Genomic DNA, 285,716 nt, shown 5'->3' with positions numbered 1-285,716 from the left:
TCACTGCCCTCAGGAGCACAATCTGCCTGCAAGAAATACCACGGCACGACCTTCCAGTCAAAACACGTCTTCGATTCTTTGAAAAGGAGCTACAGAGATCAGACAAGCAGAAAATTATGTTGTGAATGTAGCAGGTTTTATTCTGTCTATGTGGCTGACCCTAGAAAAACGTTGCTGCACATGCTGTTTAAAGACTTTCAAATATGAAAACTCAGTTAAACACTCATGTCTCAAGAGCAGAGAGCTAGTGTTCAGAAGCAGGATGAGGTCCTTCCCCCAGCGTAACAGTTCTCCCTTCATTCAGTTCAGCGCCATCAGTACCTAAACTGGACTGCCGGCTCCCTGTCAGTTCTCAGTGGGGACTGGGCTTCTGTCTGTATCGTGAGTTTTCTCTCGTGTCACTCATCTTTGGTTTGACCGCCCCCCTACCCCGCGAGCCGGATTCCTGTCTTCCTCTTCTGATCAAATGCCCGACTCTGAGAAAGTCCTCTTCCTCCCCGACTTGTCCCGCTCGGCCGGCCAGCACACCGCCTCGTGCGTCTAGGCTCCCTGAGCTCGGGAGAAACGCCTGCTCGCGTTTGCCACCGCTGCAGTTTGGGTTTCACGTAAACCTCTGGGGCGGTTCAGCACCCCACCCCCCCCCCGCAGCAGGAGGCGTCCCCGGGTTCGTGGCACAGCTCTGAGAGGCGCGGCCCAGCCTGCCCAGCCTGCCCTTTGCGCAGGGCGAATTGGCACGGCGTTCCCACAAAACCCCCTCGCACCCGGGCAGCAGGCAGGGTCCGAGACACGCCCCTGCCCCCGCACCTCTGAGCCAGCAGCTCACTGTGACTTCCTCCTCTGCACGCCGCAGCCGGACACAGCGAGCTTCCTGCTGTGAGACAGCCGAGTGGATTGAGCACACCGCGAGGACGAGCGAGAGCAGCGTCTCACAGGCAGCAGGCGACACGGCACTGAGAAAGGCCACCGGCAACAGGGATATCCCTCAGAATTTCTTACCTGACATTTGAATTTCTTAACTGACATTTGCAAAACCTATAAATACTCCTCACACACACTGAACATTTGCCCTAGATCAATGACTGATCAATTCAGTGCGGTTGCTTTGAGCTCCTGGGAGAAGCCTGTGAGTCACCTCACGCAGGTCTCTGGGACTATTCTGTAGAGAAATTTTATCACATGCTTTTTCATGCTAAAACAAACAGTGTTTCCCTTGAGATAAGCCCTGCACGAGCCTCTTGTACCAAGCTTTCTCTCTTCCTTCTAAAGACCACACCAGAAGAGAAATGCAAAGTTTCTCAGACAAAGTCTTTCAGAACTCACAAAAAAACACACTGCTTAATAAACTCGACTCCCCTGTCCAGTTACTACAGACGCCAATAAAATATGCAAAAGACTGCTGCTGCTGCTGCAAATTCTTTGTTGGGGATCCGTCAAGAAAGCTAAAAACCCGTGGCAGCACTTTGGAGGAATGAGATCCAGAGCAAAGCGCCACAGCACCTGATCTTCAGCTGCCCTGCTGTGGTCACCCTGCGCTTCAGGGAGAAAAAGAGAGAAACCGGGCTTTTCACAGAGCAGCTCCTACGCTGGGAGCTGTTGGGAGACGTGTCCCTCATACACAGCAGTTCACAGTGGCTCTTCACATTCCTGACAAACCTCATAGCTGCTGCAGGACAGGACGGCTGTTCTCCGACCGGCTCAGGTTAGGAAGAACAGGAAAACTGAAAGACTACGGATCTGAGCCGAGATGTCCTTGTGATTTCGTGCTGTTTTTTCTGTGTTATAAGGCCGCAGTACATATAACCCAACACCACCCGTCACTAGACTAATCACTGCTTCTCCGGCTCTTTCTGGAGGATCTCTCTTCCTCAGGAGTCCCAAGAGTACAAACATCTCATGAACGTCTCCTGAAACATCATGAGATCTTTCATGAGATCACAAAACTTCTCCATGAATATAAGCAGGAACTTGAACATAAGACTGTACTTGATTGAGTGTTACTATTTGATAAAGCTGTATTATTTTGCACTGTTTGCTCTGTTGTGTACTTTTGCACAGTTTTTCACAGATATGGGTACTGTCGCACTGGTACCATACTCGATGTTTACACTGTTATTGTTATTGTATTACTGTCTATTGTCTTGTTTGCTGTTCTGTATATATTCTGCACCTGACAGACTAATGAGAAACACTTTTCATTACACTATGCACCTGTGTAAGTATGACAAACCAGGTTTAATTGAACTGAACGAGCTTCTGGGGCGTTGATGACACCGAACACGGTTCTGACAGTTTTCGTCTGGCTTATTGTCTAATTGCCCTCTAGAAACATTACAAACTGAAATCCCTTTAATTGATCGATCTCATTCATTTTATTAATTAATAAAACACATTCAGTTAAACATGAACCGGGGGGACGCAAGTGGAAACTTTGTGTGAATCGTGTGTTTGAAACCAAAAAAAAGGAGGCACTTGGGTGAGTAGTGAGTAGGGAAGGAGCTGCCCATTCAGGTCGCAGAAGCTGACACCCTGGTTTCTTTCAAGACACAGCAGGATGAGATGAATTAGCTACTAACTACCAAACAGCCCGGACTGGCCTCCAGCCACTGTAGCCATTTTGACAGTTTCAAACACAACAGGAGACGATGAAAATAAGGACTTAAAACAAACAGAACAAGATAACACAATGTCTGTATGTATCAGAGTTTGCAAGAATTCACAGAGAGCTCAGAAATCAGTCCCACTCTCTCTGGCCGGCAGCAGCAAGGCTCTGTCTGACTGCTGTGGCCATAAACTCCATCTCCTGGACTACAGTCCTACTCCAGGGACCTGTAATTCATGTTTCAGTGCCTCAAAGACTTGTTATTCATTATCTTTATTGGCTAATTCTAGGTTTTTTTTTCATTGTCTGAAACCACACAAATGCTGTTTTCTCTGCTCTCTTTGACAGAAGCGACGCTTTGATCCTGTCTGCCAAAATGAAAATCAGATAGTGTTAAAATGATCATCCACAGCACAGTGCTTATTTTAATGCTTTTGAAGATCTTTTTATACATTACGATTAAAGATCTCGGAGCTACACTAAACAGAGCTTCACTACAGTTCATTATTGCAGATTTTCGGAGGGTTCTGTGTCTAACTAGAGATTAGAGATAGACGTCAGTAAACGAAATACTGGGTGTTCTAGTCCACAGCCTCCTGGAAACTAGAACATACAGTTGTTGAATTACGTGAATTAACTGACTATCCAAAAATGTCAGGCACATTCTTTTCTGTTGTGTGGTTTGGACCTGCTGGTTTCCTGTGAGTTTGACACAACAGAATGAACAGACCAAGTTTTATTTTACAAAAGACTGAGTTATAATAAGTCATAGGCAAGAGTCATACCTAATTCAAATATAATGGTGAGAAACAAAGCTATTGATAGAACTATTAGAGGGGGGCTGGGGTTGTTTTCAGAGAATATACTGATACTCCAGGAGCTGGTGCAGTTAAACTAGAAGATATAATATTGACACGTTAACATTAGCAAAGTCGAGGAGAGATGGAAAAAAAACACAGCTCGGAAGAAACACAATATTGTAAATGTGATCGCTGTCAATGCTGCAAACCCAGACTTCTGTAACACAGCTGACACTGTCTGTAAAGCCTTCAGGTCCAATACAGAGTATTTCAAATACGCACAGTTTGTGGCTTTTTAACAGGCCTGCACAATAAAGAGGTTTTTCCATTGTGGCCAAGCAAAGAGTGTTGCTGGTATTAAACTCTATCTCCTACTTCCCTCCGAACCTGACGGCAGCAGTTCTGGGGGACCAGGGTGTTCTATAATTAGCAAGGGAGCACACATGTGGGCTGCAGAGCTCAAGCTCGATGAGAGAGAGCTGGGCGGATAAACGGCACTGTAAACTTTCACTGAGGGGCGGTTTTGCGACAACCACTAATTCTGCAGCGTACCACACCCTGCAGGAGCAGGGCAGGCACAGGCTCGGAAGCTGGGGAGGAACTCCCTCTCGGGCCAGGCTGGACGGTCTCGTGACGCTCCTGTCTCCCGCTGGCTTCCTTATAATATCTCTCCACAGCGGGCACAGTCGTCTCGGGACTCGCCGTGTAGGCCGAACATCATGGCACCTGCCTGTCATCCCTCTCAGGGTTGTTCAGAAACTGACAAATGTGTTCAAGGGGTACCGGGCGAGACGGGACGGGACGCGAGCGCAAGAACAGGACGGTGACAAACGAGAGGCCGATTCCTCCCGCCTAGTTCATTCGGCCGCTCGTTCCTTGCGTGAAGACGTGCCTACGGTTCTCGGTTAAAAACGTCACTTTCTCAGAATTGCCACTCGTGACCTCTGGTTCACGTTTCGCTGTTCATTCTCAAGAGGTCCTCTGGGTTGATTCTGACGCTGCCCTCGAGAGTTTGAATTACCTTCTCTGTTCAAGAGCAGAAAGGTTCAGTGTCGAACTTTCCCTTAGAATGTATCCGGTTGCTCTTCTCTAGTCTGATTCCAAAGCTGCAGTATATATTTTGTTAAGTGGTGCCTTATATATACATACAATATTCAAAATGTGACCTTGCTTGTAGAGTTTTAATGTAACATGCCTTTATTTAACTTCACACTTTTATTAAGTTCCTGACATGGCTTGGCTTTCTTATTGCTTCCTCGCACTGCAGAATTTTGCGTTTTTTTTTTTCTGCTTGCAGCAGAAGATTGGCTGGTGTTTATCTTCTTGTGAGCTAGGAGCAAGAGAGCCTGCGGGAACGACCTGTAGGGCACCCAGACAGGCTGACTGTGAAAGGTGCTACTTTCACGGACCCCCACCTCAAAATGTCACAGGAACACACGACACCGCCGGGGACACACTGAAGTTGAGCTCGTTGACAAGCTCCGCAGGCTGTCTTCCACGGAGCCATGTTAACAGTGGCTCAGATTCTGACTCGTGATTAAAATCACCAGCCACCTGTTTGACAGAAAAGCTGACTGCCAAAAATAATCAAAAAAAGGAAGCAAAATCTGAAGCAGCTGACAAGAAAAGCGGTTTATACACAAAGCTGTTTAAACACAAAGGAAAATCACTTTTTATCAGATGAGCTGTGTGTGCAATAACGTCTTATAATAAGCGTACTGTGTGCAAACATTAAAAACGAAGACAGATCAATTGTAATAAAATCCAGATTTCCTTCTTGGTTCAAGAAGAAAACACCCATGTTCAAAACAGAAGAATGACCCTCAGATCAGCTGGTCCCCACGAGGTGAATGAGATGAATGGCCTCCTCTCCTCTTCCTCTCGTACAGAGAGGCTGACACGGGGAGGCGTCCTAATGATTCCCTTGCGCTTTAACCATTGCAGGTGGGAAATTCATCACACACAGCATTCACACCCAGAAGAAGGAGGCAGGCTTCCAGCTGAAATCTGGGTTTACATCATCCTGCATATTTTCCACTAGTTTTCTTTACTGCATAACTGACTGAGTCCTGTTAAGTTCTGTAAAGAGGATGTTTCTCAGAAACAATATTCCTCTTTTCAGTGGTTTTACCACTAGATGCTTCTTTTCATTCTGGCTGCACAGAGGAACTTGGCTACCAGGGGCCAGGTTTAACCTTGCTAGTTTGTGCTGGGAAGATGATATTTCCTTTGCACCAATAATTTTCACATTCGAACTGGCTGTTTTAGGAAAAAGATCAAGGTTCAAGATCTCCATGTTGAATATGTGGCTCAAAACCAGCCGAGAGGGCCAGCAGAGTAATGTGGAGCAGGATCCTAGGAGAGCAATACTTGCAGTTGCTAAGAAGGGCTCAATTCAGCCAGTCAAATCATTGTGACATATTATGTTATATTATCTTTCCGCTGGTTTCAAGTCACAGGATAGATACATTCTGGTGACCCAGAAGTCAGCTCACTGCATCCCAGAAGCAGTTAGTGAAATCTTGTGTTCAAGTCGCAGGAGCACAATTTATAAAATAAACTCTCAGATCTTGCAGTTATAAAGCCAATTAAGGCAGGATCCTGAGGGAAAAATAAATGCAGCTCTGTATTACATTTGCTATCCGCATCTCTATCTCCAATCTCATTACGAAATTGGGGGAAAAGCACTATCCTCCTTCTGTATGAGGCGTTTTGGATGTTTTAGGGCACAATACTCAGCTGTCCTAGTTGTGTTATTGCATGAGTGATGGTGTTGATAACCTGAGGAATGGTGTGGTATGTATTCACATGAACACAGATTTGCACCAATAGCAAAGGTATTGAGGGGCTGCTGATAATAATATGTAAAACTTCCAGGCGGTGGCTCATGCACTTTCCAGACGGCATGTTCAGTAGATCTGCTTGTGTTTACTGTCTTGGTATCTGATCCAGTGGGCCAGTGTCCCAGGCTGATCCAGGGAATTAGTGTCCAGGGCTGATCCAGTGAGCCAGTGTCCCAGGCTGATCCAGTGAATTCGTGTCCAGGGCTGATCCAGTGAGCCACTGTCCCAGGCTGATCCAGTGAATTCGTGTCCAGGGCTGATCCGTGAGCCGGTGTCCCAGGCTGATCCAGTGAATTAGTGTCCCAGGCTGATCCAGTGGCCCTTTGTCCCGGGCTGATCCAGTGAGCCAGTGTCCCAGGCTGATCCAGTGAGCCAGTGTCCCAGGCTGACCCAGTGAATTCGTGTTCAGGGCTGATCCAGTGAATTAGTGTCCCAGGCTGATCCAGTGAGCCAGTGTCCCAGGCTGATCCAGTGAATTAGTGTCCAGGGCTGATCCAGTGAGCCAGTGTCCCAGGCTGATCCAGTGAGCCAGTGTCCCAGGCTGATCCAGTGAATTAGTGTCCAGAGCTGATCCAGTGAGCCAGTTTCCCAGGCTGATCCAGTGAGCCAGTGTCCCAGGCTGATCCAGTGAATTAGTGTCCAGGGCTGATCCAGTGAGCCAGTGTCCCAGGCTGATCCAGTGAATTCGTGTCCAGGGCTGATCCAGTGAACCAGTGTCTCAGGCTGATCCAGTGAATTCGTGTCCAGGGCTGATCCAGTGAGCCAGTGTTCCAGGCTGATCCAGTGAGCCAGTGTCCCAGGCTGATCCAGTGAATTCGTGTCCAGGGCTGATCCAGTGAGCCAGTGTCCTGGGCTGATCCAGTGATCCAGTGATGTGCAGATAAGAAATAACATTTGTGTGCTTTCATTTATAAAGCACTTTTCATTTTAAAGAATCACAAAGCAGCCTTTCTGCACCAGAAGCTTCACTGCACAGGAGATCAGTGGGAGAGAGAAACTGCTTCCCTGATTGAATTAACGGGGAGTTTAAGGGAGGCAAGACTGTGGAATTTAGCCTTGACACCCATTAATAACCTTGTTTTTTCCAATAATGCCACGGGATCTATTGACCCAGTAGTCAGGACTGGCCTGGAGGAAAGAGTAATCTACCGATCTACCATTATCTGTCTGTACTCACACTGACTGCTTACTATTGAAATAATGGGCTGAAATACCCCAATAATCAATTTAATTTAATTGTTATTAATTAATTATTATTAAATCAAAGTGCTACATCCAGTTCTCAGTCCAAAATGTATTTTCACTATATATTGGAACTAGGAGGTACTGAGTTTTTTCTGTTAATGTTCGCAGTTAGAAAACTGTAGAACCGGGTTATGATTAACAACTTTCCAAGCCTTTCATATGTACTGTGTGCTTCAATAAAAGGATGACTACTCATCCTGTCTATAAATATTTTTTCCACACTCTACACTAGACTCATGACCCTCTTTTCTCCTGCCTGCGCGGTGGCCCGGTGGGAGAGGCTCTCTGTGGGGCTCGCAGGCCCACTCTGCCACTGCAGCTGAAGGACAGGCACTGGAAACACTCGGCAGCATAAAACCGATCTGGAGTGTTGTCTCTGGGAAGGGCTAACTCTGTGGGGCTTTAGGGAAAGACATCTGTTAAAAAAACCTGCATGGGGAGCGTCAAACTTGTCATTTTTATTTCCGATTTCATAGACCTGTGATTTTCACCAATAGGAGGGTGATACATAAAACCGGGCGACTTACATCAATCTTGAACTCTGAATCCTCCCTCTGGAACTAAGAAATCATGAATCTATTAACGCCTCTGGGCAGTGTGTCAACTGCCGATGGGATACCAGTAAGTGTGTGGATATAAGCAGCAGTAATAATCCCGATGTCGAAGCCGGGGGACTGTAGTTCAGTACCCATAGTCCTCCCTGCACACCTTCTGCTGCGCCGAGAGCTCGAAAGAGAGAGGCTGCAGAGGAGCCAGTAGAAGAACTTGGCAGCAGGAACATGTCTTAAACCCAGCAGTTGAGTTTGCAATGAAAGCCCTCCACTGAGGCTGCCAGCTGCCGGCTCTCACGGAGAATAACATCTCAGCCTGACAGACGCTGAGCGCTTGGAGTCATATTTTTAGATCAGAAAAAGAAGGCTTTTCATACTCTCATGCCTTTGCTTTCTAAATAACGTTTATAAAGGGCAGGAGAATGGGAAGAATTTTACCAAACAGAGAACATGATGCAATCCTATCAGGGTGAATGGCGTTCATCAGGGGTCTGTACTTGGGCCAATACTGTTCAGCCCCTATTTCAATTAGCTCCTGTTACAGAGTCACCTGCATCTGCCAACCCAGTCACAGGTTTCCCCTAGTGCAGACTGATGTGTGCTAAACCAGTAAGTTGGGCTGAATGGTCTTCTCTTATCATTGACCTTTCCTGTGTTTAACCACTCCTCCCTGGCATCACAAGTGAAGAAAACAATGGGAATCACTTATTTGTTATTAAACACATTGCAAATAATGATGTGCAACACACTGATATTTCAATTACAGAGAATCAGCCTGGAAGACAAAGAATTCAAATCCATACTGTAGGTATTACAATGGATTCCAAGGAGAAGAAACAGGTTAACCTGGAATGCGGGAAGTGTTTCTGCGGCATTTCCTTTCCACCACTTAAGGCATTAAACAAGCCCCTCTCCTTTTCTCATAAACGTTTAAAGCAAATCTCATCCATATTATTTAATCATTTGAATTGCTTTCATTTGTATCTGCACAACAGATCAGGTTTCACTGCCTCATCCATCGAAGTGAAAAGGACCCAGATTGGCAGGCTTCACACCCGGTCTGGATCTTTAATGACCAGGTAGTCGGGGTCTCAGCTTAACGTCTCATCTGAAGGACAGCGCAGCCTGCCTGCAACCAACAGACCAAACAGGCGATCGTGTCCTCTGCTGCGGTTCTGCGAAGCTGGCAGGACAGTCCCAGGGCTCGAGACGTTGAAATCATTTCGAAATAGTGGGACTCGGCCAGGACGACGGCCTACTGTGACATCGGGGCTCTTCCACCGGGACTTCGCACCCTTGGGTCAGATTCCAAACTCTGCTGGATGAGGACACTGTCACTCGGGTACAGGACCATCATCAGGGCCTTTTCCCTGCGCTGCCCCCTGGCACAGGAGGAGCACCGACCCCAGGAGTGGGGGCCAGGGAAAAGGACAGCACCTCTGATCGATCCCACACAGGACTCAACATCCTGGCTGCTCTCCAATGTGCCTTGAAAAGCCTGATCTAGTCTTCACCCTGTACTGTAAAATAACGCTTCGCCAGCGACACAGACGACTCCTGCCACGATGGTCCTGTTCCCAGCCCCTGAGCGGCGCCCCTGGGGACACCATGGGAGACCATGATGAGGCCCCGCAGGCACCCAGGGAACACCAGCTCTGATACAGGGCAGAAGGGAGCTCTCTCAGACTTTGAGTAACCCCGTGAGGGCACTGAGGGAACTGGGAGTGCCAAACCAAGCACAACGCTGGGTCTACAGAAACCTTCATGGGGTAAAGGGGCGTTAGGGCCACACATGAGCACACAGAACTAACACAGGACACCTGTAACAGGGAGCGTATTGACAAAGCACCAGGCTCCACCCTTCAGCAGAAGGAAACCCAGGTATGGGCATCAGGTCAGTGTAAGAGGCAAAACAGACCAGGGTGCCAAGCCGTACAGAGATGGCGGTACCAACAGGTCAATCAATAATGCAGCAGAGACCTTCGCATCTGTCACCTATTAAGAGCTACAAGAGATGCAAGTGCTTTTGCACCTGAAAAAGAACCTTTTCGATCACAAGAACTTGATTCTAATTGCACCTCTGCGGTGTCCTATTCCAGGCTATCTCCACCTGAGAGTCAGTGTCTCACTGAGAGACCTCCTGCTTTTTCAGCCTGGACATTTGTATTTCTACTACCTGCACGGTGTTTTATATGAGGAATCCACCACAGGAGTAAATGTTTAAAACTATACTGTCGGACGTGCCACATTATCAGTAAGCCAGATCACTGGGTAGGGCGACAGCACGCCCGTGCCCCCGCTGAAAGCACAGAGCTCTTGCTGGGGTCGAGTGCACATCATTCTCTTCCGCTCGGCTGGCCTTTCCTAGCCCATTGCAGGGCCTTGAAGAAACAGGGCAGGGAGGTAGAAAGAATCAGGTAGAGCTGGCAAACTCCACACAGACAGACATGAGGCCTGTGGGGGATTGATTCCCAGCCTCCTGCAGGGCATCTGCAGGCCTGTGGTGCTAATTGGCCAATCAGGGCTGACCCTCCAGGACGGGGCGGATCTGTCTTTGACATGTTGAAAGATGATTGGATCAGAGGTGGGCAGGTGGGAGGGGTCTGCCTGTTCTTCCTCACACCCCCTGTGAGTGGTCATGGGAATTGTAGTTGTGAACAACGCACAATCGGCTCTTCCAAATGCGGTTCTAATGTAACACGATAATTGGAAAACAACTACTGAAAAAATAAATTTGCCAAATTTGTCGTCCAGCAGCTCAACAAGAACTAGAACATGATACATTGACTTATAAAACTGAAAATAAACTGTGCAGGTCAATGTACAATATTTCCTTTCTACTAAACACTTTCTGTTTTTGGCCCACTTCAGCCATTTAAGTCTAAACCTGTACTCGTCTCTTCTAAACTCTCACATACGAAAACGTTTTAAAAACAGATGAAACGGCTCTTTATCCTTCAAAGTATTTCCCCAGATTATCATTTCAATGGGCCAGTGCCAGCCCCTCCCCAGACAGAGCCAGGTCTGCGAGGCAGCAGCTGTGCGGCTGGCTGGGACCCACGGGGAGTGGCAGAGCCTGGCACTAATGTCTTAGTAATTAGCCACAGCACTCAGAAAGCTGGCAGAGGCTGTCCTGAAGCAACAGAGCACAGACATTTCTAGCAAACCCTGAGGGGCGGACTGAAGCAGCACTGTGCAGGCTCCACACCGAGGAGACGAAACACCTAATAAGGACGTTGCTGTAAGACCACAAAGGACAAGCCGTCCTGCTCAATGTGCCCATCAGCATTCGGCCCGATCAAAACACGTGTCATCTTCAGCAGGAGAGGGGAAGAGCTGCACACAATCAATGCTATCATTTACCCAGATTTCTGCAGGGAAAGTCACTTGATCACCAGTTAGTTCACCTGAGAAGCCCTTAATGTTATGCGAAAGACATCCAGCTCCCCTCCCCTGGGCACAAAACAACTAAAACAGCAATAAAAAGCTTTCAGAGGCTGCCACTGATAATTTTCTCCTTTCATTTAGCTCTTGGAGATAATTCCCTAGTTAGCTGAAACAACAGCTGACTGCGAGAGCAGACCTGAGACACGTCAAGCCTGGCTGCTCAGCTCCTCAGACAGAAAGGATTTAGTCAAACCCGCAGATCAGAAGCATCAGCACACCAGTGATCAGGAAACCCCACCGCACAGCGCGCCTCTGAGCCTCTTGTTTCAAACTCTTCTGCAACCAGACGTGTGCAGCCGGCTGGCTCAAAACAGAACAAGCAAACTACCGCCCTCTCCAGAAACACAGGACTGCAATTATGGGACTTTCTTTCTGGAGAGGGTCTTGTGCAGGCTTTCGTTTGCAGCCTTTTCCTTGATGTTTCATGTGAACGAGATCTCATAGGAGTTCGCTCACCAGAGTGAGGAGAATTGCTACAGATTCTATCCCCTTCATTTTAAACCCTAAGACTCTGCAACCCATACTGTACCTCCACGTCTGAAAGGCAGTTCATCCAGCAGAATGAATTAAAAGTCACTTCAGCTTCTTCCTTCCTGTTTTACTTTGTGCTCCAGAAAAAAACATGCCTCCAAGCTGTAGTGCAACTCACTGAGATCCCCAGGCCTGCCAGTGAGCAAGCTTTCTGCCACTCTGGCTCAACGCTTGCAGTTGGATCGGAATAGTTACAACATGATGCTCTTTGGCAGCCTGGTATCTTCATATTCCTGGAATACCCCTCCTGGCTTTGACCCTTCCCATAGGAGAACTGGCAGGCTGCGTGCGGGGACGTGGAGTTCCCCTTGCAAACCGTGCGTTCTTCTGCAGAACGAACGAAAAAATGAATGAAACAGCTTCCAACTGTCCCACCTTCCTCAAACCTACCCCCCCGGCCGCAGACAGACAGACAGACAGACAGACCGGGGCCGGTCTCCTGCAGCTCCCGGCTCGGCTCTCTGACGTGCTGCAGAGGAAATGCCTCGTTTTACAGTTCCGTCAAACTGGCGCTCCGGGACGGTCACCAACCCCTCTATCGGTGAATCGAACACAAGAGAAACAGTGAGTCACAGCGCGCTCCGGGCCTGCCAGGTTTATAAATAGTTCCATCATAAATCGGTTTTCCACAGGGACATCGATGTAGAAGCGATTAGTTTTGTGTTCTGGTGGTGTGCTTGAGAGAAAGGGAAACTCGCAGAGAGGGCAGGGGGCAGAACTGGGCAGACACGCTCATGCCCTCTGACAACGCTGCCCTTTTCAGGTCCAGGAAATGATACATCCCCACTGGACGCCCAGCGCAGAGCTATGACATCAGTGGAATTCTATTCCAAGCGGCTGCAGCTCCGCAGGGTTTCTCCCAGGGGGATGGGTTCGGAGAGGCACACAACCTGCCCTGGAGCACAGCTGTTGCTGAAGGGTTTTGCTGAGAAATGAAAAGGCCCCTCAGCATCGTGGGCAGGCGGTGTTACATCTGACAGCTACCCATCAGCATTCCACACAAGCAGCACTTCAAAAGGGAAGCAGACAGCTTGCTCAAGAAGAGCTTTGGCAGTTCCAGCACCACCACGCGCCCGGCCTTGAAGCCGCTGTCTCCTGGCGATCTCGCTGTGACCCCCGCCTGCCCTTTCCTGCTGTGATCTCGCTCAGTGCCAGAGGAGTCGACACACCTCGCTGGGACCACTTACAACCACGAGAACACGAGTACGGCTGCAGAGGAGAGGAGGTCATCCAGCCCACATGGCGAGTTTGATTGCTATTTGCTAATTAATGTGAGGATCGATAATTAATCTTTCCCTTAAGCCCCGGAATATGAGTGCTGTCTCTTTTCCTGATGGGTTCTAGAGCAGCAATATTATTTTCGTCATGTGGTGGGGAAAATTGTACATAACATCCTAAATGAGGATGTGTATCATCAACAGCTCTGTTACCACTGCCTCATGTTCAAAGAACTGTAACAACAAGTGAGCCTACCTTTTCTGAATCCATGCTGACTGGACAGGAATAACGTTCCTGCACAGAGGATCCGCTAGTTCAGATCTAATCATTGTTTCCATAACATTACATGTAATAGACATTAGACTTATGGTTGTATAAAAATGTGGTTTTATGTTCTCACTCTTGCTGTGGGTGGGCACTACATTAGCACCTCTCCAGCCCCTGGGTACAATCCCCGTCTCGAGTGACTGCTGGATGACGTTTGTTAACTTCCTATGAACAGCACCTCTTTCCTTAAGCACAATCAGCAGTATTCCAGCGGACACCAGCATGTAACCAGTCTGCCTCTTCTATGATCATATTATTCAGCACCAGACTTTGTCTTTTCTCAGCCTGGGAAGGATAGCTGATTTTTTCCATGGTGAGCACTTCAGAGAAACCTACAGTAAATTCAACACATCAGCCATTTCCCTGTCTAAAGGTTTCCTATTATTACCTCTGAGACTCTTCACCCTTTGCTGTTCTTTTCTTGTTGCAGTAATGAGGAAAAATACTCCACTGTCTCCATTACAATATTCTCTCTCTTGGCCTTTCTGATATTTTCTCTGGCCTGCATTCGCAGCTCACTGTACTTTTCTTTAAATGGATTCTGTGCCTTTTCTTATTATTTCAACAAAGACTTTCTTTGCCCTTAGATTTTCCTTAATTCATTTATTAATCCACACGGTCCAGTCCTTTGTTGCCATTCGTGCTCTACACATTCCGAATCTACACATTCCATTATTAATCTCTTAACTGCTCTTTTCTTCACGGCTGCTTTCCAGAAATGGTAAACCCTTCTTCTGGACCTCTGGAGTTTCCAAACGCCCGGACGTCAGCCCTCAGAGCCCGTGCTCTGGTGCCGAGCCCAGCACCAAGGCAGCCTTTCACTCTGGCTCAGTGTGACTGGACCGAGCCTGGCTCAGGCAGCTGTGCTGAAGCGACCCTCAGAGGTTTACCCTCTCCTGTCCCACCGCCTCTGAGCAAGGTCACGTCACCCAGGCGCCTGGGGGAGTCGGAGTGGCTTGTGATGGATCTTTTTGAAACATTAGCTGCAACACAAGCTCTAGAGTGACATTGACTTAAACTGACGAGGAATTCCACAATGGGCAGAAGAACTGACAGGTCAAACTTTCATTACCCGACTCCAATTCCTCCTACATCTCGAAATAAAAGAAATAGATTTTAATGGTTAATGCTGACCACATTCAAACCTAAATATATGCGCCCGGTGTGACAGCGAGCCGTTGCCCACGCTTGACACCTGAGTTCTGATGGCCTCTCGCAGGCTTTCATCCGTATTATTTACATACCTGATTCATCTTTTCATTCTGGGAAGCCTTTGTACTCATGCTTTGTTATTGTAAATAAGCACTATGCCTATGCATGAGTTGAAATTTGTGTTATTTTCTTGCCCGTTGTGGACACACTGTTTTCTTGTCTATCTGTTCCACTCTGTTACGGATCAGATCAGGCTATAGATCCGGCCTCAGCTCCAGTTCAAATGGAGGCTCACCTGTCCATCAGGAGGGCTGGGGTGGAGCTGAGGGTATGTATCCTGACGCCTACAGTGGAGCACCCAGTCCTGTCTCAGTCTTTGTGGTGTGTCCTCATCTGTGTGCTGCTGTTACATAACCTGAGCGATTGTAGGCCTGACTATTGAAACTGCCAGCAGTAAATTCCCTGGAGAAACTGCACTTTACTGTTATTACTTGCTGGATGCTTGTTTTTCTCTTTTGTAAATATTTTTTTGCACAAGAGCGCTTCAAGTAAACAGACACTTTTTGCACTATTATTTGGTCTGGCTTACTGTTTTCTTTATGACCTGGACTTACTGCCAAGAAGTGGTCTAGTCACACCTAGAAATTCATGGAAGTCAACGCATTTCATCATCAGCTGTTAGGCAGAAAGAACGATTTCATCTTCTAGTCTAAGGAACCATCAGACTTCAGCGTGACCCTGTGCCTTTCAGTGAGGGGATGAATCTCAGCCCATCTATCTTGTTTGATTTTTAGTAGTTAATTGATCCCAGGGATCTTATCCAGCCGTTTCTTCTCAGAAGCCAAGGAATCGGCTTCGATAACATGGCTGCACAGCTTGTTCCACACTCCTACAACACTTTGTGCAAAGAACTGCCTCCTTATTGAATCGAAAGACTCACAGATATGTGCAGCTGTGAGATCTGTACTGGAGGAGAGTGGGGTCTCCCCGGCTGAGCCCAGCCCAGTATTGAAAACCTTCCAGGGCTGTGCTGCCAGCTCCCAGAAACGGATCACCTAGACTCGGGAAAACTCTTTCAAAACTACAGCAGAGAGCTTTCTGAGCCAACACGGGCAGCGTGGGGCTCCTGTTACAGCCAGAAAAACTACTCTGTGTTCTTAAAATTAAGCTACAAAAACTAATGTCTGAACATCACAACGCATGGAGTTATAAGACACAGGTAAACATGTTAGCACAGGCTGACAGCATGGCACCTGTGTCAATATATGATTTTACTCATTTGCCACCCCAGCTTGTATCACTGTATACCCTCACAGCACAGGGAAAGGCACTGCTCAGTGTAGACGCACTGAGACACCCACTTTCCTCGGATGAACAGAGCTTTCCAGAATAAACCCCTCACCCCCGGACTCTCAAGCAGTATACCAGTGTGCACTATCCATTCTCTGGGGGTACATAAAAGTCTGCAATGGAAACAGAGAGACGCCCCATGAACCATTAACCACAGTAAGTGAATTTTAACAGAACTACCTAAACAGGAGCATCAATTCAGTGTGGAGCAGTGATTAGGGCTTGTGACTAGAAGGTTGTGGGTTCAAATCTCAAGGTTAGGTTTTCCTGCTCCAATAAAATGCACTCATATATAAACATAAGTCACTTTGGAGTGACAGCCACATAAATTAGTGATAATCCAGCCTTTCCTGAGCTTGTAAACTGAAAACACACAGCCCTTTCTCATGGCAACAGCTTTCCTTAAACCACCACTGATTTTAAACAACCGTTTATTACAATAAACATACTTATCAGAATGTGTTTTTAAAAAGCCTCATAATAGAGACAAGTTCCAGAGAACCAGAGCCTTAAGGATGCAGTTAATTCAATTTGCAAACATGGCTCTGAACAACGATGTTCGGCAAAAAGCTGGGAATTTGAAGTTTCAGGACCCAGTACTTCTGGAGACTGGAAGCTGTGGGCAACAGTGCTGCACAAAAGCATTAACACAACTCAGCTTACAGCAAAGTACAATTAAACTTTTACAGAAACGTAGCAATTGTATTTAATTACATAGAGATAATTCATAATGACTTCCTGTAGGCTCCTCTCAGTTTTGTCTCATTTACTAGCTCGGCTCTAACAGGCGGTGCTGTGAGACGCACAGGAGATTTGGAGGATGGCGGAGCTGTGTGCAGAGCACAGAGTCTCAGGGCACGCGGACCCCAGGCGTGCACGACCCTCACCCCAGCCCAGTTCCCCCCCGAGCAGCAGATGAGCACCTTTCCATCGCATCAGCGTCAGACCACCGTCATCACACCTTCAGTGAGGCTTGACTCCTGTTTTCCACAAACGTCTGCTAATATTGTAACAAGGAAAGACGCAGTCTGGGCTGAAGTACATAAGATGTGCTGCCGGCAATAGCGACTTAAAACCCAAATGAGAAACTCCGGGGCTGACAAAGCCGAAGCCCTTAACCAGCAGGAAGGATTCTAGCGGTGCTGCCCTGGAGAATCCACAGCTCCAGAGAGAGTTCACGGCCCGTCACGGCGCTGTAGAGGTCCTGTTGCTGGAGAGCACACTTTATCGATGCGCAGGAGCCAAAACGTTTGTTTCACCAAAACAAATGTTGCCCTGGGTGAAGTATCTGAGAGAAAGTCCAACCCTGCCTGCGAAGTACACACTTCAGGCACTGTATCTGCCGAGTACAGTGGATATAAAAAGTCGACACACCCTTATTGAAATTGCAGGTTTTCGGGATGTAAAGCCAGAAATCAAGATAAATCATGTCAGACATTTCTTCATCTTTAAGGTGACCTTGCAACCAACACAATTCAAGGGAAAAACAAATAGATAATTATTAGGAAAAAGACCTTTTTTTTTATCTTGGTTTCTGGCTTTACATCACAAAAACCTGCAAATTCAATAAGGCTGTGTCGACTTTTTATATCCACTGTAAATGCATGCAGCCACCTCCAGTCGATCAGGCCATGCGTTTCCAGCTGTTTCAGAAACAGGAAACAAAACACCTTCCTTAATGACTCCGCTCACAGCTCGGGAACTGCTCTCCACTGTCCATTATTGATGTGATGTAATTGCGTCTCAAAACAAATACGAACTGCTACAGGTCATGAGTGGCCAAGCTGTGTAATAAATTCTGAGATCTCGGTGTGAAATGAAGTTGTAATTTCTAAACTGCTGAGCTGAGCACGCTACGATGCTGAAAGTGCAGGAAATGGCTAGTATTGCTCTGGAATATGCTAAAAGGATTCTGCTTACAGAGGCAGATCCTGCTCCCTGTTCTATCGCAGTCTTCAGGGGGGTTGTTACCTCAGGCAGGGGCAGATGCAGGCAGGCTGGACATACAGCACTGAAAACGGCTGCAGGTCCCACCTGTTCCCACGTCCTGTCCCGCTGCCCGCCGAGGGCAGCTCTGACATCACACCACAGGGACCGGCATTGGCGCTGCCCCCCTCTGGACACGCGACGCGCCCCACACGACGCCAGCTCACCGGGCTCGGACGGCGCAGGTGAGCCCCGGTCAGGTCACACGTCCTCAGAAGGACCTCTGCGATGGAACCTCTTCCCAGCAGCCGGATTGCCGTCGCTTCCTTGCCATCCTGCCTCCAGGGTATACAGCCCGTCGTGTTCTGACCTTCAGAGCACAACACCGACGTACGGTGCATCTTCGCGCTTTGATACAGAGAACACGCGTGAATAAGCTGCAGAATTCACTCGCGTCTGTGCAGCCGAGGACAAGCTAATGGCCGTTTTCGCATTCTTTTGCAGCAGATTTTTCTGGCTGATGGGAACCCCTTGCTCCACCCACCCTCGGCTCTGTCCGATTTACTCCAAACCAACGGACTAACGAGCCCGTCTCACCCAAACTGCTCCTGACTCTCAGGCACCAGAGCCCACAGCAGTAGTCATGTCTTGAAACCTATAAATGCTTCAACATAATGACAGCAGTCTGAACTCTTTCCTTACACAAAATCACTTTAACACCACTTTTCCATTGACAGAGACATGACCCACAAGCCCACACTTATTTGTCTGCCCCCTGTATATCACTGGAATGTCACAGCACACTGATTGTGAAGAGTGGTTTCCACTGAGCTCCTGCTAGCAAGGTCTGCGCCCTCTCTACTCTGGTAACCGCAGAGACGCCCCCTGACCTGGGCAGAGGAGGGGTCAGGACAGGGAGGCAGATAGGCCCCTGACTCACAGCTGCTCTCCAGTTCAGAAACCGAGTGCAGGGTCCAGATCCTCAGCTCTTTACATAATTGCCTGGTCATCCCGTGCCTCAACACCGCAGAAACACTTGGACGGATCGCTTAGCTCAAAGTGCTCACACCTTCATCAGACACAGCCAGGAGAACACAGGAGTCAGCTCCTTGATCTAATATTGATGCTGAATCCAAACCGTGCAGGAGCAAAAGGACCTCTTCGGGGAAAAACATGGGTCTACATTTTCAATCCTCACCCACTCCGGGGGTTCTGCCTCATGACCGCAGTGTGCCTCAAGCAAGCACAAGAAAACCCACTTCAAAGAGAACAGAAGACACACTAAGACAACATCACAGGAACCTGCAGCGGGACAGGAAATCCTTCGATCGAATCCGTCTGCACCTGCAGCGTGAGGGGGCTACAGCTGCTCAGGGTGCGGACCTGCAGCCCAGGCCTCACTGTCAGGGATTCAGACACCTGCAACAGCAACCAACAGGACAGCACTCGTGACCTAGGTGTCCGGCAGTTAAACCTGGATCCCCCGCAATGTTCAGAGAAGGGGCGCGAAAAAAGTGTGAAGGTTTAGAAAGGTTGCCGTGATGGTATTTGTAGCCCTTGCTCCTTGGGCAGGCTGCTCGGTATTTTGTAATGTAACTTCTCTGTGCAGAGGTACTTTGGCAGTGGGCTCACAGGACTGATGGGCACAGAGCAGTTCTTTATCTTTATCTTGATCGTGCCTCCCCTCTCCTCTCGTTGTCCGAGTCTCCCTCGAACTGGGAGGCTCGCACAGCCCTGAGAAATTCTGCCCCAGTCCTCTGTGTACACTCTGAGCCTCCCTGGCCTCAGAGCTGGGCCGCTCCACTCTGGTGTGAAGAAACAGCTTCGGTGATTGAGAGTCCAACGAGTGAAAGATGCCATTCGTCCTCTGTGCCTCCCTTTCATCCCTCAGTCTTTGTCTCTCTCTCTCTCTGTTCCTCAGTCTCGCTCTTGTTTCAGCCTTTCTCTTCTCTCACTCTCTTTTCCTCACCCTTCCCTGACTCCTCTCTCTGGTCATGACTCGGTCGCGCAGCTCCAGAGCTGGCGGGAGGCGACGCAGTCGGAGGAATGGGCAATCCTACAACACCAATCCAGTGTGACACCCTCCCTTTCTAAATGTTGCACTAATACCCAGCAGAGGAACTGTGCCTGTCGTCAAGCAGAGGGAGTAGCTCATCTTCCGTAGGATCTGGTGCAAGACCTGACAGCTCTGATAGGAGCCACTGCTGCTCTACTCTACTGCAGTTTACAATACTTACCGCAGTAAACTACTTTTATACAACTTCGCCTCGTCAAGATTTGACTAGGATTCACTGCGTTCAACAGCGGTTTACTCTTTAGCCATCCTGTTCCACTGTCACTGTCATCATGTCTACTTCCTGTCCAGGACCAGGAAGTAAAGGAGGGTGACGAAGAGTGACGGTTGATAGACCTCGGTCTGTCGCAGATCCAGAAGGGTGGCGAAGAGCAACAGGTCACACTCCTCGACCTCCAGAGAGCTAACGAGCTCCCTGACCTGCCCCTGAGACAGCTCGTACTCCTAATGCTCCAATGGACAGGCCTCACATCCAGAGGGGTAACAAAGAGCAGGCTGACCGGCCTGTGGCAGGAGACCAGGTCCGCAAGGAAACTAAAACACTAGACACTAGAATATAAGTAATAATTATTTTCTTCTCTTTTCAGCAGGGAATAAACCTTAACTTGTTCATTTGCAGCCTACGCCTGCCGAAGCGGCTCCCTACTTGAACTTCTTCAACTCCCAGTACAATAACGTTTCCATTGCATTGCTCTTGAAATGAACGTGCTTGGCTCATGCTCATTGTCCTGTATTTCAGACTTCATGTCCAAATGCGCTCTTGTATTCAACAGAAGATCCTGATGTGGATAGAGTGCAGCCCAACAGATTCATCCCTTTGGACACAGGGTCTTTTTTTCGACAACTCTTCCCGACTGAATGCCGGTTAATTCTGAAGGTTTTTCCATAAGACTCTCACAGAACTGCCAGCTTTCGTCACACATCTTTTAAGTAATCTCCGAGAGAGAGAGTCTCAAAATAATCTTTGCTCCCTTTTCAAACATTGACCAGAGTACGACTTTCATGAAGAATTTACAACTTTAATTCAGAAAGAAAGAAGCTTATCTTTTCTCACAGAGACCTGAATGACTGAAATCCGAACTACAGGATTTCCTCTCCACCTGCTGGAGTAACGTTCCTGAAAAACACCGCCCCCGGCAGAACCGCGGCCGGTAAATACTCGAGCGTTTGGGAAACAGGGGTTAGGATCCCCTGGTCTGTGTAACACCCAGCATTGGCTAACGGGGCAGCCTGCACATTTTTCCCTTAAATACTGGAGCACAAAGACAAAAACAGGAATTCAAATTCACACGTGATAGTAATGTAGTTCACATTAAATCGGACTGTCCTACACCTGGAACCCTGAGCCATAGAGTGTGGAAGCTGTTCCAGCTGCAACACTGGTCCTGACTGATTCCCCCCTCACCTGCCCAGTCTGCACAGAGCACAGGACTTAAAAAAAGAGAGGACTGACGTCTCCTCATCACTAACATCTTTTGCATCTTGAGAAGATGGTACAGAAATTAACCAAAAATACATGTCCCATAAACTAACCCATAAAACAACACTTTAGAGCATCCTGATCACATTGACTGTGTTAACAAGTGAGCTGTCCTCACTGCAGACCCCAAACTCGGGAGCCTTCTGTCCCTCCAGCAATGGCCTTACTGAAAGGACACAGGGACAAGGGGAGACAGAGACACAGCGTCCCTCCCTGCGAGTGAACTGCAACAGAATATTGAGGCCAGCACACACCTGTCAGTACTCAGCCCTCACTGTCGGTGAGCAGGCACGCTGTCGGTACACAGACACTCTGTCCTCACTCTCGGCATGCAGACATGCTGTCAATAGGCAGACATGCTGTCGGTAACCAGACACGCTGAAGTCCAAACAATTGTATATAGCGCCTTAACACCTAGTCAGAGCTCAGAGCCTGCAGTCTAGGCTCTTCCAGGCAGAAAGACGCTTCTCTGAAAAGAGCTAAAGACGTTTGCAAACCTGGGAAGATTTGTCTGTTCTGCAGTAAACTTGTAGGAGAGGACAGCTTTTCTCCACCCCACTGTACACACTCTGAGAAGCTATTTACTTCTCAGAGTGGGGCACTAAGCATCAAGGCCCTTATCTCTTTCATTCTCTCCCTGTCTCACTAATGTGTACTTGATTTAATCAGATACCCACTTAATTTTTGCCAAGATGACAGTTCTAATGCAAGTCTCAAACTGACAAGTGAAATCAAGTAGGAAACCCTCTAACAAATATTGGGAGGTGGAACTGAGTGGTTACCCGTTCGCAGATCTGCAGAGGACGTACCTGAACCACAGTTTGATGGCGTTATAACAGAACGATGCCACATCATGAAATGAGATTGTCCTACATATCCTCTCTGCTAGCTTTTGCAAGAAATCAATTACTGACACACTTTACAATCCTTTACAATCCCCATTACAGTGTCAACAACATCTCTAACACCTTACAGGCAAAGGGCAACTTACAGTTTTTGACTTCACATAAATTCACTGAGTTTCTGTAGTAACACCAGGTGTTGTGAATAACCCACAAATCCAATTAGCATTCACAGTAATTACTAGGGGCCAAGTACAACATTGCATGGACCAAATCAATAACTATTGATAGATACAATGCTATTACATCCTGCTCAAAGCCAGATCTTTCGCTCAATAAAGTCTTTGTTAATTGCATATAGGAAATTCGCCAACAAGGGTAAATGCAAATTGAAGTTGCTCCTGATTTGAAACAGATGTGCATTTATTTAATCTCAACAATCTGGAAAGACATGAGATGTTACAGATGTTACAGGCTCATACCAGTACCTGTGACTGAGCTGCCTGGATTATGACAGTGTTCCTTGGAAATCTGGCACAGCTTTGGATATTATTTTCCATCTACTAATTTAACTGAGATTTGAACTTTCTTTGTTTTCCATTCTAAAACAGGCAAGAAGAAATCTGGAAACTGTAGTACCCTTCCATTTTCTTTATGGCTGTTTATTTATGCCTTCAGACATGAAGAACGTTTATGCTATGGTGCTGCTAGGGAGAAGGCAGGCTTTTGTGCAACAACAGATTTTTTTGGTCTGTGCCCTCAACTGAACAGGCCAGGTCAGTACACAAGCCAGAACATAGGAGAATGGTTGAATTGAAGCAGAGATCCAAACCAGAGGAAAACTATGAGAAGGAAACTGAGCTATGGAACACAGAGACACTGACTGACTGAAGAAACTGACAGGCTGAAGAAACTGAACTTTTTTTACTCCTGGACAGAGAAAATTAAGAGGGGACCTGACATAAGTATTCAAAACCCTTTAAGGTACTTTTTTTTACCAAAAAAAGTTCTGAATGCACAGTGAACCAGAGAATGCAGCTGAATTGCAAACTTAGTGGAATTGTATTTAAAACCCAGAACAGGAGGTACGTCTTTACCCAAAGGGCGGTAGGAGTGTGGAACAAGCTGCTCAGGCGTAATTTTGAAGCCCGTACCCTGGCTACTTTCAAGAAAGGGCCACGTGTTATTGGTCTGCAACCAAAAAAACACTCAAGGGAAAGATGCAAGTAAAACTTTCAAGTTACACACGTTCCCATCAGTGTGTATAAGCCATGGAAGATATTAATAGAAGCTGCTGTGAACCACCTGGGAAGCCGCCGGCATTGTAACATTCCAGACCTTAGACGGCAGGGAGAAGGGACTCAATCTGCAGGGCGCCATGGCGACATCAGCTATTCAGCACAGGAGGTTCCACCAGCACTCAGCCCACCCAGCCCAGCGCTCCGGGCCGGCACTCCTGTATCCGGCACCCTTGCCCAGCTCCAGGGGGAGCTTGGTCTGGAGATTCACCGCGGAGAGCTTACCTCCTGGCTTCAACCCTTCATAGCAGCTCACCTCAATACGGCCTTTTGTAAAAGCAGCGTAGTGAAGGGCACTTGCAGCGCAAGTCAAAGCCCACGTCCCAGATTGCCAGGATATTCACCCTGCTCCTCGATTAAAGACCAGTTTCCTTCCGCCAAAGCAGCAGATGAAAGATTTTGCAGCCGGAGCCAATTAACGCCTCCACACACACACAGACGGGTGTTTGTCTCAGCCAGTCAATGGCGGTCGGCAGGCCTGGTGGCTTTGCTGACAAGTTAATGACTTGCAAGAGCACCCGGGGCTTTTGCCAGAGCTATTCTAGCTGAACCGCCTGAGAAAAACCCTCTTGTCGTGTTTGCAGCCTCCAGTCGGAGATTATCTGGGCTCGAAGTTTTGTTTGTTTTTCCATGGGGGAACTTGACCCTTCAGTCGGGATCCAGGTTTCTACGGTACCCTGCAGTCCACCAGCTCGGCAGAAGGGAGGACCTGGGGGAGGGGGTGTGACGCTGGGATAAAGCCACGTGTCAGAACGAAGGAGATCTCCGTTTCCAGGCTGACTGGACCGACAAGGCTGCGCCAAGCGGTTCGAGGATCATGGGAGACCACTGTCTCTGCTCAGCACCGACCCCGCCTGGCCCTGGCCCCTGGTGGACACAACCAACACGAACCAAAAAAACAACAACGAGCCGTTCCAAACCCCCGCCCGCAGCACTGATCAACAAAATAAATGTTCCCTTTTAATATTTTTGTTACTGCTGTTTATTTTTATAAATTCGAATGAGATAAAGGGGTTAATATTCAAAAAAACTATCTTTGATGTCCTCAGAAAATCTTATTGCCGAGGCGATATATCCACTTTACAGCTGCGACACTGATCTCTCTGACTTTATCTTCTCACAATCACTGATGTCATGGAGCGCACAATGCACAACTTGACAAAAAGAAACCAAGACAAATAATAGAGAGGCAGGACATCCTGGGTTAAATCCCGTGGTGAAGAACAGGCTTTGTGTTTGCTCAAGACACAGGTGAGTGGCTTGTATTTGTACAAATTCTCTTCTTTTGCCCTGAGCTCCTGCTTATGCTCTGGGTTATAAACCACACAGGCACACTCGCCCTACCACGGAGGCACAAGGAACTGCAGTAATTACAGCAATCAAGTCATCATCTCCAGTGTGTAGGCTACACCCCTCTCTTCTGGCTTCTGCAATCTGGAGTTCCACACACAACTCCACTCCCATCCAGCTCACTGTTTCCCCAGACTCTGCTTCCTTTCTCTTTGCTGCTGTGTTTCCAAGGGAACCCCTACTGCCGCACTCACACTTGAACGTAAAAATCCAGCTCGGTTCAAGCTTCGAATCTGTGAGTTTTACGAAAAACTGAGGGCATAGAGATGTTCCGGGGATAACTTAATTATTCATTCATAGTCATGTTTTATTGACCTCAAATTCCACAAACACGAGTCAAGGAGTCCAGACAAGGGAGCATCGATACCGAGGACTTCCCATCATTATGGAATAAAATTATATTATGTTTCAATACAATCCCACTTATCATTATGGGGAAGCAATTCCAATGTAATTACAGTTATACTAAACCAAAAAAACAGCAGAAATTAATGTCTGCACTTGATTGACTAAATAAGCAATAACAGCAGATGCAAGCACAGGAACACATGTATCCAGATGATCTGTGGCTTCCTGGTAATTCACCAGGTATTCTAATCCTGTCTGTAAAGAGGTTAAAGAGTCTTTTGCAGGATTCTAAGATCTCTTTCCTGGGGGAGTTTTGCTTTGTCTCAAGGCCTGGACTCACCCTCAGTGGCTGAAAACTGAGCGATGTGGTGAACAGTGAAAGGTCAGTGTAACAGCCCATGGATCTGCAGATGTTTAAGGGTTGTGCTTCTCTTGTGGTCACTAAGTGCCCCATACGCAGTGGATCAAATTCATAATTGTTGGGCTAGTTGCACCTGAACTAGAATTGATTATCTCTGCAAATTAAACCATACAGCATAATTACAATTGCAGCCAGAATCACAGACCTACCACCGAACGTACCAATACAGTACACAGCCATAACATCAATTTCCCTTCGGGATCAATAAAGTCTTATCTATCTAACAAAGACATAACCACCACAAGTGTAACTTGCCCTTATTGTACCTGGGATGCATTTCGTTACTGAAACAGAGCCCAGAGACACAACAGCAGAACCTCCAGCAGGAAGTGGCCTGCGCGGCTTGCAAACGCTCTGAGCGCAAAGCTAAACCGTATCCACCGCTATTACCCCTCTGTGCTCAAAACAACTGCGATCAGCTGAAGTCATAAAAAAAACACTTCTCAAAGACTCGGAGTCCCGTGCTAGATTTGGGGTGTGTTAAAAGACAGGCTTGAAGCACACCCTCCAAGGGAGAGCCTAGCTCTTGGCACTTGGGGCCCTGTGACACCCTGTGACGTTGGGATTAAGGGTGTTCTTGGACAAACAGTGTCTGCGGAGGCCTGACTTTGTAAACAGGAAGCTGCATCTCACTGAGCTACACGCCAGGCGGGACCATGTCACAGTCACAGTAAACACAGCGTTGCAGCTACACCGACCATATACTGCGCAGGCTGACGTGCATTCCCCCTGTCTGTCCGATCCCAGCGGATCTGGAGAAGGCCAGAGGCTACCTAGCACTTCAGACTGGCGCTTGGAATGTGGCTCTGGATTGCTTTATTGTAGTTTCTAAGGCACAAGGACGCCATAACGCCATGATGCTTTGAGATGAAGGCAGGTTTTCCTGCAGATCAGATACCTCACTTTTTTTCTTGAGGGAACTCCAATCCCTCTTCTGTGCTGTTTCCAGATTAGACCACTGCTTTCCCATCTTATTTCAACGATCTCAATTCTGGTACTGGTAGAAGCCTAGCCAGGCTCACAGACTACTCCAAAACAGAAGGGGTCCACAAATACTTGAGAAGATGCAACTGAGTTTCAAAAAGCTTTACCTAGAACTCACGACGGAGCAACTCCCGGCAGATGACATGCAGAGTAGTACTGAAAAAACATGAATTATACTGACAAAACCTAAAAATGCTGAGTTTGAAGAGGCTGCTTATGAGAATATTTATTTACATCTTCCTGACACTGTGGCATAACGAATGACACGCAAACAGTATGTTCGAATGAACAGTAAAAAGGGCAAAGAAATTAAATCAAGGGACGGTATGTTAAAATTGTAGCTGTCGTCTAACATCATTTAAACATCAAGCTCTAGTAAAATCGCTCTCGGAATACTGTGGTTAGTTTTGGTGGCCATGCCACTCTGGAATCAGACCAGAGAAGATGCTGGTTGATCAACCAGATACAGGAGGATCCTGGGCTGAAAGAAATCTCCTACACTGGCGAGTTGAACTGAACCATGTTAGTCTTGAACAGAAAAGGAACTGACTCATTCAGGATTCTTCAAAGCAATAACAAAGTGAAACAAACGCCTTTCTCCAGGATGAGCAGTGAATCACGGACCCCAGGGGGGCGAGGAGGGGGGGGGGGGAAATGTTTTTACACAAAAATGGTGGGAGCATGTAACAAGCCGGCCAGCCATGCTGTTGAAGGCGATACTCGAGCTTCTTTCAAGACACAGCTGGATGATGTCCTGGGATCGATTAACCACTAACGACCAAGCGAACTGGACGGGATGAATATAACCTTTATGTTCTTACGCGCGTTCAGCCGGAGTGCTGGAGCTCCAACACGGCGCTTGTGAATTCCCTTTGTGTGGACGTGTTGCTGCCTTGTTCCTCTTTCACTCGTCACAAGACAGCGGGAGGCACAAATCGACGGTTAGATCACATTCACATTATAATGAAGTACCCCGCTATTCCAGTCAGGAGCAGTAGTTAATTCGCTCCTTCGCGGTCGTTGTGCTTGGTGTGCGCACTATTAAAAGCCCCTCGTGCCCTTGACACAAATAAGACAACTGCTACAATAACGTTTTTATTTTTACACAGCTAGCACGCTCCTATATGCTATAAAAAAACGCCTGCCCGGGTCCTGGGGCTAGTTTAGCCCTCGAGTGCCAAAGGACAGTGCGAAAGGACAGTTTCGTCCAGGCACAAAAAAACCAGACTCGACGGCCCGCTATTTCCTCTGTTTTCAACAAGAACAACGTCACGGGGTCTTGCTTGAGACGCGTTTCGGCATCGCACCTCCGCCTCGACATGAACAAAGTTCAAGAAAGACTTCTGCACTTCTCCGAGTCAACAATCCGGATTAAGACCAATCTGGTCTCCCTTTAATTTCTGTTTTACCTGCCGGATTACGTAGCCGTCGAACACCTCCAGCATCTTCTGTATTTATTACTCACAGTCCGGTGCTCGACTGGCGTAAAACCGCCTCCTGCTTCAAATAATATTTGTTTTTTCGGCCAGTTCGCCATCCACACAGGTGCTGCTCTTTAACCCACCGCCGGCACTGATCGGGGAATTACAGCGAGCCCGGCGAGTAAGAAAGCTGTACGACCGTCCACTTGCAATAATGCCCACAGGGACAGGAGACGGACTGTATTCATTTTTAACCTCGGCAAATTTCATGACAAAGGGGGTTTCACCGTGTGAGATGTTAGACTGTACTGGGTGTACTAGCGATTTTACAGAACTAAAAAAAAAAATTAAATCAACTGGAAACTCGTGATCCTAGTTTACATCATTCTAACCCACAAGCAAGCAGTTTTCCGTGTAAGAGAACTATTATTATTATTATTATTATTATTATTATTATTATTATTATCATCACACGCTGATCTGTCTAAGCGCTCAGGTAGTGAATGCCACGCTACACAACTTCTAGCGCGGACCCGTAACGGCGCTCGGGTTCACCTGAACACAGTAAAAACCGGGGTGTCGCACCGCGACACAGGGGGACCCGACAGGGAGACGGTGGAGATACCCCTGGTGCACCGATCGCACACCCGCCTGCGTGACACCACAAAGTGACTCAGACTCACGGGGGGAGGGGGGGGGGGCTTTTGTTCTCCCGGGAGCCAGTGGGCACCCTGGAAAACGGGGGGTCCTGCCCGGATCCCCAGCACTTCTCCCGGGTACGACCGCGGCGCGGCGCGGCTGTGAGCGGCGGAGACACGGACGCCCTGCCCCCGGTGAGACGGCGCTGCTGGCCGGGGACCCACCCCGCTGACCCCGCTGACCAGCCGGGAGCCGTGAAGGGGTGTCCAGCGCCCGCTGAGGGGCTCCTATCTGCCTCCCACAGATGCCCCCGGCACCAGCACAACAAAAACGCCCTGCGAAACTACAGAAGCCCACCTCCCCGCACAAGCACAGGGCGTGCAGTACGCCGACACTCGCCTGGAAAGCGCGCATCTCTCTGCGGGAAGGCAAGACCCCGCTCGTCTGCGCCACGCTGCCCCCCACAATCCCGCATCCTTCGCCAGCCTGAGCTCCCGCAGCCCCCGCGCGAAGGCGAGACGGGTCGGCGATGGAAGCGGCGAGCCCCCCTTACCTGGGTGGAACATACTTTGGAAGTAGAAGATGACGAGGATGAGAGACCCCAGGCAAGTGGCGAGCACCATCCGGCAGATCCTGCTCATCCTCGTGAGCTCGAGCAGAGCCTGTCTCATGGCTGCGAGCGGCTGCGGGTGCTGATGGTGACACTGACAGGCGCACCGGCTCCGCCAGAGCCCAGCGCAGCGCGGACCGTACTACTGCTCTCCGCCAGCCCGGCGGCGGGGCGGCGCAGGCTCCGCCTCCCGGCCACCCTCCTCCCTCCCCCCGGCAGCCGCAGAATGGGCGGCTCCGGCCGGCGTGCCAGCCTCGGCGGCGGAGCCCACTCGGGGCAGGTCCACGCCGCTTCCCGGGGCCGTGGGGTTTCTTTTTCCCCTCCCCCCACTCCTGTCTAGTGAGAGAGGCCCGCTCCCCCGGGTTGTGTCAGTGCTGTACTGTGGCAGGGAACCGCGGCTGCTTCGCGGTCAGCTGTGGGCAATCCCGGTGCACGGTGTCTGTCCGCTGGCCTCGGCCCCTGGTTCCTACACGGGGTGACATGCACGCACCCCCACACCCCCACACCCCCGGGACCTCGGCTGGGAGTCGCTCGCGTCGTCCAGACTACTAGCGGTCTGTACAAGGAGCTGTGAAAACAGCGCAACCGCGCTCCGGCTTACGAAGGACAAAGAACAAAACGCTGAATGTCCACTGAGTGTCGACAGAAAACCGGCTCTGCAGAAACCTGTAGACAGCGAAACCGTGTCCGCACCCGGGACCCGACCGCGCCCCCCCCAGGCGAGCTCGGCCGCAGTGTCGGACACCCGCGCCGCCTGTGCGGTCAGGCTGCTCCGACGCCTGGACGGTGTGCGGGGTGAGCGCCTTCACAGCTGCAGCAGTGAGGATGCATCAGGAGTGGCGGGGGACACTGTGCATTGATTCAGAGGCCTCAAGGACAAGGACAAGTCACACCTGTCTCGCCTAGTGATCAGCAAATCGCTGATCCTACTTGCTGCCCAAACACGGAATGATCAGCGTTATCGATCCCCCCCCACCCCAGCGTCCCAGGAAACCCAGCACCTGGAGAAGATTTTCATTTAAAGCTGAACTCTCCATTTTCACTCCCTCCAGAGATCGTCCCCATATTTAGTGAAAAAAGCGAAAATATCACGGTCATTTTTAAAACAATCCACCTGCCAGGCGATTGCATTAAAGCCTAGTATTTTAATGGAACACAAACCTCTACACACCTCCGCAAGGACACAGTCATTGGCATAGAGGAGAAAATCACTCCTTGTGAAAATCACTCCTTGTGAGTTTCTGCATATATATCAATATTTTATGAGCAGCCCGTATGAAACTCATTTTTTTTTACATAATCAATAGTGTGTGCTGTATGGTGAAACGTGTGTACAGGTAACTAGTCTGATAAAAGACGTATTGTTGTGCTCTGTTCCTAAAATACAAACTACTGCCTCGCAGGAGAGACCACGAGCCTTGAAAACGGGGTCCTTGTTCACAGCCTGGGAGCTCTGGTGGACCGAGAGCTGAGAGTATTAACCACGCTCTGGAGGGCCGGTCCTCTGAGACTCAGGCCAGCTGGGTTTCCAGAACTGCAGCACTGCAGAACAAATATCCCACTCACCCCCGGAGAGAAATATTCAGGGAAATTCAAGGTAGGGAGCTCCATCTTTGGTCTTTAGTCTTGGTGGTTTTCTGTGGTTCTTTTTATTTAGCATCCTGACTTAAAATTCAAAGGAAAGTTCTTGTTCAGAGCCTAAGAGGCTGGTGTTTGGCCCTCAGGGGAAAGACCTGGAGACCCCAGCCTTGTCAGATACACAGGTTTGGGTGAAAGTCAGGACAGGGCCGATGGCTGGCAGATTAACGAGGATTAATGCAGACAAGTGCAGGGTTCCGCATGCGGGTAGCAAAAACATAAACTACAGTCAATACAGAATGGGAAACACTGAGCTTGAAGGGGCTACTTATGAAAAAGGTAGTTATGATGACTCATCATTTACATTTTCAACACAAAAAAAATGTTAGGATACATAGTTAAAGGTGTAGAATTTAAAGGGATGATACTTTAAAATTGTACAGCTTGCTAGCAAGACCTCATTTAGAGTTTTTTGTTAGTTTTGTCTCCACATTGTAAGAAAGATTTTGCTGTTTTGGAATCAGTCCTGAGAATTGTAACCAGATATAACCTAGCGTATAAGGGAATGTCCCACACTGAAAGACCGAAGGAACTGAGTCTCTTTAGTCTGAAGGCAGTGTCCCACACTGAAAGACCGAAGGAACTGAGTCTCTTTAGTCCGAAGGGAGTGTCCTAAACTGACAGGCTGAAGGACCTGAACTCTTTTGGTCTTGAGCAGAGAAGACTTTGAGCGAAAATGTTCTTCAGAATGAACAGTAAAACACAAACCAGAGGACACAAGGAAACTCAAGGAAATGCATTGAAAAGTGAGAACAGGAGGCAATTCTTTATGCAAAGAGGGGTGGGAGTGTGGGACAAGCCACCCAGCCACGGCGCTGAAGCCTGACTCCTTTCGAGAAACATTTGCATAAAATCCTTGGATTAATTAGCCACTAACTTCCAAATGAGCCAGATGGGCCAAATGGTTTCTTTTTGTTTGTAATTGTTCTTATTTTCCTGTTTTAGGCTGCTAATGGCCTTAAAGAGCACTGGGCAGAGAAATGTTGTGTTAAGTAATTTTGTTGTTTTCTTTTCAGTTCAACATCAGGCCTACTCTTCCTTTAAAAGAGCGCCATCTAATGGTCAGAAAAGCATAATTCTGCTGCAGGATTTCTAAAGATCCAATACAGAACTCTCACAGTAGAGTCTCTCATATAAGCATTAAACGGATACAGAAACACATCAGGACAATGCAAGTCAACACCAAAACTGGGATCTCCTTTTAACTTACTAATTAACAGTAAATATGGTAATTCAAATTTGGAAATTATAGTCAAAATGTGAGATGTTTGTCCATAAATTGCTATATACTCCTAAGTCACAGCAGACTCCTGTTAATTTAATTTTGAGTTTCAAACAGAAGGGAAGTAGATTCATTTTCCAGTCCTTTCTGAAAAATCACATAAACGCAGACTTCACAACCTTCCTGCCACTGTGAAATACCCATTCCTTCTGCGAATTCATCTTCACCTCAGCTTCATGTGAGCTCCAGGGAGAGATATACAAATTATAAAGCCAATTTAGTTTTGAAACGGCTATGTTATAAATAATCATACCCTAGTGGAATTCTGACTCCCAACAGTGTTTGTAATCATTCTCTTCAGATCTAGCGCAGAGTTGTCCGATATCAGAAATCTACTAACAATGTAAATATTGTTTTAATTATAATGATAAATAACATTTTTATGTAGCACTTTTATCCTCAAAGGATCCAAAAGTACTTTACACACGACCCCCTGCAGCCTCTCCTGGGCAGCACACAGGAGCCCCAGTGCACAGCAAGGCAGTGAAGAGAGACGCTGCGTCCCCAGGTGAGTAAAGGAGCAGATTAACGTTGTGCAAGGCCAGTGTGGGAATCAACCAGGACATTGGTGTTGACACCCCTGCTCTTGAGAACAGTCTCCCAGGATGTTTACAAACCAAGTAGCCAGTTTATGTGTCATCCAGTGGGCAGTACATCCTTCAGCACGGTGTCCCTGACCAGTATACTGCCGCACTGGACTGGAAATCTGGTTCAGAAGGAAGAGAACCCTCCACTGGTCCAACGACAGCAGCAGCCTGGTGCTTCTTAGAGGCCTCCCATCCAATACTGACGTGATCCAGCCTTCCCTAGCTTCTGAGATCTGTCTGTAATTGTACTAACATTGTGAAGAACCTTGTACTCAGTAACACTATGAACAGCTCTGAGCTGTGATCAACACTATGAACAGCCCTGAGCTGTGATCAACACTATGAAGAGCTCTGAGCTGTGATCAACACTATGATGAACCCTGAGCTGTGATCAACACTATGATGAGCCCTGAGCTGTGATCAACACTATGATGAGCTCTGAGCTGTGATCCAACACTATGATGAGCCCTGAGCTGTGATCAACACTATGAACAGCTCTGAGCTGTGATCAACACTATGAAGAGCCCTGAGCTGTGATCAACACTATGAACAGCCCTGAGCTGTGATCAACACTATGAACAGCTCTGAGCTGTGATCAACACTATGAAGAGCCCTGAGCTGTCAGTAACACTATGAACAGCCCTGAGCTGTGATCAACACTATGAAGAGCTCTGAGCTGTGATCAACACTATGATGAGCCCTTAGCTGTCAGTAACACTATGAACAGCCCTGAGCTGTGATCAACACTATGATGAGCTCTGAGCTGTGATCAACACTATGAAGAGCCCTGAGCTGTCAGTAACAATATGAACAGCCCTGAGCTGTGATCAACACTATGAAGAGCCCTGAGCTGTCAGTAACACTATGAACAGCCCTGAGCTGTGCTCAACACTATGAAGAGCCCTGAGCTGTGATCAACACTATGAAGAGCCCTGGAATTTGTCAAAGAATCTGAGGGAGACACTAATAGCAATAATATGCATATCTGTAACATGAGAGAAAAATCACAGAACTTTTAAATATAAAAAATAATTTTCTGTGGTGTGCGTCTTTATTTGTGTGTGCCCTGCGAAGGACTGGCGTCCTGCCCAGGGAGTACCCTGCTTTTCACCCAGTGTTTGGCAGGATAGGCTCTGGCTCAGCTGCGAGCTGAGCGGGAAGAAGCAGTTAGAAGTTGGATGGGTAGTTCACGGTGAGTGCTGGCTGAGGCAGAGATTCTGAGGCAACCGTCGTAAGAGTGGTGGACGTTATTGCTGGTGTGTTCAATGATTCCTACTCTGGGTTTGCACAATCTGCCCTACTTAGGCTGACAGATGTTTCAGTACAAGTCGCAGTCTCAACAAAGCAGATTCAGTCTGTTTCAGGCAGCTGTGCAGGACAAGCATAAGATAAGATGACTTTATTGGCCAGATACAATTTCTTGCATTAGGAATTTGTCTTTTCCACATACCCCAGCTTGCTCTCCATGAGACACACAGACAGGGAGAGAAGCTGGGGGTCAGAGTGCAGGGTCAGCCATTTATACAGCACCCCTGGAGCAGCTGGGGTTAAGGGCCTTGCTCAGGGGGCCCAATGGAGTAGGATTCCTCCACCAGCCATGGGATTTGAACCGGCAACCTTCCAGCCACAGGCGTAGATCCTGAGCCACAGAGCCACCACACCACCCTTCTGTAGGCAAGCGTCTACACCTGTTGTCTTTCTTGTCTTAATCCCTGCAAAACCATAGTTTGGTAGAAGAATTTATGGCTTTTTATTCCCAAATAGCTCTGAAACCATTGCACTTGAGAACACTAGACATGTCCTGAAATTGATTGTTATTGACAACAAGCTACCCAGCCATGTGGTTGAAGCCGATACCCTGGTTTCTTTCAAGAAACAGCTGGATGTGATCAATAAAGGAGGCTAGATGGACCAGATGGCTCCTCTTATTTGTAAGCTCTCTTGTGTTCATTTTTGAAATTACTTTTTTTTTCTTTTCGTCCCAGACAGCACAAGCAAGGAATACAAATGTTCCCCAGGGACCATTCTCCGATGTGTCCTACAGATTCCGCTTGCTTATTCACAGGAATAGCAAAGCTCATTTCCTTCCCTCTGGGTTTCCAGGAAAGGGTGGAAAGTCTTAGCATCACCAGGGCACTAAATACATGTTTCTTTTCAGAGCACACAGCGGTACATAGTCACTGGGGACCTAAGCCTGTGTTTCTGAGAGTTTAACTATATACGTTCATGAACTTTGAAAAAATGAAAAAAGATTTGCAAACAGCACTGATAGGTATGCACTGCAGGGGTTTCTCTGAGTGCTAATGAATACCGGGTTACACTGACAGTGTGAATTAAAGTGAACCCAGGGAGAAATAAAACATCAACCAGGCAATTAATGTGTCCCCAGACTGATAGATAAATACTAGGAGACTCAGAAACAAAACGCAAGAGACAGAAACCAACAGTGCTAACAGAGAGTCAGCACTAGTGGATACACAGCACTCTTAAGGCACAGGAAAGATAGAAGAAGCGCAGGAGTAGCACCATACAGCACAAAGAGTCCTAAACACAGCCGGACCAGAAGCTATCGCTTGGCTCAGGGTCTTTGCATCTGCTAGCTCAATAAATAAGCACAAAGATCATTCAGACACAGGAACTGAACCCAGAGGAGTCGAGGATCTCTGCATACATTTATATTTATAGGGATCAGACTTTGAAAAACATTCAAATGGCACTGTGTTAGGAGAATGCTACCCGCCGCCAAATTCAGACATCAGCTGGAGTGCAGTATGAATTCTGTAATGAATTAGAAACATGCGTACAGGAAAAAGTGCTTATAATGAGAGACTTGAATTTTCTACACATGGAAAAATGCAATAGGGATGTCAGTGACAATAACAAGAAGAGCACACATGGATAATGAGTCCTCATGGGTCTGACCCTTGGTGCGGCTCTCCCTCCGGGAGTCCAGACCGATCCCGACAGGTCCAACTCCCCGCGCGGCTCTCCCTCCGGGAGTCCAGACCGATCCCGACAGGTCTGACTCTCTGCGCCCCTCTCCCTCTGGGGGTCCAGACCGATCCCGACAGGTCTGACTCTCTGCGCCCCTCTCCCTCTGGGGGTCCAGACCGATCCTGACGGGTCCGACTCTCGGTGCGGCTCTCCCTCCGGGAGTCCAGACCGATCCCGACGGGTCCGACCCTCGGTGCGGCTCTCCCTCCGGGAGTCCAGACCGATCCCGACGGGTCTGACCCTCGGTGCGGCTCTCCCTCCGGGAGTCCAGACCGATCCCGACGGGTCCGACTCTCGGTGCGGCTCTCCCTCCGGGAGTCCAGACCGATCCCGACGGGTCTGACTCTCTGCTCCTCTCTCCCTCCGGGAGTCCAGACCGATCCCGACGGGTCCGACCCTCGGTGCGGCTCTCCCTCCGGGAGTCCAGACCGATCCCGACGGGTCCGACTCTCGGTGCGGCTCTCCCTCCGGGAGTCCAGACCGATCCCGACGGGTCTGACTCTCTGCTCCTCTCTCCCTCCGGGAGTCCAGACCGATCCCGACGGGTCCGACCCTCGGTGCGGCTCTCCCTCCGGGAGTCCAGACCGATCCCGACGGGTCCGACTCTCGGTGCGGCTCTCCCTCCGGGAGTCCAGACCGATCCCGACGGGTCTGACTCTCTGCTCCTCTCTCCCTCCGGGAGTCCAGACCGATCCCGACGGGTCCGACCCTCGGTGCGGCTCTCCCTCCGGGAGTCCAGACCGATCCCGACGGGTCCGACCCTCGGTGCGGCTCTCCCTCCGGGAGTCCAGACCGATCCCGACGGGTCTGACCCTCGGTGCGGCTCTCCCTCCGGGAGTCCAGACCGATCCCGACGGGTCCGACCCTCGGTGCGGCTCTCCCTCCGGGAGTCCAGACCGATCCCGATGGGTCTGACTCTCTGCGCCCCTCTCCCTCTGGGGGTCCAGACCGATCCCGACGGGTCCGACTCTCTGCTCCTCTCTCCCTCTGGGGGTCCAGACCGATCCTGACGGGTCCGACTCCCCGCGCGGCTCTCCCTCTGGGAGTCCAGAACCTTCCCGACGGGTCCGACTCTCGGTGCGGCTCTCCCTCCAAGAGTCCAGACTGATCCTGACGGGTCCGACTCCCCGCGCGGATCTCCCTCCAGGACCCTGGGTGCAAGAGTCCAGAAGGATCCTTGCGAGTCCGACTCCCTGCATGGGCCTCGCTCCGGACCCTGGCCGTGGACTGGTGCGGACAGTTTCGCTTCAGTGGGCATCGAGCCGAAACACTGAGTGGCGTCTCTGCCCAGGGTGTCCTCGAGTGTAGTGAAAAGATGTAATGTGCTGTATTTTCTGGTTCAGTGCTGGGTGTTGCAAGCTCTGTACTCTAAGTGCAGAGAAGGAAGCTGTTCGTGTCTCTGCAGGCGCTGCCTCGCTAATGTCAGGCAGAATAAATTAACAGCCAGATGATGATACTAATAAACTGGCGTAACACGCTGCTCTAATTGAAACAGTAATAGAAGGTACTGTGTGTCTTCATCTCTCGTCTCTCCACCATTAGCGTTGTGGAACTCAGATTTATTGCTTCATATTTCAATGACCATTTTTTTGTCACTCTGCCTTGCTGATGAATCTTAAAACCTTAAAAAGATCATCCAACTGATGAGGCCCTGTTAGTCTCGGAGAGAAGGATGTTGATCCCATGTGTCTCCTTCATTGCTAACTGGGATCCTTCAGGCTTCACCTAGCCTGAAAGGGCAAACAACCTGGTCTCAGCGTTCTGTAGGTTTTCAGGTTTTGTTTTCTCTGGGTACAAGAGGGAAAGAAGAGCAGACTGAGCCCATCAGGTGTGGAATCCATGTGACGAACAAGCGTGATGTTCTTGTAGAAGCACAGAGCTCTTGAAGGGATGTTATGTTACAACTGTGCAAAGCGTTAGGAAGAGTCATCAAGAATACTTCTTTATGACTGTGGTCATTGTGTTACAAACATTATACTGCTGCTTTGGAGAAGAGCAACCAGACACGTGAGAATTAGCTACATTGACAGGGTGAGGGCAATTAACCTGTTTAGTCCTGAACGACACAGATTACAAAGGGACTGATTCGTGAATTAAAAATCCTCAGAGGCTCTGATGAAGTTAACCCAGGTAGGTTCTCCAGGATCATCAGCTGAAACACTCACTAGAGGACACAATTTAGAAGTTTAAAACTGAGCACAGGACTCCTTTTCACACACAGGGCTGTGGGGGTCCGATACAAGCCCCCCAGCCCTGTTGTTGAAGCTGATTACCCCTTCTTTTGTTTTGTGATTCTCACCAGGCCTGTCATTCAACAAGTTAAACCTCTTTATCACCTTGGCCCAACAGATTCTCTCACTAATGAGGCAATGCAGTGAAGCCCGGCTTTTTACCTGCATCTCGAGGGTTGTCACTGTGTTGGACACAGTCCTTGTGACATCTAGTGGAAAAATTAAGGATTGCAAACTCAGAGTTGAAAAGTATTGTAATAATAATTGCTTACACGTATATAGCGCTTTTCTGGACAGTCCACTCAAAGCACTTTACAGGTAATGGGGATCCCCTCCACCACCACCAGTGTGCAGCCCCACCTGGATGATATGACGGCAGCCATAGTGCGCAAGAATGCTCACCACACACCAGCTCTCAGTGGGGAGGAGAGCAGAGTGATGAAGCCAGTTCAGAGATGGTGGTTATTAGGAGGCCATGATTGGTAAAGGCCAGGGAGAAATTTGGCCAGGACGCCAGGGTTACACCCCTACTCTTTTCAAGAGACGCCCTGGGATTTTTAATGACCACAGAGTCAGGACCTCAGTTTTACGTCTCATCCGAAAGACGGCGCCTATTTTACAGTATAGTGTCCCCGTCACTATACTGGGGCATTAGGACCCACACAGACAGCAGGGTGAGCGCCCCCTGCTGGCCCCACTAACACCTCTTCCAGCAGAAACCTTAGTTTTTCCCAGGAGGTCTCCCATCCAGGTTCTGGCCAGGCTCACACTGCTGATATGGCTGCTGGCCACAGTAATCTTGCATCTAGGTGGGGTGCACGCCCTGAGGGGGATTCTGAGTATCAGTCTGAAGTGGTAGATAGTGCTGCTTCTTCCCAGCTCTCAGGTTCTGCACAGCCACACTGTCTGTGTGAAGTCTGCACGTTCTCCTCGTATCTTGGTAGGTTTTCTCCAACTACCATGGTTTCCTCCCACAGTCCGGAGAACATGCTGTCTGAGCTAACTGATAACTTACAATTTATACTGAAATACCAGGAGTATGAGAAACGAGTTACATAAGATAAAAGCTCCCTCATCTGCATTCTTTAAACACACTGTTCCAGAGAGGCAAGGGAGAGAAGAAAGGGAGGGATGTAGCACTATGAGGCAAAAATCTTTCAGGCTCAAGGGCGAAAGCTACAGGATTCGAGAGTCCCTGACTCGACAAGTACGAGTCAGAATTGTTGTTAGAAGGCGTATATGGCTCGTATAGTGCTAGGAGTGTGCTACATACTGTACCACCACATGCAGGTGTTGATAAATCTATATACAGTACACTCGATAATTAAATTAAAGATTTATGTGCAGAAGAGGCTGGATTTATGGGAGACCTCAAGTTCCCACGCTTAGCCTGGGAAAGTCCTATAGGCATGTCAGCAGCAGAATTAAAGACATGGCTCATGACTGATTTCTTACCAGTTGTATAGGAGCACCTTCTAGAGAAAGTTTTTGGATTGATCTTTTTTCAAACTATCAAGACAGTGTGAAGCAGAGGAGAGAGATCCCTCAGGGACCTGTGATCACATGTGCTTTAATAGAGGCCCTGAACAGTACATTCAGTCAAACACTTGTAACTATTATTTCTTGCATATAGAGCTTCTCGTTCCATAGCATCCCTTAAAGTGCTCAACACACATGAAGTGACCACTTCACTCACCACTGAAGTGCTGAACCACATATATACAACAGTATCACGATCTTTTGTACATTGTGAGACACACTGAGGATCTACAAACACGCAGCACCGATGTAATACAATTACAGTCACATCTGTCTAAAGGTATTACATCACGATAGTACACATAGTACACAACCACATACAATGAATGTAAAAATAAAAGAAATCCTGTTTCTTTGTGATTTTTTTAGAGATTCCTATATATCCTTCAGATTCGCTGCGGAATGTAGCAGTTTCCCTGTAGTATCTTCCCTGTAAGATCCTTGGAGGAGTCCTGCAGGGTCTGTGTGCAGGAATCTGGGAGCATTTCAGTCCTGCAACCATGCAGCTGTTTGCTCATGAACCCTGGATCCCTAATTATGGATAACTAGAAGGATAGTAATGTAACAGTCTAGTCCATGCCCACATGCCCTCACAGCTGTGATGAGCAGCAGAAACACTGTCACAGAGACAGCAGCACAAGAGGGGTCTGTGCTGCTGTGCTGTAGAAGGCAGTCCTGGGCCTGCAGGACTGTCTCTTTGAATGCCAACGCCAGCTCAGGGGCTGCAGACACCATCGGACACACTCAGACTGACCACGCAGAACCACGGCCGGCCAGCCCTGCTCTGTCTGAGCTCTTCCCCGGGGGTGTCAGCCTGGGCTCCTGGAGCCACCTGGGGTCTTTCCGTTTCAGTTTCAAATCAGCCCTCGGTGACCTAGTTGAGTAGTTTTAAAAAAAAGCCTGTTTGGTTGTAATATTTGTGATAATAAGTCAGCGGCGTTCGATAGGTCAGTGTGCCTGAAATGAAATGAGTGTTTTGAGTAACTGCCTGTCTAAGAAAATAGTTCACCCGTACGCAACACACACACACACACGGCGTGTTCGAGCCCGCAAAGACACTGCACCTGCGTTTGCAATGAAGATGCAAGATAAAAACCAATCTCTTTTAATCGCTGTTCATCTAACTATCCGGCAGTTTTAAAAACAACCTCCACCATACTCCTCTCGTCGTGGTACACCGAGCAAAAAGAGCTACTGATGCCCGTCCTCCGAGAATTAGAGTCCGATACAATGACCTCCTCCTAGAATCGGCTGGGTGAGATCCATATGCCACTAAGTGCTAAACGGGCTAGAGGGCCTGAAAAACCTCCCCTCGCCTGCAACCATTTCGCATGGAGTCAAGATGGCCAAAATGCCCCCAGCCTGCCGCTTCCGCCCCAACTCCCCCGTAAAGCGGAAGGGAAGAGAGCCGCCGAGCTGCAGGACAGTTGCCACAGCAACGCCCAGCCAATGAGGCGAGCGCAGCCCGCCAATCCGGGCGGCGAGTGGGCGGGCCCTGGGCGCAGCACTTCCCGTGGCGCCGGCGCGGCCGAGCGCGGCGCTCCGCGCGGGGACTGGCTCTTCCGCAGCCATTTTCTGTCCAACCACACGGCCGTCTGGAGCGGAGAGCCAACCAGGCCGCATTGCAGGTTGGTGCCGGGCTGCGGCCAATGATCGCCAGCCGAGGTCTCCGCTGCCTCGAATGGAAATGTCCGCCCCGGACTCGTTTTTTATTTGTTGCCTCTCGGAGGGCGATGTTGGGAGCAGGAAGTGCGAGGCGAGGGGGGATCGTGCAGTTTGTTTGTGTGCGAGAGCCTAGCGCCCTGCGGGCCGGGCCGGGCCCGTCTCTCGCCCGACGAGTAGCGGACATGGCGGGGCTGTAGCACCCCAGACCCGCAGGCATGCCTCTCAGACGGAGAGCAGCCGGGAGTGGCGACGTGGGGGGGTTAGTTGGCGACTCTCGCCTCCCGAGCCCCGGGGTTGTGCTGTGCCTTTGTTTCTGGGGGTACCGCCGGCGGTCCCGGTTCGGAGGGCGGTCACCCCGCCGAGCGCAGGGCCGCCCGTTGTGTTGTGTTTTTGTTTTGTTTTGTTTTTTTTTACCGCGCGTCACTGACGGGCGGAGGGACGGTCCGAGACGGGTTTAGGCTGCCGGGGACGAGTCTCCCCGGGAACAAAGGAGCGCTCGGTTCGGTCCGGGCCGGCTGGGAGGAGGTGGGGGGGGACGGCCCCTCGGCCCCTCGGCCCCTCGGCCCGCAGGCTCCGGAAACAAAGGACGGGCGAGCTGGCGTCTTTCAGCAGAACCGAAATATTCGCAGCGGAGAGAGGAGGGACGTTGATCTGTTTCCGAGAAGGAATATTTGAATTGCAGTACAGCTGACCAGACCGCAGCGTCTGTCATGTTGCCTTCCTCCTCTGGAGTGACCGGCTGCAGGGGCATGTGTGTGCGGGTCATGGCCCTTTAAACAGCCCCGCTACCGAAAAGCCTGTCCCTCTGTTCTTCAGTAGCTCGTAGCGCTGCCGAGACAACCATACTATTGACCCGTTCACCATCTGCTGTTCGAGCCCGAATCCCCCTTCACTGACATCTGCCCTTTAACGTGTGTGACGTGTGGTTTTGCCCAGTTTCTAGAGTTAAGACCCGGTTTATCCCCAGAGTAAACTAGACTTGTATTTTAATCAACCAAACTCTTTGTTGCCAATGCTGAGAATGTCACTGGTGCAAAGAGAACATCACAGGCATGTATGAAGGAATCGGAGTAAAAACTCAAGTCAGTGTGTGAAGGGGGGTGTGTGTGTTGTACAGTGTGAGTACTGGTCCTGTGTGGCCACAGCTACAGTCGATGTGTGATGTGTGAAGGGGGGTGTGTGTGTTGTACAGTGAGAGTACTGGCCCTGTGTGGTCACAGCTACAGTCAGTGTGTGAAGGGGGGTGTGTGTGTGTTGTACAGTGAGAGTACTGGCCCTGTGTGGTCACAGCTACAGTCAGTGTGTGAAGGGGGGTGTGTGTGTTGTACGGTGTGAGAACTGGCCCTGTGTGGTCACAGCTACAGTCAGTGTGTGAAGGGGGGTGTGTGTGTTGTACGGTGTGAGTACTGGCCCTGTGTGGTCACAGCTACAGTCAGTGTGTGAAGGGGGTTTGTGTGTTGTACAGTGTGAGTACTGGCCCTGTGTGGTCACAGCTACAGTCAGTGTGTGAAGGGGTGTGTGTGTGTTGTACAGTGTGAGTACTGGCCCTGTGTGGTCACAGCTACAGTCAGTGTGTGAAGGGGTGTGTGTGTGTTGTACAGTGTGAGTACTGGGCAGTATGTACAGTGTATGTATAGCACACTCTTCTCCCTGTGTTTTAATCACACGGGAACATGCCCTGTGCAGTGTACACTATCCTTTTTCTCAGATTTTCAAAATTGGAGTGTACCTGGCAGATGTCGTACTAGAAAAAAAAAGGTTTAACCTTAATCATAGCCACATGTGTAAAGGGCTGTTAGAACATGAAGCTTTTAGAGCTGTAGGACTTCCAAGTTGAAAAACAACAAAAAAAACCACTAGGAATGTAAATGGTCAGAACATTAATAAGAATGATTTTGCATTTTTTTTTAAAAACATGGATGTGAGCATTTACTTATTGGGTCTATCTAGTCCTGTGTGTGTTTTTGTAATGATTTAAAATCGTGATTCTAATTTGTTTTGAATGTTTTTTTTTTAGATGGATGGGGATAGTTCAACAACTGATGCCTCCCAGTTAGGTATTACTGGAGAGTACATGGCTGGAGGTCACTACGTGCTGCAGTCTCAAGAGGGTAAGAACTCAGCTGATGCCTCAGCTTTACTCTGAAATAGTTCTGCTGTAGTATTGATTCTTAGCATAGGATCAGGAAAAGAAGGGGAACAGGAATCTCCAGTGGTTTTAAAATCTGTGGTTTTACAAATCGTCTGCTGTGCAAACAAATGTTCGGTCTAAGATAAGTGTTGCAAATCTACATGTGATAGCTGAAAGATGGATTTCTCTCACCCTGATTAGTGCTGGTCCTAGACCGTTTTACTTCAATGATGATGCAATTCAAGATAAGTGCTCACCAGGGGTGAGAAACCTGCCCTGAATGTTTAAACCCTTTGTTTACCAGCTCATCAGCCATTTACTCCTTAAACCAGAAAAACATTCTTTATGTCAGTGTGAAAAGTTTTGTAGTGGACGGCTTAAAAACAGTATTTTAATTTTAGTGCTTTTCACAACATAAAGTGAAGTAAAATAAATGCTTAAAACATTTAATAACAGGAAAAATCAAAGGTCACAGACCTTTCATGTTTCTTATTGAACTAAAAGTAATTAGGTATGGTGTAAAAAAAAAGGTGTTTGAAAAGGCCCAGTCTAGATATTGTGGGTTTGAGCCAGGATCATGTCACTAGCTGTGCAGAGTGCCTTCAGGCTAGGGGTGGAATTGCTTGCTCAGGGCTGTCTTGGCTCCTGTGACTTGCCAGGACCTTGAGTGTTGTCAGTGAGAGGTGGACTAGTTTGTACTAACACGGGGGCACTAAGCTTCAAGACTTCAGGGTGAGCGTGTCGGAGAGATCTGTCTGAATGCTCTATTCTCTCCTGCACTGGGAGCGATGATAAAACATTAAATCTGTTCATTGGTATGGAGCAATTTCTTTTAATTCTGCCTAGTTGTTTTATGCGACCATCTCAAGTGTATAACCTATTTTAATGTAAACAAAGGTATTACATAAGAATAAAATAAATTTACCATCAAGCAGAGGTGTCCTTTTCTTGTGTTTACTTAGAATCTGCAGTTTATCAGGGCAACTGCTTAGTACCTAAAGTCCTCCAGCCCTCCAGAGGCCTGGAAGGATCTTCCCCTAAATATTTTAGTAAGTATATGCAGTACAGGTCTGGTTGTGGGCTTGAATTCAGTGTGTCAGAATGGCAGTAACCTGGTTAAGTGGTTGGTTAGCCAGAAGGTGGTGAGAAATAGTATTGTGACTTGGGGGCATTGTGCTGTAGGAGTTTCTGGATACGTTTCTCTGGTGCAGTCTGGTCCACCTGTGGTGTGTGTTAATTCAGGTGTGGCGAACCGCCTGATCACCTGTAAACTTGTAAGTTTGTTTATGATGACTGCAGTGCAGTGGCTTCTGCACCTCACGATAATGCATAGGTATTGGCGCTTCAGGGCTGGGAAGTACTTAATTATTCATTACTCCTGTAGGATAGTCAGTCCCGTCTTTGTGTCTCAGCTCACGGGTTTGACCTCTGCACGTGCACAGGGAGATTGAGGAGGTACAGGTCAGTACTTCTCACCCGCCCTTCCAACGAGCCTTTGATCTTTTAACATTTTTTCACAACGGTGGTTCTCAAACTTTCTGGAGCCAGTAACACCTCTGATCCAACCAAGTACCACCTACAAGTCATCTTCTCATAGGAACCGCAGAAAATCTCAATGACCAACATGAGTGCGCGCGTGCGCGCATGCACACACTCATACACACGTCTAATAAAAATAGCACTGAGCACTTAGTTCATTTGGATCGTACCGCCTTGTAGCCGTTTTCCGACGCTTGCTAACACTAGCAGTGCTGTCTGTGTCAGGTTCAGCAGCAGAGCTGGTGTCGGTGGCCGATGTATAATCCTCCCCTTTTTAAACAGGTGTGGGTGTTCTATTGGAGCCGGCGTCAGTACTCTTGGTGTCTGTTCCTTTCAGCCATGACATAAGACTTGGTTTTTGCGAGGTATTCATTTTTGATCACTTGTTCTGTTGGCGAATGTGGCGCTGAGCTGTGTCTCTGAAAGCTCGAGAGGAGTATGAACACTCAAGTATTAGTGCACGCTGTATCAACGTAGCTAAGTACGTAGGCTGCGTATTTGACACATAAACTAATTTTATTAAAATAGAAAATATGAAAACCCGTCTCAAGCTTTCTGAAACCGATTAAGTAACTTACAGATGAAAAATTGACATTATTTTTAATGATTCAAGTTTTAATTCCCAATTTTTCAGTGTACACAACACATTTCCCGGGTCAGCTCGGAAATAAACTGGCCAGAATTTCATCATGCATTCCGCTCCTTTTAACAAGTCATGTTCCTTTTGTACAGTCTGCCCATAAATTGTTTCTTGGGTTCCTGGTGGATCTGCTGAGAGCTCTTTGCAGGGTACTCAACCTGCGGCGGGGAATTCTTGCAGGTTGTCTTCTGCTGGTTAAAGAAGAATCGCGTCAGGGAAGACAAGCTCAGCCTTAAAGGGAAAAGAAAGCTCCTGATACACTAGGTAGTGACATGCTTTCTAATCTATGGGAAAGATGCTGGAGGAGAAAGGCTAGTTGTGCTGTGTATGGTTTTCAGCCTGATTTACCATGTGAGTGTGACGGAAAACCTTTTGCTTTCCTGTGGAAGATGATGGAGACGAGGGGATGAACGACCACGAGGATGGCAACGGCAGCAAAGATGGTTTCAGAGAGCAGGACATCTACCTTCCGATTGCCAACGTCGCCCGGATCATGAAGAACGCCATCCCGCAGACCGGCAAGGTACCCCGCCGCCTTCCCCAGCGCCGCTGCGCTCGTTCGACTGCAGTGAGAGTTTGAAAAGCGTGGCTCTGGGCTGTCAACCCGAGCCTCCCTGCTTCTCGAAATGCCGTTAGAAGTAATCGAGGCTTTGAGAAGTTCATTTTTTATTTAGCTTTGCATATCCTCCAGTGTTCACTCAGAGCATTCCCTGACTCCAGGTTTGTGCAGTAGTAAGGGAGCTCATTTGCCCCAGTGTGTCTGTCGTCCTGGAGGGCACAGGAGGGCCGTGTGCCTTTCCGGCTGAGGCGGGGCTGTCGGTCCGCTGTCCCGCTGGGTCAGGGTATAGTGGTGTGAAGCTTGCCCGACGCTCCTTACCAAGCTCTGCGACGTCTCTCTTGGCTCAGATTGCGAAGGACGCCAAGGAGTGTGTGCAGGAGTGCGTCAGCGAGTTCATCAGCTTCATCACCTCGGAGGCCAGCGAGCGGTGCCACCAGGAGAAGCGCAAGACCATCAACGGGGAGGACATCCTGTTCGCCATGTCCACCCTGGGCTTCGACAACTACGTGGAGCCGCTCAAGCTGTACTTGCAGAAATTCAGAGAGGTGCTGTGTTGATCTTGAGCTGTGATTAAGACAGACAGATTTACTGTCTGAGGGGTTTAGTTCGTTATCTGCCAGTGGCAGTTACATTTTCCACCCGTCTTGCCAAGAGCAGATGATGGTTTGTGTTGCATCACTTATTATCATCAGAGGTTGTTCTTACATTTTCCGTCTGATCAGACTCTCCTTTCCCAGTCGAATATTTTTCCATTTGTTTTATAGCTCCAGTTCTTTCTTTCTCCTGTGCAATTCCATAGAACAGCATATATATCAATGCACCGATTTAGAAGCTAATGTTTGCAGTAACTGAGAAGTGGAAGAAGACTTACTTTCCCAGAGAGAAATCAGGTTTGGTAAAGGAGAATGAAAGGGCAGAACCTTGCTGGTGATGAGGGACAAGATTAATGCTGAACTGAAGAAGAGACAGGTCAGGGCAGCAAGGGGTGAGTGTTTTTGAGGGGGAACGCACATACCTTTATAAGCAGGACAACACAGAAAGTCCATCTCCCCTCCCTCTTCTATAGAGTCGCACACCCTGAACATCCTAGTAGATCTATCGCATCTTCACAGGTGATACATTCCAGCTGTGATCAGTGCAGCTTCCTGGCCTGGAGGCAGGTCAGGAGGCTGGGCGAGTCGCCAGTCAGGTTGGAGTGTCCTGTATGCAGAACATGTGGTTCTGTTCCTGACGGGCAACAAGCAGGCTGGAGTGAGCTGAGGAGAGCAGCATGCAGGCAGAGAAGCAGCATGCAGGCAGAGAAGCAGCATGCAGGCAGAGAAGCAGCAGCAGCAGTGTGGAAATAAAAGCTCCTCCATGTTCAGTAGAAGGGAGAAATTTGCTTAATGTGTAATTGCTTGTTGTACAGCCAGTTAAAGAGTCAAAAGTAAATATAACAGCATTACCACAGATAAGGTTTTCTAATTCTTCAAAATATAGAAGAAAATCAAAAGTACTAGTATGCAATTTTTAAATTTAACCTTTCGGAGGGGGGCACACAACATTACAATGTAATTACGTCCACCTGAGTGCAGACAGTGAAATGATTGATGTTTTGACAGGGAGAAGACAGAACGAGAAGGAGGGATCTTTTTTGGAAGGTCAGGCGCGTAGAATATTGAGAGCCGTGCTGGTTGAGCAGGAAAGCAGAGTGCAGGAGTTCAGAATGGTCACATCTGAAGCCCCGTTGAATCACTCCAGTATAGGAGGAGGGCTTCATGAGATGAAGGCTGCTTGATAAGTTCTGTTGTCAGCTCAAGTGGGGGGAAAATTAGTTTTGAAGTGTCTAGATTTTTAACATCCTGCCGTCCCGCCTTCTGTGTACAAGATCTTGACTTGGTGTAAAAATTATTGCTTATTGCAATCTGGGTACTCTCTGGAAGCAGACCTTCTGAACACCCGGTGTCTTCAGAAGGATTTGTGTGGCTGTTAGTGTTCCAGTTTCCACAGCTCTAACTGTCCAGCTGATCCCAGGAATATTCCTGTGCAGGTACTGGGTATCTTCTAGTTAAGATGGCATTTTTAATACAGGCTGGAGCTAGTAGGCACCTCTGTTAAATTCTAACAGTAAGTGATTTGTACAAGTTCATCTGAGCAACCCCTCCCTGAGTCAGCATGCTGAGCCCCAGGATTGCTGGGCAGCATGTATAAAGGGTTCTGCAGTATGTCTCTGAAGAGCTGGTAACCGTGTGTCTGAACTGTGACGCATGTTGGGTTATGTTCTGTAATACCGATGTTTTCCAGGCGATGAAGGGAGAGAAGGGGATGGTAACAACCGTGTCTGTGAACGACAGCCTGGGAGACGAGCTCAGCGAAGAGTCTTTCAGTGAGTGGCTGTCCGGCCTCTGCTGCGCTTCGGAATCCATTTATTATTTGTGGTGTTCGTTTCAGAAAGGTGACGGGTAGTACGGTGCTGTAACCAATTTGGTAACAACTGGTAACCCCTGGATTGGTGGTAGGATTGGAAATAAACTTTTTTTGACCTCGTCAAAGCCCATGCAGAGCACACATACAGGAGCCTTTGTAGCAGCAGCAGCAGCAGCTCTGCAGAAACCCCAGCCGGTAGAGCTCTGCTGCGATCACGTCTTGGGGAAGTGAAAACGCAGATCTCTTTCTCCAGAGCAGATCTAGACTGGGATGATAGTGGGACTGTAGATTTCTTTTACACAAGCTTCAAGAAACAACCTAGAATGAAGCCTAACGCCTAATCTTTACCTTCAGAAAATGGGCACAATGTCACCGTGTAGTCCAGTTGTGGTTAATTGAAAACCATCCACAAAATGTGCATTAAATACAGAAAATAGCCACTGACATATTAATTTAATATGCAGAAGAAACTATCAATGTAAATTCTGAGTGAAGGTTTAGTGGAGGAAGACCATTAGTAGTCTAATAAACCATACTTTGCAAATAAAAATTAAAAAAATACTGCACAGGTGAGTGCAGACAGGACCTGAGTAGATACCTTTTGCTCCAGCAAAACCATGAAGTGTGTTAAAAGCAGCCTGGGATGATCAGTCTCCCCCAGTGTGTTTCTGAGTAAACGGACGTAGCTGCTTTCAAAGCAGTCTCAGAAGTGATTGGTGCTGCTTAAATTATTTGAAGTGGACTGAAACCTGATGTAGCTGTGCTCCAAACTGAAGAAAAGACAGAGGACAAAGCAAGTGTTATTCCAGGGTAGAACTGTCCAAATTGTTACTCAGAGTGAGGTTAGAATACAGCTGTATATATTAACTTGAAATTGCAAAATATTTCAAGGCACTTCTTGTTAGACACATTTAAGGACATTTTCAACTCTAACCATACGGCAATATAATCAGAAATGGCAAGTTCAAATACCAGCAGATGAGAAATGCACAGTTGCACAGTGTCAGTTGAATTGACATTCAGTTAAACTTCCCTTTTTCAGCAAACCAGTTACCTGCAGGACTGATCACTGCAGATGGCCAGCAGCAGAATGTCATGGTGTACACCACCTCATATCAGCAGGTAAGGGTCTTACCTTTCTCCCTCCAGACATACACACACTGCATCTGGGCGTAAAACGCCAAGTTATCATTAGCATGCCGTGGCTTGGCTGAATTCAGACCTCAGTCCTCTTGGAAAATGGCAGGTTGAAACTACGGGACTTGATGTGTTTGTATATTGGCAGGAGCTTGCTTCTACCCAATAACTTCATATATTAGTTTTGTGTGTTTTAACTGGACAGAACAGGGTTGTCTTGAGCAACACAGCAACTAAACTTGTGGAGAGTTTGTTTGCTTTAAGCTTGCCATTTCTGCAAGGGGACCAATTGCAGTGAAATCCAGTTGTTTTCAACTAACCTTGTAGTTTGCAGTTATACTTCTCAATGAAACTTGTGGGTGCAATGGTACGATATCTGAAGGTGCAATTTCTTTTCCTCCCACAGATTTCTGGAGTGCAGCAGATCCAGTTTTCATGATCTGACACTTTGTGATTGGACCGTGAAGCTTCAGCCGGCTGATTTTGGGAGGGTCGCTTTTTAAAACAAGGAGATGTTACTGAGGGAAGGGCAGGTGGTGGGGCTCTGTAATATATATTTAAAACAAAAACAAATTACAAAGTAGGTGTAAATGTAAAATTGGGGTTAATCTGATCGTAGGCTTTTAGAAAACCCTGATAGATTAGATTGTGAAGTTTTTTTTTGTACATGAGCTCTTAAGAGCAGGAATACTGCAGAACTAAAAAAACAGAGCATGTGCAGAGGAGTTTTGTTGACTCCTTTATTTTTTGTGTAAAAATGAGGATTTATCCTTGCCTGAACAGCAGGGGAATCGGTTCTTAATTTCATATTGAATCGTGTTACTCTTTTTATAATTTGAGTAAAAAATACTATTATGTGATTTCATGTTAATTCTTTTAATAAAAACCGAGTCTTAAAGTCCTTGTAATAGAACTTTGTTTCATTTCAGTGTAATTCCTTCGCATCGGCTGGATGTGACGTTACTTTCCTCTAATGCGGAGAGGTGAAATTATGGAGTGCTAAATCTGCCTGTGGCAGAGGACCCCGCTGTCCAGCCTCTGGGCTCTTGCTGGCTGCAGTCTGGCTTCTGGTGGCATGAGCCTGGACTGGAAGACCGGCACTCTGTCACAATAAAAATCACTGGAAACTGCCAGAATGTAGAAAACTACATCAGAGCCTCATCAGTCTAGAGAGGAGTTACATGCATCTTGTGATATTTCACTTCATTCATCTTAAAAGTTCCATCTTCACCCCATTAACACAGCTGTGAATGCACAGCAGTGTGGAAGTAGTAAGAACAATAGGAAGGAGAGATTGGGCTCATTTCAGGTTTGCTAAAGAGTTTTCTTCATATATCCTGCTGCTGCTTTTAGCAATAGAGGGGAATAATAGTGCAGAATTCAGAATGACTATTTGAATTACTATAGAGTATGTGTTTGAAACAGTTTGCCTTTCCTGGTCCTGAGGCTCCAGTACAAAGCAGGTTTTGTACAACAGGTCTCTCCCACTCCTTAACAGCTCTTCACATGAGGGGATTGACTCAATTGATCCAAACTGGATCCCTAATCAGATCGATTTACTCATTTACCACAGCCTTTTGCAGCTGACATAGAAATAGGTTTTTAATGGAAGACTTCAACTTTCCCTAGAGAGATGGGGAAAATATATATATATACTGTATAGGAATGTCAGGAGAAACAAAGGATAGACGGCTGCTTTCCAGTTTTTCAGAGCACCTACACGAAGAAACACTAGCATAGATCTCGTCTTTTCAAATCACGAAAACAGGTTACAACCATTAGGTAACTGTACTCACAGTATGGTGTGCTCTGTAGTATATTGAGAAACTGCTCATTGAGTCCAGATCAATGCTACTGTTTCAGGAAAGCACAGGTTAACAGTGGCACGTTTCAACATGTTCTGCTTAAAGGACCGAACATGTTCATCCCAAGGGTTTGCAAATTCAAAAGCAAACGGTACAACAAACCAATCAAGAGGGAGGAAAAAAGTTCTTTCAGTACTACAACAGCAAAAGGGACCCAAGGCGCTGATGGTAAATTTCTGGATGATGAAAGGGAAAAGAAGTAGTAAATGAGTATCTCACTCGGGTGCTCATTTGGGGAGATGTAGACAGCAGAAGGGGATTCTTTAACAGTATTGGTGACTACAGGCTCACCTTTATGGAAATAATATAGTAGGAAATACCCTGGATTTAGAAAAGGTAGGGCTTACCAAGTTAAGAGTCCTTTAAACAAGCAACAACGTTTATGGACACCCAGAGCACTGGGTGATAATGGTGTACGTAGATTTTCAAGGGCTTTTGATACATTTCCTACTAAAAGATTAATTCCTAAATTACAGGTGGAAGGTTCTTGGAGAAATGTGGGCAGTTAGACTGAGAACTGGTTAATAGGAAAAACTATAGAGAAGTAAAATGTTCAAATTAGATTGACTTAATTAGATATCTGTACTAGGACAGCTGTTCTTCCTGAATTAGATCAATTATCTAGATTCAACACACGTTTGCAGATGATACCATATTAGCTCAATTAGCAAACACCACAGAAGCAGTGAGAAGCCAATGAAATTCAAAAACGTTTAGATAATTTTCAAGACAGGGCAAACGCATTTAATGTAGCCTAGTGCTGAGTATTGCATGCAGGTAATAAAACCAAACTATGAATACAAAATGGGAAACAGAAGAGACTACTTGTGATTTCTGTTGTCCCTGTAAAACAGTACTGTATTAAGCAATGGTACTGTACTTGAACTTCAGTTGAAATTGAAAAACTTTGGGGTGATATTTGATTCAGGCTTGACATTCGACCCACAAGTGCAACAGAGTCAAAACATCTTTCACCTCAAAAATATCGCTAGACTAAGCCCTATGTTATCGCTAACTGTGGCTGAAAAGCCGATCAACACATTTGTCTTCTCCTGAATTGACTACTGTAAAGCTCTACTCACTAGGATTTCTAAATTTACATTGGACAAACTCCAGTATGTTCAAAATCTGTCAGACAGAATCCAGGTCCTTGCACTGGCTTCCTGACAGGTTTTGTGTCAACTTCAAAATCCTCCTGCTCACCTGTAAGGCTCAGCATGGCTTGGCACCTCAGTACCTGTCTGAGCTATTATCGCCCTACTCCCCACCTCACAACCTTCGCTCTTCTATTTCTGGTCTCCTGTCTGTCCCCCAAGCCCGTCTTACACTCTACGGGTGACAGGGCCTTCTCCTGTTATGTCCCCAAGCTCTGGAACTCTCTCCCCAAGGATATCAAAGTCACCTTCTCTAAACTCCTTCAAATCCAGACTCAAAACCTTCTTCTATATAAGGGCCTTTACTGAACTGGTGCCGTTCTTTACCCCTCTGCTCCTACTGTATTCAGTACCTCCATCTACTGTCTCCTCTCACTGTGCATATCGTGTGTAGTTTTTTTATTGTTGTCATTCTGTAAAGCGCTTTGAGAAGCCACCTTTAAAAGCGCTATATAAAATAAAGTTTTTAATCATAAAAAACGTATTTTCTTGTTATTAATATTATTTTTATTATTAACAGGCAGTAGAGTCCATTTGGTCACTATGTTAAAAGAAAGACTGCTGCACTAGCATTAGTCCAATAGAGAGCAACCAGATGCAATCTGGGATTTAAAGGAATGTCCTACGCTGCCGGGTTTAAGGAAATGAACCTTTTAGTGCTGCACAGAGAAGCCAGAGGGAACCCGATTCACACATTCAAAGTCTTCAAAGGCACCAACACGGTCAATCCAGAGGAAGAGCGATCGTGAGGTAGCAGGCACAAGTGGAGACTAAAGGACAGTTAAATGGGAACATTTAAAACTGAGAACAGCACTCCCTTACCCAAACGATTATGGAAGTCTGAAATGAGTTAGCCAGCCCTTTGGCTTCCCGGGAGTAACAACTGGCAAGACCCCGGGTTCAATTAGCTACTAAGGATGCACAGGGCTGGACGGTTCGAATAACTCCTTTCGTTTTCCTAACCTCTGCGTTCTCCAAGAGTGAACAACGTGAACACGCGTTTAGAAACACAACATCTGCATATTTTATTGGGTTAATATTCTTTTTATTGAATTTAATGGTGTTACTGTACCTTATTCTGCCTTGATTTTAAAATTGAAAATAAGAACTTGCATCCCGAGCACCATTTTAGTTGTTAAGAACATAAGAGAACCTTAAAAGACACCACGTTCAATTGGCAAAAAATGTCACAGCATTCGGCTGCACAGAAACGTATACGGTAGTAATTCGGTCGTTTAAAAGCCATTCCCAGTTGCTAACAAAGCGATTCAGCAGCCTGGTCCTGGAGTTTAAGTGTCTGACTCATTTTGTTTCAACTGGGCCATAATCACTGGTAACAGTGACCGATTTGTTAGCTGGTATAGCTTTTTTTTTCTGCCCTCAAATCTTGATTTCAAGAATACCCTCAAGATTATCATCAATTGAACAAACGGGAGCCTGTTTCCTACTGGTCAAGTCTAATTGCTCATATTTCAGTTAGCACACCTGAGGGCAGACTTCAAACGCACTTAAAGGACAGGGTTCATACTAATTACAAATTTCATTCTCCTTTTTAAGAAAAATTGAAATCAGCTTGTAAATAAGTTCTGCTGGAGCAAAACCAAGAATACAGAGGTGACCCAGGACCAGCACTGAGAACCACTGTACTGCACTGCTTGAGAAACGAAGACCAGAGAGCAGAAAATCACTAGCCAAGCAGGAAGGTGAGGAACTGACAGTGTTACGTCTGGTTTAACCTCCAGAAACCCTGCAGACACAGGCAGCAAAAGGACCAAGAACCACTGTACTAACAGATATCAGTATAAATAAGCACAGTAAAGCTCTAGTACTCCAGGACAGATATCCACCAAGTTGTACAGCTACAATTTGGAAGGATTTATCAATAAAAACAAAAGGCATGCTATGAGGACTCCACACACTTGATTCAGTTAAGATCACAGCTGGAATTAGAAGCAGAGGACCCTACAGCCCTAGCCTGGTGTCATCACTGGCACGACCAGGACCATCGCCGGCCGGTCAGCCTGACCACACGGTCATCACCCGCACGACCAGGAGCACCGCCGGCCGGTCAGCCAGACCGCACGGTCATCACCCGCACGACCAGGAGCACCGCCGGCCGGTCAGCCTGACCGCACGGTCATCACCCGCACAACCAGGAGCACCGCCGGCCGGTCAGCCTGACCGCACGGTCATCACCCGCACGACCAGGAGCACCGCCGGCCGGTCAGCCTGACCACACGGTCATCACCCGCACAACCAGGAGCACCGCCGGCCGGTCAGCCTGACCGCATGGAAATGACTCTTTCATTCTTCCAATGGTATCTCCCTGCTGGAAACAGCAGCAGCCCAGTGTCTGAAGCTGAGGACCCTCTGAGTGTTGCTGTGCTCTAGAAAGCAGAGGCTGAAGTCTACATGGCAATATTATTCTACTCAGTACAAGCTGATCTTTAAAACAAATCTGCTCACAAATGCAGGATCATTCCTTACACAGCTCAGGTTTTCAGGGGCTGTGCAACGGAGCTGCTCAGGGAATAGAGGTATTTGACACCAGCAGTAGGTCAAGGGCTCAGTTTGCTTTCCGTGAGCCTCGGTAGGATCTAGGAGTCTCTCCAAGACGCTGCCCCACAGTTAAACAAGCTCTACCCACCCCTCATCAGACACAACAAACAGCCCTCACTGGTAGTTTCCAAGAGGGAAAGAAAATGGCATAAACTGGGTACTGAGCACCGTCTCTTGTAAACAGCAGATGGGCTGACGATGCAATTCAATCCGTGCTTGTCCATAGGTGCCAGGAATCTCAGAAACAACTAACCCTTGGTGCATCACTCACAAAATTAATTAACAGAGGTTGTGCACTAGCCTGCCCCTGTTATACATTGATTCTTTTACTCTGGAAATCAAGAGAAAGTTTTTCAGATGCTGAAGTATTCACTCCTGGTCCCCGACAGATCACACTGTTTCCAACTACATCAGGCTCTGCCAACAAAATGACCCATTTTTCACTGGAGCACGGGACTGCCTACATCAGGGCCGCTCACAAAATACTCCACGAAGTCAGATTTCTGCTCAACAGTTTAAATGGCAAGTGAATGTAAAACGCAAGAACAGGAGGCACGTCTTTACACAAAGGGCTGCAGGAGTGCGGAACAAACTGCCTGTCCATGTTGTTGAAGCTGATGCCCTGGCTTCTCACAGGAAACAGCTGCATGAGATCCTGGGATCAATTAATTACTATTAATAACACAGGCAAGAAGAGAGCACCTGACCCTTTCAGCTTGTGACCTTTGATAAGCTTGTGTGATCCGCTGAGAACTATATTAAATTTATCATTAGATCTGCTTTCAAGGAGCTCCAGAAATTGCCTTGCCTGCACGTGAAACCTTCTAAACTGATAATTAAAAGACAGAAACTGCCCTGAGTACCTAAAGTCATAAAACTGAAATGGGGAAAGCTCTGCACTGGATTGCTCACGCCTCCTGCCAGGGCTGCAGTGGGCTGAGGCTGACACAGATCGCTACACCAGCCTCAGCTCATCTCGGCACAGAAGACGCACACGATAAACATGAAGGACCTCACTGTACGACTTAGGATTTCATGACCCATGATTTTTAGCACTCATAAATTTAATATTAATAAACTAGTTGATAAAAACAACAATGGTGCGTTTTCTATAAAACATACTTGCATTTTGAAATCTTAAATATCACAATTTGTAATTACAAAATAAACTTCTGACGTAACACTTGAATTATAGACTTTGATCCGTCACTAATGACTTAATTTCATTATTGTTGACACGGTATGATTCTGATTTCTTAAGGCCAGTTCCGAAATCGCCAATAATCCCAGCAGAACAGGTCTTATTTCACATCCCCTCTGGGCTCTCCCGTCCCGGGTCCGCCACCAGAGCCCCAGGGTGCTCCTGAGCTGCTCTAGCACCCCGTTCCCCTGACAGCACAGCAGCCTGGCAGTCAGCACTACTGCGCCAGCACCCAGGGTTCAGCTCCATCTTGTGGTGCAGGTCTGGGTGGAGTTTGCATGTTCTCCATGGACCATCCAGTGTCCTCCCACCTTCCCAGTTTTAATCTGTCCCTCTCCAGTGTCTTCCTTCTGAGGTGGGGGCTGTATCCAGTACCACCAGTATGGACCGCACACGGCGGGTTCTGGAATGGAAGTGTTCTTCCACAGGGGGGCTGTGGGCTCCAGCCCCCTCTGCCGGCACTCTGCCATGTCCTGGAGACACATGCACCAGGGCTGCACCCAGGCCTAAGATGAACCAGCATCCTGACAGGCACGGGTACGAGCTCTCGCCGGTGTGGAAGGGTAGGTAAGGCATTGAACCCGTCTCGGTACAGCCCGGCTGGACTCTCACACGCTCGGGCCAGGAGAAAAAAAAAAGCGAACAAAGTGGTTTACATGATAAACTACCATCATGATCCCGAACTGGTAAAAAATATATTTATGTATACAGAATATGTACAAAAACCAAATATAAAAAAATAAGTAGGAAAACTATTAGATTTACAACGTGCGTTTTCTCCCATGCAGGCTCAGGTCTCCGTCTTGGTCTTCTCAGAACAAGCGCTACAAGAGAACAAGGATATCCGTTAGTGTCTGTTCTCCATTATTCCTCTCCCAAGGACAGAGTGGTAAACTCAGAACTAGTCCTGCACACATCTAGCTGCTTCATATTATATTTTCTTTTCACAAATACAGGGAATCACAAAATAGAAACCTTTACATTAATATATAGACTTAAAACCGTATATATGAACACATCTCATTAAGTTTAGACAAGGTAACGGTTACATAAATTGTTGCTATCTTGTGCAGGTGCACTTTTTCCCCCCAAAGTCATTTTCCATCATTCATATTATATACTGGATCTAGTGCATATGCACACCTAACAGCTCTCTATGTTAATAAAAGGGTCTGATGTAGTTCAGGTGGGGAGCTGCGTCAGCATGCGTAGGCTGCAAAGGAACAAGTGACAGGTTTATTCCATGCTGAAAAGAGAAGAGAGAAAACACAACTTCTTCACACCCGAAGAAGGCTTCGCAGCCGAAACGTTTTGTTTTCTTCCCTCTTTTCAGCAGGGAATAAACCTGTTACTTGTTCCTTTACAGCTGGATAATTAACAGCAGGTTTGGTCATCATGTCCAATCACTGCAAGTGTATCAGTAACTTCTGTGTTGAGATCAGAACTGCTGTCAAGAAGGCAGGAACTTGAAGACATCTCAGTGACATTCACCACACTCCCCGCAGTGCCCTGCAGCTGCAACATTTCTGACCAGACTTTGTTAAACAGTTCAGTTTGGCTGTCATATGCACAAGTGCAAAAAAATGCTTATTTGCATGTGTGCTCCAATAAAATGATGCAGTTTTGCGTGCAGATTTGATGCGATCAGTACTAGTGTAACAAAAATCACCCTCAAGTTCAACAGTTTTAAAGACTCATTTGTATAATGTAAAAAAGTGATTACCACTTTTTCACAAAATATCAATTAAAAAGATTCTAACACCTTGAGCCAACTGTACAGCTCTGAGCATAGGAGAAATGGAGAAACGCTTTTTAAACAAGATGGCAAAGTTTAGCACTTATAAAGAATACAGAACTGCACTTTCAGATAATCACCTTCACTGCATGTGGCTGTAGTATTGCTCCTCAATGAGCAGAGTGGTTTTAAGTGAGAACAAGTTAATCTGCTGTTTCAACACCTGCTCCAGTACAACAGAGCACGGCAGCATAGTTTAATACACCGGCTACAGCAGCTGTTCCCCCATGGTCCACCAGTTTATAGCTTGGGCCTGGTTTGCTCATCCAACGTTAACCTGCTGCAACACAAGAATCAGACTAACCTGTCTGGCATCATCAGTCCATGTTTCTCACAGGTCTCAGGTTGTGGCACTTTCTGTTTATATGTATCTGCAAATACAGAAACGTATTTTCTGACAGGCGGTCAAAGTGAGGAAGTGACCTGGTTCTCCACGTGTCTGGCAGTCCCAGTTCTGATCACAGGGGCCAAGGCGGCGCAGTGCAATTTGACCCGTGTGTGTAAAAAGGTGAAGCCGCGCCCGTCCCGACCCCCTGCGCTCCTGCGAGGGGGCGAGCCCGTGCCCAAGGAGCAGCAGCAGCAGCAGCAGCACCCCTTCGGGGGGTGACCACGGGTATCGGCTGAGCCCCGAGACCGACCCGCGCAGAGCGCGAGCCCTACCTTGCAGCCAGCGGATCTGCGTGGCCGGGCCGTAGCCCTGCTCGTTCTTGGCGGCGATGCGGAAGACCACGGCGGGCCGGGAGGTGCAGTCGATGTGCGCGTTGCTCAGGTGCGAGGAGGACACGGTGCAGAAGGTCTTGGTGCCGCGGTAGATCCTGATGAAGGCCAGCGGGCCGGGGCTGCTGGCGCGGGACTTCCGCACCGCCAGGTACATGGAGTACTCCAGGATCCGGCCGGACGGAGAGCTGGGCGGCTCCCAGGTGATGTGAACGGAATCCGCAGCCTGGGGGGGGCAGCGAGGCACGGAGCGTTGTGACACCCCCAGAGCACCTTCGGGTCTCAACCCCCGACCGACACTAAGACCACAGGCTGGGAAACGAATGCTCTAGGAACGTGCACGACCACACATTCTCAAAGCGCTGTATTATTATAACTAGGTACATCTGAAAACACTGAACTTCACCCTTAAAGTTAAAAAGAATCGATCCAGGAGATAACAGCAAAATCGACAATGATGCCAAGACCCAGAGCAAGGAGGTCCGGGAGCCTACAGGACGAAAACAGGAGGCGCTGCTGTGCGCAGCGAGTGGCGGGGGTGTGGGACAAGCGCCCCACTGCTGCTCGGAGACGCACCTTTGTGATCTTGACGGAGGAGGGGGCCCCAGGGAAGCCCGGCTGGCAGGTCTTGTATTCGCTGACAGGACTGTACTCCCCCTGGCCACAGCTGTTGATCCCTGCCACTCTGAACCTGTAGGTGGCGCCGGGGGTCAGCGGCTGCTGCTTCCGGTCCACATAGTCCTGCACATCAGCTGGTTTAACCTGGATCCATTACAGGCAGCTAATCAATATCCGGTATTGAGTAGAGATATCATACAGACATATCTAATCAGTACTTGCTCTTTGAATGCTTTAAAAAATACTTTTTCCAACAATACATCGATATACCATACATTTAATTCTATAGCTGAACAAAGTCTGAAGTTCCAAATCCAAAATATACTTTGCATTAGCAACAACTAAGCACACATACCTCTGTCCATTATGAACAACACAGACTGACTACTCCCTCCTTAGTCCTGCCAGGTCAGCCTCTGAATACCGAGTTCAGAGCTGGCAGGACGGACAGGACAGAGTAAAGACTTTAGCTGGTGGAGCAATGAACCGCACGTGCCTACAGATATTACCAGAGGATTAGGGATTTTCAAAGTGCAATCCCAATGGGTACAATTAAACAGTAAAACACATGCCCACTGGTCATCTAGGACAATTCCACTCTGAACCCGTCATCAGTGGTGGATGCAGTGCTGGATTATTGACAGCTTTCATTAAAACCATTGTCTTCCAGCACAAACCAATGTGGCTGTACTAAGGAAATGCCACTTACTGTCCCCTGGGCGCCCCCTGGAGGAGGCAGGTAGTAGTGCGTCACCTCTGAGAAGAGCGTTTTGAAAATTCCCACATCGTACCACCGGGTAGGGTCTGCCCTTTCATCTGCGGGCTCCTGCGGAGAGAGGGATCAGGACCGCTGTAAAAATCCAGCGGCTCAGAGAGGAAGAGCACAGAAAACAGCACCGCCGGCAGCAGGCAGGCAAACAGCAGCTCAGCTCACCGTGTCTGCGGCGCCGTTGGCAGTAGGCAAGGGGGACGCTGGGGCTGGGGAAGACTCTCGCTCTGGAAGAACTGCAAGAATGTTTGTCATTAACCAACAGCAACACAAGAAAGTCACCCATCATCCGCAGTCTCGCACGGTTATTACTAATTCATTTCGATGATGCTTTTATTCGTAGCGGTCCCTCTACCCGGGCAGAGTGACGATGCGCTCATAGCGGGACGGCGGCAGTGTCCCACCCAGGACCCGCGCTCTGCTCCCGGAAAACACCCCGGCACCCTGCGCTCGCAGGCGGTTGTCAGAGCGAGCTGCCTAACCGCGCGGCGCACACACACACCGCGCTTCTACCGCCCACCCCTCACCGGAGCGCAAACTCGGCACGCCGCCGCACGACACCAGCCCCTAACGAGCTCCGACTCCCGCTGAGGACGCCTCCCCCGGTCTGCGCCCCAAACCCGCGGCGTGGGGCAGCCAGCAGCTCGCCGGGCACGGCCGCGTGAACTCACAAGCACGGGCACGGCGCCCTGGAACGACGGAGCGACCGCTTACAGACGGCGGCGGGCGGCCGGGTGCCGGCGGGCCTGCTGTCGTCCGTCCGGTGCGCCAGGTGGGCTCCCTCCAGAGGGGCGGCGGCCTCCTGGAATTCACAGAGAGCGGCGTCACTCCGGCGGGGCTCTGCCACAGCTTGGCTACGCAGCAGAGGACGACGGAGACCCCCCGACGAGGGCTGGGCGGGCCTGGAATAAGCTACCCGGCCCTACAGACAGAGCCGATACCAGACAGAGCAACGCGCTACTCATCACCGAGGCTGAAAGCCCCCTTGTCGGTCACCTCTGTTAGGTTCTTAGGATTAAACACACCGAAGAAAGACTGAAAGGACAGCCCACCGCCCTCTGAGTAAGACTGAAGACTCCACAAACCCCCCAGCAGAGCAGGAAGCCGCGAGAGGCTCATGTCTTTGACCAGGCCTGCTGCGGGCTCTCCAGCACCTGAAGGAACCCTTTACTGGTTCCATGGCAGAGATTCCAGGAGCTGGCCTGCAGCCCCTCCTGGACCAGAGGCAGCTCCCGTCTCGAAAACCGCTGCCCCATGGGGGCATGAGACTCACCAGGCGCGCGCGAGGACCCGCGTCTCCCAGGGGCCTCTCGCCAGGGGCCCGGCCGCTGTCTGAGTCGGGGGCGGCCGGCAGTCCTGCACAACCCGAGCAGAAACCCCAGCGTCAGACCCGCAGCCAGTCACACACACCCCCGCCGCGCCGCGCCGCCGAGCACGAAAACCCCCTGAGCTCCCGCTGCTCGAGACGCAGCTGATCCTGGACGACACGCGGACACGTTTATTCCCCAGACCCACGGCAACCGTTGTCTGGCAGTCAATGATTTCAGACCACAGTCAAAGGCAGTTTGCGTTTCGTTTTACCTTACGTTTCAGATAAAGTGCGAGCACTCGAAAAGTTTCGAACCGCTCTGCTTCTCTAAAGAGGCGACTCCAGTGACTCCAGGGCGGTGCATTTAAAACTGAGGACGGGAAAGCCGGCCGCATGCAAAGCACTGTGGGAGCCTGGGACGAGACAGACGCCCAGCCGTGCTGTAGCACACGGACGTTCACGCACTCACCTGAAGGGGGCGCCTCGGCCGAAGGCTGCTGCTGCTGCTTTGGGCCGGGGGAGGGGGCCGGTCCCGCGCACAGAGGCTGCAGCTGTAGCAGGTAGGCCTCCGCCGCAGGGAGGGGCCGCCAGGCCACGTGCAGCGTGTTGATGGTGGCCTTCACCAGCAGCACCGCCGACGGAGTGGAGGGCTTCTCTGCAGGCAGACGAGACAGCGGGCCGTTTGCGCCAGAAATCACACGCGATGCATCACCCCCCTCCCTGCTCCCGCGCCGCTGAACGTCAACGTCAGCCGGTGACGACACCCCTGAACCAAAGCAAGAGGCAGGTGTTTCCCCCCCTCCTGCTCGCTGGGCTGACAGCAGCTGATGATCCAGGACTGTCTCGAGAGCTCGTGCACAAAGACGGACTCTCCATCTATCTTGAGTGAGAACTGTACACACGTTTGCACAGTGCAAAGCGATGCTCTGAGTGTTAACGTGTAACACACGTGTGCGTGTAACAAATCCTGCAGCCGTGCTGTTAAAGACGGCCCATCAGGAAAAGATTGAGTCGGCACTCCTCCTCGCAGACAATTTCTGAACTTTCCCTGATTAGACAGGCAGAAGAAACAACTACACGAGATCCTTTCCATCTTCTTCATTCTGCAACTTCTTCCCTCCCAGATTTAGATCACACAGACACACATATTTACTTGTTCCCAGCAATTAATACAATTCAACAGCAAGGGTAAACGCAACTGGATCAGTATTGACTGTGTTTGTAACTAACTACGTTGTGACTCTTGAGTTATGAATGTTATGAAGGTTTTGTGATGTATTCAATGTGTGACCGTGTAAGTTCTCCCATTGGGGACCCAGTTCAATCCTGAGGTCTACCCGCTACAAGCAACCACGAGGAGCGGATGGGCTGACCGGTCGCCTCTCTGCTGCGACATTATGCTGAACGGCTCCAGACCCTCGAGACCCCCCCCACAGCCGGCCGGCACGGCTCACCCGTCTCCAGGTACCACAGGTCCTTGCAGCACACCTGGGAGTTCCAGGCCTTCCGGTAGCCGTCGCGGCCGCTCCAGATGTAGAGGCGCGAGCCAATGGTGGCGGCGCAGTGCCCCGCCCTGGGCCTGGGGCCGCAGCCTGCTCCTTTCCCCTCCTCCTGGCCGTCTGCGTCGGACACCAGGCAGCTCCAGGTCATGGAGTCTGCGGGGAGAGTGCCGGCTCACATCAGAGGGGTCTGGGCTGGGTGCCGGGCATCGCTGGGAGAGCGCAGCCCTGTACCTGCCTGCGAGCGCCCTTCTGAGAGCAGAGCGCGCCTACACAGGTAACTCAGGAACACCCAGGGTTATCAGACCCAGGGTTCGAGACGCTATATTCTGCCCCAAGGCACTACTGCTTTAAAAATTCACAAGACAAAAAAGTTCATTGAAAACAGGGAGAGATACCTCTTCGTTTAAAGTCTAGCAAACGACCCCTTCCGCGATATACTGACCGAGGTTCAGGGCGGACATGGAGTTGGTGCACGTCCACTCGGCGCCCAGCGCGCTCGGCTTGTCCTCGCTCCTCAGAACCGGGATCCAGCCCCCGAACACAAACATTCTGCAAGCAAGGGAGTAAAGACGCGTCAGCTCTCGGGAGCAAGGCCTGGCTAGGATTGTCAAGGGCAAACGTGCCAACGGTGCATCAGGTCGAGCTGTATCACGCGTGCTTAAATGTCGCCTTAAAAGCTGCTTGAAGAAACAGCTCAGTAAGAGCTACACCAGCACAACCATTTACAAAGATGGGTTCACTGCTGAAGCTCTCGGCCAAAATGAAACCTGAGCTGCTATTAATTAGGTAACACAATTTGTAGCTTTGACCAATGTGCATAGTGCTGGCTTCCCTGAAGACTCAGAGCAGCTTTTTACATCACTTGGCACTCTCAGCGGAGGATGCAACGACAGCTCCACACCTCTGGGTAATTACGGACGAGAGAGACACACACAGCTGCCCCCTGTCGGCTCGCTGACACTTTCTCACGACCTTCCCCGGCCGAGAGAGGGCTTGGGGCTCCGGCCACACGAGCGTCTCAGCCCGTCGCCGATTCGGAGAGCGGGAGACGGGTCCTCTGCGCGCGAGGCTCACCTGTTTCCTATGACGTTGGCGGAGTGGAGGCTCCTGGGTGCCGGAGCAGGCCCGCGGGTGTCCGGCTGAGACCAGGTCATGGTATCTGGGGGAACGCAAGACCACAGCAGCCAGAGAACATGAGCGCTCTTCCGCAGACAGTCACCAGCTCCCGATAAGCGCACACGCACAGGCACACCCAGCCAAACTGCATGCGAAAAGTGAAAAGAAGCCGACAGTCTCTGCGCGGTAGACACTTAAACAGGATTTCTTTCCGCAAATTTTAATGCACGACTAAAGATTCATTCTTTAAGATTATTCTTTCAGATTATTCGAAGAGAAATATCTCTGGTGACAGAAATGGCTGTTCGAAAGCTGTTGTGGATAAGAGCTGAGTGTCTGGCCAGGTTCAGTCATGAAGACTGACTCTCCTCCTCCAATGACATGACATCCCTCCAGGTCTGAGTTTTCGACAGGCCAGGCATGACTGCTTTCGGCCTGGGAGCTAATTAAGATCTGAAGACTCGAAATGGAAATTTGGAAAATGTCCCTTATTCTTCTTTATACAGATGTTGCACTCCAGGGCCTGTTTAGCATACAGAGACTCAGTTGGCTGGGTCTTGGTTCTGATAGGCTGGCAACAGGAATTCTCACTTTCGTGGAGATATTTGTGAAAAATGAGATGTCTGCATTGTCTCCTTCATGAGTTTCTATAACAGACGTTTGTGTCTTTAAAGCTGCAGCCTGATCTTTAACTCTGAAGCCACACTGCACCAGGGACTGTCCAAGGGCCCTGGACATCCCCAGTGAACACGTGCACACACGTGTATAAAGTAGCAGTATCTGTGGAGAGCGCACACACACGTGTATACAGTAGCAGTAACTGTGGAAAGCACACAGACACAGACACAGACACAGACACAGACACAGACACAGACACAGACACAGACACAGACACAGACACAGACACAGACACAGACACAGACACAGACACGTGTATACAGTAGCAGTATCCGTGGAAAGCGCACACACACACATGAGCGAATGCGTCCATTCGGACAGCTCACCCAAGTCCAGCTGCCAGAGGTCTCCCAGCCGGCAGCCCCTCATGCCCCCGAAGATGTAGAGTCTGGGGGGGCCGCTGCTCTTAGTGTTGTACACCACCGCGGTGTGGGACTCCCGCGCCGACGGTGCCGCGCCCCGAGTCTCCGGGACACTCCAGCCCTTGACCCCAGACACGACCTGCAGCTCCAGCTCGAAGAAGTCATTCAGGTACCTGACGAACACGAGCGTCACGACTCACTCCAGCCTCTGCGAGCACCCCCCCCCCCCCCCCCGCAAGAGTCCTCATTCACAGACGCACAATCACTCAGAGCAGCTGCACGTCGCAGCCCGCCAACACAAGCGCACGACGCCCCCCTGCGCCCGCGCTGCAGAGCGGAAGGTAGCCCAGCCCCCATGCGCGGGCCCCACCTGGGGACGTTGCTGTTGGGGTCCTCGCTGTCGTTGGCCAAGCCCCCGAACAGGTAGCACTTGTTTCCGAAGAGGGTGAAGCTGTGGCCGAGCCGGGGGCACGGGGGCGCCGCGTTCCTGGGAGGCCGGGGCTTCAGCTTCTTCCAGAGCCACCTGCTCGCCTGAGAGGACAGAGGGAGCACTCACTGAGCGTGCATGCCAGACACCCCCAGACTGGACACCCCCACACTAGACACCCCCAGAGACCCCACACACATGCCAGACACCCCTGGAGCAAATACACGCCAGATGCCCCCACGCCAGGCACCCCCAGAGCCCACACACGCACACACCAGTGCCCCATGTGATCCTGGCCTGCACAGATCAGGAACACGCTTCCAACACAGGGAGCCACCAGCTTGTGAACCGGGAGCCTTTCCGATGATCTCCAGTCTGAACCTTTCACCTCACTGCTCCACTTCCAGACGCGGCTGCACGCGTGAAGACAGCGCGTGTTCACTGCACGCCGACAAGGGCGAGGACGTCGGAGTCGACCCACGAACGAGGTCGCCGTTCTCCGCGCAGCTGTGCGACCACGTGACGGCGGCACCCTTTCAGACGGAGGAAATCCGCCTCCGAAATCAAGGATGGTGTTGAGAAGGGTGAGAACGTCACAGGGAGGCCCGGAGAGGCGCCGGGACGGGGGACTCACCTGCAGCTCGTAGAGGCTGTTGCTGTACTTGCCGAACTCCACCATCCCCCCGAACACCAGGATGCGGGTGCCCTCGCAGACAAAGCCGTGGGCGGCGCAGCCGGGGGGGATGTCTCCGCGCACCGCCGGCAGGAACCACTGCTTGGACACTGAGAGCAGGACAGAGACCACAGGGGCTCAGGGACACCCCTCAGCTACAGGGGACCCCTCCTCTCCTGCCCTGCAGGGACACCCCTCAGCAACAGGGGACCCCTCCTCTCCTGCCCTGCAGGGACACCCCTCAGCTACAGGGGACCCCTCCTCTCCTGCAGAGACCCCCCTCAGCTACAGAGACACCCCTCCTATCCTGCTAGGGACCCCTCAGCTACAGAGACACCCCTCCTCTCCTGCAGGGGACCCCTACTATTTAATTCAGTTGCCTAATGGAACTTCAAATTTTATACTCTGCTATATCTTTCTGCTTAAAGGGCTGTAAGGCACAATATAACCAGTGCGTTTTAATTAATGAAGATAGTTACGATACATCAGAACATGAAATAATGTCTTCTAAATTGCATCTGAGCTGCAACATTTTAAAAAGACTTAAAACTTCTGATCTCAGAACAGGACCTGACGATTGTCAGCGGTTTCTGCCAAGTGGCTTACAGCAGAATGCTCCGAGATGGGAACTCTTAAAACGCGCTCCCTCACTGCATGAAAACAACCATAAAAGACCTCAAGCCTTCGCTGTGCTCAACATCTAGTGCACAGACAGCAAACTGGGTCATCAGAAGGACAGGAAATAACCCTGTTGTGCTCAAGGAAGACGTTCCAGGATTCGGGAATTGCACTATTCTACCAAACAGTTTAGTAATCTAGTATTTATTTTCAAAAACGATTTAAACTTCCGGAGAAGTGTCTTTTTATCGACATTATCGTCGGCTATATCCACCGTAATCCTGGTACAAACCCTTAACAAAAAAAGTGACTATTCATCCCGCTGCGAGTTGAGATTCACAGCGTGGGGGCGTTTCTATACGTGCAGAGCAGTGAACAGTGAGGAGTTTCCATTCAGTCACGAAATGCTCAACAAAGGCGTTTAAATTCATACTAGATTCTCCACAGAAACGGACATCTTGCACGCACACGGATTACATTAACGTGCAGAATGAGCCGGGCAACGAAGAGGCCCAGGAGTCTCCGCTCTCGCTACATTGTTTGCACCACTGCTGAATGAAACGCCGCCATCGAGGTTAAGAGTTTTTGTCCCGAAAGTCACATAATGCAGTAAAACAAGCAAATGAAACGCTGTGCTGAGACTGCGAGAGCGAATGTGGAACTCAATTTAAAGACGGGTTTTCTTCTGGGAATTAAAAAAAAAAGTCTTGTCTACAGACAGTCGAGCGGCGGCGGCGACGTGCTGTTAAAAGTCTTATTTATTAAAAACAAACAACTATCGCACGCCAACCTTAAGGCAGGACCAGCTTAAAACCCCAGAGCGCCCCTGGACCACAGTGGGACGCAGGCGAGCCCGTGTAAACAAAGACACATGTTGCCAGCGCCCCGCGCACACAATGGGTGGTGCACGCGCGCACACGCGCCGGGTCCGCCGTGCACGACCCGCTCTGCCCCGCGAGCCCCTCCAGCCCCGCGCGGCGGCGGCGGCCGGCCCGTGCCCCCCGGCTGCGGCGGCGGCGGCGGTTCCGGCGGGCGCGAGCTGCCCAGCCCGTACCGGTGTTGTAGACGTGCAGCTCCTCGGCGATGCCCTCGTTCCCGCCCCCGAACACGATGAGCAGCTCCCGGATGGCCACGGCCCGGTGGCCGTGCCGGGACCGCGGGACGGGACCGCTGAAGGACTGGACCTTCCTCCAGAGTGGACCTTGCGAAGCCATCGTCCCGCCGCTCTCCGTCTCCGCCGGGGGACGGGGGGACATCGGCGGCGCCTGGGTCCGCCCCGATCCCACATTGCAACTGGGCCTACGTCACCGCGATCGATTCTATGGTAGGGCTCGCTCGTCCCCCCTCTGCTCCGAGCGCTCTGCCTGCCGCTCCTCTTGCTCGCACATGGGCGCAGGACATCAGCCGGGGGGTCGGCGGATTCCGGCTCCTTCCTCCGCGGAGTGGAGCAGCTTTAACGCCGGGCGTTGCGAGCGCGGCTCCGTGAGCAGCTCGCCGGCTTCCCCGGCGCTCCGTGCCCCCGCATCGAGGGTAAAACCCACTGTGCGCGGCCGTGGCTGCGCTCGGTGTCTAGGGGGTCTGAGAGAGTCGTCTAGTTGATTTATTTCCCCTCCTTTATAGCCGGTACGTTCCTGTTCAGTGGAAGTGAACCGCTCACGCGTGGGGCTCTCGGAGAGACGGGTGAGGCACACACTGCCGCACGGTTGTGTTCAATCACACTGCGGACGCGTCTCTGTCACAGGCTCACTGGTAAGACGGAGGTCAGTCCGCCCATCCAGCTCGTATTTATAGCTAAAAGATCCCATCCAGACATCTCTTAAAAGAAACCAGGGTCTCGTCTTCAATAGTATGGCTGGGCAGCTTGTTCCACACTCCCACAACCCTTTGTGTAAAGAAGCGCCCCCCCAGGTTCCCGTTTTTTAAAGCAAAAGCGTTTCCACGAAGTTCCAGCTTGTGCCCTTTTCCCCCCTGACGATGTCCATTGGGTTGACTTTCTTAATACACGTCCATGTTTTAAATACTTGATTCAGAAGCGCTCCAAGTCTGCTCTGTTCAAGATAAATGTATTCAGGCCCAGGTTTATTAAGTGAAAACGACTGCATAAAGCTCACTCAATAAGAACATTCAGTACAGGCACACTTGTTTCCCAAGGACATATTGACTAAAGCAGGTAATTCATTTCCCCTTCAACAAGTGTACGAATTACAGTGTAATACCTAGTGGTGGAGAGTTACAGGACATCGCACCTACCAGACTGCAGATTTGAATCAACCCTGTGTGACCACATGCCCCCAGGTGAAAACTGAAGCGAACTGACACGAAAGTGGATGTTTGTGTACAAGAAGTGCTTGCACACAAACGTGTTACGGGATCTTAATTATTCAGCTGGGGGACAGGAAAATCAGATATCTGGGTTAAAGGGTCTGCATTCCGGGAGTCTGGGGCTGTACGCCGGCCTCTGAGATGCACTGTTTGGTATATAGTGCAGCATTTAATGTTGTACAGTCTATTGCGCTCTGTTTTGTGTTGTGTTATTTCATTCTCAATAAATGTTTGTCCAAGTCTGTTATTTTATTGCTCTGTTGCCACAGCTGTGCCAGCGAATATAAAGAACTTTCTTTATATTGTAACCTACAATACAGGTATGGGTATATAGGTCAAATTGTAACCTACCAATCAGGGGCATTTTTGACATTTACATTTTACATAAGCAGTCTATTTTTCTAACTCTCCAAATTTGTAACAGCACTGAAAAGCCATTGCAATATTCCTGTCCGTCTCTCTCGGACTTTCCACTATCCTTTTGACCTGTGCCTGCAATTCACTGCTTTCTGTAGCTGGAAGGTTTTTTGTTTTTAAATAAAAAAAAATTACAAATGCTTTCTTTTCTCTTCATTGTGTTGTAGCTGATTTGTTGAGCCATTTTGGCATACTGTACAGATTTCAAACTGTCAAGCTGTTGCTATCCATTCTTCACTGATTCCATCCCATCTCATTTTACTGCTCTTAAGTCTCGTTCACACTCTTCTCATTCTCTGTTCCTGTAACTGTCACCTTTGATTTGGACGCACTCTGTAAAGATGAGAAGTTCATGTCAGAGTCGTGTTGTGGTCCCATGTAATGATCTCTCAACTCTGTTTTCTTCACCCTCTCTTGCTTGTTTGAAAAGACAGGATCTATGCAAGCATTTACTCTGGGAGGTGTTCTGACAAACTGGGCATTAACCATGTCTAGCATTTCCATTTCTGCTAGCGAGATACCCTTTAAACTCTGCCTCTTTTTGTACGTTTTTTCGCTCATTCATTATAAAAGTGAAAGGTTTTAGAAAATATATTTTGGCGTTCTTTTAATTGATTGATGAATCGTGAGTGACTCAATCTGCACTTGTGGTGATTGTGGGCAGCCTCCCTGCACAGCTCTGCCCTGATCCGGTCCTGTGATTCCCCACCTGCAGCCCGTCCTGTGGGCTCATCCTGACATGAAGATTCCAGCAGGGCAGTGCGTGCTGCTCGTGTGGCAACAGCCTTCCTCTGCAGACATGAGCCCTTCTGTGATGTCTGTGTATGGATGTAGGTCCCAGAGAGCAATAAGCAAGTGCACGTGTGCCCAGGGTCTTTGAGCAGCATCTGTAACCTGGTGAAAAGCAGGTATCATTGATGTACGGCTTGTAGAGTAGAGAGTAGAGTAGTTTATTGACATATGTACATGTTCATTGGAATTCTTCATCGCGCTGATCTCTCGGAACAAACACAATGCAACAGACAACACCACAGAATGTATACAGCACATTACAAACTTGGTAAATAACAACAGGAACAAAAGATATGTTGTGGGACAATAAATATAATAGTGTAGTAGTGAGAGAAAAGAGATGGTAGACCATTCAAAAAGTGCATTGTGCCGATGTGTGTTGAGCCTGAGGCCCTGCAGTGAGCTGTTGAGGATGCGCACTGCAGTGGGATAGAAGCTGTTCTTGAGTCTGGTGGTCCTTGCTTTGACAGTGCGGTACCGCTTGCCAGAGCACAGGGGGGAGAGCAATTTGTGGCCAAGATGGTTGGGATCCTGAATGATGGACTGGGCTTTATTGCGAGAGCAGATGGTGTGAAGCTCACCGGTTGATGGTCAATCACATCCTGTAATCCTCTGTGCCTTTGCCACAACACTTTGTAGCGCAACTCTGTCATGCAATTGTATTGTTTCCACCAGTGACTGTCACGACCACCAGCCAGCGGAGATCATCTCGCCAGCGCCAGCAGCGGGTTAATAATAATAACAAGCGCCGCCGCCTGTGTTAATCCATCAGCACAGGCTCTACTGCGCGGCGAGCAGCACTATTGAAACCATCCAGACCCGCTTCCCACTGCTCGGTATCGAGTATACTCCCTGAGAGCTCTACCTGGCGATTCCTAAACCTGGTGTCACTCTGGATTTTGGACTGCCCCTTTTTCCTTTTGACTTCGGACCTCGCCTCTTGACTCGGACTGTTTGCCACCTGTGTTTGTCCTGGATTTCGACCTTCCTTACTCCCATTGACCGCGATCTCGCCTCTCGATTCGGTTGTTTGTTGCCGTGTCTACCGCGGACCCATACCTCCTCATTAGGGTTTCCTAACAGTGACTGTACACACTGCTAGTCTTTGACTTTCACACTTAGACTTCCTGATAATCAACGCTGTGGTTGACCGATGATAAACAACAAAAACAGTGTACCTACAGTATGTCATGTCTGTACAATATAGTGCCAGTGCATCATCTTCTACAAAAAAGATTTTCTCATTACCCTGAAAATAATGGGGTTAATTTGTTCCACTAACAAGTGATGTTTTTTCTGATGCTTACTATTCCTTGAGTCAACAAACAGCAAGGTTCTGTACAATAGCACACATGATAGACAACAAAAGTAAAAGCAGGGCAAAACGGCCTTTTTGTCCAGCACATTGTGGGACTGGTGTAGAGCTGCAGTTTGGCGTAACTTGTCAAGGGTTTGACAAAGGATGAATATCTTCACTGCAGGCGTAGTTCTAGAATATGTTAATTACGAAGGCACAGCTGAGATCCAAGCATGGGAGAAAAGGTCTCTTCACACAAATGGCTTCCCTCTTACTCTATATAAAGTACCCTTGTGAGTAACAGCTTTTGTGTTTCCTTGTAAAGATTGATGCATTATGTTAGGAAAAGCATATATTTGGAAAGAATGTATTTTAACACCATCACAAAATGAATAGTTCTGAATTCTAGACGTGCAGATGTCATACTTCTTAGATTTCATTACTACACAGTCACAGAACTAGTGGCCTGCTTTTAAAACAAGATGGAAAACTAATCTCTGCACCGACCTGATTTTTGTTTTTAACAGAGAGGGGAGTTTAAATATAAGAACGAGACCAAACACTATATGACCTTTTCCAGATTTCAGTTGCCCGATGATGGAGTGAGCAACGTCCTCGAAGACCGCAGGGCAGGTAGGTTTGGAAATGGGCTCAAGACCTGGGCGCAGGACTCTGGTCGCAGCTCCTGTTGTAGCTCCCAGCCCAGTCACACAGGCAGCATCAACAGCAGGGAAAGGAGAGAAACTTGAACCTGTGAACGCAGGAGAGGGAGCGGTTGTCGTGACGACAGGAGGTACGTGCCGTGTCTGGTTATTAAAATTACGCATTTCGAGGTAAAAGACTCATGATTGTGTTGAATTGCTCAGGGGCAGAGGGACACCAGACGTGTTCGCTGGCCGAAGGGTTTTGCTGATAGCGCAGAAGAGGACTGAGGGATTACTGCGGCCTCTCTCAGGCAGACCAGGACGGGGAGAGGCTCTGCCGATGAGGTGCACAGCCCTGTAGGTCAGGACTGTCCAGTCCTGGTCCTGGAGCTGAGGTAACTCTGTGGGTTTTCAATTCAGCTCCGAACTCAGCAAACTCATACAGCTGCGATACCGGTTCAGCTGGACCAACCAACATCTTCTCTCGGCTCTGTTTGTGCTCGGTTTTGTTTTTCATTCCATCTAAAGTCTGGGTGAACCAACCCGCACCAGCCGCACAGCTCCAGTACTCGGGCTGTTCAACAAAACCCGTGCTTTACAGCTGTCGTGACGTTTTGATAGATAACTTGTCTCCTTGTCTCTGGGTGCCTGGCTGAGGGAGCAGACTGCTGCACTGTTGTCCTCTATATACTGTATGAAACCTTAGGCTGGCACAGGGGTCAGCTCTGGGGCCTCACAGAGCTGTGAGCCAGGGTCACCTCCTCCGCTGCGCTGCTGTCTGTGTGCAGTTGGTGTTTTCTCCACGGGTCCAGAGACCTGCTGGTGGGTTAGTTGATTTCTGGCGTGAGTGAGTGTGTGTGTGTGTCTGTCTGCTCTGCAGGTTCCGGGGTCCCGCCCGGGCTGTACCTCTCCTGCGACCCTGATTGGGATAAGCACTTATGGAAGGTGATGTGAGATGATGATATGATAGTATACCTTGTCTGAAATAAAATGCCGACGACAGCCTGTAGCCCTCAAGGACCACGGCTGTCAGTTCCGAGTTAAATTTTTTCAACGTAATAAAGTGACTCGAAACTCTCTTCACACGCCGCACATGTAAGGGGGATCAGTAAGACCTGCGGGCTGCGGCTGGCCGGGACCCTCACCGCACACACCCCTCCCGCGCTTTCGGAGCCGTGACAACATGCGGGTACAGGCATCTCTTCAGCACAGATGTTTGTCTTGTAACGGGTTTGCAGCCGTTCATCCGAGCGCGCCCCTGATTCTCGCCGCTCTGTCAAAACAGAGCCGGGCTGCATGTCAGTTTGCGAGCCCTGCGCCCAGCTCTCTGACTTGCTGGGCTCTGCAGGCTGCTAGGTTAGTCATATATCCAGTTCGCTGAAAGCCCAGGGGTTGTGCAAAAGACTGGAGACATCTGGAAAGAACTTCCTGCGAGCTATCTTTTTTTTCAGACCGAGAGGCGCTCCGCCGTGCGACTTTTCGGCACCCTCATCAAGAGCTCTCTGCACAGGACCTCTCACATGGCAGCGCGGAACCAATTGCGCTTTCATGGTTTGGGGATGTTTTGATGTACACTGGGTGCCGACAGAAGACTTGTTGACTTCATCTTAAACGTAACCCTTGGTATGTGACGTGTTTTCTAATTTTCTTGCATGAGCCGATCTGCCTCTGCGCTGTGGAATGCAGAATCGTTACCCGAGAACAGGAAAAGACACACCGAGAGACACAGCTGGTACAGAACTCGTGTTCCGAAAGATTTAGTTTTTTTCAGAACTGAGGGGGAAATGTTGCAAGCTTTGCCAAAAAAAAAAGTGTAATGTATGATTATGCTATAGATGAGTAACAGTTACGATTGATTTACTGGATGCCCTTTCGAATATGTGAAATACAGGAGAAAGTGTTCTTTGATGTGGTCAGGGTGGAAAAACCGATTGTCGTCACATTTGTAGGAGAAGTTTGAGTATCCTACATTTTATACAGTATGAACGTCCTGGTAAATGTTCCTGCCAACTCGATTAATTCAAATGCTTCTTTCTCGCTTACAAACCCTCGAAATATTTATCTTAAAATATATTAGTTGTATAGCTCTAATTACCACTTAGCGACAGTCCTTCAGCTGTGATTCTGACTCTTCTTCCCCCGGGGCTCTGAACATTGCAAAAGCCCTCTCTGGCGACCAAGTCCTGCTCATTGACACACTGACCCGTATGAATCACATTTGTGCTTCGAGAAATAGCAAACAGTCTTGAAGCAAACGGGTTTTGCTTCTAGTATAATGATGCATCTTCCTCGTCAGGCGTGATCGAGCTCATTCAAGACCATTTATCTTGAAAACATAAACATCCGTGCTGCTGATGTGGATGAAGCAGTTTCTGAAAACTTGTGTGCTGGGAAAAGTTGGCTCAGTTTTTCTGATCAACGGCATGTAGGGAAGGAAAAAAACCCAAAGGAATAATAGGAGGAGAACCTGGAGATGTAATGAAATTTGTGGTATTCACATCAAGAGAATGCAAGGGACTACATTTACAAGCGAAGATCGAATGTATAATATTGTGTCCGGTATCGTTCACCACGTTATAAAAAGGCTGTCACTCTGGAAGGGAGGTCGGGGAGTGAGCCGGTCTCTTCAGTCCCGAGAACAAGACGATTAGAAATCGATCTGAAGACTTTAGAACAGAACATGTATTACCCACGCAGGCCCTGTGAAGCTCAGAGCCAAGAGAACAGGCACACGGAGGTCTGAAAGCAGGAGGCAGCTTTCCACACGGGCTCCCATTGTGTTGAACTACTCAGCAGTTGCTGAAAGGGTTCGAGAGCAGCGGTGTTCATGTTGCAGGAAGGGGCTCTGAAGGATTGAACGAACGGCTGGATGAGATTGCGGGACTGTGAGAGTGTGATTAGGTAGCAGCTCTCGCTGTGAGGAAGGGGGGGTGGAACCGCGCTCTTGTCAATCACTTTTCTGATGATCGTGGTGAGCCTGACAGCCGTCGGCCGTGCTCGGGGCACTGACAGGGGCGAGAGAGGTTCGGGTCAGAGATCAGGGGCTTTTCAGGAGCCACGCTTTGGAGAAGTCTTCCACTGACCCTGGAGCGCAGGGCCTGGGTCCTCAGAAGAGGGGTGTCCCAGGACCTCCTCCTTGCACGAGTGGGGCTGTGGGCAACCCCTTGCTTGCTGTGTATGTAATTCAGTCTGAAATGTTTTGGGACAGCAGGTGGTTTAATGGGGTGTAACATGAACATGAACATGGGAATCACCCTTGACTTCATGGAGAGCAATGTGTTCCAGACTCCCACAACTCTTGGTGTAAAGCGGTGCCCAACGTTCGTTTCCATGCTTTATCTTAATTCCCATTTCTTTCTCCTGGTCCTTGTTTTTCTGTTGATTTTGAAGAAGTGTGTAGGGTTGACGTTTGTGTATGCCTTCGAGGATTTCAGTACAGTTCTTTTAGCCACAATTGCAAGCAATATTCTGAATGTGATCTTATTAGTGCATTGCACAATTTTAATGCAACGTCTCTTTCTTACAATTCTGCACTTTTAGTTACACATCCTAACAATCTCTTTAGCTATTTATTGCTCCAACATTATCTTGAGTAAAATCAAATTCCTCCTAGATTAACATCTAGGTCTTTTTTAAGTAGCCTCTTCTAGATCAGAATTTCCAATTTTATATTTATTGTTCATCTTTCTGCTGTGTAACACCCTGAACTTATTACATTAAATGTCATCTGCCAGGTGTTTGCCCAGTCTTGAATTTTATCTAGATCTTTTTCTTGGCAGCTCCCACAATGTTAGCTAATGCTTACAGTACATATCTTGGTATACCTAAGTGTAAAGTGTAAACTAGACTGGTTTACTCACTGTATCAGAATATAGATCACTGATATAAATTAGGAAGAGCAGTGGTCTTGGTACTGATCTCTGTGGTACTGCATTAATTATAGCACTGCTAAAGCTCCTAATTGACATTCATCTGTAATTGGTATTCTGTACTCTCTGTTTCAAATCCATTAGACAAATGCATGCTTTAGCTTGAATGCCTAAGACCTTCAATTTAAGAATTAATCACTTACATGGAATTTTATCAAACATCCTTCACTAACACCTCTTCCAGCAGCAACCTTAGTTTTTCCCAGGAGGTCTCCCATCCAGGTACTGGCCAGGCTCACACCTGCTGAGCTTCAGTAGGGCTACCAGTTATGAGTTGCAGTGATATGGCTGCTGGTATATACTGTATAGTGTATATATCTATTCTGATCTACATTGTATATTGTATATATACTGTGTATATACTGTATATATCTATTCTGATATACAGTGCTACTCCTCTGTCAACGTCCCTCTGTCACTGGAACACTCTGAAGAAAAGATGAGAAAATTTCCCATTGGCCCTTACCAATCATGGCCTCCTAATAACCCCCATCTCTGAACTGGCTTCATTACTCTGCTCTCCTCCCCACTGAGAGCTGGTGTATGGGGAGTGTTCTGGTGCACTATGGCTGCTGTCGCATCATCCAGGTGGGGCTGCACATTGGTGGTGGAGGAGGGGATCCCCATTACCTGTAAAGCGCTTTGAGTGGAGTGTCCAGAAAAGCGCTATATAAGTGTAAGCAATTATTAATTATTATTATTATAAAAGGGCTAATAAAAATATTGTACTGTTTAGATATGCAATGTAAAGAATTGTAGTGTGGTGAGTACACTTGGCATGGAATGGAGCTGGGAGAGTGCTGGTGATTGGCTATGAATCGCTCACAAACCGCACAACAGCATTTCCCAGTGGAACAGACAAAGGGCAAAATGGATTGTTACACTTTGAGAGGGTAGTGTTATGTTTGAAGTGGATTCCATGTAGTTGTGTTAAAACTGTGTGTAAAACATACAAAGCAGTTAACTTTCAAAACAGAAGTCTGTCTTGTTCACGACAAGCTGGAGTCCGAGTTGAGGCTGATACTCTACTTGCCTTCACATCTTGAGTGATTGCTGGACAGTGACCTCAAGTGTCTCCTTACGGTCAGACAGAAGCTGTTCTTCCTAAGAGCTCAGCACATGACATGTGCACAGAAAAATGAAAAGTTCGCTGAAGGGCAGAGAGTTCTAAAAGAGGAATTCAAGCTTCAGTATGCTGCTGTGTGTTAACTGCTCTTGTCCTGTATTAAGATAAATCAAACTTCACTTGAAGTTTCTTGGTTATCCTGCAGGTTGGTGAATAATAAATCTCTCAATGTGTTTTGAATGAGACACATATATGTTTAAAAATGTATTAGGGTTTCCAGTGTTTGAAAAACTCACTGTCCATGTCCCATGTCCAAGAGACAGACATTCACTAGGCAGGTTTGTCTTCTTGGCTGTTTCACCAAGGAGCGTGCAGAATATAGAATTATTCAACGTACTATATAGTCTATTTGGAAGAAGAACAAATGTATGGCATTGTATTTTTTTCAACTGTTAAAAGGTTGACCAATGTGCAGGTGAGAGTGTGAGTGTGCCAGCTAATGTGCTCAAGGGTAAGTCAGCCTGGAAAACCATACCTCCCGTGATTGACATTTAAAACACACGTGTGGATTCCAAACCCAGAAAACATGGCCCACTGTAATAAAAAGAGCCTGTTTTACAAGCTTCTGGCGAGCAAAAAACATTATCACATAATTTATATTGGCACGTAGTCATCTTGGACAGCTGAATCCTCAGAAAAGCTATTTAGGAAGACACATCAATAAATTACGGAGAGTCTGTTAGGTGCATTAGCTGCTGTTCTGATGCTTGCGCCTGTTCTCAGGACAGCTGAGGCTCCAATGTGTTTCTGAAGCACTGAAGAGAAGGACTACAGTACATCTGCATGAGCAACGCTGCTCTCCACAAATGGTCCTAGCCGTGACATGATGTGCAAGATTAGGTGCTCTACCTATACTTCCCCAGATCCCTCCTTTTCGTCTCTTATTTCTTAATGGAGTACAAGCATCTGCTGTCGCGTCCAGGAGAGCTGTGTCCGACAGGCTGCTGGGCTCAGTGCTGGGAGCTGGGAGATGACATTCCGAAGGGAATGAGGTGCCAGTCGGGAAGAACCTCTTGCACGCATGAGCCCGGAGCAGAATGACAGCACATTGACCAGTTCGGGTGCTGTTTTTCACCTATTTCTTAACAAGTGCACAATATATACAGCACGAGCACGGATGACACATACTGTTTGTCAGCTCGTGTCACAGGAGCAGCGATAGGATTGTTTTGAGTTTCCCTGAATTCAGTTTCTAAAAAACGAGAGTGTCTGTTTATCGCCATGTAAACCAAGATTTTCTCGTAATATTCACAAAAAGCTTCTTCTGCTCACCTTCACTCTACTGAAATGCCAAAAGAGATGTGGGGCTCACCTCTACTGACATTTTTTGTCCATTTTTTACAGTTTAAATGAGGAGATTCAAAATCTGTTGCTAAAGAATTTCAGAAACTGTAGCAAATACAAATGTCAAGCACTGGAAGGCAGTTAAAAGAGAAAAAACGTTCTCTTAGAAATCATTCCTTATTCAGATCCTGTGCTCTGTTTGTCTTTAACTGTTTCCAGTTGAGAGAAACTACAGCAGGGCTGAGTGGAGACAGAGAACGAGGTCTGATTAATTTTCAGTCCAAGTATGTCACAGCACCAGCTCAGAAACAGCTTTCACTCTGACTCCTACTGTGTCCACTTCATATAGAGAGAATAAACCACAGAATCAAACGGATTTCCACACCCACAAAGGCCTCAGAGATCATGAGCGAGATCCTAATTGACATTATGATAGAAGAATACTAGTCTGTAAGTTATACTTTGCCTTTCAGTTAACTGTATACATTACATAAGCTTATCATAAGCACTGTTTTGGAAATGGTGGGTTGAAGTGTGAAGACGAGACAAAGTCACAGACCTCTACCACTGTTGTCACTGTGGCAGTTGTGGGATTGCTGATAGTTTTTGTCGTCTCTGAAGGTGTGAATTGCCGTTGTGGGTGGGGATGCGGGGGGGGGGGGGGGGGGCAGCGGATGGGAGGTTTTGTTTCTTTCTTGTTTTTAATGAATGTGTTTTTTTTTGGGGGTGGGGGAATAAAAATATGTTATTAAGAATATATGATCATAGGGGGCAGCATGGTGGAACAGCGGAGTTTGCATGTTCTCCCGTGTTCGTGTGGGCTTCCTTTGGGTGCCCCGGTTTCCTCCCACAGTCCAAAGGCGTGCTGGCACGTTAACTGGCTTCAGGGGAAATCTGCCCTGGTGTACGTTTGTGTCTACTCACCCCACTTGTGCCCCCTTCCTTGCCATTTGGAAACTGATGTGTGTTTATCTGAGTCAGCGGTGATATAGGTTTTGACAGCCTGGATAATAGTCCGGAGGTTTTAAAACACATCACTGTCTCAAGACAAAGCCTTACAAGGGATTTGAGATTTGTGATGATGATTTGTGATAATTAGTGGTGGTGATTGGTGAGGAGGTGTGGTGATGATCTTTGATTCTAGTCGTTCCGATAATGGTTCCCATTGCTGTACATGTAACTGAGGTTAACTCCCTGGACTAGAATTAGCTGGTTTTGCTTTCTCACCCTTTTTGTCAGAGGGGAATTCTTCAGGCCCTGATGACTGATTATGATCTCTCATTCTGATTGGTGATGTGATGCACAGAGAACTGGATTTGATCTGGGCTGCTCTGGCTGCAGGGTGTTAATAATAATAATCAATAATTGCTTACACTTATATAGCGCTTTTCTGGACACTCCACTCAAAGCGCTTTACAGGTAATGGGGACCCCCTCCACCACCACCAATGTGCAGGCCCACCTGGATGATGCGACGGCAGCCATAGTGCGCCAGAACGCTCCCCACACACCAGCTCTCAGTGGGGAGGAGAGCAGAGTGATGAAGCCAATTCATAGAGGGGGATTATTAGGAGGCCATGATTGGTAAGGGCCAATGGGAAATTTGGCCAGGACGCTGGGGTTACACCCCTACTCTTTTCGAGAAACTAAATGAACACAGACAGAGAGCTCAGTAACACAAAAGCACAAGGAAGGTTACAAATGAGAGCGAGCCAGTCAACACAACACCTGGATTGGTTATTAAAAGCTAATTGATCCCAGGATCTCATTCAGCCATTTTTTAAAATAAGCCAAGGTATCAATTTCACCTGCACAGCTAGGCAGCTTGTTCCAGACTCCTTCTGGTTACCCTCATTGATGCTGACACAGTTTTCTTTCTTATATTTGATTTTTCTTTTTCAGGCTGTACACTGAAGAGGAAGAAATGCCTCTTTTGAGAAAGGGTGAGTTACTTTTCACATGAAACCCGGCTGGTACCGAGTAATTGGACTCAGCTCCTGAAACCCGCATGAGTGTGATCTGTTTGATGAGGTGAAGTGATGGTGTCAGACTCTGTGGCGTAGAGAAGCTCTGGGTGTACCAATGGGGCAGCCCTGCACGGAGCCTGCGTGTTTGGAGCTGTTGGAAGAGATTCCGACATTTCTGGCCCGTATGCACCCCAGAGTTTGTAAGACATGCACGCCCAGGGCGCGAAGAAAATCTGAACGTGCACACGGCAATCCGGCAGTCTAAGTCTGTCTGGGGAGGACAGACGTGTACTTGAACAGCCTTGTACAGAGGAGATGGCTGTGTTCCAGAGAGCAGGACTGCCTGCTGCCGGGATCTGGTGGTGTTGTATTGCGTTCCCTGGGGCTTACCCCACTGCCAGAACTCAAATTCACCTCCTGCGCCTGCTGTTAAGCAAGCAGCGTGTTTCCACAGATCCAAGATCCTCGGTGCCGGGCCTGTCTGTTGCACAGAGCAGTGTGGGCTTGAGGGGGAGTCTGCCGTAAGACTCCACGCTTTCCAAAACATCTTTCACTGTGGATCGTGCATCCCCCACCCACCGTGGCAGGAAACAAAGGGAAACAGCAACAGATCTCCCCCTCCCCCTTCCTCCTGGCTGCGAGGGGCTTGGCACTGCTTCTGGTGTGCTTGGGCAAATTTAAATATGTCCAGAATTAAATAAGAGTGTAATACTGTCAGAACACCGGAAATGTGTGCTGGGCTTTTTGCTTGTGCTCTATGACCTCTAGCTGACCTCTGACCTCCCGCTCTTGTGTTTCAGTGAACCAGCTCCTGCTGCTGCTCCTCCTGCTCTTGTGTTTCAGTGAACCAGCTCCTGCTGCTGACCTCCTGCTCTTGTGTTTCAGTGAACCAGCTCCTGCTGCTGCTCCTGCTCTTGTGTTTCAGTGAACCAGCTCCTGCTGCTGCTCCTCCTGCTCTTGTATTTCAGTGAACCAGCTCCTGCTGCTGCTGCTGTCCTCCTGCTCTTGTGTTTCAGTGAACCAGCTCCTGCTGCTGCTCCTCCTGCTCTTGTGTTCCAGTGAACCAGCTCCTGCTGCTGACCTCCTGCTCTTGTGTTTCAGTGAACCAGCTCCAGCTGCTGCTCGTCCTGCTCTTGTGTTTCAGTGAACCAGCTCCTCCTGCTGCTGCTGACCTCCTGCTCTTGTGTTTCAGTGAACCAGCTCCTGCTGCTGCTGCTGTCCTCCTGCTCTTGTGTTTCAGTGAACCAGCTCCTGCTGCTGCTCCTCCTGCTCTTGTGTTTCAGTGAACCAGCTCCTGCTGCTGCTCCTCCTGCTCTTGTGTTTCAGTGAACCAGCTCCTGCTGCTGCTCCTCCTGCTCTTGTGTTTCAGTGAACCAGCTCCTGCTGCTGACCTCCTGCTCTTGTGTTCCAGTGAACCAGCTCCTGCTGCTGACCTCCTGCTCTTGTGTTTCAGTGAACCAGCTCCAGCTGCTGCTCGTCCTGCTCTTGTGTTTCAGTGAACCAGCTCCTCCTGCTGCTGCTGACCTCCTGCTCTTGTGTTTCAGTGAACCAGCTCCTGCTGCTGCTCCTCCTGCTCTTGTGTTTCAGTGAACCAGCTCCTGCTGCTGACCTCCTGCTCTTGTGTTTCAGTGAACCAGCTCCTGCTGCTGCTCCTGCTCTTGTGTTTCAGTGAACCAGCTCCTGCTGCTGCTCCTCCTGCTCTTGTGTTTCAGTGAACCAGCTCCTGCTGCTGCTGCTGCTCCTCCTGCTCTTGTGTTTCAGTGAACCAGCTCCTGCTGCTGACCTCCTGCTCTTGTGTTCCAGTGAACCAGCTCCTGCTGCTGCTGCTGTCCTCCTGCTCTTGTGTTTCAGTGAACCAGCTCCTGCTGCTGACCTCCTGCTCTTGTGTTTCAGTGAACCAGCTCCTGCTGCTGCTCCTCCTGCTCTTGTGTTTCAGTGAACCAGCTCCTGCTGCTGCTCCTCCTGCTCTTGTGTTTCAGTGAACCAGCTCCTGCTGCTGCTCCTCCTGCTCTTGTGTTTCAGTGAACCAGCTCCTGCTGCTGCTCCTCCTGCTCTTGTGTTTCAGTGAACCAGCTCCTCCTGCTGCTGCTGCTCCTCCTGCTCTTGTGTTTCAGTGAACCAGCTCCTGCTGCTGACCTCCTGCTCTTGTGTTTCAGTGAACCAGCTCCTGCTGCTGCTCCTCCTGCTCTTGTGTTTCAGTGAACCAGCTCCTGCTGCTGACCTCCTGCTCTTGTGTTCCAGTGAACCAGCTCCTGCTGCTGACCTCCTGCTCTTGTGTTTCAGTGAACCAGCTCCTGCTGCTACTGCTGCTGTCCTCCTGCTCTTGTGTTTCAGTGAACCAGCTCCTGCTGCTGCTCCTCCTGCTCTTGTGTTTCAGTGAACCAGCTCCTGCTGCTGCTCCTCCTGCTCTTGTGTTTCAGTGAACCAGCTCCTGCTGCTGACCTCCTGCTCTTGTGTTCCAGTGAACCAGCTCCTGCTGCTGCTGCTGACCTCCTGCTCTTGTGTTTCAGTGAACCAGCTCCTGCTGCTGACCTCCTGCTCTTGTGTTCCAGTGAACCAGCTCCTGCTGCTGACCTCCTGCTCTTGTGTTTCAGTGAACCAGCTCCTGCTGCTACTGCTGCTCCTCCTTCTGGGCTTTGTCCTGTACAGCCGGGTCCACCGGGCCGCCCCAAGGAGCAGCGACCCAGGTGCGCCAAGCTCGGCAGAGGCAGCGTCACGCGTACAGCATAGAGAGACTGATCCTGTTGCATGGGAACACATCTGCTCTTTTTCGTTATTCTAAGTAACTGCTGCTAGACTTACGAGCAGGCGGTTCTGACCTTCCTCAGTAAACCAGTCTAGTTCTCTACTGGCCGTGCTCTGATCACTGGGCCGCCATGTACAGCAGGACCACCTCTTGCAGTCTGAGCTGCCGGGGAAGATCAGGTTGCCTTTGAAAACAGCCTAATCAGGCACCTGGGAGGCCAGAGTTCAATTACCCATCTCTTTCTTTCTTAACTGTATGGATCCATTTATTTTGAAAATATTTAATTCAATAATAAATTGCTTTACTGAGGGTCTGTCTCCCCAGTAAAGGAATAAAGTTTCAGTTCTCATATGAGAGAAGGGCTGTACTGTCAGAAGAGCACAGGTGACTTCAGGAAAGAGAGGGACTGAAGCAATTATACTTGTTGAACCAAGACAGGAAATCAGCCACTGGAATTAGAGAGGAACCACAGTTTTATAATCAAAGTACTTTAAAATATGAAAATACCTAGCACTTGATACATCTTTTTTATGAATATAAAAACATTATTGGCATGGGATCACATGATAGGAATATACAGTACTGTATACAGTCCTTCAAGAATGACTGCACTTGTAGTGTTAATTTTTGTCTTTGATAATATATAGAGTATGTAAATATATATTTTGATTTTCTTTTAAGTAAACTGTACATTTATCTTTTTCTGAATTCAGAATTAACAGAACAAGTCAAAGAATTATGTGATAGTTTAGTTTTGGGGAGATCAAGGCCTGTCTGTGTTACACAGTTTCTATAGTATGGCCAGTGGTCACTGTGCCTGTCCTCTCTGGGCAGCTAGGTCCAGCTGTGTCCAGTGTCTGTGGTCATTGTGCCTGTCCTCTCTGGGCAGAAAGGTCCGTCTGTGTCCAGTGTCTGTGGTCAGGCTGTGGTCACTGAGCCTGTCCTCTCTGGGCAGCCAGGTCCGTATGTGTCCAGTGCCTGGCCTCTCTGGGCAGCCAGGCCTGCCTGTCTATGGTCAGTGTCTATGGCCAGGCTGTGGACACTGTACTTCATCATGGTCTCTTTCTCCTTGTTGCCTCTCACCCTGGTTGTTGTGTATTCTCTGTATAGGTCCCGGTTGCTCTCCAGTTTGTATTGTTGTGTCACAGTCGGTGAGATAGTGTTGTTAGGTTTGTACTGTAATGTGACTCTGATTAGAGGGGTTGTAGCAGTACTATTCTAAGGCTGGTTAAGAACATAAGAACAGTAACAAATGAGATGAAGTAATTCAGCCTGTCTAGTGGGTTTGGTACTGAGTGGTTAATTGATCCAAAGATGAACCCTGTGTGTAAAGAGTGTCCCCTGTTCTTGGTATAATGCGTGTCCACACAGAGCCCACGTGTGCCCCCTGACTGGGGGCTGGCGTGAGTCACACTGGAGGTTCACAGGGCGCCTGCGGCGCCTGCTGTCATTTCAGGAGAGGTAAACCAGCGCGGCGCTGCCGAGGACGGGCCCGACCAGGAGATCCTGGTGGTTATCTGCGCGGCGGAGGATCGAATGGGCGGCACCATCGCGGCCATCAACAGCGTGTACAGCAACACCGAGGCCCGGCTGCTGTTCTACATCGTGACGCTGCGGGACTCTGTCAGCCACGTCAGGTCCGGTGGCACGTCCTGTCCAGCTGTCCGCCGGGTCGCGCTCTGTGCTCCCTGTCCGCCAGCCGCTGCCCGGTCTGCCCCTCGCCCGCAGAGACGCAGTGAGCAAGACTGGCGATCTCCAGTTGTGGCACTTCAACACTTCTTGACGCTAGTAGTTGGCACTTAGTACATATTTTGTTTGCTCATTCAAATACACTGATGCAGAGTGAAGTCACACTTTATTGCTTTGAAAATAAGTGTTAGCCATGAGAGAACACTGCTTATAAATATCACTTATCAATAGCAGCCTGGCACCCTACAGCAACTGTTGTGTAGTGATGTTTGAGAGCCCAGCGGATTACATGTGCTGCTCAAAAGATACTGGTGACAGAGAAATGTTTCTCCTGGGAAGTCATTCAAAATAAACCCCGGACGGTTCATTCTGAGAGAGACTGGCTCTACACAGCTGGATCACAGGCCTTTTCCCTTTTTCAGGAAATGGATTGAGAACTCTGAGTTAAAGGAAATCAAGTTTAAGATCCTGGAGTTCAACCCCATGATACTGAAGAGCAAAGTGCGGCCAGTTTCCTCCAGACCTGAGCTTCTGCACCCTGTGAGTACAGCAGCCCGCGCAACAGGCAAAACGGGAGAGCTCACGGCTCTTACTGCAAAACAGCACAATTTTCACCCCTGTTCACTGTAAGAAACACAAGTCATCAACTGCTTTTTGTAATAAAGCAGGTATGTCATCTGTAAACTGTCCCATGCACGAAGCATTCCTTCATTGTTTCCATATTTTTCTTCATTCTAGTTGAATTTTGTGCGCTTCTACCTCCCAATGCTCGTCTCCGAACACCAGAAAGTCATCTACTTGGACGACGACGTCATTGTTCAAGGTACAAAATATATTTGAACTTGGTAACGGTGATCAGGCGCGTGGTTTTCATACCGCAGACACCTCTCCCACCTTCACTGATGGGGGTCAAAACATTCTCTGGGGTGAAAGGATTAAAGGCTCTCCTGGGTCAGACGTTGCTGGAATCCACTATCTGTATCAAGTTTCACCTCTGTCTTGCAGTTTGACTCCGAGCGCTCTGCAGGTGTCTGCGGGTCCGCCTCCTCCGAGCGCAGTGCGATGGGGCCCGTAGCCCTGAGACGAGGGCAGTGCAATGGGACCCGTAGCCCGGCGACGAGCGCAGTGCGATAGGGCCCGTAGCCCTGAGACGAGCGCAGTGCGATAGGGCCCTTAGCCCTGAGACGAGCGCAGTGCGATAGGGCCCTTAGCCCTGAGACGAGCGCAGTGCGATAGGGCCCGTAGCCCTGAGACGAGCGCAGTGCGATAGGGCCCTTAGCCCTGAGACGAGCGCAGTGCGATGGGGCCCTTAGCCCTGAGACGAGCGCAGTGCGATAGGGCCCGTAGCCCTGAGACGAGCGCAGTGCGATAGGGCCCTTAGCCCTGAGACGAGCGCAGTGCGATAGGGCCCGTAGCCTGGCCACGAGCGCAGTGCGATAGGGCCCGTAGCCTGGCCACGAGCGCAGTGCGATAGGGCCCGTAGCCCTGAGACGAGCGCAGTGCGATAGGGCCCGTAGCCCTGAGACGAGCGCAGTGCGATAGGGCCCGTAGCCCTGAGACGAGCGCAGTGCGATAGGGCCCGTAGCCCTGAGACGAGCGCAGTGCGATAGGGCCCGTAGCCCTGAGACGAGCGCAGTGCGATAGGGCCCTTAGCCCTGAGACGAGCGCAGTGCGATAGGGCCCGTAGCCCTGAGACGAGGGCAGTGCGATGGGGCCCGTAGCCCTGAGACGAGCGCAGTGCGATGGGGCCCTTAGCCCTGAGACGAGCGCAGTGCGATGGGGCCCGTAGCCCTGAGACGAGCGCAGTGCGATAGGGCCCGTAGCCCTGAGACGAGCGCAGTGCGATAGGGCCCGTAGCCCTGAGACGAGCGCAGTGCGATAGGGCCCGTAGCCCTGAGACGAGCGCAGTGCGATAGGGCCCTTAGCCCTGAGACGAGCGCAGTGCGATAGGGCCCGTAGCCCTGAGACGAGCGCAGTGCGATAGGGCCCGTAGCCCTGAGACGAGCGCAGTGCGATAGGGCCCTTAGCCCTGAGACGAGCGCAGTGCGATAGGGCCCGTAGCCCTGAGACGAGCGCAGTGCGATAGGGCCCGTAGCCCTGAGACGAGGGCAGTGCGATAGGGCCCGTAGCCCTGAGACGAGCGCAGTGCGATAGGGCCCGTAGCCCTGAGACGAGCGCAGTGCGATAGGGCCCTTAGCCCTGAGACGAGCGCAGTGCGATAGGGCCCGTAGCCCTGAGACGAGCGCAGTGCGATAGGGCCCGTAGCCCTGAGACGAGGGCAGTGCGATAGGGCCCGTAGCCCTGAGACGAGCGCAGTGCGATAGGGCCCGTAGCCCTGAGACGAGCGCAGTGCGATAGGGCCCGTAGCCCTGAGACGAGCGCAGTGCGATAGGGCCCGTAGCCCTGAGACGAGCGCAGTGCGATAGGGCCCGGACTCAGCTGATGCGGCCTCTGCTTCTGCCCCCAGGGGACATCCAGGAGCTGTACAGGACCGGCCTGCAGCCCGGCCACGCTGCCGCCTTCGCCTCCGACTGCGACCTGCCGTCCACCCACGAGATGGTGCGCAGTGTGGGCATGCAGGTGAGGCCAGCTGTGCACACGCGTGTTGGGGGGGGCACGCTGTTTTTACAGCAGCGGTGTTGGTGTACAGACGGCCAGAAGAAAAAACAAAACAGGAACAACAATGTACCTTTATATTTGCATAGAAAGTCAAGCATTAAGCAATGATATGGCTACAGGTATGAGCACTTAAATCTGTTGGTTTTGCAGTTGAGGAGCCGGTATCTGTGTTCTGATGGGAGAAAATGGAAGTTATTCGACGGAGTTTGCTTTACGCAAAACACAGGAGTGATAGGTGGAGGAGAGGGCTGGAAGATCAGCGCCAATGACCTTCTGACATATTTTCACAAGGAAATGTGTGTGTGTGGTGTGGGACACACTTATATACCCACAGCCATTAACTGAAGTGGCTCGTGAGACGGGAGAAAAGGAACTGGGCTCTTCTCGGCAATGTCTGGCGTTACAGAAACGTGTGGTGGGACTGGTGAACGTCTGTGGGGTTTGTGTACCTGCCCGTATGGTGGCTGCTGCTGGGCCATATTCATCAGTGTTACAGTCAGGGTATGATGGGGTTTTTTAACAAGGAGGAGGTTTGAGACTTTAGAAACTCTAACATATGTGGAGAAAAAAGAAACTAGCGAGAATCACATTTTTTTTATATATATACTTCTAAGAATTGTTTCTCACCTTGCTAAGCTGAAGCATGTGTGCCTTGTCTGAAGAACTACCAGTGGCAAACATTCCTGTAACAAACTGTTGAAGTTGTTGAAGTTTCCGTTGAGTCAAAGCGCTGCTTTGAACGCTGGCCTGCCGGGCCAACACAACAGGTATTGACACATACCAAGAACTGAAAGAGTACAGATACGGTGATGGCATTTGCCCCATCTTGCTTATTTTGTGCTTTATTCATGCTTTTTTCCCCATGTAAGTCAAGTAAGAGCAAACACCCATCTACAATGATGACTTTAAGACCCATTTATACAGCAGGGACTTTACTGGAGCGCTCGGAGTCAAGTGCTTTCTTCAGTATATGACCCGTGTATATGAAACAGGATATGGCTCCGTCTTGTATAATTTCAATCCAAACGTGTACCTCTCCCTCCTGTCTATTAAGCGTGGAAACTCCTCCTGGAGCTGCAGGTGTAGTGAGACCCTGGGCTCCCGGCTCCAGGGGAAACGAGCCTTTCTGTCCGTGTCTTCCCAGACAACCTACATGGGCTTCCTGGACTACCGGAAGCCGGAGGTGCGCGAGCTGGGCATCAGCCCCGGCACCTGCTCCTTCAATCCCGGCGTGATGGTCGCCAACGTCACGGAGTGGAGACGCCAGAGGATCACCAAGCAGCTCGAGAAGTGGATGCAGCAGAACCTCAGGTCAGAACGTCGGCCAGGTGCCGTACCCGAGCCACACCCAGCCCCCCCCTCCAGTCCTCTGGGAGAGGGCGATTAAGAACCCAATCCTGCTAGACGAGATGGGTGCCTATAAACGGCTCTTGATAGAAAATGACACTGGAGCATTCTTGGGCGGCGGGGGGGGGGGGGGACAAAATGTCACACCCTGACACTGTAATGAGCTTTCATTGATAAATCTAGACGCGTAGGACACTAGAACAGTTTGACAGCCCACTCACCATAGCCGATACTTCGCCGGCAGCCAGCGGTCTCACTGGGCCAATTCCCCCTCGTGTTTCAGGGACAACCTGTACAGCAGCGCCATGGCGGGAGGGGTGGCCACACCCCCCATGCTGATCGTCTTCTACCAGAAACACTCCAGCATCGCCCCCCTGTGGCACGTCCGGCATCTGGGTGAGAGCTGCTCACGCCGCCGTCAGAACAGCAGCTTCCTCCTTTCACAGACTCCCCATAACCTGCCTCTCGCTTTTACAACTGCAGCACTGTAGGCAAAGGGTTCCCCTGGATGTCTGAGGACAGGGAAAACCACCGGTACTTTCGAAAACCACTTAAATCGGCGTAGAACTCAAACCAGGACAAGCAGTCTTTGTAAATCAGGCTCACTTTTACGCGATTCCTTTTCCTATCAGTTTGAAAAACAATGTTAGCACCCCTAAACCTGGTGCTAAGTTGAAGGGTAAAACAATCAGGACAGTTGCTTTTAAAGGTTTATCTGCCTCGTTTAGTTAAAAAATCTGGACACCACTGAATCCACCAAATACACAGACAATGTGGCTTCGAATTCCACAGCTGTGCTCTGTGAGCCAAGCTGCCCGTTTTCTCTAAAGAAATTAAAAACAGCCGATTTTTCTGGCAACGGAACAAACATACTAAGCAAATTTATTAAATGTTAACAGAACGGGAATATCCACTGTGGCCAGTATAAATTCTGCATTGAAACCGAGAGATAACATTTTCCTGGCAATGTTTTCCAATTATTGAAAGCTATGACACAATCAGGATTAATACATCAGTTTATAAAGGAGTATCCCTTCAAACAAACAGAACAGCCGACTGAAGAGCGCAACCTCATCCTCACTGCCCTCTCTCCTGGCCAGGCTGGAGTCCGGACACGCGGTACTCGGACCAGTTCCTGCAGGAGGCCCATCTTCTGCACTGGAACGGCAGGTTCAAGCCCTGGGACTACCCCTGTGTGCACATGGAGCTGTGGGAGCGCTGGTACATCCCAGACCCCATGGGGAAATTCGCGCTGGTCAGGCCCAGCAGCTGAAGCTGCGCCCCCCCACCCCCCCTCAGCCCCGAGGTGTGGTCTGGAAAATGGTCCTCAAGCTCTGAAGGGAGGGTGTGGCACCAGACAGGGTTCGATAATGGAGGTTACGTCTCGTCAATTAAAAAGCTCGCTATTATCGTGTGCAGCAGGATCAGGCCGTCCCAGTCCCGAGAGAGCCTTCAACTAGCAGATGATCCAGACCAAATACCAGGGATGATCCGATTCCTAATTCATATAAATACTTCAATGCATTCAATATTGTCAGGGGTGGTACAAATACCAGAGAAGCTTGTGGCTTTGGAGGACTGGTGGCGCCCATCTCCGTTTATGCCCTCAGGTATTTGTGCCACATGGAGCCCAGACATTCAGTTATGCCTCTGAGCAGTATGCCTGCATTATTGTGCAACCACAGTCAGAACAGAGATTTTCAAGGCCCGCAGGCACCACCGTGCTGTGAAGAAACGTCAGTTCGAGAGCCACGCAGCAGTGTAAAAAAATCTTTTGCTGTGGTTTGTGTTTAAAGTTAGATGTGCATGAGTGACTTCGCCATTATCGGCACTGCAGGACACGTTTACCAGGCTTGCATCATGTTGCAAAAATGAAAATGGGATGAATCATTTATGGAAAGTAATTTTCAGGAAAGTAAAACAAGATGAAAAATGTACCAAGAATGGATTACTTCAATTCAGCTAAGAAATGTGTCTTCTCCACATATAAAATTTGAAAAATTGTACTGGGTTTTTACTACTAGATATTTATATTTTCAAAGTCTGCAAAACTGCATACAGAGACAAAGTCACCAGTTTACTCGACTCAAAGAAAAGACATCAATGTTTGAAGTGACTAAGGGTTTGCAAAACCTTTATTTGGAAGGTCAGATTGCTCATGTGCTTGAACACCGATCTTCATCAACACATTAAGATACACCTTTACATAATGTACACAGACAGTACAGCTCAAGAGTTTAAATAGCTGCCATTGGATTTTAGAGCACCATGATCAATTGTGCATAGAGAGTCCTGTGATTACACTGGTTTGCATTCATTCCTAATTCACCAGTGGGACAGGGAGACCCTCCACAGCACGAACCACCAAGCTCCACATGGATCTGGTTTGCATTAGCACAATTCTGCACCACAGATCCAAAGATTTAAAAATACAGAACAAAACGCCACAAGCCTGTCAACATTTAGAACACTAAAATACAGACTGCAAATCAAGCATTTTCCCTTGGAAACACACTGTTTCCAGAGTGTATATTCTTTAGAGCACCACAGATTCATTAAAGATAAGAATGTGAGTGTGTCTTATTTAAAATGCTGTAGACAAAGAGTGAATTCTTAATAAGCCTTCACAGTTTTTCTGTAAATAACATGAATTATTAATATGGAATGTTTCTTTAAAAAAATCTGCTTCAACCGATATAGAATTCTTTCTCCAGAGACTTATTCTATTTACTTCAACCCAACAGCATTATTTGCTTTTGATGAAATGTAATGAAAACTGGGCAATCTAGCTATGATGATCTCATTTCTAAAAACTGCTTGCTCATTTGTTTAAAAACATTCTAGACTGGCTCAGGAAATTCTGTGTCAAAAGGCTTTGTGGAAGTATGAACACCACAAGGCAATATTAAGCAACTTCAGCAGAGAGCTCTCTTCTGGTTGCTGTAAAACTCCTTTTCCTTTTTATATACCTTTCCAATTTCATTTCAACTCTCAACTTGAGGGAACAGGTCTCTCGAAATAATAAAATGGTTGTTAGGAGATCATTAGTCTCAGGAAATATTGAGCAACTGGCGCCCAGGTCCTCCGGTAAGACCTGGGGTCAGGGAGAGAAAAATCTCCGAAGTCTCCGGCCACCCCCGTCGACTGGCAGGTCCTGGCCGCAGGTGCAGGGTTATTTCTCAGCAGCATCGGAGCGGGATGCCAGGCGAATATGAAGGACGTTTTTTTGAAAAACCAGGTGGAACAGGCCCAGCGATGGCCGACATTAGAGCAGAGCCTGGAGTGGAAATGGAAGCAGGCTAGGCGAAGGGATTCACCTCAACGCACGCAGAGACGCAAACCCCACACGCCATTACTGGCCACAACCTGCAGTAGCTTGCGCAGTCAAAGACGACAATATCCACTTCTCATCCCAGGGGCAAGTGGCAGGGACTTGCGGATGGCTGTGGGAGCACTGAGCAGCTCTCTAAGCAGGACTGTTGTCTAGAACTGCCCATGTTCCCCATCGGTCAACAAGTCAACCAAAGGACTGTCTCACCGGCTGGGCAGACTACCCAACTGCAGGCACTGCTGCTTTCAGACATTCCAGAGCAGCGCGCCTGGTGCCGAGCTGAAACACTGGCAGCAGCACGAGGGGAGGACGAGCTGTGCCGCCCGAGCTCTCCGCCTGCTCCCTGCAGCAGGGCGGAGAGGCGAACGGCTACAGCCGAGAAGGACCTAACCACCTGGACAGCGGTGCTGGACCTGCACGGCGATTACTGGGGGACTGCAAGGGTGTGACCTGACTGTAAATAAACCTGCACCTTGAGCTCCAGGCAGCCGCCCCGTGACAACTCACCACCCCTACGTGTTCCCTCCCCTCAAGGCTTTTGGTTACACCGGTGGTAAAACCTTACCCCCACTTCATAAAAAGTACAGTTTCAGTGTTGAACAACACGGAGGAAAAACAATACAGTACCCGAAAACTGACAAGTAAACATAAAGGCTGCTGCACTGACCAGACCATTTCTCACACCTCCGTCAAAAAAGGGGGCTGTCGCGATGTGATACCACGAAGTGGAGAAGTACGTTACACTTCATGAGCCTTCCAACAGCTTTTGAGAATAACAGAGCTGCCCAAACTTTTTTCAAAAACAAAATCGTTTGCCGTTTTCTTATAAAAGGCACAGTACATGATGAGATCTTTCAAGTGACCAAGCTGACCCTAATCGATCACTAAGTGGAAGTCAGTCAACCCGTTTGGCAACAAAAGAAAGAGACAGCTGATGGGTTTTCACCCTTGTGCTCAACAGCTACGCTCACACCACAGCTAGCAGGCTATTTCTAGATCAGAGATTTGGTATTGTCTTCCTCTAACAACGTCTTGGGCAGACTTATTAACTTGGTTTACACAAAAACAAGACTGTTTTTTTCAACCACTGGATTTTATAGCAGTTTTATGACCGTTTTGAGATCTTTAACCTACTTGTAGAATTGTAACTTGTGTGACAAGACTATTCTGGGACCCTGTCCTGGTCAGCAGCTTAAACACCACTCAGTTCCACAGCCAATGTGGTCATCAATCTTACACCTGGGTGTAAAACTGGTAAAAATGCTGTTAAGAAGAAAACCAGGCAGGCAGAAAACAGAATGAAGTGTTTTGTTTATAAAGTACTCCTTATGTGAACTACTGTCTTTGCTTTAAAAAAAAGCAAAGTAAAAGCTTAAACATCAAATCCAGGACTTGGGCACTCCCCCTGATAAAGCCCTCGCTAGTAAAACCACCAATCAAGTATCATCGGAGAACCCTGATTTTCTGTGTCTATGAAAACAAACCAGTGGAAAAAAAAAAATTCAAGTCAGGAGCACTATTACATTTACGAATGTAAGACTGAGAAGTAGTAAAATTGCACTTTCTGTAAAAGTTTCTGATCCTCTAAAATTTCCATTAAAAAAAAATGACAATGTATGATTTACATTAAATAGCAATTAAAAACCCCAAAAAAAACTCTACCATCCTTAAATAGTAGTTTCCATAGAATCGACTAATCTACGTAAAATTCATCGTGTAACAGCTCACTATATAAATTCTCGGATGGATGCGGTACGAGATACCTGATCGGTATGAACACAGTCCCGGCACAATGACTCTTCAGTTGGGGAACTGAGGTTCGGCGTCTTGGTCGCGGCGACAGGCCCGCCGGGCTCTCGCGGGGCCCGCGGGCTCAGCCTCACTGCACGGCCTCGGCACCTCGCGGCTGGGGAGCGGCGCAGCCGCCGATGTCCGGAATCTGATCCGCAAACGACTGGGTCATCCACTGCCCGTCCGGGAGCTGCCCGACGCCGAGGGCAGGCGCCGCGCCCCCGCTGGTGGCTTCTGCAACACAGACAGCCATGAACAAGAGCCCCCGGACCCCCCCCACGCCGCGTGTCCGCACGACGAAGGAGAGCCCCCCAGGAGGGGGAGCCCGCTCTCCGCACCATACCTGGCCCGGCCGATGAGAAGTTACAGTGGCCGTTGCTCTCCGGCCCCACTTCCCCGTATGCCCCTCCGAAAGCAGCCTCGTAACCCGGGTCGTACTGCTCCTCCTTGATGGCCATCTTCTTCGCATCCTCTGCGGGGGAGAAGCAGAGAAAGGTCACAAACCCGAGGCCCCTCGGCCCGCCTGGCCTGTTGGCGGCGGGCAGCTCAGCGGTCTGTGCTAACCCAGCCCGAACAGCTACGCCAACGAGCAAGCGCACGCGGTCGCTCCTGCACGGGCCTCGCCGCCGCCCTCCTGACACCGGGATCACAGCCCCGCACTGCTGGCCGCTTCGCATCACGGAAAACGACGCCCTCTTCCTGAGCGGCAGGAGTCCGAACATCGCGATGGCCGGGGCCCTGTACCTTTGGCCTTCTCCAGGTCGAAGGTGTACTCCGTCTCCTGCACCTCCTCGGGGACGCTCACGCCCTTGAGCTGGTCCCGCAGATCCTTCAGCTTGATGTAGTAGTGCACCTTGTCCTGCGCACGGGGGAACTGGGCGCACCGCGCACTAGATGAGGGCATCACGTAGCACACCTGCAGGGGGCAGCGTGGGTCAACATGCACATCCATTATCCAGACGTGCGCAGTCCAATCCAGCCATGCACTATAGCATACACCTCTATGTATTCAACTGAGATCAGTTTCCATGCACGTTCCGAACATTCTCGTGCTGCACTGCCGGGAACACAGGAAGGGTCTCTCAAAAAGCTGGAGAGCCCTGGAAACCCAAGGGTCATGTGACCGCCACACATTCCCCACTTCAGGAGGAACTCGGGAAACAATCAGTAGAAATTCCTCGTTTTAAAAACCTCCTGCCTCTGACACCAGCACTGTATGTAACAGATGAGACCGCTTACTGTTTCAGTTTCCGGGATCTTGTGAGGCTGTAAACCAAATTCAAATTTCTTGATCTTGAAGCCAAATATTTCTTTGCTGAATATTTCATAAATACCTGGAAACAAAACACAAATGAAGGCAGACAGTTGTTCGTTACATTTATCAAAAGGAAATTACCTCTATTAATGTGGAATAAAATAACTAACTGAATAAAACACCTGGCCAACACTGATGACTGCAACAGTGCAGAGAAAACCAAGGACAAATGAAAGTTTTCTTATTTTACCTTTCATGGCTTTTAAAATCCCCCCCCCAAAGAACAAATACAATTTCAGGTGCCATAATCCATAGCTTTGACTGTCATCATAAAAAAGATAATCAGAAATTCAGGGGATAAAAGGGCATTTTGAAATGAACATTACTTGATGCTTTCAATCTATTAGTGTGAATTGCGTGGACGTCATTCCAGGTCTAAGGCAAACGCATCCCATCTTCCTTGTTAATTAAAACAGCTACAAACAAAGCAATCTCTTCCTGTGTGCAGAGCTTTAACATTCTCTTTCATTATAGAACCAGAGACATTTAATTTGAGCCAATTAGCCTGACTGCAATAGTTAAGTGCCAAGAGACGTCAGTCCTCGGTTTAATTTTTCAAAAAGCCCACGCTGAGACCATGAAGAACAGGGCTGACCGCTCTGTTAACATTTCTCGGAAATCATGCCTTTAAGGGTAACTCACTCATTTTTAGGTTTACAAATCCTTCAATAAAGGGTTCAACAAAAGATCGCGTCTTTGAAAAACAGTTTGCAAATGGGACCCAAAGGATAACCTGCACTCACAAACATGCTAACTTTTTAAAGTGACGCACAAGAAGCCAGTTCACCCATGATGCATCTTAAAGATGTAAAATTTAAAACTCAGTCTCAATACTCACATTTTCCATTGAAAGCAGCAACCAGGGGCTTATACTTCTTCAGCTTCTCTACCAGAATCCTTCCGCCTTCACGGAACTCTTTGCTGTAAGATGTGAGAAAAACCAAACAGTAACCTTCTGTCGCCGATGGAAAAATAATTCTGTTGACATAATTTAGAGCACTTGCTAAAGAAAACAGAAAAATAAAGAACTGTGCGATGCGGTGTAGACCCTTGAGCAAATACATATGGAAACACTTCAGAACCGATCTACAGTGTTTTGCAGTTTTGGCAAGAGAATAAATATTTATTTGCTTCGGCAATGATCTTGTTCTTCTTTAGTTTTCAGAGGTTGTGTCCAAGCAAATGCTTAAAAGTCATCTAGTCATAGAACAAGTCCACCCTCACAGTCTTGCTCAAGCAAAGACTAATGCAGAAAAAGAGTATGACCACTGTTCTGAGACATTTCAAGAAGAATGTCTGAAATGTTAAGAATAAAGAAAATGGGATTAAGCTGACTCATTACTGCCCTCTTTTGGAGTGTATGTAAAGTGATATAAAGTTTGATACATAAAGTAAATGCAGAAGTCAAAAGTAATTAATGACTTATAATGCTGTATTAAATTCTTGTTAAACTTGTACTACATGAAGGACATTGCTCATCTAAAGAAAGTAATAAGGGCAAGTTGTTCACAGGCAGCTCAGGGGAATGATCTTTTCAGGACAAGACTTTACTGAAGTATTTAGTGGTCACCAGATACACTATGCCAGCATCAAAATGAGATTCCAGAGTCATCCGTTGAACATGAAGTGAAATCACACTCCAGACTGAAACAGAAAGCAGTTTTTATCCCAGGGACGAGCAGGTGCCCGGGACAAGCCACCCAACCACATGGCTGAAGACAGCTCCTGGGGCCTGTCGGGAACAGCCAAGAGCAACTCTAGGGCAATCATCCATCACTGCGCTATTAATCACAGCTTGGTTAGTAAGCCTCATTACAATTCTCAAAGTCACGTTGGCTGGGGAATCGATGTAGTGCCGTTCTTCCAATGCAAGAAAGACTGGGTTGTCATGCCCACCTTGATTTACCTTAGTTAATTAAGCTCTGGGTAAATGGTCAAGTGTCAATCAAGAGTCCAGGAAGACAGCAGTGTTGTATCTTTATATTGTGTGTTATTTAGTTTGTCGTCATCGTAACAAATATCTGTTTAATTCAGTGTGCCTGAATTCTTACTCTTTCCAACAAAAGGACTCAGGTGCCTCTAATTATACCAACCACTCAGATATATTCTTGGCAAAAATCATTCACAAGTTGGGGGTTATGATTAATTTACTTATGGATTAATCCGCTTGGCTATTTCTGATGACCTCCTATTTGTAACAGATTGTTTTCTCTGACCACATCAATTCTCTTGCATGCCACACCAATATATAAAATCTATTACTTCGGCTAAGCAGTCACACACAGTAGCGCTTGTTAATGCAGGAGAAACAACAGCTTAGATCTTTTACTTTCCAATGTTATTAACATCTTTGCGTATTTTCTTATTTTAAGACTGAATGCCCCCAACACCGTTTATTTTACAGAATAAACTCTACCACAGCCCATTTTTTAAAAACTGATTTTTACTGTAAGATCTCGTGAAAGACATCAAGACTACCACCCGCCCGCAATCTCAATAAAACATTCACTGCCTCTGTTGCTGACCATCCCTCTGTCCCAGTGTCTGCTCTGCAGGGCTTGATTTAAACCTCATGCTCTTCATACTGCAGGAGGGGAGTAAGATACACTGGTCTGAGGGTCAGATGCCTGGTCTACAAAGCCTACTGGCCACAAGTACAAGTACACTTCACCTTGGCCTGTAGCTCTATACAAGCACAACCTGGCTATTAATATGATTTAAATCATATTTAAGAAAAACCAAAAGTAAAGATTTATTAAGAGTCATGTTGGGAGAGGAGACTTTCTCTCACCGTTTTGTCAATTACTGCAGTTCAGTTTCTCAAATCCAGTAAATACTAGGAATGCAACACCAAATACGTGTCTAGTAAATGAGATGGCTTTCAGACCACAATCTCAGCACTGGAAAAGACTACTATAAAAGTGCGCCTGACAATATCACTTTCAGAGAACACTGCTTCTCTCGTTGATAGTTTTAGATCTCTTAACTATTAAAATAAATACATTTTAAACTTCACAGTCCATTTCCGATTCAGGCATGTACTGAAATAAAATAAAAACAGCGTTTTGCGTGTGATTGTTGGAACAAGCTACCCAGTCACCTTGACAGATGCCAGCATATCGGCTTCATCAAGAAGCATCCAGCTGTGATCCTCCAATCTATTCAACAAGCTGATGGGCTGAACTTCCACTCATTTGCAGCCTGAGTTGGCTCAGCACTAGTTCTGGATGTGGGCCAAATATAAAGGTTCATGGTTAGCGGGTTGTGTTTATGCGGAGCTGGCCTTAACTTTCACAGTGCAAATGAAGAACGCTGTTACGACATTACATTTACCACTGTAGTGATATCCTGGATATCCCTGTCTACAGAATACAGATTTCACTGGTCATCTCAATTCACACACTCCAATGAAAAACCCACTTCAGTAAAAATACCAGGGACCCTCCTCCTCATTCACGTTGTTCTTATGAGGATCACTGGATACTTCTTTCTGTCCAGTGTGAATTCCAGGCAATCCGAATACCTCGCACTGCCTGGAAGTTATCACCTGGAACCCGCCTGCTGCTCACAGCAATGAGGAACAGAAAGACAGTGTAGGAATAGATGTGTTAAAATTAAATTTTTTAAGCACATCCAGCGTTTGTGATTAATGATGAGAGCTGATGAAAAGAATTAATGATGGTGCACCATAAAGAATTTAGGTACACCTTACAGGCTGCTGAGAACACGCAAGAAGTGGCCAATCTCGGGCAAAGAGCCACTGGCCAGACTGACATGCCTGAGAGGCTGCCTCACAAATCGAGAGCTCACCTTCTCACCCATCTCACCTTGACAGGTCTTTACTTCCTGGAGTCGTCCTCTCTACCATGTTTGTGAAACCGATTCCATACTTCTCTGGCAAGGACTGGTCATCCAGGTGATTCAGCTGGGTGTCGCTGAGACCAGACAGGAAAAGGCACTTCCCTAAATAATTAATAATAATTAATTATAATTAATAATTGCTTACAATTATATAGCGCTTTTCTGGACACTCCACTCAAAACGCTTTACAGGTAATTGGGATCCCCTCCACCACCACCAGTGTGCAGCCCCCCCTGGATGAACACCAGAGTGCGCCAGTAGACTCCCCACACACCAGCTCTCAGTGGGGAGGAGAGCAGAGTGATGAAGCCAGTTCAGAGACGGGGATTATTAGGAGGCCATGATTGGTAAAGGCCAGTGGGAAATTTGGCCAGGAGGCCGGGCTAACACCCCTACTCTTTTCGAGAAACACCCTGGGATTTTTAATGACCACAGAGAGTCAGGACCTTCGTTTTTACGTCTGAAGGACGGCACCTTTTTACAGTATAGTGTCCCCGTCACTATACTTGGGCATCAGGACACACTCAGACCACAGGGTGAGCACCTCCTACTGGCCCCACTAACACCTCTTCCAGCAGCAGCCTTAGTTTTTCCCAGGAGGTCTCCCATCCAGGTACTGAGCAGGCTCACACCTGCTGAGCTTCAGTGGGTTACTAGTTGCGAGTTGCAGGGTGATATGGCTGCTAAATGAAAGCAGACATTTAATAGCACGCTTTATAAAAACACTCTTGTAATTTAAAGATGATCTTAACTATCCACACATTCTATTTCTCCAATACCATACATTTGTTTTAGCTCTTTTTCCTAACATGTTACATAAAATATGTTCTTTGTGTCTTAATCCCTCAAACTCAGGACATGGGTATTGCCAATGTCTCATCTGGTACTGTTTAAAGACTTTTCAAACAGCAAACTCTGAACTTCATCTCGTTAGAGTCAAACCTGGTCTAACAGCTACAAAACCAACCCAAACCAAGGTCTGCATGCAATAATAATCCCGAACACAATTCATATTTAACATCCATTCAGTTTTCATTAAATGCAACACGAAATGGGCTTAAATACATTGAAATGACAATGTCAAAACATTTAAAACTGAGATCACCTTGCACATAGATCTGATCTATGATCTTCTGACCAACAGAGTATATTCCATCTCGTTTTGAAGTGTAATTGACAAATTTTGGGGCATAAGTGGAAAGGGTAAGGGATCGCACCACATGTTTTCCGCTGGAATACTCTAAAGTTGGAATAAAGGCGGGCCCGGCACATGGGTGAGCCTGCTGCCCGTGTGGACTGCAGCACTGCCTGCAACAGGCGTTTAACAGGACCGGCAAATTACCTACTGCAAGAACAGCACAAAGCACAAAGACAGTGATGAATACAAATACTTCTCACACAACTTACAAAAATGGTTTCCAGGGCCAGGGTAATGATGGCCCTTATAAGCTGCCATCAGTCCTGGATTAATACCAATCTGTATATGGAAAATAAGAAAAACAGAGCACTCACTAACAAGCACGAATACAAACATTTTACTGGTCAATCAGCAAATATGTTGTTCATTGTTCTGCACTGTTAATTAGTCCGTCACTGACTGCATGCTGTCATTGATAATGCGTTAACGTCAATACTGTGCAAGATCAGCTATGCTGCCGAAATCCAATCGTAATTCAAGATCAATGGATTAATTCCATTGAGCTTTTCCATATGGCAGCACTTTCCAGAAACGAACAGTTCAACGAGCTGGGTGCAAAACGCGAACCCCGTCTGCGGTCACTCACGATGACGATGTCGAGATTGAAGGTCAGGATGTCGGGCAGTGTCTTGGTCATGAGCTCCGCCTCCGAGACACCGTTGAAGCGGTCCACTTTCCTCTTGACCTTCTTGAAGGCGTCCGAGATCTTCTCCTGCTTGCCGCCCGCGGAGCCCTCCGCCGTCTTCGCCTTCTTGGCTGCAGGCTTTTTCGGATCCTTGCCCGGGGGTCTCCCTCGCTTGCCCTTTGTGGGGGCTGAAGGCAGAGAAGGACCACGCCATTTTGTTACTGCGTATTACACCTTCGTCGCCGGAGAAACGCGGCTCCCCAAGATACCTCTGTTGTGGTTCCGCAACGGGGCCAGCCATAAACATTGGCTGCCCCTTATCAGAAGCAAACTTGAAAGCCCCACTCGTGGACATTGTGGCAAAACGACCTAGTGGCAGCACCAAACACTTCATTTCCATCAGCACAGCCTGTGTGTCTCTCTCTCCCCAAGCCACGTTAGCTCTACATCCTTCACGCGCATTGGTACGTTCTCACTATCACTCTCTCCCTGCCAAGTATCAGCTTCAAAGCCTTCATTTCCATTGGTACTGCTTCTATGTCTCTTTCTCTCCACCCCAACCAGTCTGAGCTCCTGCCCTTCTTGCCCATTAGTACTGATTCTAGATCTCTTTCTCTCCCCTCCGATTCCACAACATCAGCAACAGGGCCCGCCATGAACACGGGCTGCCCCATATCGGAGGCAAACTGTGGCAAAACACTCCCTCGTACGAAACCTGCACACGGTAGGCTGAGCTTCCGGCAGCGACGAACACAGCATTTTCACAAGCAGCCTAATCGCTTTCTGTGCTTCAGCGCAAGCACCGCCTTTTCCGGCCGCTCGATGAGAACCCCGCCGCGTCCTCAGCCCAGTACCTTGCACGGGGGCCGGAGGGGGCTCCTGATGGACGCTCGGCTCGTGCGCCTCCATCTCCTCCCTGGAGCCGTCTACGAAGGGGGGCACGGTGGACATCTGGTGATACTGAGCTGCCTGGAGGGCCTGGATCTGCTGAGTGGACTGAAACCTTCAAACAAACGAGAAAGCGAAAACAAACAAAATGCATAAATACGAGGGAACATGACATGACGTCAGCTTCTGAAAGACGCACACTGGAGAGACCACGCTTATATTTTCTCTGTGCAGAAAAGAGACTGAATAAACTTCTGCTGCAGCCGTTGCTACACTCCGCAGAACTACACACCCAGACATCTGAATGTAAAATAAATTAATTAATAAAATCATTTATCCTTCTACAGATGGCATACATTCAAGGAATGAAGCTCCTCCCATCTTTGTCAATGATCTACATCAGTGTGTTCTAGTCCTGACGTTCTCATGTTCTCAGGCTTTCCCTCCACTCATCTGGCTCATCAAGCCTTTAAAGGGAACTGCTCTCTTGTACTTGTATAGCCTTTTTAGTTCATTAATAGAATGAGGTGAGAAATTAGCATGTACCCTGTCCTAGTTGGTGGGGTTTTGGCATTCCTCTTAGGTTTACCGTTTCCCTGACCAATGGGCCCAAGCAGCACTGAGAACTGTCTATAAGAGCGTAACTCTTACCTGCGACCGCACGGCATTAACTGATATGAGTCATTCAAAAAGCTACTGGGGAGCAACAACTGCATCCTGATCACTAGATTTCTTGAAAATGATAGCTTATAAAAGATTTTTCGTAAGGCTACATCCCGAGTGCAATATAACAATCAATTTTGAAAGCTCAGCTTTCAATAACTTATTAGGAAGTAAGCTGAAAAACCGGAGGAGACAGAAGAGTCTAAGACCAGGCCTGGAAAACTGATCAAGACTGCTGCACAGTGTTTTCAGCTTGCTGGGTTTCCAGACGATACTAGAACAGGTGATGTTGCATATAGTGTTAACAGAATAAATTCAGGACTAGGCAGACAAGTGACAAATGAAACAAAGTGGATATGTGCAAGGTAATACAGAAAATGCAGGAAACACAAATGCAAAATTCAAATATCAGATGGATGATACTTGAACCCAAAGAAGCAACTGAAGTGAGAAAGACTGTGTACACTCGCTTTTTTTTTAAACTTGACCAGGAGTTGAAACTACTGGTCCTGGACAGCTGGTGTCTCTCTACAGTTTTTCGGTACAGCTGCACTCTTGGTCTGACCCAGCTCATTTAATTGGAACGAAGTTATCAGTTTGTCCACGCTCCGCAGCTCTGGGCTCTGGAGCCCCAGACATCCTGCAGACTCACAAGTCCTCCAGGATCAAGGATAGTGTAGGGAAGCAATAACAAAGACTAACAAAATACAAAATACACGGGCGTGTTAAGAGTGTGGGGTTACATCATGTCAAGTTACATTCAAAATAGAACTAATGAGTGTTCAATTAGTTCAGTTTTGGTCACCACGTTATGAGAAAGACACTGCTGCTCTAGAAATAATACAAGAGCAACCAGATGTTTTCCTGGCCTTAATGGAACATCACACTGACACTAACGGAACTGAATGTTTTGTCTTGGACCACAGAAGACAATGAGGGGCTTCATGCACGTATTCAGAACCCTGAATACAAGGGATTTCATTCGAATGAGCCACACAGCAACACAGGGACTCTGGGACTCAAATGAAAATGAGGTTTAGGGCCTGAAATCAGGAGAAACCTCTTGACACAGACAGAGGACTGTGGGAAGCTGAAACCAACTTCTGGGACTAGTGACTGAAGCCGACTCCAAGGGGCCTTCGAGAAAGAGTTCAGACTCCTCCCATATTACAGTACCGTGGCCATGAGACCACTAGTCTGTAACCTTTTACAGCGGGTAAAGAAAAAAGTCTGATCCTCGGGAAAACGTGCAAACGTGTCTTCCACAATCACACGAAAAACACTCAACCACACAGTGAGCCACATCAGGTATGAATCCTGAGTGATCTCAGTGTGAACAGCACACATCCGCAATCTATCAGCTTGCGTTTCTCTTACAGTCCACCGAATCAGAGACGGAGAGGTGGCGCTGTGGCTCAGGATCTGCACCTGTGTCCGGAAGGTTGCCGGTTCAAATCCCGCGGCCGGCAGAGGAATCCTACTCCGTTGGTCCCCTGAGCAAGGCCCTTCACCCCAGCTGCTCCAGGAGCGCCGTATAAATGGCTGACTCTGCGCTCTGACCCCAAGCTTCTCTCCCTGTCTGTGTGTCTCATGGAGAGCAAGTTGGGGTATGCGAAAAGACAAATTCCTATTGCAAGAAATTGTATATGACCAATAAAGTGATCTTATCTTATCATCAGACTCTATGTAGCAATCCAGCCTCTCACAGAAGACGCTGTTGAACTCCAGCAGAACTCAGTGTGGTGTGTGTGTGTGTGGGCGAGTTTACCAGCAAGCGGACGCGTTTCCACTGATCAAATAGCAAGATGTATGGAGGGCAGCGCACCACCCCAATGAAAACATTTGTATTTTTTCCATTAATTCCATGAGCAGCTGGACCGGACCACGCTGACCTGAGCACTAAACTCCGGTAAGTTTCTATGCTGTCCTCGTCTTTCACGTATCCGTCTGCGTATCAGCAGAAAGAGGTTTAACCCGCTGTGCCAGCAGGGCAGAGAGAGTCTGACGGCTGACCGCACGATGACTCCGGGCGGTCAGAGTGTTTCCGGCCACCGAGGCGAACTTGCGCCACCTTAACTGCAACACAGCGGGGTGACTTTTCACGCCGTCACCCCGCCAAGGCTGCTGTGACAGTTATGAGAAGAGACAGTAAAGAAAAGGCAATCAAACTCGCCTGGATGGACGTGTAGGGGACAGACTCACCAGTGCTGTAGGTACTCCGTAGGCACCGTCAAAGACGCGTACTGCTTTTCTTCCATCTTTACGTTGGACTTACTTAAATAGATTAATAATAATGACAGCAGCAAGCAGAAACGTGTATTTTAAAAACTGACACGTCCCCCCCCCCCACCTCCTCCCCAATCTTAGTCATAAGGACTTCAGCTACTTCACAAAACCACCGTACCGACGTTTAACATCGAGACTGTCGATCTTCAGCGCTCACAGTGACAGCAGTTATAACTATAGCAATACCAGTCTTAAATTACATCCCCCCCTCCCACCACCTTTCAAAATACGGATCTAAAACTCACTACAGAAAAGCTCGCCACGGCCTAGCTACACAGGAGGCAGAAGATATGTTACGCTTAGGAAAACAGCCCGCTTTCATCCACAAAGTATTGCGGCGGGCGCATGTATAACATACCTGCTTCAAGTGACGTGAGAAAATGGGATTCCTTCGTTAAAAACCACAGATTGTACTCAATTAAAAAGCCCGAACCGAGCGCGGATTACCGCAGACAACAAAGACTTGGAGCGAGCCCGCACCGCGCAGCCGTCACCCCTGACACCGGGTCAGACCAACTTCCACGCGGGAGGGGGACCAGGCTCTCCCTCCTGTCTCTCTTCCCGGCGACATGGGCTACTCCAGACACGAACAATCAACCAGATACTAAAGATCTTAAATTTTATTCTATACAGTTTATTTTTACCATATGAATACGTTTTTCTTGAGGTGCTATTAACAAGATTTAATGAACGCCACCCCCCTCTTCATTCCCTGTTCTTTGTCATTGTAGTCGTAAGACATTTGAACTCCGGCGCTCCTAGCGATTGGCTGAGAAGAGCACACGTGTGGCGAGACGCGTCATCATTTCCCTACCCGAATTCGTGTCGTGGCACACCCGTTTTGGAGGGGGGCATGGGTGATTGCGTGTGACTGCAGGCGAGAACCTGCTCTGACAAACTGCTCCTGGGATTGGGATGACAGGTTCATATCACTGAGGAGCCATAAACCCACAGTATATTTAGCTGTGCATTTGTTTTATTTAATTAAAACATTATTTATTATTAAAAATGAGTATTTGATTGCTTAAATATTTGACTACAGGTCCCATACTTACAAAATTGAATTACTAAATTGATAGACAGTTTATTAATCCCGTGAGGGAAATTGCAGTGCAACAGCAACCCGGCACAGTCGACACAGCACAGTGTAACGAAATGATACAATAATACACAATACAACACAGTAAGTACAGTCAGTAAGAAATGCAGTAAAAAGTTTCAAAAAGGAGTATACGGAATTGCTCACAGTGCAAAAGATACAACACAAACCAGAACGTACAGTACACAAAAAGATGTATTGCACATTATAAATATACTGCACAAATCCCCAGCATATATTGCACAAAAATCAGATGTAAACAGGAAAACCAGCTGTAAACAGAGAATTCATGTTTAGTCCAAAAACAGGTCAATAATGTAATGTTTCTTTATTAGCCCTATACAATTTCTTGCATTAGGAATTCATCTTTTCGCATACCCCAGCTTTTCTCCATGAGACACAGACACACAGACAAGGACAGAAGCTTGGGGTCAGAGCGCAGCGTCAGCCATTGTACAGTACCCCTGGAGCAGTTGGGGTTAAGGGCCTTGCTCAGGGGCCCAACGGAGTAGGATTCCTCTGCTGGCCGCGGGATACGAACCGGCAACCTTCCAGCCACAGGCACAGATCCTGAACCACAGAGCCACCACTCCGCCCAATGTTGCCCCTGCCCAGCGGTCTATAGTCATTGAGGACAGTGGGGCACCCTTTCTTTGGTACCGGGACCAGGCATGATGTCTTCCAGAGCACAGGGACTCTCTCCAAGCGCAGACTCAGATTGAACAGGTGCTGGAGCACTCCGCTCAGCTGATCAGCACAAGCCCTCAAAACTCTGGGACAGACGTCATCTGGTCCTGTGGCCTTACCCTGGTGAAGCCTCTTCAACACCGTCTCCACCTGGTCGGCCGTGATGGTCAGCCTGGACTGGGGGATGGTGCTGATAGCACTGTCAGCGCTGCCGGTGCTAATGGGGGAGGTGTGGGAGAGTGGTAGCTGCAGGGGAGGGGGGAATCTATATTCTTCTAATAGAATACTTCTCAGAGGGAACTAGAATGTGAAGATGTCACTGCAATCTGGAAATGGAATTAGAGTAATACAGGACCGCTAGACACACAGACTGGAATTAGAGTAATACAGCACTGCTGGACAGACTGGAATTAGAGTAATACAGCACTGCTGGACAGACTGGAAATAGAGTAATACAGCACCACTAGACACACAGACTGGAATCAGAATAGTACAGCACTCCTAGATTCACTGTCTAATTTAATTTAAAATTAATTTTAACTGGGACCTGATTTATCTGGAATCTGGAATCTGATCTGGACCTGAGAGAGGTTCTTCAGCACAAAGGATGAGATGATCCAGAGGATCTGTCATGAGCTCACTGTCATGAGCTTGCCAGTGATGGACAGCTGAAATTGCCCTGTATTTTCCACAGTGGGATTTTTCCCCTTTCTTGAAGATTTTCACAACCATGGCAGCCTCACACTCATTCAGGATAACCTCTTGACTGCTGAGCTGTATGATGAGAGTGTTTAGTATTGTTCCTGTTCACTGCACTTGAAAATTTCAGTGCCAGCTCCATCAGCTTCACCTACTTTATTAATCTCTGTTTTCATCAAATTTTAATATTATCATCACCTTAAGTGTTGGTAGAATTCCAAGATCCTTTCTAACTGGGGGCTGTGTGGATGGATTTGAATATAATGTCATTGACAGATGAGTATCGATTAACAAGAGCTTAAACACACTCCTTCCAAAAGTTGTCGACTGCTTCTTTTTCTTTGCTCAGGTCTTACCCTTCCTTGCATCTCAAAGGGACTAGACCTTCTTTACTCAGGTCTTAAACATTCCCTGTGGCAGTGAAGAAGCTGCAGATATTACTGATATCAGTAAGATGTTTATGCTCTTGCCTGCTGGAGACACAGCTTCTTCTGCTTAAGGTTTGGGTCACTCTGCGTTGTGTAGAAAACCTTGCGCTTGTGATCAATAAGCTCATTACTAACCAAATCATTAGGGTTACATCAGTCCTGTGCTCTCTGGTATAAAATTCAAGTGGTAGAAACACGTCTTTTATGTTCTCATGTGAGGCTTGGGAAATTTTCCCTAATTCAGGTGTGTCTTAACATACTGCACTGTCTTACCTGTTGGTTTGGTAACATTGGTACGGAAAATAGGTTGGAAAATGCAGTGAACCACATCAGCCTAATAGCACTTTTTAAACAGAGCCTAGAGAAGAGCATGACGGAGTGTGTGTCTCTCCCCCCACCGCTCAGGATTTACACTACTCCCATCTGGGAGACGCCTCTGTGCCTCCAGGTGTAATGGAAATAGGAAATCATTCAACGCCTCTGCAATCTCATTTTTTAAGTAATGTAAAATACTGATTTAATTTCCTGTAGCATTTTTTCCTGATCTTTCTGTGGGTAATGTTTGTTTGTGTTGTGTTGTGTTGTGTTGTGTTGTTACGGTGGACTCCGCCACAAAACACATTTTCCTCAGGGCGTACAGAGGTTTGAATCGAAAACTGAATTGAACTGGTGCCAAGTCGGCACTCTGGAGCTGGTGTTAACGGTGACAGGGTCAGCTGTCAGTCCTTCTGATTCTGACATTGGGCCCCTCTCTCCTCACACATGAATTCCCTTTCGCAGGAGATGCTGTGTCACGAACCACATTCCTACGAGCACCTCTCACCGCCAACACCCGCACACTAATTAATCAATTGTCATTCCTCACGCTCTTCCCTGTTGATACCCTCTCCCTCCACTCAGTCCCTGCTCTCTAGTGAGAAGTACCCTTCGGCTCTCTCTGGTGCGCGCTTCTACTTTCGACCTGACTTTGGATACCTGAACTATAGCAGTTCTAGTTTTTCGACTTTGATTTTTGCCTTTTGCCTTCGGATTTGGTTGCTTATCGGTTCCAGTCATCCTCATGCTCAGCGCGGCATAGGGTCCAACCTGGTGCTCCTAGCGCCATCTCTGACATGCTGCACACCAGGGCTCTGTGGGAGAGGGCGGAGCTGGAGAGAGGCCGAGAGAAAACAGGAATCAGGCAAAGAGACTGGAAAGAAAAGTCACTGACTGTAGCAGCAGGAGAGCTCACAGCAAACGAAAAAAACGTGAACTGTATTCTTGACCTTATTTTGAATATGTTGTTTTTTTTTCCCGGTGAAGAAAACTAAAGTGCTTTTGCACTAACTGGTGTTTTCCAGCTGTTGTGCTCTGCCCATCTTTATCTGGCTCGTAAACATAGATATTTCCAGATCTTTTCTTTGTCGATCGTTCCATTGCAGGGACTGAAATCTCTTTCAGCTCTGGCGTATGAAGTCTCCTTCTTGGAATTCCACACGTGATTTGATCGAGCTTGTCTTAGAAATCTTCCGTACCTTCCCTAGTTATTATCCGCATCCAGAGCAGGGCTGCATACAGCTATCATAAGAACCTCAGAGGTTACACGCTAGAGGAGGGTACTCTGCCCGTAGTTAGCAACTTGTGGATCCAAGGATCTCATTCGACCATTTCTGTAGGCTGAAAGTAGCCTGTTCTTTTCACTGAGAAACGGTAATCCATAAACCATAAACCATAATTTCCCATTGTGTATTCAGTTTCTGTTTCTGCTAAGATAAAATGAGTAAAACGTTAAAAATGGTGGCACAGTACCTAGGGTGCAGTCTGTGTGGAGTCTGCATGTTCTCCTTGTGCTCATTTGGGTTGTCTCCGGGTGCCCTGGTTTCCTCCTACGGTTGAGAGACACACTGACTTGAGTGTGTGTGCGAGCCTGTGTTCGTGTCTCTCTGCCCAGTGATGGACTGGCCTGGCGTCCAGGGTGTATCCTGTCTTGGCAGGTGGCTTGCCGGGGTAGGCTCTTGCTCTGCCCCGATCCGGAGTTGGATGAAGGGGTTAGAAAAAGGGTTGCATGGATGGAGGGGGGGACCTGTTTTGAAGACGCAACTATCATTTCGGATTTGACCAACTAATTTCACTCTGCAAAATTTAAAAGAAATAGGAATCACAATGGACGTCTGATTTTATGTAATGCATTCGGGTGTTTTCTGATCACAGAAACTGGTGACGGAGGTACTGTAGGGTAAGTTTGCTACAGAGACTCGACATTACTGGACGGAACTAACGCCTACCCACGACGTCAGTTGCACGACGGACCTTTTTTGTGGGACACCGTGGGAAAGGAAGCAGCGATACTGTAGTTCAAAGAACAAGGAGTCACAAAAAGGTGGTTTTGGTTGCGGGATGCAGCGTGGATGTTATTTCGTGTTTTCGTTGCGTGTTTAAAATTAGGAATGGCACCTTTCCGACAAATCTTAGAAGACCGATACCCAGATTGTGTCATCATGTAACCTTTAATGAAGTTAAACACTAGATCGGCCAGGCGATAAATCCCCCAAAATACCGAACCAGTTTAGATTTCTGTGTCTAAAAGGTAAATTTATTTTAAGATTTTATACAAGCATAACCTTACAAAACGTACACGGGAAAAGGACGGATTCAAGGGAAAATATTTCTTACTTCTGTATTGAAGAGTTGTCTTTCCGATAGGTGACGCCATTGGTTTTAAACGCTGTTAATTTTTGCGCGTACCCCGGTGTTTTCTCGGTAGGAAATGGATAATCCAGAGACAGATCGAAGCTGGTGGATGTGTAATTGTTTCTACAGCTGTGTACACGGGAAGCAACACTTTAAATGCATGAGTGTGTTCAATCTTTTGTCACTTTGTGCCTTAACTGGGATTGTAAACGTGCAGAGAGGCAAAGCACTAGCCAGTGACAATGTGCCCCGCTGCGTAATAAAATACACATTTTCTGAAGGTCAAGATGAAATTCCAATACTGGTTTTAAGGAAATAAAATGTAAGAATATAGTGTGTGTAATTTAACAAATCCATATCGCCTTCACTGTTGTAGGGCTAAACGTTAACATTATTACACAATTTTCATACAAAAGCTAAGCGGTTTAAGTAACTGGTAAAATCATTTTTATGCAGTGTTATATAAACGTCGAAGTCATTATCGTAAGAGATGGAAACCGGAGAGGTGTTGTGAAACAATACTTTTTTTTTAGTTCACAATTGAACAGGAGCGGACTGTGACCGTCGCTGTTTTCAGTTTAGCCCGAGTACTGAACTCCCGACTGCGGTGCGCCTCCCTGACCCCGGCCACGGGCCGTGTCTGGAGATGCCCGCCGGCGTGTCCTGGCCTCGCTACCTCAGGATGTTGGGGGCGAGTGTTTTAGCGATGTTCGCGGGAGCCCAGGTGGTTCATAGGTACTACAGACCAGATTTGGTAAGAATATACCTCAGTATGTCCGGTAGTTTTCCGTGCCTAGTTTAGGTCTGCAAATGTTTTTTTTTTAATGAAAGCATTCATGAATACCATCAGCTATTTCAGTATCTGAAATATTTGTTTGACATTTAAGATTGTAATATGTGATAATTTAATAGAAAGACTCAGTAGTTGGTGCTGCACAGTATTGTTTTGATTGGACCTGTTAGTTGTACGTAACTTATAATACAGGACCCCGGTGTCCTGGCCAAATTTCCCATTGGCCTTTACCAGTCATGGCCTCCTAATAATCCCCATCTCTGAACTGGCTTCATCACTCTGCTCTCCTCCCCACTGAGAGCTGGTGGAGCGTTCTGGCGCACTATGGCTGCCGTTGCATCATCCAGGTGGGGGTACACACTGGTGGTGGTGGAGGGGGTCTCCATTACCTGTAAAGCACTTTGAGTGGACTGTCCAGAAAAGCGCTATATAAGTGTAAGCAATTAAAACACGTGAACAGATGGTTTTTAAACAATGTTTTGTTTTAATATTGTGCTGGGTCTTGTAGTGGGGCTTGGCTCCCTAATCCTGTGCGTTCTGCTCTGTTGAAGTCCATCCCTGAAGTCCCCCCGAAGCCCGGAGAGCTGAGAACAGAGCTGCTGGGACTGAAGAGCCAGCAAGGAGAACCGGGTCCACAGAGACCGTGAAGCCACAGGACCCACAGCTCTTCCGGGCCTTTCAGGACACATGCTTTCACTTGTGTCGTACTGTTGTTATGGCTTGGGGCACCTTGCCTGGAACAGTCTTTTTCAACAGGGCTGTGACTGTTGCATTATAAAATAAACTCTTTAAGTGGTAAAGTTCTGCATCATTGGGGGGAAAAAAACTGTCTGACTGTTTTATCAGAATGTGTGTGCATGAACAAGCTGAGTTTGCAAAAACCTTGAGGGAAAGATACAGTGATAAAGTGCCTTCTGAATTCTGAGAGGTTAAGAGGTTCTGTAATCTGCTGTTTAGCAGTGCACTAGGATAAGGGCCATTGTGCAGTTTAGTGATTGTTTCCCTAGTAAAATAACCTTCACCTCTCAATGTATTTCTCTGTACATGTTATTGTCCTCTAGTTTAGGTATTATTTACAGAGGCTTTTCATAAAATTTGTCTGAGTCATTATCTGAAGCACATGGGATTTAGAATGCAAGACTTGTCGAAGAAATGGTAACATTAACTTGATCCTGATAGTGGGATCTGTGCTGTTATCACATCAAAATAGATGTCATACACCACAAAAAAAAAACACTCAGGTTCGACACTCCTGCTACACAACATTAGGGATATCTTTGGGACTTAATTGCTTGCGTCTGTATCGTACCAAGGAATCACAGAGCACTGTACCTATAGAAACGACCCACTTCATCCCACCCAGTGTCCATTATGCACTCTCAGCCTTGCCACTGCCTCATTTTGTAATATAGTTATGACATGGAATACTTTGACTGGAACAATATTTTTCAACATGACAACAGGGCAGGGGGACCTTGGAGGTAAGAAAGGCTCTGCTGGAGCGAAGTAGTGGGTGTGTGGATCAAGCTACCCAGCCACATGCTTGGAGGGTTGGAGCCAGTACCCTGGCTTCTTTCAAGAAGCAGCTGGATCCGTTAACTATCAACCAGGCTCATTTACAGTTAATGTTCTTAAATTGCTTCATCATTTTAATTGATTAAGCACTTTAAGGAAACGATTGAAGCCAGGAGAGCAGGGTTACGCTTATAGTGCCACATGACTGTAGTAACCAAGTAGTCATTTTAATGTCCACTCAGATCAACCTGAAGAACTGCACCACCTACAGCCTGCAAGAAAATGTGCTCCTGAGTGACAGCACACCACCTACTGGTGTACTAACTACTTACTGCAGCAGACTGGCATTTCTCTGGAGGCTATCCATCTCCTTTTTGACCGTGCTACCTTTCAAGGCCTGACTAAGGAAGAAACTGCAGCTTTATCAAAGCCCTCCTCCAGCAGCACAAAATGCCTGGCGATTTCCAAGATTTAAAGTTTGTTAGAGGACTGCATTCCTCGTTTCTCAGATGTTATTGAATCCCGGTACCAAAATTCATTGATATTCTAAACAAAAAGTACACATTTTGAAGCACAGAATCATGAGCTTTGTGAGACTACTGTAAGTCACCATGTTGTTGCAAACATATGTCCAAATTCCCACAAATCATGATGTGAAGTAACCCTTCCTGCTTCCTAGTCTCTGTAATGACTAATGGAAGGCGATACAGAACATGTATTTATGCACTTGTACAGCCGACATTTCACCACGTTTTAACTTGATCTGTATGCAGAGTAAATAAGTAATATTTGTCAGCAAAACTCTAAATCCAATTATTTCTATTGGATTAAAAGAGACATCTTCCCATACCTGCTTGGCAGAGGGCTGCGTTCGTCACCAGAAGTTATCTTGCCTCGTTCCGAATCTCACAATTATGACACTGCACATACCTGGAAGTTGTCTATTTTGTGATGCAAATTGGAGGTTGTAAAATGTACACAGTAACTTGTACTTTTATTGCAGTTTGAAATTCACTCAATGCTGATTCTTTCTAACCCCGAAATATGAATAGGGTTGCAGTTCCCCTTTAAATGCTTCTGTATTAATCTCTTAACCTCTCTGAGGTGATCCATTTCTGCCCCATAATCTAAGTGGGGCAGGACTTACTACTGCATCAAACGATGGCATTCCCCCGTGAAGGGCCATTCTGGAAGATGCTCAGGTTGACCAACGTCCACCTACGCTGAATCTGTGCAGGAAGCAAGGGTGTGAATTCCCATGGAGTTTTTCCATAAATTGCATGAGCAGAATTGAAACTCCTCAGAAGTGAGTCAAGGGAGATCTTCACGTTTAGCAACCTCTTCCACATAAGGAGTCCTTGTCAGCGTCTGAGACATTAATCTCCAACCCCATCGCTGCCCATGTCGGGGAGCTCCTGCCCCACTGGAGTCCATATTGGCTTTAAAAGACCAGACATCCAGATCCCTTTCCGGAAACATTTAATGGTTCACGTGACAGGATGGTTTCACTCCATAAACAGTCAGTTAAATATTAACAAATTTACAATCATGAGGAATGTAAAAAAAACCCAAAAGAAAAGTCCTTTAAAAAACCCCCCAGTCCCAAGTCCCCCCCCGTGCAGAGAGAACGCTCTCGCCCCGACGGCTCCAGGTGTGGAGACTCTGCTCCCCCTCACGGCCCCAGCCTGCTCCCTGCCCCCTCAGTGCTTCACAACTCGTCCTTCTCACTCGATGTCTGCTAGAGGGAGCAGAAGAGAAAAATTGATGAAGACGATCTGAAAGTAGATACAAACTCACCCAGGACAGCTGCTCTACCCTCCCACACTAAAGGGATTCTACTTGGCATGGAGGCTCAAGTCACGCACTAAACAGCCGTGCCTTTGTTTTATCTTGAGCCATTTAAACGAGACCAGTGCAGGTGGAAGCCAGCCCAGCTGATCTGCTGTTAACCAGTGGGGTTCTTTCTCCAGAAGCTCCCCTTGCCTCTCGACAGGAAGGTAAACAGACTCAACTCACCGTTTCTTCCTCTTCTTCTGCTTTCACCTCCTCTTCGGTCTCTTCCTCCTCCACTGGCTCCTCTGGCTCTTCCTCGGGCTCCTCCTCCACCTGGCCAAGACCAGGGATATTTCAGTTCACCAGTATTTTATGGCCTCCTCATTTGTAACCTTTCACTAAAGTGAGCGGTTTCAATATGACCAAAACGCACAATGGGTTTGGGATTTTTTTCCTCCAGTAGGAGCACATTCATAAAGGTCCCTTGACAATCTCATTCCAGGACAGACAGGTCACCAGGACACTGGGGTAAACGTACCGCCTCAGCGAGGTCCACGTTCATGCTGAGCCGCAGCATCCTCTCAATTCTATCACCGTACGCCTTGGTGTCGACCAGCTGGTACCCAGACCGCAGGGTGGCCGTCTCAAACAGCACTACAGCCAGATCGGAGGCCGTCTCGTCTTCTGCATTGTCCTAGAAACACAAAGTACGTCCTTCAACATCATACCAGCCTGCTACTGTCCAGATAACAGCACGGTCCGTTTAATGTTGCAATATTGGTTCAGCAGAGCTTGAACACAATGACAAGTTACTTACCTTTACCCGCCTCAGCATCTCCTTGATGAGAGGATGTCTTGGGTTAATCTCAAAGGTTTTTTTCTGACTGGCATAATAGCTAGATGTATAAAAAAAACAAAGAATTAGAAAGTGTATCTGCATTTCCAGGGCCAAAATGCCGTATTATGCTCATTTCAAGTTAGGATAAAACTCACTTTGTGGAAATGTCCTTTCCTGTCTGATAAGCTTGTGCCTTCATGATCCTTTCCATGTTTCCAGACCAGCCGTACTGACTGGCGACAAGAGCGCAGGGAGAGTCGGTGAGTCTCTGGGACAGGACAGCTTTCTCAATCTGGAAGGCAGGAAGGACGAGTTCAGGGCAAAAAAAAAAATCAAGCATCTCAAAAAAGAACAAATTAAATGTGATGAGGTTTTACATCCAAGGAACACTGCTTCTTCACTTCTGTAATAGTCTGTATTAAAATCCACAACACCCTTTCAAGTTCTTTAGCTGCCAACCTGCCTCACCCCTTACCTTGTCTTTAAGTGCTTTCTCCTTCATCCAGGCGGTAAGGGGCTCGTACTCCTTCTCCAAGGCCTCCCTCTTCTCCTTGCCCGTCTCGCTCTCCTCGAACTTCACGCCCTCCTTGGCCACGTTCTGGAAGCGCTTGCCGTCGAACTCGGGCAGCGCCTGGATGCAGTACTCGTCCACGGGCTCCGTCAGATAGATCACTTCGTAGCCCTTCTTCAGCAGCTTCTCCACAAAAGGAGAGGACTCTGCCTACAGTTGGGGAGGGGGAGGGGGGGGGGGGAAGCTGGGTTATAGGCTGTGAAACTAGCAAACGTCTACCCTGTCCTTTAGCTAACTAGTTCACAAATAGCATTTTCAGCTCATTCGCACCATGACTCATCCAAGGTGGCAGATGAATGTTAAACACAAAGTACTGAAAGTTGACAAAAGAACACAATTCCTTGTAGGAAATCAGGGGGTTTAGAGGTGAATCTCCTGGGGATTCCCACTGTGAGACCCTAAACATTTTTTCTTCACACTTCACTGAAGTGCAACTGCAGAGGCTTTCACCAGGGTCTTCTTACCTCCTTCCTGCTGGTTCCAGCCATGAAGTAGATCTTGTCCTGCTTCTCCTTCATCCTCTCCGTATACTGCTCCAGGCTGCTGAATCCACTCTCACTGTGGGAGGTCTGGAAGCGCAACAGCTTGGCCAGGCGCGTCCTGTTGGAGTGGTCCTCGATCACTCCCAGCTTGATGTTGGTGCCAAACTCCTTCCAGAACTTGTCATTGTAGGTTTCCTCCGCAATCTTCTTGATCATGTCCAGGGTCTTGCGCACCAGCTTCTTACGGATGACCTGTTTTAACAAATCACCCGAACTGGCATCAGAGAACGTTGTCCCTGGCAGTTCTGCAACAGGGGCGTTCTCATTCCCACCTTTTCCAGAACCACAAGAGTTGGTTAAATTAAGAGATTTTAAGAAAAACCACCTTACCTTCAGGAGCTTGTGCTGCTGCAGCGTCTCCCTAGATACATTCAGGGGAAGATCATCCGAGTCCACCTGCACAGAAGGTTACATTCCAATCAGGAACATAATTCACTCCAATAGTAATGGGTTTAGTGTGCTGACAAAAAGAACGCAGATATTTTAAACAAGATAGAGTGATAGAACAAGTCCAATTTTAAGATGTCCATCTCCACACTCTGAATTAAGATCCCAGAGTATTCTTGACTCACCACTCCCTTGATGAAGTTCAAGTACTTGGGCATCATGTCATGGAAGTCATCTGTGATGAAAACTCTCCTGACAAACAGCTGGAGGCAAGGGAAGAGGACAAGTTAGGGGCTGAACAGAAGATTTATACATCGTAACTGTGTTTTGGGAGAACATCTTTAAGCTCTAGTTCCTAGGTTCCATCAAAAATAAGATTATATAGAATTCATAAACCTTCTATAAATTCCCAAATAGTTTACATGCTCTACATCCCGGGAGCAACCTGACGCCGCAGTGCAGAGTCAAAGCCCTCAAGATCTTTTGTTCCGACTCTGAAACTGGTGGTTCAAGACAAAAGCTTTCACACCTTGATGAAGTCGTTCTTCTTGGAGCCATACTCGTCGAAGAGGCCCCGAGGAGCAGCGCTAGGAACAAACAGGATCGATTTGAACGTAACCTCTCCCTCAGCAGTGAAGTGGATGTGAGACAATGGCTCTTCAGAGTCCTGTAAAAGGATATTTAAAAAAAAGTTATTTTAAGCTTGCCTTACGGAAAGGCAAAGAATCCTAGTCAACCTGAATCTACTCTAATCTGATAAGAAGCCATCATACCCGGGAGAAGGACTTATAGAAAGCTTTGTACTCCTCCTCTTCCACTTCCTTGGCCGGTCTCTGCCAGATGGGCTTGATGTCATTCATCAGTTCCCAGTCCCACACAGTCTTCTCCACCTGCAGAGAGACAGGAGCCATGTAAGGAGGATCTCTCAAAAGGCAGAACACCCATGCAGCTGTTGAATTGACCTCTGTGCCCATTACCACACCTTCTTCGTCTTTGGCTTGTCCTTCTCCTCCTCTTCCTCCTCCACCTCTGCCTCCTCATCAGTGGTCTCCTTCTTGTCTGAATCTGCCGCCTCCTCCTCATCAATGGGCTCCTCCACCGTCTCAGTCTGGAAAGAGCAGCAGTGCTTCAGCAACAGCCGGCCCCCTGCACCATGTGGGTGAAACCTTCAGGCTAAACCAACTGCTACCTGTCTTACCTTACTACTCCACACATAAATGGGGAAGTTGATGAACTGAGAGTACTTCCTCACAAGGTTCTTGATTGTGTCCAACTCAAGGAAGTCTGATGCCTCCTCCTTCATCACCAATCTGGTAAGAATTTGCAAAGCAAAAGTGTCAATGAACAAGCACATAAACCAAGACATTTTACATGTCCCCTAGATAACCAAATATGAAAATACCCAGGTACAAAAGATTGTCTGTTGACTAAACATACAGCTATAACTTCCGGCAAGAGTAACAATCACAGAGTTTACTAGCAACATGTTCTTATTGCCATTTCAAATTGGCAAAAGAAACTCCAGATTAACTCGCAAAACTTCTGGTTAACTCACGTGATGGTGGTGCCTCTGCCCAGTGTATCCCCACGGGGATCCTCAATGACGGAGAACTCGTTGGAGTCGGATTCCCAGATGTGCTGCGTCCCGTTGTTGTGCTTGGATGAGACGATGACCCTGTCCGCCACCAGGAAGGCGGAGTAGAAGCCGACACCAAACTGGCCGATGAGCTCCGAGGTAGACTGGCCCTCTGTCTGCATCTCTGTGATCTTGCTCAAGAACTCGCTGGTCCCCGACTTCGCAATCGTACCCAGGTTCTTCACCAGGTCCTCCTTGGTCATTCCGATGCCAGTATCGGTGATGTGCAGCATGTTCTTCTCCTTGTCAGACTGCAAGACAAGCTTCCCCATGAGCTGCCTCTACCGAGGCGTCACAATAAAAGAAACCGAGTTCCTTCTCTAGTTAAAAGGGGTGGCAGAAGTGCTGCTGCAAAGTCACTAGCAATATTTAAAAACTGGAACACAAGCACTCGCGAAAGGTAAGTTGGGAGTGTCTATATAGATGAAATTGAAAAGGTCTGACCACCAAGTCTTTTTACTCCATGTCTCAGACACCTAATCACATTCTAAGTTCTCTTAGTAAGGATCCTCTCCTGGGTTATACAGGTATAATCCCTAAAAAGATGTTGTTTTAACAAACCTTTATTTTAATGGTCAACTCCTCATTCCCAGCCAGAGCATCGTCATCAGTTAGGGACAGCAACCGAATCTTATCCAGGGCATCAGAAGCGTTGGAAATCAGCTCCCTGAGGAAGATCTAAAAGAGAGCAAGGATCAGCCAAGACACAGACTGGGGAAAAAAACAAAAACAAAAGACGCACTGCAGTCATGGTAATTGTTGGAGTTATGGCTGACACCACTTACCTCCTTGTTCTTGTACAGGGAGTTGATAATCAGCTTCATCATCCTGTTCACCTCAGCCTGGAAGACGTGCTTCTCCGACTTCTCCCGCAGCTCCTTGATTTGCGACGCATTCAGGCCATCCAGCTGGATCGCCTCCTCTTCCCTGCACACAGGAAACAGGAGGCAAGTTGTCAGCCTCACTCGTGAGCGGTAAAGACAGCATCTAGGGCCCAGAGGGCTCACACGCAGTGTGGACCGAGGGCCCCCCCGTCACTGCTGCTGGCGCCCCTCATCTCACCCGTCACATCACTCACAACGGGGACCAAGTACAGCCGGCTGCACCGTGTAACAGGCTGTGTAACTGAGCTGCTTCTAGCGCTCCACGAGCCAGTGGAGCATCACCAGGAAGTTGTATGGGCAGCCACTTTTCCTCTCCTTCAAAGCAGCAGAATAGGTCTGACTCCCCCCGCCAAGGAAGCTTGCTTGAAAACATCTATTCCATTTCTAAATATACTTCCTTACTGGGAAAGGGATGGACCACCCAACTGGTACTCGCAGATTTACAAATTATATAGCGACAGGCCTCGTCACCGCCTCGGGCCGTGGTCTGGAATGGAGGTAGCTGCCATCAAACAGCAGGCTTATAAGCCGTAAAAAGCGACAGCTGGGTCGGTCTTGATTTAGCGATTAAAAGCACACTGATGCACACAGGCCCTGAAGACAGCAATCGTGAAGGGAAGGGGCTTCTCACAGCAGGCCTCCAGATGGATACAAAGCACCCGTCCTGCACTTAGACACGCACCTCTGAACCACTTCGTCGTCGGTCCTGGATCCATCCCTGCTTTTGCCCAAGTCCTCCTCCACAGCGCCGTCCACGTCCAACTCCTCGTCGCTGGCGCGGACCGATGCTGCAGAAAGCAAAGGGAATTAAGCCAGAAGTAAAACACTTGCACGGAGGGGTGGGGGGCAAACATACTGCACCCTCATGAATTACTCGACTTTGTCTCTCTAAGAAAAAGTCACTAGTGTATCCAGTTTCTTCACCACAACCAGGAGCTGTGCGCACTGCTGTACGAAACTGACTGCACGGCCGTTTCCGACCTCGCAGACCCACAAGCCACCCCGGAACATCTGTGGCAGAGATGCAAATGAGGAGGAGTCCCAGGTGGGATTGGTCTAGCATGTCCCACAGTTGCATCAGACCCTTTTTCTGTACGTTTACCGGGGAAAGAAATCCGCACACGCTGCCAGAGGCGACATCGGTCACGCTGGGAGGATGCAGTCGTAACCCCCAGCCGGGGACAGCGGAAGACCCCCTCCAGCCCACCTGAGCAGGACGGACACCTGCGAGCGCACCTGTCGGCGCACACGGCGGCCTCCCACGACAGCGGGCGCCACGGACACGCGGACCCCCCAGCCTGCTCTCAAGGTCTATCCTGGCGACCCCTGCCCGATCGAGTGAGCGCGTCGCAGGCGCCGACTGGAGGAAAACCGACCTCCATCTCGCATCGGCGCCCCTGCTCCATCCGCGACTCGCACACGAGTACTTCAGCACCACAGACGGGTGCAGAAGCCACCGATTCGCGAGGAACTTTCTAGAAAGACGCAGGGGCTCGCTTAAAAACAAGAACACACCCCTCGAAACAGGCCTGTGCAACATGGAAAAGCCCCCCGTTTCCAGCGAAATGAGCCTCAATTGTTTCTATAAAGACGCCTAAGAGCCATTCTTGTTCTTGTAGGAGGAGTTCTATATACTGTATAACGCAATCAATAATAAGCATTTAGAGACAGCACATAAGCCACTGCAAGACCTCAGAAAAGCCCTCGCCGTGCCGAAAAACACATGCGGAAATCGCACACTAAGGACGTGCCGCGCAGCACTTGACGAACTAGTTTAAATAGTGCAGCTAAACGAAAAAGCACCGACTACTCGACGGGCATTATACGAACAAGAGCCCCCAAACTCAAAAGTCTGGGACAGTGATATTCTGCAAAAAAAAAGAAAAGCAGTACTTACTAAATGCCAAAAGAGCACAGAGGAGCCCCACCATCCACAACTTCTTCATTTTGACGGAAAACCGTGCGATATAACCGACAGCTCCGCCGAGTCCCGCAGCCCGACTCTCCGAGAAAGACACCGAACTCTGGAGCGAGTGGCCGCTCGCCAGCCTTTATCACGGCCCGCACCCGCGCGGGCCCGGGGCGGCCGCCGGCCAATCAGCGCACACCACGCACAACAAGCAGCCAATGGCCGGAGGAGCCGCTGCCCCGCTCGGCCAATCACCGCCTTCCATGTCCATCTTCATACGTCGGGAGCGTGGCTCGCTCCAATTGGCTGATATAAACAGCAGTCCTCGTTGGGATACAGAGCGAATACATTGTTCCACAGTTTTCTTTTTAACGACTTGTTAGAGCTACAGCTGACTCATTTTTGAACGGAAAGTGACTGATTAAATGCGATATGTCGCGAACTAGAGGAAATAGTTATCGCCAGCGGTGCGAAGGTTGAACATCCGGGAATCTTGCAACGTTTACCTTAGCAACCACTTTGACACTGTTGCTATGACAACGGGAGCCCAGGCTTGTTGCTCTTCCGCGGTGTCCGGGGTCCCGGTTTCGCGCAGGTGAGCTCACACGACGCAGCTGTAACAGAAGGATACAAGCGAGAGAGCCAGTTTACACCTTTCAGTCTGTTCGGTTCTCTTGAAAACACAGTAATGATTCAATGAACTTTAAAACAATCCGGCTCATCAACGGAGGACGTCTTTAGCGCCCGCGACTATGGCCGCGATGCGCCTCTCGGCGATTCTCAGCGATTCTCAGCCTACAGCATGAACCGTTTGAGTAAACCGTTTGTGTCACTCCAGTGTGTTCAGCAGACCCTGGGGAGAAGTCAAGCCGGGCTCCCTGGTGTCAGTTTAGTGCCAGGTTCCGGCTAATGCTAATGAGGGTCAGTGAAACCAGTTCTAAGCCCGGAAAACGGTGTAGTTAGAATAATAATTAAATTAAATGTCCGAAAAGGGTATTCTTATTTATTCCTGTACATGTACCTGTTCTCCCACTTCAGTCACTGAAGACACTGGCCTCACAGTCACGTCTCCCCTGTTTTCCCCCTGTGCCTGTGTGGTACAGTGATATACCTTCCACATCCTAAAGACAGGCCTCTCCACTCGGTCTGTGGATGTGTCCTCTCCTGATGTGTGCCTTCCTACAGCTTTGTTCCTGAGTTGTTTTGAAAGCGTCTTGCACTTCGTGGTGGGATCTGCGCTTGACTCATTACCTGACCGAGGAACCTTGCAGTGTTAATCCTGAATTTCATGTGAACCACCATTGCTGTACGCTCTAGGGACCATTCAACTAACTGACTTGCCCAAGTTGTTTTGTGCTTCTGAACTAATTTAGGTTTGCCACAGCAAAGGGGGTGAACACATATGCAATCAACATACTGTGTTGTAGTTCAGGATTTTTTTCTTTATAGTTTGTGGTGACAGTTGACTTCTTCTTTTAACCTGTGTATGTATAGTTCGTGCTTTCAGGTGTTGATTAAAAATTCACTTTTAAAAATTCTGTCTGCATAATTTGTTATTCAACAAACTTATCTTTGGACAGCATTGGAAGGCGCTGGATACTTTTGGAAGGCATCGCATTTGAAAGGTACAATTTCAAGACCTAATTTGGGGTACTGTGCAAAAGTTTAGAAAATACAAAAGAATATTGCTGCTGTGCTATACACACTGGTGAGGATTGACCTGGTGAATTCCTGGGCTTAATGTAGTGTCCTTTACTTAAAGGCAGAGAAGATTATGAGGTGAACTGATGGAGCCTGATGTCCACCTTTATTACAGCTGCTGCTCATGAAATTACAGAAGAACTATATACATTTTAGTAAAACAGCAGCTGCCTTTACACTACAGAGATTTTCACTGAATAGAACAGTGCTTCCGTTTTCGTTTAAAAGACCACAGACACTTCATATACATTGGAAACAAATGATTGGCTAATTATTTTAATTTAGGAAAAAGGGCAGATGTTAGATGACTAGAAACTTTGTGCAATCATAAAGGGTTTTGGATTTTAACACTTTGCTGTGTTTCCTTTAACAATAATATCAGCTGCCATGCTAACATACTGTAACTTTCCCAGGCACAGAGATCACTACAAGAAGTACAAGAAGTCACTTCAGTGAGGCTGAGTGAAGGAGATGGAGGGGTTTGGTGCCCTGAATGAAGATGGTGAAGAGGAGACCTGCCTCTGTTTCTCCCGTGAAGCGTCCGTTTGGACATTCCTGTGTACTGTTCCTGACGATCTCCAGCCAGAACGAAACTACCTGGAGAGAGAGCTCTTCCCTCAGCTTGACAGGATATGTCAGGCCGGAGGAGCCCGGTTCAAGCCTGTGAACCTACGGTGGAACAGGGGAGAAGCAGAGAACTGGTCTCCTCATCACCCCCACCGCGAACTCGTCTCCTCGCAGCAGCTGAAGATCAGCTTGGATTACATCAGTTGTTGTTCTGTTTTCATGTGCCTGCTGGGCCAACGGTATGGAGCTTTTCGGCCAGAGAGCTCTGCACCTTTGCCAGCTTCCATAGATAATCTAGATGGCCTGTCTGAAGTGGAGAAAAATCTTTACGTTGCCAGCAAGCATGGTTATCCCTGGGTGCTCCAGGGCAGAAACCAAACCTGCAGTTTGACAGAGCTGGAGGTCACCCAGGCTGCTTCCCTCAAGGACTCCTCTGGGTGTTTTTTCTACTTCAGAGATTACTCCTACGATGATGGGGCTTCCGATGCCGAAAACGAGAGACTGCTGAGCGTCATGTCCAGGCAGACAGCATTCGAAGAGCAGAGGGTGAGGGAACTGAAGACCAAGATCATTAATAAGTGTCTGCCTGTCAGGTTCTTCAGAAGTCTGCAAGAGCTGGGAGAGCAAGTGACTGAAGACTGGAGAACAATTATCAAACAGTTTTGTTCTCTAGACACCGTTAATACATCTGTTGGTAAGCCGGCTTAAGATACTTCGTGTGGTTCTCTTTTACAGCCTGTGAATTGGTTGTGTGCTGTTTTTTTTCTGCATTGTCTTGCTGGTGGAGTGGTGGCTCTGTGGCTCAGGATCTGCGCCTGTGGCTGGAAGGTTGCTGGTTTGTATCCCACGGCCGGCAGAGGAATCCTACTCTGTTGGGCCCCTGAGCAAGGCCCTTAACCCCAACTGCTCCAGGGGCGCTGTACAATGGCTGACCCTGCGCTCTGACCCCAAGCTTCTCTCCCTGTCTGTGTGTCATGGAGAGCAAGCTGGGGAATGCGAAAAGACAAATTCCTAATGCAAGTATTTGTACATGGCCAATAAAGTGATCTTATATTATCTTATCTTACTGCCCTGTTGTCTTCTTCAGCTCAAGGCTGAAGAGAGAGAGAGAGAGAGGCTTGCGAAGGTGCTGAGAGTAACCAATGCCCTTGTTGCCAACTGTCCAGGCCTTCAGCACAGCCCCACTCACGCACATCACCAGGCCTTCGCACAGCACTGCTGCCGGAGCTTCATTCCCTGGCTGCAGTCGGGCCGGGTTTGGGACACACTCGACGCGTTTGCACTCTCTGCCACTACCGACGCCCAGACCCGGGATAATGTCCTTCCCAGGGGAACCAATAAAGCTGAAAATACAAGGTAAAATGTACCAAAAAAGATCGGAGTAGTTATTTCAAAGTCCCTTCTCAGTTACCTTTTCTGTTTAACCTTCAGCGCTCAGTCCAGGAGATATCTCACTCTGAGGCTAGCCTGGGAGTGCTCCCCTCCAGTTCTTGATCCATCTGTGATCTCTCATGTCCCTGTGCAACTCCAGTACCCAGAGAAAAAACGGTTTGAATTAAGCCAATAACACCATTACATTCACTGATGTACTTAGTGGACCGCTGCAGGGATCTCATAAGACCGTTACTCTTATTAATTTATAACAAGGATCTAGAATCTGGGGTAGTTTAGTGAACTAGTCAGGTTTTCAGTTAATACCAGAAAACACTATAGAGGCAAAATTAAATTAAAAAAAGATTTAGATAAAATTCAAGATTGGGCAGACTGTGGCAAGTGATGTTTAAAGCAGAAAATGTGCAGGGAAGTGCACACAGGCAGTTAAAACATAAATTTGAAATACAAAATGGGAAATACTGAGCTACAAGAGGCCACTTCTGGAAAAAAAAACGTAGATGTTCTTGTATATTCTCTTCAGCTCAGGACAGCAGCTGACAGAAGAACCGGCCCAGAAATCCATCCTCCTGCTCTGTGGCTCCAGGGGGTGTGGCAAGTCATCCATGGTTGCCAGCTGGCTCCGGGATTTCTGGCGGAAGAGCTCTGGAATCCTGGTCGTACCCTATTTCGTGGGAGCCAGTCCCGCCAGCGCCGATGTCAGGATCTTTCTCAGCCACTGCACCTCAGCTCTTCGCTGTGCCAGCTACGGTAGTGTACCGAGACACTGTGAGGAGTAGGACGTGATGCTTGCGAAAGGTCTGCTTGTGCAATAATATACTGTAGCTGTTTTATTACTGGGCACCTGGAACCTTGACAGCATGTTGGAACCTGTGTTATGAATATTATTTTCTGGATTGTTGTTAATTGTTAATAGGACGTGGTCAGCATTGCTGCCTCGCAGTGCAGGGGCCCTGGGGTCAGTTCGCAGTTCGGAGCCCTTGAGTGCTCTCTGCATGAACTTTGTATATTGACCGGGTTAGGCTCACCTGTAAACCTGAATTGGATAAACTGGTTGGAAAACAGATAGATAGATTGATGTTATTTATTACTTAATTGATTTATCGGACGTCTTTACTCGCTGGGACTTACATTTAGAACTTCAAAATATTGCACTGTAACAGTGCAAAATGTGTACAGATGCAGCTCACATAACAATTACCCTAAAAGGCCACTGTTTTCAGTGTTTCCAAGAGGACCATTTTGCACAATTTGCAAACATCCTTATGGAGGAGCATTTCTGAAGACAACTCCAGAGTGAACCAGCTTGAGCGTGAAACCATGGTTCAGGAAACGAGGACACATTATTAAAATGGTTGATTTTCTGATTCATTTACTTAGAATGATTAAAACAAGAGGCCATACTGAGTGGCTCAATGGATGAAAGCAGTGGAGCGCAGGTTGAGAGCTGCGGTCACGGGTTCGAGCCTGGGTCATGTTACAAGCTGGCTATGCCCAGGATGCCCCAGGCAGAGGGGTGAGACAGCAGCTGTTCTGCGCAGAGGGGCTGGTGCGTGGGGAGTCTGCGTGTACTACCTTGCTCTCCACTGTGTGCTGGCACAGAGCTTGTGTCTGTCAGCCAACATGTAAGAAACACACAGCTGGCCCGCCCAGCTTGGGTGCGTATAACACAATATAACTGGCTGTTCTGAATTGTATTTTAAAAAAGAGCATTGTTAGAAGGGAAGTGAGCAGATGGAAAGAGGCCGATAAGGAGCCAGTTGCCTCCCCAGTCAGCCTGTGGTGCTGTACCTGCAGGGGCTGAGGGTGCCTGGAAAGGGGGATCTGAGGCCATGGAGGAGCCCCTGTCTTTCCCCCAGGCAGTCCAGGCCTTTGCTGCGGCGGCTGGACTGAGGCCCTGTGTCCTGGTTCTGGACGGGCTGGACGAACTGGAAGGGACCCTCGGGCTGTCGGCTCAGGAGGTATACCACTGGCTCTGTCGCAGAGCCGCGGGCTGGCTGATCTGGGGTTGGGGCTTATTTCAGTGTTCCAGGATAAGGGCGTGTTCTGGTATTGATTATGATGGTCGTCTGTCCTGTCCGACGATGACGGTTGTACTTTGTGCAGCTAATCTGTTTGAAAGATGAGCTGCGTGAGGAAACCAGTGCGGGAGAGCTTCCCGTTGCACTGGGGCAGTCCCACTCTCTCGACCTCAGAAGCCTGGGTCCAGCAGTACGAGTAGTCGTCACGACTGGAGACTTCCTTGGTTGCAGTGGATGGCCATGACACCTTTCTGTGCTTTGTCATGCCTTTCGCTTTCCACGGAGCAGAGAACCTTGTGCAAGACGTGGGACACGAACCCACCACCCTGAGATTATGAGTCTCCTGCTCTACCAACAGAGCTACTCGGGGCTGTTATTGATTATACAGTAAATACGATTTCTACCGTTTCCTTCTCTTTCTTCTTTTCCTTGTGATGACATGATGTGCTGTAATATGGTGCTGTCTTCTCAGAAGCCATCTTGCTATGCAAACCTGACATTTTTTCCTCTGCCCTTTTGTCCTGTTTGTTCTTCCAATGAGTGCAATGTTCCAGTGCAAACACAGAAGAGGACAGGGTGCCAGATCGTCCAAGAGGCAGGGAGGACATTGTTGCTTGTATTTTAAAAGCCAATTCAGCTTTGTCCTTCATAAATAAAATGTAGGAATTTTAGCTTACCCTTGAGCTTTTCTCCTTCATGTAGGGCAAAGACAAGGCCCATTATATTTCACAAGTGTGCTAGAGAATTTAATAGAACACAAGCCTTATCAGTACCTTATCTCTGTGCCTGATGTAGGAGGGCAGTCTCCTGTAGCTCAGAAAGACGCAGCATTGCGCATTGTGGTTTAGTATGTACTACCTTTACCAGCCTTTACCCGATGCCATGTCCTTGAACCACAAGCAGCGGTTTTGTGGATTCTGAATAAATAATCAGTCTTCTCTGTTAATGTCAGTGTTACGCTACATTGCAAGAAGACAGCTGGAAGCTTTCAATGGTAGATCGTGTTTGTGTTTTTGATGTGCTCCTTTGACGCAGGTGAAAAAACTGCAATGGCTTCCCGACCCCCTGCCTCCTCGGTGCAAACTGATATTCACCACCAGCAGCGCGGACCTCTCCTGCAAGTACCTGAGCTCTCGCACAGATGTGCACGTGCTGCACTGCCCCAGCCCAGCTGACCCCGCCGTGAGGGGAGCTGTCGTGCAGAAACACCTGGCGCTGCCTTGCAAACAGATCCTGGGGGCTCGGCTGGAAGGCCTGCTGGCAAAAAACCTGAGCTTCCTCCCGGTGTTTCTGTCTGTCGTGGGCGGCGAGCTGCGGACCTGCGGGGTGCTGCAAGACGAGGAGCAGAGGCTGGAGGAGTACCTGGGGGTGTGGTCTGTCCAGGACCTGTGGGCCCTGGTGATAGAGCGCTGGGTCCAGGACTACAGCTGGGGCTGTGAGAGCACCACCCGTCGGGACAGGAAGAGGGCAGCAGCCCCAGCTAAAGATGCACAAGCAGGTGGGTAACCTGCCGGTTTGCTGTTTTCTCCTGTAGGTAAGAGACGTTCCCAATGTGCGCCTGCATTCAAATTCCCAAGCTTCCGATAAGAATGCGCACACAAAGTAATCAGCCGAGGAAAACCCTGTGCCACGTGCTGCAGGAAAATTAAACTGCAGCGTGTTAAGACCAGGTTTCCCAGTCCTGGTTTTCATTCCCGGTGAGCTTTACTGAATTCTCAACTGTACTAGTGGTTAAATAGAACTTTTTCTGTTTTTTAATGGTAACAAAAGAAACTTGACATCTGTCACTTTTTGGGAATCTGGAGAAAAAGAAAATTAAGTTTTGCAGAGGGCTTTAGATAAGCTCATTTATGTAAAAACTGGAGGATCGAGTGTCATGTCAAGGCCTGCAGTTTTCTTTAGTATCATTGATTCATGATTCTTGTATTAAAAAAGCTCCTCCAGAATTCTGCAAAAGCCAGATTTATTTGTGCAAGCTCCGTAAATAATGCCCTTCCTTGTTTCCTAAATTACAGGGAAAAACGCACTTCCTAAAACCACTGTAAGATCGTATTCTCGTTGTATGTTTGCCGGGTTTTCGGAGGGACTAACGCAGGATTGCCGAGTGATACCCTGACACCTCACGCCGCCGGCCGCCTGCCTACTCGGCTGCAGTGGCACCTGTTGCGGGTCTGTCCTCCGCGCTGCAGGGCCGCGGGGCTGGGTGCGGGCCGTGCTGTGTCCGCCGCGGGCTGAGGGAGGAGGAGCTGCTGAGCCTGCTGCACACCCTGGGCTACCGCCGAGCCCGGAAGCTCCTGCCGCTCGACTGGGCCCTGTTCCGCCCAGCCTCCCGGCGCTGGATCCAGGAGGGCCCCAGCGGCCTGCTGAGCCTTACCCACCAGTCCCTGCGCCAGGCGGTGGACCTCCAGCTGCTGGGTAAGGGCCCGTGCTGCTCGTTGCCCTCGCCTTCCGTCTTTCTCTGCTGCCCCCCACACACACACACACAGCAAGCCAGGGCCTTGAAAGTACAGGCCCGGGGCAGGGAGTCGTCCTCCACTCAGGGCATGCCCTAATACGACAGGGCTGCTTCCACTCCTGATTGACCAGGGCGGAATAAAAAGAAATTCGAGAAGTGTAAAGCAAGAGAAACTTGGGTCTGAATTTTTTTTTAAAATTCTCTCTGCCGCCACCACAGCGCCCCCTGTGGCCTCCCAGGCGAGTGTAGGCAGTGAGGGATACACCTCTCCTCCAGTGGGCACTGAACCTGCTGTGCGGGGCGGCGCTGCCAGTTCCACATTGGGTGGGCTAGTGAAAATAATTGGTGTTTGACTCTTTGAGTGGCTTGATGGTCGCTCTTATTTGCAAAGCGAACCTGCAGTTTTGCAAGGCTCCTCAGCACGTAGCCCTTCCAGTTCACTCCCCTGCTACCCTGCAGCACACACGGCGCAAGCAGGGGGTTTCGACTGTATTCATTACCGGTTAAAGAAATGAGGAGCTGGTTGTGGGAGACATTCTCCAGTGGGGCGGTGTGGGAGGGCCACCGGCAGGGGAGCCGCGCAGTAGAACTGCCGACGCGTCGAGGTGCGAAGGTCAGGAGTCAGCGTTCTGGTTCGGCCCTGAGGTCTGTCTCCCCCCTGTCAGGTGCGGAGCCTGCCGGGCAGGAGTCTGGCTGCCGTGAGGGCAGCAGGAAGGCCTTCCACAGGGCCCTGGCCCAGTTCTTCCAGCAGCTGCGCGGCGCCCCCTGCGGGAGGGTGTTCCTGGAGGTGCCCTGGCACCTGGAGCGGGCCGGGTCCTGGGAGGAGCTGCGCGCCTTCCTGTGTGATCCTGGGTCAGTCGCCGCCTCTGACAGGGCCTCCACCTGGTGTTGGGAATGTGCATGTCCCAAATGCCCTTTCTGGATCAGCGGAGAAAGTGTTGATAGAGCAAAAAAAATCATTTTCCAATGAGAATTGTATTCCAATTGCACTTTTAGTTACCGAATCAATTGTATAAGTAATTCCTGTATTTGGAGGAATAAAATAACACATATGTCACTTGTGCATATGACTACGGTATTCACATTTAAGTGCTGATTTTGTTAAAAGCCATCTGGTCACATGCCAATTCTGAAATCTGATCTCAATAACCATGCATGGATCCAATAAGGATATTTACACGAACGCTGTTGTTAAGTGCTAAATCACAATATTTTTATAAAAGGAGTAATTGTCAAGAAAGGTCTTAGGAGAAAAAAGAGGCTATCACCCTGTGGCAGAGCTGCAGATCAGACCTAAGTGTATCCGTGATCCATATTCTGGAGCAGTTAGTAACTCGGCAAGTTTGCAGGTGATACCAAAAAAGGCCTTGTGGCGCTTGACCTGCAGGGACTCAGGGAAAGCAAAAGCAGTGAAGTTGATCCAGAGGGCTTCTCCTGAGTGAACAGGGAAACACGGACCAGAGGACACAGAAACAGTGGAAACTGTTTGGATGTGCCTTTAAAACAGAGAACCGGAGGCACTTCTGTACCCGGAGAGTTGTGGGTGTTGGGAATAACACAACCATGTTGCTGAAGCCAATACACTGGTGTCCTTCAGGAAACAACTCGATCCTGAGTTTAGGTTTTAGCTACCCAACAGGCTAGATGTGATGAATGACCTCCTCTCACTTGTACCATTATTCCTACATTATGATGTCATGATTATTCTGAATGAGACTACTTTGCCTTGTTCAGGATTGTTGACGTCCTGTCCAGAAGCTCGGCACAGTTTCTGCCGCTGAGGGCTGACCTGGTCAGGTACTGGGGACTGCTGGCAGGAAGAGGGTGTGATCCCTTCCTGTCTCTCCTGAACCTGTGTGGCCTGAAACATGCGTCTGAGGAGAGGAAGAGCACAGCTACATTTATAGGTACAACAGTTATGATACTAACTGGTATTGTACTTTATTATTTTCATTTGATTTAAGCTTCCTCAGGGGATTTTCATACATACAGGTTAAAATTACAAAATTTCATTAGTCTAGAACAAACGGTGAAAGAAATGGTACTTCTTCACAGTAAGTAATGAAATAAGGAAACAAGGACACATTTATACAAAGAGGTGTGGATGACTGGAAGAGACATGGGGTTAAAGTCCAAGCTCTGAGATTCTTTAAGAAGCACCTATATGACCCCTAGCCTACTCCCTGACCCTAAAACTGAACCCTAACCTCCCTGACCCTAACACTGAACCCTAGCCTTCTCTCTGACCCTAACACTGAATCCTAGCCTTCTCCCTGACAGTGACTCTGACCCCTAACCTTCTCTCTGACCCTAACACTGACCCCTAGCCTTCTCTCTGACCCTAACACTGAACCCTAGCCTTCTCCCTGACAGTGACTCTGACCCCTAACCTTCTCTCTGACCCTAACACTGACCCCTAGCCTTCTTCCTGACCGTGACACTGACCCCTAGCCTTCTCCCTGACAGTGACTCTGACCCCTAACCTTCTCTCTGACCCTAACACTGACCCCTAGCCTTCTCCCTGACTGTGACTCTGACCCCTAGCCTTCTCTTCGACCCTAAAACTGACCCCTAGCCTTCTCCTTGACATGTGTTACAAATATTACTGTATATGAAAGTAGAAAATCAGCTATTTAGGCCTGCTTTAGACATATAAATGTGTGTAAATACAATGATGTGAAGTAGTTAAAGTAACCATTCCCAATTCCTGCAGTAGATAAACCACTACCAGAGACCTGGGGTCAAGCAAGACTGATGGCTTTTTCTGCTGACATTCTAAATGACCTGGGAAAGACACCGGAAAGCGAGTTTTTACTGCTGGAGGCTGAATCACGTCTTGTAGAGGTAAACCATAAAAAGGGCAAAGTTTTAAAATGTTACAACATTACAGTTTGTGAGAAACTCCCTGGATTGGCAGCAATTGTGAATAATTTTAAGGAGACAAAGTTAGCATCGTGACTGCACCTTTTTGTGTTAACTGTAAGGCGTTTTCAGTTTTAAAGCAGATATCAAAAAGAATGTTTTTCTTTCTCTGAAGGCTGATTTGAAAGACAGAAAAAGTATGAGAGTGCTGCTGAGAGTGGAGCGGAGGCTTGCAGAGCTCTACGGCAGAATGGGTCAGCTAGAGAGGGCTGAGATGTACTGTCACAAGGCTCTGAGCACTGCGGAGACCTGCCTGTCACACCACCCTGACAGCAGCGATCACATTGAAAGAGCAAGAGGTAGTCTTTACTTGTGAAAGCTTCCTGAGCAATGAGGGCAGGTCAGATCCTATTACTCTGAGACGCATAATAATCAGGTGGAATACTCTGTCATTCTCCACGAATAAAAAGTACTTTTTTTTATCCTCTAAAAATAATCTATTGATCATTGTGGAATTTTGCTTTTTCCACTATCAAAGCAGTTCTTTTCATAAAGAAGGTATTAATTCTGATGTAATGTGTCTTGCATCCTTGCACTCATGTTGATCTTTGTGGTTTTTGAAAGGAAAATAATAATAAAATAATAATTTTAGACATCTAGCTAGGAAAGAGTATTAATTCTGGGAAGAGTGTGCACTGCACCTCCCCACCATGCATTGTTGCATGCTGCAGGCCTGGTGCTGTGCAGGCTGTGCCACCTGCTTGCTGGACGTGGGTCTCCTGATGTCGGTGTCATTCTGAGCGAGATCAGTGCTCTCGGTCATGCCAGCACCCATCCCTGCAGGGTGGCTACCGTGAAGCTCCTTCGGGGAATGCACAGGTTAGTGAGGCCCCAATCGTCCTCACTGATATCTAACACTCTGAGTATCAGTGCTGGTGTATTTCTGTTTCTGTGTGTATTTTCTTGTCTTTGTCTGTGACGTAAAACAGGGTTGCCCAGTCTGTTAGGAGTTATGTGCTGTTCCTCTACCTTCTAATCATGGTAGTTTTTAATTTTTACTCATGGTAAGTGTCAAACTCACAAATATAAAAACGACAAGGTTCTGCGTTAGACTCTGTAGTAACGGACAAAAGCAACGCGAACCGAGGCAGAAATAGGGATGAAGAGCCAGCGAAGAGGAAAGCCATGGTGGGCAGGTTCAATCGTGAGGAAAGCTTTAGTCACAACGGCTTAAAATTGAAACATCCATGATTCTGGCTCGAGAGTCCTGGAAGCCTTTTCTGGTGAAGGATAGCAAAGCAGTGCATTACCCAGAAGAACCCACAGAGGGCGCTAGAATACTTTCCTGACATCCCCATGACTCGGCCTGTCTTAATTCAGGCTTGGGTCAGAAGCTGGCACTGAACTTCCGGAAAATAATTTTTGCTCCTGGATAATGTTGCCGGAAACTCAGTTTACGTTCTATAATTATAAACATTTCCTACCTCAAGGAAAGCTGTTTAATTACCATAAGTCAGGTGTGCAGGATGTGGGCTTTTTATGTAACAGTAAAATTAGGAAGAGCTGTAATTCTAGTATGTTAGGCATTAATCATGCCTAAAATTAAGACCTCAGACGATAGGACATTCCCTCAAACAAGCACAGCCCTGGATGTCACATGGTGTCGTCATTGATCGCTCTGGTCATGCAGTTGGCTCAGGTGTGGACAGTACCTCACCGCCTAGTCTTTCTATGTTCCAGGCTTGCTCAGGGTGACCCCTCTGAGGCCCAGGCCTGCTACCAGGAAGCCCTGAGCATCAGACGGCACTGGTATGGCCCTGAGCACCCCCAGGTGGCTGAGGCAGAAGAGCACCTGGCAGGCCTGCTCTGTCAGGCCGGAGAGATGGGGTGAGTGAGAGCCATTGTGGTGCCATCTTCGTTTTACACCGTTCTGCAAAACCCAGTTTTGAGTCGCCAGCTTTCCGGTAAAGACCCCTCCCAAAACCTCCGCCATGTGGGACTCCCAGTCACAGTCGGGTAGTGACGTGGCCCAGGCTCCAGCCAGCAATAACTGGACATGGGGCTCAGCCTGCGCTTTGAGTGAGGGGATACTCTGCTGCGTTTAGGACTGGATGCAGTATCCTTCACTGTCCATTCCATTCATTATTGTGTATTTCTGGTCAAGAGATTCCTTTGTAAATGTTGAACACAGTTCATTACACCTTCCTCCGAAAACTCCTGGTAGTGTGTGAGTTTCGTGCTTCAGAAATGGGGGCAGTATGTCGGTGCAGTGATCAGCATTGCTGCCACGCAGTGCTGGGGCCCTAGGTTCAATTCCCGGGGTGCTGTCTGTGTGGAGTCTGTATGTTCTCCCCGTGTTCGCATGGGTTTCTTGGCCCTGCTGTAAGTGCATGTGGCTGTGTCTTTATCTGCGGTTGTGCCCTGCGCAAGACTTGCATCCAGTCCAAGGTCTGTCCCACCTTGTACTCAGTGCTTGGATTAGCAGGCTAGAAAATGAATGGATGGATTATACAAAACTAAAGAGAAAAACACTGAAAACCAGGTGTCTGGAGAGAACGTGCTGTTGTCACAGACCTCTCAAAGTGATCAGCTGTTGCACAAAACCAGGCAGCTTGATGAACTACCTGATCTCAGGGTCTCTGCTGGATAGTGAGCTGCTGACACAGAATGTGTGTTGAACATCAGCCAGGTGGGGGCAGCACTTCAGCAGAGGGTCCAACATCCAACAAGCAGAAGGTTTTGGGATCTGCCAGGATGAAATGAACTACACAAAATACAACTGTCCAAAATTATTATAGTTAATATCCCTGATGTAATTATTTTCAGCACTGGCAAAAGACACGTGGTGGAACTCTACCAGCATGTGATCAAAGTTAAAGAAGAACAGAGGGTCTCTGCACTGTCTCCACACTTGGCACAACCACTGGGATGCAGCTTGGCATTGACTCTTTGCAAATTAGGTAACTGCAATTTCCTGTGTGCAAGGCAGGGGGCCCAGAAGGGTTGTTTTTCCAAGACGCAGACGTGACAGTTCCAGAAAGCGAAAGTCTGGCAGAAGCTTGCCAAAGCTGTGCCCAAGATAAAACGGGGCGGATTAACGGATAAACAGGAAGGCAAACATGTTTATCTGTAACCCTCGCAGATGCACAAATTAGAAAGTCCTTATTAAATAAAAGAATTTGTTAAATTAAATGAATGAATAAATGAAAACTACATAGAAATATAACCGGCATTATCAGAAGATAGGAAATATCAACATTAGTGTGTTTTCCAGCCTGATGATAGCCATCTGTTGTGTTCTGGTGATGTGTGTCAGCTCAGCTACTCACAGTCCAGAATGCTCAGAGTGGGCTGGCAGGCACCTGGCATGTGCGAAGGCATTGCTGTCGAGGGGTGGACACGACTTCATTTCACTCAGACACAAGTTCCCAGAGAGGACAAGAGAAAATTTACCTTTTATACTTTGTACATGTTGGAACTTTGTTCATTGTCAACCTCTTAAGCAAAAGAAGACTTTATTTCCTAGTGTTTAAAGACTCTCTGTTCTGGTATATGTTCCAGCTTTCCAACTTTCTAATCTGTTATCTGTTCCAAGAAGTGGAGTTGGTAGTAGCTTAAGTGTTAATTGCTTTAGTCAGATGCAGAGTTTACAGTAAGGTTTTCTGAACCATGAGGCACACACTTCCATATCAATACTTAACTGAAGCTTACGTTCACATCTTACCTTTTTTCCCCCAAACTAATATTTAAAAAACACTCGGTGATAGTGATAATGAAATGGTAAAAGTAGAAAATGTAAGGAAGATCCCTTAGGCAAAGAGAAGAGCTTGTGCTGGAAGTTTGGGGAAATAGGTAAACATTTCAGAAAGAGAAGGCAAAACATAAAAGCTGATGTTTTTCTAGCATTCGTTTAAAAGAAAAATTATATATGAAAGCCCACTTTCAAGTTTCAGAAATTGTTTTCTTGTGCAGAAATTGCAGTCTTGTTTCAAAGACTAGATAATCTCTACTGATTCCCAGGAAAACTGCTGTTGACCAGCTCTGACCGGCAGGAGAGGAGAGAAGCCATCCGACTCCTGCAGAGAGCCAGGGATCTGCAGCTCAGCCTGCTGGGACCCGACGACTGGATCACCAGGGAGACTCTGTGGTGAGACTTGCTTCCTCCTGTGGGCTTTTCTTCCATTTTTTTCAGTTTTACAACTTTATTTATTTTTTTCTTTCAGGTTATTAAAGAAAGAGACTCACGATTCAGGCATTACGCGCAATGTCATATTTCCCAGACAGACCATACAAAGGTCGGAGCCCTATCATGCAGCACAGAGTCTTACACAGAAATTCAAGCCACGGTCTCACATAGCCTTGAGGGAGAGACCCCAAAACGTTTCCCAGTTTAGATCAGCCTCAAGCAGCTGCAGGACATTCATGACGACACATGCTCAGAACTGCCCTGTCTACAGGCCCTGGACAGCCTGCCAGACTTCGATATTTGGACCCTCTAGCAACATCAAGAATCTGATTCTGTCTCTGAAACCGGACTCGATGGACAGTTGCAGAGTTCTGCACAAGTCAGCATGGTACCACGAGCCCGGGAGATACCCCACTCTTCAACAGCCATTCCCTCCCAGGCTGCGCCAGGCGAGAGAGCCGAGTGAGAGGCTCTCTCAGAATCATTTCAGACATGCCAGAGAAATACCGGGCGGAAAAGAACTTGAGAACAGTCACAAATGAGAAGAGGCTGTTCTGCCTTCTGGTCCGTTTGGTACTCTGAAGCTAACTCATCCAGCTGTTTCTTGACAGAAAACAAGGTATTGGCTTCAACAGTGTGGCTGTGCAGCTTGTTCCACACTCCCACAATCCTTTATGAAAAAAAAGGTCTCCTGTTCTTGATTAAAAAAAATCTCCATCTATGAATTGGCTTCATCACTCTGTTCTCCTCCCCACTGATAGCTGGTGTGTGGTGAGCATACTGGCCCACTCTGGCTGCCATCGCATCATCCAGGTGGGGCAGCACACTGGTGGTGGTGGAAGGGATCCCCATTACCTGTAAAGCGCTTTGAGTGGAGTGTCCAGAAAAGTGTAAGAATTATTATTATAAATGCAGTTCCATGAAATTTCCACTTGTGTCCCCTGGTTTGTATTTCAATGGTCATTCTTAAAAAATTTGCTGAGCTGCTTGTGTCGATCTCTTTGAGAATGCTGAATACTTGTACAGTACCAGGTCTTCTGGCAGTCTTCTCTGTTCAGCGCTAAAACTGTTAAGTTATTTCGGATATTCTATTTGTTGTTGTCAATAATCCTGTTTTTGAATATTTGGCAAAGAATAACATTTAGGAAAATATGTACAGAAATATATTTTGTGTATTCAGCTGTAATACTGTGTGTTATCCTTTAATCAGAACACAGTTTATGATTCTTTGCCAATATTAAAATGATAACAGATGTTCCCCCTTAAAAGGTGACTTTTGTCTCATACAGAATGATTAAAATAATTATACGTTTTACCCTTCAGCTCATAGTTCAATAAAAGCAAAATTGTTGAGAAGAATTTAATGACTGAGTAAATATTGTATGTGCTTGCAGTTAAAGATTTAATAAAGCTTTTTTTCACAATTCTATGATATATCAATGTATCCAATTTAAATATTTTAATTTAGAGTTGGTAGTCCTAATTATTGAGGCGTAAGTCACATTGTTATTATAAATTGATTTCAGAAACCAGTTTTACCCAACCTGTGAATGCTAACACAGAATTTCTTAATTTGCTGTGGAAAAAGTAAATTTCTAACCTGGTAGTTAAAGAAAGAATTAACTCCTGCTTGTGCTGGTGTAATTTACAATGATTTTACAAAGTCAGTGCAGCCTTGTGTACCTGCTGTGATGGTGCCTGGGTCTCCCACTCACAGACCATAAGACCCTGCTGTAGCACACAGGTGTCCTGGATCAGGTGAGGAAAGGTGTTGACTGGAGTTAAACCTGCCAGTGACCTGGCTCTGTGTCTGTCTTGGTCACACTTTTTGTAAAGCACTTCTGTTCAGATCTTGCTGAACCTCAGAACTCCAAACATCCCAGTTTATCTGTTTCATGTGATGGTCAGCTCCTCAATTCAGGTGAAAAAACTAACCTCAGAAATTCACTCCGACTAACCTCCTGACATTTTCAAGGTCATGCAGACTTAAGCATTGGACAAATGTTTCATGGGAGAAGTTCAGTTGCCAGTGCAAAAGCTCAATTTGTGTCTCATCCAGCTACTGTACATCAGCTGGCCAACTTGACTTTGAAGTCAATTACCTGCCTAACACGTTTTTTTTATTGTTGTCATAAAACTCTCCTGCAGTTTTTCACGCAGTTCATCACTTTTTAAGCTGTAAATGTTGAAAACTCCTAAAACAGTGAAGCCTGCAGTGGAAAAGCTTTGTGTCAATGTACTAACCTGTGCAGATATTTTATACATTTCTGTTTCCCTGTGTTTGGTGAAGCTCAGTGCAGAATACGTAAAATCTTTCTCAGCGTTTAATGAGGCACATCTTTTTAATACCACAACAAAACACTGAGATATGCAAGGCTGTAAAGTTGAAAAAACAAGCATGAGGGGTTTTATATCAATAACTTTATGAGATCCAAGTTTATTACAAATCACTGTGCACTTTGAAACAATGAAACACCCTTATCTGTAATGCAGGTCTGCTCCATTGCAACTCCAAACTGCTTGAAGTCTCCATGAAAGACCTATATTATTAGTTTTGTGTGTTTTGGTACAAACAAAAACATAGTAATTCTTCAGTGTCATGTACAGATTATCCACACTGACCCAGAAATACCGTGCATGATCAGACCAAATTTATGGAGAGCACGTGTCACATACAGCATCACATGCTTGTTCTTTAATTATGTGCAAAGAAATCACTACGACTGCATAATAAAACATTTGATGTCAGACATAGAAGTATGTAAATTTACGTTTGTAATTTACAGGTGTTTTAATTAATCTGAGTTTTGAGTTAAGTGCAAGTTTAGCCTACTCATTTGTTGTGATTGAAAGCTAAACTAATAGGAAGATGAAGATGAGGTATTTTTAAAGCAGTATGAACCTTCACCTGTCTCACATAGAGTACTTTCATGAATACTGTTACCATCACACTTTCATCCATAACATCTTACATTTGCGCCCACAGACACAGCTGGAAGATTTAGTGAAGCACCTTACTGGAGGGGACAACAGCAGCGTCACACCTGGTGCTTGAACCTTCCAGCTACCAACAGTAAGAAATCTTAACTATCTGTAACTGCTAACCGCCGCAGCAGATGTCCAGACCAGCTCTGCCATACCGGGTCGTGAGCCTGTTCTGGTGTCACTACTACACCAGTACAACCGATGGAAACTGGGATCTGGATGGAAAAGGATCGTGAAAGGATCACCTCAGTTTGCTTTCGCGGGTTATACTTCGTTGTTACGCAGGTCGGTGGACTTTAACACGTCCGTACGCATTGGTCGCAAGTAAATACTGGAAACTTCACACCAAGACACGCCGAGACCCGCCCGGCCGCTCCTATGGCAACACGCCGGAATCCCCAGCCTCGCGCGCAGGCGGAAGTGACGTCGGGCGAGGCTGCTCCCTGCTGGCAGCCGGGGTGCTCGCGGCGCTGTGCACGCTAGCAGCCGGGCATGACGGTGGGAGACGTGTAGCAGGGCTGTTGTGTGCTCAAAAGCGCTGGCTTCCAGGAGCCATGTCGCCCTTGTCCTTGTCGAGTAGGCTGGGAGGCAGAGACGGTTTACAGGCACTCATCCGGGGCTTCAAGGCTCTGCATAGCGGCGGCGGCCGCCGGGCTGCGCGGCTCCGGCAGGTCGGTGCGCCGGTGGGAGCCGGGTCGGTCTCGGCGAGGTACCGCGGCTTTCCGGGCACAAGACCTCTGTGCACGTCCTCTGACAGCGGCCGGGACATGACCAGCTCGCTTTGGGCACTTTACAATGAGACCAAAAAGCAGACGGAAGGTGAGATTGCATTGCAACTTTTGTCTAAAGCGAAGTGACGCATGGACTGTATACTGGAGAGGAAGCGGTGGGACAGTTACCTTCTGAAACAAACCCTGCTCAGCGGATATGCCCGCAAATTAAAACTGTAGGCAGACCCCCGATTTATGATTGTGTTAGATTGGTAGGTAGCGATCAGGGGCTCACAGTCACAGACGGCTCTCCGGACAGAAATCACTCCGGGGGTATGCCTTGACAGAGCTCTGCGAGCGTACGGGGTGAAGTCTGTTTTTCATTGATCGTATTCGCGTGTTTTATACACGCACTTGTTATCCGACAGCTTTTAGAACGTAAATCGCAGCAATGATCTCACTCCATCATGTGTTTGAAGAGCCTGGTACTCGCAGCAGTGTCCCCGCTGGCGCAGGCCTGAGAGTATAAACCACCACTGGTGCCGTGCAGGGGCTGTGCTGGGGCTGGGGTCCGGGGGTCCCGACGTCCCGACGTTTCGCCTCGCTCATTAGCTTGCCGGCGTCCTCGCCCTCATCAAGGAGCGGCAAGGTGTGATTCACGCACTATGAATGTTGTTTAACTGGCAGCATCATGCCATCATGTGGCCGTGGCCAGCGGTATGTGCACAGCTCGGCGCGGGGAATGTGAGGATCCGCTGTAGAGAATATCGGTAAAGGACAAAAGAACTGTTCACAAGCGCTGCTCAAGAAACCTCTCGACAAGAGCCGCTGATGGTAACCCAGAGCACCTTCCTGTCTCCGAAGGACATGTCGCCTCATGAGTAATTCATGTCGAAATCGTTTGCATGCGTTTCTGACAGGTGTCCATGGAGTGAAATGTTTTTTTTTTACATGTTTTACCACAGACTGTATTAAAAAAATACATTATGTGGAAATCGTTGCTTAAGGTAGAAGTTGACTTCATCTCGGAGCGTGCATTCCGGTGTTGCTCAATGTGTGAAGTAGTTGAGAGAGGGCAGAACAGAAATCCTAAGGAGAACAAGGAGAAGCGGCTTCTCATGACCCCCATCGGAGTCCTCACTCATCACACAAAACCAGACCTTGGGATGTGCAATAACGTCTTGTGTGTTAGAACACTTTTCTTGCCCGGGGATCACAAATCTTTTGACTTGTAGGAGGGGACCCACTTCACAAGTATAGAGATCAATTCAGCTAAACTTTCAGAGATACTGCACTGCCGTAACATTCAGAAACTCGTAGTTTAAGTCTTCAGAACTGTAGAAACAGGTCCTGACGTAAGCAATGAGCTCTGTGGAGTATAAGGTTTGTCCTTAATTCATTTTATCTTTGTCCTATTTAATTACTATTGCAGAAAAGCAAGATACATGCAGTACTGTATTGTACGACTTTCCTTATAATAAACTGTTGGATTCCGTTTTTTTCTTGATTATTCCAGATTTAATCCCAGCCATTGCACGTAATTTCCTAAACCCAGACGCTATCTTTGCCAACAACGAGATGAGCCTAGAAGACATCGAAATCTATGGCTTTGACTATGACTACACCTTGGCTTTCTACTCCAGCCACCTGCACACACTGATATTTAACATAGCCAGAGACATCCTGATTCAGGAGCACAGGGTAAGTGTGTGCTTCCCTCTGTTTGACGTTTTCGTGCTTCTAGAAAAAATGGTTTTCCATGATTTTAGGTCCAGTGGGGAACAGTGTTGTTTGGTGTGAAGGTCATTTGATCTCCGCTGTTGTCTCTCCCTGTGTTTTTAAGGCTTTTCACTTTCGTCATGTGCACTGAGGTTTGTTATTTTGATCGGTATACACTTAGTGTTACAACATTCACAACGCACAACTTTCAGGGTTGAGACTTCTGTTCCATGCATATCCGTATGATCTCGGATTCGTACATCCCTCCACTTTCCAACGGCTCCATCCAGCTCAGTGTTGCGGGGGAGCTGGAGCCTATCCCAGCAAGCAACGGGCACAAGGCAGGATACACCTGAATGGGATGCCAGTCCATCGCAGGGCAGATACGCAGGCACACACGCGCTCACAATAGAGCTCGTTTTTCCAGAAGCCAGTTAACCCACCAGACTGTGAGACTGGATGAGACTGGAGCAGTCAGAGGAAAGCCACACAGAACCAGGGGCGAAAAGGCTCCATGTAGACCGCGCCCCAGGTCTGGAATTGAACCCAGGGTGAGGCAGCAATGCCACCCACGTTCATACATATTTCTGATTTTTTTTTTTAACGTATCGCACCTCTGCAATTTCAATACCCCCTTAGTCCAAGATGCTCCGAATCCGTCTGTCCTGTCCTGTGTTTCTTAAGGGCTGCAGTCTGAAGTACTGGAGAGTTATGACTGCAGAAAAAGGGGCAGTTTCTTCCAACAGATAAATTATGGCTTAGGAGAGAGAGAAAAGGGTCTTGATTTCAACATAGTCTTGAATAGGCAAGTTTAGCCCTCTCTGTAAAATAAAATAATAAGGGTCTGTGTATTTTATGACAGCCCTTAAAATATTGAGGGTCATCTTGATTGAATTTTTCTCAGACAAGCAAGGTAATGTGACAGACTTGACACAGACATTGGAAGAAAAGAAAAAGGTCTAAAAAGCTCAAATTCCAACATTATTTTTCACTTACGAAGTGAATCCAGGGAACATCTTCAGTATCAACAGTGAAATACGAGCCTGATGTCACAAATTTAACAACAGCCATGTTGTTGAAACCGATACCCTGGATTCTTTCAAGAAAAACCCCGATAAGATCCTTGGATGTTATTAATTATTAATATTGTTATTATTAACTATTAACTACCAAATAGGCTGAATAGGCTGAATGACTTAATTGTGTTTGCAAGTCCTGAAGGTCTCTACAAAGCCAAATCTTAAGGTTTTTTTTTACCTTTTTTTCCCCCTAGTATCCAGAGGGCCTGCGAGAATACGACTATATTCCTGATTTTGTTATCAGGGGTCTTCATTATGATGTGCAAAAGGTAAGGACTGACGCATATGATCCTTCTTGATTGGGTGGTCCTGTTCTTGCCCACCATGGAACGTGCTTGGCTTGATAAATAATACATTATAAAGTGATTATTAGCCATATACAATTTCTTGCATTAGGAATTCGTCTTTTCACATACCCCAACTTGCTCTCCATGAGACACACAGACAGAGAGAGAAGCTTGGGGTCAGAGCGCAGGGTCGGCCGTTTATACGGCGCCCCTGGAGCAGCTGGGGTGAAGGGCCTTGCTCAGGGGCCCAACGGAGTAGGATTCCTCTGCCGACTGCAGGATACGAACCGGCAACCTTCCAGCCACAGGCGCAGATCCTGAGCCACAGAGCCACCGCTCCTCCCTTAAAGGTTCATGCAAGCACGCGGTGAGCCTGCTGATAAATATAACGAGTATCCTTGCACATGCCTCTGCCCCTGTTCAAAAGAATCACATATAAATAGGCAGTGCAGTTAGACTTGTGACTCGTGACCGCTGAACACAGCCTGGTGAGAATGTAGTGCTTTAGACTTCGGGGTTCAAACTATTTAATAGGTCAAAACCCATCACAGTTGTAATGACTAGTATCTAGATCAGGAGTTTGAAACTCTGTTCTTGGAGGGCCTGTTGTTGTCTGTTTTTTGTTCCAGAATAAGTAGTCAATTAACAATTAACCTACTTATTTTGTTTGTCAGATTACTTTAAAGGTCATTAAGGGCAAAAAAAAATTAAGATATTCACTCAAGGTACAGTTATCTGTCACACTCCTCTTGAAGTCTGGTCAAGGTTTTTGCAATGATGCAGTTTATCAAGTAATTCGACCCATTGTTTAACTGTGATCTCGGGTGCAGTAATATATAGAAGACTGTAGCCCCTTCAGGGACTGAGTGTGAGACCCCTGATCAAGAGTAAAGATTTAAAGTGACACAAGTGACAGAATTAAAAGTGCCAGCCTGAGAGTCATGCACAGCCTTCAGTTCTGCGGTTACTCCATTTGTAGATCAGTTTCTCCAGGGCTGCACAAGTAGGACAGTTGTCTTCAGCGCCCCACCTCGAATTCTCTTAACCAGAGATTGTGGACCTGACTCTTCCTCCATATTTCAGATATGCGACCATGAGGCGCAGGCTGCTTTATAATGTCGGAGGAAGAAGGTGCTGTTGAGACCCAGCGTGAGACGTATCCTGGGACTGTGGCTCTCAAAAATATTCACCCCCTTGGACTTTTTCACATTTTATTGTGTTCCAATATGGAATCGTAATGTTTATTTGTTTTTTTTTTGCGATGAAAGGACGTAAAACAGTCCATAATGTCAAAGGGAAAACAAAATTCCACAGATCCTCCTAAATTAGTTATAAATGTAAATCAGAAAATAACAGCTTGCATAAGAATTCACCCCCCCCCCCCCCCCCCGAGTCAATATTACAGCCATGAATCTTCTTGAAAAAATCTCTACCAGGTTTGCACATCTGGACACTGCAGTTTTTGCCCACTCTACCGAGCAAAATTGCTCGAGCTCTTTCACGTTGGATAGGGACCATTGGTGAACAGCTTTTTTGATCTGTTGCCACACAGATTCTCAATGGGATTGAGGTCCGGGCTTTGACTGGGCCACCCCAGAACATTGAGTTTTGTTTTTATTCCACTCCAGTGGGGCTTTGGCTGCAAGATGAATCTTCTCCTAAGTCCCTGGTCTCTTGCAGACTACAGCATGCTTTCCTTCTGGATTTCTTTGTACTTTGAGGCCCTGATGCAGCGGAGCATCTTCATAGCATGAAGCTGCCCCCACTGTCCTTCACAGGAGGGACGGAGTTCTCAGGATGATGTCGACTGTCTCACTCTCACCAAGCAAAGTGCTTAGCGTTGATACCTAAAGGGGAAATTTTGGTCTCATTAGACCATAGAATCTTCTCCCACTTGCGCTCGGAGTCTCTTACATACCTTTTGGCAAACACTAGCCAAGATCTGATGTGTGGTTTTTGTTTTCCAACAATGGCTTTTGTTGTGACACTGTGCCACGAAGACCGGATTTGTGAAGCACCCAGGTCATTATGTCGTGTGCAAGCTCAGCTGTGCGAGACGGTTATTCTTTTACAGTTGTAATAGGCCTCTTGGTGGCCTCCTGACTAGTGCCCTTCTCGCCCTCAGTTGTTGAGGATGCCCTGTTCTGCGCAGATTCACAGCTGTGCCATATTTTCTCCGTTTCTGTTGTCATGGACTTTACTGTGCTTTCGATTATATTCACTGCCTCGGAAATGATCTTGTACCATTCTCCCGATATGTGCTTTTTAACAACACAATCCTACACTTACGGTAAATGTTCCTTTGTCTTCATAATGTAGTTTTTGTTGGCCTTATAGAGTGTTTTGTAGATAGAGGAGTTTATTTGCCATATGTTCATGTACAATGGGTGTCTTATTTGCAATGCTCTCTCAGGAACAGTCAAGTAAGTGGCAACAAATCCCAATAAAATCCCATTATGATTCCATATTGTAACACAATAAAATGTGACAAAGTCCAAGGGGGTGAATACTTATGAGTACTGCTTATTAGCTTTTTAGCCATTGCATTTCTCAGGACTGCTTTTGGGTGCTGTTATTCCTTATTTACTTGGAACCTCTATGAATAAGCCAGAACAATAGCTGACCTTCTCTTGCATCACTGTTGTTGTGTCTTAGGCTTTGCTGATGAAGATTGATGCCTTCCATTACATCCAGTTAGGAACTGTGTACAGGTATGTATGGGTGTGTGCTGCTGTGTGATGGGCTTTACCCCGGCTCTGCTCCTGTCCTCATGTCCTCAGTAATCTGAGGGAAGGTCAAGGATATAAGAATCAGTGCAGTAAACCTCCCTCAGGTACCCAGTGTCGTGGCCTTGTGTCTAAGTCATCACAAATAGCTGTAACTCGATTTGTCATCAGCAGGTTCAGAAATCTGTGCGCAGTGATGCTAGTTACTCAGCAGTTCAATCCTTTTCTCATGCCAGTACAGACAGCAGATATTCTGGGGTAAATGCATGTGAAGCCTGAAAGTGTTTTTATTTTTTTTTCTCAGTTTTTGAGAAATCGGTAGTAATTCAGCACATTACCAATATCTTTTGCCTTTTTTAATACGTTGTGCTCTTTCATAAATCTTTAATTCTTCCTGAACCGTCTCAGGCTCCTGTTAGGTTTGTATTATCATCAGATTTTTTATAAGGTGTTTCTCCATCATGATGGGAAAGGTGGCATGTGGACTACAGGACTGGTGTACTGCAGTATTAAGCCCCCAGTGTTGTACAAAGAGGCTGTTTGCATGGCCTTAGGAAGATTTAAAATGAACTGATACAACCCCAGGAGCTTCCTTCAGTACAACACTGTACAGTATGTGTATTGCTTAAAACAAACTGCAAACAATTTCTGAGCCACATATCACAGCACTCTGTGATAAGTTCAGTCATGGAGGTGTGATCATACTTTGTTTTAACCTGTGGGATGCAGTTGAGGAACAGGCGTACTCTGCCTCATGAATTGGTAAGGAGTCAATTAAGTTCTTGTTACTGTCATAGTTTAATTCTTATTTTAAGCTGGTTTGCCTGTGAAACATGAATCCATTAACGTGTATTAATCTCTTATCCTTTTGAGGACACGCCCTTATTTGCTTACGATCCCATGGCTCCTGGAGTCAAAGTCACAGTTTTAAAAACTAAAATGTTCCTGTTTGTCTCCCTGCGGGTGGTTATTTGTACTGTAGGTGAGATTAGATAAGAAGGTGTTTCTCATTTCATTCTGGTCCTCTTTGTGACACCTGCCTTCCCTGGGGTCTCTCGAGTGTTAATGGCAGAATAATGGAAGGGAGTTTGAGGGCTCTGAGCACTTGCCAGCTGCTGTACACAGCGATGTGAAAGAGTCTTGTTTTCTCCAGAGGGCTGCACCCCGTGTCGGATAAGGAGGTTGTTGCCATGTACGAGGGCTCCCATGTGCCCCTGGAGCAGATGAGCGACTTCTACGGCAAGGTGAGTCTGTCAGCTGTCCTGCCCCCATGGCCGGGCAGAAAGCCGTTTGCCTGTGGCACACCAGAGAGAAAGAGAGTGTCTTCATTACCCCCGAGGGGCACTTTGCTCACAATTCAATTTGTACTTCTGCTGTCAGTAATTCGAAATCTCGGCACAGAAAGTTCAAAATTAAATCAGTTGAGGATTTCATCCCTGATTTTAAGTCATTTCTTCTACAGTTTGCTTGAGTACTTAGAAATTTTGTATATTCATATTTAATATGTCGTAGTCCGAAATGTCTTTGTACTTAGTGTTCCATGAGTTTGGCATCTATTTTCTAAAAATAACCTGCCTTTCAAAGCCAATTACCTCTCGTTGTGAATTCATTGGATCCCAGTATGCTTAGCAGGTTTATCCATTGTCCTCCGGGAAAAGAATGTTTCTCTCATTAACTTTATTTTAAATATTGTAGGTGTGATTGTACAATATACTTAGTACCCATTCTGTTGAAGAGAATGTTGTCAGGATGTCTTGTTCGACATCAGGTGAAAACAGTGCGGTAACATACATGCAGGGCTGAGATCTGGGCTCTGGGCTCTGGGATCTTTGTCGCTTCTAAACTGAGCTTCATGGATGAGGCAGAACTCACAGTGGCTCAGAAGTGAGGGGAGTAGCGGATCCCTGTGTCTAACAGTAGAAGATTGACAGTAAGAAACAATAGGAGGTCGACAGTATAAAAGCAGTATAAAAATAAAGACTGAGAATGCCCTGCATGTCTACTGTTTTAGACCTGCTGTGAAGGAGGGCTTACAATAAGAGCAATCGTTTTCTTTTATCTGGAAATATGGGGAAAAAAGATTAATACATTTTGATAACGGTATTTCTCAGACTAAATGTACTTCATGGCGACTCTGAGCTGGTCGGGGAACTATATCTGTAAATTGCCAGGAGAGTTCAGCCCCTAAAGGGGAGAGGGTGTTGAGTCTGAGCTGCGTTTGACAGGAGGTTTTAGACCTGCCTGCCGTCCTGTCAGTGAAAGGTCAGTGTGATGATATATGAGGCTGTAGCCAAGGCAGGATTTGAAAAGTAGGTATGGTCATGTCGGGGGATTAGAGTCGGTATGTGGAGAGATAACAGCTGCATGAGCAGGGAGAGCGTCCCCTTGGCCTTTGTGACGGAAGTGATTGTGCAATCGGAGAACCACTCTGCGGCCCTTGCGTTTACTGCTTGTGTGGAATGAAGATACTAATCAGTTGAATACGGAAATAGCCAGGATGACACTGGGACTTAGAATATCCAGCAGCAGTAATGTGAGCAGTAAGCGAACAGTGCTCTATATACTGTACGGTATGTATGGTTTTAGACAATAAAGGATAGGAAAGTTTCTTACATGCTCTGCTGTTTATTCATTATATGCTTTCTCGCCAGATGAGAATGCAACCGGTTCGGTGTGGACGTCTGTTGCCATTTAGTGGGATGAGTTGGGGTGACATGGCATCTGGGGCTCAGAGACCAGGGAACAGCCCCTGCTTGTCCAGGCTGCCTGAGAACTAGGGGACAGAGTCCCACACGATGGTATCTGCAGCTGGTCTCGGTGCCGGATTTCCCATCCGGCCCTGCAGGCACAGTGCCTAGGGCCTACGAAGGAGGGAGACACTAGTGACTCACGAGAAACAAGCTGAAACGACCTGCTTGCGATCGATTCTAGGCGCTCCAAATCAATAATCATACGGTATCTAGTGGCTGTTCTAGAAACTAGAAGTATCGAAGTGACAGTCGCTCGACTCGCTCCATCAATCAGGTGGTTTAGCATGAGAGTAGTTTAAAGTGCATCATGTCAATCGACGTCATTCAACTGGCGTTCACCCCTCTTTTTGCACATTTCAGAGTGAAAGTGCCCAGGGCCTACGAACACCCAAATCCGGCCCTGGCTGGTCTTGATTCTAAAACACATGCTGCAGACCAGTGTCTTCCACAGCAAACCCCTGGTTGATCAGTGCTGTCGTGACCAGTGTTAGTCAGCGGAATTAATTTACATATGTAGTGCCTATTCAGTAAATGTCAGAGTGCATGCAATCAATACAGATTTTAACATTTTCCCAACAACCTTTTGAATTTGTTATGAGATCCATTGGACGCTCAGATTATCATGCTCACAATTATGGTATTCACATTACTCTGGTCACTCATTATTTTAACTTATTTTACCTCAGAGGTTTTCTCTGTAAGAATGTTTCTTATGAATAACAAACAGTTTAACAATGAGCAGTCCCAGTCTTTAAGAGTTAAGAGGTATGAAGGCGTATTTTTCAAAAGATCATCTGATCTAAAAACAGGTACAAATAGTTTGGTACTTTACATGCTTTTACTTTGAGCATTTTTGGTTTAACAGCTCGAATATATACTTTTCTTAATGTATAATGAGTTAGTTCTCAATTTAATGTGCTTTGTCGCAGCAAGCAACAGCCAACCTGCCATAATGTATAGACAGTATAGGGGCGTACCAGCTTTGTGGTGGGATCAATAGAATCGCTTGGGAGACACACAGTCAAGTCAAGTTCAAGTTTATTGTCATTATACTCATATACAGGTATATGGTATAACAGAATGCTATTTAACTAGCTCTCAGAGGATAAGTAGTACAAAACAAATCAACATTACAGTTGTATAATAAAAGAAAGACAGAGACAACAGGCAATGTGCAAAAGCAACAACAGGTAATGAGCAAAACAACATCAGGTAACAGGTAATGAGCAAAACAACATCAGATGTGCAAAAACATGCATCAACAGAATGAAATAAAAGGATAGAAAATTATGGGGAGTGAGCTTTTTGACATGTTAGGTACCCAGACCTTACACAGACGGGTACCCTTCAACTCCCCTTGTCTCTCACTTATTAAATACGACCTTAAAACCTTTATTGTCTTAGGCTGTGCCTTGTGTTTATATAGTACAACATCTAAAATAAAATCAAGAAAACCAGAACACAGAGTAAGCTACTGTGTCCTAAAAAAAGAGCTTCATTGTGTGGAATTTGTAAATAAAACATTTAAAATCATTTTTAAAACCAAAAAAAATCACTAATCTTAACATTTGGTAAAAGGATTAAACAAAACAGTCTACAATTAATAATCAACTAAAAGGTTAAATAAGGAAAAAATATCTGTACGCCCACTCCCTGGGTTATGTAAGGGTTTGGTTCCTGAAGTCTTTATGTCCCCATAATCTTACGTAATTTGGAAGCAACTAGTTCTTGGCTGTTGTGTGAACACTTAGAGTGAATCATCATTCATGATATTGCAGAGATTTTCCCTTATTTTCCCCCTCTGTGTCTGTTGAGGGATGGAGGAGCAGGAGAGCAGTTGTGCGGGCTCATAGGGTTAATACGTGTGTGCTGATCATGGAGGGGGTAGAGAGGGAGAGAGTACTACTGCTCAGTCCATGACCTGGAGAGAGAAAGCAAGAAATCTTCCCCCCAGTGATGCAGGGAGTGACGAATAAGTCATGTTCCCGTGCTTATGGAACATTCGTTCTTATATTACGTGTTTTTGAGTTACACGGCAGGCATCTGTCAGAAATCCATCTGCCATGTAAATCGAGAACTTTGTGTAATTTGAATTTTTGACCAAAAATATAATTCATCCAGACAGCTGCAGCCAGTTTTGAAAGCTTCTAAGCATGTCCCTGCCCATACAACTAAACGAAGGGGCAAGTTTATGATGATACCCACCTCGCTAGGAGTTCATTGGCCGAAGAGATGGCGATGTTAGCTGTCCGAGGTCTCGTCAAGTATTACTGCAAGATGGGAGGTGCCGGTCTGAAGCAGATCTAGGAGTGTTGTAGCTTGACAGGTTACAGGTGAATTCATGTAGTGGTTCTTGTGGCAGTGGTTGTTTTGAAGTCTTAGAAGTAAAATGGCAGAGAGGCAGCCACGATAGATGAAATAGGATCCCCTTTTTGACATTAACTGCATAGCCACGAGTTGGGAGCTCACTGTTCTGAGTAGGAGCAGCATGGTGTGAAGCACGTAATTTTGCACAACGTTTTAAAATCACTGCAGGCTTCTCCTACTTGTAATCTGAAGTCTGCAGTTACTGTGGTAATGGCTCCAGCAATTGACCTGTTCTTTTTCTTTTAAGTTGACGGTTGTCTTGAAAAGTCTTTAATCTATAGGTTTCAGCTGTGAAATGCCTGTGCTGCTCTGCTGAACCACAGGCTAGAGGCACAGGGCTGATGACGGGGGCTGCCTGGTTTCGTGTCGAACTAGGAGTTCCCCTGCCGACTCCAGCTCCTGTAGCTCAGGGGGCAGACGGCCAATTCAGTGGTTTCTTATTCCCCAGGGACTTGGTGGGCTCTGCCAGATTGTTCAGGGCTCGCCTGTTCCCAGCACAGAGACCCTCACTGGGTGAGCCACTTCTGGCCCCGAACACTAGATAGTGGCATGAGAAACTGCACCAGTATTCGGTGATCGGCCTGGAGTCCAGGTGGTTGTGGACATCGTGACGACATGATGTTGTTCAACAGATGGTGAAGAGCCTCATTATTTCTCATCTGTTGGTGTTCTCCAGCTCTCTAGTGTAAGCTGATGGTACATCTAAGGCTCTAAAACAAGTGTGTCTGCTGTGTAGGGAAGGTTTGAAAATGAAAACTGGAAGACGACAATAAAACAGAATAATTGGCAGTAGCAATTGATATAGCTATCGTTTAGGAGGAATTTACTGGTCTACAGAGATCTGCATGGAGTACTATCACACAGAAGACATGATGGATGGATGGATGGATGGATGGATTAATACCCACACTCATTTATTTCCTTTTTCTTTTAATTAATGTTAGCATGCCCAAAGGGGTTGGGCAACCAGTTGACCTTGGACCCCTAGAGTTTTTTTTTCTCCTTTTTGGTTCCTCTCCTCCATTTGTCCTCTGGTCTTTTCTGTTCTGTATTGACAACATGTCTGGTCACTTGCATTCTTAAGCGCCTTGGGGGCAACCTTGTTGTGAAAGGCGCCATATAAAAATAAATTGAATTGAATTGCTCGGAAACACGATTCAGTTTAATTATATTTGTCCGTGTTGCAGAGTTCCCACGGCCACACCATGAAGCAGTTCATGGACATCTTCTCCCTGCCTGAGATGACTCTGCTCTCTTGCGTCAACGATTACTTCATGAAGCACAACATCGACTACGAGCCCGTCCACCTCTATAAGGATGTCAAGGTGCTAAACTGTGGGAGACACATTCTCTGTGACAGATTTCTTCTCTGTGACATTAGAGTAGGAGAAAAATCTTCTCATCTTTGTTTTTATAGCCCTGTGCTGAAAGGTTATATTTTTAGCATAGGAGCCTTTCGGATTTATTTGTAGTAGAAAAGTACTGCCTGGAATCACCGCCTGCTTGTACACCACACCCTCTTTTTACATTTTTACCATGAAAACTGCCAACGTGTCCGCAGCTGGGAGCAAAGTTGACCTTCACTTAATTAGGAAATGAATTTGACTGCTCTTCAAATAAGCAGCTCATACATGCTCTCACATTTCACATCAGCTGTGTGAGTAATCCTGTAGCAGGCAGCTTCTTCCCTTGCAGTCTGGCCCCTGCAGGCCCTGAGACTGAGACGCGTATCTGAAAGTCCTTCAGTGAGATTGCGTGTTAACGTCCTCTGATCTGAGGCTTGTCCATTGCCTGCATCTTTCCAGTGAGCACACGGACTGTCACTTTACTCTCTGCGTGTCTGTGCTCTTTGTCATCCTGATGTTCATTGTGTCTGGCCAATAGGATACAAATCCCAGACTACACCGGATGCCTGGTATATTCAGCAATATCATTGCAATTCAGATGATCTTATTTTTGACATTTCATGGAAATAGATTCTCGGTTTATGAATTTAAAAGACAATTTGGTACAAACGTGCTTCAGCTGTCTTGTGTCTACATTTTATACACTACGCTTTCAGTAGCCTGCCGGTCAGTCGTGCTGTGGTGGTTTTTGTTAGTTCACATACGAGCTGTGGGAGATGGTAGGGTTGTGCTGCATGTTCAGTTCTCTGCCCTGTGTTACTCAGCAGCCGGCAGTGTTGCTCTGACTGATGCCATGTTGTTTCCCTTCTGCTGACCAGGAGGCGATTGGAGACGTCCATGTGAGGGGCATCATGTACCGGGCGGTGGAAGCAGATATTGGTAACGTCGTGTTGGGGGGTGGAAGAACTGGGATTGGGATCTGGGATTGTTTTCCCAGAGCTGGAAACAGCAGCGGCTGACACTGGGGCTTTGGGCCTGTAAAACGTGTGTGAGCTTAGTGAGCTTTGGCAATCTGTTGTTTTTTTTTATCAGTTTGTAAAATTTATGCCGAAGGGGGAACTTTTGAGAGCTTCAGAGTCTCGGATCTTAAAAGCATTGTTGCCTTTTTTTTGTGACCTGTAAAATCATCGCTGCATCCCTCAGCCTGTAGGGATGTGAGGGGCAGGATACACTTGCAGTATGTGGGCCTAGTGAGTGGCTTTCCCTGTCGGAGCTCAGATTGAGCTCTGTGGCCGCAGGCTCAAGCCTGGGCCAAAATCGCTAGCCGACTGGGACCGAGATGGCCCAAATCAGAGTGTGCAATGTGCTCTGAGCGACGCAGGACACAGGACTCCTGAGGTGACCAAGCGTTTGTAGGCACATTGAAGGATGTGCCTCTCTTCCAATTGGAGGTGATCTTCCTTGTGCCCCTGTGACGTGGTGAAAGATGATTGGCTCATAGGTGGGTGGGAGGAGTCTGACTCCACCTCCTTACTCTCCCCTGGCTGCGGTCCTGAGGCTTGTTGCTGTGAGCAGAGACCTGAACAACACACAACTGGTCATTTCAACACGTAATATAAACAGTTTGTGTTCCTTTTTTAAAAAAAAATCAGTTTATAGTAGTGGTACACTTGGCTTTACATGTTTTTAACAGTGATGTTCGTTCAGTGGCCTCTGTGTACAGGGATGTTAAGGAAGATGGACACGACTTTTCTGCCCACAGTTAAGGCTCTGCATTTAAAATTCTGCAGTCTACCTCTTATTCTGCCTTTGTACTTTTTTAGAGTGCTCTTATGAAGCTGAACTTCCAAATGTTGTTTTTAGGAGGTTTTGCTGTTTGCTGGTACAGGGTTGTTGCGTAACTGGCTTTGTCCCTCTGTTTAGAAAAGTACATCTGCTATGGTGAGCTGACCCATGCTGTTCTGAGCAAGCTGTCAGATAATGGGAAGAAGATGTTTCTGATAACTAACAGTCCTTTCGACTTTGTGTAAGTGTAAAGTCGATGCCTGTTGTGTTGTAACTTGATGAGATGTTTGTAGGAGGCATTTCACTTGCTTATCCTAAACAGACCCTTGCATGGCTGTTTGTGGAAGCAACATGAAACCAGTGTTGTATTGTGTGACATATTTCTTAGTGGAATTGATAATATATTTACTTATATGTTATTGAACTAGAGTTTTATAAAGATTGTTGATTTTACAGACATTTGTGTGGATATTTCCCATGCTTTGCGGTGAATTAAATCGAATTGAATTAAACCAAAATCTTGCAGAAGTTAGAAGCTGCTGTAGGTAGCTCTTGTCTGAGCTGTGCACGAGCAGGCATGCTGTGCCTGTGGGTGTGTTCTGTAGGTTCTGCACTTCCTGACTGGTTGTCGGAGAGGTGACAGGCTGCATCTCTGCCCCATCCTGTTCATGAAACTTTTCTTGTGTTGTTTCCTAGGGACAGAGGCATGAACTACATCGTGGGGAAGGACTGGAGAGACCTCTTTGACGTCGTCATTGTACAGGCAGACAAGCCTGGCTTTTTTAATGACAGGAGGAAGTAAGTGTGTGTGACTAGATTTTACACCAATGTGGAGCAGTTCCTTTCATCTATTGAAGTATCATGTAGTTAAGCAAGAATAAAAAAATATAGTTTAGGAGGAAGCTGTCTACACTGCACAATTCGAAATCAAGGGGCAAACATGTAGTTTGCATGTAGTGGGAGCGAGGAACTTGGTCGCATTCAAGTCCCTGGACAGTCCTCTGGTCACGTTCAGTCACGGACCTCTCTGCATCCAGCTTCCCTCCTCCCTGCAGACACCAGCCCGCTCCTCCTGGAGGGCTCGCTCCCAGAGAAGCTCTTCCCTCGCGGAAATCGCTCGCTTTTGCAGAGCGGGGGCTCTGGCTTGTGACCAGCGGTTTGAGCGAGTAGGAAAGAAAAACCCACCAGCTGCTGTCAGGGCGCCTTCCAAAAGAATTACGTACGTTTTTTATCGTAAATAATGAATATAGAAAAAAGAAAAGGAAGGAAGCCTAAAATCTTTCTGTAATTCTGTCTATTTTTAAGTGTTTTATTTATGGTGAAGTAAATGCTCCATTTTACAGCTCCAAAATGCTTGTAAATCACAGAACGCCTGCAGCAGGGCTACTGTAGGAACTTATTGTTTAAGACGCTGCAGTGATTGCAGTTACACTGTTACTATGGTAAATAACATATTACGACAGCATAGGTCTGGGAAACGGCACATCCTCTCGGTTTGCATAAACCGATTTTGCACAGAAAATGACGTAGAGTTGAAGTTACAGTTTCATTGCCAGTAGATATATATTTTTTTACATCCGGGGTTATTTTCTCAAAATATCCGTTGAACTGGTTATTCTTTCAAACAAACCAGTTTCCCTTATACATTTCCATAAATTTGTAAAAGAACCAATTAAATTGACCGTCCAACCTTTCCAAAAAAAGCTGTGACAGATTCACAAAGCGGGGTGCCTTAATCTGGGGTTCCACTTCACTTCCTCCCATTGTCCTCTACGCTGGCGGGGCCCTGTGTAACGATGGCGGTACCCTTGCAGGCCGTTCCGGAGGGTGACGGACAAAGGGGTGCTGTTGTGGGACAGGATTCACCGTCTGGAGAAGGGACAGATTTACAAACAGGTGAGACCCCCTCTGCTGTCGCTGTGCTCCTCGAGATGCACCACGCCAAGGAGATCGCCCGACTCGGGCCAAACCGAGATGAAATACGTCTGTACAGAAGAGAGGCAACAGCGGTGTGCCAGTTCGCCTTTGGAAATGTAATTGTATTCGGTTTATTTCTCGATTTCTTTTTTGATCTACACAATTGTTACACTCCTTAGTAAAAAGTTTGTGGGAATATGTTGCTTAATTTTCGGCGCTTTTGCAAGCAACATGCAATCCTCTGCATTGCAGTAAGAGTTTGCCCTTTGTATATCTGGAGCTGGAGCTTCATTGCAGTAATGAAGATTTGCTCCAAGACGTTCAAGACCTCACATTTCTAGCCTGTTAACTACATGTACCTGATAGTGGATTAGTCCTTGCTGATTAGATTTGTGTTTTCAGCTTTGCTCCTCGGGTCCTTTTCACTTCCCTGATCTGTCTCCTCTCCCTGCAGGGCAACCTGTATGAGTTTCTGAGGCTGACAGGCTGGAGAGGATCCAAAGTGCTGTATTTTGGGGATCACATCTACAGTGATCTGGCCGTAAGTGCAGACTTGTTTATGATTTCTGTATTTATCCTATGAAATATTGTATTGCTCTTGTATAAAACTGTAATATTATTGTATTAGTTTGAATGACATTTTCTCTATTTGTCCCATTTATTGCATCCATTTTTTGTGTTCGTTCGCGCGACAGTGAAAGCCTGCTTTAATAAGATCAGGTTTTTAGCAATGAACCCAATTCATTTCTGGGTTTGTGATTGTGAGCTGACAGGAGATGCCTGTAACTGCCGCTGCACGAGGGGGTGTAGAGTGAGTGGTTGTGATTGTGAGCTGACAGGAGATGCCTGTAACTGCCGCTGCACGAGGGGGTGTAGAGTGAGGGGTTGTGGTTGTGAGCTGACAGGAGATGCCTGTAACTGCCGCTGCACGAGGGGGTGTAGAGTGATTGGTTGTGAGCTGACAGGAGATGCCTGTAACTGCCGCTGCATGAGGGGGTGTAGAGTGAGGGGTTGTGGTTGTGAGCTGACAGGAGATGCCTGTAACTGCCGCTGCACGAGGGGGTGTAGAGTGAGGGGTTGTGGTTGTGAGCTGACAGGAGATGCCTGTAACTGCCGCTGCACGAGGGGGTGTAGAGTGAGTGGTTGTGATTGTGAGCTGACAGGAGATGCCTGTAGTTGCCGCTGCACGAGGGGGTGTAGAGTGAGGGGTTGTGATTGTGAGCTGACAGGAGATGCCTGTAGTTGCCGCTGCACGAGGGGGTGTAGAGTCAGGGAAAGGGTGGATGCGGTGCTGAACACCGCGTCCTGAGAGCTCAGTTGCCTTCACTTCCAGGACCTGACTCTGAAGCATGGCTGGAGGACTGGCGCCATCATCCCGGAGCTCCGGCAGGAGATCAAGATCATGAACACGGAGGAGTACGTTCACACGGTGACATGGCTGCAAGGCCTCACCATGCTGCTGGAACACATGCAGGTCAGTACAGCTGCAGGGCAGCTGGTGGGTGCAGGCTGGTGCTTTAAACACGCCCAGAAAAGAAGGGAAAAAGTCACTGGCTAAAAGAAATCCATCCCTCTTGGGTGGCTTTGTTGAAATGGGGAGCTGTCGATGGTATTGTTTTCTTAGCAAAGGTGCCGTGCGGGATTACTGCTGGCTTCGTGCCACGTTGGCATGTTTTCATTCTTTCTTCTCAAAGAGATTGAAATGTCGCCTGTAGCCTCTTCTTGCAGGAAAAGACCCATTAAAATGACCTGGCGGTAAGGCATTATCCCCAACTTCTCCAGGGGCACTGTATAAATGGCTGACCCTGCGCTCTGACCCCAAGCTTCTCTCCCTGTCTGTGTGTCTCATGGAGAGCAAGCTGGGATATGTGAAAAGACAAATTCCTAATGCAAGAAATTGTATATGGCCAATAAAGTCATCTTGTCTTATCTTAGTAGAGGGAGTCTTATGGCAAGAATGAAGCCTCTACTTTGGCTTCATTCAAGAAATGGCTGGATAAGATCTTTGGATCAATTAACCACTGACTCCATAACGGCCTTCATAGGCCAAGTGTGATCCTCTCTTTTTTAACCATTTTTATGCTCTTAAGTACAATCAGATTACGTTTTGCGAGCGAAAGGACTTTGACAGCGTTATCAGATACCTTTTCTCATCTTCAGAACTGAATTCGCTCCACATTTTAGTATTGTTTGATAATACAAATCTGTCCAAAAACAAAGGCTTCAAGGATTTGTACATGACTGATTTTGAAACGTCCTTTTAGATGTTTGGGAGATATATCGCACCCTGAGTGCTCTGCTTTCTTTACTCTCTCAGAAAGACTATTTCCCGTTGAAGATGTTACATCGTTAAAACTAAGAGATCTGTTAATTAAGCACTCAGCGTTCCTTCTGCTTAGTGCTTTAGGCGTACAGTACGAGACGGGGAAGTGCTGTAGAGATTGACTGGTCTGGTAATGATGTTGTACAGACCAGCAAGGAAACTGGTAATCTCGTAGAGTTTGTTGGCTTTGGCCAAACCAAGAAAGGGAAGATGGGTCTACACTGTTCAGCCAAAGCAAACGTTTTATTATTGGAAGAACATGATGGTGAAATGTTGGAAAGGTCAATCTTTAGTCACACAAGTGTACACAGGCAAGCTTGTCTTTGCTGTGAGAAACGTTTCTCGTTGAGGATTTTCATCTCAGCATCACAAATCACGATGCACTAAGTTAAAATTTTACATTTGTATTGATTAAATCATAGCTGCGGCTCAGTTTATATAGTGAGTGGATTTAAGTTTTTGTATTTGGTTTAAGCCTCCTGTGTGTTTGTACTTGGAGACCTCTGCTTCACGATTAAGGCAGAGATCCTTCTCTTCATTGTTTCTGTTCTGAGGGTATCAGGCTCCACACCTCTTATGTCAGAAATAAGTCCTGAAAATCTGCACCAGTGAAAGTCACTGTGCAGGATCAAACCACCTGAAATGGATTTTATGGGCTGGAACATTCTGGCAGAGTATTGCCATGAAACCTTGACCTCATTCCAAGAATCCTGTTTTTATTCTTGAGATACAGACGAAAAAGACCAGTACAGACTGCAGAATACAGGGAACTAGAATCACATTTTGGGCATGTCTTAGTGTAAAGAAATAACAACAAATAATTTAGGTATTATTTAGATATCTTGTTTAAAAACAGCCCAGTATGTAACTGGCATTATTTGAAGTAGAGCCATTTGGAGCCCCAAGTTGTTTCAGTTTTTGTGTTAAATACCGTTTGTTGAGTTATGTGAATATTCCCAGCCAAGGAAGAAAGCTGTTTTTGAGAGGTAAATGTGTCTTAGCCCAAAAGTGACTCTGTCCCTTAAGTAACTGAGCAGTGTTGTATGTTAAGTGGATCTCCATATCAGCACCACATATACTGTACGTCAACCCTAGTTTGACTATTGATGTTCCTCAAGTCAGTCTTAGTACTCGGGTCAGGAGGCGTGAGGTCAAATGGACCCGAACCTTGCAAGATGTTGCAAATATGAAAAAACATAAATATATACATTAACATCCATACACCTGATGTAAAGGATACGTGTGCTAAAACTTTACAGTGCGCTATCCTCATTAAGAATATTGTGTAAACTCTACAATTACAAAGAAGGTATTGCTGCTCTGGAATCAGTCCAGAGAAAAGTACACAGACGCATTAAGGGCTTAAGGGAATGACCTGCACTGACGGACTAAAAGCCCTCAAGCTTTTTAGTCTTAATCAGAGACGACTAGAAGAGTGCAGGATCCAGGTATTCAGAATCCTCAAAGGCACTGACAAATTCAGCCCAGCGGACTTCAGAATAAACAGTGAAACATAAACCAGAGGACACCAGTGGAAACTATGTGGAAGAGCGTTTATATCTGAAAATAGAGGGCTCTTCTCTTCCCAAGGGCTTATGGGCATCTGGAACAGTTACCCAGCCACATTCTTGAAGCTGAAATCCTGGCTTCATTGAATAAACCACTGGATGAGATCTTCAGATCAATCAGGTGTTAACTACAAAACCAGCTAGATGGCCAAATGGTCTGATCTGTCTGCTGCAGAACAGCTAATGCCTGCTCTTGCTTTTTACAGGTGTCCGTACTGTGCTGAAGTGTGCGCTGGTGTTTCCAAACTAATTCTTAACTTGCAGCACTTTTATTACTCAGTCCAGATTTCAAACAAAACTAAAATGCAGAGCAGTTATCGGATTTTACTTCCTTGCACTGGATTTCAGATTAAAATTCAGAATAGAGCTACAAACCTCTAAGGGCTTGAATAGTCTCTAAACTATATCGGTGCCTGTTAACACACCAACACATCCTGTGTGCTCTGCCAACTGGTCTTCTTCCAGTTCTCAGAACTAGGTTCTGAACACTGGTAGACCAGCTAATTACATTAGCACTTTCAAATCCCATATCAGCACTCATTTTTATCCTCTAGTTTGCAGTTGTTTAATTTGCCCTTTTAATTTTTGTATATCCGTCTCTCTAGTTGACTGTTTTATTGTACAGTGCGTTGTGCTGATGTACTGTTAAGGGCGCTGTATGACATTATTATTTGCCTTTGCTCCAAGGTGCACAGAGATGCTGAGTCCCAGATGGTCTTGCAGGAGTGGATCAAGGAGAGAGAAGCTATGAGGTGATTGAGGCTGAGACTCATGGAAGAACTTGGTAGAGTTTATAGCTCATGAAGTGACGTTTTATATCCTGTCCGAGCTGGGATACAGTGCTGAGAAAAGAATGTGTTACCAAAAGGGTTTGTATTTAATAATTCAGTGTTTTGGAGATGCTGTGGTCTGTGAAAGTGGTTAAATGGGTAACAAATAAACAGGTACTACGTCTGAACAGCCCTGTCCTTTATAATGGTCAGAAACTTTGTGAGTTTGGTCTGCCAATCTTGTAAGCACAGGGAAGCAAGATAAATAAAAGAAAGATATTTAAGGACTGCTCTAGTTTAATTACTTTGGGGAAAACTACACCGAGCATCTTTGTGTGTGTTTCGCTCCCATGCACAGGAAATAAAAACTGTTAACGTCTGAGACAGACTCTTGACTGTCTTTTAAGGGGGAAGTGAGGAAAATTTCTCCCAACAGATATAAGCGTTGACATTCCATATTCGGCCATTTATAGGCAGTTATCGGTACAGACAGCACTTAAACTAAACAGACCTACCTTCATTGGACTTTTGGCAGGTCGAGGACGAAGGACATCTTCAACCCTCAGTTCGGGAGCCTCTTCAGGACTTCCCACAACCCCACGTACTTCTCCCGGCGCCTCTCCAGGTTTGCGGACATCTACATGGCCTCCCTCAGCTGCCTGCTCAACTACAACCTGCACCACACCTTCTTCCCCTGCCGCACCCCCCTGCAGCACGAGGCCCCGGTCTGGCCTGGCCAGATGGGCGCCGGCTTCTTCAAGACGCCACGCCTGGCAGAGATGGCCCAGGCCAAGTAGAGGCCGGCCAGGCTGGGAGACGGTCATGGCGTAGCCAGGCCTGCACCCTCAAGCTGTGCTTGGACAGGCCGGGAGAGAGGAGAGCCGTCCATTAACATCTTGTCCAGGTCGCCGTAGTGCTTCCTTTTCCGTAATGTGGCTACTTGCTGTGCTCTTGAAGCCTTGTGCCTGTTTGCATGTTGTGGCTTTTAAATATAACGCAACAGCTCTGTAGAACCTGCTCACCTTCTCGATGGGCTGGATAACGGACTTTGACTCCTTGTTTCCACTGTAAATGGGTCCTAAAAATCGCGCTATGTGGAAATCCATCCCAGAGGATGGAGGCCACGTGATTAAATTTATCCCTGTTGTGTCTGACAACCTTTACATGAAGGAAAGATGAACTGGCTTGCAGGAGATAATCGGTTTGGGAGTACGCATGAAAGAAAATGGTGACTTAGCAGGAGGTGAAAGTCACTGGGATAGAGAACACAGAAACTAAATCTTGCTTCTTTCCTGAATCTAATGCATTGCCTTCTGTTTGACTCAACACACAGCCGCACTGTTTGCACTGCTAGGGGTGAAAAAGGCCATGTTTTGCACAGGGAGAAACAGGGCTGGACTCCTTTATTCTCTTAGACTTGTATTTCTTACTTTAAACATGCTACATTCAGGCTATTTAAACAGAATGTAAAAGATGTTATTTTTATAAGGAAGAGGTTGATCGTTTGTCTATTTACATTTTTATGTGGATTTTATTGTTTTGTTTAATGACTGAAATGTGTTTGGAGTTTGAATTTTATGTGCATTGTATATGCTGCAAAGGCAAATCACACATTTTACATCTTAATATACACAGCGTGGACATGTACAGTACTGTATAACGGTAATGTTTTATTTACATGAAGATGATTTTAATTAAAATCTACAGTAAATTAGCCCCCAAACCTCTATGAAACATGCCTTTACTATTTTAGCACCTTGGTTTATGGTGGATTATCAATGTGTATGCTGTTTTGATTAATGGCTTTTTGAGAAAAAGTGAACATTCTGCATGGACCGTATTATATAAGATGTTGTCAACGTATAGTCACAGCAAAGCCTTCGTTCTCCTGACATTTTGCTGCGTTTCCTGTTCACAGAATGTTTGTCGGGTCTGTTAGCTTTGTATGATAAGTAATCATTCAGAATTCTGTATTATAAATAAATTACGGGTTGATTAGATAACTGCTGTTGTGTGGCAGAGAGGTTTATTCTTCTGCCTTGCGTTATTAATTTAATTAGCCCTCCTCGCCCAGTCAGCGTGGTTCTCTGTCCTGGCAGCAGTGTCTGAGCCTCAGCTCTGGGCCGCCCCGAGATGAGGTTGGTTTTACCCCTCTGGTGACGTGTGGTTGCTGTAGCGATCCTGCTCAGTCCGAGAGGATCCACGGGTGCTTGGATGAGGAGCCTGTGATGCGAAGATAACTGAACGACCTGAACGCCTCTAAGTCAGAATCTCCCCCCATAAAGGCCACGAGGTGCTGCTTTCAGCAGACTGTGGGGTTGGGCTCAGACGGGATGGTGCGTGTTGGCGGGGAGAGTTGTTCTTGTGTCCCTTTCCTATATGCAGTTAAAGATCATTTCCAGCCCATGGTTGTAACAGCAGGTGGCACAGAAGTGCAGTGGTTAGTGTTGCTGCCCTTCTGTGCTGGCGCCCTGGGTTCAATTGTGGACATGGGGAGCTATCTGCGTGGAGTTCACATGATCTCCCCGTGTTTGCCTGGGTTTCCCACGGGTGCTCCAGCTTCCTCCCACAGTCCGAAGATGTGCTGGTAGGTCAGTTGGCTTCTGGGAAAACTGGCCCTGGTGTGGGTGTCTGTATTTGCACGTGTCCCGTGATGGTCTGGCGTCCTATCCAGGGCATGTGTGTGCATGCGTGCGTGCATCTGCACGTGTCCCGTGATGGTCTGGCTTCCTGTCCAGGGCGTGTGTGTGTATGTATATATCTGCACGTGTCCCGTGATGGTCTGGCGTCCTGTCCAGGGCGTGTGTGTGTATGTATATATCTGTACGTGTCCCGTGATGGTCTGGCGTCCTGTCCAGGGCGTGTGTGTATGTATATATCTGCACGTGTCCCGTGATGGTCTGGCGTCCTGTCCAGGGCGTGTGTGTGTGTATGTATATATCTGCACGTGTCCCGTGATGGTCTGGCGTCCCGTCCAGGGCGTGTGTGTGTATGTATATATCTGCACGTGTCCCGTGATGGTCTGGCGTCCTGTCCAGGGCGTGTGTGTGTATGTATATATCTGCACGTGTCCCGTGATGGTCTGGCGTCCTGTCCAGGGTGGGCCCTGCATTGTACCTATTGCTTATCAGGAGCGGCTCCAGCTCTCCTCTGCGATCCTGAACTGGATAAGGCAGTTAGAAAATGAATGAATGCCTTGTAACTCTCATTCTCCTCGAAAGTGCTAAGATATCGCAGGGAATTCATTAACTTAATTGAAGTTAATTGAGTAGGTCAGTATTTATACTCCCCCCCCCGTACTGAACATGGAGGTTGTTCCTTGAATTTGATTAACGGGTACTGATAGAACGAAGTGAAACCCTGAAGCCCTCCAGAGAAATGGGGTTGTTCCAGGCTAAGCTCTGCTGCTACATTGCAGTCGCTTTCACTGCTCTGATGGGAGTCCTCTGCCCATCCTGTTTCACCCACAGGCAGGTGGGTGCTCCACTCACGCTGCAGAACATCGGCCACATAACGGAGAAACGCAAGATTCCAATATGGAGGGAGTCGAGACAAGAATTTATCTGCAGATCAAGCAGTTTGCTCAGAGACAGTCTGTGAAATGTATTTTGAGAGCCTTGAATAATTTCACAAGCATACTGAATTAAAAAAATCTTTAAGTTTAATCAGTGCGTGTCCAATTGAACTGTTATGAAACCATACAACAGAGATGAAGAGATTGTGATTTGTTGTCCTCTGCTTGTTTTTGGATTTTTTTTTCAAACTGGACAGTCAAATTAAGTAACAATTGATCTTTGTCTTCAGAATTTTGCCTTTTTTAATATTGTGAAATTACAATTCCATGACCCATTCAGTGTAACTCGTGTGATGTCTGAAAAGTACAGTACTTTCAAAGACCTTTACTCTTTATATAATTGAATCATGAAAGGAATACAATAAAATCGGCTCTTTCCAGGTACAAACCACCTTGTTTCCACCTGTGGAATGTTCTCAACTGCTCAGTGTGTTGATTAAAGTTAAAAGAAAATGTATATATTACCAAAAATACGGATACGTGGATAATGTGGAAAAGCGATTAAGCTTGAGAATCCATTTTTTGTTCAGACAGTGACTTTCATGTAAAATCTCAGAGAAGGTTTCTTGAAGGGAACTGGCAGCTTCGCTCCAGATTTAGTCCCACTCAGGACAGCTGTAGAGAAGGTGCTGTCCCCGCGTGGCAACATGAGCAACTGCACGTCCCAGCCGGGTTATGGGTGTCTTCAGCTGGGGAGAAGTGTTCTTCAGCTGTCCTGGAACAGGTCGTAGGGGCCACTGTTCACCACCTGGTGTTTGTCAGAGTCCTGCCATCACACAGACATGCTTCAGATATTAAATAAATGGCACAAAGTGCTGTGGTTTCAAACAGACTGTTTCAGAATGAGAGAAGGATTGCAGGGAGCTCGTCAGGCCCATCTTGCTTGTTCACTAGTTTAGAAATATTCATCCAGCTGTTTCCGAAGAGTGCTCAGAGTTTGAGCCACAGCAATATTGCTGGGAAGCCTGTTCATGAAACCCAGACAACTCTTTGTGTAAAGAAGTGATATTTATATTCTGTCCTAAATGAATTACTTCTTGGTCTCTAATCTGGTCCTGACGTCCTTGTTCCACAATTAAGTATGGATTAGTACCCTGGGGTAGTACTCTCTCCAAACCCCTCAGGATCTGATATATTCTGATCAAATTTCCTGTTGACCTCCTTTCAAGATTAAAGAGATTTAGCATATTGTCTTGATCTGATCTTTGAAGAAGTGTACATAAACATCCAGATCTCTTTTGTATATAGCCCTCTGCGGTTCAGACTCATCACGGCAAGACTCGAGCTCCTACTGCCTTGCAGATGTTAAACTTAGTTTTTGCTCACTCCATGATAATATGTTTCCATCAGGCACAAGGTACGAAGTGGCACTGATGTCCTAAATAACTTAATTTCCAATCATTAATATAAAGCTCTCAAGTTATTATGTGGATCTCATGTTCAATGGCCTCACATTTGCTTCAGCAACACCTAGACAAGCATTGGATTAAACTAATTACGAAGTGCTTTGATGTTGGTTTATTTCCAGCAAATAATATTGTTAAAGTCATGTATGCAGGCATGCAGACAGCCCCCCAAGACAGACTTTGCAGGCTAAATGAGCATCAGAACTGCACATCATTCACTAAACCTCTCAGAGGCCAAGACATCAGCATTTAAACCCTAAACACCATCGAACAGAAGGTTCCTACAGCCCCTCCAGAGGGTGGTGTGGATAGCACTCAGATTGCTGTTTGCATTGGGGGATAGTGAGACAAGACTGAGCCACCTCCTGCTACAGGACAGTGCCCTGCACGCCCACTCACCGTGAGCCCAGCAAAGCCACAGCTCTGCGGAGGGTGGGAGGCCTCATACATGGGGTTGCAGATGCTGGGGTTCGATTCCACAGGAGCCGCGTCGTCCCCTTCATCAGACTACAAAAGGAAGCCAAAAACATGAGTCGTCAGAAAGGTTATTGACAAGAGGAAGCCATTGGGTCCGTCTATCCTTATTGCAACCCAGTAAGGGTAACTCCAACCCTGCAGTGTTCAATAATAATAATGTTTATTAAGCCTGTTTGGTCGTTAGTTTTTAATTAACACCAGGATCACCTACAGCTGTGTCTTGAAAGAAACCAGGTTATTAAATTCACAAACATGACTGTCACTTGTTTTGCACTTCCACAAGCCTTTGGGTAAAGAAGTGGCTCCTGTCTTGGTTTTGAATTTGCATGAAATGTGCTATGAATTCTGAGTGATGACCATGTATTTTGACTTAACCCCATGGAAGCCGGGTGAACAGATGAAAAGGCTCTTACAAGAGAAAAGGCTCTCTTGCCAAACCAATTTTTCAAACGTATGTAGCCTTTGTTCATGCTGCAGTCAACCGGACACTGAAGTGCTCCTTACCTTGAAGTAGTGGAACTGGAAGGGCCTGGCTCTGTGGCTGTAGAAGTGGTAGCCAACAAAGACAGCCCCAGCAATCAGCAGGACCAGCAGCAGGAGCCCCATAGCAATGCCAGCCTTGTGTCCAGCCTGCAGCTGCAACAGAGGAGACGTTCTCAGCACTCATCTCCTCTCCACAGAACCCCTCAGCACTCATCTCTCCAAAGAGTCCCTCAGCACTCATCTCCTCTCCACAGAACCCCTCAGCACTCATCTCTCCAAAGAGTCCCTCAGCACTCATCTCCTCTCCACAGAACCCCTCAGCACTCATCTCTCCACAGAACCCCTCAGCACTCAACTCCTCTCCACAGAACCCCTCAGCACTCATCTCTCCACAGAACCCCTCAGCACTCAACTCCTCTCCACAGAACCCCTCAGCACTCATCTCCTCCCGCTTCTTTCAGCTGAGGGATGCAGGGGTGTTGGAGTGTGTCCTGCAAGTCCACACGCACACGCACACGCACGCCGCTCCAGGGCCAATTTTCAGAGAAGCTAATTAACCCACCAGTATGTCTTTTGACACTGGGAGGAAACTAGAGCACCCAGAGGAAACCATGTGTTCACTGAGAGAACATGCAAAATCCACACAGAGGGCACCACAGGTACAGAATTGAACCCAGGCAGCAACACTGACAACTGCATCCCTGTAAGCCCACTGTTACAACCATATATTACGATTTATCGATAACTGAATAGAGGAAAAGAACCTGTTTCCTCTCCCAACAAACACGCATCATCCCATCTGAGCCCAGCTTACTGTCTGCTGAACTCCACGCAGACAGCACCAGTGATACAGAATTGAACCCAGGGCCCCAGTGCTGTGAGGCAGCAATGCTAACCACTGTGCCACCATATTGCCCATTAAAGCCACTTATTGCTAGTAAAGAGCACCTGCAGCCCATTTGGAAGCACAAGGCAGACCAGATGTGGCACCAGTCCATCGCAGGACACGCGTGTCACTACCTGCCAGGTTTTCAGGAAGTTCCTGAGCTGCACCTAAACTGAAGTGATAACATGGCTGGACACCCCTGGAGGAGCACGGTTTGTAATTATTTCACACGTGTACATGACCTGGATGTGTGAGTGAGCATTGGAAAGTGTAAAGAAGCGCGCCTGAAAGCTGAAGAGGTCTTCCCGAGAGCCAGGTTGCACTGAGAGAAGCAGCAGCTCAAGGGCACTGCCGGCAGCCTCCCTCGCTACAGTAATAATGTGGAGCACTTCCATCAAAACGCCAAGTACTATGACCCCCATTGCACTCGAGCTGTTCGGCCACAGAGAAACAAGTCTTCTACCATCCTGGAGAAGGGGCTAATATGGCAGATGAGTCGCAGGCTTTCAAGAAGTACCTGGAAGCCTGATACTCAGCTTTCAGGACGGTTTGCTTATCTATCTTATCTAAAAATGACTCTTTATTGTCTACCTATAAGGTTGTGCTGTGATAAAAATGGAGGACACACAATTAAGCTTCTCATACCATTGGCTCTTGTGGAGGAGCGCGCAGGGGACTCTCGATGACATGAATGATCCCATTGGACGCCTGGATGTTCCAATCCACAATGAACCGGCCATCAACATAGCGAGAAGCTGTCTGGAGAGGCAGGGAAAGAGACATGTTGTGCAGGAGTGATTGACCTTCTGTGTCCTCATACAGAACGCGCCCTGGTATGGCACAGTATATACTGTGTAAAATCACAGGGCATCAGCACAGTAATGCTGCTCACTGAATTTTAAAAATCGACCTTTTTTTTGTTTGTCTGCTTTGCCAAGTGACAAGGATCTGAACATGTTAAGTTTACTGCAGGCTAGATGGAACAGCAGAAGGAGACACCCCTACACCCCCCATTCTACTCTCAGCGCACAGATCCCATTTTTGAAAGGCAGAGATTTAACTGACACTCTCCACAAAAACATAATCTGCCTGTTGAACTGTTCCAAAAATGTCAAGGTAAATCAAGTGGAGAAGTTTAGAATTACTTTGCTTTATTTCCATTGTTTTGTTTGTATAAATTGAAATGAAAATCCCCCTGCTATGCCATCATCTTGTGACTCGTGAGTTTATAGAAGATAAGTATATCAGGATACATCAAGCACCGCGCAGACCTGGCAGTGCTCAGGAGCCCCAGTGCTTCAGTGCCCAGAGAGGCTGGAGGCTCCTGGACTCACCCTAACACTGGCGTTACTCAGATCTGCGAACCCTGAGATGAGCAGACTGTGCCCCAGCCTTGTAAGGACTCTGCTCCCATTGGTCAGATCCTGGAAGTTCAGTGTCCTGCCTGGCGACAGGTGGTTCTCAATGTCGCGTCCGGACAGAGTCTGTGCAAAGAGTACAGGAGACAAGTTACACTCCGGAACATGCTGGGTAAGGAAATGACCAATCCATTTCCTTACCTGTAGTCTGCCTCAGTGACATTCATCCAACACAATAAAAATGAGTTCAACCATTTATTTCCATTTTAGGGAAAAGATGTACAGCATAATGTCACTCTCATGATGACTTAAGTGAGTGATTTGCTTGTTCAGATATTGCATTAGTACCTAGAAATCATTAAATGTCTTAGCAATATAAGCTAACATATTTTTTTTCCGGAAACAATTTCTGCACAATGACAGAGTTCTACACTTGGAAATCCATGCTATTTTAAGAGCTAAAACACTGTGGATTTAAAGCTCAGGCTTTAAATACGTCTGTCAGCAGCTGTCACCTCGTTGTCCAGCAGGGCACTGTTGTCAGGCACAAAGAGAGTGGAGTGGACTGTCAGATTACTCAAATGATTTAAAAAGTCCTTTCCATGGTGTGAGTTACTAGAATAGTTAAGGATTTGCTGAAAGAAAAAAAAGAAAAAAAATGTTATGAATTCTAGAATATAAATTATATAAATACATCAAATAAAGGTTGTATGATGGATTAATGCCCTGAACTAGGCCTCTACTGTCTATACTTCCAGAGCTACTACACAATGTTTGAGGGTACTGGTTCCAGGCAGAAATTGCTCTTCAGGTCTGTGGTAGTTAACTCTTAAACTCTCAATAACCTGCAATGCGGAGTACAAATACAGGCCTGCCTACAGTATATTCTGACCTCTCTGTGACTGTACATAGATGCAGCTACTTTGAATAATCTTCACCTCACAGCGAGATATTTAGTGCATCTTCAGTGGTCTCACAGTGAGCTGGGCTACTCACACTGAGGAAGTTGGAGAAGGTGGGTTTCGATTGGAGCACTTGGAGAAGATTCCCACTGCAGGAGCTGCCATCGCCAATGTAGCCTGGCTTACAGGTGCACTTCACATCTACAGCAGACAGCCACAGCATGGGGTCAACAGCACACAACACGTCACATCTACAGCAGACAGCCACACCACGGGGTCAACAGCACACAACACGTCACATCTACAGCAGACAGCCACAGCACGGGGTCACTTGGTTACTGGTGAGACCCACCTGAAGAAGGCTCCACGGCCGAAACGTTGTGTTCTCTTTCTTCTTTTTTTCAGCATGGAATAAACCTATTACTTGTCTCTCTGAGTTTTGCTGTGAGACTCCAGTCCTCTGTCAGTGTTACTGGTGAGACCCCAGTCCTCTCTGAGTGTTGCTGTGAGACTCCAGTCCTCTGTCAGTGTTACTGGTGAGACCCCAGTCCTCTCTGAGTGTTACTGGTGAGATCCCAGTGCCCTCATTGGGTTACTGGTGAGACCCCAGCCCTTACCCTTTATCCTGTAGCAGAACGTATCCCAGGTCTCACTCAGGTTCACACGGATGCCATAGTCCACAATGCCCACGTGCCCAAACCCACATTTGGGGTTTGAGTAGACGGTGGGGTACGCTACCCGCTTGCCAGCCAGCCAGCCCGCCGCACAGATGTGGAACCCAGCCTGAGGAGGAGGAGAACAGGCTGCTTATACCGATGAGCTCCACACCAATGTACACAGCCTGCGCTTTCACCAGAGACCTGCACAGCCCATGTGGTTGTGCTTCAGCACGTAGAGTCTCCACACCACACAGCGGCTTGGCAGACACGAGCACAGCGGGACACAGTATCGTGCTGGGCTGATGGCCGTAACGTGGATGTGGATGTGCTGTAGGGAAACTGGATACGTCTGCTCTGTTTTATGGTGGTGGAGGGAATGCATGCTTATTGCAGGTGACAAACTGTAGGCAATTGGGCCCAAAATTGATCTTATCTTAAAAAAAAGGGCAGGGTGATGGCACTGTGGTTAAGGATCTGCGCCTGTGGCTGGGAGGTTGCCGGTTCAAATCCCACAGCCGGCAGAGGAATCCTACTCTGTTAGGACCCTGAGCAAGGCCCTTCACCCCAGCTGCTCCAGGGGTGCTGTTTAAATGGCAGACCCTGTGCTCTGACCCCCAGCTTCTCTCTCCCTGTCTGCATGTCTCAGGGAGAGCAAGCTGGGGCATGTGAAAAGACAAATTCCTCATGCAAGAAATTGTATCTGGCCAATAAAGTAGTCTTATTTAATTATGTTAAAATGTATCAGAGTAGAGAGAGTAATTTTACTGCCATATGTACATGTACACTGGAATTATTAATCACACTGATCTCTCGGGACATACACAGTACAGCAGACAACACAATGTAGAGAACAGGAACGATAAATATGTTGGGGAACAATGAATATAATAGTGTGGCAGTGAGAAAAAAAAACATGGTAGACCATTAAAAAGTGCAGAGTGCCGATGTGTGTTGAGCCTGAGGCCCTGCAGTGAGCTGTTGAGGATGCGCACTGCGGTGGGATAGAAGCTGCTCTTGAGTCTGGTGGTCCTTGCTTTGACAGTGCGGTACCGCTTGCCAGAGCGCAGGGGGGAGAACAGGCAAGAGAGTGACATTAAGTGACATGAAACCACTCTAGAGTGTTTCCTCACAAACCCGCAGGGCTCCAGCTTTAGAAGGTGAATATACACTGAACGCCAGGCGAAGGGGGAGAGAAGATGGCCTTTTCAGACGCCGGGCCGGCGACGTGAGGGCAGCACCTGCTGTGCGTAGGAGAGCTGGGTGTAGGTGGCGACAGCCGCTTCCTGCTTTCGGCAGCTCTCCTGGGACTCCGTGTAGTTCAGCTTGTAGGGGCCCCTGGGCGAGCGCAGGTGGAAAACGCCCACCGTCTTGTCTGCAAGGGAAACGATCTCACATGAGGCACAGGCTGCCCTCCGCCGAGCCAGGCGGACCAGGACCCGTTTAAAACCCGCACTCCAGGTGACACAGCCAAGGAGAGCGGATTTTCCTCTTTCTTTTGACAGAACAACCGAGGACTTCCTATACCCACAAGGACTGTACTCCAACACCACTACACACACATGTAAGCCGCTTCAGTCGTAATATTTATTAATCACCATACAATTTTTGCACTGTTCCCCGAATTACCCTGCACGGTTTTTGTCCTGTTATATTTTCTGTTTGCGGATTTTGCACAGTTTTGACTACGTTATGTCATTACATGTTACTGTTATTGTTATTGTGTTAGTCTACTGTCTTATCTTCTGTCCTATTTATATACTGCACCTGAGTGACTAATGAGAAACACCTTTCATTATACTATGCACCTGTGTAAGTATAATGACAATGAAGTTGAATTGAATTGAATTGAATTGAATTGACAGCGCTGCTAGGCACAACAAGACGTTCACACTTCATCACAGGATCATCACACCATCCCCACGGCACAACTCCAATCCCAGAAAACCGCCAGCCAGAGCTCAAGCCCGATGATGTATCTTAGGAGCAAATTTAAATCCAAAAAGTCTCATAAAGAAAGCCCGAGGGCAGAGGACACTGTGGATGTGTGATGGCAAGCAGCTTCTCCCTCTCTGGGCTGTGAGAGCCAACTCACCTTCGAAGTGTAGGTCGGCGCAGAGCGCATCAGGGTGGCACCAGCCGTTGCTCTGTGTGCAGCGGTTGATCGGCAGCTCCTTCGCCTCGCAGTCCAGCCCGTCGCCAATGTAACTGCTCTTGCACTCACACCTCCTCTTGCCCTGCCAGAGAACAACAGTGTCAGCTCTGCCACCAGGGGGAGACATTTCTGCTTTCTGGCCCGTCTCCTCCGAGTGACCCCATATCACCGCTCCCCTCATCTTTCGCCCCCCACTGCTACCACAGGGCGTTGCACTTGACCGGACTCAGGAAGCATCACGTCATTCCTTCTGCTTAGGAAACAGAACACAAACCAGCAGCTGACAGTAAAATATCTCCACGTGCCAGGGAAGAAGCAGAGTGCTCAGCCAAACCGCGGGGATCAGCCGGACGCGAGGGGACACAGGGGGGCGATGCTGGCTTACCGGCCCGGTCATGGTGCAGACAGCGTGCTCGTGGCAGCCCCCGTTGTCATCCTCGACGCAGGGGTCGACGGGGACGCAGTCGTAGCCGTCGCCCGAGTGGCCCTTGGGGCACGTGCAGGTCACCTCCACCCCTTTCTGCGTGCACTTTGAGATTTGGGCACAACCCCCATTCTGCTGCTGGCATAGGTTCACAACTGCAGGGCGACAATCGGAACATCAGGGCAGGGGCTCCTTCACCACCACTGCATTTCCCAGCCTGTCTTTCTTTATTTAAGGGCCGGTGCGGTGGCTCTGTGGCTCAGGATCTGCATCTGCGGCTGGAAGGTTGCCGGTTCGTATCCTGCAGCCGGCAGAGGAATCCTACGCCGTTGGGCCCCTGAGCAAGGCCCTTAACTCTAGCTTCTCCAGAGGCACCGTATAAATGGCTGACCCTGCGCTCTGACCCCAAGCTTCTGTCCCTGTCTGTGTCCCTGTGTCATGGAGAGTAAGCTGGGGTATGCAAAAAGACACATTTCTAATACAAGAAATTGTATATGGCCAATAAAGTCATCTTGTCTTATCTTAAAGTGCAGTTTAACTCCCCAGAAAGAAGAATCTCGCAGGACGGCACTGTGTGAAATAATACCGTTGGCCAAAGTACCATTTTCTCTGACTGTACTGTTCATGTCAGCACTTAAATATTCATGAACATGGTGCTCAGGATTCAATTGTTTCCTAAACAGAAATGAAGACCCCTAAGGCACCAGCATTGTTTTTGTAGGAAGCATACACTTCTGTCACCCAGTTTTCACATGTCTCTGACTGTCAGGGAAGACAATGATCTACAGGAAATATTCTGTAGGCGCTCAAGTCCAAATAGCTATCAATTCCGTTTTTCTAGGACATTTAGGCCTTGATTCTCACTTGAGGTCCCCTCGGGAAGGATGAGGTTTGGGGATCTACAGTACATGAGGAGCTATTTGAACAGCTTCCTCTTTCTCAAAACTTATAACGATATTTTCTGACCTGTGCAAGTTCTTCCATCTCCCTCGTAGAAAGGCTTGCATTCACAGATGTTGCCCTCTTTGCACACAGCATTCTGGGGGCAGGGTGGGGAGCAGACGGGCTCTACAGCTAGGAGACACAGTGTTGTGCTTAGTACTCAGTACTACTTAGGTTTAATGGCTAAACAAGAATAGAGGAGCACAAGCAGAAGTTAAAAAGATGCTTTCAGAAATTGAAACAGGAGGATTTTTTTTTTACTCTGTGCATTAAGGGCTTTGAAACAAGATGCCCAAATACATTGGTGAAGCTGACAATCTGGTACTCCTCAAGAAGTGGCTTGATAAAATTTTTGTTATTGATAGCGAGCAAAAAACTAAGTCTGTCAAGCTGTGAGGTCTTTAACACCTTTTCAATAAGTCAATATTGCAGATTGCTTCTGAATCTGAATGGGTATGTATAGAAAAAAAGTTCACACAATTTGTCATAAGGAATACTGACTCATTGAAAACGTTAAAGACTTCACAGAGCTAAGCAGCTGCTCTAGAGAACTGTGCAGGCAGTGTGTCTGTAGGGAGCACACCTGGACAATCACAGGGGGCACACCTGAGCAATCACAGGGGACACACCTGAGCAATCACAGGGGGCGCACCTGGGCAATCACAGGGGGCACGCCTGAGTGATCACAGGGGGCACACCTGGGCAATCACAGGGGGCGCACCTGAGCAATCACAGGGAGCACGCCTGAGCAATCACAGGGGGCGCACCTGAGCAATCACAGGGAGCGCACCTGAGCAATCACAGGGGGCACGCCTGAGCAATCACAGGGGGCGCACCTGAGCAATCACAGGGAGCGCACCTGAGCAATCACAGGGGGCACACCTGAGCAATCACAGGGGGCGCACCTGAGCAATCACAGGGAGCACGCCTGAGCAATCACAGGGGGCGCACCTGAGCAATCACAGGGAGCGCACCTGAGCAATCACAGGGAGCACACCTGAGCAATCACAGGGAGCACGCCTGAGCAATCACAGGGGGCACACTTGGGCAATCACAGGGAGCACGCCTGAGCAATCACAGGGGGCACACCTGAGCAATCACAGGGAGCACACCTGAGCAAACACAGGGAGCACACCTGAGCGATCACAGGGGGCACGCCTGAGTGATCACAGGGGGCACGCCTGGGCAATCACAGGGGGCGCACCTGAGCAATCACAGGGGGCACACTTGGGCATTCACAGGGGGCACACTTGGGCATTCACAGGGGGCACACCTGGGCGACCACAGGGGGCACGCCTGAGCAATCACAGGGGGCACACCTGGGCGACCACAGGGGGCACACCTGAGCAATCACAGGGGGCACACCTGAGCGATCACAGGGGGCACACCTGGGCAATCACAGGGAGCGCACCTGAGCAATCACAGGGGGCACACTTGGGCAATCACAGGGAGCGCACCTGAGCAATCACAGGGGGCACACTTGGGCAATCACAGGGAGCGCACCTGAGCAATCACAGGGGGCACACTTGGGCAATCACAGGGAGTGCACCTGAGCAATCACAGGGAGCACACAGGGCAGTGATTACCTAGATGAGTTTCACAGGTGGTCCCAGTCCAGCCCTCAGCACAGAAGCAGGCGCCACTTCCTGTGACGCCCTCATCACACTGTCCATGTTCGGTGCAGTTGCAGACTACAGAAACAAACAGGAGATAATTGGATTCATTCATAAAAAAAGACAGCAGCACATGTTCACAGTAAATGAAAAGGCTCTTGAAGCCTGACCTTGATGTAAGTATGTAACAGAGTGATGGAGTAATGATATCCCGCAAGTAGAGTTATCAGTTTATCTTGTACGTTCTGGGCAGCATCTTTGCAGTCCTGGTGCTTTAGCTAGACTTATGCCATGAAAGGCTCTTACTTTACTGTGGTATGACCGTATCTGAGCATGCTGGGAATTATCCTTCACCACTGATGCACAGCCTTGATGCTAGTGTCCTGTCAGCTACCAACATCCATGGCGAAAAGCAGCAGAATGCAGGGAGATTACAGAGACACACTTGGCCTGTATTTGACAGTGTAAGAGACAGAGTGTGAAACGGAGCGAGACCTTGGCAGCCGGCGCCATAGTGTCCAGGGAGACACAGCTCACAGGCTGTTCCCGTGAATCCTGGCTCACAGGTGCAGTTTCCGCTTCCACTGCGCCCATCGTCACACTTCCCGTGGAGACTGCAGGGCCCCCCAGCGCCCCCGGGGCAGGCTGGGAACACACAGACCACAGAGAAACACACAGACCGTAAACAAGCAACACAAAGTCAGCTCACAGGGCTGGTTTCGCAACAGACCACAGTCCGGACGGGAGGTAAAAATGACCGATTCGGTAATTTGTCTCAAAGCGATTACCTAGACAGTCACGGCCAAAGTAGTTGGGGCAGCACTTGGGCCGCCAGAGGACCACGGAGCAGGTGTGCTGGCAGCCGGGGTCCAGGAAGGTGAAAGACGTCATGATGTCACACTTCTTTACTGCCCTCTGAACAAGAAGCAAGAAGACGGACAGTGAATCCTCCTCTGCTTCCTCTAGACTCCCCAGGATCTCACATCCTGTTGGTCTCCCTGCCTCTCCATCCATCGCTTCTTTTTCATTCTCTCTACCTCTTGCCTGGTCTGTGTCCCCACCTCTGTGCTGCTTATTTCTGCTTGTATGACATTCAAGATGCCTGTCTGCTCTCTTCATTGCTTTGCCTCCTCATTTCACCTCTCATCCTCTCTACTCTTACTACATCTTGTCTTCCTTCTCCTGCCTCTGTAAGATTGTTAGCATTATTAGCAACCTCAGATGAAGGTTGCTACGATGAACCTTCAGTGCACCTCAGCCAAAAAAGCAAGAAACATCCAGTGGCCAGTTTCCGGCCGTAACCTTTGTTATTCTCGCGCAAGGAGGGTTTTCAGCTCTGTGGCTTTGGGAATAGCAGCTCATGTGAGGACCTGCCGCGATGGAAACTTATTCAGAAGCCTCCGCGAGCTGCCCTGCATGTCACTCGATCTCAGCGCAGGACTGCAGAGGCTGGTGTTTACCTGCTTGCTGTTATAGGGGCAGGGTGGTATACTGGAGCACCTTCCACAGCGTCCCTGTCACAGAAACAATTTGCATTACTACAAACTGCAGAGAACCCTGGAATTCTGGACGGGCGTTCATTGTTATTGTTAAGAAAACATGAAATCAGTTTCTTGGGTTCAAGCTTGAACCAGGCTGGCCCCTAAAGGGCAGGGCGATGGCACTGTGGTTAAAGATCTGCACCTGTGGCTGGAAATAAAGATCTGCATCTGTTGGGCCCCTGAGCAAGGCCCTTCACCCCAGCTGCTCCAGGAGTGCCGTATAAATTACTGGAGCTGTGCTCTGACCCCCAGCTTCTCTCCCTGTCTGTGTGTCTCATGGAGAGCAAGCTGGGGTCTGTGAAAAGACAAATTCCTAATGCAAGAAATTAAATATGGCCAATAAAGTCATCTTATCTTATCTTAAATCTTGAACTTGAAAGCCCCTCAAGTTCTCTGGTTTTACAATTGTCTTCAATGAACGATTAACTGTAACCTGAATGAATGAAGTAAGTGGTGTGTTCGGCTAACAGAGCTGAGGCAGCACCAGGCGGGAGGCCGTCCCTGAGAAATCACGGACCAGGATGTCAATGGTGTCCATGGTGTCACAGCGGCCGCCGAAGCTCGGAGGGCTCAGGAGGCAGTCGATGCCGTGAGCAATCCCGCCATTGAACATGAGCTGCCGCTGCACAATCCGGCACTTCCCATCGTTGAGAAAGAGGTCCCCCTGCGATGAGTGCGAGACGGAAACGCCAGAGCGAGGCCGGTGAAGAGCAAAGCATGGCCAGATCCAGACAAAGAGAGTCGCAGCACCAGTGGAGACGTGTCAACAGGGTGTGAAGGCAGACCTGATGTCCGCAGGTGAAATTGCCTCAGAAAAAAATGATATCCAAGAAGACGGCTTCTGGACTAACAGAGCCACACGGTTCTGAGACTGAGCTAGAAGGAGCTTTAAGGAGACATTATTTCTACTGCGTCATCTACAAATGGGCCTAATTTTAAGATAGACTCAATCAACGTGCTGGAGGCCCAATTTGGAAAAAAGAAAAAGATACACGAAATGGCTTGTGCCAAAACGCACTTCAAGTTGGAAATGTTATAAAAACCAGTTAATTAAACTGAGCTTTTTTAAATATGTTGATTAGTTACATTAGGTAATTAATCCAACTGAAACGATTTGTAGAGTAACATTATTCACAATTGTGTAAAATGCATACATCTTCTAGCTCTTAGGGATATAGAAACCTTCTGTGATACTTACATATTTGCAAAATAATTTAAATCAATGTAAGCAGACACTGAGGTTTCATACAGGATAGGTCATTACCATCAGCCACCAGTCTTAAATCCCCAAATGTACTGAATTGATACTAAAGAACCTAATAAAACTGCCTAAGATTCACAACTATTTAATTTTTTTTGTTGTATCCATGTTTATTTATCCTTTGGACACATATTAAATACAGAATAAGCCACAGAAACAATTGATTTAATATGCATATATGTTTGTATGTCAACAGCATAGCCACAAACATCACAATAACTAATTATCGAGAGTTTAATATGTAGATATCAAATAAAAATTGTCCCAGGTCCTTGATGGAAAACAGAAGCAATAAGGCAGGCACTAAACTTAATTCCACCCAAAGTGACAAATTATTTTTGGGTCAGACAGATAACAGCTAAACCACTTTAATACTGTACCAGAGAGCTTAATCTAATACTCTTACTGATGTAACAAAATACACGATTCGTCGAATCGGAATGAGGCCACAAGGACAACGGAACAAGAAGAGCTGGAAATCCTGAGTTGGCATCCAACAGGAGAACTTTCACCTCCCTAACTGAGGTTGTCCCTGTGCTGTGAGCAGATCTCAAATTAGACCAAAGGCATTCAAATAGCCAGTTCAGCATTGGGTAAGACAGGAGCTGACCTGTTGCCACTCGCCTATAAATCACATTGGACTTCATGATACCAGTTACTTTTTTCAGGGGATAAGTAACTCCAATTTGTAGAAATGTTTGAATCAAAGAACTGCAAAGAAATCTTAATGGCCACCAGACTCCTGCCTGCCAGGCTTGATTCTGCTTCTAGACTAAGAAATGAAAAGACTCCTTCAGGACTCCTGTTTTAGGGCTGACATGTTAATTTCACGTGGCACAGCGTCACTGTGTTGTTTTTATTAGGGAGCAAGCAGTGCCATGTGTGGGGTGCGCTAACTTTGCTGCAGTGCACTGCCTCATCATTCTTCCAAACATTCAGGTCACAGAGCAAACAGCACTTACTATCCTGCCTGCTCCTCCACAGCGGACCTGCAGCTCAGAGCCCTGGAGGGTCACCAGCGCTGACGAATGAGGAAGATCCGAAGCCAGAATCTGAGGACAAGAGGACACCGGTTATGGAAGCAGCATATTCACACACGTCATGTCATGTTCATGAGCAATTCATACCACTAGAAGGAAAAGCGTGCAGATGCCATACAGGTACAGATGACTATGCTTCTTTCAATCAATTACGTTAGTGGACATCTGTATTTGCCCAAACTGGTGGCAGCTGCTATGTTGAGGCAGGAGAGGCTTGTCCAAGTGGGCTTTCAGCTCAATAAATAAATAAAGAACTATAAAGAAATAAAGAAAAAAAAAACTTTGCTGCCATCTTACCAGTGGATTCAAGAGTATACAGCATTTTTCAAGAAAGTTGACAAAATGTCTGGATTCAACATTTTTATTATTTCCTTGTTAATTTCAGCTGACCCAAATAACTAAATTTAAGTTTCAAATTTGTTTTTCATGATATTACCTGAAATAGTTAAGGGACACATTTTTTTGTGACAAATACACAATATTGAAACCAGCAGAGACACTGCAAACGTCTTGTATACAGTATTTGTATGCTTTGATAACTTCAAAACCATAATAAAGGCTTATGTACTACATACATATCTGTACTAGGACCATTGGTCTTATTCTTTTACATCAATGATCTAAAATCTGGAATAGTTAGTAAACCAGTCAAGTTTGCAGATGATAACATATTAGGAGGATTAGCAAACATTGCATGTAGCAGCAAATCCTTAGGAATGTCAAGACTGGAGAACCAATTGGGAGCTAATGTTTAATTGAACAAGTACAGGAATTTGTATGCTGATAGTAAAAACATAATCTGTAAACACATAGTGAATCAAACAGACTTAGAAGAGGATTTTGACACATCATCTACATCTTGCAGACAATGCCGAGAATCAATTAAGATGGTAAACAAAACGTTAGAATATAAAGCTGAAAACTAATTTAAATCAAAAGAAGTTGTGTCAAAATTAAAATATAAAATATGGTGTATAATTTGGGTCACTACATAATATTCTTACCAAGACCTTCCATCTGCTCCCTCCCTTCTTCATCCCCCCCACCTCCCCCTTCACCCCGCCCCCTCCCTGTCTTCTCTTCACTCTGCTCCTCTCCCTCCCCCTTCACCCCGCCCCCCTCCCTGTCTTCTCTTCACTCTGCTCCTCCCCCTCCCCCTTCACCCCGCCCCCTCCCTGTCTTCTCTTCACTCTGCTCCTCCCCCTCCCCTTTCACCCCGCCCCCTCCCTGTCTTCTCTTCACTCTGCTCCTCCCCCTCCCCCTTCACCCCGCCCCCTCCCTGTCTTCTCTTCACTCTGCTCCTCTCCCTCCCCCTTCACCCCGCCCACTCCCTGTCTTCTCTTCACTCTGCTCCTCCCCCTCCCCCTTCACCCCGCCCCCTCCCTGTCTTCTCTTCACTCTGCTCCTCCCCCTCCCCCTTCACCCCGCCCCCTCCCTGTCTTTTCTTCACTCTGCTCCTCCCCCTCCCCCTTCACCCCGCCCCCTCCCTGTCTTCTCTTCACTCTGCTCCTCCCCCTCCCCCTTCACCCCGTCCCCTCCCTGTCTTCTCTTCACTCTGCTCCTCCCCCTCCCCCCCGCCCCCTCCCTGTCTTCTCTTCACTCTGCTCCTCCCCCTCCCCCTTCACCCCGCCCCCTCCCTGTCTTCTCTTCACTCTGCTCCTCCCCCTCCCCCTTCACCCCGCCCCCTCCCTGTCTTGTCTTCACTCTGCTCCTCCCCCTCCCCCTTCACCCCGCCCCCTCCCTGTCTTCTCTTCACTCTGCTCCTCCCCCTCCCCCTTCACCCCGCCCCCTCCCTGTCTTCTCTTCACTCTGCTCCTCCCCCTCCCCCTTCACCCCGCCCCCTCCCTGTCTTCTCTTCACTCTGCTCCTCCCCCTCCCCCTTCACCCCGCCCCCTCCCTGTCTTCTCTTCACTCTGCTCCTCCCCCTCCCCCTTCACCCCACCCCCTCCCTGTCTTCTCTTCACTCTGCTCCTCCCCCTCCCCCTTCACCCCGCCCCCTCCCTGTCTTCTCTTCACTCTGCTCCTCCCCCTCCCCCTTCACCCCGCCCCCTCCCTGTCTTCTCTTCACTCTGCTCCTCCCCCTCCCCCTTCACCCCGCCCCCTCCCTGTCTTCTCTTCACTCTGCTGCTCCCCCTCCCCCTTCACCCCGCCCCCTCCCTGTCTTCTCTTCACTCTGCTCCTCCCCCTCCCCCTTCACCCCGCCCCCTCCCTGTCTTCTCTTCACTCTGCTCCTCCCCCTCCCCCTTCACCCCGCCCCCTCCCTGTCGTCTCTTCACTCTGCTCCTCCCCCTCCCCCTTCACCCCGCCCCCTCCCTGTCTTCTCTTCACTCTGCTCCTCTCCCTCCCCCTTCACCCCGCCCCCTCCCTGTCTTCTCTTCACTCTGCTCCTCCCCCTCCCCCTTCACCCCGCCCCCTCCCTGTCTTGTCTTCACTCTGCTCCTCCCCCTCCCCCTTCACCCCGTCCCCTCCCTGTCTTCTCTTCACTCTGCTCCTCCCCCTCCCCCTTCACCCCGCCCCCTCCCTGTCTTCTCTTCACTCTGCTCCTCCCCCTCCCCCTTCACCCCGCCCCCTCCCTGTCTTCTCTTCACTCTGCTCCTCCCCCTCCCCCTTCACCCCGCCCCCTCCCTGTCTTCTCTTCACTCTGCTCACACTTCTCTGTGTCCTGGAATGAATAGAAAAAAAAAACAGGGGCCCCTAATTTCCTTGAAATACCTTGAATAGGTGACTTTTAGTGCGTGGGAACAATACTTCCAAATACTGCTGCTATGAAAACAGTTGAGCAAACGGACCTGCCCATCCCTGATGATGTGGTACTTCAGGTACTCGAGCAGCTTGTCTCTGTTGTCGGAGCTGTAGAGGAAGTCCTTCTGCTCCTGTGGCAGGGCAGCCATGGTGCGGTCCGTGGGCCAGAACAGGGTGACGGGCTGGTGGATTGGATCAGCCACCAGGCTGAGCACATCAGTGTCCTGCAAAGACCGAAGACAGAAGACCTGACCCCCGCCCTTTCTGACTGTGCAGCTGAGGCGCGAGTGCCGTTTCTGAGGGGTGCTGGCCACGGCAACCGCGTGGGGTGCTGCTGCCCAACAAATGCATCACCAGGTCTTCATTGTAAATGGAAATGTAGTCTTAATCGCCTTGGCTTGATACATAGAAGTTTAAAATAAAAAAGTCCTGCCAAAACGGTAAAACCTTTCCTCCTTACTGTGTGTATTTAATGTAAATGTATGTGGGCAAGCAGTAAAGCAGATATGCTTTGCGTTTACATGGTTGTAATCATCAAAATAAACTGCTAAGAGGAATGAATGATTTAAAAATTCCTTGGTTAAAAAGAAGGTACAATTAGCCCCTTGAACATCTAGGAAGATTGACTGTACAACTATATTAAACAGACAGTCCCTAAAAGTGAGCCCAGCAGTACTCACTTCCAGTAGTTTACTGAAGGTGGTGTAACCCTGCTGCTCAGCCACAGAGGTGAGGTTTTCCTGTTGAAAGAGATGATTTTGTTTGTTTAATATTAAAGACACCTAAAGTCCAGAGATGTATTGCTTTTCGTCAAAGGTTTCTCGTCAGCAACAGCCTCATTTAAGCTTTTTCATTGATCAGTGACTTCATTTTAGGAACATGCAGTGGTATATAGTATTACTGCAGAAAGAGGTTGTCAATCAAAAACATTCATGTAGAAAAGTAAAAAACAAACAAACCACTGAACTGTGCAGGTACATCTATTTGAAGACAACCTCAAATACCCCAACATGAAAAATGAATATCTGTAACGCGCAAAACGCCGACGTCCAGGAGGCAATGCTTGCGTGTTTACCGGAATGATGCCGAAGTAGGTTTTCGGGATGACCTGAAGGTTCTTGGGCACGAGGATGGTGTCTATTTCATGAATTATGCCGTTGATGCTCATGGTGTCACTAGACACTACCTTGACCTTATTGTTCAGGTAGATCGTATTCTGTGAAAAGAGAAACAAGGATAGGATATCAGGTGGCTTTGGCTCCTCCGAAAAGAATGGCTGAACCGCATGTGTTGCATTGTAATGACGAGGGTGTCATGCACTGCAATCGAAGCGCAGGTGGTTTCTAAAGAGCTGGCGGTGAGCTGAGTGAATGTGCTCATTGTCTGGACGTTACCGCGGAAGAGGTGATGGTTATGGTCTCTCCCTGCAAGGTGGTGACGTTCTGCACGGCTGTCAGCTCCCCAGGCTGCAGAGCATGGCAGGACACCAGGTGATAACGGAGAATCTGGGACAGCAAGCCTTTGGAAGACCACTTTGCCAGCTAAAACAGGAAACAATACAAAGCAGCTTGCTCACATCCACACACCTCATTGCCAGGCAGAAGGTATTGGCTTTACATCACATTTAACTGCTTGCTGAGACCAGAGATAGACAGTCTGGTGTAGCGAAAGTAATCTGACATACTACTCACATTCCCTTCCTTTCTGAAGGCATCAGAGTTGGGAGCGAACACAGTAAAAGGACCATCCTGATCCAAGTCTTTGATTCTCTCAAGCTGAAAAGACAGAAGGTCATGTCAGCTACAGGTTCACTGCGCTTGCAGGGAGGATGACGGCTAAGATAAATCTCCAGAGAACTTTCTCTTTGCATGAAATCGAATCGAATGCAGCAGTGAGGCGTGCACTGTGAAGCATGCTGATGGTTGGGATTAAAATGGAATGGGAATCATTCAATCATGAAACAAATGCGGTCAAAGATCCTCCTAAATGCTCTAAAACGTGAGGAGTAAACATTTTTGATCAGTTTATTCTTCATTTTTCAGCGATTTACTGTTGTCTTGGCCTTGTACTTTCAGCACATGTCCTATACTTCATGCTAAAAAACAACTAGAATACACAAGATTGCACTACTTAGTAGTAAAGTAAAAATAATATATGTACCTGAAGTTTTAAATAAAACTCCTTAGTGTTGGGGTTTACAATAAGTTCCTGTAGGGAAAACAAAATAGCACAATTTATACAGAGCATGAATTCAACATGAACACCACATTGATCTTGGGTGTCAGGTGAGCACACCTGGCTGCCAGACGTGTGAGGCACTGAGGTCAGCCTTAGCCATCACATCACAAAGACCAGTCGTGGGGCTTCTACTGTGGTCAGAGTGGCCATGTGTCTGTCAGCCCGCAAGAGCACCTAAAACCACAGCTGTAAGAGCACTCTTACTTTATCATGTATATTCACAATGCAGATGTTAGTCATTCTTACTCTTTACTGGGACACTGATAACAGTCACAAGCAGTCTTCTAAGTGCAGAACATTTGTAGATTTTATAGTGTTTTGATTCCATCTTCCAACACAACGGATTACTGTTTTCTTCTGCTTAGAACCATGTTTACTCTCCAGTTACAAGACAGAATAAAAATCAAAGTATTGCAAAAATACAAATTGAACATCCTGTATGGCTGTCAGGGTGACTGTACTGCATACTGGCCCTCAGGCTGTCCTTACAGCTGTGCTGGACACTGGCCCTCAGGCTGTCCATGCTGGTGTGCTGGACACTGGCCCTCAGGGTGACCATGCTGCTGTACTGGACACTGGCCCTCAGGCTGTCCGTGCTGCTGTGCTGGACTGTACCTTGTTCAAGGTGCCCTTGCACTTCAGCCCGTCCCCCATGTATCCTCTTTTACAGGTGCAGTTTCTCTCTCCTGGTGCGATGTGGGTGCATGTGGCGTAGTCACTGCAGCCTCCATTTTTCTGTTGCCAAAGATTAAACAAAGACGCAGCCACAGGTCAGTAATGCCAGTGATGCCGCTGAAGGCATCTCTCAGACAGACTCACCGTCATTCGTTACATATGCAAATGTTTTGGGAATGTGTCATTTATTGATTAGTATCTACATACTACACAGTACTCAAATAACATCTGCAGATACTAAACTCAAACATAACTCTTTGCCCGATGAGCTCGTCTAAGTGCCCATTAAAATGGAATACTGTATACTGTATACTTCCATACTGATGCACAAAGAAACAACACTGAGGTCTGGTGGATTCAATCAAGTATTTAAACTGATATTGCACAAAATGGGGAAAGATACAGATCAAGGAATCATGACTGTGACAAACCCCATCTTTAGCAAGGTGGCTCTGGGGATCTATGCACATGAAAGCCCATGAGAGCAGTGGCTAAAGGTATAGGAGGCTTTGTGTGAGGTTTTAGCATTCTTTATAAACAAAACGCTCAAAAACTCTCCTTTTCTACTTCAGACACCCCTGACTGTTTCCTAATCCTGACCATCACTACCACGGTGAAAACTTTTCTTCATAGCTGCTAATTACACCCTTGGTGAAATGCACTATCCAAGCCCTTAACCAAGAATCCTACCAGTAAATATTGAGTCTATTTACATTTATTTACTGGGGGCCTTGGATGGCCCACAGTGGCAGATTCTCTGCCATTACGGTCTCCTGTCAGACAGGCCTGCCACAGCGACGTGCTGTCAAAGTCAAAACGGCACAAAGTTAGGATCAGGCAAGACCTGCTGGAGCATTAACACCATCCGGCCTGTGGGTAGACAGCTGGGAAATGTTACACCCCTCTTCCGGAGTGGCTGTATCCAGCTGGAGAAGCAGGCCAGTGCACCGGGCAGCATGAAGCTGACCGTGATACCTCCACACACGTGGCCTTTGTTCAGATCTGTCGAGGGTAAAACAGCGTTCACTGGTGAATAAAGCCCTTCCACCTCAGGTGACGCCTGACACACAGAGGATAACAGTTCTGGGTCTCTGTCCTGTTCCCCTTGAACAGTTTCCAGACACACAGATCATTTCCGTGCAGACGAGAGTTGGGAATTCTGCTGGAATACAGGTTCCCTCCTGTAATTTCTTGTGCAGCTGTGAAGTCCAAGTGATTGTGCCCATCGCTCTTAGGCAGAAGGATCAGAGGGATGTGACAGTCCAGCCCAGTGTGGTGTTCTTTACAGAGCTGCTTTCCTGTATCTCCACGACCAGTCTAATGGCTTGTTTTTAAAGTTTTACCTGAACGGAAACCTCAGACACTGAGCACCTGACATTGTTATGAAATAACGTAACTTGAGCAAGGTACTTATTTAATTACTCTAAGGAGCAGTACTGCTCTAACAATTAGTAAGTCGATTTGCTCACACTTCAAAATGTAATTCATAGCATGTTTGCACCAGATAAATTGTTTATGTAAAACTCAGGCTGTTTTTTTGTGCACCAGTATATATTATCCACAATTTAAACACAAAATCTATCCCATATTATCATTTTTGCCTGACTTACATATTTAATTTCACAGTTCAAAAAAAAAGTTTTAATTTTAGCTGGAGCTGCCAGGTTAAAATAATGTGTAATATATACAAGAAATATAGTGTAATGAGAGTCTTGCTATGGAAAGATCCCTTATTCATATTTTCAGATACTGTGATACAAATATTAAAGCACACTTACTTTGAGGCAGGGGTTGATGGGCTTACACATCTTTCCATTTCCAGAATAGCCACTTTTACAGTTACAAGCTGACTGCAAAGAAGAAGTTTATAAAGAGACAGTTTTATATAATCTGTTTTGTCCTGGCATTCCATGTAATAGATTACGATGAGGCCACTCTTTTCTGCCATGCATGCTTATTTGCAGATAGGGATTTTCTCACATTTGAGGTTTTTTTTGTAATGCCCTGCATTTACTGTGAAACCATTTTTCAATGGCTGTTTAGTTACCTCATTACTTCTTTACAGGAATGGTTAGAATATTTCCCCAAGAAACAAACAAGAAACCAAACACTGGACATAAGCAGACACGGACTGTTACAGAAAGAGGACTGAGCGCTTAAGTGCGTCACACTGTCTTGTATAAACTGAGCCGAAGTGCAGTTGGAAAGGAGGGAGACCGGACTCCAGAAAGACTGGCTGTTCTGCTGAGACGAGGGTGGGAAGAGTGGGCACACTGGCAAAGCAAAGGGAAGAGATACCGTAACTATAGAAGGGTGCCAGGGCCTCATCTCGCCAACACTCACCTGGTTCGGGCCAGTGTGGGTGCACTCTGCATTTTCCTGACATCCTCCATTATCTTCTAAGCAAGGGTTGATTTCTGTAAAGATACAAGAATGTGAATTAAAATACAATCAAGTCGTACAGAGCACACAATGAACATTTTGAAAGCTGTTCACCAGTAGCAATTCAGAGACTTATATTTAGATACTGTACTGCCTCTTCCTAAAGCCCAATGTTTTTTTTTTTACTGAACACTAGAGGAGAACAGGCAAACTCATTCAGACCCACTATTGAACAAAACTGTTTGTTGAACAGTTGGAAAAGAAATAAGTAGCAAACAGTGTGACACAAATCCAATGAGCCAAGAAGCAATACAGAGCAAGGTCACTAAATGGTGAGATACTGTAGTGTGACATAAAACTAGTTATATCAGCACTCAGCATTTTTAGTGTTTCTCTTTTGTCCCATCAGTAGTTTTCAGTAGACATGCTCTGCTACTTATACCCATCACTGAGAAATATATTTGTGCTCTAGTTACTCAAACAGTATGATTCCTTTGGGACAAAAAGGCCATTAAACTGAACAATCCTTGCGATTTCCCTTTTTTGACTTTCAGCGACATCGGAAAGAAGTGTGAATTGGATGTTTCATGCATGTCAGGAATGACACCCCATGTTGCTGTGTATTGTTCACCTACCCAGACACACCACCCCATCGCCGGAGTACCCTGTGTTGCAGGTGCACAGCCTCTTCCCTGGAGTGGTTCTCCTGCAGATTGCATTAGAGGAGCAGCCACCATTGTTAATTTCACAGGCATCTACAGCTGAAAGGAGAAAGGTGTTTAACGTTTATGTTTCAAACTTAAAAGCCCCAGTGTGGCCAAGCCCCTGATTTCTTTTGGGATGGTGCTCCAGAGCTTGGCAGCACAGAAACACAGGGCCATCTCAGGCCCAGAATGGAGATGAGTGGTGGGAGCTTGAAGTAAATGAGAACCATCTAAGTGAAGCTGGTGTACAGGGGAGTAAACAGATAACATTTCACCTACATGCTGAGCAGTCATACCATGTAGAAGCTTGAGTGTGAACAGATGATTCAAAACCTAACTGGAAGCCAGTGCAAGGACTCCAGGACAGGAATAATGTGATCATGTGCCTGAGACCTAGACAGGTTTCCAGGTGACAACATCTGAACATACTGCAACATAGTGCATGGAGAATTCTGAAAGTGGGGTGTTACATCAATCAGTCTGAGAAAAGTTCATGCTCATCTTTCATTAATTATTTGGAAGTAATTTGCTCTTACTTCCAAATTAATCTGCATTAAATACTTTTTCTGCTACAGAGAGACACATCGGCAATATATTTGAAATGGAAAAACAAAAGTTTACTATTCTCTTTAAGATAATCTGCAAAAGGTTCAAAAGTCAATCCAGGATCAAAAGTTATCCTCAAACTCTTCATATTAAATCAGAACCTGATTCAAGTCGAAGCACTGATTTCACATAACTAGTGAGAAAAATCCAATATGTGATCTCAGTCTTACCACAATTTACTGTACGCACAAAAAAATGAGCATCATCCAAAATTTTATAACAGAAACACAGAGAAAACTGAATCAAGTGCCTTAGCATCAGGTTTAGAATGGATGTAAATCCGAGTATCATCTCCACAGAACTGATAATGCAGACAATCTGATTTTAGTATTTAACCAAATGGAAATGTAATTACTGAACAGCAGAGGGCCCAGTATGGAGCCTTGTGGAAAAACAGAGGTGACAAACCCAACTTTAGACTTAAAAAAGAAATAAAGTTTCAGAAAAGGTGAATTCCAACCATTTAAGGACCTTATCAGAGAAGTGTGACCAAGAAGGTAGAATGTAATTTACCTGTCATGTCATTACAGTATTACATGCGACAATAAAACAAAAAAATAAAGTTTTAAGCACCAAAATTAGCTGTTATAAGAAGATAATTAGCAACTTCAGTAGGAACAGTATCAGTTTTGTGGAATTATCTAAAGTAGATTGACAGGATTTGAAAAGTGGTATTTTTAAAAAATGTTTATTTACTGTGAGATGACTAGCTGTACTGAAAAAGCACATTCTTATATCTTCACAAGGAAAGGCCAGTTTGATATGGGCTGAGGAGTGTTAATTCAAATAAAAGTTAGAGCATTCAAAGCCTTTCGAGGTTATAATAATAATAATAATGTTTCTTTATTAGCCCTATACAATTTCTTGCATTAGGAATTCATCTTTTCACATACCCCAGCTTTTCTCCATGGAGACACAGACAGGGAGAGAAGCTTGGGGTCAGAGCGCAGGGTCTGCCATTGTACGGAGCAGTTAGGGTTAAGGGACCCTAGAGCAGTTAGGGTTAAGGGCCTTGCTCAGGGGCCAAACGGAGTAGGATTCCTCTGCCAGCTGTGGGATTTGAACCGGCAACCTTCCAGTCACAGGCGCAGATTCTTAGCCACAGAGCCACCGCTCCGCCCTTTAGAGACTGGGTGGACTGCAACAGTGTTAAAACCGTCCGGCGCCACTCCAGTGCTTAGTTCATGCTCTTACTTTCAATTGAAGGTATGGCACAAGGCACAAGGCACGCACTGACCTGCTCCTCCAGTTCTGTAAAGGGTTGACTGGATTAGACATTAGAAAGCCTTAACGAGGCTCTGTCTTTCAGTACTCACCAGAGCAGAAGGTGCCATTTCCTCTGAAGCCAGCTGCACACTTGCAGTGCGATGTGCCGTCAGACTGGACGAGGCAGCTGGGAACGAGACATTCGTACTGTGAGTGCTTTGTGCTTGGTTGCAGACTTCGCCCGTCTCTTACAATGCTTTCATCACCAGTTCCATTCAAATCAACCTCAGGAGACACACATGAGAAAAGGTCTAGTCAGATCATCACAGCCCGGTTTCTGCGATGCTATACCATCCTTCTGCAGCTCCCTTTGCTTTCCGGTGCCACAGCGGCACCATAGCTTTTCAGTTGTTTTCGCCTGATGAACTATCAGAAAGACACTGTATTACTTCTGGTAAGGGTCATAGTGCACAGTGCACAAGGCAGAATTATACCCTGGGCAAAGTGGAAACAGTCCGAAACACAGGCAGCATGTTTCTGGATAATGGGAACAATCTGCAGCACCCGTAGAAAACTCATCTGGGCAGGGAGAAGAAGCAAAGCCCACGCCATCTGGGATCAAGCCCACGACCCAAGAAGTGTGAGGCTGCTGCACCAGTTCCCTCACCACTCTAACACTCATCGTTTGGATAATTTCCTTTGTAGTGGAAACTATGTGGAAGTGTGTTTAAAACTGAAAACAGGACGCAGTTCGTTACACATCGGGTTGTAGCAGTGAGGAATAACCTAACAGCCATGCTGTTGAAGCCATTACTTTGACTTTCTTGAAGTAATGGCTGGGTGAGGTCTTGTGATCAACTAGCTACTGAGTACCAAACAAACTGGATGGGCCAAATGGCTCCTATTGATTGTGACCTTTCATACTGTATATAGTGTACCTACTGGTTGGGCCACAGGTGCTCTCAGTGAAACAATGTTTATACCACTGCACAGATGTCACGTGATGTACTGCAAAACCAATCTTGACAGCGTAATTTTAAAATAAGACTAAACATAAATTTTAGTCACACACCCACTCCCCTGCTGCAGCCTTCTTAATGCATGTAGCTCTTTGAACAGGCAGCTTTTTATCTCAAAAGATAAACAACTTATTATCTTAAGTAAATCTTAAGTAAAGACCCACCACTTTTTATCTTAACAGCTGTAAGACCTTAAACTGGGGGTCAACCGGCAGGGCCTGGGCTCTGCAGTCAACAGGGTTCGAGCCTGGGTCATGTCTGTAGCCACCAGTAACCAGGACTCCCCCAGCTGGTGGCGCAGAGTGGCGTCAGGGGCAGGGCACCTGAGCTCCCGGTGCACCAGTGACTCCTGCAGCCTCCTGCAGACTCGCAGGCTCACAGGGACGCCAGAGAGCAACAGGCCCGCTCCCAGCCTCCTGCCAGCTGCTGCTGCACAAAGCAGAGGCTCTGCGAGGCATTCTGCCCTCAATGGCAAAGTGGCGACGCCAGACCAGGTGGGTATATAATAAAAACAAGTGGTGATTCTAGAAGAATAAAAAGGAAGGCCCAATAAACATGCCAAACGGCCTGTTAGACGACTAGACTGGCATTACTCTGGGCCTTGCAGCACTCGTTAAAGCACTGGTGTCAGGAGTAACATCTACATACTTTGCGCTTGTGTGGCAGGTGCCGTTGCATGAATCCTGCGTGATTTCTACAACAAAAAGAAAGAAAACAGACCCTGGTTATAACACAGCACCGACACGCGGTAGATCAGCCCGCAGCTCAGCCGGGTCCGGCGGCCGACGGAAGGCGTGAGGGTGAAAACCCGGGAACGTGCTCCTTACCGCTGTCGCAGAGCACTCCTCTCCACCCCAGCTCACACTCACACACGCCGTCGCCCGAGACCCCAGCGCTGCAGCTACCGTGGGCACAGGCGCACTCTGTGGGCGACAAGGCACAGGGATCAATCCTCCCTTTCCTCCTGCGGTGTTTTGTGTTTTTTTTCTCCCCGGTGTCTTTTCACCAGCGTGCAGACGGGTCGGTCGCACCTTGGTCACAGTGGACCCCGTATCTGCCGGTCTGGCAGTCTTCGCAGGCGGTTCCGTTGAAGCCCGGTCGGCACTGGCACTCCCCCGAGCCATTGATCCGGTCCAGACACGCCCCGTTGCCGAAGCAGGGCTTGCCCGGCGGTCCAGGACAGGGCTCGCACTGGGCCCCAAAGAACCCCTCGCAGCAGTCCCAGATCTGAAAGGCAAGTCGCTGGCGTCACCCGGGAAGCCCCGTGTCTGAACGGGCAGTGTTAAGTGTTGAGCGTTGAGCTCAGGGCAGCCAGGTGACGTTCCAAACAAGCCTCATTCCTTGACGTACTTCCTGTACCGGACAGACCCGAACCCCACGTACATTTCATTCGTGCATCGAGTGTGCCAGGTGGGACTGCGCCCTGCATCCTGGGCAGCACGCAGGAGACCTCGGCGATTCCGATGCGCGAATCTAGCGATCGCTTGAACCGCATCTCCGTGGTAGGGGAGCTCAAAGAGGAACGGGCAGGAGAGCACAAGCTGTGGTACAGCAGGCTCTTCCCAAGGCGAGATGTGAATGTGTCAGATGGCCTATGTGCACCTGTCCTGCATTATGCACTGATACTTGGTACGACACGAAAATACTCTGTTTTTATTGTGCACTCAGGGGGATTAAAAACACGTGGAAATGAGCATTGGAACCAATACCATTTATTCTATTTTGATGCCTCTCAGTATGCATGTGCTATTATGTACTGAATATAGCATGTATTTTTGAGGTTATGTTCTACAGCTCATTAATCAATCTGGACCGTATATTGCTTTGGACAAAGGAATCATTTAAAGGAGTAATAATAACTGCATATTCAGCAAATAGGCCATAAGAACAGAAGAACTGATGTAAACGAGAATGAGGCCATTAGGCCTATCCAGTCCATTGGGTCTTCCAAAGCCCCTTGTTGTTTGACGAGCAGGACCGTGCAAGCCCTGTGGAAGGAGGTCGGCACTCATGGGACTTACCACTGTCGTGTTGGCGCACGCTGGCCTGCAGCCAATGCTGAAGAAGCGTCGGCCCAGGATGTAGTAGCTGTGAAGGCAGTTGCTCCGGACTCCTAACTAGTGAAAAGACATGCAGACATCAGTACAGTAGGTAAAGTAGCCACACCATCAGAAACGATTGATTATTCCCTTTCCTTCAGGCTGACTACTGTGCGTTTTCATTCACATGTAAATCGATAGGAAACGGAGTGAGGTCTCTCACTCCTGGCAGGAGGTTTGTGACTGAAGCTGGGCGGTTGGTGTACTGTGTGTTCTTTTTTTAATTTTTTATTTTAGAGGGCAAAACAAAACCAATTTACATATAATCACAATTACTCAGCCTTACTTCTACAATACACATTCGACTATACATCACAAGCAAAAATGGTCTTTTCCTATTTGTTCTTATAGTATTTTACAATTATGTAACTTTTAAGCAAACTATATACATTCAAAATGAGGAAGATGTATACTTATGAATATGAAGAGGGTGGAGACTATATAAATGTACCTTATTAATTAAGTTTAACTTATTTTGTATCTCAACAAATTCAGACCTTAAAGGTTTAATGTACTTAACCCATGTGCTGTGTCTGGGCTGTGAATGGGCTCACTTACACACTACCCTTGGTCCATACCAGACATACACAAGTCCTTACACAATAAGTCCATACACAACATACACAATGCTGTTGAACCAATTCAGACAGCAGTCCAGTATAACACCTACAGTATGATGTGAACTAAAGAAAAGTTTCACAGATGCATTTTTGCTAAAATCAGCTTTCTGTTACATTGTATCATGTATATTTGAGATTTTAGAGATGTGTTTCATTATGCTGTTCAGACCATTTTAGAATCTTACAGTATTTCATTGAGCATCGTTATACTTTCTGTGTATTTCATTATGATCTTCTTTAAAGTGTTTGCACTTTGTTTGTTAAAACAGGAAAACATTGTTTATCAATATTAAATATTAGTAATATGATGATCGCATGGAGATCCAGGAACTTGACAAATAAAATCTGGGTGCTCCCTCAAATTCCAGTACTGCTTCTATCTGCCAGTGTGTTTGTTTTGCAAAAGAAAATGGAAAGTGCCCCAGACACATTTATACACTCGATTTAAGTCTGGTGTCGCAATTCAGTACGACTCCGGGTGTGAAGGATTCTGGTGGCACAGAAGAATATTCCCATATGGAAATGTCTTAAAGCACACCTGCTGCATAGCAGGACTCACCATTGGTGATGTTCCTTTAGGACAGAGATTTTCTTTTGCGCAAGAAGAACCACATTCTCCCTTCAAGAAAAACACAAAGCACAAACAACTGAGGAACATGGCAACATAAAAACATTATGGGCTTTGGCTCAAATGCTCGTTAGGTTAGATTCCTAGCCACCCTATGCTGAAACATATGATTCATCTACCATTTTTCACAAACAGAGCTGCTACACCATTGTATTAAACGATATATTAAGAATCAGGCAGTTTAAACGATATATTAAGAATCAGGCAGTTTAAACGATACATTATGAATCAGGCAGTTTATCATAGCCCACGTGATAAGTTTGCATTCACTTTCTAATAAACCTCTTTAGTTTCTTATAAGGGTCAGCAACCTTCCTTGTTGTTAGAAGTGGCAAACCAGTCAGGGAATATTTTGTGAAGGTACATTCCATGTTTGCAAAACTCGTTTTATTCTATATCAAATCTGGCTTGTGCCCCACTGGGTGTATTAGTTCATGAATTTTAAAAATGGGTTCCTCATCATTTTATTCAACGGCATTTATTCCGTGGAACAAAATGACCAATTTCTTTTGTCTTGAATGCATCATATACTGTACGCATACAAATATACAGTCATATACAGTAGTTCAGGTGGGGAGCTGCGTCAGCATGCATAGGCTGCAAAGGAACAAGTAAAAGTTTATTCCCTGTTGAAAAGAGAAGAAACGTGTTGCACCTGAAGAAGGCTCAACAGCCGAAACGTTGTGTTACTTTTCTTCTCTTTTCGGCATTGAATACTGTAAACCTTTACTTGTTCCTTTACAGTAATATAGTGCATTTTCTACATACCGCAGAGGACTGATTGTGATTTGTCTGCGTGTAAATACAGCTTCATGCTGGACACTGTCTCTGGACACTTGCTTGCCGTGTTTCTGCAGCCCAGAGGCCAGAGGAACAGTACCTGGACGATATCCTTCAGTTTTTTGCCACAGTGGTTCTGTTGGATCTTCAGGACCTTTTCCACTCCATGGATCACCCCTTGGTAAGTCTCCACATCAGTGACGTTCAGCCGCGCGTCGTTGACAAACAGCTGTTGAGAAAGCCAGCTGTTACTTTTATGAGCCTCTCCTGAAGGAGGAACACAAATTAAGGTGCACAATGTTCTGAGGCTCTCAGCACTGCAGCAATCGATATTTTATCTTGAGACATGTTGGGGAGAGCCCAGTGGCTTACTTGGTTGTTCCTCATGAAGAAGCCCACTTGGTAGGAGAATCCCAGCATCGTCTCCTGATGCTTCCCCTTCCGCAGGTCCTGCTCCAGAAGCTTCTCAGACAACACGACGTGGTACCTGATCGTGTTTTCTTCCTGGAAAAGATGAGATCAATTTTATTGGCCATATACAATTTCTTGCATTAGGAATTTGTCTTTTCACATACTCCAGCTTGCTCTCCATGAGACACTCTGTCAGGGAGAGAAGCTTGGGGTCAGAGCACAGGGTCAGCCATTTATATGGCACTCCTGGAGCAGTTGGTGTTAAGGGCCTTGCTTAGGGGCCCAACGGAGTAGGATTCCTCTGCCGGCCGCGGGATACGAACCGGCAGCCTTCCAGCAATAGGTGCAGATCCTGAGCCACAGAGCCACCACTCCACAGGTCCAATCTGAAACAACTTACCTGCTGTTTTTCGGAATTCTTTGGTAAATACTTTGGCTGCTAAGAAGGCTTTAATTTTAAAAGTTATTAAGTTCAAGTTAAACATTTTGCAAGGTGTTAATCTTATAAACTAGAACTTACTTATTCAAGGTCCAGGTTCTGAAAGGGTCATAACAAATTTAATTTTGGATTTAAAATGTTATAGGATAATTTTATATGAATGAACTAGGAGAGCTAGCTGTTTAGCTAATCTCCAGGTATAGTGTAGTTTGGATGGATTATCCACCAGGAATGATAAATTAGTAAACTGCGGTGCTGAGAACATTTTGTAAACACCCAATATAATCATGGGAATTACAATTTCTTTCCACCCTACCCTTAATTACTCAAAACCAATTGTTTTAAATTATGTTTTAACAAGCAAATTAGGACCAAATTTAGGAAGCCCTTTCCTTTAGAATGGTCAGAGACTGTGAGGTAGGTCTTCACCATACAGATCAGTGGAAATCCATCATGCCATGATCAACAGAGATTTTAGGACCACAGTGAAATAGTAGGTGATGCTCACCAGTCAGCAGAGGGTTACAAAACCACTGTTAGTCTACAAACGGAAACTATTCAAGGTCATGGTGGCTCTACCCACACCTAGTAAAGAAAGAGAACCAAGGGAGTCGTTGCTGTGCAGTTTCCAAATCAGAGTGTTGACAGATTTATCCACAAAAGGCTGTTTCCTGCTGATTCATTCTGTTACATAATTCACATATATCTTATGTCTGTGAGTTAGATGTTCGATCAGTTTATCTTCATGTTGTATTGAGGCATGTATGAAGATCTAATTGCGTTTTAGGCTGGAAATATCTGAGAAATGTTTTTAGCGCCTTTTTCTTGGTGTTGAGTCATTTTCAATGATTCTGCAACTTTTCAGACAGCAGCTGAAATGCAGCATTGAAGGTGTGCAGGGGCTGCAGCTCTTCGCTGTCGTTATTCATGATTCTGACTGACTAATGCACTTACCAAAGTGTAACGCCTATGAGCAAAGAGCTCCTCCGCTGTCACATACAATAAAACTATACTCTCTTTATGCTCCCGTTACCTGTGAACGACATGGCATTCTAGCAAGTATTTGATCACGGATTGTACTAGCAGGCATCGTGAAGCTGAAAACAGACCACATTTTCCAGATCAATCACAGGACTCTTGAATCCCACTGGTCAATATCACACCTGTTCTGTAAGGTCCAGCAATGCAGACCAGCGAGGTTCTTACCAGTGTAGCAGAGCCATTTTCCTTCAGGAAGGCAGTGATGGCACCGTTGCTCGGAGCAAACACTGTGTATGCAGCAGCTGCTTCTATTTCCTCCGTCAGGTTGTATTGCTGAAAAGTAAGGTTTTGATCAGTGAGTGATGCTGCAAAAATCATAAATCTCACAGACGCAATTAGGATCAGCCAAATAAAAGCATTGCTTGGTGATTTCAGGATTTTTAAAGAAGAAAACACTTTCACAAATCTCCATTCTTTTTTTCCACATAAATTAGAGTCACTGCAGTGCCAGGTCAGGAACTACACTCGTAGTAGCAGAGTAGAGGAATTTATGAACATGTACATTGTTATTCTTATTTGCGCCTAATCTCTCAAGACAATCACAGTACAGCAGACGACACCACATAATGTAGACAGTACATAACAAACGTAATAAATAATAACGACCAGAACAATAAATACATTGTAGAGGACAATAAATATGTGGTAGAGAAAAAAACATGGTAGTCTGTTCAAAAAGTGCAGAGCACAGATGTACAATGAGTTCTGAGGCCCTGCAGTTAGCTGTTGAGGATGTGTATTGCGGTAGGATAGAAACTGTTCTTGAGTCTAGTGGACCGTGCTTTAAAGGTGGCGACAAGTTCATATGGGTTTATGTATAAATAAAGCCAGAAAAAATTCAGACTAGTTACATTTTATTGCATAGAATTCTGTTTGGCATCTCAAAGCCTCAAATTCGAAATCAATTTAAATTAAACATGTGGAATTTGTCGGCAGCTGTTCAGACACCTCTAAAATGTTTGCAAACGAGCTTATTCAGAAGAGCTACTGTAGATTAAATTACTTTCCCGTACTATAAGGTAGCTTCTGAAAACAGAGTGCTCGGGCATCTGGCTCAGCTGGGTGAGCAGGTCAGGTAGACCCTCGCTCATCTTCTGATCAGGGATTAAGACCTGAAGTCAAATCATAAAAAAGAAGGTTAGCACGTGTTAGACACTTCACAAATCCAGCACTGACGGGAAACAAACTGCAACACCACACTGTTTTCATGGAGTCGGGGGTTAGGGAGTCGGGAGTTTGCAGAGCAGTTCAAGTCTGTATGGTACAGTATACATTAGGAACAGTCCAGCTACTGTAATGTGCACATGTGCCAGTTTGGCTCCACCCACAACACAATTCACAGGAAAGATGAAGCGCCCTGTCAATAAGGAATAAGGAATGCTCTGAGGAGGTTTGTCTGTATTTGAAATGATTGTTAAGATGTACACAGGTGTGTACATCACCCAGACACCCAGAGCTTTTGTGACTGAGGCTGGACAGCTAATTTGGCTGATTAGCTGGCATGAGACTGTAGGCACACGCCTTCTTCTCACTCAGTGAGCATCCAGTCATGAGCAGCTTAGGGGTCCCCTCAACCCTGACCCCCAAAACCAGTCATGAGCAGCTCAGGGGTCCCCTCACCCCTGACCCCCAGAACCAGTCATGAGCAGCTCAGGTGTTCTCTCAACCCTGACCCTCAAAACTAGTCATGAGCAGCTCAGGGGTCCCCTTAACCCTGACCCCCAAAACCAGCCATGAGCAGCTCAGGTGTTCTCTCAACCCTGACCCTCAAAACCAGTCATGAGCAGCTCAGGGGTCCCCTTAACCCTGACCCCCAAAACCAGCCATGAGCAGCTCAGGTGTTCTCTCAACCCTGACCCTCAAAACCAGTCATGACCTGCTCAGGAGTCCCCTTAACCCTGACCCCCAAAACCAGTCATGAGCAGCTCAGGTGTCCCCTCAATGCCAAACCTCAGAAGGGCTGTTCTTACAGCTGCAGCCTCAGAAGAGATCAGACTGCGGACAGAGAAACTTTGAGTGAGTTTGGCCACAGAGCAGATGATGGTGGAAAAACTAATGTGCTACTCTCACAGACTTGTGTGCAGGTTTTTGAACTTTTCCCCATTTACTTGACACATTTTTATATATATATAATGTTCTGTAATGTCCAGGACGTACAGCCACCAGTGTTTCCCAGAATCACATGAGGTTCAGTCACGATTCATAAAAGTATATGATGTACACATAGTACACACACGCACACACATTGATTTAAATGTTTTACCTTATCAATCAGATGAATCATTCCATTAGTTGCCGCAATATTAGGAGAAATGATCATGCCTCCATTAATTATAACTGTCTAAGAAAAAAAAATGAACAATTAGTTTAGTCTTTTATGCTGAACATTTTTCATGTGGACTTACATTTGATGTCTGGACTAAGGATGTCCTAAATGAGGCTGAATCTTCAAGATGTTGAACATCTTGACAATGACACACATGTCCAAACCTTTAACTAGTTCAGTGAGTTTTACTTACAAACAATTTGATCATTTCTGGGTGCAGGACAGACAGTAATGAGCATAAGCCTGACAGAGGCACCTCACCTCATTGATGTTTGACACACGAAGAGATGTCTTGCCCAGGGCAGTGGGCAGCAGGCCGGATGATGTGTTGCGCAGATCTATGAGCTGGTTAATGCCTTGCATTATGTGAAACCTGCAAGACGAGTCAGGTTAGCTGCTTGCTCTGAGGTGTAATTTATTATAGTTTGTATAGTAGGTGCATTACCTGTGGTGATGTACAAAATATAAAATTTACGTTAAGTACCGTGAGTGACCTTCCCGGTGTGAGAGTTAAGGACATTAGTGCAACGTGGTGTAAGAGTGACAGAAGAGTGTAACTGAGGTGGGAGAAGTCACAGGTACGGTCTACGGGTGAGCAGGGACTGAGAGGTGTCCAAAGACTGAGCAGACAGCTCACTCCGCCTCTGGGGGGAGAGAGTAGAGGCCGAAAGGCTAGGAGAAATAAATAAAGAAATAAAGAGCACATCACCACCAGACAGAAGCACAAGAACAGGCAGAGAGGAGCTAGGAACGGGACAGGAAGGTGGAGCGCCCTCTAGGGGAAGGAAGAGGGTCGTGACAGTTGTGCGTCTTACTTCACAATGCTTGGTAAGTTCTTCTGCGTCAGCCAAAAGTCCTTGTCTTCTTTGGCCATCTTCTCCACTGCACGTGTGGAAGGCACAAGCAAAGTCACATTGGGACCTTCTGAGAGCATCTGGTGAAGACCTGCATCCTGCAAAACCACGAAGACTCTGTGACTGGATCAGCGATCAGTTGCAATCACACAAATGACTGAACCACTGAAGGTTCGAAATTTTAAACAAAAGCAAGAGAAAGCAAAATGAAACTATACATTGCAATTTTTGATAGTTAAAACTATTGCTGTAACTTTATCTTTGACCTAGTGGCGATAGCGTCTCACCAGTCACTGTAACAGCTGTAGGCCATACATACAAGAATATATTTCTAGTGTACTTACGTTCACCCACTTGTTAAATTCACTCCCATCAGGTACTGTGGACAGCTCCTGAAAAGAAAAAGGAACCAAACAAATAACAACCTAAGTGATGTGATCAACTGCTTTAGAAAAGATGACAAATCGTGCATAATAATCGACAGATATTAACCATGCTCCCTGTCTCCCAGTCTCCAGAAACATGTATTCTTGCTCTAATTAACCTTTCTTAATGTTTCCGTAGACATATAAGCTATATGTACATATACATATACATTATATACATATACATATATACATATACAGCATATATATATACATATTATGTATACATATAAATTATATACATAAAAGCAAAAATAGTTCACACCTGAAGAAGGCTCCACGGCCGAAACGTTGTGTTCTCTTTCTTCTTTTTTTCAGCATGGAATAAACCTACAGTATTACTTGTTCCTTTGCAGCCTACGCATGCTGACGCAGCTCCCCACCTGAACTATATAAGCTATATTGTGCATGACAGTAAAATGCAGTTTTAATCTGAACTGAGTATATTGACTAGGTTTGTGCATCACAATGGAATATTAATTTACCTGCTCTTGCTCTGAACCCACACAGCAAAAGTGCTCTCAGTTGACTTCCATTTGGACAATGTTGTGATAAGACTTATAATAATTCAATGCATTTATAAAGCATTTTGTTGGTAAAAAAAGCAAAAATACTGAACATAATTTTGGAAATGACAATTTCCTACCCTTGGTTAACTCAAGGCCATTCATTAATCTTGTTTAAACTGGTCTTTCCTTACAAAAAACAAACAGGTTTATATTTCCCAATTCGATGTTTTTCAGACACAAAGAAGTAGAAGTAGAGAAAATGAAGAATCAGAGTAGTATATGAAATAATGAGTGAGCTCCTGGTCTACTTTGCACAATTAACATGATAAATCAGGTGGTTAAATAATTGGGTATCAAGTAAACAAAGGACTGAGCTGCAACTCACAAAGAACCCCAGAATAACATCTAAAGATCTGCAGGCCTTACACGTCAGGAAAAGACAGAATAGGAGTGGTTTCAATGGAAGGATAGCCAAGAAGAAACCTAAAAAGTTTCTAAAAAGAACATCGCAGTTCACCAAAGAACCCCTTGATTCATAGTACCACTGGATGAAAATTATCTGGACAGAGAAGTCAAGAGCTGAACTTCTGGGCCCCGTTTTGTGTGTCAACAGCAAAACATTAGCTTCCAACAGAAGAGCCTCATTCTGCCTAACAAGCATGGTGAGGGGGATATCACTGTTTGGGGCTGCTTTGCCGACTCAGACCCCATATGTCTTGCCATCATTGATAGGATCATGACTTCTGCTTTGTATCTTACCTGCTTACCTTAAGGAGCTGTTTCAGAAGGCCCATCATTGTTTACATTGTTTGCAACCAGCAGCTGTTTTCATTGTGTTAATCCAATCACACTTCTAAATAGATGAACATTGTACAATGTACTAAAGACTGAAAAGGAAAACTTTGTCCCTGAATCCTATTTCAATTAAAGGGCTTTAATTGGAAGCACTCTGTTTCCTGCCAAAGATCCTACCCATCTCTATAATACCAGGTTGACATAGTGGAGACTCATTCAGTAATCTCACTGTTTGAGGGCTGTTTGAGAGGGTGGGTGACACATGCATAAATAGTTGAAAATCTGAAAGCCACAAAGCTCTGCTCACCGTTGCCACATTTCCATAACAAACAGTCCCGTCTCCTGCATATCCCTCCTGGCAGACGCACTTCCAGGAGCCAGGCGAGAGGTACTGACAGGTCGCCTGTTCAAACACCACAAGCGCAAACGAGAACATCATTCCTGTGGCATCACCAGCTTTAGTACGCAGAGTCTGAAGAGCCACATGTGCTGTAGCTGGACTGATCAGTCGATGTATACCTCGGGTCACGTTTGTAAATCAACCACAGTACACCGGCTTTAAGAAAAGTCCATCAATAGATATACAGTAGCACAGACTTGTGATTTTGTCTTAACTGAATGTACAAAACAAAACCAGTGTTTTAATTACTGCGTGTGTAACACTGCGGACTCCCTATGCAGGATTTGACCTGCTGTCTCTCAGGAACACCAGCAGGGAATCAGCTCGCAGTGCCCAGAGAGCAGCCCCCTGGGTGGGAGATGAGAACGCTGTGAGATGGCACTACTACTCACATACTACCGCACTTGCGGCATGCAAGACTCTCTTTTGACACAGTGAGACCTAATATACTGTACAGTACACATCAATGCACCCTGACTGTTGGGATTTTAATTTCTAGAAACTTTAATGGCAGCAAAATGCCTGCACACTTAAATTCTCTGTTTTTCCTATGTGAGATGTGACCACTGCATTCTGGTTATACCGTCCAGCCATACGGTGGTTACTAGACTCACCATGTAATGACACTGCCCACTCTGCTCCACACACGGATTGACCGCGACACATTCCTTCCCGTTCCCACGAAAGCCTTTCTTGCACTCGCAGTCACTCTGTTGTTCAAAAAGACAACTGAAACACTCTCCAAACACCAACGGCAATTGCCAGGGCTGCCTCATACCTTCCCTTCCAGAAAGACGAGGCATCACAAGTGGGTTTTCTCCTGACTCTAAAGAGGAGCAGCGATTAGTGAAATGCTTGAATCAGGTGATTTAGGCATCACCCAGCGTTTAATAGCCCAGTTTCAGAATAGGGCTAATTTCCCTCACTCTCACTCGGCCTCCACATTTTTCCACTGATCAGGTTCAATAAAGCAAGTAAATGCATGCAGTCTATGGGACATAACTAGTTATAGTAAACATAAATATGCTGAAATACAGCATATTGTATCTAAATATAGGTATATTAGTGAATATAAATGTAAAACACGAGCACTCAGAACTTTTCTTCTGGACACACTGTCGCAGCACGTCCGCATCTTTTCCATCACTCTGCCAGAAGTGTATCAGTGCATACGCTCAGTTTTGACACTGCGCATGATGGCTGACCTCCAAACATCCAGACTGTTCACAGCTGTATCTGCCTGACAGCCCGTTAGTGGGCTTTTAACACACTGTATACTGCCCCAGCCGACAGCTGGCAGCGGCAGTTGCACCTGCAGCCTGTCTTGGTGTCAGTGTTCCCAGAACGGCGTGGAGATACGGAAGCAGTCAGCCAGCAGGAGGAGCTGTTCTGCACGACGTGGGCGTCATCAGCTCCGTGCAGCTGAATTGCGTCTCTCACTGGTGTATTTCTTTCCGCTGGCTGTGGTCTAAAATATTAGCCTGGTCTGCCGTCACCTTCAGTAAAGCCACAAAGGCATGCTCAGCAGAATCCATGCCTCCTGTGAGGCCTCTGACTATAATCCTTTCCTATAGCATAACACACTAATGAAACACCTGATCGACTACTTTCCAGACTTCATGAACGGCACATATTATACATATTATTCCCAGTGATTTAGGTGTAAGTGGTCTCCTCTGTGGAGCCTACAGTACCACTTAATCCTTCAGTAGTGCAGAGCAGTATGTGGTACATTCCTATGAAGCGTACAACATGGTATTTAACATCGAAACAGCTCTCACAGCTAAAGACCTCTTACCTGCCCTGGCCCGATGTGAATGCAGTTGGCGTTCTGGTGGCAGCCCCCCCTGCGTGGCTCCAAGCAGTGATTGATTTCCTGGCACCCATCGCCATCAGCCCTCCAGCCTGCCAGACACTCGCACACGTGGGCCCCAGGCCCCGTCTTCACACACTTGGCCTGAGCAAGAGAGCGAGTGGGGGTTAGAGCGCAGAACAGGGGCGCTGGTTAATAATCCCATGACACACATACAATGCCGCTTTTGGAAAATATTAAAAACAGCCCGTTTCGTTTGCTAATTCACGAGCTGGCTCAGTAAGCCACCGGAGGAATTGCAGTAAGATTTCGCAAATACCTGAGATAACACACATGCAATGTAATATGCATTTAATTTTAGGCATAAAGGGCTGTCAATAAGAATGCTAGTAACTTTCTGGGGTAAAGAAGTTAGTGAATTATTCCAGGTTTTCACTGTTATATAATAGATAAGCACTCCCATTTTGAAAGGCAATAAATCGTTAAAAAAGAAGAATACATTTTTTAACAGGCTACAAAAGCTGTTTGACTTATTATTATTAAAACTATATTTCATAATGTCATCAGAATGTCACATTTGCAATAAACCTGTCCACTTTTATGTTTTTTGAATCTAAGTTCGTTCCTCATTCGGGAAAAAAAAGCTGTTTTGCTTGTCAGCTAGTGGTCTTCCTTGTGTGAGCTGTGTGACGGCAGCCCCAGCTTCACCTACATTGACGCTGCAGCCCCCTCTCTCCGGCTGGGTACAGGGGTCCACCTCCACGCAGGTGATGCCGTCTCCCCGGTAGCCTGGCTTGCACACACACCTGAGGAACACAAGCAGTGGGCGGTGGCGACCATGCTCGTGCTGACCTGGGGGGGTGGTGTCCGGACCAAGTGGGGCGCTGCAGGAGACCTGTTCACACCGTCCCCCATAGCATGGTCCGCAACCCGGAGGCTCCACGCTCATTTCTAACACTGTAACGGTTCTGTAGGAAGCCTCGTCTAACCATTAGCTTGTTTTCCACAGGTCTCTAACACACGCCTCTCCACTCCGACTTAGTGGCACATCTGACATATTTTAGTAAAAATCCTGGAAAGGAGAAATCGTGCGAATTCCCTTTAAGGTGGCCCCCAGCTTGCTCTCTAGCTAGAATACCGGTCTATGCTTTTGTTGTGCACAATATTTCCACCTGCAGTGTTTCTATCTCGCTGTAAAGAGCCACACAGGGCACACTGGTGGTACCTGACAGCGCCTCCGTTGAAGTCGCAGGCCGCGTGTGCGTGGCAGTAGTCCACACGCGGGCCACAGGGCTGAGCCTGTCTCTCGCAGAACCTGCCTGTGTACCCAGGTTGGCAGGTGTCCTGTTTGCACGAGCCGTCGCTGTCCGGACGATTGTCGCACTGGCCGTGGACACAGGGGCAAGCTGCAGAGAGGGCACCGGGACAGAAGGGCAGGCCGGTTAGTCGCGTTGCAGCGCTGTAGACTGTCCAGTGATTAGTCACCTTTTCCTTTCACAGAACGTTTATTGAATAAAAAAGACAGATTACTATTATTCTTACAGTGTATCCTGTATGTAACTAAGCTTTTCGGTGCTCAGACCTCCAGTGAGCCATTGCTCCAGTGCACCAGGGTAATGAGACATGACGAAGCTAAGCCAGAGAAAAGGGTTTTCTCCGGCCTTTTTACTAGACTACCTTCATCCTACGTGACAAGTGGGGTGTTTGTTGACATAGTTACTGTATGGGAAAAAAAAACTACTAATAAAATAATGAACTGAATAATCATAATCATAACGCATAGAATAAATACATCTCAAGTTTTGCTATGGAAAGTCACATTACTTTGTTCAAGTAATATATTAGGATTATGAGTAAAATATATTAGGATTAGACGGTTTCCAAGATCTGGGAATCTATTGGGCTTGCTGTTAGTGTAACTTCACCAATACCTCATTCACAGAGTTAAGAGCAACAGAAGAAACAGTTACATTTGTCGCAGTTGGGGCCGTATCTGCTGGGGTCGGTGCAGTACTGGCAGCGAGAGCCCTTGAAGTTCTCCTGGCACACGCAGGTCCCGTTTCCATTGATGCCATCGGCGCACTGCAGGAGAAGCGCAGCGGCTGTGAGCGGGGAGCCTCCACTGTGAGCCCCTGGGCTGAGGCCGAGCCGCTTGCAGAGGCCGTGGTAACAAGAGCACCCCGTGTCTCCGCCAGAGCCCCCCCCAGGACGCTGCTGTCGCTGAAACGATCTGTGCATTTTCCCTGCTTTCTAGACTCCCCATAAGCGTGTGGCTTGGGTTTTTTGAGGACTTGTCAAGCTCATCCTCACCACTAGTTTGACCTTCCACCTTGGCCCTGACCGCTCCCTCCTGTCCTGATGCGCCCTCCTCTCCCGCTGTCAGACGAGCTCCCAACCCTGACCGCGCCCTCCTCTCCCTGACCATGCCCTACCCCCCCGCTGTCAGACGAGCTCCCGGCCCTGACCGTGCCCTCCCCCCCCAGCTGTCAGACGAGCTCCCAACCCTGACCGCGCCCTCCTTTCCCTGACCATGCCCTACCCCCCCGCTGTCAGACGAGCTCCCGGCCCTGACCGCGCCCTCCCCCCCCCCCGCTGTCAGATGAGCTCCCGGCCCTGACCGTGCCCTCCTCCCCCTGACCATGCCCTACCCCCCCGCTGTCAGACGAGCTCCCGGCCCTGACCGTGCCCTCCCCCCCCGCTGTCAGACGAGCTCCTGGCCCTGACCGTGCCCTCCTCCCCCTGACCATGCCCTCCCCCCCCTGCTGTCAGACGAGCTCCCGGCCCTGACCGTGCCCTCCTCCCACTGACCATGCCCTACCCCCCGCTGTCAGACGAGCTCCCGGCCCTGACCGTGCCCTCCCCCCCCCGCTGTCAGACGAGCTACCAGCCCTGACCGTGCCCTCCCCCGCTGCTGTCAGATGAGCTCCCGGCCTGACCGTGCCCTCTCCCCCTGACCGTGCCCTCCCCCCCCCGCTGTCAGACGAGCTCCCGGCCCTGACCGTGCCCTCCCCCCCCCGCTGTCAGACGAGCTACCGCCCTGACCGTGCCCTCCCCCCCTGCTGTCAGACGAGCTCCCGGCCTGACCGTGCCCTCTCCCCCTGACCGTGCCCTCCCCCCCCGCTGTCAGACGAGCTACCGCCCTGACCGTGCCCTCTCCCCCTGACCGCGCCCTCCCCCCCCGCTGTCAGACGAGCTCCCGGCCCTGACTGCGTGGTCCTGAGAGCCTGCATGCAGTCCAGAGCTGTGCCTCACCTGGCCGCGCGCAGAGCAGGGCTGTGAGAAGCCCCCGGGACATGGGCTGCACTCAGGTCCGTAGAAACCACTGCAGCAAAGCGGCCTCTGGAATATTTCCAAAACAGAAAAAATAAGCCACTGAAACAGATTTCCACACTTGTACACCGGCCTCTGTGCTGTAATTCCTCTGAGAAATGTCTCTATTTCTTCACGTGGAAAGACGACTAGGAGTCTTAGAGTCATAGACATTCCAATCTCAGGAAGTCCTATATTGACTTCAACTTAACACCGTTACTAAATTCACAGAACACTTCTTACCTGATTGAATTGATGGCCCACAATGAAAATTTCCCCAGCACATTTTTTAACTAAAACTGCAGGTCCTAAACATTTGATCAAGACAAACGTAACAGAGTTCCACGTTTTGTTATTTAAAAAAATTAATTATTTCCCCCTTTTATAATGTGGTGCTTCTTCAAGATATAAGTCACAGCCTCGTTCACAATAACTCTTTCAGCAGATGACATAATTCCGGGTTTTAGGCTTTCCCTGAGCTGGAATCAAGTCCAGATCCGATGCTTTCAGTGTGCTCGGAGCGCAAACCCCAGTTCTGGACACAGCTGGGACACAGGCAACGGCATCAGTTAGAAGCAGCGGCTTGCTGAGGTGTGGCACGATGGAGTATGTGGGAAGGACCTGGGTGTCCGCCTCTGTGTACTCACTGTTACGGTTTGATTGCAGTTCTGGGCGCAACCTATGGTTGGGATTTTGACTCCTATTACAGAGGACATGTAAATACAGCCTCGCATGAATGTGCCCTGCAAAACAATAAAGCCACTCAGACAATGCACACGGATACAATTAAAACATTTAAAAATAACTACAATCACAAAAATGTGCAGCCAATCAAGGACACAGCAAGCAACAGTATCATTCATGGGCCTCATGATACTGACGATGATTGAGGCTCCAAACTATCTGCTGATAAAAGCACTGGGATTTATTTCTAAATTAATCAAGAAAGACAGACCTTCTTAAAGAACTATAGGCCATTATAACAAGTTCAGATATTTTTTGTACTCACTGTAGCCTCCCCTGAGGCACAGGAAGTCCGTGTGACCTTCAAACAGCTGACACATGGTCCCTGAAGATCAACAGCCGAGTTAAACTCACATATATTAACACAGACCATAACTATCAAAACCTGTCATGCACACCAATATAAGATCAAGCCTATAAAACATGAACCCGAATGATTTCACGTATTACATACCTTTTGTAATATGGTATCACATGTACAGAACATACCTTATGTCTAGATACCATTATGAAATATCATGATTGAACTTTTCAATCTGTATCCTGTATCCTAGAGACACCAATGCAAAAAGATGACAACACGAAAGCCATAGTTGTAATGCATTAATCTATTTTAATCCATATAGATTAAAAATGTTGCAATATACTGTACGTTATCAGAACCTTTTATTTGTAGGTTAAGATGAAGATTGCTGTCTGGAATACACCTTAATTCTGCTACAGTTTTCCGATCTGTACATCATACAGAATGCGTGAGGCAGAGCCACTACTCACAGCGACAATCTTGGACTCGGAGATGTCACACCTGTGGGGCAACACAGGCTCGATAGAGGGAGGAATCAGAACTCCGTCCACCGAGTAGAGACGGCCATTCTTCGCCTCAACGTCTGCCTCCAGGATCACCTCCCCATTCACAAGCATTTGTCCCTTTTGAGAATCCAGCGGGAGTTATTTGGAAATGACGACGAGTGCGAAGAATCCACACACGAAATGCTGGGATGAGGCCCTTTATTGATACAGTACAATACGTGCATGAAAACACTTACATTGCTGCTGATGTTGAATGTCAAAACCTGGCTGGCCATGGTGACTGAACGAAGAGAGGACACAATACTGACAACTTCCAGCTACAGGTGGAAAAAAAAACAATTACTTAAAAAAATGAGAAGGCGTTTTTTTTTCAGCAAGGCTATTTCTATATGAGTATATTCCGGCCAGTTTAATCTCCAGACATTAGACTGTACTAGACAGATAGCAATGCTTCAGAATAGCCTTTAGTAGAGACAGACTTATTATAGATTTACAACAGCAGCCTCTCCAGAAGCACAAAAAAGACAGTAAGTGTTATGAAATGTGGACACAGTGAATAAATGAAGAGATACAGTACGGTAGGAAGGGAGACAAAGACGATAAGCTTAAAAAATACCTCAACTGATGGGATGATGTGATTTCTTATTAGTTCCAAAAGCTTATTGTTACCCTAGGATGGAACAAAAACAGATCATATTGATAAATATAACATAATTCTTCTGGACACCCCAAAAATAAACATAGTGCTTACTGGAGAGTAACAACAACTTTGACAAACAACTTTGAAAGCATACCTTTCTATTGAGTTAATTTAATTAGATCATAACAAGCTACAGCAGAGGTCAGTGACTGACTAACAGGAATACAGGTGCCGTTTCTGATACAACATGAGCCTGAATGTTACACCTGTGTCACATGAGCTGTTAAAAAATGTTCCTGCGGATCATCACGGTTGCAACAGTAGAAACTGAGCTCTGGAAAAGCGAACAAATGACAAAATATTTAGAGTTGAATGAGGAATCCTACTTGTAAGCAATGGGATATATTCTTAAGCATAGGTTTATCTTGTAAGTTATGACCTTGTACACCTGACAACACAGCTTCTAATTGACATTCTGTAAATGCAATAGTCAGTAGAGAGGGAACTTTCTCTGAAGTGAATTCCCTGGGCCACAGGGACTGGACATCAGTACTGTACCTCAGGAGAAAGCAGGTACTCAAGGGTTCCTTCTTTCATGCTCTCCAAAGCCGAGTTAGTTGGTGCAAAAACGGTGATTGGTCCAGGTCCCTCCAAGAGATGAGCAATGGCTGATTTCTGCACCAAAGAGCCACAGAGTGCATTAGTCACAAGAAGAGGACTGAGGGCAGTTCGTGTCACTGCCCACTCCGAGCCTGGGCTAAGAGGGCAGCTGAAGACATTGGTTCTAGCTACTGCAGGTCTCACTGTGGACCTGACCTTTCACACACAGGCACCCTCTTGCTCTGTTCTTTTCCATGTGGACTTTAAAATCCTCATGCTCACCTATAAGGCTCTGCATGGCTTGGCACCTCAGTACCTGTCTGAAGTATTATCGCCTTACTCCTCTTGCTCTTTTCTTTTTGCCTGGATGATATGTGGAATCTTTTTTCATGGGGAAAATCTGGTTGTTCATAGTAACAAAAATTAAACTTCTTTTAAGCTTGTAAGCTTGTTGAAGATATGTAAAATACAAAATAGTATAAGACATGAGTTTAATCCAGTATTAAACATTGATGTTAGTGTCAGATATTCCACATTAAAAAAAAATGTAACATGCCTTTTGATGTTTGCTTTGTGAATTAATATCTGAAAAGCACTTGTCTCTACTGGTAGGTCCTGTTTGGGGTCCACACTAGTAGCTCATAGCATCCCCAAGAGAACGTGCACCCTAGTATTTGTCTGATCAAAAAACAGCTGCTTGTCTCAGTCCTTCATCTAATCACTGCTGCAAAACACAATTCTTATTGTGGATTCAATGCAGTTACCTGTAATAATGACCTGAATTTGTTGAATTTTCCATTATTGGCAACTATCGTCAGTAGGTTCTCCTAGAAAGGTTAAATAAAAGATTAATTAATATTCAGAGATCGTTTGCATGTACAGTCCAGTAAGTCTTTCCTTGCAAGTAGATTTAATTATTTTCATATTGATATTAAAAGAGTACCTAATGTAGAATACCTAATGTCTGGATGGAGCAGGGCTGAATCACATCAAAGTTCATTTTAAAACAATACTGATGTGGAAATAAAAATGTGTTACGCATACAGTACATGACAACATCAACATGCATTAGACATGATGCATTTGAGGCAGCAATCAAAGGACCAGTCAACTCCTGATTGCTCACTTTGGTTTGAGCATCTATGTGACTCTCACACAAGAGATTAATTGGCACGGCTTTTTTCAATTTTCAATGTATCGGTGCATGTTTTTCAAATGCGAACGTGCAGACATAGTTGAAAACAAACAGTATTTTGCCACCACTTCTCTGAAGATGAACACGGGGCTGACCTCTCTGTCACTCTCCACAGTGGGCTCTACGCTGTCCATTAGCTTATTGATGATGTGGATCACGCCATTGGAAGCCACAACATCGCCCTGCAAAATGCTGGCTTTCTTCTTACTCCCATGAATCCGGATTTTCACTTGCTGGTCCTTGAATACAGAACAGTTGCATGCAGGCAGCAATAAGAAACCAGAGACACAACCTGGGAAACACTGAACTTGTAGAGGCGGCTGATGAGAACCTTTGGTGTTGTTGTTAACATCTCATTTGCATCTAGACAGCCTATATACTGTAATGCAATGGGGTTCAGCCGGGCGCCCTTGCCGCATCAGGTCGGCCCCGCACCGTCGGGGGCTCGAACCCAGGACTACCGCGTCACTCAACAGGGACCCAGCTTGTTGAGCTAAAGAGAGATCGCCCTACAGCCCAGTGGCTGTAGTCCTGCTATTACAGGAAACGGGCGGTGACGTCACCACTCTGGTAAGCCGGCTCTTACACACCACTGACGGCCGTAAGCGTTACAATACTTAAAAGCACAGTATTTTAAAACAAATTGTCCTTGTAAGACCATTCCGTACAATTTCTGGGGGACCACATTATAGAAAAGATATTGCTGCCCTAGAAGCACTCCAGGGAAAGACGATGACTGTAGATGGATTCCAGAGCTTAAGGGCAAGGCGACGCAGTGGATGTCGGTAGAATTATCAGTGGAGCACATCAGAGAGGACACAAGTTAAAACTATGTGGGAGTGCATTTAAAACCAAGAACAGGAGACCTTCTTTTACACGAAGAGCTGTGGGAATCTGGAGCTATAACACCTGGGCAATACTTGCAAAGGACGAGTACTCTACTACACACTTTTTGTTCATAGGAAACCGCTCTTACTCTCTTACGCTCTTACTCTTGACAGCTGATTCTATTCAATACAATCCCAGCAAACTTCCTCTGTGCTACCGGCCACTAATGACCTTAATGTGCTTAGCGATAGTCCCCTTTCAGCACTGCCATTCTAAATAACTTTAAAAACTTAACAAGCTTTTAAAATCAACTTATCAGGCTGTGCTTGCGTCTTCACACGTGTAATGTAAGCAAATGTTTCCATCATGAAACGCCTTCACATGGAACTTTTCAATGGCTTATGCTCTCATTTCCTGACATGTTTAATAAATACATATTGGTTTCCAATACAAACAGGCCACTCATTTGAAGGAAGAGGACAGGAAGGAGCATGGCCCACAGCCGAGCATGGAGAGCTTCCTCACTTCCTTCCTTGCTGCAGAGAGTGGAAGAGGGCATGATTACCATGAAGCCAGACAGAATGTTATCAGCCTCTAGGGAAAGGCACAAGAGTTTCAGTGAGAACCAAATCACAATGGACCATGCACTGAGATACAGCAGTATGCGCCCAGTGCTTGTGATTAGCGTCCATGACATTGCTGACACATATGGTCTAGCTTAAATCTGTGAAAGGGTCTGATAAGGGTTACACATCAATCAGGCTGTAGCTTTTCTCCAGGGCTCTTTACAAGGCAGAAGGCTAAGTGTGTGGATACTTTCTCACTGGCCCATAATGCTGAATAAATCTGCATTAGTGCCCAAACACTGGGTTTAGTGAGAGACCACTGACTGGGATTCTAAATTTAAACATAAGATTCCTGCACAAATTATATTTTTGCCTGTAAAAGCAGTGTAAACACAGTAGATAGATAGAGATATCAATAGATAGTCCAAGAGGCGCAGCTGCGTAAGCTTACAATTAAAATGCCGTGTGGCTGATGCAGGAGCAAGAAGCAAGCAGTCACCTGGGCCAGTCGCCTTTTCGCTCTTTCAAAGTGCTGCTTAGAGCAGCAACACTTCTTTTGTGACAAGGCGTTAGTGCTGCACTGAATGGCATTCAAAGAAAGGCAATTATGATTCATTTTCTAAACCTAAAGAACTGCAGTGGTGAGACTCATCCCTGCCTGATGAAGTGGTAACATATAACATGCTTTTCCTTGATGCTCGAGCTGTGCCCACGATTACCTCTTCGTTCATCACCGATTCTCCCGACTTGCCGGTCAGGGTGTAGTAGATGTCGCCTCGCTTCAGCGTTTCGTAGCTCAGCTCAGTCGCAACCATGTGCAGCTTGGAGAGGTATCGTGCATTCAGCTGATCAGACACAAGCGTCTTAAGCTGCAGAAACAAATACAGCACTTTTCCCTTCACCCGAGATAATAAGAGTTCTTCCGGTCTCGAAAGCCGTGGTAAGTTGTAGATGTTCAAGCAACTTCTATAAAAATATTTACAGTGATGAAACAATAACTGTATGCAGCAAATCATCAAGGAAAGAGTGGTTCTAATTTGAGCTTTATGAGCAGCCTTGCTCCTGGACTGTAATAAATACTGGTCCTATTCCAACTTTTGATGCCAAAAAATACAATATATTAACCGCTGACATCCTGTTCATGCTATTTCAGTAGGAAGATTTGTAAAAATGCTGGAAGTCATTCTGATAATACAATAAGAACAATATTTTCAGTCTGACAGGTGGGAACCAGCTCTGCACTTTGGGAAGACCAGACTAAGCTCTCCAGTTCACACTCTGGTAGACAAACCACAAGGTTAGGCAGTTAAAGTTTGTTGTTGTTTGCTCACATACCTTCTGCATCTTTCTAGGATTTACAATCATTCTTGCAGCCTGTTATATTAACTATAAACCACTTAGAATAAAAGTGTTCATGAATAATAGTAACAATTGAACATGAAGATCATGCCAGCGATGCACCACGTTGTTGTGCTCAAGGCTTGCGCCATGTTAATAAGAAGAATTGCTCCCAAGTCTTGTCGCGTCCCAGAGAAGGGAACAGGACCTGGAGCTGGGATACCCGCCCGGTAGCGGGAGGGCGACCTGGAGCTGGGATACTTGCCCCACAGCAGGAGGGCGTACTCTTGGGGCAGCACTTACAGACGTTCCTCTGAAGCCTTTGTTTGTAGGGATGAAGATGGTGAAGGGCCCCAGGGAAGTCAGCGGCCACGACAAGGATGAGTCTGAGGGCGAGAGGATAAAGTGTACCTAGTGCCTCATTTTCTACTCCTTAAAACCTCAAAATACACGAAGTGCTGATAAGAAAAAAAAATAGCAGCTTCGCTTTCTTATGTGATGATTTTCAGTTGTAGGGTATGCAGTTCTTGCAATCTGCTAGACTTGAATATGTGCAAATAAGGAAGTGAGAGAAAATGAGGTGCACAGCCTGGGATAACAACGCCCTTGACTGATAGCAGGAGTGAGTTAGAGAATGACAAACTGAAGACATTTAGAAACTTAGGATTCAAAAAACAGAGAGCCATAATACAACTGCAAAGCCATTCAGAGCTCACAGTGCGAACAGATGGCCCGTACTGAGCCTGCGTACCAAAGAGTGTGATGGCACTGGACAGCTGTCCTGTCCACTTTCCGCCAGGCTCTGCATTCAGCTCCCGTAACCTCTGCAGAATGTTTCCATAGCAGGTCTTTCCATCTCCGACATACCCCTCATTACACGTGCACCTGGAGAGGACACAGAGGGAACTCTGTGACGGGAAAAACCTTTGGATTTAGAAAGGAGATGTGATTTATAGACTGATCACCTCTCAGAGTGGGAATAAAGAGCTTACAGGTTCTGCAGGAGACCGAGTGAAAATGCTGCTTTGCTCAGTGTGTCTCATGAAGAAATTCTCCCTCTGATGGTTGATGAACCTGTAGCCGCCTGTACAGTACATCACACAGCCCCAGTCCCTCAGACAGTCGAGTCACACACCCACCACAAAAAAAAACTATGGGAAAGACCACATAGAGCTGCTTATCCTACTACACTTTCATACCCAAAAAGTAGAGAGATGTACAGTAGGTGCACAGGTCAAGCAATATCCCATCAACCAAAACGAAGGAAAAAGACTTAAATCTTCTCTGTTGCTGTCCTGATAAACAAAAAGCTACACAGCCTCTTAAGAGGTGGAACACAAAGTTGAGCGGGAATTAAAATAATTTATGGGCATTATTTTCATCCTAATCTTTAAAACTGGAACATCACATGGGAATGTCTCTCAAAATCACTACAATATCCTGCATCCACCAGGAATAGTGAGGATCTGGACTGGATCACTGTGTAAATCTTCCCCGATAGTTTTCAGACTCCTTCATTTTGCTTAAAACAGCACTTTGCTCTATGTTTGCTTTGTTTTCCTATGTTTTTGTATGACACTATGATTTATAATTCTTTTAGTATAACTGCTGCTGTACCTGACTGTACTTCATGCTGCTTTACCATAAAGCCACAGTGAAAGAGAACATTTCAGAGCAAATAGGCCTGTTTTCCATTCCCTATGAATCTTGGGACTGTAACCCTAGAATTAATCTTGTAATACTAGTTATTTTCACAGCCCCATCAAACATCAAATCGGTTTAAATCTTCAAGAGAACGTACACAATCTCTCCTGGGTGTGCAGTCATGCAGCTAGCATCCTTACTGCAGGTGTTGTTTGACAGGCAGATGTCTACGAGGCTGCACCCCACTCTTGGCTCCAGATGTTTGAATCCCTCTTTGCACTGGCAGTGAGACTGGAAAGAAAAACCACAAAAGCTGTGTCGTTCTTTAAGAGAAAAGCGTTTCTTACTTTGAAAGTTTTAAAAATCACCATTCATGTTATAGAGTTGTGACTGTTTTTTCATTGAACTCTGAATCTTTGTCATTGTCATTGTTTTCTGCATTTTAATCTCCCTTGAAATACAGTATATATATTATTTCTTCAAGGATTGCTTGAATAATAACATCACAGTTATTTTATTCAGAATACAGTACATAACTGTTACAATAGTGCTAGTATAATAGGACTGGAAGGATGTGTAACTGAATTCTCAACTGACACTGAAGATAAGCTATTAAATTTAAAGTAAAAATATGCTACAGGCAGGCAAGTAGAGCAATTTCTCAGAATTCAAGAAAACAGGTTGAGAAATATAGAAATAACATTCTAATTCATGAAAGACAATGAAGACAAAACCCAAACATTAAAATATTTTAAAAATATGTAGATTTTAATTACAGTTACATCTTTAATACCTTAATTCCTAAATCTTGAGTATTTTGTTCAACATCCTCCCTCAATTTAGAGGTAGAGGATGTGTGATCTCTCTCCCTCGTTCGAGGTTCAGGTTAGAATTAGAATCGACACAGAGCTGCTCATTCACAGAGGGTTTCAGGTTAGACTGATGAATCGACACAGAGCTGCTCAGACACAGAGAGGTTCAGGTTAGACTGATGAATCGACACAGAGCTGCTCAGACACAGAGGGGTTCAGGTTAGACTGATGAATCGACATGGCACTGCTCAGACACAGAGGGGTTCAGGTTAGACTGATGAATCGACATGGCACTGCTCAGACACAGAGGGGTTCAGGTTAGACTGATGAATCGACATGGCACTGCTCAGACACAGAAAGGTTCAGGTTAGACTGATGAATCGACACAGAGCTCCTCAGACACAGAGGGGTTCAGGTTAGACTGATGAATCGACATGGCACTGCTCAGACACAGAGGGGTTCAGGTTAGACTGATGAATCGACATGGCACTGCTCAGACACAGAGGGGTTCAGGTTAGACTGATGAATCGACATGGCACTGCTCTGACACAGAGGGGTTCAGGTTAGACTGATGAATTGACACAGTGCTGCTCAAACACAGAGGGGTGAAGGCAGACCTTTCCAGGGCTGTCGTAAACACACACAGTGGAGTCAGCAGGGCAGTTCCCAAAGCTGTCCTGGCAGGGGTCCACTGCCATGCACACCTGCCCATCACCCTGGTACCCTTCGGCGCAGGTGCAGCTGTGGCGATTCGGCCCCAGGTAGGTACAGATAGCATTCGAATGGCATATTTTCTCCAGACAGGGATTAATGGCTGGAAAAAAGGTCACGAAAGAAAAACATGAAAATTTGAATAATTCAAGCAATCCAATTAATTTGATGGTGATCGTCACAGCATACGTGCTGAGCCACTGTGCTGTGGCTTGGACTTGGACCGTCTTCGACCTGTCTTCACAACATATTGCCACAGAGCCCACACAGGTACAGCGCTTCACAGTGGGGGAGCTTCAGAGTCATTCATTCACTGCAATCCTCAATACTGTCACAGGAGCCAGTCCTGACTCCCGTGTAGTGTGTAGTTTAGGACCCTGTGCAGACGGTATTATCCGGAAGAGGCTGGAGAAGGGCTACAGGGAAAACAGGGTGAGGGAAGGACTGGATGACGAACGGGGGGGCGGTGCCGACAGTGATCCAGGTGCAAGGGGGGAGCGCAGGCGAACAAGTCCAGGACTGTCCAAGGGGGGGAATCCGGGCGCTGTCCAAAATCCAAAAACTGGGTGATCCAAGACGAGACAGGGTTAAAATCCGGAGCGGGATCCGGAACAGGAGGTTAAAAACATCGTGACGAGGCCAGGCACTCGGAGCCCCAGACTCAGCTGGGTCAGGGTGCCGATCGGAAGCCTCAGCCCTCAAGCTGCGGACGCAAGGCGACTTGATGCTAGGCGGGCCTTCCAGTGCCCCGAGCTTCCAGAGCAGCGGGTTTAAATAATACTGGTGAATCCTGGGACAGGTGAACGTGATAATGAAAGAAGCACAAAAGGGTTGGAGCGCCCTCTAGAGGAGGGATGACAATCGTGACGAATACAGCTTGTCAGCTGAGCACTTACGTGTGCAGTGAGTCCCGTCTCCCTGATGGCCTGGCAAACACCGACACAGCTGCTTCCCGGTGCCGGCGTCTTCTATGCACCTGGCGTTTTCCGAGCATCGCAGAGCTGCGCATTCAGGGATGGCTAAGGAGCAAGAGGAACGGTCCAAATCACATTTCCGTATGATCTGCTTTAAAACGATTCCTATTGTACAGGGATCCTGAACAGGATCAAAAAACCTTGAAAACAAATTGGACAAAAAAAACTTGAAAACAAATGAGGAAACAATAAGTTGCTAAAATACTCCGACCTCTATTAAAAATGCAATCACAAATGTCTACAGAATAACTTCATATGAAATATTTTATGAGATTGCAGTTAATATGTCTCATGAGATTATGAGATTATATGAGAAGGTGAGATTAAAGGTCCCACACTGACAGAATAAACACTGACTGAATCTGTTTAGTCTGGAACAGAGAAGTGTAGGAAGAGATCTGATATTTGAAAAGGCATCAATACAGTCAACCTAGCAGATTTCTTCAGAAACATGAACCAGAGGGCAGGGAAGTGAAAACTATGTAGAAGTGCATGTAAAAATGAGAACAGGAGGTACTTCTTTAACCAAAGGGATGTGGGAGTATGGAACAGGATACCTGGCCATATGGTTGAAGACAGTACCCTGGCCTCCTTTAAGATATGGGTGGATGAGATTCTTGGCATAGTTACTAACAACCAAATGGGCCAGGTGGGTTGAATGGTCTCATCTCATTAATCATCTATTTTATACCATCAATCCAGAATCCCACTTTACAACAAAAAAGGACAATGCATGATGATTTCAGTAAATATAATTCTGAGCCAAAACTACGGAGGTGACACTTACTATACCTGTCTAATTTTCGAAAATCCCATAGCTTCTGTGCCTATAAAATATGTTACCTAACCTAACCTTACAAGACTTTGCCCTTCTGTATTAATCCTCAAGCTTATGTTGTCTCTTCTAACAACTTGTTCTCCAAATTCCCTGGGCTCATATGTGTGAAGTATGGGACCTTGACAACAGTTTTTTTTAAAGGTTTCTTGTTCTTGTCAGTAGGTTAGACAAGATAAAAGCAGGCTCTGAACTGGTTCAGCCCTGGGGTCCAGGCATTGTGGGGTGTAGCCTGGGTTATGTCGGTACACTGTGACCACGACTCCCTCAGGGCATCTCTGGGCTCATGAGGGCCTTGGCTGGTCAGCTCCTCCTTAGCTCTAGCGTGCAGCAGTGGCCCCTGTGACACCAGGCGCATGGAGCTCGCTCGAGGCTGAATGGCTTTGGTTCTCATTCCGTCACGAACAGTTCTTTCCGGGCCCTATGCAGACGACACGATCCGGAATAGTGAAGATACACTGGGGAAAAAGTCATGCAGGAAAGGGTCTGGAGACAGGGGGGCGTGTCCGAGGTGAGCAGGTGTCCTGGGGAAGTGAGTCCGGGGCGAACAAACAAAGACAAAGTCCAAAAAGGGAATCCAAACGGGAGAGCAGAGTCCAAAGCCAGGAGATCCATCCAGGGAATAAAAGCATGAGCCGGGTCGGGACCGGCGGGGCGGGGAATCAGGAACAGAAGGTTAAAACCATAACGGAGCCAGACGCAGCAGGACCCCGGGTTCTCACGAAACGGGATTCAATGAGGAGCCTCGAGTAACGCCTACGTCTGGCTTTTAAGGTGGAACTAAAGAGGGGCTGGAATAAGGGACAGGTGTGGGGAATGAGGTAGAACAAGGAAGGGCTGGAGCGCCCTTAAGAGGAGGAGTAGCGATCGTGACACATTCTCTCGGTAGCGTACAGGAGCTGGAGCTGTCAGCCAAGTTGCAAACAACTGGCAGCTTCAAATGTGGTGGGTATGTATTAAAACAAACAACTAAAGAACATGACCAATCAGTCTTAGAGCCAGGTGAGAAAATATCAGAATGGAAGATCATGCAAAGGTCTCTGGACAGTACTGTAGGTCACATAGTTCATAAAAATGATCATCTTTTAAGTTCCCATCCCAGGACTTACGCTGATCGCAGTATCGGCCTTTGTACCCTGAGAAACACGTACATGTCCCATCGCCTTTCGTCCCACTGTTGCAAAGCCCATGCAAACAGGTACAAGCTGCAGAATGGAGAAAACAGTGTCTTATACTGTTGTTACTGAAGAGGCTTCTCCTTCAAATATAATTAGAACAGAGTCAAAGAATATTATTGTCCTATTTGATTTTTATCCTGAAGTTATCACGTTTCTTAGTAATGGCTAACAAAGCTTACCGAAGAAAGAGGCATTGAGCATTGCTTTGCATGTTTTTAAAACACATCAAAGCTTTGTACCTCCTTACCTAAACTGCAGTTAGCCCCGTACATGTTGTTGTCGACACAGGTTTCACAAGCAGTTCCCCCAAAACCTGCCTGAAGGAGACAAGGAGGAAGAGTTGTGAGCTACTATACATGAGAAAGAGGACATTCTGTGTATTCACTGTGCACCAGTTACTGTGTAATTACTTTGTACCTGTTACAGTGTTATATTTACTGTGTATTAGATACAGTGTACCAGTTACTATGTGCCAGTTACAGTGTACTGGGTACTGTGTAGTTACTTTGTATCTGTTACAGTGTAATAGTTACTATGTATTATAAAACGGATTGGCTGACACGCTTTCGAAGCCGTGCTACATTCTCTGATATACGCACACCCTGGAAGGAATTTTGACTTTTTACTGTGTGATAAAGAAATAGCAATGCGCTGACCGATAAGTTACGGTCAATCAAATCAATCGCATAGGCTTTTAAAGATTACTTCTTAGCGTAGATAAGAAAGCTTGGATTCCCAGGTATTTGATACATGTATCTTCTTCTGCTGTCTTTGTTGCGCTATTGAGGATCCCTGTGATTTTTTGTGCTCTCGTTGAATGATAGTGTCGCGTAGTTCAAATCATTTTCATTCTTAGAAATTTTCAAACGCTCGGTTAAAAGCAAGGGAGATTATGTCCGTTATAGTTATAGCGAGAGTTCGCTATGGCGTTATTGGAAACCCAATTTTAATGACAAAGCCCTGGAGTGATATCCTGACAGGCACCGACACCAGCGCCAGCGAAAACCAAAATGCCTGACGAACTTGGGACTGGACAGTTTTTCAATGCTTGTACGATCAATGGAAATGTTCAAATAAGAGTACTAAAGAAATTAACAAAAAACAAGTCATTTATTTTTTTATCATATTGGCTAACTAATGTCCTCTCTTTGCTACTGAATGTTACCTGTGGCCGTGTTTCTACGTTGCGTTGCAACAAGGGACTATATTCTCAGACGTAAAGGGAACGTAAACAGCTTAATTTTGATGTTAAATTATTTTTTCAAATTAAAATCCATTCTATTCAGCAATCGCATATTTGGGGACCGTTTTATAAAAGCAATAAGGCACTCGAGGCCTGTGCTATATCGTGAATATAATCACGCCTTTTAACTGTGACTGTATTCACGAGATAGCACGGCCTCTCGTGCCTTTTTCCTTAACTCGTTAACGTCTGTTACTGTGTGCCAGTTACAGTGTGCTAGGTACTGTGTACCACTAACTGAAAGTCACAAGGTAAAGAGGGGGTTGGCTTGAAAACCAAAGTAACAGACTGGTTAATAGAGAGAAGTCACTTATGAAGGCTAGTGGGGCTTTAAACCGAAAATTGTCCATGCAGCTGGGAACCATTTGAGGTAATGCATCACCCTGACGAGGTGAAACAGAAGATGGCGGAGAAGATGCAGGCAATAAAAACGTGCCGAAGAAAATCCGAGGACACAGTGGGTCCTGAAAGAGACGTACCGAGCAGCTGCAGGTCCCATTGCCGGACAGGCCATCAGAGCAAACCCCCCTGTTACTGCAGGGTGCCTCGGCTCTCTCCGGGCATTCTGCATCAGGACACAGGGAAGAGAAGCTCCTTTAAAGTACAGTGTGTTTGGAAAGGAATTGATACACAATTTATATGCATTTCTCCTATAAAAGGACAGCGATAACATACACAGAGCGAAGCGTAGAGCTAAATGACAACATTTACAATGCTTCCCGAGAGTCACTATGCACCAGTCCACATGAACGCCAATGAAATAATCCCCGAATAGCCATTTTCTTCTTTCTCACTCACAATAACCAAGAATCTGGCCTCTGTGAAGGCCTGACAGAAATAGCAAGTCCTCTCTCGCTGGTGGGGTCTTTGTTCTCTGCCTCTTATCAGTTTTTCTCAACATTCAAGCACTCTGCTGCATTTCCTTCCTTCTGTCCTCTGAAAACGGCGGTTGTGTTTGTTGGAAGCCCCTCAAACTAATTCCTCAAGACGGAATGTTCCAGAGCTCCGATTGTGGATCTCATCTTTGAGTCAGCAGTTTCTGGGTTTTGCACAGAATGTGCCAGAGAATCAATATCCGTGGCCGTCCTAGGTCCTCAAAGAAACTTGCAGTTGAAGGTGTAACGAAAAACAAATACGTCTATTTAAGCAGTGAAAAATCAACATTTATAGACTAGCAATTTCAGAATGCATCAGCCCTGTGCCTTAGCCTAGAGACAGGTGGATGATAGATGCCAATATTTAATTAATACTCGATTAATTGATAAAGATCACTTCCATCGTTAATTAACCAATGCACTAAAGATATGCAGTGTTTATCTGGAGGAACCAAGGCTGTCTGCCCCCTGACATGGCTGAGAAGAAACCCACTTTTTAGCTAACAGACACCGCGGAAGTGTTCTGCTTTTACACAGTGATGGAAAGGTTTTGACCTAGTAAAGACTAATGTAGTAGCAGCTTATCACTTGCAGAGCATTAAGAGGAAGGCCAAGAAGAGCAGGGTGACAAGCCATGCCAAGAGAGTGTTTAATCTTTTGAACGAATGAGCCTCATGTTTCCGCCTGCAGACCTGACGTTTTTAATCTTTAGAGAATTTGATTTTGTCTAATTTTATCTTAGTTCATAATCACACACCTCCTGTTCATAACAAAGATTGTGCTCTAGTATTATGACAAGTTTTCTTCGAAGTGAGTATTCAGATTGCACCAGTGGCTCTTTGATCACAGAGATTTTTAGTGACAGCAATACAATGACTGAACTCCTTTTGCCTCCACACTGTGAATCTGTACAGAATGGCTGAAATTTATCACTGAAGTGATACATTGAGGAAACACCTATATGACCCCAAATCCTGACTGTCAGCACATTCCAGGAGGTATCTGGCGGTTGCTGTGCTCTATTGTGAAGGAAGGAAGAATATCTCATTTGGGATTTACAGGCATGTACTGTATCCTCTGAAAGATCCCCCTGTGAGTGTGTGCTTCATTACAATAGCATAAAGAACAATACAGGTCACTCAAAGCAGAGACCATTTGTCTCGTGTTAAAAACTTTCCTATTTAGGCTGTCAAAGTGATGTATCTGTGTCTTTTTTTATAATTTTTAAGTAAATGATTTAAAATAAACTTCGAAGTGCTTCATATTTCTGGTCTGTTCTTTACAGTCTGGCAGGAGTTTAACTGTTCAAGGATCAGGCAATGTTTTTTTTTTAATTCACACTCAATTACATTGAGATTCCTGTCAGTTTATTTTTCTTTAAAATCAAACCAAATTTTAACAACTACTGTCCAATACTTTCAATTAACTTTTTTTCTCCTTTTTGAAAGTCTGTCAGTCAAAGTTGTTTCACATTCTCTACTCATTTCTTTACTTAGATCTTGTGTATTAATTTATTTACTTTTTATTTCAATAGACGTCTTTTCAATTTTCCTATAAACCTCTCTCCACATTTTAGATGAAATCACACTGATTCACCTGGTTTAGTTCGGCAGATTCAGTAGATATTGTAATGCCTGCACAGTATTGTAACAATTCTGATATACTGTAAATCTATAGATCATTTATTCAGGCTTTAACCTCAATAATTCAAATTATAGAATAAACCATTGTTTAAAATCTTTCAAGCATTAGAAATTGAAGAACTAAAGTAGTTTTCAGTTAATCATCATGACTACATTGTACTTCAGAATTTTCTGGGCTGACAACACAGGTTACCTTCTTTAATAACATTTTGCAAAGAAAGCACCAAATAGAAAATATATATTTTTTTGCTATTTATGTGATGCTTAAATATAACATTTCTTGAAAGGTTCTGTTTCTGAGTGAAAACCAGCACTAAATAAATCAGATTTTTGTTTTAAAAAATTGCCTTCGCAGCTGCAATTGTGAAGGAGAAACGTTGAATGAACAGGAAATACAGGAAAGTGAGGAAGGTCATTTTTGCAGGCAAGGAAACAGACAGCTTCTCCTGCTCATTCACATTTACACACAGTTGAACATAACACACAGGAGATACATAATGTACTGTTTCTATTGCTAACCAACACACCAGCCGGGTTCGGCACAGATACCCCAGTTTCAGCGTGCCAGTGACTTTGAAGAAGAGACATCAGTTCTCTTCAAGGACTGGCAAGATCAGATCCGATTTGCAAAGTTATCAGAATTTACTTGCTTCCAATGAAAATACAGTAGGTACAGTATAAGATTAAGAATAATGCTGTGCCCCAAAGCAGCCACCTAACAGATGTTCCTGGTGTACCTACCCATGCAGTCGGTCCCCCAGTATCCAGGACAGCACTGTGGCTCCATAACCTCTTTGATGCAAATATGACTACAGCCTGGGAGTGATAGGCTGTAGTTGTTCACTGAATATAAATACCTATGAGCACACAAACAGATGAATTGCGAAGTTAATCAAAAACATGTTCAGTAGATCCCATGTCAATATTTACTCTGTAATTTCTGATTGTAGTCTCCGAGGCAAACGATAAATTCTGCAATATGTGCAGCTTTTTGAAAGATCATGTAGACATGTCTTTATCCACAGCTGTCATCAGAAACATACCAAAACGAATCACTGAATCATTTTTTTTCTGAACAGCTAAGGATGCTAATAAAAGTGTTTTCAGAACTCGTTTTTTCAAATCCTTCACGGCTAAGCCTCTTTAATCTCCTCTTCCCCGTTTCTCTGAAAAACCAGTGAAACATTCAGTTGATATTCGGGACTCGTACCGCCTGCCTGGCTGTAAAGGACAGGGGCTTTGCTGTAGGTCTCCTGCAAGCCCTCACCTGCAGTCTGGGTTCCCACTGCCTGTAGAGATCTTCTTGTACCCCTCTGGACAGTCTACCTTGGGGCTGAGGATGCAGGAACGGCACTCAGATTTAGTCATCACCAGCGTCTTCTTGTCACACCTGTTCTGTTTATTGCAGACATTGTTAAACTTGCAGGAACAGACAATATGACCATCGTCAATTTTTTTCTGCTTATTAATTGCAGTTTTATTTTCTAATTCAGTCTGATAAAAGCCGGATGCTACAGCAATTTATTAATCACATGGCACCTGCTAAATTTCTTATTCAGGCAGGGTTTGGGGGTACTGTTTCTGAAGTGTATGAATAACGTTGTAACTTGAATTCTATAATTTCTTCCTGGACAAAGACATCTATAAATGAACTGTTAATGATGACGGTTGTTATTATTTTGAGCATTCTCGCTTTTAAAAGGTATAATGTCACAAACCAGAGAACATTTATACCATAAAACTAGCAAATTAAAATGTTTTGACAACCCTGCTGGGGTCTTTAACAGTAACATTGCAGGTTTATCTCAAAGGAGAGATGTTTTCCCTTTTCATTTCCAGAGTAGTGCTTTTTAATTAAAGGAGCAGCAACATGTAGGAGACCAGATCAGAAAGTCTACCTGCTGTGTTCAAAATATTGGTTGGAGTTTCCTAAATTAAGAAAAACAGATGCCTGTCTTTATGTCCTGCCTGAACCGTAGCACAATGAAAACAATCTAACGGGCTCAGATATTGGCACAGGTGAAAATATTACTGTATCACATTTCTTTCTTTCCAGTAAGCAATGCAACATACTGTACCTCACTTATCTGTGTGTTTGACACTAATGAAATTGACCACTTAATTTGTAGCACCTCCTGAATATCTTACTACACTTTTGTTGGGTAAAAATGAATATCGGTCTGACTGAAGATAAATCAGATTCTGTATCAGTTATTTTCCATTCACAACATTTCAGCTGTGGAACCTTCTTCAGGTGAAGAAGGCTCGACCGCCGAAACGTTGTGTTTTTTTTCTTGTCTTTTCAGCACAGAATAAACCTTTACTTGTTCCTTTGCATGCTACGGACGCTGATGCAGCTGCCTCCTTGATTTTCCATTCACTATGTAAAAGGAGCGCTTGTATCTTTCATAACTTTTCACAGAATTAGATGCTGATGATTTATTCAAGACAGTGTTGTGTTTCTGCAGTCCAATGTAAACAGGATAAAGGAGGAACAAACTCTGAAATTGCATCCGTTGGGAAATTAATCTGATGAAAGAATACAAGTGCCGCTGAAACCAGGTATTTTCAAAGCTGCCTTGGGAGACTTGGGTTTTCATTCAAACCAAAAAAAAAGATGAGCCTACCTTTGCACCATCTGCAAGCGAACAGAAAAGCCACCAAAATAAAAACGCCAGATACAGGACAGTGTGAAATCTGCGTTTCTTGTCCATTGCTGAAGTACCTCCTCAGGTTGCAGACTTGCGCTGTGGTGCAGAGACTCTGAGGAGCTGCGCCAGACTGTGAGCGCTGGTCCACTAGCCTCTGGCCTTTAACATCCTCCTCGCTTTCCTGTGTCAGATACCCTCCAATCTCTCAACCCCGTGGGTTCCAGATTCTTCCAACAGACAGGAAGAAAAACCAAAAGTGCCTGTTTTCTGTTCAAACAAACCTGTGCAACTTCTAGAGAACAGAATAGCAGGATTTCCTGGGACATAAATTAAATTTGGCCATTGAAAATACTCAGATGTGTTGAGACTTTCCTGAACCTGTGTTTTTGATGGTATGGACTTGATCTCAAGCCATTATTGACACAGATAATGAGTCTGTTAATTTGTTTTTATGTTCTTTCTGTGTTAAAAAGAAAATGTTCATACTGCTTAAACCTTTTTACTAGATAAAAGCAGGATTCCATCATGGTGCAGTTTTTTCTTGGTGAGGAGTTATTACGTTGACTGTTGTTGTGTTTTGATAAGACACATAACAGTTATTGCCATGTCAGAAATACCCTTCTGATATCACAAGACAGGTGTATTTACAGTATGAGGTCAAATAAAATGGGCCACAGAGGCAGAAGCACAGAGGGCTACCAGGAGAGGACAGACTGTGCTCCCACTATCAGCAGGAGAAGCAGATGTACTTTCTGCTGCATGGTTTGAAAACTCTGGGAACTCTGGGATTAAGCAAATAAACGTCAATAAACGTCATTGGGCACTATCTAACTTTTAAGCTATTCCAAAATATCTGTAATGTCAGATTTAGAACTGTTCAGCTGAAAATAATTGGGAAGGTCTAATTCATCATTTGTGCAGGTTCATCTGCTGGTCCCGTTCATCTGGGGATTCATCTGGGGACTCTGGGACTTTAACTGGGAGCCCTGCTGCACAAAAGTGTTATGAAGTAAGAGGCTTCCCTATCTATGAGAAAAAGCAGTTGAATTCCTTCCTGTATTCCCTGTGGTGCGCATTACCCTGTGGAATTTGACTGGGTGGTCTGCCCTTTCCATTGGTCGGGCAGTTAACTGGTCCCAGTTATTCAATGGTCTTCAAAGAAATATTACAGGGTCTCCTATTTACATGCAGACAGCTGTGGGCAGTTTTAGACCAGGAAAACAGGCATTTAAGCTCTTTTATCACAGGAGCACAGCCACCAGGTGACTTGATATCCACCTGCTTAAAGAGTTTTAGTTTCTGACATTATTAAACACTATCAGTTTAGAGACGGTGACTGGAGTGGCAGGGGCATGCAGAGAGAGTGAGTTGGGATGATTAGTGTGAGAGGGGAGTGCAGAGAGAGTGAGCTTGGATGATTACTGTGAGAGGGGAGTGCAGAGAGAGTGAGCTTGGATGATTACTGTGAGAGGGGAGTGCAGAGAGAGTGAGTTGGGATGATTAGTGTGAGAGGGGAGTGGAGAGAGAGTGAGTTGGGATGATTAGTGTGAGAGGGGAGTGGAGAGAGAGTGAGTTGGGATGATTAGTGTGAGAGGGGAGTGGAGAGAGAGTGAGCTGGGATGATTAGTGTGAGAGGGGAGTGCAGAGAGAGTGAGCTGGGATGATTAGTGTGAGAGGGGAGTGCAGAGAGAGTGAGCTTGGATGATTACTGTGAGAGGGGAGTGCAGAGAGAGTGAGCTGGGATGATTAGTGTGAGAGGGGAGTGGAGAGAAAGTGAGCTGGGATGATTAGTGTGAGAGGGGAGTGGAGAGAGAGTGAGCTGGGATGATTAGTGTGAGAGGGGAGTGGAGAGAGAGTGAGTTGGGATGATTAGTGTGAGAGGGGAGTGCAGAGAGAGTGAGCTGGGATGATTAGTGTGAGAGGGGAGTGCAGAGAGAGTGAGCTTGGATGATTACTGTGAGAGGGGAGTGCAGAGAGAGTGAGCTTGGATGATTACTGTGAGAGGGGAGTGCAGAGAGAGTGAGCTGGGATGATTAGTGTGAGAGGGGAGTGGAGAGAAAGTGAGCTGGGATGATTAGTGTGAGAGGGGAGTGCACAGAGAGTGAGCTGGGATGATTAGTGTGAGAGGGGAGTGGAGAGAGAGTGAGCTGGGATGATTAGTGTGAGAGGGGAGTGCAGAGAGAGTGAGCTGGGATGATTAGTGTGAGAGGGGAGTGCAGAGAGAGTGAGCTGGGATGATTAGTGTGAGAGATTTAAGTTGCCATTTTAGATCCCATAGGCAATTTACCCCTTCTTCCTCCTTGATTGACTCCTCTATATACAGTGATGTGTGAAAAGATATGAGAAGTTACTCCTTCCATCCAACTTTCTCCAACTTTTATAACTTTCTACAAGTCTTATAGGAGCAGATTTCAGGTTTGAGCACATTTACACATTGGAGACAAGGCTCTAAATAACCAAAGATTTTGTATTTCTCAAGACGTCCACTGCAGTACAGTTATGAAAACTGTAGGGGGTGACAAACATACAATGAGTAAGATGTTTTCCATGAAGGGTTCATTAGCATTGTCTATGCCAGCAGATTAAATTAGTTCTTGTCTCAAATACTATTTTTCAAGTACAGGGCAGATGAAGACAGTGAGTGAATCAACATACATCTAAACGTAAATAAAAAATAAATGAGTTACGAAACATCCAGGTCTGGAAAATACAATAATCCTATTATTAAGATATTATAAATCAAATAATTTTATGGAATATGAAAGTGTCATAGTGTAATAGAAGACTATTACATTATAATATATTATAATATAATAGAAGATCTGCTACTGTAATCCTGCTTTATGAGCAATCCGCAGAAGTGTATTAAACATATTATTTAGTAGTTTTTAATGGTGAATCATTCTTTATCACTTTACAGTGTTCTCACTATAGCATCATTAATTCAGACCTTGTTAAGTTTTGCAGAGTATCAGATTAAAGAAGTAATGTGTATTATATCACAAAAACAGCAAATTAGATGTAGATCATGGGTTTTCATGCACGCTCCCATTAGCAAACTTCCAGTCAAAACTTTTCAGTGTCTATTTTAAATGACACAGTAGCTTGAGCTCATTAAGTAAAATGAACGGCATGAATAAAACTGGAGTATATTCTAATTTTGTTGTTTATCTAATTTAGTGCTGAATTATTTTGCAAAGAAGAAAACAAACACCAAATCTTAAACAACAAGACTTATTCAGACTTTCTTTTCAACAGGCGTCATTATGGAGGTCTTAAACATATAAATGTGGATAAAAAACTGCTGTCTGACACTATGTGGACCTACTCCCTGCTTATATAACCAAAATGTTAAAATCTCAAACATCTGTTTCAATTGGGGTGAGAGCAGACAGTGAGCAGTGCGTGCTGACAGACTGAGGCAGATAAGAAATGTTCACACCACTCACACAGTGCTAACAGGGGTGAGGGAATAACTATATCACTCTGTTCACACTTCCAGCACCAGAAAGCTAGGATTCAGAAAGCTTTCTTCCCAGTTTTGTTTTCTTGTTGTGGTCTGTTCCTTCAGTCTGTCCGTGTGGCTCAATCCGTTATTCCCTGAGATGTGTCTGGTAGCTCTGGACTGATTCAATAGCAGTAACATCTGTTCAGTAACACGGTGACCTAAATTGTACACAGTATTCTAAACAAAGTCTTAGCAGTGCTTTACACAGCTTCAACATAACATCCCTTGATTCAACTTCCATGTTTTTAACTATATTCCTAGCATTGTTTGCCTTTTTGTTTTGGTTCCTCACGTTGTTTGTAAGTGGTAAATGACATATCAACATAAACACACGATAATGACATTCAAGTTTCGGGTACTGTAGCTCCAAACATACCTTGTGAGCAAGATTGGATGAATAAACTCTGCTCGTTTGCAAGTTTCCTTCGGTTCTTATGTTGTTTGAATTTGTTCACTATAAGTGTCTTGTTTTGTATTGCACATTTCTGGTTTGGAGATATAAAATCCAGTGGTCAGCAAGACATGTGCAATTCTCTGCAATGTCTGGTCAGTGTGCAGTTTTCTTGCTCTTTTTCCTTGACTGGCTGGCTAGTTTAGGTTGTCAGCAGAACCTGCACACTTTACAATGCATCCTGTGGTCAGGTTTATTTTTAAATGGCTGGCTACAGTGTTAGTTATTGAGGGGCTTCAGATTTTGATAGAAATCTTCTTGTAAAAACATGACACTCCAGCATATCCACACATTGTGGTTTTAAAATCACATTTAGCTTGAATTTAAGCCCTAAAGTAGATATCTTCTGTCTATACTTCCAGAGAAATTACAAAAAGTTTGAGGGGACATCACTTCAAGCGGAAATTGCCTCTGCACGTCAGACGTACTATTTAAACCCTGGCAGGCTGGTGCTTGGATTTGTTGCTGCTGAAAATGCTAGCATTTTCATACATTTAGGCAGCACTTTTGTTTTGGTATTTACGGAATCTTTAATAAACAATACGGACCCAAACCCTACAATTGCAGTAGAGTGTGATTTATTAAATAAAGTATTTCCAATTTTGCCGCAAAATGCACTGTAGTGTTAATCACACATTTGGCTATAGCATATAGCAATTTAGTATTTTACTCTAAAGGCACAGGAGGCAGCAATATTGCCTCGCAGTTTCTCTCTGCACTAATCATTATAATTAATGATCATAATTCTACACAGTAGCACCTTCTATGTAAAATTTGTATGTTCTTTCCAATAACTGCCTGGCTAGGTCAACTAGTGTCTCTGAAAGCATGTAGCCAGAGCCGGTTTGATCTCAGTCATGAGTACAATCCTCTCTGTGGCTTGTGCTTCCACAACCCTTCTCAGGAATAAGAAGCTCTCTCATAATGAATGCATGAATTAAAAAAAAAGTGGAATTTCATAGTTTCTGAAAGAGTTTCGATTTTTTTCCTCAAAGAAAATGAGGGCCCCTGCTCACTGCTGGTAAAAAAAAATCAGTGGTGAAGCAGTGCTTGTCACGAGTGACCCTTAGAGCAATCAGGAGGATGGACCCTGTGTGGTACCTCAGGTGGTCAGGAGACAGAGGGGAACGACCAGGTAGCTTCCAATCCAGGAGAGGGCTAGGCGACAGACATGGTCAAGGGCGAGCTCCGTAGTTTGGACCATAAATTGTTTAGAAGACTAGAAATAGACGGCGAGGTAGAAGCTCCAGAGGGGCGATCAATGCCAGGCAAAGAGCAGAGGGTCTTCAAGGGTTTAAATATCGTGAGAGGAGGAAGGTGCGTTGATAGTATGGAGTATCATGGTTGGTTGATTGACAGGAACAGTGTCGTTTAGAAGAAGTGCTCAGAGCTGGAGTGTAATTAGTGCGAGTGCGCTTCCGTGTGGGAATCTGGTTGGATGAGGGCCTGACATTGCTGTCTTGGCTATCAAGTCCTATAAGGAGAAACACGTCGAAGATCCTGAATGAAACCATCGACTGTTATTACTTCATTCGCCTGACTGGGGCTGCTGGGTCTGTTTGTCCACCCCAGGTGCTGTGTCCCTGTGGACGTTGACTGTCCTGCCCTTTGAGAGGTACAGTGTCGTCTGTCGGCCTGTCAGAGCCTTCGCGCCGAGCCCAAGGAGGGTCTGCCAGAGCCTGGCGTTTGTGTGGCTCCTCTGCCTGGGCTGGGCAGTGCCCCCCCTCCTGGGGTGGAGCTCCTACGGGCTTGAGGGGGGTCAAACCTCCTGCTCGATCGGGTGGGAGGAGCGGTCCTGGAGCAGCTACAGCTACACTGTCATGTACTTTGCTTTCTGCTCCCTACTTCCCCCGTTCATAATCAGATCAGTCATTATTTCAACACTTAGAAGAATGGTTGCATTAGTGGTGAAAACTGATTGGTCAGGCTCCTGTTAGTCCTGCTTCTCAGAGCCCTAAAAGAGATACTGATATGGTATAAGGGAGATCATGCGAAAGCACGCTAAGGGGACGAAAAATACAGTACAAGACATACTTTCCGTGTTTCTCCTTCCTGAGCGCTTGCTTTGTGGGTGGGCGCCCACAGGGCGCTGCCCTGCCTCGTGTCCTTCCTTGCTGAATCAGAAGATCGAGCGGGGGGGGGGAGGTGCAGCGCTGGGATGATGGCACTGGTGGTCGCGCTGGCATTCCTGGTCTGCTGGACGCCTTACGCCGTTTCTGCCACCGTGGGTCATCGTCCTTGACCCAGCTCTGTCCATCCCGCCTCTGGCAGCCCCGGGGCCCATGTCCTTTGCCAAAACCAGCCCCACCTACAATCCCACCATTTACGTTTTCTTCAACAAGATGGTATGGCAAATGCACAAGATGTTCAAGTCATGCCATCCAGGGAACACCCCCAGGCCAGGGGTGAACCCCCAGGTGGTAACAGGGGATCCCTCAGGCAATGCCTCATGGCCCAGCTGGCTCTCACTCAGAACTGGAAGTCTTTTGCCAGCTGTCACAAGAACAAGACAAGTACACAGGCAGCGCATGGCCCAGTAATGTCAGTGATGAGGGAATAAAGAGCTGAAACATTATGGAAAGACCAGGAAATGCACTTTTTGTGAGTGGATACTGAACACGCATTTTCTTATGAGAAACTGAGCAACACACTGGAGCAGATCTGAAGAACATTAATACTGCGCCCCTGGAGCAGTTGGGGTGAAGGGCCTTGCTCAGGGGCCCAACGGAGTAGGATTCCTCTGCCAGCCGCAGGACACGAACCGGCAGCCTTCCAGCCACAGGCGCAGATCCTGAGCCACAGAGCCTCCGCTCCGCCCGGCAGAGGGAGAAGTACAGATGTACTGTACGTAGTAGCGAACCTGGTTGTTGCTCTTTTGGGCCACCGGTAAGGTAAAGAAGAGAGCAGAGTGGTGCCGCCCAAGAGGTATCAACCGAGAGAGGGGTTATCCTACTAGTAAGGTTCTCTCCCTTCATACTATTCAAGGGCTTGGTTAACTACAACAACTGGTTAGAAGTCCCAAAGGGAATTTATCTACACTGAAAGGGGGCAAGAGTTTGGCTAGAAGGTTACAATCAGCCAATTATAAAACCCCCGTGGGGATTTTAAAGACCTGGGTAGGGTACATGGAGATCAGAGCTCTCCAGGGGGTGAACATCAAGGTAATAATAATCCCAAACTTTATTTATAGAGCACACATAGCAGCTCAAAGTGCTTTACAAACCAAGCGTAAAAATAAAATCTTAAAATTAAGAGATATGCTTTCAGTTGTAAAAGAAAACACAGTTAAACAGTAAAGCAACATAAATGTCAATTTATGCTTGAAAAAGAAATAAATAGATATGAGGAAAGTCATAATAAAATAAGAACAATAAAAGATAAATAAAAAAGAAAGAACAAAGAACCACAAAGAACTAAAAGCTGAATTAAAAAGATATGTTTTCAAGTGTTTTTAAAACAATGTACCAAGCTTGACTGCCCAATAAAAAGTGGTAGTGAGTTCCATAATTTAGAAGCATAAAAACAAAAAGCAGCCTCTCCACTCTTTCTGTACAGTATTCCACATGTGCCATTTGCAGAAGGCAAGTATTTGCTCAGGTCAGATATAGGAACATATAAAGACAGACATTCAGTAAGGTACGTACAGTACTGTAGGTGCTAGGCCATTTAAAACTTTAAAAACAAATAAAATAACTTTAAAATCTACCCTAGATAATACAGGTAACCAGTGAAGTTCTCTCAGAACAGGGGTGATATGTGTTCTCTTTCTTGTTTTTGTTAGGATCCGTGCTGCTGAATTGTGAACAAGTGGTGAGGATTTATTGTTAGGCACTTGGTTCCAAGGGATGGAGAGAGTTTGAGTAAGGGAGAAGTAATTGGGTGAGGTCTCTGTAACAGTAAGGTCAGGGTGAGTGAAAAACAATTTCTCAGTTATAGACGAGGACTGGCTGGATTAAAGGATATACAGGAATCATATTTCCATGCTGGTCTGTCAGAATGTAAGATGATTGAAGTCCCTGATTAAAGTGTAGGACAATCATTAAGTTGAGTGCTTTAGAAGTGTTTGAGGGTTTCAGAAGATCTATTCCAAGCGACAAGGGGACATGTTTTGTCTCTTGGAGTCACAAATGGACGCTGTGGCCCTTTGCTCTGTTTGCTGTATCCATAAAAGAAATGGGCAATCATGTAATAAATACGTGCCCTGCGGTCTGTCACGCTTACTTGTTTAAAATCAGGCTTCCTGGAAAAAGTGAACCACTTGTTTTCAGAGCTCTGTGTATTCTTTGTTTAAGGGAGCTGTTAGAAACATACTGTAGATAACTCATTGTTTAGAGGACCCGTCTCACATGAGCTTGCTGGAGTTTAAAAATATCAAATACCAGTTTGAGCTGTCTGTCTGAGGGCCCCTCACTATGCAGCTGAACAAGTGTCGGAGGAGGCAGGAAACAGTTGGAGGAAATAAACTAAAACATCCTGGATGTCCCTTCCTTCTTACCATGGCACTGTAGATAAGAGCAGAGCACAGCCCCTCTGTCTCGGTTTGCAGGAACCATTCACAGCTTAAATATCACGTAATGTAATATAAGACCGTCCAACAGTCATATCCCATGTTTCTTACCTAGGCCTAATAGGTAAGTACTACAAAGTACTGTAGATCACCCCTGATACACATAAGTACTGTATATCAAATAAATTACTTTGTTTTGAATCTACTGTAGTGAATGTTAAAGAATTCTCTCTGGAGTATGGCCTTGGTCTAGGTTTTCACGGTTTGCTGGACACAATGAGGAGCAGACTGACGGAAAGGAAGAAGAGAGTGAAAGGAAGAGCCAACAAGGAAACAACAAACCAAAAAAAAGAGAGCAGGTGATTCATAACTTCTGTGACAGGCATGCCTGCTTCAGCTAAATGCAGTCCAAGGACGAATGAATACTGTTTAAATATTAGCTCTGAATACATTTTAATTACCCTACAAAGTCTTAAGCCAGTAAGAGGCCTGTACATTTTTTAGATACACAATTAGTCAGAGAAAAGCTGTGGATGTCACAGCATGAGCCAAAACATTAAGAAGAGCCCAGTTTTTGTGCACATTGGGCAGGGATATTCTAATCAGCTTCTTTTTAGGAATGATGTTACATGGGTATTGCAGTATTTACATGCAAATCGTCCCTGTTTCTGACTCTGGCAGTTCCGTGAGTGTGCTGTGGACCTCCTTACCTGTGCACACCTGAGAGTCAGGGCTCTGGAGGAGGGGGGTGCCACTACTGCGGCCCCAGAGGAGATCAGGGCCACCAGAAAACTCAATCAGGTTTCTGCTGTGTGACCCCTAACTGCCTGTATGACCCCTCACAGCCTGCCAGCATGCACAACCAGTCCAACTGCTACTCAGTTACACTCCTAAAGGTCACTCTCAATCCAGGTATGATAAAGGAGAGAACAAAATGTGTGCTTGTGCTGCAATTTTGGTGATTATTGTAACCTGATATCTCAAAGTATCAGAATTCCAGGTTCTGGTGCCAGGAGCAAATACCAGATCCAGGCATGAAAGCAGCTGTAAGTCAGAGGCCCTCTCTTCAGAGGGATTCGCACTTCAGGGGAAATTCAATTGACAGACAGGGGGCAAAAAGTTTCATTTACAAATTAGTCTTAATGATTAGAGACAGGAAAATGTATCATGCAGCTGACCCAGGTAAAAGAGAATAGCATTATCTGAGAAACAGTATTTTGCAACCATTATTAATAATTAGATGAATTATCACAGCGAAAGCTTTATAAACCCTAAGCATGTACATGAAATGTTCAGTTTTTCTTCTAATGTGTACTCGGTACGAGAGGTCTGTAAAAATAATGCATTGATATTTTTGGTGAATTAGCCTCTTTTGCTTGTATAAAAAAACATAAAAAAACAAGAGTGTTTCAAATTACATAGTTCTGAGCTGTTTGCGCTTCAATGATGACCATAAATCGATACATGACTGGAGACGCAGTTCATTATTTCAACACTTTGAAGAATGGTTAATTAGTGGTGAAAACTGATTGGTCAGGCTCCTGTTAGTCCTGCTTCTCAGAGCCCTAAAAAGAGATTCCAGCGCTGTTTAATACTGACACACCACACTGTTATCTTTCGCAGATCACAATACCCATGTGTGTTTGATACAGGGGTTACAGAGCCAATATAAGGGTTGTTTCGAAACATAAAAGACCTTCATCTTGTTACTCCCTCTGAGTTGAATATCTGTTTCCTTGAGATTCAATCCTGCTCTGTGAAGATTATGTTCTGCTCCATCCTCTGTCATGACATCATCTGAAGCTCAGTAGAAAACACTGACCAGCTGAGTCTAGATGAGGATTTAGAGCTAGCCAAAATACACTAAATAGTACCATCAAAGTTCTTATCAATTTGTGAATTAATGTTGCCATTCTTCTATAAAATAGTTCCCTTGATTTAACATTTTATGACAGTGTAACCCATGCCATAAATGTCAACAACCACAGCTAAAGTCTGGATATTTAAATGGACAAAGGAATAGGCTGGTGTGTTACAGTTTTGACTTTAACCTACAGTACAGTATGTCTCCTATCAAACAACAGCACCTTTCTGTTTCATCCCACATTACTACTTCAGTGCTGACACTGGATCATGGGCCAAGGGGCACGAATGGAAATTTAGAGGATGAACTCAAAGCAGGAGGCAATTGTTCATATACTGTATAAAACATACAGCTGAGAGGATGCCAATCAGCCCATCTAATTTGCTAGGTCGTTAGTTGCTAATAATGTATTTGAGAATCTCTTTGAGTGATTTAGAAACTCTGAACAATTGAAAGTGTTTAGGAACTGTTCCAAGTTAAATTTTGAGGTGAACTTTGATTCCGTTTACAAAAAAGGACAACAGCTTCTATTGTCCTTAAGGAAGCTTAAAGAACTGCAGGCTGATAATTTGTTTTTGATCATATTTTACCAGTCATTGTTGAAACTGCCATAACTTGTGCACAGATCTGCTGGTTTCGAATCTGAATCAGAGGAGGGCAGGAATGGGGGAGTGTCGTCAGACAGTGTCAGAAGGTCACGACCACTGATCTTCTGGCCCTTCATCTTATCAGTCGCATGTTTACGCAAAGCTGATTCCTTTCCAGAGGACCCTTGGCACTCTTCCTTTAAGAACCTCCGATTACTCCCCTCTGAACTGATACTGACACCACCCTCTGAAAACAAACAGGTTCTCATTTAGACCTGCGGCCCTCACCCTGATTAGTAGGTGATTCTCTTGGACATGTAAACAGTATGTGTATTGTTTATTTTTGTGGTTTTCTTTATTTTGTTTGCTGTTGTAAAACAAATTGGCCCCTGGGGGTAATAAAGACTGTCTCTCTAATGAAAGAAGCCACTGTAACAGCTTGAGAATAATGAGAGGATAGTTTGTTTCATACTTACACAACCCTTTGTGTAAATCAGTGTCTCCTGTTCTCGGTTTCGAATTCCTTTCCAAGCAGTTTCCTTTCTGTCTGTGATTTGTATTTCACTGCTGATTCTGACGAGCTAACTTTGTTCATGCCTTTGAGATTTTTCATATACAGTATGTATGGAATATATATTATTTCCTACTCAAGAATAAAAGAATTCCACACTTTTGTCAGATTAAGACATTTATTTGAATCCCAAATGATTCATTTTAGCATGATTCGTTTTTCGGACTGATTCAAGAGCAGCGATATCTTTTTCAGAATATTGTCACCAAAATTATTCACAGACATTCTAATCGATGTTTGACTAGTGCATAAAAGTCTAAACTCTACAATTCTTTGATTAAAATTCTGCACTTTTAACTCTAAATCTTAATCATGTTTTCACTTTTTATGGCTTAGTCACAGGACTAAAATTATTTGCCAATATAAACACATTTTAGCAAGTCTTTTTCATAGGTAGCTTCTCCTTACAAAGCTCTGTATTCTCCATCTTATATACCATTTGTAGCCAATGTTTTTACTGTATTCTTGTAACTCTACTTTGTCTACATTTAATGTCATATGTCAGCTAATCCAGTCTTCAAGTGTTCAAATAATTTTGGATCTTTTTTGCAACTTCTATAGTGTTTGTTAACTCTCCTATTTTGGTATTACCTGAAATCCTAAACTATAGTAGAATTTATATAGTTGCTATATACAGCATTGGAAAGAGCAGTGGTCCTAATACTGATCTGTGCGGTACTCCACTAATTACTTTAACCAAAATTGGATCTTTCATCCCTTATCTGTGTCCTCCATTACATCCATAACCAAGTACTTAATCCACAGGCCTGTATTACCTTAAATACCTATTGCCTGTAATTGAATCATTTACTGTGTGTTGAACTTTATCAAAAGCCTTCTAAAAACCTAAATGCACCACAGTGTATGGTCTGTGTGTACTGCTGTTGCATTTTTTAAATAGCTCTAACAAGTCAGAAATCAATTTAGCAAGACTGAGTTAAGATTGAGTTGTGGGTGGGTAAGGGGCTGGATGAGCTCCCTGGATCAATACGACTATTACTTGTCTGGCATTTTTATCTGAAGTGACATACAGAGATCACAATGACCTATCTTTGTGTACAAATTCAAATTTAATACCTTGTTTCACAGCGGATCCTGCTGGAGTGGAGTGCGTAAAGCAACTTTGTACAACAGCGAAGTCCCCAGCTGGGTATGAGCTCTCGGCCCTCTGTCAAATGTTGTCAGTAGTGGAGAGCTCTAATCGTGTCTCTTAAATCTTTACTGGTGAAACACCTTTACAAGGGAAGAACAAAGGAATAGGAAAAACCTTAGGGAAAAATACAATGAGCACTAATCTCTGCATTCCTATAGACATAACACAGCAATGCTTTTACAGTACTGAGCAGGAATAGCCAGCTGGTCTCTTCTCATTTTCAGCTGTTTGTGTTTGTTTTCGAGAGGGACAGAAGCCTACACCAAACGTATCTTTCCTGTCCTTCTTTTTCTCTACTAATTTAAGTTAATATTTAAATGAGCAACTTGTATTTGACATTATGTGACACTGCATTTTCTTGGCTCTGGCTATCAAAACAGGAGTTCACAAATACATAAAACAGAGCACTATGAAATAAAATGTAAAGTTAATAAAATATTTCAACACAGTACAAGAAAAGAAGCAAAGCACAAAACCTGCATTGCCCCAAGTGGGATCAGTAGACTACACTACTCACAATTATAATAATAAATGCATTTATTCAGTATACATGTGCCACTTTTTATCCAAAATGATTAAAAAAGAGCTTTATACTATATATTACGAAGGAATCCAGTTATTCACACCTAGGAGTGTATTTGAGAATCCAGTTATACACACCTAGGAGTTATAGTTATTCTCCTAGGTGTGTCACGGTCGGCATCCCTCCCCTAGCGGGCTCTCTAATTAACTAGCCTGTCTGCAGGGTTGTTTTAGACAACAGGCAGAGTGAATCCTAAGGCTGTGTCAGAGTTGTGGAAGAGCTGGAGAGGGTGGTCTCCTGACACAAGAGGGCCCAGCTTAGACAGAGCTCTGCCGCCCTGTGCAGAAAGAACAAGGACTTAGAATAGAAACCGAGTGAGGCATGGTCAGGACTGATGGTTTTTTTTTAAAGACAATAGCATTATGCTAGAAAGGAATTATGGTGTGAGTAGGAAAGGGAGGGAGCACGGATTATACAAAGGTTCTAAGGAGTGGATGAGGTACAGTAGAGGAGGAGAGAGAGTTAAGGAAACAGTGAAAGGTCAAAATAAGCCTGGGGATGAAAATGTGTGACCATGACAAAGATTAGCCACTAGAGGGTACTGGGCTGTATCAGATTTACAGTATGTTGCAAACTGGCTTAAAAAAAGAACAGTTCTTGCTCCAGTGCTAGGTGTCTCTGAAATACAAACAAGGGTAAACCTAGTGAAATAGCTACTGCACATCAGAGGCAGAGATATAAATAAGTGTTGGCAAACTTTTTGTGTTGCAAAAGGGTATTGAAAAGTCATTGTATTTTTTATATTGATTTTTAAACAAATCCCCACAACCCTGTGTATTTTCATGTGTGTAGATGTGGCAGGGCCTGTGGAGTCCAGGGCATATTTAGAAGCTTGACCTCAGGAAACTACTACTTTATCAACAGATGCTAAATGTTTGTGTTTAAACAATAATTTTTATGCTCTCCTTTTGTGTGAGTATTTGGTGTGTTGACTGGCATTGGATTCTTAAAAAAAAAAAAGATTGTCACAGCCATTGTACATTTTAATTGTTTTGTTGTTATTTAATCTTTCAAAGTCTTAACTAAATTCCCCTGTTGCTACAAAATGTGATTATTACAACTTTTTTTTTTCTGAAGTCCTTTGCACATATACAGTACCATTTTGTGGTCAGTGCAGTAAATCTAATAGGGGTACATCACAGCAATATATAGGCCTATATTGTACAACTCAGAACAGGTACTGTAGCTGTGGTCTAAAGTTGACTTTTCTGACACCACTGAAACACTCAGGCCTATCAATTTAAAAGGCATTGATTCATCATGAAGATAAATAGGTGTGACAAAGAACTGTTGCACATTCTCATCACATGACCTCGGATGAATTCAGCTTTGTTATTTACTTACCTGTTAGGTGTGTCATTCCAAACCAAATAACCATGTCAGCTTCTATATCTTTGCATTTATATGTGGCTGTTGGGAAAAAAAAAAACATTTGTTAATTTAATTTGTATATTGTCTGTATTTTTGTCTCAACAGTTACAGATCCACAGTCTGTGTGTTCCAGCATGTTAATTCAAGTTACAGATCCGGCCTCAGCTCCAGTTTAAATGGAGGCTCACCTGTCCATCAGGAGGGCTGGGGGTGGAGCTGAGGGTATGTATCCTGACGCCTACAGTGGAGCACCCAGTCCTGTCTCAGTCTTTGTGGTGTGTCCTCATCTGTGTGCTGCTGTTACACAACCTGAAGGATTGTAGGCCTGACTATTGAAACTGCTAGTAGGGAAATTCCTTGGAAAACGAAAGTTTACTTTTTTGTTTAATGTTTGTCTTTTTCTTTCGTAAATATGATTAATACACAAGAGCACAGAGTAAACAATCACATCTGACACTATTGGAGTTCAGGTTTATTGACATATACTGTCTATATTGTAAATGCACGGAATTATGGGATGAGCCATGGGTCTAGTGCAAGGTGGTGGCTTGCTGGTGCAGAGACGAAAAGGCTGATCTAATTTGTACCTCTGTGTGAGCAATGAGGGAGACATGGGCTTGGTCTTTTTCCCCTTGGAATTTCATTAACAATTGTTTCTGGCATGGGCACTATGGAATGCAGATTGAGCTTGATCTCTTGTCGTTGCCTTTTCTCTGATTCACCTGTCAGCCTCAGACCAGCTTGCCACTCTTCCTCTTTGGACAGGTAAGGTATGAGATCATATACCTTCGAAGCAACACACTAACAACTGTTCTCCAGTCCCTGCTCAGATTGTGGCTTTCCTTTCCCCCAGGTGCAGCTTGCATATCTGAGGATCTGCCCTCTGGTTTTACTAGTCAACAGATGTTGCCAAATTAAACCTGTTTTTTTAGCTATCACCTGACCAATTGTATTACACCAACCAGTCAGGTGACTGAGGCCAATACATCATTCCACATAGCCTTCTGGGTAATGCAGTTCAGACAAGAATTTTCATCTTAAGAAAGGTTAAAAAGAAGAAGATGCCATTAAATCTTTTTTGCCACCTTGGTAGTTAGTAGTTAATCATTTCAAGAATTTCATCTGGAGGTGCAGTGGCTTTGTGGCTAAGGATCTGCACCTGTGGCTGGAAGGTTGCCAGTTCATATCCCGTGGCTGGTAGAGGAATCCTACTCCCTCGGGCCCCTGAGCAAGGCCCTTCACCCCAACTGCTCCAGGGGCGCCATATAAATGGCTGACCCTGTGCTCTGACCCAAAGCTTCTCTCCCTGCCTGTGTGTCTCATGGAGAGCAAGCTGGGGTATGTGAAACATTTTATATGGCTAATAAAGTTATCTTATCTAATATAAGAAATTGTATATGGCTAATGAAGTGATCTTATTTTATCTGTCTTTTCCTTGGAAGAAATCAGCTGCAACCACATGGTTTGGGAACCTTTCTAGACTCCTGCAACAGTTTGTATAAAAAAGTGTCTCCTTCACTCACTTTCAGGAAATGTTCACCTACTTACTGTATGTCCTCAGGTCCATGTGCCACTGTCCATTTCGAAGAGGTCTGCCAAGTGGGCTTTGTCAGGGCCTTTGAGGATTCTGAACACAGGTGTCCTCATAGCCTTTGCCATTCAAGACTGAAAAGGTTCAGCTCCTTCAGTCTGTCAATGCAGGACTTTCCCTTAATGTGTCTGTTTGCTCTTCTCTGGACTGATTCTGGAGAAGTAGTATTTTCTCTATAACATAAATTGTTCACAATATTCTAAATGATGATGTACTAGTGTGTTATAGAACTTTTACATACATTAACACTTTAAATGAACTATAAATTAAATTAACTTTTGAACTATGTGACCTATAGTTTTGCTTAATTGTTTAACCATAACAATTAGAAGATACAAAGGCTGTGTCAACATAAACACCTTCAGTGAGTCTTTTTCATATATAGAAACAAGTAATAGGTTTATTCCATGCTGAAAAGAGAAGAAAGAAACACAACGTTTCGGCCGTGGAGCCTTCTTCAGGTCTCAGAAAGACAGTAGGCAGTAGTACCCACCTGAACCTTTCCATATATAGCCTGTTCTATGCCAATTATTATTATTTTTATAATTGTTACTACTTATGCTTTACTGTCTGCATGCAAATATCTGCAGTACATTAAACATAATAGGCCAGTTGGTTGTCCACTCTTGAATTTTAGTTAAAAAATGAATTTGCTGCTTGTTGATGTAAGAGAAATGGATTCAAAATAAGCACAGGGAATCTCACAGAAAATGAAATAAAAAAATCTGACTTTTTCACTTTTTGTGATGGAAACCAACAAAAAATAACAGACAGACAACATTATCTCCATAATCCCCCTCAAGGAACACAAAATCCGACTTTTTCGTTTTTTTTAGAAAATTATGTTAAAATGAGAGGATGGATTTGCTCCGCGATAAAGTGCTTTTAGTTTTTAGGCATTATAAAAACATTACGTTGACACAGAGGTAAATCCTCTCTGGATTAATATTTTTTAAAAATCCAAAATACAGTATGTCTCCATGCTGACTGCTGGGAAGCTAAAAGACATCCTGTCTGTGAAACACAGAAAAAACCCACAATCAGCGTTAGGAGTATAACCATTGGGGATGGAGGAGGAAGTTTGAGATTGTTCTGTGTTGGAAATCAAGACCAGACCCCTAACTCCGTTTCGCAATCTCTGTACACATCAGTCTGAGCCTTGTGGTTAGTGATGCAACATCCCTGACAGCTGAGGACATTGAACAGAAAATGGCAGGTTTCCTGCTTCACTTTGTATTGATACAGCAAAAGATTTCATGGAGGAGCATACGTTTAAGAATGTTTTGCTTTATGTCTTACTTTACATGAGGAATATACACATTCTAATGTAATATTAAAATGTAATTCCTAGGGGTTAAAATCAGAGACACAGACCCAAAGATACAGGCACTTGTTAAGAAAATGCATCCATTAAAACACTACTTTTATGCTATTCTCATCTGTAGCCAGGGGACCCAGGTGTGTCACATGCTTGGGTTGTTACTCTCCATGGTGGAGCTGCTGATTAATCGCAAGAGCTTTCAGGAACCAAGGCAACACTGACAGGGTGCTCCTGGTGAGTCTAGTGCTCTCGGGACAGTCAGAGCCAGATCTTCTCATGAGGGCCTCCTGAGAGAAAAACAAGTACTGTTTCTATCAATGAAACGGTAGAAAAAGGTGCTGAGGGACAGAGTGGGAAATCCTTCTCTAATGGAAATCTGAGTTTCCTCATATTTCTTGACCCAAGACGGGCCAGCAGGGGGCACCCTTACCCTGTCTTTCCTGACATCGTGGTGAGGTGATAAAACACAAGCAAATCCAACTCAGGAGAACAAAGGGCATTGCTGTACCCTCCTGTGTGTCTAACTGCTGCTGTTGACATAGTGTATGATCTTCCAGCTGCTGTGATTACGCAAATCTCAAAAGCACTCTCTTGAACATTGCCACATCAGACAGACCAACAGTTTCTACTGTTTACAGTTTCTGTGTTTCCTTCAAAGAGACCATAATCCTCATTATGGCTTCTCATACACCAAGTATTGTGCCATACTTGACTGTGTATCTTTTTCCCTTATCCAGGGCACGAAGGATTCTTGTTTTGCATTAGGTATAAATACAACAGGAGACGAGCGGAATGGTAAGGTTAAGACAATAAAATTGAATAATTTGTTTGAAGGCGATGAAAGGTGGTCCAGCCTGCTGGATACCAGCAGGACAGGAAGGCCCTGCAGTAAAGACACAAGGCTAATCTTCATCATGGCCTCATGTTGAGACTGGACTCGTGGCATGCGTGCATCATAATCTGTACCAGTTAGTGTTTTAGAATTTGTGCACTGAAAAATGAACACTAAGTATTAAAGAGATATCTCTTGACAGCTGTCATTTGACCAGAGAATAATTGCCCACTCAACGCCCACAAGATAAACACCGAAAGTTCAGTTACACTTCACACCTACACTCTCTGTTCCCACACTTTACTTTTCAGGACTGCCTTTCAATGCCAAGAGGGTGACCTTCACATCAGTCAATGGCAGAGGACTTCCTTGTTAATCAAGAGAAACATATTTTGTATCTTCTGTCTGCTTTATGTCAGCATTCTAACATGGTCGAAACCTGGTACATTTTTAAAAATGTATTATTTGTTTATTATTATTTATTAAAACAGATTGTTATATTTTTCTTGTAGCCTTAAGTTTACCAATGTTGATACAAAACTAGTTAAAGGGAATCTAATGGTACATCCCTGAAATCTAACTAATCAAACTTTCTTAACATGTTTTTCCTGAAAACTATTCAGTGGAGTGGTACCATTAGTGTATACCTGCTTTATAAAAGCCAAAGTCAGCATTAGTAGTTACTAGTTTGAAGCTAAATCCGTTGAAGTCCTTTCTGTGTGATTAGAATTCAGTGCTCTGCTCTTTCTGCGCAGACGCCAGCTCAAAAAGAGGCAGAAGGAGGATCGGATCTAATGTACCAGAGCTATAAAATAGCTGCCGGTGAGGAGTATTTGCTTATAACCACTTGGGTTTCCAGAGGAGAGCTGTGTGACTGCTAGCTGGAGCTTCCCCCTCTTCTCAGAGCAGTTTGTCTAGTGCTGGTGCAGACACACGGCTCCCCACCTCTTAGGCAGACAAGCAGGCGGTACTTCTAATGGCTGCTGTCTGGCACCGAGCTGGATTCCGGACACACGGGAGAAAGGCTTGGGAAAGCAGGCTGGGGCAGTAGCAAGGGAAGGTGTTAATTTTGTGATTTTTGTGCTTTTGTGATTTTTATGATTTCTGTGATTCCTGTGATTTTTGTGAGCTCGCGGAAAAGACATTTCATTGCCAGCAACTACCGCTGCACGCTGTATTGTTGTGCGTTTGATAAATAAACTTTGATTTGATTTGATTTGATTTGGAGTAAGTGTCACCCTTCCCTGGAGTGGGAACCGCAGCAGGTGAGCCCTGCCAGCATCCTCTATACCTGCAGACAGGCATTGGAGCTGGGGACTGACAGGAGGAGGAAATCCCTCTCGCTATTACTGTATGTACTGTAGTGTGATTCAAGTTTTAAGCACAGAGAGCTGGATTTTAAGGAATCATTGCCTGCATGGCTCAGCTAAGCACCCTAATTTTCTGATGAAATGTATAATTATTTCACAGGTTTCTGGAATAAAAGGCAGAAACAGTTTGTGTTTTCAAAATCTCTTTAAGTGCCCCTACGTGAAAAGTACCGACAATCAGATCTATGTGGAACGTAAAGCTATTAAGTTTATCTTTAAATTTTTATTAATGCTATAACCCTGGAGATCATGAAAGATGGTCCAAACCTCAGGGAATCATATTCAGCTCTGTTCTGTCAAAGACCCAATTGCAGCCACAGTCTAATTACTCCACAGGAAAAAATGGTGTGCCTTTATTACATCTTTCTACTTTCTCCTTGGTTTTGTATACCATAAAAATACACGGTAAACAACACAACATTTGTGTCTGAAATGAGGCTCATAGACTGTAATGTAGCACTCATAATTGGGGTTGGGGCAACCTTGTTGTGAAAGGCGCTATATAAAAATAAATTGAAATGAATTGAATTGAATAATGTCTTGGCATTCCAGTCTCGTCGCCATTTCCTCTGCTGCTACTCGCACTCTGTCACGCTTGACACTCAACACAAGGACTGTCTGGCTCCGCTGTGTTTTCATTCCCAGTCCTGGAGCAAAGGATCTGACTGCAGCAGCGTGGCTGGTCCTGGGCTGTCCCTGCCTGCCACAGCGATGCCTTCTTTTCACTGTGCTGCTGGAGGCCAGCAATGTGGACACTGGCTTGGAAATCTTGTGAGTAGAGCTGAAAATGTCGTTTTTGTACAGGTGGGGAAAGAGTGCATCAATAGGGCTACCTCTGCTCCTACTAATCTAGTCACACATGTCAGATCAGACGATTGAGAACACTGGTCGAACCAAAAGCACCGTGACTGACACTCATTCATCCTCTACCCCCAACATATGCTAAAAGCACTAATTGCTCCCTCCCTGTATGTCTCAAAAATGTCTTCTTCTGGTAGATTGAATCTTTCACAAGGAGTTTGGAGTTGTGTTATAGCTACATGTACTGTATGTGTGCAGATGTGAAAACTGGGCGCAGGTCATAAGAGCAGTCACAAACAAGAAAAGGGAATTTGAGCTTGTCTGGTGGTTAATTGATCCCGGGATGTCATCCAGGTATTTCCCAAGAGAAGCCAGGGTAGTGACTTCAAAACAGCAGGAAAACTTGTTCCAGACTTTTCTTTGACAATTTCTATTGAATACCTTTTGAAAAATATGTCTAGGGAAATGGAAAATTCTATAGCATCAAACATCTTTAACAATATTGGATTTTGATACATCGATATTAAAAAGTGCAGCCATGTAGTAGATCATTTTTAGCACCAGTTAGTTCCATTACAGAATGTAAGAGTAAAAAAAAACTTTAAACTGTTCAAAGCTATTTAACTTTAATGACTATGTATACAAGATGCTTTGCCATTATCCAGTGATTACAATGCACTGCAGACAGACATAGTCCAGCTTAAAACTTTAATGAATAGAAAGTACTTTAAATTGTTAGCAGCAATTGTGTATTAAACAGTCTGTTTCTGCAGTCTTCTATATAAAGAAATAATAAGCCCTTGCATTTACAGTGCCTTGAAAAGGACTTAGACCTCTCCTGTTGTGTCTCATTTTGTAAAAGTAAAAAATGAATCAAACACATTTTTAATTTTGTATTTTATTCAAAATTAAAAAAAAAAGAATTCAAGAGTTCTTAGGGTAAGATAAATTACAGCAAAAGTCAGAAGAACCTAGATATAAAACTGAAAAAAATGAGTGAATACTAATAATAATATTCAGACTGTGAACAAAATATTTGGTGGAAACACGTTTGGCAGAAATAACACGTCTTTTTGTTTTAAGTCTTTACTACCTTTGCTCACTGGACCGTCTGGATGGGTTAAGGTTAGGGGTGTTTCCCCATTCATACTGGCAGGTTTGTTCAGAGTCACTCTGGCTGCTTGGGGATTACTTATCTTATTCTTAAGATCCTCCAGTATGGTTTTGGCCTTGTACTTTGGGTCATTGTCCTGCTGAAAGGTGAATTTGTATACCATGTCTGCAGCAGGTTTTTTCTATCAGTATTTTGCTCATCAGTGTTCCCGTCAGTCTGAATCAGCTTCCCAGTCCCTGCCGAAGAGAAGCAGAACTACAACCCAATTCTGCCACCACTTTGCTTGGCAGTAGGGGTGGTGTTGACCGAGCGGTGCAGTATGCTGGATTTGTGTCAGATGTAATGCTTTGCAGTTTGACCAGAAAGTTACAATTTTGTTCCAGCTGGCCACGTGACCTCTTGCCACACACAGGTATCTGCAGTATCAACTGTACTTTTTTGTTCCATACAAACCCACTTTTTGGATTGTGTTGACTCTTGGACAGTTCCTCCCAGCTCAGTCACTGAATCCCTATCCAGATTCCCAGCTGCTCAGTTTGGAAAGAAATCACTGCCTGATCTAGGCAGTGTCTGGGTGCCTCCTGCTTCTTAATCATTGTCTTTGCCATTGTAAAATTCAGGATCTCTTTGAAATGTTTTTATGCTTTTAATGCTCCAGATTGATGCCTTAATACAACTTTATCCCTAATTTGATCTGAAAGTCTCTTAGTCTTCATGATCTTTGCTTGAAATTCACTACCTGACTGAAGGACCTCACAGAGATATTTTTTTTAATTCTGAAAGCTTGAGAACTATTATTACCAATCGGAGACAGAGATGATTCCACTAATTGTCTGGCTTATTAATGTAATTTAGTGCACCTAAATTAATTTAGGTTTGCCACAGCAATGGGTTTGATTTCTTATGCAATTACGACTTTTATCATTTTCTTTCATACTAATTATCTTTTTACATGACAGCCTCTTCAAAATGGCATGACTGAAAACTTTAAAGCAATGCGATGTGAAAACCATGCAAGGGTATGAATACTTTTATTTTATAAATTATTTTAGGATGGGGCCACTGTAGTTAAGCTCCCACCTGGGTAATGCAAAGCAGCTGTTACAGTATGTACTTGCAGATGTACTACACAGTCATAAAGCAATCCATGTTATTAAAAGGCTCTGTCTAGTAATCAAAGAGCCAGAAAAGTAAAGTCTGATTCTGACACAGAAAGTGTAGTTTTGTATTTCCACTGGTGCAAGAGACAACACTCAAGTAATAGTTATAAATATATACGGTATACTGTATGTCAACTTAATTGTCCTCTACCAAAAGAAAAATCTGTGCTTTCATAGTGCTTGAGACAGATGGCTTTGCATTTTGATACAGTGATTGAAAGTGTTTTATAAGTTTGCCCTTCAGGTAACCACGCCATCCCATTGGGTCAGAATTGACGCTGTTCAAAATTGTCATGCCTGTGATGAATAATAAACAAATTCACTCAAGATGACCAAACCCTGTGTAATGCAAATCACATATAAAAAGGGGAGATACTGAAGAAAAAAGGAGTTGAACAGGTTAATCATTTTGGAACTTTCAATAGATACATCTGAAAAAATTACCCTGTTGAGACAGTGTGTTCTCTCGCCGTTGGCTGGATTTTGTAACGAGTTAAATCAGAGGTTTTCTAGTGCTCCACATTTTCCTTTCCAGAAAAAGCCAAGATTTGTTTATTTAACCTCAGCTTGCAAAACAGCTCCAGAGTGTCCCTGGTGATTTTCATCCTGCAGCTGTGGGCTTCATTTGTCAAAGGGCACACAGAAGTGTGAGAAGAGAGACAACAGACAACTAATTACAAGTGTAGAAGGAAATGTGATTTATTTCTACATTTTTATTTCATATTCTGGTTAGTTTTGCCATCCTGGCCTCTGTTGTCTGTTTCCTGTGCTGGGCCTTTCAGAATGAAGAAAGCTGTTCTCCTTCTTTCCTGTCTTGCCTGTCGTAAACAGTTCTGGGGTGCATACTGTATTTCATGCTGTAAATAAAAAAAACGTTTATATTTTCTTATTTATTGAAATGTTTCAGGACATAACTTTTTATTTTTCATTTTTTTAAGAATGTAAGAATTTACACATTGAGCCAAAATGAAAACACATCTGTGGCAAATCAAAATGATCTGTTTGGCACCGGCAGTGGGGGAGATCTGTAACAGACCGAAGGAGAGAACGAGCTGACCTGTGAGGTTTTTTGATGTTTTATGTTTTTGAAATAACAATTTGTGTTTTGTGTGACCTCCTTTTTCTTTGTGTTTTTTTTCCAAAACATTTTCTCTTTAAAATACTTTACCTTTCAAGTGTTGTCTGTGGGATTAACACACAGCGCCATGGACTTTTTTTGCAGACTGGTTTTCCAAGACCTGGGCTTACGAAACTGCTTAGAATGGTGTGCCGATCAGGTGTCCCTTTCGAGAAGATGGGTTGTTGGAGAGACAATCAGCCTGTCTATGTTACATCATTGAATAGCTGAGGAAATGCAGCCAAGAGGGCTGGGCAGTGGAACTTGAGCATGCTCTTACACACCTCGATAAATGAGCACAACACAAAGGCAGACTGCATTTGCAAAGCTTTGCATGTTGTAAGAAACGAAAATGACTGATTTACTTGTCAGCCAGCAGCTGTCTAGTAGCTGTGCTGGAGACCAGAATCTCTGAAGTGCACTATGACCCAGTGATCTAGTTACACTAGTGACTCCATTGCTTTCTAAGACAGAAGACAATAGTTCATCTGAAAGAACATGTGATACTTTGCCAGACTCCATGACCTATTGTGAAGCAGCAACAAGAGGAGGGTTGTTAAATTAGAAGCCATCAACAGTTCTGCTGAATCTGCTTTAATGTGAACCTCTTAGAAGAAGCAGGGTTATTGATGGGCAGTGCCGGGGCCAGCTGGTTATAACCTCACTGAAGGACAACTACAGCTCCGACACTAAAACTGACTAGCTGGAAATATATAATTGAATGTGTGATACAATTATAGTGCCGATTGCAAAAAGCTTAAAATCGCAGATTATTTCATGTTTAAGAACTACAGGCCTTGAATAGATGCATTTTTTTTTTGCTTAATTAAAAAAAAAACAGCTACAGTAATTATGTGTCCCATGTCAATTCATGTCATGAATAAAATCAGTCATCTAAAGCAGATGAGCTTCCAAATGTATTGATATCTATGGATACATTTTCATTTTTAAACAAGAAATGCCAGACTTCCCTTTAAAATTGCAACTTAAATTTACTTTCAGTGTTTCAATCTGTTGCATGTAGGTTTTATGTGAGTCATTCCAGGCCTGCTACAAAATATCAAAGGTACAGTTAATATCACAGAGCCAAGTAACAGCCTAACCACCATGTTACATTCCCAGTTCCCCCAGCAAAGCCTAAGATAAACTTAATGGCAAAATTGGCCTTGTATAACTAGGGTCTATGTTAACTTGGAGCTCCACATTTACAGTAACTGCGACACCACAAAGATATGACATGTGTAAAACACTTTGAAGTAAAAACGTGGCTGTGTTTCCCAAGAACATCAGACAATCTACCTTTTTGTCTGAAAAATCTTACCTGTAGATTTTTTACTTTTTAAAAGACAGATTTGCAGTAATATGCTGTGAATCCCCAACATGTCGTAGCAGCATAATAGCCGTATCAGCATTAGTAATGATAATAATAATAATGTAAAATGGAGAAATTCATACAAAAACACTTGTGTTGACCTTTGAAATGTACAGTATGTGAAATTATGTTTAAAGTGTTTTCATAAAATTTAGAGAACATATCAGACATTATTTATTCTTTCTTTCAGTGATCAGTGTGCAATTCTTATTTTAGACACTTGCTGTTGACTGAATCACACTAAACTGATAATGCATTTTTATTCTATGCCATGAGAGAACACCTGAATTCTAAAAATGTTTAATACAGCTGCAACACAAGCCCAAGCTGCTATTTTGTTGTTAAATTACAACCTGGTTTCATCCCATTTGGTTCTTGAATAACTATTGTGTTGCCTGTTCTTGTCCTAAGGATGACTAGAGACATAAGCACCCTGGTCCTGGAGCTCGTTATTGTAATAGAAGGATGGAAGGGAGGAACTATTCCTATTCTTAGTTTCTGAAATAAAAGTACAGAAAATAATGACTTCTGTCATGCTGCACTGTTACTCTACCTTTCATGTGTCAGTTTTTGCCCTAAAGGTAATTAAAAGTCATGAGCAGCAGTTTGTGGATTGTCTGATTGGACGATTCCACTCAGCTGGGAAGCAGTTCTGGCTACAGGCCAGAGAGATGATAGGCAAATTCTCAGCACAATCCCAGGGGCATGCTGTTGAATAATTATAATGTATCCTCTTGCTAAAAGAACTTTACCTAATTCCGATTCTTCCCTGTTTCATCTATAGGTTTGTGCAGCACCACAGCCTGTCCTGTCCTTCCAGGTTTTCAGAGATCCTCTGCTGATTCCTCTGCCCTTGAATGACTTCAGCACATATGTTGCACCCCCTGAAAAGGGGAGATCATTAATAAATCAGCTGCTTACGCTTTACGAAATGAACGAATGAAGAAAACCACGTGAGTTCCCCCTGTAATATATGGGCAGGCAAAACTAATCAATTGCAAACTGCTTTATCAGCATGGACTGGACAGGTCGATTGCAGATCAACACCTAATACAAAAGTGATCCTTACTGGCCAGTGTTCAGAACTTTTAAACCTTTTTAAACTTTTAACTCTTAATGAGTTAAAATACATTTAGTACCTCAAACTATTTCAACCTGCCAAACATACAGTAACAGGTGACAAGGAGCAGATCGCTTACAATAACTGTGGATCCACAGGTGGACCAATGTTCCTTTTCCCATGATTCCATTCGAAAGCTGAAGACAATGCTTGTTTATTTTAACTTATCTGAGTTGTCTTTGGATGTACAGTATGCAACAAGGATTGAGTAACAAAAAGTCTAGTTGATAGAGTAAACACAACTAATTGCATTAAAAATCAATGCATGGAGCAGGGTGTGGATAAATGATTTAGTGTCAAACAACAGCCCAGAAAGACACAGGAGGTAAGGGAAAAGAAGAGGAAATGAAGAGAAAGAAGGGGAGACTACAAAAGAGAGAGAAGTGGAGGAGCTAGAACATGAAGCTTGCACCACGCACGAGCCCCTACATCATAATCTGAGCAAAACCTGATAAGTATTTGAACTTAGCTAGAGAGAGCTGGCTATCTTGTGTTTTTAGGGGACTTTGTTTTTCCAAGTCAATAATACCTTGGTTAAAGACAGCCTTTCCTGCTTAGGGTTGCATTTTTAGAATAGAGAGGTAGGCTCCTATTTATTTTGTGGCATGCGGGCTTGCAGAGAGAGAGATTTAACTGCAGGTGTAGTGGATTGTTTTATTTAGATGGTAGCTTATCTCTTATTGTTGTCCTCTGTAGGCATTATTAAAGAGTCTAATACTTGGTAGCAGTCTGGGGTTTCAGAGTGATTAAGATATTAGGCCTCTGAAATGCTTTGTACGTACTGCAAATATAGTAACCTGTGTTTTGTATGTTTATGTTGTGCGCAGTGTAGTGTTTGTATTGTCATTGTTAACATTTATGCAACCAAGTGTGCTGGGATTATTACTCTTTTCACCAAACCTGTGCCAGAGAACAAAGAATCCATCTGCCTCCAACTATATCAACGTCTTGGGTATATTCTGGCAGAAATCTCTTACAATCGGGGGGTTATGAATATTTATTTTCTATAATATTTTATAATTTTATAATATTTTAATTGGTCAATTCCTGCTTATTCCCTATTTTTGTAACTCTCCCATTTGTAACACTATGTTATCTTTTATCAAATGCGATAAATTTATGGAGTTAACCCTCTGCATTAGATCTATTTTTGAAACATGGACGCAGAGACATGGGGCAAGCCATCAAGCATATATATCAGAAGGAGCCTGTGAGGCTATTAGTGAAAGGAATTGTTCAAGTTTGGTAACTTTCCATTATACAATTTGATGCAGTGTGATGAGTTGAAGATAAGGTTAAACGGTCTGTTTACTGAGAAGTAATCTTGGAACACAACCCCATGTTCCCATTCTTGTGCTTATCTGTCTTAATTGTGATCTTTCTTGACAGCTTACTATTCATGTCTTGTTTTAATTTAAATTAGATGAACATTATAATGCAACAAGGACTGAGTGATGTTCTATTAACTATCAGTCTCTGCTGAAAGGTTTCTGTGTCATGTTCAGTGCCATGTTTTGAGAGTCATTTGACAGTGTTACAAAACAAAAGTATATAAACAAAATTATGCCCTGTTTCATTTCGGTCCAGTTGTTTTTTTTTTCCATTTGTATATGAATATAAATTACCGAACCATGTTTGTATTTGGTTATCTTTATAAAAAGATGCTACAGTGGAAGAAAGAAACAATGTTTGTGTGTATGAATGCATTTAGTATCACAGTAAGTAAGCTTAAAAATGAACTTATCTGGTCTTCATTTAAAATAAACGACTGCTCGTATTGTAACTCAGTTTTGACAGGGCATAGTAAGCAGCAATGGTTGGGTGCATGGGCAAAATCCACCTTTTTACTATATGGCAAATTGTGTTACCAAGAGTAACACTTTCTCAGCCTCTGACTGCTGCTGACTAAGGCTGAGCTACAGTCCTGCAGCACCTCTGTCTTGCTGTTCACTGTACAGTGTTGCTGTCCAGCTCCATAGCTTCACCACGTGGCTGAACCCAGCTTTAAGGCTGGGTACTGTCACGACCACCAACCTGCCTAGACCAGCCCCCAAGAGGACTAATCAGTTCCAGCAGCAGGGTGATAATTATAAACGCCGCCGCACGTGTTAATTCAACATCAGACACTTTACCGTGCGGCAGGCTGCATTATTTAAGCCTCTCTTACCCGTGTATCGCTGCTCGGTATTGAGTAAACTTCTCGTGAGCTCTACCTAGCATTTCGTTACCTTTTTGTTTTCCTGGTATTTTGACTACACCTTTTTCGCCTTCAGACTACGGATCTCGCCTTGCCCCTCGGACTGTTTGCCACCAGTGTCGTTACCGGACTATTACCTACCGTTCTCTTTTCGACCTCGATTCCGTCTTACGTTTTGGATTGTTTGCCACCAGTGCCTTTACCAGACTTCGACCTACCTTTCGCCCTCTGACTACGATCTAGCTCCTTCTTTTGGATTGTTAGCTTCCTAACCTCCCAACGACTCCTGCATCTGCATCGGATCCCTATCACCTCTTCAGAATCAGAAATTCTTGTGCTCAGCATTTCTAAGATCCTACCTTTATCCTGTTTACCAGGACAGTGAACTTCTTGTCAAAAGAGTAGCTCTTCTTCCTTAAATTCAACATGGAAACTGACTCTCTGCTCCTGCTATGCTGTGTGCTCTTTCCTTCCTGCTGTCATCAGCCTTCCCTGGAGCTCCAGAACAGCTGTGTCTACACCCATCCCCCTCTTCCAGTTTCCCTGCTTGGTCTGCTCTCTCCCTTCCCCCTTTTTTCTCTTTGTTTCTGGTGCAGTGTCCAACACACTGAGCCTATGGCTGCTGCCTGTCTTTGTTTCGTCTCTTCAATTTCCCTAGAGCTCCTCTTCACTGTCCCTGTAGGAGTCACCACAGTCACTGGCTCCCTGTCCACAGCACTCACTATGCCTGGAGCCCTCACCCCTGTTGTGGCCCAGGCTGCTACAGAGGTGGGTTCCTCCCTCCGTTGGTATCCAACTGGTGTGGCGTTGGCCCTCAATGCTCCCCACCACAACATTCCAGATAGTCTCTCTAGGATTTGTTCTCATCCATTCAGATTCAGTCCTAGCAAGTGATAACTGTCTATTGGCTTCTATTCTACTTTTGCAACAGGATAGTTCACCTCAGGCTCCTCTTCCAGGTCACTCCAGTGTCTTCCACTGCCCATCACAGAGCTCCTATCTCAAGCAAGTTAGGTAGGGTATGGTGGCTGTTCTGCCAGCTGTTCACTAACTTGTTTTCCATCACCTGCGTCATAATAATAATAATTAATTGCTTACACTTATATAGTGCTTTTCTGGACACTCCACTCAAAGCACTTTACAGGTAATGGGGATCCCCTCCACCATCACTAATGTGCAGCCCCACCTGGATGATGTGATGGCAGCCATAGTGCGCCAGTACACTCCCCACACATCAGCTATGAAGCCAGTGATGTGAGTGATGAAGCCAGTTCACTGATAAGGATTATTAGGAGGCCTTGATTGGTAAAGGTCAATGGGAAATTTGGCCAGGACGCCAGGGTTACACACCTACTCTTTTCGAGAAGCACCCTGGGATTTTTAATGACCACAGAGTCAAGACCTCGGTTTTACATCTCATCCGAAGGACGGCGCCTGTTTACATTATAGCCTCCCCGTCACTATACTAGGGTGAGCACCCCCTGCTGTCCCCACTAACACCTCTTCCAGCAGCAACCTTATTTTTTCCCAGGAGGTCTCCCATCCAGGTACTGACCAGGCTCACACCTGCCGAGCTCCAGTGGGTTGCCGGCTGTGAGTTGCAGGGTGATAGAGCTGCTGGCATACAGTCATATCACTGTAATATCAAGTCATACAGCTTCTCATTCATTTCATTCTCCATCAGCGTTCCTTTGAAACACTGCAGTGAATCCTCACGCCTGCACTATTCAGTAAATGTCACGATCGTCATCCCTCCTCTAGAGCGCGCTCCGACCCTTTTGTATTTTAGTTTCATTATCATTATGTTCACCTGCCCCCCTGTTCCATTCTTTAATTAAACCCCGTGCCCCCAAAGCTCAGGGCTCTGCATTGGAAGACGGACGCCCAGAGGCCCGCCTAGCATCAAGTTGCCCTATGTCTGCAGCTTGAGGGCTTAGGCTTCCGAACGGCATCCTGACCCAGCTGAGTCACTCTATTTATAACTTCCCTGTTCCTGTGCCTGTCCCTGATCCCACTTCTGGTTTTAATCGTGTGTCTTGGATGGATCTCCTGGCACTTGGACCCTGGACTACGCCCTAGTTTCCCGTTTGGACTTCCCTCGTTTGGACTTGTTTGCCTGCGCTCCCCCCATGCACCTGGATCACCGAAGGCACCGCCCCCTGTTCACCATCCAGTCCTTCTCTCACCGTGTTTTCCCTGTAGCCCTTCTCCAGCCTCTTCCGGATTATACCGTCTGCACAGGGTCCTAAACTACACACTACACGGGAGTCAGGACCGGCTCCAGTTACAGTACCTGCATCTCATAGATTTTAGATCTCATAGATTTTAGATCTCTTAGATTTTAGATAAAGTTTGTGACACTTGACAGAGTAAACACTTCTAGTTTCAAAGCAGAGAGGATATTTGCTGAGGTCTCGGGGGGATCCCTTGAGCAGAAACAGTTGTAAAGTTCACCTTAGTATACCTGAGTACGTTGGGGGTAACGATTGTTAAGGAGCAGTACAGAAACACAAAATATAAGAAAACATTAAGGACAAGTAAAAGAGGAAGGAAGGAGAAACAAGAAGCTGGTGAGAAGGAGAAGAGAGACAAGAGTCCGCAGGAGTTGGGACTTGAAGCTTGCACCAGGCGAGAGCCCCTACTTCATGATCATCCAGACCAAACTTGACTGGAGCTACAGTAAGTATTAGAACCTTGCTAGAGAGAGAGTGCTGTTCTGTGGGTAAAAGAGACCTCAGTTAAAAACGTCTTTCCTGCTTAGGGTGCCTTTTTATGGATAGGCATATAGGCTCCCATTTATTTTGTGGCATCCGGGGTGCAGAGAGAGAGATTTAACTGCAGGTTGCTTTGTATTTAGTAACAAGACAGCTCATCTCTTGTGTGGCCTCTGTAGGCATTATTTAAGAGTGTAATGCTTAGTAGCTGTCTGGGGTTTTCTGGGTGACCAGAATGTTAGGCCTCTGAAATGCTTTGTTTGTAAATACTGTACATAGACTAACTTGTGTGTTGTATGATTTGTTGTGTGTAGTGTAGTTTGTATCTTGTCATTGTAGTAAATATTTTATTATATTTGTAGTAAATAGTTTAACCAAGCGTGCCTGGATTATTATTCCTCTCACAGTGCCAGAGAACAAAGAATTCATGTGTCTCTAATTACACCAGCCTCTCGGGTATATTGTGGAAAAGCACTTACAAGTTGGGGGTTATGATTAGTAGTTTTAGTTATTGACTAAACTGCTCAGTCATATCCTGCTTTTCATTAATTTTCATAACCCCCCCCCCCCCCATTTGTAACAATACTTTGGACGGTTGTGGCACCTCTGACCTTCGGCCGAGTATACTACCCCTTTATATCCAGCAGCTCTTTCTGTCGTAATTAAACCTCGGATAAACTACAGAAAAGTAAGTCGGTTTAGATAAAGGCATCAGCATGATATCTGCCTTGCTGCACAGTTAGCCATTCTCAGACATTCAAGTGTTAGGCTCCACATTTTGTGTATTTTTTCCAAAACACATCCAAACACATAGTGTACGAACAAAGGACTTAACTAGGAGAGCTTGTACCGGTTTTCTGCGACAGAGAAAAATAATCTCCAGCATGTTCTGGCACAGCCCAGAGTTTAATATTTAAAAGGCTGTTCTTTAAATTGTTTACAATACAGCATGAACTGTTCATGGCTTTTCCCACTGGGGCATGATAACAATTCTACAGAACACTTTAATTTCTATACTTTTCATCTTTGACAAATGTCAGTACTTCTCATATGATTAGGAGGAAAAATGTACAGGATTGCTTCTCCTGACTCTGCAACGACCCCTACTGTACAAAGCTCTAAAAAGCCATGTGGGCACCACACTGGCTGAAGCCCACCCTGCTGTGGTCCCACAGCTCACATTTCTAATGTGACCATTGTGTGCTCAGCAAGTTCACATACTGCAACAATCCATGTTGGTGCATCTGATACACATTCATTGATCTTTGTTCTAAGCTAACATTTGAGATAGAGGTGTGGTGCAATAGACTAGAAAATGAAGCATTCCAGCTGAGTAAATCATGAGCACTTGACCGAAACAACTATTCTTGGAGCCAGAAGATCATGTCTTGCTTTTCTCTGATACACTGGAGTTCTAGGCTGACATTTGTGGGTTTCGCTCCTGCATGAGCTACAGCTGCTGTACCCTCGAATAAGGAACTTCACTCATACTGTGTATGGACCGGCGCCCGTGAAGCGTAGTTTAGGATCCTATGCAGATGGTATAATCCGGAAGTAAGTGGAGAAGGACAACAGGGAAAAGACGTAGAGGATCAGGAGGAGTTGACAGACAGGGAGGCGTGACGACGGTGATCCGGTGCTCGGGGGGCGTGGTGCAGGCAAACCAGTCCAAACAGTCCAAGGGGGAAATCTGGGGTGCAGTCCAGGGTCCAGGAACCAGGAGGTCCATCCAAGACAAACAAGGTTAAAATCCGGAACAGGAACAGGGATTAAAAACCAGGGTAACGAGGCCAGGCGCTCCGAGTCCCAGTCTCAGATGGTCAGGACGCCGTGATGAAGCCTGTGCCGTCGGGTCTCTCCTGGACCCGCTGGTAGGCGGGCTTCCGGGCCTCCATCCCCCAATGCTGAGCCAGGAATAAGGAGAGTGTCAGGAATAATGAGACAAAACAGAGGGCAGGAGCCCCTAATCAACTAAAATACAAAAGGGTCGGAGCGCCCTTAAGAGGAGGAATGACGATCGTGACATATTGCGTCGTTCAAATGCTCTATCAAAGGGTACACATCTCAGAATAAAAAAGATCCTTCCGTTGTAAATAACAATGTTTTGTCCAGTTTCTGGTATCCTACATTCCAGATGGAGACTCTGGGATACGTACTCTATTCTACCTGAAGGGAAAATTGGGGCTCAGAATTGTATAGGTCATTTGTTTACTCCATTAATGCAATTCTTTTTATCCAAAACGCAGTTTGGGGCAATAATCAAATCTCATAATCTCAAGAAATTCTACGTATTTCACATTGTAGTAGTATCATTGTGATTTTAAGGTCCCAAGTCACTAATTGTGATAACCATTGCCAAAATAACTTGACATATCAAGACAAGGAGAAGCAATTCCAAATGTACATATTGTTCATATACAGTCACAATAAGCAACCCACCCAGACAGTAGGCTTGGTACAGCACTCACATGGAGCTTTTTTGAAGGTAAAGTTTAACTGCTGGAGGTTAATGGACTACTCAGCTTGTTGGAAAATACTGGCTGAAAAACACCTGCAACAAAGAATTTGTTTGTTTTGGAAGCATTCCAGGAAATTATTGTATTTTTGTCTGTTCTCAGAAAACATTTGTTAATGAGTAAGAGAAACACAGGTTTAAATATTTTTAAAGAAATTTTACTCTTAAATTATCTGTAAATCTACAAAATCAACAAAATACAGCTCGGTTTTGGCAAAAAGGTATTTATTTGGGGTGGTTTATCAAATGCCTATTTGAGACAGACACACCCACTGCAGAGGCCATGAACAGTGTCTTCCTTGTGCAGTAAACATAATTTCTTTCAAACAATGTATCATAACTATCTTCTTCCTTATCATGCGGTAACATTGTTGCATTGACTTCTTGGTTGGTAAAATTTTGTCTGGTATTGTGTTGTTATGTCGGGAGTGTACTGTAAATCAAATTTTCCCAAAGAGACAATAAAGCTTGAATTGAATTTATTCTTTCATATGCAGTCCAGTTGCATGGTGAGTGTCATGGCTGTACGTCCTCAACTTTGATATTAGGAAAAGGGAATTCTCCATCATGTGCTGCACTAGGGAGAATGTTGAGACTTACTGTGAAGCTGACCCTTTGCCTTATCATATGAAACTGCATTTCCTAGTGAGATTGTAATGGATCAGCGACAGAGCGAAGAGAGAGAGAGGGAGAGACATTTCTTTTAAAGGCAATCGTATCTCTGTGTTGATGGAGTGTTTGCAGTTTGCCTCTCAGGCACATAACATGGTAAAGGATGTATTTGTCCTGCCAACTGTTGAGCTGTTAACACTTCAGACAGCCCCTGGATAGAAACAGCGACAGTAGCGTTTGCGTCATACACCAATTATCACCGAACGGGATCACGTAACTGCAGGTCAGAGTTCATCTGATGCGATGCTGATCTGTTTAGCAGAATGGCTATCCATTATTCCTTGTGGTGAAAGTTATTTATTGCCGACACCGGGCAAGAGCTGAGTAATAGAGCTAAGGGCTGAGTAAGCAAAGGTACTTAGGTCAGGACAGCAGGCGATTTTAGAGTATCTACTGTAGATCCAGTGCTGAATGTGACGAGCAAGTCTGACTCAGTAGTGTTGAGCTGCAGTGCAAGGATATCAATCAGAAAGTTTGATTGAAAATAACATTAAAGCAGTTTTAATGTACTGTAAAGTTAATACAGTTATGTAAGACATATGAGATCATAATGCAGTGGCTATGGGACAAAAATTCACATTTGAAAAGATATACACCTCACCTCTGAGAAGCTAGTTTGTGAGATATACAACTATGTGAGCAGAACTGAATCCGACATACTTTAGCGTGGGCTCCCAGTGTGCACTGCACCACTCCATTTCACCACAGGTCTATACTGTACATACTGTGCTGTGCTCTTTAGTATTCAGTGGGGGTAATTCTCTGTTACATCTAGCTTTTGCAGCTAGGGATTTAGGGATTAAGAAACACATATAGTGTATTCGGCCAATCTAGCCTATTTTGTAGTTAGCTAATTGATTTAAAGAGCTTCTCAAACCTGTACTTGAAAGGAACCAGGGCATGGCTGTGCAGTTTGTTCCATACTTCTACAAACCTTTTGGTGAAAAGGTGCCTCCTGTGTTGACTTTGTTAATGCATTTGAGGATTGTGAACAGTTGTGTCAGAGAAGGCTTGTAATCTTCTCTGTTCAAGAGTAAAACACGTCAGTGTAGGACATTCCCTCAAGCTCTGGAGTTTTTCTGGTTGCTCGTCTCCGGACTGATTTTAAGAGATGCAATATCTTTACAATATAACTTTGTGAAAAAATCGTGCACCATATTGCAAATTAGGCCTTACTAGCTTGTAAATTTTAAAACAAAATCCTTTGAATTATATTCTATGTTTTAAAGTATACTGTATATCATAACATTGTGTTCTTTAAATTGCTTTCCAACATTGTTTAGACTTTAGACGATGTAAATGATGTGTCATTATTTATAATTATAATCTGTATTACAGTATATTACTATTATATATTAAATATATACACCCGAATATTAAATATATCACACCTGAAGAAGGCTCCACGGCCGAAACGTTGTGTTCTCTTTCTTCTTTTTTTCAGCATGGAATAAACCTGTTACTTGTTCCTATATTAAATATATGATAATTTCATAAGTAGCCTCTTCTAGCTTGGTGTCTCCTATTTTGTATCTACAGTTTATGTTTTTGTTACCCACATGCAATGCTCCACATTTGTCTATATTAAATTACATCTTAAATTTTATGAAAATATCTTATTAGCATATTTACTGCCCAATTACTCTAAAAAGGTTCCCTTCTTTTTGACTGTCAGTGCAGGATATTCTTTTAAAAGGCCACATAGGGAATGCAGTGAAAATAAAATCATACAGTGTCGTATCTTGATGTTTAGAGTTTGTGTTTCACTGTGTGCTGTCTGCTTCAACACCCCTATTTTATATAAAGGCACTGTGCCACTATACACTGATGTGGGGCATTATGGATTGTCTGGGCTGTGTTGGTGCTTGGGAAAAACAAAGATGAAACATTTATCAAATGTTATTTGATGATATATGATATAATTTCTTATATCATATGTAAAAAAGATTTGTAAAAAAAATTAAAGCAAAATTGTTTTAAATTCTGAAACTGATTTATGAATCCAAATGGAAAAGGTTATCCATCCTTCTGTATCAATTAATTGATTATTATTGATTAGTAGTGATTATGCATTAATCACTTTGAACTAAAGGTCACTACAGAGTGCCTCACACACATATATGTTCTATTTGTTACAGTGAGAACCAGGAACCATGATACATATTCTGTAAAAATTTCGTTGGATAAAAAATGAGGGGTTTTGTGAAATTTCTTGTTCCACATTCTTATTGTAACACTGAACCTGAAAAAGTCACAAAGGTTGCTTATGAACAGAGTAGTTGTAGGTGGTCATCAAGACCCTTCTCCCTAGACAATGTGGGGAAGTCATAAAAATTAGCCACTACCCACCAAATGGTCAAATGGTTTCCTTTCATTTGTAACCATTCTTATGACATTAGCTTCTAAGAAGAGGAATGACTTATGAAATAACTGGAATTAAAAAATTCTTATATTATTGGGTAACTGGCAATTTGCCATTTAAGCACAGGAATAAATTTTCTTTCATCTGAATACTCTTGTAGTAAGTTTCACATTCTAGAAAAAAATCACCAACACTTTTTAGGTGTTTTCTGGTGATATTTACTTATGTAAGATGACATAATTGTGAAACCTCTTGTAGGCTTTTTATAAAAAAGTTAAGGAACTGAAAAAGCTCTTACTCCTCCTAAAATTCAGCTGAATAAAAGACAATACAACTTGAAGATACAGTATTTATGTTTTTAATGTTATTTTAGATTTAATTGTTTTTGTTTTTACTGGAATTTAATTTTTTTCACCCTTAAAGTGTTTAGAAATATACGTTTCTAATAACTACATTAACTTTAAAAATGTGTATATATATATCATTTGTAAATCTACAAAAAAGGAATTCATTGGATTAGGGTGAATCCCTTTACACTGTATAGTAACATTGTTTGCTTTTTCCCCACTAGATGTGACAAAAACATTTTAAGAGCAGTGTTTGCCATTCCAGATTTGTAATTTTGTTTTTGCTACCTGTCACGCTCTCACATAATCAGTCACCTGACCTTTCTAATTCTGACGGCGCATTCCCACGACCTCAGTCAATCAGACACCTGCCCGACCCCATTCCCGAAAACGACAGCGGACAACCTGCTCGTCCCATCGTCTTACCGCACCTTCTATTTAAACCTTCCTCAATCCGCATTTCACTGCTTGGTATCAAGCAGTCTGCTGTTTTCATGAGCTCCTCACCCTTTGCGAACCCTGTCTTCAGTTTCCTGGATTTCGACACTGCCTGCCTACGCGATTTTGTCTTGCCCTATTGGATTCGTACGTTACCCGACCCGCGCAGGTCTCTTCATACTGTACCTTTCGTGACACTACCTGAATGTCTAAAAATAAACTTAATCTGACAGATGTTTCCTCAGTCTAGAATTCTATCTAAATTTGTTTGACATTTCTTTGCATCTGTCATAGTGGTTGTTAATCAACCGACTTTGGTGACCTCTGAAAAGCTGACCTTTTTTTTTACAAACTACTGTATACCAGAATCTAGACCACTGATACAAATGATCATATTACTAATCTGCTGACCTCTTTATTTCTGTTATGAAATTATTGTTCATCATCTGAAATGTTGTGTGCTGGAAAATAGGTTGGATAGAAGAGGAATTAAATTATAATCCAAAGTTAATATTTTCTAAAATTTCTCTTGTGAGCGAGACAATCTGGTTCAGTTCTTGGTTTAGCATGGCAGCAGTGAGTGCCGCTGTACATTGATGTGTTCTAAAAACACAAATTTACCTCAGCAAGACATAAAAAGGAAATATCTGCAGCTCATTGGCAGCTTTCCTCCCAGAGGAGATAACAATGAACTGACAACAAACATCTTGCAATTGTTAATTGCAGATAGACAATTAAACAAGTTTCCATATTATATAAATAAGAAATAACAAACACTTCTGTAATGAGCTGAACTAAATAGGTATTATCTGAGCTGATCTGCATGTATTATGTCAAGGGCAGAGTCAGTACAATAACTGATTTATGTGCCTGTGTCTATAAACTGCCTGTGTCTGCTGAATGTCAAATTCCTCTCTGGAAATTAAAATTCAGAAACAGAAAATGAATCATCCCAGCAGGATTTTCCCCCCTTCTTCACAGTCATGAACTTAACTACACTTGTATAAAAGTGCCCTTTATTTATTAATATTCAGTCAGATTGAAGCCAATGAATGAATATTTCCTACCAAAGCATGTCTGTGAAAGTCAGTCTTGCACTGATTCAGTGTCATTTAATGGTTATTTTCTGCTCTGTGGACCTGTTAGAGGGATAATTGTATAACAACAATCATCGCATGACACAGCAATGCCTTGCAATGTGTTTTTTTTAAACTGACACAATAAAGAACAGTAACACAACAAAGAATACAATTTCCATTCTTATTCGTTAATGTTAAACAGGTGTCTGACATATACCATTATACAATCTCGAACAGAACATACCTCTTAGATGCACCTTTGGCAGCAATTACAGATGTGAGTCGTTTTGGATAACAATCTAACTTTGCACTTCTGGGCAAGTAAGTACTAGGACAGAGACCTCAATTGAAAAAAAAAAGAGGTTCCTGCTTTAATAGAGTTTATAACAGAAATGTGGGAGGAAGGTTAGATCCTAATCTCGCACACTTCTACATCTTCCTCCTATGGCATGTATCCTCTCAGCACTCTGTGTCTTGCCTTGTCACAGACAGACGTGTCTCGCTTTTGGCATGGCTGGGACCTTACCTTCATCGCGTTTATCCCGGCCTGGAGTCGCTCTCCCCTCTTTGGCCTCAGTGTTCCACTCAAACAAGCACCTCTGCCCCCACCATGCTGCCCAGCTGTGTTTTTCTTTCAGATCCCCTGATGTCTTCAAGCCTCCAGAATCTCCCAGCTGCTGCGGTGTTTTTAATCCTCCCCTCTCTCTTCCTCCTCTCTGCCGCTCCTTCCTCCTCCCTCCCCCTCTTTTCCAGTCTGTTTCTGGTTGGACGCCTGAACCCCTGCGCCCATGGCCTGGGCCTGTACCTGCTGCCTCGCCCCTCTCCCCAGTCCTTCTTTTCCACAGCCCCTGGACACTTCTTTCCACTCCGCCCAGCAGGCGCGAGCGCACGGGGTCAGCCGGCACCTCCTCGCTCTTCCTCGTTCACCCCCCACACTGCCCCTGGCGCTTAGGCCCAGGCCGCTGTCCTGATGGGTTCCATCCCATTTCCACCCCCCTTCTCAGCTGGTGTCCAACTGGTTGGTATTGGCCTTTGACTGTTCCCCTTTTCAAGCTTCCGGACACATACTGTATGCAGCTGATATGCATCACTGCCATGGATCCAAGAGGGACATCGCAGATATAGCCGTCGTTTAGGAGGGTTTTGCTGGTCTACAGAGATCTGCATGGAGTATTGACATACAGAAGACATGATGGATGGATCGATTAATACCCTTACTCATTTATTCCTTTTTTTTAACTGTATAATGTTTGCATGCCCACGGAGGTTGGGCAGCCAGTTGACCTTGGACCCCTAGAGGTTTTTGTTTCTCCTTACTAAGGAGTTTTTGGTTCCTCTCCTCTGTTGTCTTCTGGTCTTTTCTGTTCTGTATCCACGACATGAATGGTCACTTGCTTTGTTAAGAACCTTGGGGGCAAGCTTGTTGTGAAAGGCGCTATATAAAAGTAAATTGCATTGAATTGAATATTCCTTCTCCTTTCAGTGATTCAGCTCAAAATTCGATCCTATCTAGCCAAGTCCAGGAAGAGGAAGCTCTCATCTGCCTTCCATGTCAGGCTGCTCTTCCGGATACAGCAGCTCTTCCAGTCGCCAACGCCTTCCACTTCTCTTTCAGAAGAAATCCATGCTATATTTTAAAAACAGAGAACAGCAGAGTAGCTTTCAAAAGTGATAAATCTGCTGGTTAATTTCTCCCCTTTCCTCCCCTGACAGATTTGCTAATCGATGGGTGAATGTAGGAATACAGTATTTACTGCTACTGGACCTGGTAAATTACAGGATTATGCCACTGTTCCTGTTAAATTTCCCACCAGCTGGAGCATGACAGCTTTTCAATGGTATCTGCAGAGCTGTTTTGTAGTAACTAAACGGAGTTCCCAAGACCTTCTGCCACAGACATGTTGAAAAAACTAGCTGTGTGCAGCTGTGTGTTTGGACAACATGTTTCCCCCAAAAAACTGAAGATAGTTCAGGTGGGGAGCTGCATCAGCATGCGTAGTGTGCAAAGGAACAACTAATAGGTTTATTTCCTGCTGAAAAGAGAAGAGAGAAAACACAACGTTTCACACCTGAAACACCTTCACACCTGAAGAAAGCCAAAACATTTTGTTTTCTTTCTTCTCTTTTCAGCATGGAATAACTGAAGATGTCACACATCATTAAAGTGTTGATTACTTGTTTCTGGGATTATAGCTCAATTCTGTCAGTATTTTATCTTTTTAAGTTGTGTCTTAGAACACAAAGCATTAATTCTTCAGTCATAAACCACACAACAACATTTGTTTACAAAACTTCACTTTTTTATTATAACTTATTTTATAGACATAGGTGGAGGAAAGTACGATATTTCCTAATTTAATGTTACATCTGGAATCAATACAGAGTTGAAAGGGAACTTTCTAGTCATCGTTCTTAGAAGTGTCAGTCAGCATGTTCTGTGAGTTCTGTGTATAGAGAAAGCTCCACTGAAGTGTAGCATTGAAAACTCTGCAGCATTGTATGTTGTCAATAAAAAATTGAACAAAGTTGATCTAGAAAAGTTTCACAAAATCAGAAATGTTTCAACACAGTTTCCATGGCCTCAAACAAAGATAAATATCCTGATAGCTTTTTAAAACATGACCAGAATATCTATTGAACTCTCCCAAGTTACAATAACAGTAAGGTGCTATTTTTTAATTTTGTGTTTGTTTTTCTTTGTCTTTAACTAATGTTTGCTTCTGTAAAAAGTAGAAACATACAGCCTAAATCACTGAGTTTTTCATTGAACTGAGCTTGCAACAGTATAGCGAAACAAAGACACAAAAACAGGGGTCACATAAGCCTGTTCTTATTTTCAGATTCCTTTCAGTAGTATGCATCTAAACTTAAAGGTCAGTGGGGGCTGTAGTTTCAATAAACAATATCTTTGCTGATATTTACAGTGTATGTAAAACAGAAAGAGAACTGTGGTGAGTTGGGAATTACAGGTTACAGATGAGATCTTTGCAAAGCACAAGGGGAACTCCACAGACTGGAGCCACAAAGCCAGGACACTGGAAGAAGGAAGTGGTATCAGCATTGATGTTGAGCGATGAGCACAGAGCTAAAGATTAAAGAAGCACAAGATTTACTTTTACACAATATATGCTTATGTGACCTCAACACCATACAAAATTCAGGATTTTCTGTAGACATTCATTTATGCCTGAAAATGGCTAACTATTATTATTTCAGGTGGGTAGCTGCGTCAGCATGCGTAGGCTGCAAAGGAACAAGTAATAGGTTTATTCCATGCTGAAAAAAAGAATAAAGAGAACACAACGTTTCGGCCGTGGAGCCTTCTTCAGGTGTGAGAGAGACAGGGCAGTAGGCAAAGGTAAAATAGCGGGAGAACAAAGGCTGGGAGGAAGGAGGAGTGAGAGGCGGGAGCAGGGGACAGAAAGAGAGGCCAATCAAGAGGTGTGAAGTCAGAATGGGTGCAGAGAGGTGTGAAATGAAACTTCCAATGAATGGAGAAAATTTTAAAGAACCGTAGTCTGTCGTTAAGAGAAGGAAGAATGTGTGATCCTAGCTGCAGAATAATTTTGGTTTCGGTGGTCTTTCTGATGTATGAGTTCGGAAAACCGTCTTTGAGAACACAGACGGAGAGATTAGAGTGGTCGTGGCCGTCAGAGGTGAAATGAGAAACAATGGGCTTGGAGAGATCTATAATCTTCACAGCCCTTATTATTGTATGCTATTACTATTGATTGGAATAATGAAATATTTGGTTAAGAGTATGAGGTGCACTGTTTTCAGTTCAAAAAGGTAATAATTGAAAAGTAGTAGTTCAGGTGGGTAGCTGCGTCAGCATGTGTAGGCTGCAAAGGAACAAGTAATAGGTTTATTCCATGCTGAAAAAAAGAAGAAAGAGAACACAACGTTTCGGCCGTGGAGCCTTCTTCAGGTGTGAAAAGGCCAAGTATCCTATTAATATAATTATTCCTGACTGATTTTATGGTGATATAAGCATGTTTAATTGTTAAATATTTAACTTTTTAAAAGCATGTACACATATGAGAGTTCATGTACACAAGCTCAGAGAGCAGAAAAGACCCCTTCAGAGGGCTTTAAAAAGTCAGATTAACTTTCTGAAAAAGAAGAAGGTCATAGTGTATATTTGATAACATTATGTTAGTCAGCAAAAAAAAGTATCTCAGAAAACTGTTGACAGCACAAACAATAATAAAGAGCCCTGCAGAGTAAAACTAGAGATCGCTGAGCAGTATAAGAACATTATTAAAAAAACAACAGCATGGAAATGGATTCTTCATTGTAGTGAACCTGTCCTGTGAAGAAACATATGTACAGATATTGAAATATTGTTAATTAAATCCAGTCCCTGGCAGTATAGAGAAAAAAAACAACAATTATCTTAAAAAATTAAGATCAGAGTTCTAAGAGGCTCAGACAATTCAACTGCCGTGTCTTGTCATTGCTTGTCCTGTGTTATTAAAGATAGAATCCGCACTACCAGTCTGCAACATATTCTGAAAAGGAATAGAACAAATCAAAACACAAAGTATGTTGCTGCTGCCTTCTAGCACATAAACACAACAAAACACTTCAAATTATATGTTCATCTTCATTCATATAACATGCTTTAAAGTGTTTTACAGTCTATTATGCATTTCATAGTTTATGATCATATCAGCTTTAAGGGATTTTTTCAGTATATACCTAAAACTAAAACAGCTATTTTTTTACTTTATTATATGTTTGCAATTCTGTTATTGCTGTTAACCTCACCTTTTATTGACACACGTGAGTTAAAAATGTGCACTGGCACACTATGTGGAAGGTGAAAGGTCATGCTACTTTGCTTTGTAAGAATGTTGCTTCTCGTAAGAAAGAAGGCCTGTTCTTATCGGAGAAGCGATGCTGAGACATGTGGACGACTGTTGGACAAGTGCCAACCGCGGTACCCTAACTTTGTCGTGTGTACTGCTGGGTAATGGAGGAAGCTGAAGCTTCACCGCCTCTTCTGAATGTCCTGCTGTGCTGAATTTGTCACAGAATTTCCACCATCCCAAGCAGCACCATATATCCATCCAACAGCGGCAGCCACCAGGACCGGCACTGAGAAAATCGATGCCTCCTCGTTCTGAATTTGTACCCCTACTGCGATCTGTTCCCTGCTGTCTTCAAGTCTTCAGGTCTTCAAGCTGCTTTTAATTTTTATCGGTCAATGTACTTCACTTTCACTCGATTTGATAGCGATGAACCCACATGAAAGCAATCATCCAGGTCAGAAAAACCCTTTAAGGTAAAGAAAAAACTGCTAGACCCCTATATACAGTATGAAACATTCCTTTGCCAAAAGATAAAACATAACCAACTGTAAATAATATCATAGTGAAAACCTTTTCATTTAAACATATTTCATGTCACACATTAAAGTACAAAGAAAATTAGAATTTTGTACATTTGATGTCAAGGAGTGCAGGTGAACTCTGCCATGAATTACTTATAACATCGGAAAGCTACTGATCCTTACATGACTGAAACAATAATAACAATAAATTTATTGTTAATGAGTTAAGACAATGACTGTATCAGTCATTTAGCTAAGACACAGCACTGCAACGTCTCACAATAAACTGTGGCCGTAGGCACAGGCACAGCTCCGTGGTGATTTCAACCGCCAGTCTAAGCCTTAAGCTATGGAAATGGCTATGAACGAGTGCAAAAATCTTTGCAAACACAGACGGTTTCCTAGGACACACAGGGCACACAAACAATTTCAAATTGTTAATTAACTAGAAGCCACAATAAAACGATAAAACTATGAAGTGTAAAACTGGAAAAATCATTAGCTGTCATTAATTGTCTGTTATTTTCTACAGCATCTAAGTAAATTACAGTATGAAGTTTCCACCTGCTTCACCGGTGACATCAGTGTGAGGAACATTACAGTATGTGTTTTCGATTAATTTCCTAGTCTAAAGAAGACTATATCTCCTTATAAAGATTAGATGCCAAGAGGTCATTCCAAGCATGAAGGCACGAGTCAGTTGGCACGTGCCTGAACCCTGCAGATGCCTTTGAGGCAAACCCGAATATGAAAACAATAGAAAAAAAGAATAAGGATTCAAAGATCACATTCTGAAACAAAAAGTATGAGTGAATTAAAAAGAAACAAATACCTAGGTGTATGAGGTGGAAGTGAGAGGGCAGGGAAAAACATAGTTGATAAGAATACAATGAATAATAAAACAATGGGCGGGGCCTGTACGTCTCTTATGCAATAGAGATTTCTAGGTCATTTCCATTAATGACAGCCTAGAGCTGGTTCAGTGCTGCTGACTTACTGTAGAGAGGGCACGACAGCTAAATGTCTGTCATGACAATTACTTAAAGACAATTGCTTTTAAACTGTTGTGTTAGATTTTGTTTTCTCAAAGTTGCAATTCTCAACCAGTACCAGCAACGTCTTCCGTTTCATAAGAAAAAGTTTAATTTTTTAAGACATTTAACCTAAACATTTCATGTTTTTGAGTACCGTGCATGGTGACCGGCACACTTTCACCTCATGCTCCAGACACCATCTCTGTCCAGTGATAGAGCATGCTGGCCCCTAACATATCAGAGACGGTCAACTCCTCATTGTCCATCTACGCCCACAGAAACAAATGTTACTCACAACAACTAGTCTCTTAGGAAACAGTGATTTAACGTGCCTAAACCTACTCTAGCATTTTTTGGTTGGTCAAAAACTCTATGTTCCCATATGCATGCCTGGTAAATCTTGATTTTCTTTTGTCATAACTGTTGAATAAAATTATGATCACTTGTGATTTAGTGCACTGAAATTCAAACGGACTGAATAAATGCCGGACAGATAACATTTAATGTACACAAGAGCAGAGTGTTACATACTGTACTGGCAGCAATAACCTAATCCAGGAATACACTGTAAGGTGGGAAACACTGTGAAGGCTTTGCTTATGAAAAATACCATGACACAGCACAGAACCAAACCAGCCAGGGGCAGTGGACACAAGACAGATAAAGATACTGCACACAGATCACACGCAATCAAGGCAATAATTAAGAGGAAATACAGTGACGACAACTACTGAACTTGCAGGAAAGTTCAAAGTTCCATCTTCCTTCTTAATGTACATTCAGTGGCATCGACGCAGACCATCTCCTAAATCCCAAACTGTTCCTCATTGTGCCCAGGAGATTTTTATTACAGTTATTACATTTTCTACACATGCTATCTATTCTGTCTATTCTATCTATTCTGAAATGTCAACACTGGCCTACTGTATCTCTTCACCTTCCCTAGACTAAAAAAGTAATGAAACCCAACCCCCATTGAATGACAAAGGGAAAAGAGTTCGATGAGGAGCCTCTTTCACCAGCCACCTCAGACTCTGTTGTCATATTCGCTTTCATTTTGTTATCCTGCGGCCTTCCTGGATCCACATCAAAATATGGTCTGTTCTCAAGATGGTTCCTGCAGGTTAAGCTGCTTCCAACAGGAGCAGCATCTGTGCTCTCTGGCTCTTCCACAAGCTTCTGGAATGATTTCCTTAACTGGCAAGGGTGCTGATGAGATTAGACTCATTTATAAGCTTGTTCTTCTGAGAACAAGTACTCGATTTGATTTTTAAATTTGATTTTTTTAGGGACTCAGTTTAGGCTAGATGTATTCTTGAATTTGGATATACAGTAGTGAATGGATCCCAGAAAAAAAAACAAAACAACAGAATAAGTAGAAATAAAACACAATTTATTTTTTCATTTTGTGAGTGAACTATAGGCTCTTACAGTCTGGAGTTCATATTCTGCCAAAGTAAGACCAATAAAGCAAAGTGCTGGAAGAGGACATCAGCATGAGTCACTGAAAAGGCAATGGGTTCAGTCTCTTCTAGCTGAAATGTCCTCCTATTTTTGCATTTAGATAATTTAAAACACTTCCAAGTGTAATCTAATATAACAATCATCTGCACTACAGAGTAGGGAACAGGTAGAGTTCTCTCAAACATTGTTTTCTTTTTCATGAATTTCACATTTCTAAGTGACTTAGACAGGTTTTGTGACACTACTCTGAAGCACACCAAAGCACTGAGACAATATCATCTTGTGTGATTGTTTTTAATAAAGGCACTTTGACCCCACAACTGTTATCTGCATGCTTTTCTTGCTATTCTTGGGCAGTTCAAAACTTTTAAAACAAATTACTCATGCAAAGCTTTGACAACTGTAGGTTGTCTGTAAGACAGTTGTGTGAAACTATCACCATAGTTTTGATGTCTTTTTTTAGCGTCACCACTGCCTGTTTCACATGAACAGTAAGAACAAAGCAGTATAAATTAGACACGTGAACGTAACCTTTCCATAGCTAAGAGATGAATATTTCTCCTGTCAAATTCCTGGGTATCATTGGAGGCACAATATCATTGCAATAATTACCTGGCACCAAAGTTAAAAGGCAAAAACCTGAGATGTCTGTGCAAAGCCCAAACATATTCTAAAACAATTGTAAAAATGGTCAAATCTCCTTCCAAATTGTTAATCAAATAGTAAGAATCTAAGAAAAATGACAAATGAGAGGGACATTTTGCTCATTTGGTAGTACAGTAGTTAATTGATCCGAGGATTGTATCCATTTGTTTCTTGAAGGAATCAGGGTATGAACCTTAACAAAATGGCTTGGAAACTAGTTCCATACTCCCACAAGAGTTTGTGTACAGAAGTATCTCCATAGGATTTGTAGAATACAGTGCTTTGAGTTCGTTATGCTCACAAATAGCATTGTATTATTACTACAATAGAGAACACCATCAGTTTTCTCCAGTGCCTATTCTAAACTTCAGAATGAAGAACATGCTGTCTGCAGAGTAAATGTAATTAAGCACAGTTCTCTTCAGAACACTGCAACCCAATTTCAGAAAATGAGTTCTTACATAATTTCCAACATTAAGTTGTTACATAACACCACCATATTAAATTATGGAGTTAAGGTCTCCTATTACTGTTTCAAAACCATCAGCGCATTAATTGCTTGTAAAGCCAGTTGTTGCCTTGGTAGTTTTTGTAGGATTACACATTTCCTGAGGAAGAGAACACTGGGTTTTTCTAAGGCTGCCATCATCACCATATGAGACATACAGTACAGCTCTGACAGAGGCTCAGTAACAGGCTAATGCATTTATCTAGTTAATTTTATTTTCACAAGCCGTTAGAAATTTTATTGAATGCAACATTTTGCCGAATGACTATCTTTTACCAGCATCACTTGCGAGCTGAGGTGTGTCTGCAAGGCCACCCTGTCACGCCCAACTGTCTTCTAGATTCATGCCAGCAGCAGCCTCGGGAATCTCTGCAGGAAGATACTGTGACACAAGTGTGTCACTGTCAGTTGGACTGTTTGCAAAAACAGCCCTTCTGTTGTACTATATTCAGATTCTGTTGCACTTCCAGGCCACCACATACAGTATGTGATAGGTCATCAAAGTGCAGGTGCCACGGGTGGCTTTGAGTTGCTTTTAAACTTTCAGGAACGTCTGCCCCCTGTTGCTCCTGTTGTTGTTATGATCCCAGTGTCCTTAAACATGGAGCTTGATAGAGAAGAGGCACAGGCAGGAAGTGCAGAGCTGTATATATGGAATGTGTGTCTGCTTGTGGAAGATGTTCTTTCCTTCAGCTTGTTCTCATTGAGATATTTATGCAAACCATTTTGACGTTCGGTATGATATTTGTAATTTGTAAGTTTTTGTTGCCTGTGTTTTAATAGATGTCATGTATAAATAATGTGTAATTCCCATTTTGATATTTCTAATTAATTGCCTGGCTGCAGATGTTTATTTGTCAGTTAGCATTAAAACATTAAAAAAATATATATTTTCTGGTTTGCTTACTGTATTTACCCCCTATACAGTGCCTTGAAGAAATACTAACGTCCTTGCACAGTTTTCACATTTTGTTGTTTTAAAGTTTGCAGTCATGATGCATTGAAGAAGAAATTATTATTTGTTATATACACAACTTACTCCACACTTCCAAAGCAAACAAAAAAAAAACAAAGAGAAAGAAGAAAACAGTTAATCCATCCATTTTCTAACTGCTTCCTCTAATTCAGGGTCGTGGGGGAGTTGGAGCCTATTTTGTCAAGCAATAGGGGCAAAGCGGGGTACACCAGTCAGGTTACACACAGACACAGACAGAGACACTCTCACCAGGGCCGGTTTTCCTAGAAGCCAGTTAACACACCTGTCATGCCCTCTGCGTCTAGAGGGCGCTCCTACTCTGTCCTGTTCCCAGTTTCCCTGTGCTTTTCTTGTCCTTCCGCTGTGTCTTTGTGTTGGGCTATACAGTATATTTCCTTCAGATGCCTCGAGACCCGTCTAGCACCAGGTCGTCTCCTCCGTGGCCTGAGGGCACAGGTTTCTACCCGACATCGTCTGACCTCCTGAGCCCGGGCCAACCTCCGTGTTTCCCCCTTTTGCCGCTACGCATTGGGTCTTTATTGCTCTCCTGGCCATTCCACGGCATGCCCTTCCAACATTTGTGATAATACCAGCCCGCCTTTGGGCTGTGGGAGGAAACCAGAGCCCCCAGAGGAAACTCACATAAACACCGGGAGAACATATGAACCCCATGCTGATAGCAGCCCAGGTCCAAAATTGAACCCAGGTCCAAAGCACTGCACCACTGTGCCACCCAGGGCAGTTAATATGAAACAAAAATGGAGCAGCCATATGGCTGCATAAATAATCAAACCTTCTGCTGTGGCCCACCTAATTTAGGTGCACAGAATTACCTTAATGAGCCACACCATTAATGCAATGACCTCTGGTACAATTATAGTAGGTCTCATGATTTCTCAATAAAATAAGCTCTGTGAGATTCCTTTGTCAGGTAGTGGATTTCTCGGAAGATTCAACAATGAAGACTAAGGAGCTGTCAAAGAAAGTCAATGAAAAGCTCATTAGAAAGCAAAGATCATTAAAAACCAAAGATGGAAAAAGTCATGGAGCAAAGAACAGGCAAATACTAGTGGAAAACTGTTTTTGGCCTGCTAAACACCTAAAACTGGGGCAAAAAGTCTCCTTCCAGCAAGAAAATCATCCAAAGCACAAGGTCAGCTCTATACTGGACTGGCTTAAAATAAGAAAGAAAGTCATAGAAAGGCAGAATCGACTTATTGGCTTTAGTCTTATTGAAAATCTGTGGAAAGACTTAAAATGGCTGTCCGTAAGCGATCCCCAAAGAACCTGAAAGAGCTTGAGCTAATCCACCAAACATGTGGGCAAAAATTGTATCAAGACTATGTGCAAAGTTGCCCCAAAAGGACTTAGAGCTGTACTTGCTGCCAAATGTGCTTCCACCAAATACTATGTTTGCAGTCAGAATAGTTATGCAATCAATGTATTTCAGTTTTATCTCTTCAGGCTTTGCTGATATTTACGGTAATGTATCTTACCCTTAGAAGTTTTTAGTTTAATCAGTTTAAGGATTGGGGTTTTTAAATAAAATGTTAATTCTAAAAGAAATGTGTATGCGGCGCTTTGTAATTTCATGAAATGGGACACCACAGGAAGTGTCTAAACACCTTTGCAAGTCACTGTGTTTAGACTGTATACCTTTCTGTGCTTTTTTTAGGATTAATGTTATTGGAGCCTCAACTGTGCCTACTAACATACTAGTGGACAAAATAATACAGATACTGCGTATTAGCACTCTACCCCATTGTGCAGTATATAAAGAATAAAACCCCTCTTGGCTGTCCAGTCCACATGGATGTCCTTAATGTACTGAAAACAGTGTAAGTAAATACTGTACACCATACTGTACCTCAGTTACTGTATGCTGTTGCGAGCTCATACAGGTAACAGGGAACTCTGATGCCAAGCTAGCAAGATCCATGTGGAAAGATTGAAATGATGTGCACTCAAAACTACATGATATTATATACAATGTACTCCAAAATATTTGTTACTTTATTTAATTAAATGGATTTAATTTGGTGAACTGAAGTAAAAATCTACCACAACCACAGGTATCTCAGGGAAATACTATAATGGCTCATTTCAAAATGATTTCAGTTGTTTTAAATGTTAATCCAATGCATTTAACGAGATTTGGAATTTAGCAAGCACACTGCAAGCTATGTGAGAGCGTAATTTTCTAAATGAAATCAATACTGCCCATATGCCCAAGCGACACTCACTGTGGAGGGTAAGACCAAACACATTTAAAATTCCATATGTACGTACATGTTTTGTGTGTAAAACTTCACATTACTGTGTTTGCTCCCTTGGAACACGGTTATTTTGATCCTGTTGTGTTGTTCAGTGCCACCACTCCATATCACCAGAGTCCTCAGTTTGATTCTAGCTTGAGGCACCTGTCTGTGTGGAGTTTGCATGCTTCCTGTGCGCATAAGGGTTTTCTCTAGGTTTGCTGGTTTTCTCCCACCTTCATAAGACCTCCATAAGACATGCATGTTAGGTTTGATTAGCTGCTCTAATCTGCCCTTGACTTTTAAACGTATCACAGGGATTTTATACTTGGGGGGTTTGTTCCCAGTAAAGAAAGTACTATGGGATTATAAAGAACCAAGTCAATACCTTTATTGCCATTTCAACAAACACACATATAACACTTACACAGACAACTTACTAAGGTGCCTAAAGACCTCTAGATAAGGAGATATTTCGGGAACCGAGCAGAACAACATTTGAAGCTTTGGAACCTCCTCCCCGAAGAGAGAGGTATAAAAAGGGAGCTGGCTGGACAATGGGGTCTGTGGACACCCTCTTAGCTTTCCATTTGATGTATTTCTCGTAAATAGAGGCAACAGAGGTAAAATGAAGTCCGATGATCTTGGATGCCGCGCGAACAACTCTTTCCAGCTGTTCCGGTTCTCTGGGAAAAACGTACTTTCACTTACAAAACACAGTGCATTGTTTAACCAATCGATCAAATTGTATTTAGAAAAGTGCTCCCCCACATCCAAAGACTTTACATTCTCCAGTCTTGTGCCTCAGGAATGGAGTCAGTTAATCGTAAATCAGACTTGCTCAGTCCCTGTATACCTTTCAACAATTGCTCACAAAACTCCTGTTTAAACACCACCCATAATCTCACAGCTCACACCTAAAGTTTTCAGGAACTCCCAGTATTGTACCAAAGACTTAAATTACTGAAACTTGTCATGTAAATTGCTGCTTGTACTTGTTCACTATAAACAAAGCATAAATACCCATATACTGTATACAGTACCTGCAACTTACTTACATTACTGCTCTACAACAAATGTTTTAGATTGATATCTTGTTGGCATGACACTTGCAGTGCTTGTCCAATTTGTGCTTCATTGTCATGCTACTTATTATACATTTTACACACAAGATCATTCCTTGCATTTACACATAATGTATGTTTTCTATATAATTAGCCACCTGGATAAGAGTGTTGGGTTAGCAAATAATAATAACATACAGTAGGCAGTTGAATCTGCTCTCTGCCTCACTCCCAAATCTCTTGAAATACAGCAATGTATTTCAAGTGTTTTCGAAACCCTTCAAATAATGATTTAAACCTGAAGATGAAAGTCACGATGAAGTTATAGTTATAACCACAAAGAAATAATGTTCATGAAAGAACTGGAGAAATGAAGAAATTAAGCAAAAGGAATTGTTTTGGCTAAATTTAGTCAATGTTTTACTAAATAACTATGACCTTTCATATTCATGTCCTGTTTTCTGTACTTTTCTTTTTTTAGACCTTTTATTTTCGTTCAAGGCCAAAGAGCTTTCTGACTGCCCAGGAACCCGGCCAGCTCTCTCTGAATTACTGCCTCAATTCCCTCAGGGATAGAATAACATGCTGGAATGCAACTAAACTAACCAACTGAGGACTAGTCCCGCCTTAGCACTGCCCTGCATGTCAGAACACGTCCTGTGCTTCTTCAGGTGAAACACAAGTGCTTTGTTCAGTGTCTCTTTAATGCGTGTGTAGCAGCCAGCAAGTCTGCCCCAGTCTCGGATTCAATATATGGGTTTTAAAGACGGAGGTGAGTCCCAAACTTGCTCGGCTGGCTGATTGATCGTGCATGAAGAATACACAACAGATCCTCCTGCTCCAGCCCTTTGTTTGCAATCATGGCTCTGCAGCCTCTTGTCCTGCCCCGTTCCCCCTCCACTGGTCTCCTCACCGCCATGCAGCCGCCCCCCTGCTCGCTGTCCCATCAACTGCATCCCGGCAGAAGAGGAAGGGCAGACACCAGGCTGGAGGGCACTCAGCTGTGAAGGTGGCTCCCCCACAGAGATCTCATGTGCAGGGTGATTCTAATGAATAACTCCTGTCTGAGAGCAGAAAGGCATGGTCCTGGAGGATGTAGAATTTGGGAACAAACCCAATACTACCAGAATCATCCACCCAGCTTGTTCAATGATCTAGTTTCCTGTATCTGTATGTTCCTGTAAGTATTTAGTATTTTTGGGAATTTCCATTTTCAAAAGCAGATTTTCTGTTTTCTCTCATTGCTTGCCACCCAAGGGGACTTTCCTTTACTGCTCTGAATTTCTCAGACGTGAACAAAAACATATGAGCCACATGTCTACCCCAGTACAGACATTTAGCTCTTTATACACACCTGGTGAGTGTTTATTCTCAAGTTAGGCAACTGGTGTCCATCTGCCGAATCTGTGTGAAGGCTTGTGTGTCTGTGTGTGTCAGAAGAGTTTGCCCAGATGCTTTAAAGAGAACATTGCTCTGTATTCTCTGATTGATGGCTTCCCTTTGACGGAAAGCATAGGATTGTGGCTCATAAGGTTTGTATTGCATGTAGGCAAAAATGAAAATTGTAACTCTTTATAATATTATTTGTTAAGGATTAAACACAACAAATTATTTTTGATTTATAGAACTTATTGTACTGGGATTCAAGTGCATATACAGCATATATTCACTGTTAACTTGTTTTTATAATGTGTATGATGCTTTGATAATATTGTTTGCGTAGGTTTTGTCTTCGTAAGGGAGGCAGAGTATGCTTTCCAGGATCCTTGTAAGAGAGTAAATCCATGAAACCAGGGAGCAGTTTTGGGGGAAACTATTTCACTATGATGCAATGGGAAAAAGAGTCTAAACGTAGCAGACAATTAGACAAAGCTCATCCCCGGCCTGCAGACAATCGGATGTGACGGGTCTATAAACAGTCTCCGTGTTACACACCTTGGAACGTGGTGTCATAAGTAGAAATGTTGATAGGTAGGTATTGGTAAAGCAGACACACAAAGCAGTCACGTGTTAAAGAAAAGGTTCTCTTTATTTCGCAATGCAAGACAAGATCATTCAATAACAATCCACAAGACCAAGATTGTAAAGGTTACTTATCCCCTTAGTGGGTTTGACTGGAATATGGAAGAAATGTCATACCCTACAGCCCAAACTGAGACACATGTGTCTGGATTTATCAATGCAGCCACTCAGAACGCGTGTCAACTTTCAATACTGCGTGTGCGGTTTTGCTGTGTGGGTCACTGGCCAAAGATGATCGATAGGATGCACATGTGGTGCGTTTGATGTTAGTGAAACAGTTGTTTCTCTACTGTGCATCTTTAGATCCATTTACGGATCTAAACGGGAAATTTTGGTAGCTGAACATAATAACAAAAGAAGTATAATGTCCATGAACATCATAAATGAAATTAGTTTATAAGTATAAATTGAATATATCTAATGTACATACAGTAGCTGGTAATGGTAGTTAAACACAGAAAATAAGGTACACAACCATATTCCACCTTCTTTATAAATGTTTTCTGCATCAAAGTCTCGGTCACTTACTATGGTTATTTTGGAAACGTTTTGGTGTGCTCCTTCTTACTATATAAAGTTTATATGCTTTATAAAAACCTACAATGTTTAAACCTTTCTAGGTATGCTGTGCTTGTTGTTGTTATTGTTGTAAAAAAAGCACTGTTGTAAAAAAGTAGCACTTTTAATTCCACTTAACAGGAATTTATTAAGGCCAACAACCTTTTGCCTCATTTCATTTGTGTATTCTCTGATCTTCCCCATGTTGATGGATGACTAAGGGTGTTTGGCCTGCATGTCACCTCATATTTATACCCCAGTGAAACAGGAAGTCATGGACGACCACTTAAGAGTTCCTAAAGACTCAGATGTGCTTAAAAAAGGTAAAATATGAATGGGACTGTAAGTCAATTAGATTTTGTTCACAGGAATTTCTAGGGGTGCCAATAATTGTGACGTGTTTTTTGAGAAAAATGTTTATTTTTTTATTACGATTTTTTTCCTTTGAATGATTTTACCTCACTGAAAGGTTAGATTCCTCTCATATTTTCAGTGCAAGATCAAGCTGATGAACAACGTAGACATTTTTTCATAGCCTTTTTTGCTCATCTTTACAAAGGGTGCCAATAATTCTGGAGGGCCTGTATGTTCAGTATATCCTTTCACTAACCGTAGATGTGAATGGTGTTAAGCTTGCGGTGGTTAGATGCAGGATGTCTCCTGTTCCAGTCAGCTCCAACTTTCCTTGGTTTTTGACATGATACAGTATGTTTACTTCTGCTGCTCACATTTGACTCATACAGTATGTTGCTCAATACTTAAGTAACACAAATGCAAAAACAACAGTTGTTGCAGCATCCAGAAGAGGAAGGATCGAAAATGTTTATAAAAAAAACTGAATCATACTCATACTGGTTTTCTCAAACAAATATTAATTATAGCAATGTAAAGCAACTGAGTGTGTAAGAAGTATTTTTTCAATTATGATATTATTCTTTATCCGGTTATCTGGTGATAGGAGGTTCACCACTAACCTGTTAGTTAGTGGGGCAGTGCGATGGCACTGTGGTTTAGGATCTGCGCCTGCTGGAAGCTTGCCAGTTCAAATCCCGTGGCTGGCAGAGGAATCCTACTCCTACTCCTACACCCCTGAGCAAGGGCCTTAACCCCAGCTTCTCCAGAGGTGTCGTATAAATGGCTGACCCTGCACTCTGACCCCAAGCTTCTCTTCCTGTCTGTGTGTCTCATGGAGAGCAAGCTGGGGTCTGCGAAAAGACAAATTCCTAATACAAGAAATTGTATATGGCCAATAAAGTGGTCTTATCTTAGTTTCACATCTGTGACTCACACTAGGCAAAGGTAACAGAGACATGATATGAAGAAAGGGGGAGAAAGCCGAATGCTATTCATGCAAGTGATGCTCATTGTCCATCTTTGTTTTCAAACTTCAAGTGATTACTGAATAATTTTGAAGTCTCCAGCTTGTGTAGGACAGTCTATCATTGTTGTTCGTTCTATTTCAATATAAATAGATGCAACAGATGTCAAAGTGGAGTGTAAAACTGTATAATCACAAATTCTGATCACGCTGAAGTACATTCATATCTTATATAATGACAGATCTCAGATGGTTTGGAATTTAGAAGAACACCTGATAAGCTATTACCACTGACACAGTATAAAACTCAAAGAATAGCAGGCTGTAGCATTTTCATTGCATTATTTTGCAAAGGAGAAATTAAATTCAAATCCATTGTTTGACTTTCAGTGCAAAACGGAGAATAAAGAACTCTGAAAGCTCATAACACTCCTCCACATCTGTAGCAGTTACTGGATCTGTGCAAGGTGGCCCTGCATGTCAGGGCAGAGAGCTATGGAGGAAAGCACAGACATTTTCTGAGGGGTTCGGGTTCCCTCTGCAAGAGACAGGCTTGAGTTTGACCTGTAATATTCATCGCATACGTTTGGGCTATTTCTCATCGAGAGTGAGGGTTACGGGTTGCCAAATGTGTTGGGACAAACAATCTATAAATGTAGCCTACAACCAAACGTTGAGGAGGGAAAACAACAGTCTCAGCTGCTATAAATTGTAATCATTCCTGATGCCATTTCCTCACATTATGAGAAATTATAAGTGCTGTACGTAAGCCTCTTCTTTCCTTCACACTCGTGTTTTGCACAAATCCGTCCTCCAGGCCCCCTCATTACATTTATTTACCTTTTTTACATTTGCATTACCTGGGTACATTTCTTTTTTTGCTTTCATAATACTGATTAAAATAATTGAATTATTATAAGTGTGTTCATCTTATCTGTCTCTGTACACGTCAGTACTGTATGTTCTGCCTCACACACCATGATTGGATTTAGTTTTCAGCCACAGTTGTTTTTGTTTCTCGTACCAACAATGGAAAACACAGCCTGATGTTTTCTTCTTTAGCTTTAGGATTCTGAAATATTTTACCCAGACACCTTGAAATGACTATTTTTTTAATAAATTAAGGCATGGTATAAAAATGATAATTGGATAATATAAGATGATATTGGTCTTACTGAAAAGAAAACATTATTAACCCGATTAATGCAATATCAAATTTAAAGTTTTTTTTCCTATTATGACAGGACGCAATAATTTTGGCTAAGTATGCAGGACAGTTTGCACTGAATTTAGCTCTTTGCATTTTACAGCTCAAACTCCACGCTGAGCAAGGTAAGGAGTCCTCTGTTAATGAGTCTTGAGGGGGCTCTGACAGACAGCAAATCAAAGGAAAACTTATACTTGACGTTTTCAGCAGTCTCAGTCGAGCGACAAGCAGCCTTAAATTCTTTCCTGCCTTACTCTGACCCAGGATGAATAGTTCGCATTCATTACTCTGCCTTTTAGCATGCAATTATACTGGCACTGCCCAATTAATGTTAGCAGACCCAGCAAGGGCAGGTTTTCAGAATAATAATTCCAACATACTAAACCTAATGGCCCTTTCACAACCTCTACACCATAATAATGGTTTTCATTTTTCTGGTATTTTAATTATTATGTGTCTTTAATGAAATGTGTCTTTCTTATGTTCTCATATTCTAAAGCCCCCCTTGGGCCAGTTCTGTTAATGCAAGAGCTCAGCTGGTTGGTCAATTCATGTGTTCGTACAGTATACCGTATGTTTCTAGTGAAGGACCCAAAACGGTAGCTCCCTGCTCTTTCACAGCCAGTCTTGCTAGGAATGAGCTGGGTTTTCAGTGAACTGCAGTGCCCGCAGGTCTTGCCTGCTTGAGGTTTGCACCTACTCTGCCCCACACATGTGACCCACTAGAATGCTAGAATTCATGGGAATGACTGAACTGGTATGAGGTTATCACTCGTTCATTTACACAGAAGACAACACTTCCTCATTTCGTGTCTCATTCAGAGAAATTCATATTTTCAAGTACTGAGTAAAAGCTGTACATGTATTATGTATTATGCATATTTAGCCAGGGAAGCATACAGTGTTTTAATTATTAGCATGGCTGTGACTTTGAGGTGAGCCATTGAGGACCACATTTCCATTTATATAGGCTGTGTGCTGGGCACTGGCGAATAAGTTAGTGGGTGCTTTTCAGGGTGTCTAATTCTGCAATATCCCATAAAAATTATTCATTTGATCGTGCAATTATCTATTTATTGATGATAATAGCATGATTGACAGTGGGCTATCACCACCTTATTGCTACCCTTAATTAATCTCCTAATTACCTATTTGGACCTTTAACATGTTATTATGGATTCTAAAAAGTGACACATTTTATGTTAAAATAATAGGTAGCTCAATGTCTTCATCTGTTAAAGAATGAAAAGGAGAAAGCGATTAAAAAGGACTAAAGGAATAAATGATTGAGCAATTTGGTATTATGGCAAAGTTCAGACTAACCCTCCCTTGCATTA

At 45.7% G+C, this 285,716-nt stretch overlaps 9 protein-coding genes and 1 pseudogene across 21 annotated transcripts; 6 read left to right on the top strand and 4 right to left on the bottom strand.

The window, feature by feature from the left end:
• Positions 1-41,237: 41,237 nt before the first annotated feature.
• nfyba (nuclear transcription factor Y, beta a) lies at positions 41,238-50,712 on the top strand. 4 transcript variants are annotated; one of them, XM_088923016.1, is made up of 7 exons: positions 41,238-41,355; positions 43,410-43,503; positions 46,092-46,225; positions 46,609-46,806; positions 48,545-48,626; positions 49,710-49,789; positions 50,211-50,712. In XM_088923016.1, exons 2-7 carry the CDS (start codon positions 43,410-43,412, stop codon positions 50,241-50,243), a joined length of 621 nt encoding a protein of 206 aa, XP_088779142.1. In that variant the 5' UTR covers positions 41,238-41,355; the 3' UTR covers positions 50,244-50,712. The 4 variants fall into 4 exon arrangements, with proteins under 4 accessions (XP_088779142.1, XP_088779143.1, XP_088779144.1 ...); XM_088923017.1 differs by lacking the exon at positions 41,238-41,355 and adding an exon at positions 41,511-41,651; XM_088923018.1 differs by lacking the exon at positions 41,238-41,355 and adding an exon at positions 41,766-42,442.
• A 5,716-nt stretch (positions 50,713-56,428) lies between these two features.
• On the bottom strand, positions 56,429-68,434 carry hcfc2 (host cell factor C2). Of its 2 annotated transcripts, XM_088924246.1 has the most exons (16): positions 68,222-68,434; positions 66,511-66,659; positions 65,820-65,980; positions 65,414-65,622; positions 64,368-64,452; positions 63,736-63,842; positions 63,246-63,446; positions 62,261-62,446; positions 61,756-61,838; positions 61,197-61,281; positions 60,648-60,718; positions 60,423-60,539; positions 59,672-59,857; positions 59,039-59,321; positions 58,683-58,749; positions 56,435-57,407 (listed from the first exon to the last, which is right to left on the bottom strand). In XM_088924246.1, exons 1-16 carry the CDS (start codon positions 68,421-68,423, stop codon positions 57,374-57,376), a joined length of 2,226 nt encoding a protein of 741 aa, XP_088780372.1. In that variant the 5' UTR covers positions 68,424-68,434; the 3' UTR covers positions 56,435-57,373. The 2 variants fall into 2 exon arrangements, with proteins under 2 accessions (XP_088780371.1, XP_088780372.1); XM_088924245.1 differs by lacking the exons at positions 61,197-61,281; positions 61,756-61,838 and having other exon boundaries at positions 56,429-57,407.
• A 5,643-nt stretch (positions 68,435-74,077) lies between these two features.
• Positions 74,078-91,271, top strand: glt8d2 (glycosyltransferase 8 domain containing 2). Its single transcript, XM_088923474.1, has 10 exons — positions 74,078-74,262; positions 80,880-80,920; positions 83,539-83,631; positions 85,147-85,327; positions 85,802-85,919; positions 86,118-86,202; positions 87,847-87,959; positions 89,143-89,309; positions 89,629-89,741; positions 90,446-91,271. The coding sequence occupies exons 2-10, from the start codon at positions 80,902-80,904 to the stop codon at positions 90,616-90,618; spliced, it is 1,062 nt and encodes a 353-aa protein (XP_088779600.1). The 5' UTR covers positions 74,078-74,262; positions 80,880-80,901; the 3' UTR covers positions 90,619-91,271.
• A 191-nt stretch (positions 91,272-91,462) lies between these two features.
• Positions 91,463-105,800, bottom strand: LOC148829921 (G/T mismatch-specific thymine DNA glycosylase-like). Of its 3 annotated transcripts, XM_088923471.1 has the most exons (11): positions 105,662-105,800; positions 105,220-105,291; positions 102,321-102,469; positions 101,428-101,654; positions 101,051-101,120; positions 99,610-99,745; positions 96,621-96,703; positions 95,707-95,801; positions 95,212-95,383; positions 94,811-94,939; positions 91,463-94,701 (listed from the first exon to the last, which is right to left on the bottom strand). In XM_088923471.1, the coding sequence occupies exons 2-11, from the start codon at positions 105,273-105,275 to the stop codon at positions 94,556-94,558; spliced, it is 1,263 nt and encodes a 420-aa protein (XP_088779597.1). In that variant the 5' UTR covers positions 105,276-105,291; positions 105,662-105,800; the 3' UTR covers positions 91,463-94,555. The 3 variants fall into 3 exon arrangements, with proteins under 3 accessions (XP_088779597.1, XP_088779599.1, XP_088779598.1); XM_088923473.1 differs by lacking the exon at positions 105,220-105,291 and having other exon boundaries at positions 105,662-105,728; XM_088923472.1 differs by lacking the exon at positions 105,662-105,800 and having other exon boundaries at positions 105,220-105,365.
• A 4,716-nt stretch (positions 105,801-110,516) lies between these two features.
• Positions 110,517-112,479, top strand: uqcc6 (ubiquinol-cytochrome c reductase complex assembly factor 6). Of its 6 annotated transcripts, none has more exons than XM_088923657.1 (3): positions 110,517-110,575; positions 111,469-111,640; positions 112,231-112,479. In XM_088923657.1, exons 2-3 carry the CDS (start codon positions 111,533-111,535, stop codon positions 112,324-112,326), a joined length of 204 nt encoding a protein of 67 aa, XP_088779783.1. In that variant the 5' UTR covers positions 110,517-110,575; positions 111,469-111,532; the 3' UTR covers positions 112,327-112,479. The 6 variants fall into 6 exon arrangements, with proteins under 6 accessions (XP_088779783.1, XP_088779780.1, XP_088779785.1 ...); XM_088923654.1 differs by having other exon boundaries at positions 110,521-110,575; positions 111,420-111,640; XM_088923659.1 differs by having other exon boundaries at positions 110,527-110,575; positions 111,464-111,640.
• Positions 112,480-114,656: 2,177 nt separating this feature from the next.
• hsp90b1 (heat shock protein 90, beta (grp94), member 1) lies at positions 114,657-121,925 on the bottom strand. Of its 2 annotated transcripts, none has more exons than XM_088923454.1 (18): positions 121,723-121,925; positions 120,508-120,613; positions 119,727-119,868; positions 119,503-119,619; positions 118,861-119,192; positions 118,504-118,615; positions 118,288-118,413; positions 118,079-118,195; positions 117,835-117,972; positions 117,491-117,568; positions 117,249-117,314; positions 116,841-117,110; positions 116,281-116,526; positions 115,961-116,097; positions 115,785-115,863; positions 115,506-115,661; positions 115,211-115,300; positions 114,657-114,932 (listed from the first exon to the last, which is right to left on the bottom strand). In XM_088923454.1, the coding sequence occupies exons 1-18, from the start codon at positions 121,769-121,771 to the stop codon at positions 114,903-114,905; spliced, it is 2,391 nt and encodes a 796-aa protein (XP_088779580.1). In that variant the 5' UTR covers positions 121,772-121,925; the 3' UTR covers positions 114,657-114,902. The 2 variants fall into 2 exon arrangements, with proteins under 2 accessions (XP_088779580.1, XP_088779581.1); XM_088923455.1 differs by having other exon boundaries at positions 114,657-114,929.
• Positions 121,926-123,906: 1,981 nt separating this feature from the next.
• ttc41 (tetratricopeptide repeat domain 41) lies at positions 123,907-140,386 on the top strand. Its single transcript, XM_088922634.1, has 16 exons — positions 123,907-124,696; positions 127,192-127,355; positions 128,451-128,913; positions 129,431-129,456; positions 129,605-129,830; positions 130,090-130,194; positions 130,536-130,722; positions 131,605-131,662; positions 132,908-133,091; positions 133,464-133,611; positions 134,473-134,619; positions 135,559-135,622; positions 136,049-136,109; positions 136,753-136,879; positions 137,190-137,380; positions 140,229-140,386. The coding sequence occupies exons 1-16, from the start codon at positions 123,907-123,909 to the stop codon at positions 140,384-140,386; spliced, it is 3,099 nt and encodes a 1,032-aa protein (XP_088778760.1).
• Positions 140,330-163,253, top strand: nt5dc3 (5'-nucleotidase domain containing 3). Its single transcript, XM_088922703.1, has 14 exons — positions 140,330-140,722; positions 142,130-142,314; positions 143,606-143,680; positions 146,354-146,409; positions 147,578-147,668; positions 152,729-152,866; positions 153,766-153,826; positions 154,811-154,913; positions 155,369-155,470; positions 156,487-156,568; positions 157,044-157,130; positions 157,923-158,063; positions 161,168-161,232; positions 161,786-163,253. Exons 1-14 carry the CDS (start codon positions 140,458-140,460, stop codon positions 162,045-162,047), a joined length of 1,713 nt encoding a protein of 570 aa, XP_088778829.1. The 5' UTR covers positions 140,330-140,457; the 3' UTR covers positions 162,048-163,253.
• An 897-nt stretch (positions 163,254-164,150) lies between these two features.
• Positions 164,151-227,339, bottom strand: stab2 (stabilin 2). The gene is made up of 69 exons (XM_088922633.1): positions 227,253-227,339; positions 225,893-226,020; positions 225,367-225,482; positions 222,587-222,672; positions 221,112-221,181; positions 220,796-220,891; positions 218,774-218,896; positions 217,784-217,980; positions 216,512-216,645; positions 215,462-215,595; positions 215,014-215,096; positions 214,092-214,241; positions 212,074-212,217; positions 211,548-211,610; positions 210,742-210,858; positions 210,160-210,213; positions 209,780-209,860; positions 209,508-209,660; positions 208,999-209,058; positions 208,637-208,732; positions 207,933-208,019; positions 206,651-206,762; positions 205,906-206,086; positions 205,393-205,486; positions 204,666-204,824; positions 203,482-203,577; positions 202,775-202,870; positions 201,083-201,130; positions 200,700-200,836; positions 200,146-200,257; positions 199,822-199,899; positions 198,572-198,670; positions 197,724-197,831; positions 196,040-196,171; positions 195,768-195,896; positions 194,819-194,878; positions 193,562-193,657; positions 192,572-192,767; positions 192,368-192,463; positions 192,189-192,234; positions 190,632-190,708; positions 188,641-188,766; positions 187,967-188,040; positions 187,402-187,473; positions 185,564-185,683; positions 184,871-184,918; positions 184,402-184,485; positions 184,105-184,251; positions 183,786-183,926; positions 183,391-183,450; positions 182,758-182,934; positions 179,891-179,980; positions 178,185-178,331; positions 177,587-177,640; positions 176,915-177,041; positions 176,622-176,771; positions 176,100-176,204; positions 174,538-174,645; positions 173,533-173,726; positions 173,088-173,229; positions 172,234-172,367; positions 170,954-171,119; positions 170,431-170,537; positions 169,950-170,069; positions 169,411-169,560; positions 168,722-168,835; positions 167,212-167,343; positions 166,630-166,737; positions 164,151-165,590 (listed from the first exon to the last, which is right to left on the bottom strand). The coding sequence occupies exons 1-69, from the start codon at positions 227,337-227,339 to the stop codon at positions 165,531-165,533; spliced, it is 7,668 nt and encodes a 2,555-aa protein (XP_088778759.1). The 3' UTR covers positions 164,151-165,530.
• A 5,157-nt stretch (positions 227,340-232,496) lies between these two features.
• On the top strand, positions 232,497-236,558 carry LOC148829915 (pineal opsin-like; annotated as a pseudogene).
• The last annotated feature ends 49,158 nt before the right edge of the window (positions 236,559-285,716 follow it).

This window comes from Atractosteus spatula, chromosome 8 (assembly GCF_055471065.1).
Source record: "Atractosteus spatula isolate fAtrSpa1 chromosome 8, fAtrSpa1.hap1, whole genome shotgun sequence".
NCBI lineage: Eukaryota > Metazoa > Chordata > Actinopteri > Semionotiformes > Lepisosteidae > Atractosteus > Atractosteus spatula.
The sequence above is the reverse complement of the archived record's forward strand: the minus strand, read 5'-3'. Positions and strand labels throughout refer to the sequence as shown.

Bases quoted from the DNA above. Each gene is read 5' to 3' on its own strand.
- nfyba (XM_088923016.1), top strand. From the start codon at position 43,410: ATGGATGGGGATAGTTCAACAACTGATGCCTCCCAGTTAGGTATTACT. The intron at 43,504-46,091 runs GTAAGAACTCAG...TTCCTGTGGAAG, and splicing joins CGTGCTGCAGTCTCAAGAGG to ATGATGGAGACGAGGGGATG. The intron at 46,226-46,608 runs GTACCCCGCCGC...CTCTTGGCTCAG, and splicing joins CCATCCCGCAGACCGGCAAG to ATTGCGAAGGACGCCAAGGA.
- hcfc2 (XM_088924246.1), bottom strand. From the start codon at position 68,423: ATGTCCCCCCGTCCCCCGGCGGAGACGGAGAGCGGCGGGACGATGGCT. The intron at 60,540-60,647 runs GTGAGCTGAGCT...CTCTCTCCGCAG, and splicing joins CCAACGGCGCCGCAGACACG to GAGCCCGCAGATGAAAGGGC. The intron at 57,408-58,682 runs GTTAGTCTGATT...GTTCTCTTGTAG, and splicing joins GGACTGATGATGCCAGACAG to CGCTTGTTCTGAGAAGACCA.
- glt8d2 (XM_088923474.1), top strand. The intron at 83,632-85,146 runs GTGCGCCAAGCT...CTGTCATTTCAG, and splicing joins CCCAAGGAGCAGCGACCCAG to GAGAGGTAAACCAGCGCGGC. The intron at 85,920-86,117 runs GTGAGTACAGCA...TCTTCATTCTAG, and splicing joins GACCTGAGCTTCTGCACCCT to TTGAATTTTGTGCGCTTCTA.
- LOC148829921 (XM_088923471.1), bottom strand. From the start codon at position 105,275: ATGGAAGAAAAGCAGTACGCGTCTTTGACGGTGCCTACGGAGTACCTA. The intron at 102,470-105,219 runs GTGAGTCTGTCC...GTTTGTTTGAAG, and splicing joins ACGGAGTACCTACAGCACTG to GTTTCAGTCCACTCAGCAGA. The intron at 101,121-101,427 runs GTGAGTGACCGC...TTCCATATACAG, and splicing joins TCAATCTCGACATCGTCATC to ATTGGTATTAATCCAGGACT.
- uqcc6 (XM_088923657.1), top strand. From the start codon at position 111,533: ATGCCCGCCGGCGTGTCCTGGCCTCGCTACCTCAGGATGTTGGGGGCG. The intron at 111,641-112,230 runs GTAAGAATATAC...GCTCTGTTGAAG, and splicing joins GGTACTACAGACCAGATTTG to TCCATCCCTGAAGTCCCCCC.
- hsp90b1 (XM_088923454.1), bottom strand. From the start codon at position 121,771: ATGAAGAAGTTGTGGATGGTGGGGCTCCTCTGTGCTCTTTTGGCATTT. The intron at 119,869-120,507 runs GTGCGTGTCTAA...TCCTGTGTGCAG, and splicing joins GACGACGAAGTGGTTCAGAG to GGAAGAGGAGGCGATCCAGC. The intron at 115,301-115,505 runs GTACGTTTACCC...GGTCTTGGCCAG, and splicing joins ACGTGGACCTCGCTGAGGCG to GTGGAGGAGGAGCCCGAGGA.
- ttc41 (XM_088922634.1), top strand. From the start codon at position 123,907: ATGGAGGGGTTTGGTGCCCTGAATGAAGATGGTGAAGAGGAGACCTGC. The intron at 130,723-131,604 runs GTCAGTCGCCGC...TGCCTTGTTCAG, and splicing joins GCCTTCCTGTGTGATCCTGG to GATTGTTGACGTCCTGTCCA. The intron at 133,092-133,463 runs GTAGTCTTTACT...TGCATGCTGCAG, and splicing joins TCACATTGAAAGAGCAAGAG to GCCTGGTGCTGTGCAGGCTG.
- nt5dc3 (XM_088922703.1), top strand. From the start codon at position 140,458: ATGTCGCCCTTGTCCTTGTCGAGTAGGCTGGGAGGCAGAGACGGTTTA. The intron at 140,723-142,129 runs GTGAGATTGCAT...TGATTATTCCAG, and splicing joins GACCAAAAAGCAGACGGAAG to ATTTAATCCCAGCCATTGCA. The intron at 152,867-153,765 runs GTGCTAAACTGT...TCTGCTGACCAG, and splicing joins ACCTCTATAAGGATGTCAAG to GAGGCGATTGGAGACGTCCA.
- stab2 (XM_088922633.1), bottom strand. From the start codon at position 227,339: ATGGACAAGAAACGCAGATTTCACACTGTCCTGTATCTGGCGTTTTTA. The intron at 209,861-210,159 runs GTATTTTTTAAG...TTCCACCTGTAG, and splicing joins ACATCATCCCATCAGTTGAG to CTGGAAGTTGTCAGTATTGT. The intron at 200,258-200,699 runs GTAAGACGCACA...CTCGTCTTGCAG, and splicing joins AACTTACCAAGCATTGTGAA to GTTTCACATAATGCAAGGCA.